At 36.4% G+C, this 247718-nt stretch overlaps 38 protein-coding genes, 1 long non-coding RNA gene and 2 pseudogenes across 52 annotated transcripts in view; 20 read left to right on the forward strand and 21 right to left on the reverse strand.

Annotated features, from left to right (window-relative positions):
• The first annotated feature begins 4686 nt into the window (after nt 1-4686).
• LOC119986980 lies at nt 4687-14540 on the forward strand. Its single transcript, XM_038831666.1, has 7 exons — nt 4687-5557; nt 5706-5738; nt 5834-6935; nt 10592-10654; nt 11862-12661; nt 13148-13180; nt 13276-14540. The coding sequence occupies exons 1-7, from the start codon at nt 4801-4803 to the stop codon at nt 14379-14381; spliced, it is 3894 nt and encodes a 1297-aa protein (XP_038687594.1). The 5' UTR covers nt 4687-4800; the 3' UTR covers nt 14382-14540.
• A 2727-nt stretch (nt 14541-17267) lies between these two features.
• LOC119987161 lies at nt 17268-18684 on the reverse strand. The gene is made up of 4 exons (XR_005465389.1): nt 18524-18684; nt 18336-18407; nt 18191-18233; nt 17268-17552 (listed from the first exon to the last, which is right to left on the reverse strand). It is a non-coding gene; the product is annotated as an uncharacterized LOC119987161 (long non-coding RNA).
• A 3413-nt stretch (nt 18685-22097) lies between these two features.
• On the forward strand, nt 22098-33817 carry LOC119986981 (annotated as a pseudogene).
• An 18271-nt stretch (nt 33818-52088) lies between these two features.
• On the forward strand, nt 52089-54508 carry LOC119986982 (LEAF RUST 10 DISEASE-RESISTANCE LOCUS RECEPTOR-LIKE PROTEIN KINASE-like 2.8). The gene is made up of 4 exons (XM_038831667.1): nt 52089-52994; nt 54107-54139; nt 54366-54418; nt 54482-54508. The coding sequence occupies exons 1-4, from the start codon at nt 52235-52237 to the stop codon at nt 54506-54508; spliced, it is 873 nt and encodes a 290-aa protein (XP_038687595.1). The 5' UTR covers nt 52089-52234.
• Nucleotides 54394-55528, forward strand: LOC119987160 (LEAF RUST 10 DISEASE-RESISTANCE LOCUS RECEPTOR-LIKE PROTEIN KINASE-like 2.1). The gene has a single exon (XM_038831957.1). The coding sequence runs from the start codon at nt 54624-54626 to the stop codon at nt 55431-55433; it is 810 nt and encodes a 269-aa protein (XP_038687885.1). The 5' UTR covers nt 54394-54623; the 3' UTR covers nt 55434-55528.
• A 7934-nt stretch (nt 55529-63462) lies between these two features.
• Nucleotides 63463-67010, forward strand: LOC119987159 (LEAF RUST 10 DISEASE-RESISTANCE LOCUS RECEPTOR-LIKE PROTEIN KINASE-like 1.2). 2 transcript variants are annotated; one of them, XM_038831956.1, is made up of 4 exons: nt 63463-64277; nt 65390-65422; nt 65550-65780; nt 65866-67010. In XM_038831956.1, exons 1-4 carry the CDS (start codon nt 63518-63520, stop codon nt 66798-66800), a joined length of 1959 nt encoding a protein of 652 aa, XP_038687884.1. In that variant the 5' UTR covers nt 63463-63517; the 3' UTR covers nt 66801-67010. The 2 variants fall into 2 exon arrangements, with proteins under 2 accessions (XP_038687884.1, XP_038687883.1); XM_038831955.1 differs by having other exon boundaries at nt 63464-64277; nt 65523-65780.
• A 1175-nt stretch (nt 67011-68185) lies between these two features.
• Nucleotides 68186-72638, reverse strand: LOC119986706 (protein SAR DEFICIENT 1). Its single transcript, XM_038831369.1, has 7 exons — nt 72508-72638; nt 72331-72406; nt 71510-72080; nt 69884-70044; nt 69354-69545; nt 69151-69247; nt 68186-68548 (listed from the first exon to the last, which is right to left on the reverse strand). The coding sequence occupies exons 1-7, from the start codon at nt 72594-72596 to the stop codon at nt 68358-68360; spliced, it is 1377 nt and encodes a 458-aa protein (XP_038687297.1). The 5' UTR covers nt 72597-72638; the 3' UTR covers nt 68186-68357.
• A 2267-nt stretch (nt 72639-74905) lies between these two features.
• Nucleotides 74906-77018, reverse strand: LOC119986983 (glycosyltransferase BC10-like). The gene is made up of 2 exons (XM_038831668.1): nt 76605-77018; nt 74906-75544 (listed from the first exon to the last, which is right to left on the reverse strand). Exons 1-2 carry the CDS (start codon nt 77016-77018, stop codon nt 74906-74908), a joined length of 1053 nt encoding a protein of 350 aa, XP_038687596.1.
• A 956-nt stretch (nt 77019-77974) lies between these two features.
• Nucleotides 77975-80972, forward strand: LOC119986729 (ankyrin repeat-containing protein BDA1-like). 3 transcript variants are annotated; one of them, XM_038831408.1, is made up of 3 exons: nt 77975-79349; nt 79449-79859; nt 80613-80972. In XM_038831408.1, the coding sequence occupies exons 1-3, from the start codon at nt 78774-78776 to the stop codon at nt 80784-80786; spliced, it is 1161 nt and encodes a 386-aa protein (XP_038687336.1). In that variant the 5' UTR covers nt 77975-78773; the 3' UTR covers nt 80787-80972. The 3 variants fall into 3 exon arrangements, with proteins under 3 accessions (XP_038687336.1, XP_038687334.1, XP_038687335.1); XM_038831407.1 differs by lacking the exon at nt 80613-80972 and having other exon boundaries at nt 78005-78113; nt 78665-79349; nt 79449-80582; XM_038831406.1 differs by lacking the exon at nt 80613-80972 and having other exon boundaries at nt 79449-80582.
• Nucleotides 80973-81183: 211 nt separating this feature from the next.
• Nucleotides 81184-84451, reverse strand: LOC119986727 (AP-3 complex subunit delta-like). Its single transcript, XM_038831402.1, has one exon. The coding sequence runs from the start codon at nt 84274-84276 to the stop codon at nt 81340-81342; it is 2937 nt and encodes a 978-aa protein (XP_038687330.1). The 5' UTR covers nt 84277-84451; the 3' UTR covers nt 81184-81339.
• A 203-nt stretch (nt 84452-84654) lies between these two features.
• LOC119986728 (protein downstream neighbor of Son-like) lies at nt 84655-91731 on the forward strand. Of its 2 annotated transcripts, none has more exons than XM_038831404.1 (14): nt 84655-84991; nt 85851-85924; nt 86005-86134; nt 86275-86363; nt 86440-86593; nt 86677-86864; nt 87546-87760; nt 87842-87940; nt 88450-88571; nt 89367-89468; nt 90354-90463; nt 90585-90672; nt 91029-91225; nt 91308-91731. In XM_038831404.1, the coding sequence occupies exons 1-13, from the start codon at nt 84881-84883 to the stop codon at nt 91047-91049; spliced, it is 1503 nt and encodes a 500-aa protein (XP_038687332.1). In that variant the 5' UTR covers nt 84655-84880; the 3' UTR covers nt 91050-91225; nt 91308-91731. The 2 variants fall into 2 exon arrangements, with proteins under 2 accessions (XP_038687332.1, XP_038687333.1); XM_038831405.1 differs by having other exon boundaries at nt 85860-85924.
• Nucleotides 91732-91848: 117 nt separating this feature from the next.
• LOC119986730 lies at nt 91849-94436 on the reverse strand. The gene has a single exon (XM_038831409.1). The coding sequence runs from the start codon at nt 93637-93639 to the stop codon at nt 92881-92883; it is 759 nt and encodes a 252-aa protein (XP_038687337.1). The 5' UTR covers nt 93640-94436; the 3' UTR covers nt 91849-92880.
• A 2098-nt stretch (nt 94437-96534) lies between these two features.
• On the reverse strand, nt 96535-102247 carry LOC119987369 (AMSH-like ubiquitin thioesterase 1). The gene is made up of 14 exons (XM_038832256.1): nt 101848-102247; nt 100939-101003; nt 100682-100757; nt 100419-100589; nt 100054-100148; nt 99713-99818; nt 99577-99623; nt 99016-99409; nt 98707-98796; nt 98563-98625; nt 98403-98477; nt 97802-97864; nt 97114-97166; nt 96535-97031 (listed from the first exon to the last, which is right to left on the reverse strand). The coding sequence occupies exons 1-14, from the start codon at nt 101959-101961 to the stop codon at nt 96857-96859; spliced, it is 1587 nt and encodes a 528-aa protein (XP_038688184.1). The 5' UTR covers nt 101962-102247; the 3' UTR covers nt 96535-96856.
• A 691-nt stretch (nt 102248-102938) lies between these two features.
• Nucleotides 102939-105629, reverse strand: LOC119986629 (40S ribosomal protein S7-like). The gene is made up of 6 exons (XM_038831268.1): nt 105476-105629; nt 104711-104795; nt 104531-104604; nt 104312-104435; nt 103445-103627; nt 102939-103235 (listed from the first exon to the last, which is right to left on the reverse strand). The coding sequence occupies exons 2-6, from the start codon at nt 104783-104785 to the stop codon at nt 103113-103115; spliced, it is 579 nt and encodes a 192-aa protein (XP_038687196.1). The 5' UTR covers nt 104786-104795; nt 105476-105629; the 3' UTR covers nt 102939-103112.
• A 370-nt stretch (nt 105630-105999) lies between these two features.
• Nucleotides 106000-109412, forward strand: LOC119986984 (annotated as a pseudogene).
• A 104-nt stretch (nt 109413-109516) lies between these two features.
• On the reverse strand, nt 109517-111091 carry LOC119987252 (F-box/kelch-repeat protein At3g23880-like). The gene has a single exon (XM_038832112.1). The coding sequence runs from the start codon at nt 110781-110783 to the stop codon at nt 109734-109736; it is 1050 nt and encodes a 349-aa protein (XP_038688040.1). The 5' UTR covers nt 110784-111091; the 3' UTR covers nt 109517-109733.
• A 2152-nt stretch (nt 111092-113243) lies between these two features.
• LOC119987288 (serine/threonine-protein phosphatase 2A 65 kDa regulatory subunit A beta isoform) lies at nt 113244-120386 on the reverse strand. Of its 2 annotated transcripts, none has more exons than XM_038832157.1 (13): nt 120238-120386; nt 119702-120103; nt 118755-119001; nt 118099-118211; nt 117471-117550; nt 117041-117182; nt 116384-116464; nt 115730-115834; nt 114838-115020; nt 114447-114539; nt 114021-114160; nt 113877-113943; nt 113244-113606 (listed from the first exon to the last, which is right to left on the reverse strand). In XM_038832157.1, exons 1-13 carry the CDS (start codon nt 120343-120345, stop codon nt 113487-113489), a joined length of 1881 nt encoding a protein of 626 aa, XP_038688085.1. In that variant the 5' UTR covers nt 120346-120386; the 3' UTR covers nt 113244-113486. The 2 variants fall into 2 exon arrangements, with proteins under 2 accessions (XP_038688085.1, XP_038688086.1); XM_038832158.1 differs by having other exon boundaries at nt 119702-120136; nt 120238-120381.
• A 783-nt stretch (nt 120387-121169) lies between these two features.
• LOC119987169 (aluminum-activated malate transporter 9-like) lies at nt 121170-125529 on the reverse strand. The gene is made up of 6 exons (XM_038831973.1): nt 125142-125529; nt 124394-124531; nt 124025-124294; nt 123643-123779; nt 123409-123555; nt 121170-122189 (listed from the first exon to the last, which is right to left on the reverse strand). The coding sequence occupies exons 1-6, from the start codon at nt 125527-125529 to the stop codon at nt 121503-121505; spliced, it is 1767 nt and encodes a 588-aa protein (XP_038687901.1). The 3' UTR covers nt 121170-121502.
• Nucleotides 125530-128877: 3348 nt separating this feature from the next.
• On the forward strand, nt 128878-129930 carry LOC119986986 (non-specific lipid transfer protein GPI-anchored 19). The gene is made up of 3 exons (XM_038831669.1): nt 128878-129520; nt 129604-129705; nt 129797-129930. The coding sequence occupies exons 1-3, from the start codon at nt 129190-129192 to the stop codon at nt 129928-129930; spliced, it is 567 nt and encodes a 188-aa protein (XP_038687597.1). The 5' UTR covers nt 128878-129189.
• On the reverse strand, nt 129369-131917 carry LOC119986721. 3 transcript variants are annotated; one of them, XR_005465335.1, is made up of 4 exons: nt 131452-131917; nt 130281-130454; nt 129610-129702; nt 129369-129508 (listed from the first exon to the last, which is right to left on the reverse strand). XR_005465335.1 is itself a non-coding variant. In XM_038831395.1 (3 exons), the coding sequence occupies exons 1-2, from the start codon at nt 131845-131847 to the stop codon at nt 130281-130283; spliced, it is 570 nt and encodes a 189-aa protein (XP_038687323.1). In that variant the 5' UTR covers nt 131848-131917; the 3' UTR covers nt 129716-129944. The 3 variants fall into 3 exon arrangements, 2 of the variants coding, with proteins under 2 accessions (XP_038687323.1, XP_038687322.1); XM_038831395.1 differs by lacking the exons at nt 129369-129508; nt 129610-129702 and adding an exon at nt 129716-129944; XM_038831394.1 differs by lacking the exons at nt 129369-129508; nt 129610-129702 and having other exon boundaries at nt 130035-130454; nt 131452-131912.
• A 599-nt stretch (nt 131918-132516) lies between these two features.
• LOC119986439 lies at nt 132517-133565 on the reverse strand. The gene has a single exon (XM_038830998.1). It carries the CDS (start codon nt 133371-133373, stop codon nt 132744-132746), a length of 630 nt encoding a protein of 209 aa, XP_038686926.1. The 5' UTR covers nt 133374-133565; the 3' UTR covers nt 132517-132743.
• A 4472-nt stretch (nt 133566-138037) lies between these two features.
• On the forward strand, nt 138038-144443 carry LOC119986987 (serine carboxypeptidase-like 49). The gene is made up of 11 exons (XM_038831670.1): nt 138038-138063; nt 141484-141576; nt 141682-141847; nt 141929-141967; nt 142359-142509; nt 142987-143090; nt 143341-143368; nt 143779-143841; nt 143942-144071; nt 144207-144300; nt 144387-144443. Exons 1-11 carry the CDS (start codon nt 138038-138040, stop codon nt 144441-144443), a joined length of 951 nt encoding a protein of 316 aa, XP_038687598.1.
• Nucleotides 144444-145484: 1041 nt separating this feature from the next.
• Nucleotides 145485-149793, forward strand: LOC119986988 (serine carboxypeptidase-like). Its single transcript, XM_038831671.1, has 11 exons — nt 145485-145636; nt 147128-147217; nt 147580-147813; nt 147891-148062; nt 148133-148252; nt 148337-148480; nt 148561-148711; nt 148925-149028; nt 149123-149390; nt 149473-149609; nt 149701-149793. Exons 1-11 carry the CDS (start codon nt 145485-145487, stop codon nt 149791-149793), a joined length of 1665 nt encoding a protein of 554 aa, XP_038687599.1.
• A 2889-nt stretch (nt 149794-152682) lies between these two features.
• Nucleotides 152683-156914, forward strand: LOC119986990 (serine carboxypeptidase-like). The gene is made up of 12 exons (XM_038831673.1): nt 152683-152981; nt 153061-153235; nt 153308-153427; nt 153512-153655; nt 153744-153855; nt 154035-154123; nt 154211-154478; nt 154552-154685; nt 155189-155342; nt 155719-155737; nt 156105-156249; nt 156687-156914. Exons 1-12 carry the CDS (start codon nt 152683-152685, stop codon nt 156912-156914), a joined length of 1887 nt encoding a protein of 628 aa, XP_038687601.1.
• Nucleotides 156915-158685: 1771 nt separating this feature from the next.
• On the forward strand, nt 158686-160821 carry LOC119986991 (serine carboxypeptidase-like). Its single transcript, XM_038831674.1, has 8 exons — nt 158686-158981; nt 159062-159236; nt 159510-159653; nt 159734-159845; nt 159993-160081; nt 160169-160427; nt 160505-160638; nt 160729-160821. The coding sequence occupies exons 1-8, from the start codon at nt 158686-158688 to the stop codon at nt 160819-160821; spliced, it is 1302 nt and encodes a 433-aa protein (XP_038687602.1).
• Nucleotides 160822-161849: 1028 nt separating this feature from the next.
• Nucleotides 161850-164525, forward strand: LOC119987457 (serine carboxypeptidase-like). 2 transcript variants are annotated; one of them, XM_038832379.1, is made up of 9 exons: nt 161850-162243; nt 162325-162496; nt 162570-162689; nt 162773-162916; nt 162995-163145; nt 163297-163400; nt 163506-163770; nt 163861-163994; nt 164101-164525. In XM_038832379.1, exons 1-9 carry the CDS (start codon nt 161927-161929, stop codon nt 164188-164190), a joined length of 1497 nt encoding a protein of 498 aa, XP_038688307.1. In that variant the 5' UTR covers nt 161850-161926; the 3' UTR covers nt 164191-164525. The 2 variants fall into 2 exon arrangements, with proteins under 2 accessions (XP_038688307.1, XP_038688308.1); XM_038832380.1 differs by having other exon boundaries at nt 162773-162889.
• A 483-nt stretch (nt 164526-165008) lies between these two features.
• On the forward strand, nt 165009-168592 carry LOC119986992 (ethylene-responsive transcription factor CRF6-like). The gene is made up of 3 exons (XM_038831675.1): nt 165009-165016; nt 166305-166467; nt 166850-168592. The coding sequence occupies exons 1-3, from the start codon at nt 165009-165011 to the stop codon at nt 167738-167740; spliced, it is 1062 nt and encodes a 353-aa protein (XP_038687603.1). The 3' UTR covers nt 167741-168592.
• A 567-nt stretch (nt 168593-169159) lies between these two features.
• LOC119986506 (carbon catabolite repressor protein 4 homolog 5) lies at nt 169160-174655 on the reverse strand. Of its 3 annotated transcripts, XM_038831081.1 has the most exons (14): nt 174215-174655; nt 173687-173850; nt 173323-173388; nt 173194-173246; nt 172719-172800; nt 171988-172034; nt 171702-171789; nt 171318-171410; nt 171189-171221; nt 170918-171015; nt 170472-170604; nt 169992-170077; nt 169827-169911; nt 169160-169485 (listed from the first exon to the last, which is right to left on the reverse strand). In XM_038831081.1, the coding sequence occupies exons 1-14, from the start codon at nt 174516-174518 to the stop codon at nt 169417-169419; spliced, it is 1401 nt and encodes a 466-aa protein (XP_038687009.1). In that variant the 5' UTR covers nt 174519-174655; the 3' UTR covers nt 169160-169416. The 3 variants fall into 3 exon arrangements, with proteins under 3 accessions (XP_038687009.1, XP_038687011.1, XP_038687010.1); XM_038831082.1 differs by lacking the exon at nt 169827-169911 and having other exon boundaries at nt 169403-169485; XM_038831083.1 differs by lacking the exons at nt 169827-169911; nt 169992-170077.
• A 719-nt stretch (nt 174656-175374) lies between these two features.
• On the forward strand, nt 175375-178294 carry LOC119987402 (lysM domain-containing GPI-anchored protein 1-like). The gene is made up of 5 exons (XM_038832303.1): nt 175375-176149; nt 176595-176712; nt 176941-177102; nt 177589-177620; nt 177729-178294. Exons 1-5 carry the CDS (start codon nt 175480-175482, stop codon nt 177947-177949), a joined length of 1203 nt encoding a protein of 400 aa, XP_038688231.1. The 5' UTR covers nt 175375-175479; the 3' UTR covers nt 177950-178294.
• A 3225-nt stretch (nt 178295-181519) lies between these two features.
• On the reverse strand, nt 181520-184516 carry LOC119986641 (NADH dehydrogenase [ubiquinone] 1 beta subcomplex subunit 10-B). Its single transcript, XM_038831280.1, has 3 exons — nt 184162-184516; nt 183904-183957; nt 181520-181813 (listed from the first exon to the last, which is right to left on the reverse strand). Exons 1-2 carry the CDS (start codon nt 184445-184447, stop codon nt 183926-183928), a joined length of 318 nt encoding a protein of 105 aa, XP_038687208.1. The 5' UTR covers nt 184448-184516; the 3' UTR covers nt 181520-181813; nt 183904-183925.
• A 756-nt stretch (nt 184517-185272) lies between these two features.
• On the forward strand, nt 185273-193415 carry LOC119986710 (kinesin-like protein KIN-14P). Of its 2 annotated transcripts, XM_038831380.1 has the most exons (23): nt 185273-185426; nt 186358-186539; nt 186648-186805; nt 186899-187009; nt 187358-187577; nt 187853-187980; nt 188072-188155; nt 188306-188383; nt 188469-188561; nt 188650-188679; nt 189117-189668; nt 189789-189870; nt 189953-190048; nt 190135-190314; nt 190522-190628; nt 190714-190892; nt 191112-191276; nt 191362-191615; nt 191756-191919; nt 192096-192462; nt 192544-192610; nt 192875-192966; nt 193053-193415. In XM_038831380.1, exons 2-23 carry the CDS (start codon nt 186494-186496, stop codon nt 193109-193111), a joined length of 3312 nt encoding a protein of 1103 aa, XP_038687308.1. In that variant the 5' UTR covers nt 185273-185426; nt 186358-186493; the 3' UTR covers nt 193112-193415. The 2 variants fall into 2 exon arrangements, with proteins under 2 accessions (XP_038687308.1, XP_038687307.1); XM_038831379.1 differs by having other exon boundaries at nt 185274-185426; nt 192096-192610.
• A 1064-nt stretch (nt 193416-194479) lies between these two features.
• On the reverse strand, nt 194480-196122 carry LOC119986519. Its single transcript, XM_038831106.1, has 4 exons — nt 195963-196122; nt 195661-195861; nt 195486-195549; nt 194480-195153 (listed from the first exon to the last, which is right to left on the reverse strand). Exons 2-4 carry the CDS (start codon nt 195834-195836, stop codon nt 194872-194874), a joined length of 522 nt encoding a protein of 173 aa, XP_038687034.1. The 5' UTR covers nt 195837-195861; nt 195963-196122; the 3' UTR covers nt 194480-194871.
• A 2474-nt stretch (nt 196123-198596) lies between these two features.
• LOC119986794 lies at nt 198597-201193 on the reverse strand. Its single transcript, XM_038831475.1, has 6 exons — nt 201009-201193; nt 200453-200892; nt 200016-200363; nt 199551-199931; nt 199256-199470; nt 198597-198993 (listed from the first exon to the last, which is right to left on the reverse strand). Exons 1-6 carry the CDS (start codon nt 201149-201151, stop codon nt 198748-198750), a joined length of 1773 nt encoding a protein of 590 aa, XP_038687403.1. The 5' UTR covers nt 201152-201193; the 3' UTR covers nt 198597-198747.
• A 6905-nt stretch (nt 201194-208098) lies between these two features.
• LOC119987357 (NAC domain-containing protein 46) lies at nt 208099-210389 on the reverse strand. The gene is made up of 3 exons (XM_038832245.1): nt 210061-210389; nt 209413-209678; nt 208099-208848 (listed from the first exon to the last, which is right to left on the reverse strand). Exons 1-3 carry the CDS (start codon nt 210212-210214, stop codon nt 208306-208308), a joined length of 963 nt encoding a protein of 320 aa, XP_038688173.1. The 5' UTR covers nt 210215-210389; the 3' UTR covers nt 208099-208305.
• A 1671-nt stretch (nt 210390-212060) lies between these two features.
• On the reverse strand, nt 212061-219871 carry LOC119987555. Its single transcript, XM_038832492.1, has 15 exons — nt 219737-219871; nt 219412-219649; nt 219207-219281; nt 219005-219112; nt 218007-218039; nt 217254-217343; nt 217025-217150; nt 215921-216064; nt 215029-215445; nt 214473-214607; nt 213910-214128; nt 213499-213768; nt 213219-213350; nt 212761-213063; nt 212061-212503 (listed from the first exon to the last, which is right to left on the reverse strand). Exons 2-15 carry the CDS (start codon nt 219604-219606, stop codon nt 212282-212284), a joined length of 2469 nt encoding a protein of 822 aa, XP_038688420.1. The 5' UTR covers nt 219607-219649; nt 219737-219871; the 3' UTR covers nt 212061-212281.
• A 1543-nt stretch (nt 219872-221414) lies between these two features.
• LOC119986993 (VQ motif-containing protein 20) lies at nt 221415-222104 on the forward strand. Its single transcript, XM_038831676.1, has one exon. It carries the CDS (start codon nt 221415-221417, stop codon nt 222102-222104), a length of 690 nt encoding a protein of 229 aa, XP_038687604.1.
• Nucleotides 222105-222700: 596 nt separating this feature from the next.
• Nucleotides 222701-228432, reverse strand: LOC119987240. Of its 3 annotated transcripts, none has more exons than XM_038832096.1 (9): nt 227442-228432; nt 227001-227235; nt 226228-226397; nt 225259-225401; nt 224972-225149; nt 224228-224810; nt 223682-223794; nt 223339-223582; nt 222701-223151 (listed from the first exon to the last, which is right to left on the reverse strand). In XM_038832096.1, the coding sequence occupies exons 1-9, from the start codon at nt 227630-227632 to the stop codon at nt 222924-222926; spliced, it is 2085 nt and encodes a 694-aa protein (XP_038688024.1). In that variant the 5' UTR covers nt 227633-228432; the 3' UTR covers nt 222701-222923. The 3 variants fall into 3 exon arrangements, with proteins under 3 accessions (XP_038688024.1, XP_038688025.1, XP_038688027.1); XM_038832097.1 differs by having other exon boundaries at nt 227001-227272; nt 227442-227561; XM_038832099.1 differs by lacking the exon at nt 227442-228432 and having other exon boundaries at nt 226228-226416.
• Nucleotides 228433-230905: 2473 nt separating this feature from the next.
• LOC119987429 (transcription factor BEE 3-like) lies at nt 230906-232417 on the reverse strand. Its single transcript, XM_038832344.1, has 6 exons — nt 232003-232417; nt 231780-231908; nt 231626-231691; nt 231473-231541; nt 231275-231352; nt 230906-231180 (listed from the first exon to the last, which is right to left on the reverse strand). Exons 1-6 carry the CDS (start codon nt 232390-232392, stop codon nt 231085-231087), a joined length of 828 nt encoding a protein of 275 aa, XP_038688272.1. The 5' UTR covers nt 232393-232417; the 3' UTR covers nt 230906-231084.
• A 5890-nt stretch (nt 232418-238307) lies between these two features.
• Nucleotides 238308-239509, forward strand: LOC119986763 (ribonuclease 1-like). The gene is made up of 3 exons (XM_038831441.1): nt 238308-238670; nt 238793-239012; nt 239116-239509. The coding sequence occupies exons 1-3, from the start codon at nt 238347-238349 to the stop codon at nt 239340-239342; spliced, it is 771 nt and encodes a 256-aa protein (XP_038687369.1). The 5' UTR covers nt 238308-238346; the 3' UTR covers nt 239343-239509.
• A 2995-nt stretch (nt 239510-242504) lies between these two features.
• On the forward strand, nt 242505-243712 carry LOC119986764 (ribonuclease 1-like). Its single transcript, XM_038831442.1, has 3 exons — nt 242505-242876; nt 243000-243219; nt 243321-243712. Exons 1-3 carry the CDS (start codon nt 242553-242555, stop codon nt 243545-243547), a joined length of 771 nt encoding a protein of 256 aa, XP_038687370.1. The 5' UTR covers nt 242505-242552; the 3' UTR covers nt 243548-243712.
• Nucleotides 243713-247216: 3504 nt separating this feature from the next.
• The window catches only part of LOC119986994 (ribonuclease 3-like), a 732-nt gene continuing 230 nt past the window's right edge, over nt 247217-247718 (reverse strand). The window contains exons 2-3 of the mRNA XM_038831677.1: nt 247453-247672; nt 247217-247368 (exon numbers count right to left, since the gene is read on the reverse strand). Coding sequence (XP_038687605.1) covers nt 247217-247368; nt 247453-247672 — 372 coding nt within the window. The remainder of the gene's footprint in view (nt 247369-247452; nt 247673-247718) is intronic.

The following is a 247718-nucleotide window of genomic DNA, read 5'->3' on the forward strand; positions in this document are numbered from 1 at the left end:
CTCCTTACAAAAAAAAAAAAGTATTTTTGAGCACACATTGTCTACTTATCCTACACTTACGGAATAATAAATTATAAAACTCCTCCATTTTTGGTTCATTTTCTTTGGTTATATATAAACTTATAAATCACTTAAATCATAAGCACTTTTTATGCAATTTTAAATTAAGGTTATTATCTTTTGTACCTAAAACATTTTTAAGGAGCAATACTACCACCAAATTCCTACATGCTTAATTACCTCATCTTTGAAAGTAGATGAAACAAATAATCTTTTTTGTTCTCTCCTTCTATCTTCATCTTCTTCTTTTTTCAATTAAATTTTTTTTTAATTTACTTTGAAAACAATATATATATGTGACATATATAAATCTGTAATATATATTATTAAAGAGAAATACATAAGATAATGCCTGTCACATCTATTGTGGCATTCTTTGTCCTTAAAGACACTCAATGAATTAAATTGATTTGGATTAGTTCACTTAAATGGTTCCAATCATGGATCATATTGCATTGTCTGCCTCTTATACATCATAGTTCATTTCACAATTAAAATAATTAGAAAATCTCAAACTGTTGACTTTATCCACTACAAAAGTTTGTTGGGAGGTCATGTGCTCATACAAAATGGGTGGCAATTTTTGTGGAATAAAGAATTCAATTATTGTTGTTTTCCAATTATTGTTGTGGAATAAATAGAAGAGACATAACATGAGAACTTCTCCGGAGGTCATTTAATAATACTATTCAAACATGTTTAATCACCGTTCATTTAGTAATATTATCTCTAATGACACATGCATCCTAACGTATTGATCAAGTCCTAGCCTTCTCTACTATTAGTTATTACCAAATTTTCTATAAGTTGAAAACCTACTTACAAAAGGGTCCTTGAAGGTCATGTTGTCATTGTCTAAACTAAAGAAAATTAGGGTTGGGATTGCAAAACCAATGAAAAACATGTCAAAGGTCCTAGTTAGGAGTGTGGGTTAGTATATGGAATCTACAAGAAAGATTGGTAACCTTTGTAAACCACTTAACATTGGACACAAATAATAGACAAGATAGGACATTTGCACACATGATGTTGATTCATGGAGAGTGGGTCCTCTCCTTACACTCTTTTGAGTTGCTTGGGCTTTGATATCTCCAATCTGTCCATTGAAAGATAGACAAATCATCTATCAAGCATCATTCAAGTAGCATATTCCATAAGGAGCCAAGGAAAGAAAATTCCCCATCAAACAATAAAGATGTCCACAACCATTTTCCATCAAGTAAGTATGGAATCATGCATCTTTCATAAATTAAAGTTGAACTCAAACATAGAATTTCAAGATGCATTCTTTGTGGTTGAGTTTTAGAGCGAACTTATATGATATCCTTCTCGATTACTAAAAAAATCTCAACATTTCATGTAGTGTCTTGTGTCTAAAGACGAGAGATAATTCAAGTATCCAAAAATTCACGATGAGCCAAAAAAACACTCTTTTACTTACAAATTTTTGATCGAGTCTTTGTGAACATGGAAATCCATTATAGTCCAAAATGTGGGTATAACTTATGAATTTAATTAGTATAAGGCCCAGTTCATGTTAACTTTTATATAGATATATATATAACCCATAGTACTTAATCCACCAAATGGGTCAAACCCATTTCAATTGGGCTTAAAATGATGGATCCAAGAAATTGGTAAATGTTGCTCTATTAATAGGTAGATTATTTGAAGAAAAATTAATTTGTTCACTTTCTCCAATTACTAAAATTTTAACAATCTAGGTTAATACGTGAATTATGAGTTTAGAATTTAGGATTTTGTGAGATTAGTGAAGCATAATGTTTTGAAAAAAAAAGTATTTAGTGTCAAATTTCCTAAGCAGAGTTTTTTTTTTCTTTTTTTTTTTTGCAATTGCAAGTCATCTCCAGCATTTTTAAGTGAAAGAGTGAAAAAGAAAAGAATAATAACACTAGAGATTCTCTTTAGAAGAAAATCACACGGCTCTTGAGCCCTTAACCTTTTAAAGGTGGGAGAGAGGAGTAACCAACTAAGCTATAGTTGGTCTAGGCCCAATGGGACTCCGGCATGGGCCCACGACCCCGGATTCACTACAAGAAAGTGGATCATTTACGACACTTTATCACGGTGATTATATAGAAGTGCCGACGCTTATTTCATTTCACGGTGCTTTTTTAAAAAGTCGCGGTTAAAATATTTCACATTTGTGACGCTTATGTTAAGCGTCGTTAAAAGGTTGATATATCGGCGCTTTATTTCAAAACGTCGTCAATTCCAAATAATTTCACGCGATTCAGATGGTGCGAAATATATCGTGCCGCTTTTGTGTAACACGTCGTTAAATTTTCGGCGTTTCTAACAATAACCGCAGTTATTTATTTTTAAATTAGCGACGTTAACAAGAAACGTTGCAAGTCATCTCCAGCGTTTTTAAGTCAAAAAATGAAAAAGAAAAGAATAATAACACTAGAGATTCTCTTTAGAAGAAAATCACACGGCTCTTGGGCCCTTAACCTTATAAAGGTGGGAGAGAGGAGTAATCAACTGAGCCATAGTTGATCTAGGCCCAACGGGACTCCGGTATAGACCCACGACCCCGGAGTAATACAATTCCTTCGATGTGTGAGGATCTCAAGCTCTCACAACAGACTTGCGAATTTCCCTCAACAAATAGACCACCCACAAGGACTCTAAGCCATATAGTTCACTTGTTGGGTCTCGCATAACCGAACCCGTAGATGCGGATGAATGTCAAGATAAAATCTCACATCGCTCGATGAAAGGCATGCAATGTGGTTTATAAACATGACCTAACATAAGAACACTAAAGACACCATTTAAAAGGACAAAGCCACACGAGCGTTGGGCTCTAAATATGATCAAATACCTTAAGTGGTTTGAGCCAAAACTTTTGTCTCATCTCCTACACCGACTTCTCACCTCGTTCAAATTATAACAGCAAGTCGCAACTTTTTGTTGAAAATGGAACAATCCCCATTCAAACGACTAGAAACAAAGCACAAGAAACATCATCTTCCAAATTATTCCATTCCATAACTATTATTCATACATACGTACATACAATTCTCCAATCTTGAGAGCATGGTTCAAATCTATCTTTAGGACATTATTACTGCAAGCCTCAGATAATCTCATACTTCTTCTATTTTTTCTGGTGTCTTTGGTGTTCATCTTGATTCTCAGACTTGTTCTGTACAATTCTCCAACACATACAATTACTAAATTGGAACAATATAATTGGTGTGTATGGGGGTGTTGAATTTACAACATGGTATTGGAGCAACACGGTCCAATTAGACATGACCTCTACTCCACTTGTTGGGTCTGACATAACCCAGCCCACAAGTGCCAGAGAGTGTAAAGTCCCACATCGGTTGTTGATGTGTGGACAATCCCCTTTATAAGGGCTAAGGTCACCCCTAACCACTAACTAGGCTTTTTCCCTAGTTAAGTGAGTGCGTCTTGACCCACTTGTTGGCTAGAGATAAACAAAACTGCTTTTTCCCTACTTGTTAGCTAGGGATAAACAAAACTGTGCAGACCCTTTTGCCTAGTTAAGTGACCTTTTCCCTAGTTAAGTGAGTGGGTCTTGACCCACTTGTTAGCTAGGGATAAACAAAACTGCGCAGACCCGATGTATTCACGAGAACCGAATAACCCATTATGAACCCGATGTATTCTCAGGAATTGGACAACCCAAATATGAACCCGATGTATTCTCAGGAATTGGACAACCCAAAACATACTTGTTAGCTAGGGATAAACAAAACTATACAGACCCGATGTATCCACGGGAACCGAATAACCCATTATGAACCCGATGTATTCTCGGGAATCGGACAACCCAAAACAGACGATATAATTGGTTGTATGGAGGTGTTGGATTTACAACAGGCTCTCTTTTCATCGACTGTATTTCTAGTTGGAGTTTTTAATACTAGATATTGACACCGCATTATTGCATCCATTTAGATATTGTGTTCCTTATCAGATGATGACGCTTGTTGTGTTGAAATTTGACGTCTTGTGGAGTTTGTGATCATTTGGGTTCGAATTTACTTTGCTCGACTCTTGAAAAATCTTGCGTAATTTGTGCTGCACAAAAGGTGTTTGTTAAAATGCCTCAAAGATCTACACCGTGTTGTGCTCAAATATGTTACTTCGCTGCAACTTCTGACAGTCCTTTTACTTCGTAAATAGAGTAAGAAAGACTTTTATTAATTAGTCTTGTTTACGTGTAGTAGATGAAATCTCCGAACTCCGAACTTCACGTTTTGCCATTTAGAATACAAGTTAATGGCCTTCATGAAAGAATTTTCTTCGAATTTTATAGTCAAAAGAAAAGATGACTCTGGTCTCTATTAAGAATTTTCAGCCCATACACATAAATAATATTATCCGCTTCAAATTGTCCGATTTCATGTGGATACATCGAACAATTTTCAGCCCATATACATTAACAATATTATCCGTTTAGGTTATTTGGTTTCATATGGATGCATGAGACCCACACGACTTTGCTTTTAAAGGAGGTCACCCATTCCAATAATAATCTCGTAGAAGCACGTTTAACTGTAAAGTTACTATGTGATGTCTTTGTTTACGTTATCATTCGAGAAATCAAAAGCAGACTTTTCTATCTCCTTCCTTTCCTTGAAAATGGCACACCAGTTTCAAACACTTGTTAAAATATATACCAAAAACCAGACCCATAAATCTTGACCATCTCTGTTCTCTCTCTCTGTTTCACCACAACCCATGAACCAATCTTATTCTTTCACCATCTTCTTCTTCTTCATCTTTGTTCTTGCTTGTGCCGATGAAGATCAAGACTTCATAGACTGCCATATTAATTTCAATTGCGGAGAATTGGCGGACATCGGTTATCCTTTCTGGGGCAATGGTCGACCTGAAAAGTGTGGTCACCCACTGTTTATGCTCGAATGTTTTCAGGATACAACTACAAATATGCTCGTCCACCAACGTGTGTACCAGGTGGTCCATATAGATCCTTTTTCTCATACAATCAATATATCCAGACCCAGAGAGAGATGTCCTCCAACATTCGAGAATGAAACTTTTGCTTATCCATTTAATTACTCTGCCACTGTACAGAAATTAATCCTGTTTTACAACTGCACCGCCATCCCTGATTCCTCTCTTTCAAGCAATAATTTCTCATGCCCCGTCCTTGGAACAGAGAGGGATGCGTTCTACGGTGACGATATATTGTTTGGTGGAGCTAGATTCAATGATACTGCTTGTAATATTCAAGTCAAAGTTCCTGTTGAAGAAGATATTCTTAGTGAACTTATTCAAACTGGAGTTGGACTACTTGATGAGGCTTTGAATGAACCTTTTGGTGTGAATTACCAAACTCATATACTATGCGATGCTTGTGAGGGATCTGGTGGGAATTGTGGTACCAACTTGAGTTCTTTGACGCGTGAACCGCAGTTCATCTGCTACTGTCATGACGGACATCATCAGCCTGTTACGTGTGCTGATGACAAGGGTAAGCATGAAATCCTTTTCATTCTCATGGTTATCTCAAGATCTTATTTTGCAAATCATTTTGGGATCTTATATAGGTAGAATCCTCTTTTTCTTGATATCTTAGATGCTCTAGTAACGGCTCATTTTTTTAATCGATTTTGTCATAGATCGATCGGGATGGAAGCGGAAGCTAACTCTAGGTAAGTCATGTACTCATGCCTCACAAAGTTTTATTTTCTTTCCTTTCCTTTCTCCAATTGAATATGATCAAAATTCTTAATCTTTCTATAAACAGGAATTGGTGCCAGTTTTGGAAGCGTAGCCATTATTTGCACCATGATACTAATTTGCCGCATTGTTAAAGGAAAGATCCTATCAAATAAAGATGATCAAGAACTTGAGGCAATTATTAACGGTTGTGGTCTTTTACCTGTGAAAAGATATTGTTTCTCAGATATAAAGAAGATAACCTGCTCTTTGAAAGACAAACTAGGACAGGGGGGTTATGGGAGTGTCTACAAAGGAAAACTATTCGACGGTCGTCTTGTTGCAGTGAAGGTTCTTAACACTACAAAAGGGGATGGACAAGATTTTATGAATGAGGTTTTGAGCATAAGCAAAACTTCCCATGTTAACATTGTCACTCTTTTGGGATTCTGTTTAGAAGGAAGCAAAAGAGCGCTCATATACGAATTTATGTCCAATGGGTCTCTCGAAAAGTTTATATATGGCAAGAGTAACACAAATACCAATCACCATTTTTTGGGATGGGAAAATATGTTCCGAATTGCAGTCGAGATTGCTCAAGGGCTCGAGTACTTGCACCGAGGTTGCAACACCAGGATTCTGCATTTCGACATAAAGCCTCACAACATTCTTTTAGACGAAGACTTTTGTCCGAAGATCTCTGATTTCGGGTTAGCAAAACTTTGCATTAAGAAAGAAAGTATTGTGTCAATCCTCGAGGCTAGAGGCACCATCGGATACATTGCTCCTGAACTGTTTAGCAGAAACTTGGGAGGAGTCTCACATAAATCTGATGTGTATAGCTATGGAATGATGATTCTTGAGATGGTTGGAGCAATAAACAACACAAACATCAAAGGAGAAAATAGCAGTGAGGCGTATTTTCCACATTGGATCTATAAACGACTTGAGGAAGAAAATGATTTCGAATTGAATGGTGATGTTATGACTGATATGGAAAATGAAGCTGCAAGGAAGATGGTCTTGGTGGGTCTCTGGTGCATACAAACTCATCCATCTCAGAGGCCTAACATTAGTGAAGTATTAGATATGTTGAAAGGAAGTGTAGAAAATTTGCAAGTCCCACCACGACCTTTTGTAACTTCTCCTTCAAGATCACCGCTGTTCGAGTCTCTCAGTTCATCAGTTTTGTGACAATAAATGTGTACACCTGTTAGAGAAATTGAACTCCATTTTGGCATGATCAAGCATGTAGAAAAGATTTATCTAAGCATTTTTTTGTAATGCATGAAGTTATTGTTGGGAAAAATAACATAATGGATAGAAGTAGTAATATCACCAAGAGTTTTTAGCGTGAAAAGCCCTCAAAGAGGTAAAAATCATGGAACACTTAGGCCGTTTAAAACTTTCACCATATTAATGGGATTACAAACTTCACCCGTAGGTGGATAACTCACATAATATAACAATTATATAACTTCAATTTGTGGATATGCCTCACAAATTGATTCACTCTCTTCTCATACTCATTCCCTGTGAGATTCTCCTCTCCTTTTTTTCCCAAAGACCCATTGCTCTGAGACTCTCATTTTTTTCTCACCATACCACTACACTCTTACAACTTGTAATATCTCAAACAAATTTTTTTTTTTTGATAAGCCATCCCTAACAAAAGAAAGACTTTTCTTTGTTATAAATGAATTATTGAGGCATGATGCCATGTGGAGACTTGCATGCAAGACTTGGTACAATGCAATGATAGAAAATAGGATGGGACAAATGACCCACATGAAGACTTGTGATAAAGATTTTGTTCATATTTAAAAATATAAGCTTACATGCAGTTTATTTAGTTCTTTTAGTGATTGTGGAATTGTATATACATGACTCTTTTAGTCAACAACTAAACTTCAAGTTTGGTTTTAAATCCGAAGTCTTCTGAAGAATTTCATCACTTAAAGACACCATATCCATTTTGGAAGAAACCTCACTTGTCTTAAAGTAATGACCTCGTTGCTCCCTCGTATTCTAGTTTTGTGATTGTTTCACTTAAAGACACTCAGTGAATTAAATTGATTTGGATTAGTTCACTTAAATGGTTCCAGTCATGGATGATATTGCATTGTCTGGCTCTTCTACAAAATAGTTCATTTCACAATTACAATAATTAGAAAATCTCAAACGGTTGACTTTATCCACCACAAAAGTTTGTTGGGAGGTCATGGAGATTAAGGATATAGTCAAAATTAGTGTCTTTTTAATTCATGTGCTTATAACAAAATTGGTGGCAATTTTTGTGGAATAAAGAATTCAATTATTGTTGTTTGCCAATTATTGCTACAAAAAGTTGAGATATAAAGTTGGTGCACAATTGTTTTTTTCTTATTTGTCACTTACTTGCCTTCATATCCACACACATATATATATTGGCTTCACAATAATAATTTTTGAAGTTTCTACCTTCCCCAACTAGCCATTCTTTGTATAATCCATAACCCAAATCTATTAGTCAAACTTATCGATCCCTATAGAACAAAGAATGTGATCCTTTCCTCCATAAATAGAAGAGACATAACACGAGAACTTTTCCAGAGGTCATTTAATAATACTATTCAAACAAGTTTAATCACCGTTCATTTAGTGATATTATCTCTAATGACACATGCATCCTAACCTATTGATCAAGCCCTAGCCTTCTCTGCTGTTAGTTATTACCAAATTTTCTATAAGTTGAAAATCTACTTACAAAAGGGTCCTTGAAGGTCATGTTGTCATTGTTTAAAGTAAAGAAAATTAGGGTTGGGATTGCAAAACCAATGAAAAACATGTCAAATGTCCTAGTTAGGAGTGTGGGTTAGTAAATGGAAATCTACAAGAAAGATTGGTAACCTTTGTAAACCACTGAACATTGGACGCATAAATAATAGACAAGATATATAGGACATTTGCACACATGATGTTGATTCATGGAGAGTGGGCCCTCTCCTTACACTCTTTTGTGTTGCTTGGGCTTTGATATCTCCAATCTCTCCAATGAAAGATAGACAAATCATCTATCAAGCATCATTCAAGTAGCATATTCCATAAGGAGCCAAGGAAAGAAAATTCCCCATCAAACAATAAAGATGTCCACAACCATTTTCCATCAAGTATGTGTGGAATCATGCATGTTTCATAAATTAAGTTGAACTCATGCATAGAATTTCAAGATGCATTCTTTGCGGTTGAGTTTAATGGAAATGAATAAATTACTTTGTGCGTGCGAGATTGATGGTCCGAACTTAAACTCATATTAGATATCAAAGAACAAATTTATATGATGTCATTCTCGGTTATTAAAAACAATCACATTTCATTGTAGTTTCTTGTAGGGGTGTCCATTCGGTTTTCGGTTCGGTTTTTAACCATAACCGAAATGTCCGAAGTGATTCGGTTATGATATTTTGGAATCCATAACCGAACCATTATGTTCGGATAACCATAACCGAAATAACCATATTTTTCGGTTCGAATCGGATCGGTTTTCGGTTTTTGAAGAAATGAAAAAGTATGAATAAATCTCAAATAGAGTGAGAAAATAGCCATGAAAATGTCTCCCCACTTCCACTTTAGCAATAATCAATCTTAATTTATATGAATTTTAAAATGATAAGGTCACCATGAGTTTCAACTAATCAATCTTAATTGAAGATAGGAGATAGCCTGGTTGGTCAGGTTATCTGCCCAGGACTTTGAGGTCCAGGGTTCTATTCTCACCAGGAGGGTTGGGATTTGGGTAGTTTTCCATCAGTTGTGGTGGCCTTCATGTCCCTCGGGCATGACTTATCGTGTGTGTGGCCTGTGGGCTTTTAAAAAAAAAAAAAAAAAACTAATCAATCTTAATTTATAATTTGTGTAATGATTAGGTTAATTGGTATCTAAATTTATAATTTGTTATGAAGATATAATCAGAGTTTTACAAATACTACTTTGCCTCCCATAGTCTCATCTCATATTCCAATATGTAACTTTTATATATATATATATATATATATATATATATATATATATATATTCTAATTTAATATATATTTATATAATTCGATTTTTTCGGTTATAACCATAACCATAACCGAAAAAACCATAACCGCAAAAATATCCAAACATTTACTAAAATCATAACCATAACCGAAAAACCATATCCGAAAATCGAATAACCACGGTTACGGATCGGTTTCTCGGTTGCGGATCGGTTGTGGACACCCCTAGTTTCTTGTGTCTAAAGACGAGATAATTCCAGCATTCAAAAATTTATGATGAGAAAAAAAACACCTCTTTTACAAATTTTTGATAGAATCTACGTGAACATGTAAATCCATTATAGTCCAAAATGTGGGTATAACTTACGAATTTAATTTATATAAGGCCCAGTTCCTGTCAAACTTGTGTGTATATATATATAGCCCATAGTACTTAATCCACCAAATGGATCAAACCCATTTCAATTGGGCTTAAATGATGGACCCAAGAAATTGGTTAATGTTGCTCTATTAATAGGTAGATTATATTTGGACAAAAATTAATTTGTTCACTTTCTCCAATTACTAAAATTTTAAAAATCTAGGTTAATACATGAATTATGAGTTTATAATTTAGGATTTTGTGAGATTAGTGAAGGAAAATATTGTGAAAAAGAAAAGAATATGAGGGAGACTCGTGTGTCTGCATGTATGTTGTGGGAGCGTGAGATCCTCAAATATCGTAGGAATTGTACTCTAGGGCGTGGGACCATGTCGGAGCCCCATTGGGCCTAGATTCAATTGGGCCGTTGGATCGTGGTATGTTTCTATAGACTGTGGCCTTGTAGGATTTTGTCAAGAAAACTTGAGATTAATTATGCGCTCCCCGACGAACCCTTAACCTTATCAAGGTATGCGGGAGAGAGGAGTAACCAACTAAGCCATAGTTGGTCTAGGCCCAATAGGGCTCCAACATGGGCCAACGACTCCGGAGCACAATTCCTTCTATGTGTGAGGATCTCACGCTCTCATAGCGGACATGCGAATTTTCATCAACTGATAGACCACCCACAAGGACCCTAATCCATATAGTCCACTTATTGGGTCTTACATAACCGAACCCATAGATGCAATGTGGTTTATAAACATGACCCGATCGAGATAATAACAATAGAGGCACCATTTATATGGACAAAAGCCACACATGCATTGAGCTCTAAATGTGAACAATACCTCAAGTGGTTTGAGCCAAAATTTTTCTCACCTCCTACTCCCACTCTCACCTCTTTCAAACTAACAACCAAGTCGCAACTTTTTGTTGAACATAGAACAATCCATATTCAAACGACTAGAAACAAAGCACAAAAAATATCACCTTCCAAATTATTCCATTCCATAACTATTATCATACATACGTACATACATACAATTCTCCAATCTTGAGAGCAGGGTGCAAATCTATTTTTAGGACATTGCTATTGTAAACCTTAGATAATATCATACTTAGTTCCATTTTTCTGGTGTTCTTCGTATTTCAGATGATGATGCCTGTTTTGTTGAAATTTGACGTTTTGTGGAGTTTGTGACCATTTGGGTTGGAATTTTCTTTGCTCGACTCTTTAAAAATCGTGCGTAATTTGTGCCATTTAGAGTACAAGTCAATTGTCCCTCATGAAGAATTTTCTCCTTTAGTTAGCCGAATATTCTAGTCAAAAGAAAAGATGACACGAGTCTTTATGAAGAATTTTCAGCCTATATACATTAACAATATTGTTCGTTTTATGTTGTTCGGTTTTAACCCATATATATCAATAATATTGTCCACTTTAGGTTATCCGGTACAACGTGAAACATCGGGTCCTCGCGACTTTGCTTTCTCAGGAGGTCACCCATCGCAAAAATACCTTAATTGCGGAGTTATTATGGGTTGTGGTTCATCTCCTCCAAAAACGCGTTGTTGATCGGTAACTAACTCAATATATGTAACAGTCTTTGTTTACATTATTGTTTGAGAAATCAAAAACAGACTTTCCTATCTCCTTCCTTTCCTTGAAATTAAAATGGCACACCAGTTTCAAACACTCATTAAAATATATACCAAAAACCAGACCCATAAATATTGACCATCTCTGTTCTCTTTCTCTCTGTTTCACCACAACCCATGAACCAATCTTATTCTTTCACCATCTTCTTCTTCTTCATCATCTTTGTTCTTGCTTGGGCTGATGAAGATAAAGACTTCCTAGACTGCAATATTCGTTTCAATTGCGGAAAATTGGTGAACATCAGTTATCCTTTCTGGGGCAATGATCGACCTGAAAAGTGTGGTGACCACCAGTTTGGGCTCAAATGTGTTGACAATATAACTGGCACTATATCCTTCAATCTGCATGAATACCAGGTGGAAGATATAAATTCTTCTTCTCATACAATCAAAATATCCACACCCAGAGAGATATGTACTCCACCATTCGTGGATGAAACTTTGGCCTCTCCATTTAGTTACTCTTCCACTGTACAGAACTTAACCCTGTTTTACAACTGCACCAGCAACCCTTTTTTTATCGAAAGTCCAAGATATTATTTCTTATGCCCTGTCAATGGAACAGAGAGGGACGTGTATTACGCTCGTTGGGTGTATGGTGAAGAAGAATTCAATGATACAGCTTGTACTAGAAAAGTTGATGTTCCAGTTGAAGAGGAGGTTCTTGTTGAATTTCTTGATAATGGAGTTGTAAACCATAGTGAGGCTTTGAAGAAACCTTTCAGGGTGAATTACTTTATCTCAACTTATGCACTATGTGATAATTGTGTGGCATCTGGTGGGAATTGTGGTACCAACTTGAATTCTTCAACGCAGTTTATCTGCTACTGTCAGGACGGACATCATCAGCCTTTTACGTGTGCTGATGACAAGGGTAAGCACGAAATCCTTTTCACTCCCATGGTTATCTCAAGATCTTATTTTTCAAATCATTTTGGGATCTTAGACGGGTAGAATCCATCTGTTTCACCGTTCATTCCAATTTAAATTTCAAAGTATAATCTATGTCTAGTACTAAAGTTGTAGTGTCATATCTTCTTTCATTGCATTCGTTCTTTTCTTAACAGATACAAAGACGGTTTCTTTAAATTTTTGTGTTGAGAGTGAGGGTCTTACAAGCTACATCATGTCTTAAGTAGCTATATATGTGTTTGTGATTTTTTTGAGATTAAACAGGTTTTCGTTGATGAATTTCATTTTTGTTTGATTAATATTTCCAGAATTTGTCTATGAAGGAAAGAATTAAAGAAACCCACTTTTTTTGGAATCATTTTGGGATCTTATATAGGTAGAATCCTCTTTTTCTTGGTATCTTAGATGCTCTAGTAACGGCTCTTTTTTTCAATTGATTTTGTCATAGATCGATGGGGATGGAAGCGGAAGCTTACTCTAGGTAAGTGATGCACTCATGCCTCACAAAGTTTTATTTTCTTTCCTTTCCTTTCTCCAATTGAATATGATTAAAATTCTTAATCTTTCTTTAAACAGGAATTGGTGCCACTTTTGGAAGCGTAGCCATTATTTGCACCATGATACTAATTTGCCGCATTGTTAAAGGAAAGATCCTATCAAATAAAGATGATCAAGAACTTGAGGCAATTATTAACGATTGTGGTCTTTTACCTGTGAAAAGATATAGTTTCTCAGATATAAAGAAGATAACCTGCTCTTTGAAAGACAAACTAGGACAGGGGGGTTATGGGAGTGTCTACAAAGGAAAACTATTCGACGGTCGTCTTGTTGCAGTGAAGGTTCTTAACACTACAAAAGGGGATGGACAAGATTTTATGAATGAGGTTTTGAGCATAAGCAAAACTTCCCATGTTAACATTGTCACTCTTTTGGGATTCTGTTTAGAAGGAAGCAAAAGAGCGCTCATATACGAATTTATGTCCAATGGGTCTCTCGAAAAGTTTATATATGGTAAGAGTAACACAAATACCAATCACCATTTTTTGGGATGGGAAAATATGTTCCGAATTGCAGTCGAGATTGCTCAAGGGCTCGAGTACTTGCACCGAGGCTGCAACACCAGGATTCTGCATTTCGACATAAAGCCTCACAACATTCTTTTAGACGAAGACTTTTGTCCGAAGATCTCTGATTTCGGGTTAGCAAAACTTTGCATTAAGAAAGAAAGTACTGTGTCAATCCTTGAGGCTAGAGGCACCATCGGATACATTGCTCCAGAACTGTTTAGCAGAAACTTGGGAGGAGTCTCACATAAATCTGATGTGTATAGCTATGGAATGATGATTCTTGAGATGGTTGGAGCAATAAACAACACAAACATCAAAGGAGAAAATAGCAGTGAGACGTATTTTCCACATTGGATCTATAAACGACTTGATGAAGAAAATGATTTCGGATTGAATGGTGATGTTATGACTGATATGGAAAATGAAGCTGAAAGGAAGATGGTCATGGTGGGTCTCTGGTGCATACAAACCGATCCATCGCAGAGGCCTAACATTAGTGAAGTATTAGATATGTTGAAAGGAAGTGTAGAAAATTTGCAAGTTCCACCACGACCTTTTGTAGCTTCTCCTTCAAGATCATCGTTGTTCGAGTCTCTCAGTTCATCAATTTTGTGATAACAAATGTGTACACCTGCTAGAGAAATTCAACTCCATTTTGGCATGATCAAGCATGTAGAAAAGATTTATCTATGCATTTTTTTTTGTAATGCATGAAGTTATTGTTGGGAAAAATAACATAATGGATGAAAAGCAATAATAACACCAAGAATTTTTAGTGTGAAAATTCCTCAAAGAGGTAAAAATCGTGGAACACTTAGGCCACTTAAAACTTTCACTATATTAATGGGATTACAAACTTCACCCGTAGATGGATAACTCACATAATATAACAATTGTATAACTTTAATTTGTGGGTATGCCTCACAAATTGATTCACTCTCTTCTCAGACTCATTCCCCGTGAGATTTTCTTCTCTCCTTTCTTCCCAAAGACCCATTCCTTTGAGACTCACTCATTTTTTTCTCACCACACTACTACACTCTTACAACTTGTAATATCTCTAGCCAATTTTTTTTTGATAAGCCATTTCTAACAAAAGATAGACTTTTCTTTGTTATAAATGAATAATTAAGGCATGATGCCGTGTGGGGACTTGCATGCAAGACTTGGTACAATGCAATGATAGGAAATAGGATGGGACAGATGACCATGAAGACTTTTAAAAATATAAGCTTCCATGCATTTTATCTACTAGTTCTTTTAGTGATTGTGGAATTGTACATACATGACTCTTTTAGTCACCATTCCGGTGGTTGATAGTGGAGCAAAGGCTGGATAAAACATGGGTAGGCATGCCTTATCATCCAAAAGGGTGTAGAAAAAGGAAGGGCTCGCGGGGTCGATCCCACATCTCATAGAGAGGAGGAATACCTGGGATGATAAGGGATAACTAACTCTACAGCTCACAGGAATGGGAAAAGCCATTCCACATTACTAAAGTTTTTTCATAGCTTTATTTAAAAGAGAATAAACAACTAAACTTCACGTTTGGTTTTTAAATCCGGAGTCTTCTGAAGAATTTCATCACTTAAAAAGAGACACCATCCATTTTGGAAGAAATCTCACTTGTGTTAAAGTAATGATCTTGCTGCTCCCTCATATTCTTATGTTGTGATTGTTATAATTTTCTATTTCAATTTTCTTTATTGTCGTGTGATATCAATGTTAAGGAGGATCTTGGACAAATTTTCCTAACAATCATAACCGGCTGTTAAAAAAATCTCACCTTTCATGTAGTGTTTTGTGTCTAAAGATGAGAGAATTCAAGTATCCAAAAATTTGATTGAGTCTATATATATGGACATGGAAATCCATTATAGTCCAAAATGTGGGTATAACTTATGAATTTAATTAATATATGGCCCAGTTCATGTCAACTTGTATATATGTATTTAGCCCATAGTACTTAATCCACCAAATGAGTCAAACCCATTTCAATTGGGCTTAAAATAATGGAGCCGACAAATTGGTTAATGTTGCTCGATTAATAGGTAGATTATATCTGAACGAAAATTAATTTGTTCACTTTCTCCAATTACTAAAATTTTAACAATCTAGGCTAATACATGAATTATGAGTTTAGAATTTAGGATTTTGTGAGATTAGTGAAGGACAATATTGTGAAAAGGAAAAAAAAGAGTATTTAGTGTCAAATTTCCTAAGGCAATGTGGGTGTTGTAGTTCCAGTTTTGGTGAATCCAGTGAATAGATTTATTGCATATGCTTTCATGAGTGTATCCAACCTATCAGTCATAGTCGAATGAGAGTGGATAAGAGGCTCATGGGAGTGAATTCAGGTGTAGGGATGACTATATTTCTTGGAACGAACTATAGGCAAATATGATGCGCTTGGATACACGTTATGATTTGGTTTGAAAGACAATTCCGAATCCACTTTGTCTACAAAACAAAGAATCGAAGTTATAAGTAATGCAACTATGAATCTTATGGAGAGTTTGATCTTGGCTCAGGATGAACGCTGACAGCATGCTTAACACATCAATGAAGCATTCGTGCTGATATCGATTATAGACCAAGGGAAGTGTTCAGAGTGTGTGAAGTCTGGTGGAAGATGTGGAGATAACTCCGCAACTGAAGAGTTCAGTTGGATTCCGATATTACTAAAGAGTAAATTCGAAGTCTAAAGTTTTGGATTCTACAAGAAAGATTGGTAACCTTTGTAAACCACTGAACATTGGACACATAGATAATAGACAAGATAGGACATTTGCACACATGATGTTGTTTCATGGAGAGTGGGTCCTCTCCTTACACTCTTTTGAATTACTTGGGCTTTGATATCTCCAATCTCTCCATTGAAAGATAGACAAATCATCATTCAAGCATCATTCAAGCAGCATATTCCATAAGGAGCCAAGGAAAGAAAATTTCCCATCAAAAAATAAAGATGTCCACAACCATTTTCCATCAAGTATGTATGGAATCATGCATCTTTCATAAATTAAAGTTGAACTCAAGCATAGAATTTCAAGATGCATTCTTTGCGGTTGAGTTTTATGGAAATGAATAAAATATTGTATGTGTATGGGACTAGGCTCGAAGTTAGACTCATGTCGGATATTCAAAGAGCGAAATTATATGATGTCGTTCTCGATTATTAAAAAAACTCATCTTTCATGTAGTGTCTTGTGTCTAAAGACGAGAGATAATTCAAGCATCCAAAAATTTACGATGAGCCAAAAAAAAAAAAACCTCTTTCACTTACAAAATTTTGATCGAATCTATGTGAACATGGAAATGCATTATTGTCACGCCCCGTCCCAGGAACGTGACTTATTGACAACATGTGTGTGCACCCACTTGTCGCCACCTAAAAATCAAGACTCAAATACCATTAACTCACCATTATACCAACACAATTTTAAACAAAAATTCAGTAGCACCTCCCCGTATATCGGAGAATGTCTTCTGCATAAAACATAGCAATTTAAAACCAACCAATTCCCATACCACCAAATTAATCATCCAGGGCCTCAGGCCATAACCATCAACAAATCCATATTCATACACATATTAAGGCCTCAGGCCAAAACTATCCATAACAATACGTACTCATATGTATCTTAATACATATTTAAACAAAAGACCAATTAAGCACCACCACATAACACCACACCAAACAAACCTTCACAAGTCCAGGCCATCCGCGTCACGCTCCTCCCCGCTGGTCCGTAGTCGGAGCACTAGCGCTAGTACCTATATCACCTGAGGAGGGGAAAATATAACACGGTGAGCAGGAGGCTCAGTAGGGATATCGAATAGGAGCATAAAATGAGAAATAAGGCCGGAACATTATAAAGAAATAACGCAATGCAACAATATGTCATGTTGTCACACAAATGCAATCCGTACATCTAAATCGAACCATGTCGCTAGAGCCAATTATCCGGAACCTCTAGCACATGCTCTCACAAATATTTCATACCATGCCACTAGAGCCAATTAACCGGAACCACTAGTGCAGGTTCAGACAAGTATCATCAACCATGTCACTAGAGTCAAATAACCGGAACCACTAGTACATGTTGACGTACATACCAAAATCCAATCCACCACCTCCACCATGCAACAAATGCAATATCACACATGAATGTTATGCAACTATATTTATTGCGCGTAAATTCATTAAAACATATGATCAAGAGTATTGACTACTCGATAGATGATCGAGTGTCCACGGGTAGTGCATTCAACATCAAACACACAATATAGCAAATTTAAGTTCACAATAGCACACCATCCAAGGTTTGTTTCCCCTTGAACAAAAAGGCGGAAACTAATGAATTTAACACAATTCGGGTAGTCAATAGTGTTTTGAGATTAAGGGTTAGGAAAATCCCTACCTCGTTTAGGCCAAATACCACAATTCCTCCAAGCTCAAAAAACCTAAACCATGCACACATTTACAATTCAATTTAAATCTCAAAATTGTTACTTTCCAAGCCAACTACTTATATTTATCTCATAATTTCAAGGTAAATCACTCACCTTGCCCCAAATCTTCAAACCCTAACTCAACCACCTCTCCTCTTATCTCCACACTTCAATCCAAGCTCAAATCTAGCATCAATATACATAAACTTTGATTAAACAACAAGCTTTTACCCCAAAACCTCCAAATTCACAAAATCAACCCAAACCCACAAAACCCTAACTTCTATCTTTGTAAAACTTACCTTAATCTTGTGAAGATCTTGAAATCCAAGTTGTGTAAGCCCAAATCTTTGCATCAACCTTCCCTTTTCTTTGTTCCCCTTCAAAATCACCCTCTTTCCACACACTCTCTCTCTCTCTCGGCTATTTCTGTCAAACCTTGTGAAAATAATGAACCCAGAACTGTCCCAATGTGTTTTAAAACGAAATTTATTGTCGAGTGTCTGGACGGTTCATAAAGTGTCCGGACACTTTATGAACAAATCGAGACAGAGTGTAAAACTGTTCAACATTTGCTCGAGGTGTCCGGATGGCTCCCTAAGTGTCCGGACACTTCAACCATTTTTTCCCATTTTTGCAGTTTTTTTGGTTGGGTTTTCACAATTATAGTCCAAAATGTGGGTATAACTTATGAATTTAATTTATATACGGCCCAGTTCATGTCAAATTTGTGTGTATATATATAGCCCATTGTACTTAATCCACCAAATGGGTCAATCCCATTTCAATTGGGCTTAAATGATGGAGCCAAGAAATTGGTTAATGTTGCTCTATTAATAGGTAGATTATATTTGAACAAAAATTAATTTGTTCACTTTCTCCAATTACTAAAATTTTAACAATCTAGGTTAATACATGAATTATGAGTTTATAATTTAGGATTTTGTGAGATTAGTGAAGGATAATATTGTGAAAAATAAAAGAATAATAACACTAGAGGTACTCTCTAGAAGGACAAAATCACACGAGTCTTTGGTCCAAAGTGTGAACAATATCTCAATGGTTTGCGCCAAAATAATTTTCTCACCTCGTTCTTCTACTTTTTACATCCTTCTTCAAATTATAATATGGTACCGGAGTATAGACTCAATCAACATCCATCCGTTTGGGTCACCTGTTCGTATGTCCTTATGAATAGACCGTCCACAAAGACACTAATCCATATAGTTCACTTGTTGGGTCTCGTATGATCAAACTCATAGGTGCGGATGAATGTTAATACAAAAATCTCACATCGCTCGGTGAAGGGTAAGCAATATGGTTTATAAATATGACCCAACATAATAACACTAGAGGCACCTTTTAGAAGAACAAAGTCACATCGACCTTCAACACAAAGTGTGAACAATACCTCAAGTGGTTTGGACCAAAACCTTTCTCTCACCTCGTTCTTCTACTTATCACCTCCTTCTTCAAATTATAACATAATATCATAACATAGACTCGATCAACCTCCCCCATTTGAGTCACCTATTTGAATGTCCTTATGGATAGTGTTGAGGGAAATTCGTATGTTAGCATGTTTGTTGTGGGAGCATGAGATCCTCAAATATCGAAGGAATTGTACTCTAGGGGCAAGGGACCATGTCGAAGCCCCATTGGGCCTAGATTCAGCTGGGCCGTTGGATTGTGGTAGGTTTTTGTAGACTGTGGTCTTGTAGGATTTTGTCAAGAAAATTGGGATTAATTATGCGCTTCCGGACGAACGCTTAACCTTATAAAGGTATGTGTGAGAGAGGAGTAACCAACTAAGCCACAGTTGGTCTAGGCCCAATAGAGCTCCAGCATGGGCCGATGACTCCGGAGCACAATTCCTTCGATGTGTGAGGATCTCACGCTCTCACAGCGGACATGCGAATTTCCCTCAACAGATAGACCACCCACAATGACTCTAACCCATATAATCCACTTATTGGGTCTTATATAACCGAACCCATAGGTGCAATGTGGTTTATAAACATGACCCGATTGAGATGATAACAATAGAGACACCATTTACATGGACAAAATCCACACATGCATTGAGCTCTAAATTTAAACAATACCTCAAGTGGTTTGAGTCAAAAAATTTCTCACCTCCTACTCCTACTCTCACCTCCTTCAAACTAAAACAACCAAGTCGGAACTTTTTGTTGAACATAGAACAATCCCTATTCAAACGACTAGAAACAAAGCACAAAAAATATCACGTTCCAAATTATTTCATTCCATAACTATTATTCATACATACGTAAATGCATACAATTCTCCAATCTTGAGAGCAGGGTGCAAATCTATTTTTAGGACATTGCTATTGTAAACCTTAGATAATCTCATACTTAGTGTTTTAATTGGTAAATAGAGTAAGAAAGACTTTTGTTAATATAGTCCTGTTTACATGTAGTAGTCTCCATGGCGATGAAATGTCCGAAATCCGAACTTCACGTTTTGCCATTTAGAGTACAAGTCAATTGGCCTTCATGAAGAATTTTCTCCTTTAGTTAGCCGAATATTCTAGTCAAAAGAAAAGATGACACTAGTCTTTATGAAGAATTTCCAGCCTATATACATTAACAATACTGTCCGTTTTAGGTTGTTCGGTTCTATATTGATACATTGGATAATTTTCAACCCATACACATCAATAATATTATCCGCTTTAGATTGTTTGGTCCTATGTCAATACATCGGATTCTTACGACTTTGCCTTCTGAGGATGTCACCCATCGCAGAAACACCTTAATTGCGGAGTTATTATGGGATGTGATTTATCTCGTCCAAAAACTCGTTGTTGATCGGTAACGAACTGAATATATGTAACAGTCCTTGTGTACATTATTATTCGAGAAACCAAAAGCAGAATTTCCTATCTTCTTCATTTCCTTGAAAATGACTCACCAGGTTCAAACACTTGTTAAAATATATACCAAAAACCAGACCCATAAATCTTGACCATCTCTGTTTTCTCTCTCTCTGTTTCACCACAACCCATGAACCAATCTTATTCTTTCACCATCTTCTTCTTCTTCTTCTTCATCTTTGTTCTTGCTTATGCTGATGAAGATCAAGACTTCCTAGACTGCAATGTTCCTTTCAATTGCGGAAAATTGGTGAACATCAGTTATCCTTTCTGGGGCAATGATCGACCTGAAAAGTGTGGTTACCCACTGTTTAAGCTCGAATGTTTTCAGAATAAAACTATGTTCGTCCACCCAAATGAATACCAGGTGGTCCATATAGATGTTACGTGCATAAATCCCACATCGTCCAGATGTGGGAGTGAAGTGCAGAATATAAGGGGGAGGTATGGGCCTCCCCTTGCAACCAAGGTTTTCACAAGGGATTGGGCAGCCCATGCGTGGGTAGGAACGGGCCCCTTGCCTGCGTGAAGGCCTTGGCTACAGCCGGCCCATTAGGTGGGTGTCGGTTGGGCCTTGGTTGTAAGGAGATCCTTATCATTTGGTATCGGAGCCACCCAGCTGGGCGGCTGTGGGTTATGCATTGTGCTCCTCTGTCCCGGTATGGGCCGGGCGGGGCTGCGTTCATGGAAGGGGCGACCTGTCTTAGGGACAGCGTGGGCCAACGTGGGCGTTGGCCTTGTAAGAGCGGGGGTATGTTACGTGCATAAATCCCACATCGTCCAGATGTGGGAGTGAAGTGCAGAATATAAGGGGGAGGTATGGGTCTCCCCTTGCAACCAAGGTTTTCACAAGGGATTGGGCAGCCCATGCGTGGGTAGGAACGGACCCCTTGCCTGCGTGAAGGCCTTGGCTACAGCCGGCCCATTAGGTGGGTGTCGGTTGGGCCTTGGTTGTAAGGAGATCCTTATCAATAGATCCTTTTTCTCATACAATCAATATATCCAGACACAGAGAGAAATGTCCTCCACCATTCGTGGATGAAAGTTCCGCTTATCCATTTAATTACTCTTCCACTGTACAGAACTTAACCCTGTTTTACAACTGCACCACTACCCCTTATTCCTCTCTTTCAAGCAATAATTTCTCATGCCCCGTCCTTGGAACAGAGAGGGATGCATTCTACGGTTACGATATATTGTTTTCTGAAGATCGATTCAATGATACTGCTTGTAATATTTCAGTTAAAGTTCCTGTTGAAAAGGAGATTCTTGATGAACTTATTCGAAGTGGATTTGAACAACTTGATGAGGCTTTGAATGAACCTTTTGGTGTGAATTATTCTACTTATATAGATAGAGTATGTGATGCTTGTGAGGGATCTGGTGGGAATTGTGGTACCAACTTGAGTTCTTTGATGTCTACACCGGAGTTCATCTGCTACTGTCATGACGGACATCATCAGTCTCTTACGTGTGATGATGACAAGGGTAAGCATGAAATCCTTTTCACTCTCATAGTTATCTCAAGATCTTATTTTTCGAATCATTTTGGGATCTTATATAGGTAGAATCCATCTGTTTCACCATTCATTCCAATTCAAAGTACAATCCACCTATAGTACTAACGTTATAGTGTTCCTATGATTATATGATTAGGTTAGGGATGTGATTTCTTTTCCAACTCCTTTCTCTTGATATCTTAGATGCTCTAGTAACGGCTCATTTTTTTAATAGATTTTGTCATAGATCGATCGAGATGGAGGCTGAAGCTTGGTATACGTAAGTCATGCACTCATGCCTCAACGTTTTATTTTCTTTCCTTTCTCCAATTGAATATCAATCGGGACTGCTTAAAATTCTTAATCTTTCCTTAAACAGGAGTTGGTGCCACTTTTGGAAGCATAGCCATTATTTGCGCCATGATACTAATTTGCCGCATTGTTAAACGAAAGATCCTATCAAATAAAGATGATCAAGAACTAGAGGCAATTATTAACGATTGTGGTTTTTTACCTGTGAAAAGATATAGTTTCTCAGATGTAAAGAAGATAACCTGCTCTTTGAAAGACAAACTAGGACAGGGGGTTATGGGAGTGTCTACAAAGGAAAACTACTCGACGGTCGTCTTGTTGCAGTGAAGGTTCTGAACACTACAAAAGGGAATGGACAAGATTTTATGAATGAGGTTTTGAGCATTAGCAGAACTTCTCATGTCAACATTGTCACTCTTTTGGGATTCTGTTTAGAAGGAAGCAAAAGAGCGCTCATATACGAATTTATGTCCAATGGATCTCTCTCGAAAAGTTTATATATGGCAAGAGTAACACAAATACCAATCACCATTTTTTGGGATGGGAAAATATGTTCCGAATTGCAGTCGAGATTGCTCAAGGGCTCGAGTACTTGCACCGAGGCTGTAAGACCAGGATTCTGCATTTCAACATAAAGCCTCACAACATTCTTTTAGACGAAGACTTTTGTCCGAAGATCTCTGATTTTGGGTTAGCAAAACACTGCATTAAGAAAGAGAGTATTGTGTCACTCCCTGAGGCTAGAGGCACCATTGGATACATTGCTCCAGAACTCTTTAGCAGAAACTTTGGAGGAGTCTCACATAAGTCTGATGTGTATAGCTATGGAATGATGATTCTTGAGATGGTTGGAGCAAGAAACAACACAAACATCAAAGGAGAAAATAGCAGTGAGACGTATTTTCCACATTGGATCTATAAACGACTTGAGAAAGAAAATGATTTCGGATTGAATGGTGATGTTATGACTGATATGGAAAATGAAGCTGCAAGGAAGATGGTCTTGGTAGGTCTCTGGTGCATACAAACTCATCCATCGCAGAGGCCTAACATTAGTGAAGTATTAGATATGTTGAAAGGAAGTGTAGAAAATTTGCAATTCCCACCACGACCTTTTGTAACTTCTCCTTCAACATCACCGCTTTTCGAGTCTTTCAGTTCATCAGTTTTGTGACAACAAATGTGTACACCTGCTAGAGAAATTGAACTCCATTTTGGCATGATCAAACATGTAGAAAAGATTTATCTATGCATTTTTTTTTGTAATGCATGAAGTTATTGTTGGGAAAAATAACATAATGGATAGAAGTAGTAATATCACCAAGAATTTTTAGCGTGAAAAACCCTCAAAAAGGTAAAAATCGTGGAACACTTGGGCTGCTTAAAACTTTCACCATGTTAATGGGATTACAAACTTCACCCATAGGTGGATAGCTCATATAATATAACAATTATATAACTTCAATTTATGGATATGCCTCACAAATTGGTTCACTCTCTTCTCAGACTCATTCCCTATGAGACTCTCCTCTCCTTTTTTCCCAATGACCCATTGCTCTGAGACACTCTCATTTTTTTCTCACCATACTACTACACTCGTACAACTTGTAATATCTCTTAACAATTTTTTTTTTGGATAAGCCATCTCTAACAAAAGAAAGATTTTTCTTTATTATAAATGAATAATTGAGGCATGATGCCGTGTGGAGACTTGCATGCAAGACTTGGTACAATGCAATGATAGAAAATAGGATGGGACAGATGACCCACATGAAGACTTGTGATAAAGATTTTGTTCATACTTAAGAATATAAGCTTCCATGCATTTTATCTAGTTCTTTTAGTGATTGTGGAATTGTACATACATGACTCTTTTAGTCAACAACTAAACTTGACGTCTGGTTTTAAATCCAGAGTCTTCTGAAGAATTTCATCACTTAAAAGACACACCATATCCATTTTGGAAGAAATCTCACTTGTCTTAAAGTAATGACCTCGCTGCTCCCTCGTATTCTAGTGTTGTGATTGTTTCACTTTTCTATTTCAATTTTCTTTATTGTCGTGTGATATCGATGTTAAGAAGGACCTTGGACAAATTTTCCCAACAATCATAACCGGTTGTTAAAAAAATCTCACCTTTCATGTAGTGTCTTGTGTCTAAAGACGAGAGAATTCAAGTATCCAAAAATTTGATGATGTAGAACAAATTGTAACTGAATTTTATGAAAATTGGGATCAAAAGCAAGGGTTTTAACGGTAGAGTTTTGAGGGCTCATAACTTTCAATCCGGAAGGAATTACGGGGCCCATAATATGTTTCCGAAAAGGGAATTCTGTGTCCTACACAAATTACCTTTGTCCTTTGTAACGGCAGAGTTTGGGCCCAAGTTTGCATGTTTAAGGGGTCTACAAGGCACTTTTATATTATTGCACATATTTTTAATGCTTCCTTATTTAATTCGGTTTCCTTTGTTAAGATTTCTTTTCTAGTATAAATATTCCTTTAAGTTGTAATTGGAGACATGCTTGAATTTTATTAATAACAGTTCTAAAGATATTTGTTTTCCAATTCTTTGAGTTTGGTTGTTTCCAAGGTTTCGATGAAAATTGTACCTTCTTTCAATTTCCGTTCTGCGTTATTTGATTGAGTCTATGTGAACATGGAAATCCATTATAGTCCAAAATGTGGGTATAACTTATTAATTTAATTAATATAAGGCCCAGTTCATGTCAACTTGTATATATATATTTAGCCCACAGTACTCAATCCACCAAATGGGTCAAACCCATTTCAGTTGGGCTTAAAATAATGGAGCCAAGAAATGGGTTGATGTTGCTCTATTAATAGGTGATTACATTTGAACGAAAATTAATTTGTTCACTTCCTCCAATTACTAAAATTTTAACAAGCTAGGCTAATACATGAATTATAAGTTTAGAATTTAGGATTTGTGAGATTAGTGAAGGATAATATTGTGAAAAGGAAAAAAAAAGTATTTAGTGTCAAATTTCCTAAGGCAATGTGAGTGTTATAGTTCCAGTTTTGGTAAATGCTGTGAAAAGATTTATTGCATATGCTTTGAGTGTATCCAACCTATCCGTGGTAGTCAAATGAGAATGGATAAGAGGCTCATGGGAGTGAATTCAGGTGTAGGGATGACTATATTTTTTGGAGCGAACTCTAGACGAATATGAAATGCTTGGATACATGTTACACTTTGGGTTGAAAGACAATTCCGAATCCACTTTATCTACAAACAAGGAATTGAAGTTATAAGTAATGCAACTATAATAATTGGGAGATTCATGTAATTTCTTATGATGAATAAATTCAACATGGGTTTAGCTACAATTCCATTACATGGGGTTTCATTATTTATGTTGAGAGCACGAGTGGGAAAGAAGTTATTTTTTTTAGTATTATTATTTGTGAGTGTTGGTTTTCACAAACTAAAGATTTATATGGGAAGACCATCAGTAGTGCTGCAAAACTCAAAGGCAGGAGGTCAGAAAGTCTATGGTTGGGGGATGTCGGTCAAAGAAGCTCTAACGGTCGGTCAAATTAGTTAGGTTGGAGGTTTGAAAACAATGTTAATGAATGGACGATGACTGCTGAAGAAGTCACGACTCACGACGTAAGGTTCTATTTGGCTATAAAGGGATATTTTTTATGGGTCCGTTTCTTTCTGTAAGAGAGGGTTGAATATTTATAGAAGATTCTCCCCGCATAAGAATTGGGGACTATCCTTTCGGAATGATTTTATGCTCCCAATGTCAGAAACAGGGTTTTGGAAAGCACACATATAGTTAAGGCTATGTAAGCTATTGGAAAGGTGCCAGCTCCGAAATAGGCGAGGGGACAGTAGTATGTAGGGGCGAAGCCAGGACTTTACATGAGGGGGGTTGCAATGATGGACAGACGATTTTATGTCATGATAGACAAAGCTAAGTAGGGGTCCGAGGGCAACGCCCTCAAAATTCTTTTGGGGTTATCTATTAATTATATATTCGAAAGTACAAAAGTAACACTAAAAATAAATTTTTTATAAAATATGGTAAGTAATATTTGTCACATGTTTTATTGTTTCAACCATGAGAAGGGGGTCTAAATTGAAATTAACATATAATTTGTATTATTAATTTTTTTGAGGGGGGTTAGCTGACCCCCCTTGGTCCAACGTGGCTTTGCCACTGGTAGTACGGCTTGAAGGTGATTTGTGTCTGCTCGATATGGGATTGAGGCGGAGGCGAAATGGACTTGTCTTCGACAAAGAGGTTGACGACGGACGTGCTCGACATGAAGAGTTGTTGGGCCATTTGGAGAGACCTTATGGCTTGGTCAGGTAGAGCGACCGATACTAAGTCAATTTGACAGTATTTAAGGTGATATGACATTTAGGTGGTGAAATGACAGGCATGAAACATCTTGCGTAGAAGGCCCATGAGTATGCGTATGCTCTGAGAAATGTAAAATTAAAGTAGGGATTGGCATACCTGGGCTGGGCTGTGGGCCGCAACCTTTTGGGTAGCATTCCTGTAAAATAGCATGGTCGTGTGCCTAGAGTTGGGCCCAGACGATTTTTGACCACTACATTGTTAACATGAAAAGTTGATTTGGCACAAATTTGATGTAGTAGACTATCACTAGGTCATGAAAAAGCATAGAATTGTTATGAATGGGATTTAAGTAAAGCTCATTCAAGGTTGTCTAGGGTTTTGCGAACAACTTAGGGTTTTTATACAACTATTAGCATTTTGTTATTGTAGTGGCCAAAAATCATCCTATGACTCAACCATCGATATCGGACGACGGTCAACGCAATATGGGTCGGTCAACGCCAATTTATTCTGACTCACTCAATCAATGTGGGATGAAGGGCGCACAAGCCCATCTACATCCAGCGCCCTTGGCGATCCATGAAAGGGCGGCCCAGCTGGAGATGTTCAACATAACTGATCATCAAGAGACAAAGACCACACAAGCCTCAGGTACACATGCTGCATCATATTCACACATATACTTGTACACACATACATCCCGTACCATATTGATTGTACACCTAAACCACTATCCCCTATCCTGACTTGGCAGCCCTATGGCAATGGTCGTCTGAGATCGTTGTCGAATCTGACCCTGACAAATCAAACAACCTAGCACGTCGTATCAAACAGTCTGCAACCACCTCCTGACACCGAGCCGCCTGACCACTGTATAACCCTGACCTCAGCCAACCAGAATTGGCTGCGTGTCCTGACATTAGACACCACGTTCCCGGATCTGCCTGGGAATCGTACTACAGTACCCAGTATATCAGTCTTGGTCGGTAAGTTACCCCACTATAAAAGGCCCTCTCCTCCTCCGGAGGAGGGGATACGCAATCTTGTACACTCAGGCCCTTTGCTCTCTCACTTTCTTCAACCTTCAGCTCATTCATAGCTCTCTTGCACACTGTATCCACCATTTCCATACTAGCATTTGCGTTTACGATTCTTATATCTTTGCTTTGACCAACCTGACTTCGATTGACTGACTTGAGCGTCGGAGGTTCTTTGGTAGGTATCCCACCGGTGTCCAAGTTCTTTGATCTCAGCCTTGCTTTGTTTCTCAGGATATAAATTACGTTGACTATTCAACAATTGTAGATTCGGGTATCTACAGTTATCTTACCATTTTCGTGGCATCCTTACAGTATATTTGTGTGACATCTGACAATGAAAGAAAGAAAAAGAAAAGAATATGATCATTTTTTTTATTTTGCGTTGGTACCAAATATCAGTAATCTCTATTCTTAACAATTTGTTAAGAATGTCAAGTTTTAAAAATTGTTCTAAATTGGACCTCCGCAGACAACAAATAATAAAACAATATAAACAAAACAATCGAGAATAGAGAGAAAATAAGAATACGAGATTTTACGTGGTTCGACAAGAATGCCTACTTCCACGGAGTCTATCCTTATTTTCACTATGAAAATTCCAGTAATAAAATTGAGTTAGAGTTTTTTCCTTTAATACCCGGCTTTCTGGATACCCAAAAATATAATTATATTCTCATAATAAAAATAACCAATACTCATCAGTAATACCTACGAGCCACTTCATTTAACAAAAACCCCATGTTTAAGCACTAAAAAAAACCATCTTCAAGAAACAAGGTACCCGAAGCCAAGTCTCAACTTTTTGTTGAACATGGAACAATCCCTATTCAGAAAAACTAGAAACAAAGCACAAGGAATATCACCCTCTGAATTATTCCATTCTATAACTATTATTCACACATGGATTTTCATGAGCCAATACACCTCCACTAAACGGACATAATAATGGAGGGAAGAGTACCCATTCTATAGTGTTTTACTAGGCCACATCTAAGCACTATGGGATGTGTGACAAACCAGTACGTTTCCGCATCGACATCTATGTTGATTGCACTTTACTTAGTCTTTCACCCAGCTAGGCCTTCTCTAGAGGCCGCTATCACGGGATGTGTAGGTAGCCCCTTACGCAGCCCGACCCATAACATGATGGGCCGATACACACCCACAGTTGGACCAAGACTTAGTGTCTAGGTCAACATTGTGTTTTTGATGATTATGTGCTAAAATGTGTATGAGCATGATTGACTTGAATATGTATTAAAATGTGAGAAAACATGTTTTGATGATTACTTGTCAAAATACATTTTGAATATTCTGAATTGCTCGTGCATCAATTCTTTCTTAAATCATACTTTGAATACATGATTTTGAGTGTGAACTATGATTATATCTTAAATCAATGATTCATGTGTTAAATGCTTATGCTTATAATGCTATACATGCTAAAAGGTGGATTATTTGAACGTAACTAACATATGTTTCAAGCATGAAGCTCGTTTGATCTTACAAGCATTTTTGAGATTGTTTCAGGTTTAGTTTGAATATATATATTTTCGATAGTCCAAGAATGGTCTTGGAATACCTAGGGCTTGCTAAGAAACACCTAAGCACCTTTCTAAATTCACTAGAAGAGGTTGTTCTAAAGTTAGAAAGTTGAACCAATTTATGAAAAGTGTTAAGTTAACTTGAGTTACATTTATTGAAGTAGAGTTGATCAAGCTTTAGCTAGAGATTAGTTAATTCAACAACATTGAAGTTTGACTTACCTTACATGGTATATGCGTTGACTGAAAGAGATTCTATTGCCTTATTAATTTTGGAGACTTGGAGGTATCTTGAAGAATTAAGGAGAAGCTTTACTTGCCATATTCGTGTAGCAAATTTTCAAGGGATTAAAGGGAGTCAGCCGTTTGAATTTTGAAATCAAAATAGAAGACTTCTTGAAGATTATTTCAACTTGATTTGTTTCCTTACATGCTTGAACGAAATTCCTTGAAGATACTATTCAAAGGAGATTATCTACTTGCCATATGAAGACATTTGACATTGGAGACTTCTTGAAGATTACCAAGAAGATTTTCTTACCAAATGAAGGAGCCGATTTCACTACATTAAAAAGGAGGAATTTTCCAGCTTTGCAAGACCTAGAATCATGGCAGTTAAGAATGCAAATGGAGAGAAAATTAGCGCAAGAAGAATTAATGAAAATCATGATTAATGATTGTTTCCATTATTAGAGAGAAGAGTTGCAGCCGATCTTGCTTCCAAGGCTAAACGGATGCACGACATACATAGATACAACTACTAAATGGGAACTGGTAAGGCTGTCTTTTCGTAAACTCTTTTATTTTTCTTGTTGGAGTTTTTAGCAATTGTATTTTACTATTATTTTTCAAATGATGATGCTTCTTGTGTTGAAATTTGACACCTTGTGGAGTTTGTCACCATTTGGGTTCGAATTTACTTTGCCCGACTCTTTAAAAATCTTGTGTAATTTGCCCAAGTCTTTCTAAATTAGTCTTGTTAACGTATATTAACCGCCATCGCCTTCGCCATCAAAAGGAAAGACATTCCTATCTCCTTCTTTTCCTTGAAATTAAAATGGGACACCAGTTTCAAACACTTGTTAAAATATATACCAAAAACCAGACCTATAAATCTTGACCATCTCCGTTCTCTCTCTCCCCCTCTCTATCTCTCTGTTTCACCACAACCCATGAACCAATCTTATTCGTTCACCATCTTCTTCTTCTTCTTCATCTTTGTTCTTGCTTGTGCTGATGAACATCCAGACTTCTTAGACTGCAATGTTCGTTTCAATTGCGGGAAATTGGTGAACATCAGTTATCCTTTCTGGGGCAATGGTCGACCTGAAAAGTGTGGTGACCTCCTGTTTGGGCTCGAATGTTTTGAGAATACAACTACCACTATGTTCATCAACCAGGATAAATATCAGGTGGACGATATAAATCCCTTTTTTCATACAATCAAAATATCCAGGCCCAGAGAGATATGTCCTTCAGCATTCGGAAGTGAAACTTTGGCTTCTTATCCATTGAATTACTCTTCCACTGTGGAGAACTTAACCCTGTTTTACAACTGCACCAGCAACCCTTTTTTTATGGAAAGTTCAAGCTATTATTTCTTATGCCCTGTCAATGGGACAGAGAGGGACGTGTTTTACACTCGTTGGGTGTATGGTGAAGATGCATTCAATAAAACAGCTTGTAATGGAACAGTTGATGTTCCAGTTGAAGACGAGGTTCTCGTTGAACTTTTTGATAATGGTGTCGGAAACCTTAGTCAGGCTTTGAAGGAGCCTTTGGGTGTGAATTACTTTACTTATGTACTATGCGATGCTTGTGAGGGATCCGGTGGGAATTGTGGTACCAACTTGAATTCTTCGACGCCTACATCACAGTTCATCTGCTACTGTCATGATGGACATGAGCCTCTTAGGTGTGCTGATGACAAGGGTAAGCATGAAATCCTTTTCACTCATCATGGTTACCTCAAAATCTTATTTCTCAAATCATTTTCGCATCTCATTACATCTGTTCCACCATTCATTCCAATTCAAAATTGTTATTGTCTAGGATTCTTCATGAACACAAGTGAAGAACTTATCCACACAGAAACCAGATCAGAGATAGACAAACAGCTAGAACCAAAGAGAGCATGCATTAACGACTCTTAAAAGCTTCCAAAATATCTTAGACTTTACAACCATAAACATAAATACAAGTCCTTGAGAAGAGTCTTGAAGGACTAACAACAGCCACACACTTGTGGATAGCATTTGTGTGAATTATGTGTGTGTGGATTGTATGTGTGTGTGATTTGGAGGGATACATGTGTGTGCTTCTATTGTCAGATAAAAAAAAAATAAAAAAAATAGCTACACATAAAAAAAAAAAAACATTTCTTACACTTGGTCAAGGAACAACAGTAATCTTGACCAAGTTACATACACAATTAAACACATAACAACAATATACTTCTAATGCATCACACCATCTTAACCGTTCTAATAACAAACACAGAATGAGCCTTACAAGACGTCAACAAAAATATTATCTACCTATAGTACTAACGTTATAGTGTTCCTATGATTATATATATGATTAGGTTAGGGATGTGATTTATTTTCCAACTCTTTTTTTCTTGATATTTTAGATGCTCTAGCTCTAGTAACGGCTCATTGTTTCAATCGATTTTGTCATAGATCGATCGGGATGGAAGCGGAAGCTTACTCTAGGTAAGTCATGCATGCACTCATGCCTCACAAAGTTTTATTTTATTTTCTTTCCTTTCTCCCATTGAATATGATTAAAATGCTTAATCTTTCTTTAAACAGGAATTGGTGCCAGTTTTGGAAGCGTAGCCATTATTTGCACCATGACACTAATTTACCGCATTGTTAATCAAAAGATCCTATCAAATAAAGATGATCAAGAACTCAAGGCAATTATTAACGATTGTGGTCTTTTATCTCTGAAAAGATATAGTTTCTCAGATGTAAAGAAGATCACCTGCTCTTTGAAAGACAAACTAGGACAGGGGGGTTACGGGAGTGTCTACAAAGGAAAACTACTTGACGGTCGTCTTGTTGCAGTGAAGGTTCTTAACACAACAAAAGGGGATGGACAAGATTTTATGAATGAGGTTTTGAGCATTAGCATAACTTCCCATGTCAACATTGTCACTCTTTTGGGATTTTGTTTAGAAGGAAGCAAAAGAGCGCTCATATACGAATTTATGTCCAACGGGTCTCTCGAAAAGTTTATTTATGGTAAGAGTAACACAAATACCAATCACCATTTTTTGGGATGGGAAAATATGTTCCGAATTGCAGTAGAGATTGCTCAAGGGCTCGAGTACTTGCACCGAGGCTGCAACACTAGGATTCTGCATTTCGACATAAAGCCTCACAACATTCTTTTAGATGAAGACTTTTGTCCGAAGATCTCTGATTTCGGGTTAGCAAAACTCTGCATTAAGAAAGAAAGTATTGTGTCAGTCCTCGAGGCTAGAGGCACCATCGGATACATTGCTCCAGAACTGTTTAGCAAAAACTTTGGAGGAGTCTCACATAAGTCTGATGTGTATAGCTATGGAATGATGATTCTTGAGATAGTTGGAGCAAGAAACAACACAAACATCAAAGGAGAAAATAGCAGTGAGACGTATTTTCCACATTGGATCTATAAACGACTTGAGGAAGAAAATGATTTCGGATTGAATGGTGATGTTATGACTGAATTGGAAAATGAAGCTGCAAGGAAGATGGTCTTGGTGGGTCTCTGGTGCATACAAATTGATCCATCACGGAGGCCTAACATTAGTGAGGTCTTAGATATGTTGAAAGGAAGTGTAGAAAATTTGCATGTCCCACCACGACCATTTGTAGCTTCTCCTTCAAGATCACTGCCATTAGAGTCTTTCAGCTCATCAGTTTTGTGACAACAAATGTGTATACCTGCTAGAGAAATTGAACTCCAATTTGGCATGATCAAGCATGTAGAAAGACTTATCTATATGTATATATTTATATATATATATATATATATTTTTTTTTTTGTAATGCAGGAGGTTATTGTTGGGAAAAATAACATATTGGATGAGAAATAGAAATAACATCAAGAATTTTTAGTGTGAAAAACCCTCAAAGAGGTAAAAATCATGGGATCCTTAGGCCAATTAAAACTTTCACCATATCAATGAGATTATAAACTTCAACCTTATGTAGATCACTCAAACAATACAATAATTATATAACTTCAATTCGTGGATATGCCTCACAAATTGGTTCACTCTCTTCTCAGACACATTCCCTTGTGAGATTTTCTTTTCTCCTTTTTTTTTTTTTTTTCTAAAGACCCATTGCTTGGAGTTGAGACTCTCATTTTTTTCTCACCACACTATTACACTCTTACAACTTGTAATATCTCTAACAAATTATACATAATTTATAAGAAAAGAAAAGACTTTTTCCTTGCATGCGTGTGGACCGGTGAGGCATGCAATAAATTGAGTCATGATGCCGTGTGGAGACTTGCATGCAAGACTTGGTGCAATGCAATGACAGAAAATATGATGGGACAGATTGTTGGACCAAGACTTAGTGTCTAGTCAACATTGTGTTTTTGATGATTGTGTATGATTGTATACTAAAATGTGTGTGAGCATGCTTGATTTGAACATATCCTAAAATGCTAGAAAACATGCTTAAATGGTTATTTGGTTAATTGTTTAATATCTTAATTGTGCATATACACTTAAATGAATGCTTATGCATATCTCTATGTGAATTTGATATCTATATATTTTTGAGATAGTGCTGGAAATTCAGTTTTGAAAACAAACATACATGGATTAAGTTAGGGCATTAATCTTCTAATGATCATAATTTATCTTAACCAACTTAGGTCCAAATGACTTGAAACTTGAACCACATGCACATAAAGGTCTAATATATGTTCTAGGACTATAATCATGATAAATTAAGTGCATCACATATATATTTGGTCATACGCTTAAATTCCGCCAAAACTAGGTTTTACCTAATTTTGTGCATATTTGTTCTTTGTGAACGTGGTGAACCAAATGAACTCCGATTTAAATGAAATTTCGTGTGCATCTTATTTTTATCACTATGAACATATTTGAGTCAGTAAAGTTCAAGAGAAAAGGTCATTTACACTGAGTTTGCAAAATGACATTGAATTTACACTTATAATTAATCGGTTTCACTATTAGCGACCTAATTGCTTGGTTGAGTGACCAAACGATTTCCGATTGTTATGAAATTTTACATGGACATTCTAATACATATAAAATGATTTATCATGCAGTAATATGAATTTTCTGGGTTGTTTTTCTAATGTAATTAACCTATGCGCTCTATATGAAGCTCTTTGAGCTTACATGCAATTGGGAAGTTCTACCTCCTATTTCTTTATACGTTAATCATCATGAGGATGTTATATCACTCAGAATTCAGTTTGCTCAAGTGAATTGAAGTCCGGTTTTCAAGTATGAGCTTGGATCTCTAGAAAACCAAGAAAAACCTATGTTCATCAACCTTCCACTAAGGCATTTTGATTGATGATTGGAATTAGCCTTAGGGCTGTATAATATGGATATATTGGTGCTGCCAAATTCAGAGTTTGAAGTCAAGATTGGAGGGACATGTTTGGTCATGTGAAGGATCTCTTATCTTCATCAAACAAGATCTTGCACATGCTTCCTTTATTGAGGTCAATGATCAGATTTTTGTGAGAAGACAATTGATGAAGCTAAAGGACAAATGCAATGGTTGAAATTTGTAAGAGATGAGAAAGTATATTTTGCAACTAGACAAGACTTAGATTATGAAGATATTCTTGAAGACTACAAGCTCCAACGGTACACTAATCTATGGCCGAGATTGAATTATTTTGAATTATGAATGGATCAGATTACAACAAGACTTGAAGGGTTAAGATGACCATTTAAAAGGTGAATCCAATGGTTGTGCATAAGACCATATTCTTGCTTGCAATTTTTGACTTAAAAGAAGATCTTGATTTTTGGAGTCAAAGATGGCTGCAAGTTGCTACACATTTTGTAGAAAATTGTTGGAGATACCAAGGCCAAGATTTGGTGTAAGTTTGATCAAATGGTCAAAGATGACAAAATTGTTGGAGATACCAAGGCCAAGATTTGGTGCAAGTTTGATCAAATGGTCAAAGATGACAAAATTGTTGGAGATACCAAGGTCAAGATTTGGTGCAAGTTTAATCAAATAGTCAAAGATGGTTGCAAGTGCACATGACAACTCAAATCTTGCAAAGCTAGACTTGGAAAATAATGCAAGTGCAACGGCTACATATTGCAAGGTTGAGATTTAATGATCTATTCATTCAATGGCCAAGATTTGCACATGTAATTGAAGGTCGAGATTTGAAGATGGAAAAAGATCCAATGGTGGAAATCACAAGAGCTTGGTAAATTATAAAGAGGGGTTCTTCCTCATTCCAATTTGGAGAAGCCAAAATTACATTGAAGAAATTCTTGCTCTCAAAGCTTTCAAGCTAGTTTGTGCCATTGAATCCAAGCTTCTACCCAAGCCACTCTAAAGGCTTCCTCACTATTTTGCTTTTGCAAAGAGGGAGTGCTTCTCATTTGGCTTCTCATTTTCAGATTCGAAAATCCTCATTATTCTTCATTTTCTATCCAACCCGTGAGGTGATATTGTGATTCTTGAGTGTTCCTCAACCCCATTTGCTTAGTGCAAACCTTGAGTGAACCATTTATACCGAACACTTGTAAAAGTCCCTTCATTGGGCAAAAACCTTGTTGAGGTTGAGTTTAAGGGAGTGCTTGAAACCCTTGGTTGTAAAGTTTGAAGATTGTCTTGAAATCTTCAGTTTTAAGGGTGACCTAAAAACCCTTGTGAGTTTTGTGGAGCTCTTGAGAAAACCACATCCTTAGTGGAGGTTGGAAAATCCTAGGTTGGTGAACCTAGGTAGTAGATGTAGGAGAAGAGTCTCCGAACTACTATAAATTGCTGTGTGGACTTTCTTGATTGCATTGCTTGCTTGTTGATTGATTAAGTGTTTTGATTGCAGAATTTTCTGAACCATTAGTCTGTCCGTGCACTGTTCACATAGCTAAACTTTGAATTTTAATCTGAAATTTTGATATAGTATTCATTAGGGTGTTGTGATACTGCATACCAAATTTCATTGAATTCTGACTTGATTTGCTAGGTGAAATTTGAGTTGTAAAATCTGTGCGCAGTGTGTTGTTTGAAAAAATCTGTTTTTGCAATTCCTTGATTATTTGATAATTGATCATTTACCATATTGTATCACATCTTGCATTGAAATGAATATTGATTAGGATAATCATTAGAGTTCAAGTTTGTGTGCTAATTGTTAATTGACATTGATTTCCTTTTAAATTATAAAAAGAGATTCCTATCGGAATTTGGGGACACAATTCACCCCCCCTCTTGTGTTAAGTACGATCCATCACAGATGATCCACATGAAAACTTGTAATAAAGACTTTTTTCGTATTTAAAAATATAAGCTCCCATTCATTTTATTTATGCATACATGACTCTTTTAGTCAACACCTAAACTTCACATTTTGGTTGTAAAATATGTTTTGATTGAAAGATTTAGAGAAACGGAAAGAGAAGGGAAATAAAGTTTTCTTCTAATTTTATTGTTTGGATAATTTATAAAAATTAAAGCGAGAAATTTGAAGAAAATTGAGAGGAAGATTTCTATAGACTTTTGTCAAAATATTTTCTCTCAACATGAGGTCATTTGGAGGGAAGATGGTTAGTTAAGTTATTTATAAATTAAAATTTTATTTTATCCTTGTACATAATACTTAAAAATAAGTACTAAAAAAAACTTAAATATAAAAAGTAAGGATATATTATTAAATTAAACTAATTCTTTTTTCCTTCTTTTTTTATCTATCCAAACATGGGAGAGAGAAATGTATTCTACATTCCATTATCTTGCATTCCCTCCAAATCTCTTAATCCAAACACACTCTAAATGCACAGTTTTTTGAAGAATTTCTTCAATCTAAATGTTATTTGAAGTCAATTTCCCTATCAAACCAAAACTCACCGTTTTCATCACCTTCATGTCTTTGAAAAATCTAACCCATAAATCTGGAGTATCTCTATTCATCAACAACAATGAACCAATCTTATTCTTTCTTTCACCATCTTTTTTCTTCTTCTTCAATTTTACACCTGCTTGTGCCGATGACGATTGTAGTGGCCAAAAATCATCTTGGTCCACTTGTCAGTCAACACATAATCCAATTAGCCAGGTTAGATGTTGGCCAACATGAGATGCATCGATCAACACCAGATTGCATCGATCAACACAACCAGAACAAGCCCAAGACGGTCAAGCCCATGGGCATCCAACGCCTTCAGGCGGCCCATCAATGGACGTCCAAGCCAATGGTGTTCAACGCCATCAACTGTCGATGAACGACGGTCACATTCACCTCAAGTATCAATCGCTCGATTCAATTCCGTTGCATATCATACTCATGCATGCACTCAACCTACACCATATTGATCGTACACTTGAATCACAATCCCCTTACCCAGACTTAGCCACCCTAAGGCAACAGTCATCTGAGACCATTGTCAAACTTGACTTCGACAAACTGGATAAAATCTATGAGCCTAGCACGCCATGTCAGACGACTTGAAACCACTATCTAACACTGAGCCGCCTGACCACTGTACAAAACTCGTCCTTGACCAACCAAAATAAGCCATTTGCACTGACACTCGACACCACCTTTCCATGACTACCTGCAACCTGTACACACCCTAGTACCTCCAATGTCAACCTTGGTCGACCAAAATCCCACTATAAAAACCCCCTCCTTCTTCTATGAGGGACACGTTCAATCTCAATCATATCCAGCTAAAGCTATCATCATATCTTCAACCTTCAGCCAATTCACAGTCCTTTACCTAGCATCCCATATACGCATCCATACTTACATTATTACATATATGCCTTGATCAACCTTACTCCAATTACTGAATTGATCGTTGGAGGCTCATTGACAGGTACTCCACCGATGTGCAAGCCTCTCATCTTTAACTTTACTTTGTTCCGTAGGATCCGTTGTAGAAGACCCAAGAAAAATTACGTCGGGTATTTGACGTTTGTACATTCGGGCATGTCCAACGATCTGATAGATTTCTTGGACCAAAACTATTGGGTATAACCTGACCCATCAAGTCTTCCTGAGGCCTTTTATAAACAAGCCAAATTGTTGTCTTGCGCAGAGCTGTAACTTGCAATACTAACAATAATGAAACATATACCCAAATTCAGAAACTCAAATTTTCCTACTGTTTCCACAATCTTGTCAGCAACCAAAAACAGCAAACAAGTTACTAAAAAGCAAATAAGAAAACATAGATTGAAGCTTAAAGAAATATTGAGCCGGGACGGTAGGTGTGGTGTATTCGAGGAACCTATCAAGGTTGCTACGAGAGACCACTGATGGCGGCACAGAATCTTCCGAAACCTTGCTCTTCACAGATGAGCACGCCCAAGCTGCAATCCTGCTCCCAGCATTATCCCAAATCCCCTGTTTGCTTTCCGAGAAAACGGAGGAAAAGTAAAATCCAAAGACAATAAACCCAAATCTCAGAACCTCAAATTAGCTCCAGTCACAACAAAGCTGTAAACCTAACAATTTTTTTCCTGGAAGATCGAATCTTTTCCGGATTTCCTCAGTACCCAAAAAGGATTATGAAAAACCCTATTTTGCTTTAGCTGCAATGGATCAAATACCCAAACACATACAGATAAAATTGTTCATCATATACTCATATTTGGGCTGACCGAATTAACAAAGATGACTGTTCAGTAGAGAAGAAACTTAGATATTCGACAAATTGAGAGAGAGAGAGAGAGAGAGATTGGAAGGGGAGGAAGAATGGAACTTCTGTGATTCAAGTACTGAGAGGCGTGAAGGAGATGGACTGAAGGAGTGTGAAGCAGAGTATTTAGTATATATAAAAATTACATGAATAAGATGATTTTTAATTATCCAAAATTAATCATTAATTTCGGATAATTTTTATTATTCTATTAATTTTTATCCTTTATTTTAATAGAAACATTGTTTTTCACGAATAAGACCTTCCCCATTTTTTCAAATGGTTTTATACTAGAAGATATTTGTTTTCAGTTATCGAGTTTGGATTGCCGAGTATAATACACACCTAGAAATGATAATGAACTAGCTATTTGGCTTCTCTTGATATGAATTATGAGTCTGTATTTGTTCCTTTGGATGGGATTTCATCCTCCATCCACCCTGAACGTAACTCCTCTTAACTAAATGAAATTATCTTTCACACAAAAAATATTGAATTTTTATGGACATTTTATCTATATCCATACATTTGCACGTTAACTCATGCTAAACATTGCCATAACTTTAGAGATAAAAAAAAAAAAGAAGATGATTTGCGATTTGTCTTAAATACTAAAAAAAAATACTTGTCACATCCTAACCAATATAATTATTGGATAACTTTATGTTTTCTTTGGAAGAACTAAAAAAAATAATTTAAGTATTTCATGTTAAACATGATTATTCTTTTGAGAGCAAATCCCTGCTTCAATTGGATTGCTTAGGTTTTATGAAAAAGAATATGATTATCAATATAAACCTTGATTGTACTATTATTTTTTTTCCCTAATAAGAGTATCTAAATATTTAGGAAAAATTTAATAGTACAACAGATTAAAATCAAAGCCCATTTACTTTAAACAATCAATTGTTGAAATTGGCACTTGGCATTGTCTTAACTTAGGAGGATTAACTCTTACCAAAGGTAAGAGGTTCTAGGTTCTACTCCCCACATCCAGTAAATTCTTTGGAGTCATTCTCATGAGTTGAAGGTCAGAGGCGGAGCCATGAATTTTGTGGAGGGTGAAAAGTTGGCAAGGGTTGGAAGGAAATGCCCACGAAATTTTTTTTAGGGTTATTTACTGAAAAATTAACTAATTTCTCGTTGATTTTATGGCAAAATTAAAATGAAAAACAAAAACATCACATAATGCAAAGGACAACTCATCAGTGATAGACAATATTGTTTTTATTAGAAGCAAACTAAACACAAATTCAAAAGATTCCATTGTAGCTATTAAGTCATGCGCTTCTCTTCTATGGTCTGAATCATTATCACTTTCATGTATACTTCAAGCACCTCAAGAATAAATCCATACATGATAAACAAACTCACTATAGAGCGATAGTGAGATCCCCAACGTGTATTAGCACTCCTTGTAAGTGTATCCTCTTGATTCGTGAATATCCTAGAATACCCCTAGACATGTTTGTAAAAACTGAGTGTAGGCAAGAGCATACCCTTGACTATACATGACACTGCCCCTACCAAAGGCTCCTACAATTACTTGGTGCATGTGGGACGGATAAGGTGTGTGGAACGGGAGACTCACGTATCCAGAGTTTATCACGTAAGCGTGGGTCCGATGTGGTTATGTGTTAGATGGATTACTCCTTAAAAAAAAAAGTATTTTTGAGCACACATTGTTTACTTATCCTACACTCACGGAATAATAAATTATAAAACTCCACCATTTTTGGTTCATTTTCTTGGGTTATATATAGACTTATAAATCACTTAAATCATGAGCACTTTTTATGCAATTTTAAATAAAGGTTATTATCTTTTGTACCTAAAACATTTATTTTTGAGTACGAGTACAAGTACAAATACAATATACGACACACCATCAGATCAAGTCTATGAAAGTACAGGTGGCAACAAGCCCCACGCAGGAGGCACAAATCAAGTACATGCAGGGGCAGACTAAGTCCACACAGCTCCTTATAAATATTCGGAGGAGTTGAGAATAGAACCCATGACCTGAAGTCAGGAACATGCAAAGTCATTGCCACTCAACTAATGGCTCATTTGCATACCTAAAACATTTTAAGGAGCAATACTACCGCCAAATTCCTTCATGCTTACCTCATCTTTGGAAGTACATAAAACAAATCATCTTTTTTGTTCTCTCCTTTTATCTTCCTGTTCTTTCTTTTTGAAATTAATTTATTTTTTATTCCTTTAAAATTTACTTAGAAAACTATATATGTGTGTGTGTGACATATATAACAGAAACATATAACATATGCTTGTCATATCTATTGTGGCATTCTTTGTCCTCAAAACACTCAATGAATTAAATTGATTTGGATTAGTTCACTTAAATGGTTCCAATCATTGATGATATTGCATTGTCTGGCTCTTCTACAAAATAGTTCATTTCACAATTAAAATAATTAGAAAATCTCAACCTGTTGACCTTATCCACTACAAAAGTTTGTTGGGAGGTCATGCAGATTATGCATATGGTCAAAATTAGTGTCTTTTTAATTCATGTGCTTATAACAAACTTGGTGGTAATTTTTGTGGAATAAAGAACTCAATTATTGTTGTTTGCAAATTATTGCTGCAAAAAGTTGAGATATAAAGTTGGTGCACAATTGTTTTTTCTTATTTGTCACTTACTTCCCTTCTCACACACACACACACAGAGATATATATTGGCTTCACAATAATAATATTTGAAGTTTCTACCTTCCCCAACTAGCCATTCTTTGTCTAATTCAAAACCCAAATCTATTAGTCAAACTTAGCAATCCCTATAGAACAAAGAATGTGATCCTTTCCTCCATAAATAGAAGGGACATAACATTTTGTTTTGCAATTGCAAGTCATCTCCAGCATTTTTTAGTGAAAGAATGAAAAAGAAAAGAATAATAACAGTAGAGATACTCTTCAAAGAACAAAATCACACGAGTCTTTGGTTCAAAGTGTGAACAATACCTCGAGGGATTTGGGTCAAAAATTTTCTCTCACCTACCTCGTTCTTCTACTTTTCACATCCTTCTTCAAATTATAACATGGTACCGGAGTATAGACTCAATCAACCTCCACCCGTTTGGGTCGCATGTTCCTATGTCCTTATAAATAGACCGTCCACAAAGACCCTAACCCATATAGTTCACTTGTTGGGTCTCGTATAATCGAACTCATAGATGCGGATGAATGTTAATACAAAAATCTCACATCGCTCGGTGAAGGGCAATCAATATGGTTTATAAATATGACCGAACATAATAACACTAGAGGCACCTTTTAGAAGGACAGTCACATGGACCTTGAACAGAAAATGTGAAAAATACCTCAAGTGGTTTAAATCAAAGCTTTTCTCTCGCCTCATTCTTGTACTTCTCACCTCCTTTTTCAAATTATAATATAGTATCAGAACATATCCTCGGTCAACCTCCCCCATTTGAGTCACCTATTTGAATGTCCTTATGGATAGTGTTGAGGGAAATTCGTGTCAAAATTATATGGACTACAATCCCAATCCCTTAAAGAAATACTATCCTTTTGACCAAATTGTCTTACCATGCCACGGATATCCAACTGGCCGACAGTAAATCACAACTTCTTAATGTCTTCAGACCAGGAAAACAGCAAGCAAGATGAATTAAAAAATAATGACCTCGCTGGTCCATCATATTCTTGTATTGTGATTATTACACTTTTCTATTTCGATTTTCTCTATTGTCGTGTGATATCTTTGTTAAGAAGGATCTTGGACAAATTTCCCAACAGTCATTCTTGGTTGTTAAAAAAAATCTTACCTTTCATGTAGTGTCTTAATTGTGTCTAAAGACGAGAGATAATTCAAGCATCCAAACATTTATGTTGAGCCAAAAATGCACTTTTACTTACAAAATTTTGATTTGAGTGGCTATGGGACCATGGAAGTACACTATCATCCAAAATGTGGGTTTAACTTACGGACAATTGACAGTAAGAGCACTTTAGAGTTTGAACAACTTAATTGTAAAAAGGTCATGGACATTTTTAAAATTGTAAAAAATCGCAATTTAAGGGTAATTTGGTCATCTGATTTAAGATATTTTTTAGTTTATACTTACAATACCCTTCTTCTTCTTCTTCTTCTTCTTCTCCCTCCAACTATCCAACTCTAGTATGTCCTCTCTTTCTCTCCTTATTCTCTACTAAAAGTGTTCTCCTTCTTTCTCTCCTTCTTCTTCTCCTCCTTCTTCTTCTCATCATTCTCGATCTGAATTTGTTCTTCGTTGCCTTCTTCTCCGTTTTTGGCCGAGTTTCTCCTCTCTTCATCGCCTTCTTCGTCGTTGCTCAATCTGGACTGCGTCAAGTTGCTCTGCTTCGTTTTTGACAGATTTTGACTATGCTTCGTTGTTCAATCTGGGTTGTGCTTCGTTTTTTTGCAGATCTGGACTATGATTCGTTTTTTGCAGAGATGTATCACTATAGTATCATTCTAGTATCACTATAGTATCACCAACACCAAAAAACCACTAAAATGATACAATTAAACCAGTATGCATACTTCATCTTCCTAATTACTTTTCCTTTCTTGATTTTCTTTTCTTGGTTACCTCTCTTGTTCGTTTTGGAAAAACATTTACAAGTGCAGAGATGTATCACTATAGTATCACGAACACCAAAAATTCATTAAAATGATACAATTGAACCAGTAGGCATACTTCTTCTTCCTAATTACTTTTCTTTTCTTGGTTTTCTTTTCTTGGTTTGTACATCTCTTTCTCGTTTTGGAAAAACATTTACAGCTGTAGAGATGTATTACTATAGTATCACCAACAGTAAAAATCCACTAAAATGACATAATTGAACCAGAAAGACATGTAATGCAATCAAATTTACATTCTAACATTTATATCATCATTTTATGAGCAAAAGATATAAATTGAACACTAAATTGGATCTTCTATTAAAAAGTATCACTATTGTATCACAATTCGTGGAGAGAGAAAATCAAATTTGAGGTTATTTTGGTAAAAGATGATCCCCAATGTACTTTTTTAAAAGGATGTTTTAGTGATTGTATTTTTTTATAATTAAGTATAATCTAGTGTACCGACCTCCAAAAGTCCCTTTAACTTATGAAATATAGGGCCCAGTTCATGCCAACTTGTGTGTGTGTATATATGTAGCCCATACTACTTAATCCACCAAATGGGTCAAACCGATTTCATACCTGGGTTGGGCCGGGCCGGTCCGGGTCATGGGCTGCAATCTTTTGGATAGCATTCCTGTAAAAGAGCATGGTCATGGGCCTGGAGTTGGGCCTAGGCGATTTTCGACCATCACAATATTAACATGAAAATTTGATTTTGCGCAAATTTGAAAGTAGTGGACTATCAGTAGGTCAAGAACGAAATTCCCATGAAAGAGCAGAGAGTTGTTATGAATGGGATTTAAGTAAAGCTCATTCAGGGTTGTCTAGGGTTTTGCGAACAACTTAGGGTTTCTGTGCAACTACTAGCATTTTGTTATCTTACCATTTTCACAGGATCCTTGCAGTATATTTGTGTGACATCTTAGTATCTAACAATGAAAGAAAGAAAAAGAAAAGAATATCAGTACTCTCTCTCTCTTTTTTTAACAATTTGTTAAGAATGTCAAGTTTTAGCATGGGAGGCTATGATAAAAAAAAAAAAAAAAGAGTTAAAAATTGCTGTAAATTGGACCTCCCCAGATAACATATAATAAAACAATATAAACAAAGCAATCGAAAACAAAGAGAAAAAAAGAATAACACGAGATTTTATGTGGTTCGGCAAGAGTGCGTACGTTCATGGATTCTGACTTATTTTCACTATGAGAATTTAAGTAGTACATTGAGTTAAGATTTTCCCTTCTATACTCAATTTTCTGGATACCCAAAAATACAAGTATACCTTCATATTAAAAATAATCAATACTTATCAATAATATCGTAATATGAGCCACTTTATTTAAGAAAAACTCCATGTTTAAGCACCAAAAAAACTGTCTTCAAGAAACAAGGCACTGATCGTAATATATTTTATATATTTTTATACCTCACTTTTACATTTGTTTTTGTCTCTATTTATTTGAATGGACATGGATATTACATAAATACTCTTAATTTTGGATTGCAGATTAATTTGTACAAAAGTAAAAAAGGCTTCTTTAAGTCCATCATATAAACCCATGTTCAATGCTTGCTTTGAGATGAATCCAATACAAATAAGGAATGAAGAATACTTGCAGATCAAGAAAGAGAGAAGGAAGGAAATAAATAAAAGAAAGCTTTGGTGTGAAGTTGAAGGAAATACTTTGGCAAGAAATAAGGAAACAAGGAAAACCGAATCAGATTGAGAGAAGGAAATCAGAGAATGATTTGGAATTGACATTGATTGAAGGAAGCTTTTGTCACTATAAAAGGGAGTCCTCTAGCATAATAGAAGAGATGAATTGGAGTACCACATTCTCTAGCTTTTGTTCTTGTTCTTGTCTCTAGTTTTCTCTTTGTTTTTGTTCTTGGTTCATGATGTTCTCATATTTAGTTTCCTTGTGTTCTTATAACATGAGTAGCTAAACTTCTTTGCTAGGGCTTGATGTAGCCTAGTATGATTATTGCAAGTACTTCAATTAATTGAATGCATAATTTTGGTTCATGATTCTTGTCTTTAATTTCTATGCTTATAATCTATTGTTTGTTTGATTGATTGGCCACCAATTGAATGCTCAATTAGATTCATCTAGCTAGGACTAAGGAACGAACCGAATTCACGTGTCTTAGTGGAACTGAAATTAAGGAAATCAATTGTCGACTGCCATGAACAAGGTTTAGGGGATTGATTGGTTGTTATAGTTCTTTAGATCGTAATGAGTTGTTAGCCTTGGGTTAAAAACTGCGAACCGAACAGGATTAATCCATTGTTAATAATATTTGTTGGCACCGCGAACGAACGAACCAACATATTTAAGAAAGAATCAACCCTTGAATCGGGACCATAATTGTGTGTTTTTTTAATTGGATGCTTGTGATAGGATTACTAGGTGAAATCATTGCCCTAGTGTTCTTCTCTTATTGGATACAAAATCTGAATTTTATTTCTTTGTTTTATTTTATTTACATCAATCATTCTTCTTTTTCCCCAAATCTCAATCATTCATCAAGTTAGGTACATTAATTAGATTAACTAGTCTCCGTGGGATCGATCTCGTACTTGCATACATTGTACTATTCATAGACTCTTGTGCACTTGCGAGAATTATTACAGTTCGTGAATCCGAGCTCAGATGAAGGAGAAATTGATGATTTTACGATAGCTGTGCAGTGCAGAATTCTACGCGGGAATTATTTTCCGAATGTTTTCGCAGTCAGGTTGTATCACTCTAACTCAGTACTTTTTCTCCACGTTATTTTTCACATTATTTCATGCACTGAGGACATTGCATAATTCAAGTGTGGGGGTGAGAATAGCTTGTATTGAAAAAAAAAAATAAACAATTTGAAAAAAAATAAAATTTTAGTTCCTTCCAAAGCGATGATGAGACATAAATTGTTTAGGTCTTAAATTAGTTTGTTAGTAAAGAGAATTTTCACTAGAATTGAGCTTGAATTACAATTTTTCATGGGCCAATATTAACATGATATGTTGATTGAGAAAGAAGCATGTTTAGACTTGATGTAGACTTGCATAATTACCCTTGTGAGTTTTGAGCCTATATGATTGATACATTATGCATATCAATCCAATTTCTTTCTTGTGTGCTCTCATGATTATATGTTCCTCTAGAACTTGTTTTAAACCTTTTTGAGACTATATTGATACATGTGATGACATGAATATGATTGAGGCATTAGGATGATACCTCTATAGCCAAATTGCCTATACCCTAATGTATTTATCCACTAGAAAGCCCCTTTGAGCCTAAATAAGCCTTTTTATTCATGAAATTATCTACTTGACCCTTTAACCCGAAAAACAATTACTTACCTAATTCTAAGGAATTAGTAGAGCATACCATGAGATTTTTCAAGTGTTGATGGTGTTCAAGTATGTTGAGTTTGGTGATGAAAAGAATTAAGTGTGGGGGAGTTCTTATTTATTTTGGGATGTTATTTGGTGGAGAATAAATTTGATGTCGAACACATGTGCATTAATGTGTCGAAAAAGAAAAAGAAAAAAAAAGGGAAAAGAAAAAGAAAAAAATATGTAGTATGATTCGACATTGTCTGAAAAAAAATGAATGAAAAAAAAGAGAAAAAAAAAAGAATAAGAAAAAAGAGGAAAAAAATTTATGTGCATAGTGAAAGAAATCTTGAAGTTGTGAAGAATTGGTGGAGTATTGAATATTGAGAATGAAGATTGGGCCGACAAGATGATATATACCCTAATTTTTATGCTCTACTAGTTCTTTAGAAATTTTGTGATTTCCTATACCACTTTTTCTTTTTACCTTCACCCTTGGCCCCATTACAACCTTGAATAAAGACCTCTTGATTCATGAAGTTACATGTTTTTAATAGTGTAGAATGGGTGGACAAGCAAGCATATGGTATGACTGTTTTCATGAGATTAATTGAGTGCAAACACTTTACTACCACTAAATTGAGTGTATCTTGAGAGAATTCCTTGTGAGAAGTTGAAATTGAGTATGAATGTGCACCATTTCGATTGAGATATGTTGTGTTGATGTTGGCCTAATTCTAAACATATATATTTGAGCATGATTCTTTGTGAAATTCTTTAGCTAATGACCAGTTTATAAGACATCTTTGGTGCTTGAGCGAGATTGGAAGGACTAGTTAAATGTTTGTGGGTATCGTTCTGGTAAACCCTCACGAGACTATAACTCGTCCACTAGGGACACCTAGGGGTTTAAAGGCTTGTGTCACATGCTGAGTGTCACCGCGATTCCTGCGAAAGTGAGTTAGGTTTTTCATTTTCATTTTTATTTTTATTTATTTTTTATTTTGCTCGAGGACGAGCAAAAGCTAAGTGTGGGGGTATTTGATCGTAATATATTTTATATATTTTTATACCTCACTTTTACATTTGTTTTTGTCTCTATTTATTTGAATGGACATGGATATTACATAAATACTCTTAATTTTGGATTGCAGATTAATTTGTACAAAAGTAAAAAAGGTTTCTTTAAGTCCATCATATAAACCCATGTTCAATGCTTGCTTTGAGATGAATCCAATACAAATAAGGAATGAAGAATACTTGCAGATCAAGAAAGAGAGAAGGAAGGAAATAAATAAAAGAAAGCTTTGGTGTGAAGTTGAAGGAAATACTTTGGCAAGAAATAAGGAAACAAGAAAAACCGAATCAGATTGAGAGAAGGAAATCAGAGAATGATTTGGAATTGACATTGATTGAAGGAAGCTTTTGTCACTATAAAAGGGAGTCCTCTAGCATAATAGAAGAGATGAATTGGAGTACCACATTCTCTAGCTTTTGTTCTTGTTCTTGTCTCTAGTTTTCTCTTTGTTTTTGTTCTTGGTTCATGATGTTCTCATATTTAGTTTCCTTGTGTTCTTATAACATGAGTAGCTAAACTTCTTTGCTAGGGCTTGATGTAGCCTGGTATGATTATTGCAAGTACTTCAATTAATTGAATGCATAATTTTGGTTCATGATTCTTGTCTTTAATTTCTATGCTTATAATCTATTGTTTGTTTGATTGATTGGCCACCAATTGAATGCTCAATTAGATTCATCTAGCTAGGACTAAGGAACGAACTGAATTCACGTGTCTTAGTGGAACTGAAATTAAGGAAATCAATTGTCGACTGCCATGAACAAGGTTTAGGGGATTGATTGGTTGTTATAGTTCTTTAGATCGTAATGAGTTGTTAGCCTTGGGTTAAAAACTGCGAACCGAACATGATTAATCCATTGTTAATAATATTTGTTGGCACCGCGAACGAACGAATCAACATATTTAAGAAAGAATCAACCCTTGAATCGGGACCATAATTGTGTGTTTTTTTAATTGGATGCTTGTGATAAGATTACTAGGTGAAATCATTGCCCTAGTGTTCTTCTCTTATTGGATACAAAATCTGAATTTTATTTCTTTGTTTTATTTTATTTACATCAATCATTCTTCTTTTTCCCCAAATCTCAATCATTCATCAAGTTAGGTACATTAATTAGATTAACTAGTCTCCGTGGGATCGACCTCGTACTTGCATACATTGTACTATTCATAGACTCTTGTGCACTTGCGAGAATTATTACATCAGGCACCCGAAGCCAAGTCACAATTTTTTTGGTTGAACATGGAACAATCGCTATTCAAAAGACTAGAAACAAAGCACAAGGAATATCATCCTCTGAATTATTCCATTCTACAACTATTATTCACATGGATTTTCATGAGCTCATACACCTTCACTAAACGGACATAATAGTGGAAGGAAGGGCACCCATTACATAGTGCTTCACTAGGCCACATCGCTTACGTGACAAATCACCATGTTTCCGCACTGACATCCGTGTCGACTGCTTTTTACTTGAGACTTTTACCCAGCTAGGCATTCTCTTAGAGGCCGTTATCACGGGATGTGTGTGTTATGAGTTAAAAATACCACATCGGTTGGGTATGTCCCAATCAATGGGTTTATAAAACAAAAGCCTACCTCCTACATTCAACAAGACCTTTCCCTAAGTCAAGTGATTAGGGCTTTGACCCTTAGTACCTGAGTTTGCTCAGTGAGTTGGGTTTCAGCCTGTAATAACTGGGCTTAGAAGGAATAAAGTTGTGTAAGTCGGATACATTCACGGAAATCGATTAACCCAAAGCGAACAATATTGTTAGTATATGTGGAGGTTTGGATTTTAGATAGGGTATTGGAGCAATTCAGTCCTATTGGACGTATCTCTATTCCAATTGTTGGGTTTGACATAACTCAACCCACAAGTGTGGGGGAGTAGTATGAGTTAAAACCCAACCGATGGGTTTATAAAGCAAAGGTTCACCTCCTACATTCAACAAAGCATTTTCCTAAACCAAATGAGTCGGGTCACATATTGTTAGTATATGTGGAGGTTTGGATTTTAGATAGGGTATTGGAACGATTCAGTCCTATTGGACGTATATCTATTTCAATTGTTGGGTTTGACATAACTCAACCCACAAGTGTGGGGGAGTGTTATGAGTCAAAATCCAACCGATGGGTTTATAAAGCAACGGTTCACCTCCTACATTCAACAAAGCATTACGTATCTCTATTCCAATTGTTGGGTTTGACATAACTCAGGCCACAAGTGTGGGGGGGTGTCATGAGTTAAAATCCAACCGATGGGTTTATAAAGCAAAGGTTCACCTCCTACATTCAACAAATTAAGCATTTTCCTAAATCAAATGAGTTGGGCTTTGACCCGTAGTAGCTATGTTTGCTCAGTGAGTTGGGTTTCGGCCTGTAGTAGCTGAGCTTAGGAGGAACAGCATCGTGCAGACCCGATATATCCACAAGGACTGGAGAGCCCAAAGTGAACAATATTGTTGGTATGTGTGAATTTCTGATAATTTATGTAGTCTTTTACGCAGTCCGACCCATAACATAACGGGTCGATACACACCCACATGTTAAAAGATGGATTTTTGCTCTGATATCACTTGTCATGAGTCCACACACCTCCACTAAAAGAACTTAATAGTGGAGGGAGAGGGTACCCATTACATAGTGGCTCATTAGGCCACATCTAAGGCTAAGGCACGTGGGATGCGTGACTGGGATGCGTGACGTAGATACATACATACGTGGCACGTGCATACATACATAAATAAATACATACATACAACTACTAAATGGGAACTAGTAAGGCTCTCTTTTCGTCAACTGTCGTATTTTTCTATTTTGAGTTTTTAGAATTGAAATTGACACTGCAGTATTGTATCCATTTAGATATACTATTACTTTTCAAATGATGATGCTTCTTGTGTTGAAATTTGACATCATGTGGAGTTTGTAACCATTTGGGTTCGAATTTACTTTGCCGGTGTCTTTAAAAATCTTGTGTAATTTGCCCGGCGTAGAAGGTGGGTGTTAAAATGCCCCAAAGATCTGCACCTTCTCGTGCTTCAATATGTGACTTCGCTGTAACTTCTGCTAGTCCTTTTAATTGGTAAATGGAGGAAGAAAGGACTTTCTAAATTAGTCTTGTTTACGTGTATTAGCCGCCATGGCCATCAAATGTCCGAGCTTCACGTTTTGCCATTTAGAGTAGAAGTCAATGGCCTTCATGAAGAATTTTCTGCTTCTCTCATAGTTGGCCGAATTTTCTAGTCAAAAGTAAAGATGGCACTAGTCTTTGTTTACATTATTGTTTGAGAAATCAAAAGCAGACTTTCCTATCTCCTTCCTTTCCTTGAAATTAAAATGGCACACCAGTTTCAAACACTTATTAAAATATATACCAAAAACCAGACCCATAAATCTTGACCATCTCTGTTCTCTCTCTCTGTTTCACCACAATCCATGAACCAATCTTATTCTTTAACCATCTTCTTCTTCTTCTTCTTCATCTTTGTTCTTGCTTGTGCTGATGAAGATCAAGACTTCCTAGACTGCAATGTTCCTTTCAATTGTGGAAAATTGGTGAACATCAGTTATCCTTTCTGGGGCAATGATCGACCTAAAATGTGTGGTCACCACCTGTTTGGGCTCGAATGTTCTGAGAATACAACTACCACTATGTTCATCAACCAGCATGAATACCAGGTGGAAGATATAAATTCTTCTTCTCATACAATCAAAATATCCAGACCCAGAGAGGGATGTCCTCCAACAATCGGGAGCGAAACTTTGGGTTATTCATTGAATCTCTCTTCCACTGTGAAGTACTTAATCCTGTTTTACAACTGCACCACCAACCCTTTTCTCTTTCCTGAATCAAGCTATAATTTCTCATGCCCTGTCGATGGAACAGAGAAGGACGTGTTTTACGCTGGTAGGTATGGTGAAGCTGAATTGAAGGATACAGCTTGTAATGGAGAAGTTGAAGTTCCAGTTGAAGACGAGGTTCTTGGTGAACTCTATGACAATGGAGATGGAAACCTTAGTGTGGCTTTGAAGAAGCCTTTCGGTCTGAATTACTTTACTTATAGAGTATGTGATCCTTGTGTGGCATCTGGTGGAAATTGTGGTACCAACTTGAGTTCTCCGACGCCTGGAACGCAGTTCATCTGCTACTGTCATGACGGACATCATCAGCCTTTTAAGTGTGCTGATGACAAGGGTAAGCATGAAATCCTCTTCACTCCCATGGTTATCTCAAGATCTTATTTTTCAAATCATTTTGGGATCTTAGACAGGTAGAATCCATCTGTTTCACCCTTCATTCCAATTTAAATTTTAAAGTATAATCTATGTCTAGTACTAAAGTTGTAGTGTTCATATCTTCTTTCATTGCATTCATTCTTTTATTAACAGATACAAAGACGGTTTCTTAAAATTTGTGTGTTGAGAGTGAAGGTCTTACAAGCTACATCATGTCATAAGTAGCTATATATGTGTTTGTGATTTTTTTGGGATTAAACAGGTTTTCGTCGATGAATTTCATTTTTGTTTGATTAATATTTCCAGACTTTGTCTATGAAGGAAAGAAATAAAGAAACCCAGTTTGCGAGTCCCAATAGGATAGGATGTGGTTGGCGTGTAGTTGATGTTTAGTCCAGTCTTCGTTTTTGAACAAGTCAATGGTCCACTAGGGAAGAGTTGGTGATAATGAATTGTCTGTATTGGACTGTTCCTGGTTCTTGGTTCTTGACCAAGAGAAGTAGGTACTAGGTAGCTTTCTTCTCTTGATTAAACCCTGCTGAATATACCATATTTATTTTCAGTGGACTAATTAATATACTTTCATTTTATTCTATGGTAGAAATTAGGTTTTGATTTTTTGCAGCCTTAACTAGAGCAAGTGGTGGAGATTCATGCTATATTTGAGATATCTTCATGATATTTCGTTAGTTTGGTTTCAGTTTGAATTTGTATTGTCTGCACGATATTTCTAATGTCATAATTAGGTATAACCATGACCCGTAAAGTCTTCATTTGGCATTTTCATTTTTGATTATTCTTTGGTTGCCTTATCAAAGGCTTTAAGGATTTAGCATAAGCAGTAGTTGTAGGGTCATGGCATTGGATATTTGTTGAAGGATCATAAGTTATATCTGATTTGCTTAAATCATCGTTGTTTATCTCCTCTTCCTCTCAAACTCCAATAAATATCCAAACCACGGTATAGTTCAGACATTGAAGCTGATACTAATTTGCACAAAATTTTCCTTTGAATGCTATTCTTTAACTTTCCTGTCTCCAAATTGATCTTTTTAATTGATCTTGTCGCAGATCAATGGAAATTGAAGCTGAAGATCGGTATAGGTAAGTCATGTACTCATGTTCCATAAAGTTTGATTTTCTCTGCTTTCTCCCATTGAATGTGAATCAGGAGTGTTTAAAATTCTTAGTCTTCTTTAAACAGGAGTTGGTGCCTCTTTTGGCAGTGTAGTCATTATGTGCATCATATTCTACTTCTATCTACGCTACCTCAGAAAAAAAAATTCTCCCTCTTTATACTCTCGAAACATCTCTTCCTATCCCTCGTCAGTGAGAGATCATGGTAATGAAGATAAATTCATGCATGCACTCATGCCTCACAAAGTATTATTTTCTTTCCTTTCTCCAGTTGAATATGATTAAAATTCTTAATCTTTCTTTAAACAGGAATTGGTGCCAGTTTTGGAACCGTAACCATTACTTGCGCCATGATACTAATTTGGCGAATTGTTTTCTACATTAAACGAAAGATCCTATCAAATAAAGATGATCAAGAACTCGAGGTAATTATTAACGATTGTGGTCTTTTATGAATGAGGTTTTGAGCATTAGCAGAACTTCCCATGTCAACATTGTCACTCTTTTGGGATTCTGTTTAGAAGGAAGCAAAAGAGCGCTCATATATGAATTTATGTCCAACGGGTCTCTCGAAAAGTTTATATATGGCAAGAGTAACACAAATACCAATCACCATTTTTTGGGATGGGAAAATATGTTCCGAATTGCAGTCGAGATTGCTAAAGGGCTCGAGTACTTGCACCGAGGATGCAAGACCAGGATTCTGCATTTTGACATAAAGCCTCACAACATTCTTTTAGACGAAGACTTCTGTCCGAAGATCTCTGATTTTGGGTTGGCAAAACTCTGCATTAAGAAAGAAAGTATTGTGTCAGTACTCGAGGCTAGAGGCACTATTGGATACATTGCTCCAGAACTTTTTAGCAAAAACTTTGGAGGAGTCTCACATAAGTCTGATGTGTATAGCTATGGAATGATGATTCTTGAGATGGTTGGAGCAAGAAACAACACAAACATCAAAGAAGAAAATAGCAGTACTGAAACGTATTTTCCACATTGGATCTATAAACGACTTGAGGAAGAAAATGATTTTGGATTGAATGGTGATGTTATGACTGAATTGGAATATGAAGCTGCAAGGAAGATGGTCTTGGTGGGTCTCTGGTGCATACAAATTGATCCATCACGGAGGCCTAACATTAGTGAGGTCTTAGATATGTTGAAAGGAAGTGTAGAAAATTTGCATGTCCCACCACGACCTTTTGTAGCTTCTCCTTCAAGATCACTGCCATTAGAGTCTTTCAGCTCATCAGTTTTGTGACAACAAATGTGTATACCTGCTAGAGAAATTGAACTCCAATTTGGCATGATCAAGCATGTAGAAAGACTTATCTATACATATATATATATATATATATATATATATATATATATATATATATATATATTGTTGAATCGAGTGAATATTTGTAGAGTATTCTTTAGAATATTGTTTATTCTTTGAGTCAAAGATTTACCCAAGATTTATTTTCCTTGATATATGTAATTGAGGGAAGTAAAGTCAAAGATTTACTTTCCTTGATATATGTAATTGAGGGAAGAAAAATAATCTTTTTCTTGTTTTAAGAGATATGTACATGTTATATATACCTCCGATTGAGAGAAGAATAATAATTGATATATTCATTCTCCTAAAATTAAGTTGGTATCGGAGCAAGGTTCTCTTAACATACAACCTCACCATCACCGTAGCTACTAGGGGCCGACTGCTCCAACCAGGTCTGACTATCCGACAGAAGCCGATTGCTTCTTCCATAACAGGTGCTGATTGCACCATTGAACCAGAATCTCATCCAGAAATTACAAACAACTTATGGCTGAATCCGGTGCTCTTATAGTTCCACCTGTGGTGACGCCAAGTCAAGAACCAACCTCTATTCCTTATGGGATCAAACTGAATGGTTCAAATTTCACTCTTTGGTCTCAGGTGGTTACTATGTTCGTTGCTGGACGGGGAAAGATGGAATATCTCAAAGGTACGACCTCGAAACCTACTGTTAGTGACTCTACATATAACAAGTGGATGATGGAGGATGCTACTGTAAAGGGCTGGCTTATTGGCTCTATGGAGGCCGATATAATGAATCTTTTTATTCGTTTACCCACTGCGAATGATGTTTGGGATGTTGTGTCTCAAACATATTTTGAGGGTGCTGATAAATCTATTTTGTATGATCTGTCTCGAAAAGCTATGGCAACTAAGCAGGCAGGGCGACCTGTGGCTGCATACTATTCCGATCTTAAAGTTATTTGGCAGGAGCTTGATCATCGTCGTCCAATTACCTTTACTCAGCCAGATGTGATTAAGACTCGAATGGCTGAAATTGATGAAGATCGAATCTATTCTTTTTTGGCTGGGCTTGATGATATATATGATTCTGTTCGAGGAGATATTCTTCGTACTAATCCTCTACCTGGACCTAATAATGCTTTCTCAACTGTGAGACATGAAGAACTTCGTCGGAATACAATGATGTCTTCAGAAGTTCCTCAGATGGCTATGGCAGTTCAAAAATATGGAACTCCAACAAGTTCTTTGTCACTTTCAGTACCTACTAGCGGTAAATGTACTCATTGCGGCAGCACCAAACATACTGTAGATACTTGCTTCAGAAAGCATGGATATCCCGAGTGGTGGCAGGCTCACAAAGAGCGATTACAGGCTCGAAAAGGCGGTAAAGTTGCGCTATGCACCTCACTGTCTCCCATAACTATTTCATCCTCATCTACAGTCCCAGTGGCACCGACTCCTTCTTCAATGGATACCATGGCTTCCACTACCCCAGTTGATATCACTCACTCTGTGGTAGATCCTACTCTTCTCCAACAGTCAGGTAGTGTTGTCCTTTCGACAAATATCAACAGTGTGTCCTTTGTGACCACAGTATTCACACTTGAGGTGTGCACGACAGTCTTCAGCAGTATGCCCCATGAGATTGCAGCGGTGGCAACGCACATTGTTGTTTTGCTCCGAGAATCTCTTTTCAGCCGAACTGAAACTATTCCTGGCAGCAAAGGCTGCTGCTTCCGGTGTCTTTCCCAAGACTTGGGATGATACGACTCGCTGTTTTTCATCCTGGTTAATGAGGGAAAACACTTTGTTGACTGGAGGTAAAGGTTCCATGAGTAAAATCTGTCCACGTGCGGCTGCGTAGACCTCATTGAGTCCCATGAGGAACTTGATGGAACGTTGAGTTTGTTGGTACTGCAGCAGCGTCTTGGCGATATCTCCACTGCAAGATGGCATAGGACATAGAGCATCTCGGTTATCCCATAAACTTTTCAATTTAGTATAGTACTCACCAATGGTCATGTTACCTTGTAGGCAATCATGAATTTGTTGTTCAATTTGAAATAAGTATACACTGTTGGAAAGGCCAAGTCGATCCTTCAACTCATTCCAAAGATCGTGCGCGTCTTCATTATACATGACGCTTTGTCCAATGTCAGGTGATATTGTGTTGAGGATCCATCCTTTGACAAGAAGGTTGCATCGAATCCATTGTTTCATCTCCATTACGGACTCTGCAGGTGGTTTAGTCACAGTCCCATCAATGAAACCATCCTTGTTCTTTGCAATGAGAGCCATGAGCATCGCATGACTCCAAAGAGAGTAGTTGTCTTGATTTAGTGTTTGATTCACTAGGACAAGACCAAGTTGATCCGAGTGATGAAGATAGAGAGGATTGCTTGGGTCGTCATACTTGTGTGATTGAACTTTGGTCATCTCAGATTTTTCTGGAGTGCCGTCGTTGTTCTTGGCCATTGGTGCTGTTGGTAGTGATGGAAGAAGATGGTTTGTTGCTGGTTTTGTTTATGTGGTGTGTTCTTGAACCTGCTCCGATACCATGTGAAAACAGGGACAAACACACGATTTTTGGTGTTGTTATTTTCTTATTTGTCTATGTGCTGGTACATATACAAGTAAGGTCATGATGGCCTACACATGTGGATATTTCCTAGTCTAAAATGACGGCTTAATGTGGACATTTCCTAGTCTAAAATGACGGCTATGATGGCCTACACATGTGGACATTTCCTAGTCTAAAATGACGGCTCAACGTCATGACAAATATATCTTCAGTCAGCTTTGTGTGTCCCGATTATTCTCCTTGACATCCTGAATATCTGCTCTAACATCCTTGACATCTGTTTTAACAGGAACAAACAGCAGCCAAGAGGTGGATTACAGGCAAAGGTGAATCATAAATTAAGGAGAATTTTATTTGTAGAAAGAGTTTCATTGTTAAGGTGAGCAAAGAAATTAAGTATTTTTGAGCACCCATTGTTTACTTATCCTACACTTACGGAATAATAAATTATAGAACTCCACCATTTTTGGTTCATTTTCTTGGGTTATATATAAACTTATAAATCACTTAAATCATGAGCGCTTTTTATGCAATTCTAAATTAAGGTTATTATCTTTTGTACCTAAAACATTTTGAGGAGCAATACTACCACCAAATTCCTACATGCTTACCTCATCTTTGGAAGTACATAAAACAAATCATCTTTTTTTGTTCTCTCCTTTTATCTTCATGTTCTTTCTTTTTTAAAATTAATTTATTTTTTATTCCTTTAAAATTTACTTAGAAAACTATGTGTGTGCGTGTGTGACATATATAAATATGTAATATATATTATTAAACAGAAATATCTAACATATGCTTGTCACATCTATTGTGGCATTCTTTGTCCTCAAAGACACTCAATGTATTAAATTGATTTGGATTAGTTCACTTAAATGGTTCCAATCATTGATGATATTGCATTGTCTGGCTCTTCTACAAAATAGTTCAGTTCATAATTACAATAATTAGAAAATCTTAAACTGTTGACTTTATCCACTAAAAAAGTTTGTTGGGAGGTCATGGAGACGGAGATTATGGATATGGTCAAAATTAGTGTCTTTTTAATTCATGTGCTCATACAAAATGGGTGGCAATTTTTGTGGAATAAAGAATTCAATTATTTTTGTTTGCCAATTATTGCTGCAAAAAGTTGAAATATAAAGTTGGTGCACAATTGTTTTTTCTTATTTGTCACTTACTTCCCTTCATATCCACATATATATATATTGGCTTCACAATAATAATTCTTGAAGTTTCTACCTTCCCCAACTAGCCATTCTTTATCTAATCCATAACCCAAATCTATTAGTCAAACTTAGCAATCCCTATAGAGCAAAGAATGTGATCCTTTCCTCCATAAATAGAAGAGACATAACATTTTGTTTTGCAATTGCAAGTCATCTCCAGCATTTTTTAGTGAAAGAATGAAAAAGAAAAGAATAATAACACTAGAGATACTCCTTAAAGAACAAAATCACACGAGTGTTTGGTTCAAAATGTGAACAATACCTCAAGCGATTTGGGCCAAAAATTTTCTCTGACCTCGTTCTTCTACTTTTTCACATCCTTCTTCAAATTATAACATGATACCAGAGTATAGACTCAATCAACCTCCACCCGTTTGGGTCACCTGTTCATATGTCCTTATGAATGGACCGTCCACAAAGACCCTAACCCATATAGTGCACTTGCTGGGTCTCACATAATGGAACTCATAGGTGCGGATGAATGTTAATACAAAAATCTCACATCGCTCGTTGAAGGGCAAGCAATATGGTTTATAAATATGACCCAACATAATAACACTAGAGGTACCTTTTAGAAGGACAAAGTCACATGGACCTTGAACATAAAGTGTGAACAATACCTCAAGTGGTTTGGACCAAAACCTTTCTCTCGTCTCGTTCTTCTACTTCTCACCTCCTTCTTCAAATTATAAATAGTATCAGAACATATACTCGATCAAACTCCCCCCATCTGAGTCACCTACTCGAATGTCTTTACGGATAGTGTTGAGGGAAATTAGTGTGTCTGTATGTTTGTTGTGGGAGTGTGGGATCCTCAAATATCGAAGGAATTATACTCTGGTTAGTTAAGTTATTTATAAGTTAAAAACATATTTTACCCTTATACATAATACTTAAACATAAAAAGTAAGATTAAATTAGTAAATTCAACTGATTTTCTTTTATTTTTTTTATCTATCCAAATATGAGAGAGGGAAATGTATTCTACTTTACATTCTTTTCCCTTTTCTTCCTTTATCTTCCAAGTCCATAGGCATCCAACGCCTTCGGGCAGCCCATCAATGGACGTCCAAGCCAAGGGCGTTCAATGCCATCAATTGTTGATGAACGACAGTCATATTCACCTCATGTATCAATCGCTTGACTCAATTCCGTTGCATAACATACTCGTGCATGCACTCAATCTACACCATATCGATCGTACACTTGAACCACTATCTCCCTGCACAGACTTAGCAGTCCTAAGGCAACGGTCGTTTGAGACCATTATCGAACCTTACCCCGATAAACTGGATACAATCTTTAAGCCTAGCATCTCATGTTAGACGACCTGCAACCACTATTTGACACTGAGCCGCCTGACCCTTGTACAATCTCGTCCTTGACCAACCAAAATAAGCCACGTGTCCTGACACTCAACACCACCTTTCCATGACTACCTGCGACTTGTACCCTGGTACCTCCAATGTCAGCTTTGGTCAACCAAGACCCCACTATAAAAGCCCCCTCCTTCTTCAATAAGGGACACGTTCAATCTCAATCATATCCAGCCGAAGCTATCATCATCTTCGACCTTCAGCCAATTCTCAGTCCTTTTACCCAGTATCCCATATTTATATCCATACTTTACATTATTACATATTTGCCTCGATCAACCTTACTTCGATTACTGACTTAATCGTCAGAGGCTCTTTGACAAGTACCACACCAGTGCCCAAGCCTCTCATCTTCAACCTTGCTTTGTTCCATAGGATCAGCTGTAAAAGACTCAAGATAAATTACGTTGACTGTTCAACAATTATAGATTCAAACATCTACAACGATGTAAAAGATTTCTTGGACCAAGACTATTAGGTATAACCTTGACCCATAAAGTCTTCCTGAGGCATTTTATAAACAAGTACACATATATAGACAACTGAATACTCCCATGACATAAAGAAATACGATACTTTTGACCAAATTGTCTTACCATGCCACGGATATCCAACTGGCCGGCAGTAAATCACAACTTCTTAATGTCTTCAGACCAGGAAAACAGCAAGCAACATCAGTTAAAAAATAATGACCTTGCTGATCCGTCATATTCTTGTGTTGTGATTGTTACACTTTTCTATTTTAATTTTCTCTATTGTCGTGTGATATCTTTGTTAAGAATGATTTTGGATAAATTTCCCAACAGTCGTTCTTGATTGTTAAAAAAATCTTACCTTTCATGTAGTGTCTTAATTGTGTCTAAAGACGAGAGATAATTCAAGCATCCAAAAATTTATGCTGCGCCAAAAATGCACTTTTACTTACAAAATTTTGCCCGAGTGTCTACGTGATCGTGGAAATACATTATCGTCCAAAATGTGGGTTTAACTTGTGAAATATAAGGCCCAGTTCATGTCAACTTGTGTGTGTATATATGTAGCCCATACTACTTCATCCACCAAATGGGTCAAACCGATTTCATACTTGGGCTGGGCCGTGAGCCACAATCTTTGGGATAGCATTCCTGTAATAGAGCATGGTCATGGGAATGGAGTTGGGCCTATAGGCGATTTTTGACCACTACATTATTAACATGAAAAGTTGATTTGGCACAAATTTGAAAGTAGTGGACTAATCAGTAGGTCAAGAACGAAATTCCCATGAAAGAGCTCAGAATTGTTATGAATGGGATTTAAGTAAAGCTCATTCATGGTTGTCTAGGGTTTTGCGAACAATTTAGGGTTTCTATGCATCAACTAGCATTTTGTTATCTTACCATTTTCACAGGGTCCTTGCAGTATATTTGTGTGACATCTTAGGATCTAACAATGAAAGGAAGAAAAAGAAAAGAATACAGTACTCTCTCTTTTTTTTTTTTACCAATTTGTTAAGAATGTCAAGTTTTAGCATGGGAGGCTATGATAAAAAAAAATTTAAAAAAGAGAGTTAAAAATTGTTGTAAATTGGACCTCCCCAGATAACATATAATAAAACAATATAAACAAAGCAATCGGAAACAAAGAGAAAAAAAAAAAGAAAACAAGATTTTATGTGGTTCGACAAGAGTGTCTACGTTCATGGATTCTGACTTATTTTCACTATGAGAATTTAAGTACTACAATTGAGTTAAGGTTTTCCCCTTCTACACTCGACTTTCTGGATACTCAAAAATACAATTATACCTTCATATTAAAAATAATCAATACTCATCAATAATATCATAATATGAGCCACTTTATTTAACAAAAACTCCATGTTTAAGCACTAAAAAAACTGTCTTCAAGAAACAAGGCACCCGAAGCCAAGTCACAATTTTTTTGGTTGAACATGGAACAATCGCTATTCAAAAGACTAGAAACAAAGTACAAGGAATATCACCCTCTGAATTATTCCATTCTATAACTATTATTCACATGGATTTTCATGAGCTCATACACCCTTCACAAAACATACATAATAGTGGAGGGAAGGGTACCCATTATATAGTGCTTCACTAGGCCACGTCTAATGCTAAGGCACGTGGGATGCGTGACATAGATACATACATACGTGGTACGTGCATACATACATAAATAAATACATACATACAACTACTAAATGGGAACTAGTAAGGCTCTCTTTTCGTCAACTGTGGTATTTTTCTAGTTGGAGTTTTTAGGAATTGATATTGACACTGCAGTATTGTATCGATTTAGATATACTATTACTTTTCAAATGATGATGATTCTTGTGTTGAAATTTGACATCATGTGGAGTTTGTGACCATTTGGGTTCGAATTTACTTTGCCAGTGTCTTCAAAAATCTTGTGTAATTTGCCCGGCGTAGAAGTTGGGTGTTAAAATGCCCCAAAGATCTGCACCGTCTTGTGCGTCAATATGTTACTTCGGTGTAACTTCTGCCAGTCCTTGTAATTGGTAAATGGAGGAAGAAAGGACTTTCTAAATTAGTCTTGTTTACGTGTATTAGCCGCCATGGCCATCAAATGTCCGAGCTTCACGTTTTGCCATTTAGAGTAGAAGTCAATGGCCTTCATGAAGAATTTTCTGCTTCTCTCATAGTTGGCCGAATTTTCTAGTCAAAAGTAAAGATGGCACTAGTCTTTGTTTACATTATTGTTTGAGAAATCAAAAGCAGACTTTCCTATCTCCTTCCTTTCCTTGAAATTAAAATGGCACACCAGTTTCAAACACTTATTAAAATATATTCCAAAAACCAGACCCATAAATCTTGACCATCTCTGTTCTCTCTCTCTGTTTCACCACAACCCATGAACCAATCTTATTCTTTAACCATCTTCTTCTTCTTCTTCTTCATCTTTGTTCTTGCTTGTGCTGATGAAGATCAAGACTTCCTAGACTGCAATGTTCCTTTCAATTGTGGAAAATTGGTGAACATCAGTTATCCTTTCTGGGGCAATGATCGACCTAAAATGTGTGGTCACCACCTGTTTGGGCTCGAATGTTCTGAGAATACAACTACCACTATGTTCATCAACCAGCATGAATACCAGGTGGAAGATATAAATTCTTCTTCTCATACAATCAAAATATCCAGACCCAGAGAGGGATGTCCTCCAACAATCGGGAGCGAAACTTTGGGTTATTCATTGAATCTCTCTTCCACTGTGAAGTACTTAATCCTGTTTTACAACTGCACCACCAACCCTTTTCTCTTTCCTGAATCAAGCTATAATTTCTCATGCCCTGTCGACGGAACAGAGAAGGACGTGTTTTACGCTGGTAGGTATGGTGAAGCTGAATTGAAGGATACAGCTTGTAATGGAGAAGTTGAAGTTCCAGTTGAAGACGAGGTTCTTGGTGAACTCTATGACAATGGAGATGGAAACCTTAGTGTGGCTTTGAAGAAGCCTTTCGGTCTGAATTACTTTACTTATAGAGTATGTGATCCTTGTGTGGCATCTGGTGGAAATTGTGGTACCAACTTGAGTTCTCCGACGCCTGGAACGCAGTTCATCTGCTACTGTCATGACGGACATCATCAGCCTTTTAAGTGTGCTGATGACAAGGGTAAGCATGAAATCCTCTTCACTCCCATGGTTATCTCAAGATCTTATTTTTCAAATCATTTTGGGATCTTAGACAGGTAGAATCCATCTGTTTCACCCTTCATTCCAATTTAAATTTTAAAGTATAATCTATGTCTAGTACTAAAGTTGTAGTGTTCATATCTTCTTTCATTGCATTCATTCTTTTATTAACAGATACAAAGACGGTTTCTTAAAATTTGTGTGTTGAGAGTGAAGGTCTTACAAGCTACATCATGTCATAAGTAGCTATATATGTGTTTGTGATTTTTTTGGGATTAAACAGGTTTTCGTCGATGAATTTCATTTTTGTTTGATTAATATTTCCAGACTTTGTCTATGAAGGAAAGAAATAAAGAAACCCAGTTTGCGAGTCCCAATAGGATAGGATGTGGTTGGCGTGTAGTTGATGTTTAGTCCAGTCTTCGTTTTTGAACAAGTCAATGGTCCACTAGGGAAGAGTTGGTGATAATGAATTGTCTGTATTGGACTGTTCCTGGTTCTTGGTTCTTGACCAAGAGAAGTAGGTACTAGGTAGCTTTCTTCTCTTGATTAAACCCTGCTGAATATACCATATTTATTTTCAGTGGACTAATTAATATACTTTCATTTTATTCTATGGTAGAAATTAGGTTTTGATTTTTTGCAGCCTTAACTAGAGCAAGTGGTGGAGATTCATGCTATATTTGAGATATCTTCATGATATTTCGTTAGTTTGGTTTCAGTTTGAATTTGTATTGTCTGCACGATATTTCTAATGTCATAATTAGGTATAACCATGACCCGTAAAGTCTTCATTTGGCATTTTCATTTTTGATTATTCTTTGGTTGCCTTATCAAAGGCTTTAAGGATTTAGCATAAGCAGTAGTTGTAGGGTCATGGCATTGGATATTTGTTGAAGGATCATAAGTTATATCTGATTTGCTTAAATCATCGTTGTTTATCTCCTCTTCCTCTCAAACTCCAATAAATATCCAAACCACGGTATAGTTCAGACATTGAAGCTGATACTAATTTGCACAAAATTTTCCTTTGAATGCTATTCTTTAACTTTCCTGTCTCCAAATTGATCTTTTTAATTGATCTTGTCGCAGATCAATGGAAATTGAAGCTGAAGATCGGTATAGGTAAGTCATGTACTCATGTTCCATAAAGTTTGATTTTCTCTGCTTTCTCCCATTGAATGTGAATCAGGAGTGTTTAAAATTCTTAGTCTTCTTTAAACAGGAGTTGGTGCCTCTTTTGGCAGTGTAGTCATTATGTGCATCATATTCTACTTCTATCTACGCTACCTCAGAAAAAAAAATTCTCCCTCTTTATACTCTCGAAACATCTCTTCCTATCCCTCGTCAGTGAGAGATCATGGTAATGAAGATAAATTCATAGGAGTCCATACCTTCGGCTATTCTGAACTCGAAAAGGCCACCAACAACTTTGATGAAGCCGAGGAACTTGGGGATGGAGGCTTTGGTACTGTCTATAAAGGTATGATCATACAACAGCCTAATTAGCTTGACCTTCTACTCATTCTGAATCAATTTTTCCTGATGTTCTCTGTCAACTTGTACAGGCAAACTCCGAGATGGGCGTATTGTTGCAGTCAAGCGCTTGTATGAAAACAATTACAAGAGAGTTGAACAATTCTTGAATGAAGTTGAAATCTTAGCTCGCTTGCGCCACCCGCATCTCGTTGCACTTTACGGGTGCACCTCTCGTCATTGTCGTGAACTCCTCCTTGTGTATGAATATGTTCCAAATGGCACTGTTGCTGATCATCTTCATGGAGAAGGCACTAAACCTGGTGAACTTACTTGGCCTATTCGATTGAAGATCGCTGTTGAGACTGCAACTGCATTAGCTTTTCTCCATGTCAATGATGTAATCCATCGCGACGTGAAGACAAATAACATTCTACTTGGCAACAATTTCGATGTCAAGGTTGCAGATTTTGGACTCTCACGACTTTTCCCAACAGATGTCACCCATGTTTCCACTGCTCCTCAAGGGACTCCTGGGTATGTTGATCCAGAGTATCATCAGTGCTATCAGCTGACTAGCAAGAGCGACGTGTATAGCTTTGGAGTAGTCTTGATTGAGCTGATATCATCAATGCCCGCTGTTGACATTACCAGACACCGTCACGAGATTAATCTGTCAAATATGGCTATTAATAAGATTCAAAGTCGAGCATTGCACGAGCTTGTAGATCCTTCTCTGGGGTTTGAAACAGAGCCCTTGGTGAGACAAATGATAACTGGGGTGGCCGAATTGGCATTTCAGTGCCTTCAAAGTAGTAAGGAGATGAGACCCTCAATGGTAGAAGTGTTGGAGAATCTAAAAGGTATACAAAGTGATGTCTACGGTGCTAAGGAGGCAGAGGAAACGGACATTCGAGCAGATGATGTTGTTTTGTTGAAGACTAGTGATCTTCAACTGACGACTTCACCGGTTTCTGTGAGTATGAGTTGGGCTAGTGAATCGACAACACCTACTACGAGTGCTTAAATTTTCCTTTCTCATTTCACTCAATTGTAACAAGTGCTATAACATGAATTGAGTGTATTGACAGTTCCTGTATTACAACAGGATGTGTATATAATATAGTAGCTTTTATGTGTCTTCTAATAGTCATCTTGGGGCAGTCTAAGTTCATTCAATTGATTTTTTTTACTCTTTCTATCAATTAAGAGATAAAAAATGACTGTTTTATTGTTATAGTTTGCTCAGAATCTCCTCTCCTTTACTGGTTTGATGTCTCTCTTGTTCTGCAGCAGAACTAACTACAGATTCTTCAGCTTTACACTTCACAATGAGGATTTGAGAATAATGAGCTCATTTGTTCCTGTCATGGTTTGGCCCAATCTCAAGGCCAGACATTGATGGAAAGTGTTTTTTTTTTTTTTTTGAATTTTACCATTTATTTCTGTCATGGGGTTGGGAGACAAATTCGGCCCTGCCCTGCATGCGGGTTGGGTTTCTTTGCCCTGTCCCCTCCCCGAAGCGGGTTGGGTACAAATTGTCATCCTTAATAAGTTTTTGGATTGTCAAGTTTAGGTTGATGAGAGATTCAATACTATTTTTAATTTTGTAAACAAAAACTGAGCCTTAGTATTTGGAAACCTTTTCACTATTAATCTCTTGATGTTTGCGGCTATGTTGGAAAGTGTATGAGGTATTGGCTTCCGTTGGAGAACCCACACCAAATGTCCCACATCAAAAAAAATAATAAATGGAAGAGATGTGGTTTATAATACAATGACTTGTGCTTAGACTTATGAGCTTAAGCTTTTGGTTGTTAGGTTTCTAAGCTTGTATTGTTGTTCAATTTGTCCAAGTATGTGACCTGAATTTTAGGTCTACATTTTTAATATGTTATCGGAACCCAATTCTTAATGGATTTGAGGGAAAATAAGAGGCTTAGTCGAGAGGCCGGTTTTATGGATAAAAAAAGCCCATAGTTGGAACCCAATTCTTAACGGACTTGAGGGAAAATAAGAGGCTCAATCGAGAGGTCGGTTTTAAGGATAAAAAAAAAAAGCTCATAGTTGGATAGATTTGGTGTAAGCCCGAGGGAGCTACACATATTTAGTTTTCATTCATTATTCATGTGACTCAGTAGTAGAGTTATAGCGATGCAAATGTCATCATAGGTTCAATTATGAGGTACAACTGACCACCTTTTTACTCCATAAAAACTGTAACCTCATAGAGGAATTCCACATATGTCAATCCAGTCATTGATGGAGTTTGTTATTGATGGGAAGTTAGGTGGAATGGGTGCTAAATACATATTCCAAACCTAAAAAATGTGTTGTATCCTATTAGAGCATGCCTATGCAGAAAAGCAACAAATCAAGGTAAAGAAAAACAGGGGAAAGAAACAGATCATATAGACAGGAAACTTCAACACTTTCTTCATACTGAGATTATATATATATATATCTTCCTTTTTTGCAGAAAGAAGCAGCGAATGGGGTGGATTGCCATGAAGCAGATGACAACTTAATTCCTACACCAATACAAATATCTTACAATACGTCTACTCACGCTACTGATACACTGTCAACCACCATTGATGAAAGACTTTGAAGGCATATACTCTCCGTCTGACGAAGACTCGGAGATGCTGTATTGTAGTCTTCGTTCAACTGGAGCTCCAAAGTAGCTCGAATTCGCCTGTCGGTGTCCATTTTGCTGATATGATATCACCATCCCCTGCTGATGGTAATTGGGATATTGATCCACCATGTCACCTGCAAATTATTCTTACATTACTGCTAGTCTTATTGATGCAGGGTAGCATGATGAAAGAATGCATGTTGTTTTGACTCTTTAATACCAGGAACAAGTCTACTTAAATCTGTTGATTCGACAAACGAATACCAGAATTATGATTTCAATATTTTGTTGATTCTAGCGAATACCAATGAATTGTAAATAAGACTAGTTGTCTCTTAATTATATATGCAATCAATAACTCCAACTACCCTCAAGGGGTTACAACCTTAAATAGTATGAAATTTCAACCCTAAAATAACTTAAAAGGGAATGAAATCATAAAATTACAACAAATGCCAAACATAAAAGCAAAAGACAGAAATAATAGAAAATTATGAATTTGCAGGGTCCTAATGATGGAACTTGAAGAACGCGTCGTTTGGAGTCAACCGTACAATTTTCAACCCAATCCGACACCGTTAACAATTGCCTTAATGATCGTTATGTCCCAATTTCCCACCCGCTCATATGAAAAACGCTCCAGCTAAGCGATTTGCATCACTTATCCGGCGTAATGCGAATTTTTGTGTGTGTGTGTTTTGAATGCATTACACCAACAATGTATGAGCATATATACCTTGTGTTAGCAGAGCAGTTTCATTGAAAAGTCCTTCTACCTCCTCCAATGTATGCCAATTTGTGCATGCTTCCCTTACCATTGATTGAATATAGGTCTGAAATTTGCAGAGGAACCTCTTGAGTGGTTTATCAACACAGAAGAGGGGAAAAAAACTGTTCAATTCAATGCATTTGACAAATATGGGAAAAGAGATTTCATACCCTAATATTGTTGGTTAGATCGCTAGTGAAGTACATTTGACCTTCAATCACAGCCCTGACAACTTCACAGATAGGGTTCAAGATGATGGTGCAATTGTGTCCTTTGTAAATATAGTGTTTGTTGCCCATTACACATGTTCTTGCATGCTTCATTGTCACTTCCCATATTTTATCAGACATCCCACCTAAGATCTGCAAATAATAAAAAAATATATATATATATAAATTTGACAATCAAGAACATATGTATTGTTTAACTGGGATAACCCAGTTGGTTATCGGCTTCGGCCAAAGGCCTATGTCTGCGGGATTTCCGTGGTTCAATCCCCAGTGAGATCTATCCACATTCGATTTCGCGTTGAGTTTCGGTCAACTTATCTATCGGCAAGTTGTGCGTGCGGCATGTTTGGCCTGAGTGATCAACGCCCAACTTTATTGTATAAAGACAAATTTACTGGTGTCGTTGTCGTTAACCAAAAAAAAAATTTGTTTAGATGGAGATAAAAGCTTCAAGTTACTTAAATACGTACCTTCCTAAGCTTTGATGGATTAACAGTGGACAGCTTCAAGAAGTCTTGGACTGTTTTGATGCCCTCAGAAGCTAACTTCTTATGAAATGCACCTTCTTTTCCTATCTTTTCCAGTCTCCATACTTTATCTTCCAAACTTGGTGGATGATGCTTTTTGTACACTGTATTAGTTTACCAATTTGAGGAAATAATTAGTACTAGTCAATCAATCCTTTGTGATCACTACCCAATTAACAATAGAAAAGCTCAATGACTAACAAATTAATTTTTGTTTAAGAATAAGCTCCCCAAAAAAATAATAATAATTGAATCAATATTAATTTAAACTGAAAAATATCTTACAAGCATCATAATTAGGTCAGATTGAAACCATTTGTGATAAGGTCAAAATTGAATTTCAATGTCCAAATAAAAAAAAAATACTAATCAAATGTATTGACCAAGACCACATTTAGCCAGCTGTATGTGAAAAGTATATAAAATTTAATACGATAGACCGAAGAAGAGAAAGAGAGCAAGAGAACATGAGACACAGAAGAATTGGACCGTCCAATTTGTTTAACAATATGAGACTCACTCTCTTTTTTTAATTTCTAAAGACAGATCGGACGGTTGCATTGGAAACTGGCAGTTTCCACTGCAGGTACCCCATTCGATACATGTGTGGTTTAAACACTTGTGCTTTGGTTGTTGGTCGGGTCCCACATATATATATATATATATATATATATATATATATATATATATATATATATATGTTGTTCGGTTCATATAAAAATAAATAAGAAGAGACAATAAGAAGAGTGAGAAACCTTTTAGTTGATTGACTGAAAGTCAATTTCTATTTTTAATCTGATAGCATCATGTGAAAGGGAGATCACGATGTAATGTCTTTCTCTCATGGTCCCAATAGAGCCCTAAAGGACAACCCTTACCTAAGGCAGTAGATCTCGAGAATGAATATTATGTAATTTATAAATACCTTGGAGGTTAAAGAATTTATATGAAAATTAACAATATAAATAGGATTGAGAGTACTAAAAGAAAAGGATTGAAGGTGCGAAACCGGTGCACTATGAATGAATATTATGTAATTTACAAATATCTTTGGAGAGAGTTGGATGATTTAAGAATTTATGTGGAATTGAACGATTTAAATAGGATTGAAGGTGCAAACGATGCAGTATACACTGAAAAATTACGTTTTTTGTGGTAGTTTTTGGTATAGGTAAGCGGGAGTGGGGGTTTGAACTTAAGTACTACCTAATTCGAATATATGTCTTAACCATCTTGGCTGAAGGGTTATTGATTATTCTCAAAATTACACTATTGGCAAAGCACAAAAACATCTACCAAACTATGACAAACTATTGGCTTATCTCATCACTCTTATGATATTATTTTGAAAAGACAACTTTGATATGCTATCAAAACCAAGTCTTATCCTTTCACCTACTATATATGTATTTTTAATGTAGGATGAGAGAGTATCATAAATATATTATATGGTCTAACTACGTTAGCAAACCCTATATGATTATGAATTAGAAAGACTGAAGTGTATATATATATATACAGAATGAATATACGTATGATGATGTGAGATAAAGGATGAAATAAACTTACACTCTCCGCGATGATCTTTGACAACAAAAGCTTCAGTCATGGCTTCTCGAATCCGAACACCATCAGGATTAGTACTCCCCAGAGCCACTCTAGCTCCAATCCTGAACCTTCTGCTCCGAATCCAGCTCGAATTATCGGTGAACTCGAAATCGCCAATACTAGCAACCCCATCTCTCATTGTGACAATCAAGCAATCCCCAGCCAACAAAGGCCTCTTCCCTGTCCTTTCCTTCAAAACATTGTTATCAAAGTCTTGACTTGTCCAAATCTGGCTATCTCCACTAGGGAAGTCCCCATCAAGAACAACAATCTCTATTTTGATAGGGTAAGGTAGTGTAGTTGGAAGCATTTGGTTATGGCATCCTGTACTTAGTTTTTCTACAAGAAGGATTTGAAGGGGACAGTTATCGGTATCGACTACTTTGCTTCCTGTGAAGATTGGGAGTGTTAGGGTTTTGGGAAAAACAAGTTGTAGAGTTGAAGGTTCGAGTGCTTGGATTCTATTGGAAGGTTGCCTAGTGAGGGTTGCCCTGGAGCATCTTTTGAGTGTCTTCTCAACTTCCTCACCCACCTTGAAAAAGAAGAAATATGGGTTAATATATACGAAAATGATAAAGATCCCAGTAGTTGGCATCTCAGTTATCCCAACTGAGTTGGACGCACTAGATCCAAGTGGATTTGTGTGCTCCACATATCCGACATTCAACAGCTGCGATAACTAGGATACTGGGATCCTATCATAACTCTTATATATACATATATGTGTGTGTGTATGAATGAATGAAGAAATGATAGGTTTTAGGAGCATCACATGTACATACCACTCTTTTAAGCATTGGTTCTAAGATCATACACAAGTTCTGTATGGAATTTGCCACAACAGCTTGTCCTACAACACTATAAACAAATCATAATAATATAATTAACCGCATGACTTATATGAAAGGAAAAAAGAAAACCCTAATTGAATACAAAAGAAATTATGAATTTAAACTTACGAAGCTAAAGAGGGTCGACTTCTGATCCGTCTTCCTGTTGGTGAATCCGGGTCGGAGGTAGAATCATCAAAGAAGCGTTTGGCGGCCATAGATTAGCTCTAGAGAGAGAGGGAGAGAGAGATGGCTTGGAATTGGGCTTGCAATGTGTATATAAAGGGTATTAAAAAATGGACTTAGTTGACAAAAATAATGTGAATAAAGAAGCTTCATAGAACCATAAAGGAAATAACAAGGCAAGAAGCAAGTAACTAGCTAGTGTAGTGACTTATGTGCGAGGATGATGTAATGACTTTGACGTCAACCAAAGTTTTGCTACAAGTCAACCATATATATTTATATTCTCCAACTAGATTGTTTCTATATAAATACACATACATTACAAGTGTATGTTTGTAGATATATTGTTGGGGCAAAATACGGTCGATGTACCTGTAGGTACCTTGACGGTCAACGTATGTGTACTCACTTCCACAACTCCACAAGATCATGATTTCTAGTGGGGGAGGCAGAAATATTTCTTGAAATAAATATACAATATCTTAACGTTGAGTATTGATCCATATGTTGACCATATTTCGCCCCAATATAAATAGGTTTTTTTTAATAATGAGGAATTTGAGTTTTTGTCCCATATAAATATCGAATATAATTGGATTGTTCCACGCTTCCAAACACTTTGGCATGTGTAAGGAGTTGAATATATGATTTTTTTTCAGGTGGAATAATTCATATCCAACCAACCACTAATTCAAATGATCAAGGGCCTCAAATGAATGAAAATTTGGAAATCGGTCAAGAATTTCATTTCCAAGAAGGATCTAAGTTGCTGTGGGGGACTTGCTTGTGGGTCCAAGTAGGATTTTTCCACACTTCCTTCTATTGCCCAAGTGCACTTTCTAGTGAGAAAAGAGGGTGACGGGTATATTCTTAATCATGCTATGACAATTGCATGGAAAGTACATATATTACTATTGCATATATATATATAAAACAAGGAATTCCTATGCGGATCACCTTTTGAGTTGTAAACAAGTGGGGCTTGACGTTTCATTTCTCAACACTCTCAAAAGTGTTATATATATATATATATATATATATATATATATATATATATTTATATATATATTTTGATGGCTATGAACGAATTCTTCTAATTGAAGGATCCAAGTTTAACTCTCCATATCGACACCTTCTTATTTGCCAACCTATTTAAAAAGCAATGGGACAATTCAAGAACACGGAGTTCGAGAAAATGACAAGCGGGGTCAAGAGTATCTAATTAATTATATTAGGGAGAAGTATCAAAAAAGTACATCTACTTTACAAAATGATTCAACTAAGCCCTTTTACTTTTTCGGGTCATTCAAAGTAGATTTTACGGGTCATTCAAATAGAGGGGTTTGAATGACCCTAAAACAAAAAATAAAAAGACTCACTTGAACCATTTTGCAAAGTAGACGGTTTTTTTCGATACTTTTTCCCATTATATTACAATGAAGGGTACGTAGAACAAGCGGGGTCACTTCCAGGTTGGTGGGTCGATGTCAATTATCAAATAATGATAGTATGGGACCAAGAGATCAAGTTAAGGCCCCATGCAAGATCTTTAATTTATTTGATGTTGTTTTTGTTTCTTTTGTTGATGTTTGAAGGCTAATTACAATGATTTTGACCAAATCAATCAATCCATACATTATCTTTTATAATTTTTCAAAAATTATAAAATTCCAATTGTGATTCTCTTAATATATAGTATTACAATAGATAACTGTCAAATTTGATTCAACATATATATATTGATGTTCAAGTTCAGTCTCCAGTAGTAGTATATATTAATATAAATTAATTAATAAGCAATTAACCATTGAACAATATGATTAAAAGTAATACATTATCAAACAAGTGCATATATAAAAATAAAATTAAATATTTCATAAGGAAAAATTAATTTATTTTCCCATATCAAAAAATTGAAAGAATGTTACAAATATGACTTATATAAATAAAGTTTTAGATTCCCGTAAAAGTTATTATTAAAAAATCAATTTTAGGACTCCTTTTGGATAATTCGCGTATTGGTTAAATTTTTATTTTTATTTATCTATAAACAAAGTATTTTATTTTCTTTAAATTTTTTATTATAAAACCGGTTCTTTACCAGTTTTTGATCGGCACGACACAATTCGACATTTTAGATTGATTCATACTGATTAGTGGTCTGGTACCCATTGAGCCGGTACATATCGATTGGTATTTAAAACATTGATAAAATGAGTGAAAAAACATTACAGGAGAGCTTCCAATTGTTCCAAATTTATTGATGAGCAAGTAGTTAATGAATGGTAAAAAAAAAAAAAACCATCTATGTAAAATTACCAAATTAATTGGAATTGAAAACTTAAAAGTTCATGACTTTTGGGGCAAACCTGAGCAATCTATCCAAAGCATTAGGCAAGAACTTCCTTGCAAACAAGAAGCAAACATTGGTTGTATTCCCATTATACTCACATTGATTACCAAACCTTAGTCTCTGCAAAAACTTACTATTAACTTCTCTTCTTTGAAACCTTTTTGGGTGGGGTCCACCCTTTGACCAGTCAACCCAAGTCAAGCTTCTCTCTGAATTCATCCTCCACCGCCCGATTTGAAGAAATGTTGGCAGGTAATGTTCATCACCATAACATGATCCCCTGCAGAATTTCCTGAATAGAGAGTAGTAAATCTGGTCCGAGATCACCTCGACGGCGAGTTCCCGGTCCATTTCAAACCATTGCGAGCCTTTTCGCCAGTCGGAGAGGCGTATGAAGGGTAACATTTGGCGGTTGTATCGGCCTCGGCCCACCGGACCTGGCAGATCGTAGGACTCGACGTAGGTCTCGGTGGAGTTGATTAGGTAGTTGTAGATTGTGGGGAAGTTGAAGAGTGGAATGCATGACTCTGAAAGAAGGACGAAGCGTTGGTTCGAGAAGTCGAGCAAGGCGTTCGTCAATAGCCGGCGCTCCGCCTCCACCATTGTGAAGCTTCCCCAACGAACATCCTGCATTTTGAGAGTTCCATATCAATGCATCAACATTTTGTTTTTCTTTTTTATGTAGATTCTTTGTGTATAAAAAGTTGGGTCTATTGTCAAAAAGACGCACGATGTATTCGAATAACCTAATCGAGTAGTATATTAGCACTTCTCACACAAGATGACGTGTTTTCTAAGTTTAAAAATCAATGACGACAATGTATGAAGAATAAAATAAATTCGTGCGGATCCAGTTAAATACCACATCGGTTGGGTACCACCAAACCATGTGGTATATATGGATGTCTATATCCTTACCATACTTAGAGGCCTTCTTGAGGTCAAGTATCATTAAGTGAAAAGGCCTAAGAACAATAAAGTCGTGCGGATCCGATGTTTTCATAGGAAACAATGAACCCAAAGCCGTGCGAGCCCAATGTGTTCTACGTGAACCAATGATCTCAAAGCGAACAATATATTTGATTTGAGTAGGATTGAGATTTTCAACATGCCCATGCTCTAGAGCAGAAAATATCCTTGCCCATGCTCTAGAGCGGAAAATATCCTTAATGTGTTTAGGTTTAGATTTCCAACCCCTATTTGATTGAAGGGTCCATTTTATAGTCCACTCCGCTACAACCCTATATTGTCCCCAATTTTAGCCACCAAACCATATGACACGTGAAATATTCATTGATTATGGACATAAATATGAGACTCACTAAACATCCAACATGCATGCCACAGGATTAGAGTTAAAATGGGGTAAGAAATTTGGGCACGAAGCATTGATGTTAAAACTATTTTTTCTTCTTTTTCCACATGAAGGAAAGGAATTAATGGAGAAAAGTGAGGTTGTGACAGTAAGAATGTGGAGGATATTCTATCTAGTCTCGTTTATAAAGGAGTAGAATCAAAGCAATCATGAAGAAACTATCCAAAAAAATTCTGGAAATTCGATTTTTTTGACATATAATTGTGGGTTTTGAATATTTCCACTTTTTCAGTGAAATATATATGTGTGTGTGTGTATATATAGACAATAATAATTAATTAATAATTTCCAAAAAAGTGTTGGATTACTAACCTTACTAGGGATCCTCCTTCCATAAAAGACAGAATTCTGTGGCACATATGTTTCATTGAAGGAAGGATTTGAATGGACATATATGGAGTACAACCCTTCATGTCCTTCAAAGAGTTTTTCCCATAAAGGGGCCAATGGAAGAGACCATCTTGTCAAAAACAAAAATGCAACCTTTGGTACTCTATTGAATGGATAGATAGTTCTTTTAGGAACCATTGATGCCCTCCACAACAACTCCTCATCTCCCATATCATGCATAACCTTGGATGGATTCAAGAACTCACTCAAACCAATATCACGAACCACCGGCCGCGGAGGAGGTGGTGGTGGTGCAGGAGGAGGGGATGAATTGATTGATCTTGGGTTTGTTGAGAGCATGGAGAATTGTTGGTTGAGTAAGAAAGTGAAGGACATGTCTTTGACATATAAACCAAAGGTGATGCCAAGGACTCCTCCACAACCAAAGAGAAGAAAATATGACATGATGTGGTGGAGTTGCATTCTAGGGTAATGTTGATGATGTTCTTGTTCTTGTTGATGGGTTTTGATTGTTTGTGAGCGTTATGAAGGTTTTTTTTGGTGTTGAAGGTTGGAAAAACGTTTCTTTTGGAGGTTTTAATGGCCTTGTTTATGAAGAGAATGGGTGATTTGAGAAATGAAAGTTATGTTTGGAGTTTTTAATGGGTTATGTTTGAAATCGTTCATATAATTTATGAACAAAACTCAACTAATTAATTTATAAATTTCACCACCACTTAGGGTAAAAAAATCGTTGAGGCATGAAGAGATCTATAATATTACCAAATATAGTTGCTTGATTATTTGAACGATTTTTTTTTTTTGCTCGAAATAATTTGTGCAAATTTTCAATTAATTTGATTCCATTAATACCTATATTAGTTAACATATTTATTTAAATAATTAGCTAAGAAAGAAGGAGTTGACCATAATTCATTAACATCATTAGTACTTTTCTTTTAATAACACAACAAACTATAATAACTCATGAGCTCACATAATAACTTGCAAACTAAACGTATTAGACAAGTACATGGTAATTTCATGTACGAGTCTCGTAAGTATCAAACTCACGATCTCTATTAGGCTAGAAGTTGATTCATAAACATCATTATTACTTAGAACATGTTTTGGAGTAAATGACACTATTATAATTTTTCATATCTTGCATGATTAATTTGTTTCAAGTAAATTACATCATCTGACTGTGGATTCTCACGGTTCCAACCCAAATGGGCTCTAGTCTTATTGGACCCAAGTTTGGGCCTAAATTGCTTGAGCCCATGCCCAACTTCCCCTTGACCCGACTTTCGATTTTTCTCGAGCGCAGCAAGTGCTGTTTGGATGAGAAGAAACCGAGAGGAAAGTAGAAGGAAAAAGGCACAATTCCAGTCTTCTTTGGACAGAATCACTGTCCCTATTTGATTCAGTGCCGATAACTGGAATCTTCTCTGATGCTATAGTTGGATCTTCAATAATATTCTTAAACAGGTAACTCTTTTTGTCCTTCATTCCCATGTTTATCTGTGAAATTCACATTTTGGGTTGGTGTTTTTCTTTGGATATATGATTTTTCAAGATTAATTTTTTTTATTTACTTAATGTGCTTGTATAGCCCAAAATGTTTGAAAATGCTTAACTACGTGTCATACATCCCACATCGGAAAGATGTGGCTCAGTGAAATGCAATATAAGATTGGACAATCCTAACATTGATAAGTCGGTTTTCAAGTGATTAGTGAGTAGTTGAGATTGGGCAAAAATGAGCTTTTAGCTCCGATACCAATTGTCATGGACCTAATTGAAAATATGTGCAACATCAAATCGTATGAACTCTCGAAGTTCTGTGTTTGATTTTTGTTGGTAGAAATACCCTTGTCGCTATTCATTGAGTTTTGATCCAATTTATTTTATTGAATGTCCAAAAGAGCAAACTTGTATGGAGTCGTTATCGGTTTTAAAAAAAATAAATTTATCATCACTTGAATTATTGCAACAAATTCTGTCCACAAAAACGTGTTCTTCATTCCTACGCAAACCAGGAGGTATCAAAGATGAATTGAACCATAGAAATGAAAGAGATTGCGTTTTCTTCTACTCATACTAAGACTCCAAGCTACTAGAAAGTACAAAGGAGGATTCTTGAAACAAATGGCTCAAACATTGGAGGCTGCAGCAAGAGCAGGAAATATTGATGCTTTGTATGAATCCATTCGAGAAGATGCCTATTTATTGGATAAAATCGACAAGGTTCCTTTTGTTGATACTCCTTTACACATAGCTGCATCAGCAGGGCATACAGAGTTTGCTTTGGAGATGATGAGATTAAAGCCATCTTTTTCCAGGAAGCTAAACCAATATGGTTTTAGTCCCATTCACCTTGGTTTGCAAAATGAGCACTATGAACTTGTGATTCATCTTATAGAGGTCGATAAGGACCTCGTTCGCGTCCAAAGAAGGGGAGGCATAACCCCTTTGCATTATGCAGCAGAAAATGGATTACTGGATCTTCTGTTCAAGTTTCTAATGACTTGTCCAGCATCTATCGAAGATGTAACGATTCAGAAAGAAACTGCTCTGCATCTTGCTGTGAAAAACAACATGTTGGAGGCCGTCAAACTCTTACTAGGATGGCTTTCCTATGTCAACAAGAAAATGATTGCTGAGTGGCCTGACATAGAAGGCAACACAATTTTGCATATTGCAGCATCTTATGGCAACATACAGGCATGTCCTGATCGAAAAACACAAACTTTTTTTTAATCAATTCGTTGTTTTCTAGGAGGTTAATCATAAATCTCAGATATTGTTTCTATTGTAATGTAGCTGGTGAGGCTGTTGATTAATAAAGTTGATACAAGATCCAAGAATTCAGCAGGTTTGACACCCGGAGACATATTAAAAGGGAGAAATCCAAATGAAGAAGAGCTGAAGGATCTGCTACACTCTGCAGGCGACTCGGGTGCATTTTGGCCACTTTATTTTCTGACCCTTTATGTGAACAGATTGATATCCAGGATCATGAAGTGGGTTTTACGTATGAGATACAAGAAACCAGCCAAATTGTCAAATGAGCAACGCAGTGCAACACTGGTGGTGGCTGTATTAGTTGCAACAGCCACTTATCAAGCTATGCTTACTCCCCCCGCCAGAGATTGGTTCAAAGACGACAATAAGGCTGCCAAATCAACAATGGAACAGCAAATAGCACCAGCCCCCTTTGTCCCAAGCATTGACGTACGGTTATATGATTTTTATTTTGTTCTATGGATGCTTTTCTCAAGCTTTAATACTGCAGCCTTCTTTACTTCAGTGGTAGAGATTCTTCATCTTCTCCCACGCAGTGTTGGTTTGCGTATGTGGCTTGCTTCTTGTCTTCTTGTAGTTTGCTATCTGCTTGCAATGATACCCATATGTGGATTTGCCTATGTGGAGTTTGTTATCCCTATAACTCTTTTTGTCTGGATAGTATTTTCATTCATAAGAGGTCGTTTGAAAGTAGTATCAGTCACAGTCCTGATCAACTCTTTTTTGAAATACTACTGAAGAAGCTATATATAGTCCTACCATGTGTGTTGCCCATGTAGTGAAACATATATGCTTGTTTGTATAGATGTAGTGAAACATATATGCTTGTTTCTTATTGTTTCACTTTTACATTACAATGTAAAGAGTAAATTCATATCCGTGCTTTCCAAAACACATGTACGCGATTCTTCAAATCTTCTAACAGTTGCTTAAATTGATTGATCAGTCAGATGAAAGTCTTAATTCATTGAAAAATTGAACTTGATTTGAGTTGGTCTCGGTAAAAATGTCAAGAGTTTGATAGGATATTATCAAACTTTTAGCTTTATTTCATTATTGCAATGTATTATTAGAGTAAATGATACTTTCTGTTGTTGTGATTGCTGAACCGACTCGGTTTTTAGCCAAGTTCATCTGGCTTTACAAAATGACCATTATGGACTGGTTCTTCGACATGTACAGGTCAATAGGAAGCTCATTCGTGTCCAAGGAAGGGGGGGAGTAACGTTATACAGGAGGGTTGAAAGGTTTTGTCGCTCCTACAAACCCAGAAAGCAGATAAGTTTGTGCATATCGGTAACAATTGTACACACATTATTTTCAATTCACATTACTACGTTTCCCCCACAAAACTAGAAATAGGTTCGATTAACATATCATATAATCAAGGACATCACCATCTGATGCATAAGAGTGAAAGCACATGCCAATCTCAGTTAATAGCGTTGAGACACTAATGAACAACTGAACATGGAATGCGATGATGATTATAGTTCTCTCCGGTAATGAAACAATTCAATAATTGGAAGGAGTAAAGAGACCAAAACAAGCTCAAAGTCACCTAGATGAATACAAGGCATAAAACTTAGGAAGAGTTCAATATCAATTGGTGTGGCTAAAATATAAAACCTTCCATACATTTGAAATATTTTCACCGCACAAGAAAACAGAAGCAGACAATCTCAAACTAAAAACATCTTGCGACTGTTTTTACAAAATTGATCACAATTCACAAGTAAATCAATGTCGAAACTCAAGGAAAGCACAAATTCAAGTATTCAACAACAAAAGAAATTTACAAGATCTCCAGTAAAACTAACCTTGGGACAACAAGATGTTAGCAAAAAAAAAAAAAAATCGATCTTGCTGCAACAACCACTAATAGTAGCACTTGATCAGTACATGTATGCTATAAAAGGAAATCAGGAATAACTGGTGATGGGGGAACTACATTTAATGGCCCCTCTGCTCTTTCACGAGCTTTATGTTTACCATCGCGATGACTACTTTTTCGCTTCTCATTCTGGTCAGTTTCATCTCTTTCTTCAGTATCCTTCTTCGTCTGACTTTTTCGTCTCCTCTCTTTGCCATGACTCTTGTGTTTGCTTCTTCTCGAACTTGGATTTCCACTGTCTGGCTTTTCTCCACCACCTATGTTTTCTTTTGAATCAGAAGCAAAATAAAGTTTCTCCTTCCCTTTATTCTTAGTGGATGAATTGATAGCTTGATTACTTCGAGATGCAGGCACTGCTTCAGCGCCTAGAAGAATATCCCTAACAGCACCAGATAATGAATCATCCTCCATATCTTGTTTTTTAGAGGAAATAGGTGCTTCATCTCCATCCAACTTCACCACCACAGGCCTAGTCTTTGCATGGGTTGATTTTTTCTTTGTGACAAGTGACTGTGCGGTAAGCTTAACTAGATCTTCAGCATCAGCACCAGCATCAAGAATATCGTGTGAGTTAGGGTCATTAGCAGGTGGATAATCATTTGATTCAGATCCATTCTTTTCTGAAGGAAGATAATACAACCCATGACGCTTACGGTGTTCTGCAAGCAGAGAAGTGAACTCCCCTGATGGTTCTGACTCTTCTTTGCTATGTAGGTTTAATGCAGCAACAGTAACACTCTCCCCAAAATGATTCCCAGAAGAAAACAGGTTTAAGGAAGGTAATTGAACATCTCCACAGATAGCATCCAGGTCAGCAAGATTCTCTAGAAGCACTAACCCATCTGGTACAGAGACTCTTTCTTGAGCACTGAGAGAGACTGGACCAAGCTCCTCAGAAAAGGCATCACAGATCATATCAATAATCTGTGAAGCTCCCACATCTTTCTCAAAATTCCCTTCTTTCTTAAGTGAAGAATTAGATATTTCTTTCTTTACCAAATCAACAAATCCAAGAACATTTCTTGTTCTCTCTTGTAGCTCCACATCATTGCTTCCAGAGAGGGGGGCCAAAGTCAATACAATTAGATTTAGCATGCTAAGAATAGAGTCCTGTGTTAAAAGAGTGTTCTCTTGAGCAGAAGATTTAGATGCCTGGTAACTACTGAGATTTAAGTTCCCGCCATCTTCTATTGAGAGATCCCCAACTACTTGACTGGAAACCCTTGGGTTGAAACCCTCATGCGGTTCAAATGTCCTTATATCAGAACCTTCTGGGCATTCCATTGTAGATGCTGATTCGGAAACTCTGGTTGCCAAATTGTCAACAAATGCTGAGGAACCAGAGTTCAAATGGGTTCCTTGAGAACTCAAATGGGTTCCATTGTACCACCGCACACAAAAAACTAATACTTTGAAAGCAGAGTGAACATAAACTGACCGTATCAATGTTGGTAAGAGATTTGTTCGAGGCTGCAACAATGCTTCCATGAGTTCAAATGGGTTCCTTGAGAACTCAACATACTCGCCAGATATCCAAGCAGCAGCAGATAGTATCCTGTGAAGGAAAGGACTACCAAGTAAAGCAGGATCTATTAACAAATCGCGACCAACACGAACAAGCTCTGGTCGAGCATCTTTAACTCTCATACCAATATCAATCAGCTGGTTTTCAACTTCTTCCCCCTTTTGGCAATGTGGAATTCTAGACATTTCCCCAAGAAGGGACACATACCAATCAAAATCAATAATAATTTCATATACATTCCTACCACAAGTAGATAAAATAGAACCAAGAATCTCATTGCAAAACTCAGGGTCAGACTTTATTGCATATGTGAACAAAACCCTGCAAATTTCAGCCACATTACTCTCGGACACCATTGCCATCACAAGGCGCAGTGACTCAAGTTTGATATTAGGATCTGCATCACTCAACGACTTAATGACAACCTCTTTATTCTCCAAAACTGCCCACAAGTGCTCGGGAGCTAGAATGGACAATGAGTGCAATCCAAGATACTTAAGATTTGGATCTTCATCAACCAAAAACTCTCTAATCTTCATAACAGCAAGCTTGACTGCAGATTCATACTCAGTCAAGCTAGTGACAACAGTCCTAACACACTCAAACAGCAAAGATTTAGCGCCAGTCCTCCTCATATGCTCACAAATTGGCTCCACAACCCTCTTGGCAAGCCTTGGCTCGAGAGGCGCAAACTTGGAAAAAATCTTCAACACCTTGATCAAGACCCAGTTGTTCTTAGAATCTACCAAAATACGATAAAACTCAGGCGCCAATGGTAGATATGATCGGGCATCCCTAGAAGCTAGCTCACAGAACACACCCACAACTGTAGACAAAATCTGCTGATCATTGCTCTCTAAATTCTCTACCAAGCGCTTAAAGCAGACCCTAACTGCATCCGGGTATTTCTCAAAAACCCTCAAAATCACAGAAATTGCTTTCTTTCTCACTGAAAGCTTAGAGCTTGAAAGTAAAGTAAATATCTCGGGAGTCAAATCTCTAGCAAGATCGACAGTACCGATTCTAGCTAAGCATTCTAGAGCCATACTCACCTCAAACTCGCTGTTAGTGCTGGTAAGATCCTTGCGGAGCTGATTGGTGATGAGGAGGAGGACCGGGGTTGAGTCGTTGAAGGACTGTGTGATGGCGTGGTAGCCAGCCTTCTTGTGAGCAAAAGACGAGGCCGAGACGCATTCCACGGCGTGAAAGGCGGCCCAAGACATGTCGACGCCGTGGAGAGAGTTGAGGTAAGAGAGCTTCTGGACTGCGACGGACTTCGTGTGGGAATCCGTCGACTTGATCTCGCGGCGGATTTCGTCCACCGATCTGGATATGAAAGCGGCATCGTTTCCGGCCTGTCGTAGGCCCTTGATTAGGTCCTCTAGCGTGCGTTGGAAGAGTGTGTCCATCAGCGAAGTGGCAGCCATTGGTTCCCCCTATGGCTTTTTCAAGGATTTGAATTTTTTCAAATTGAATTCGCCCATAATTGATTATCGAAGGATTTTGACGGAATTCAGGTTCTGCCGACTGAATCGAATTCTCAAATCATACCCTGGTTCGCTCCGTGAGGAAGAAGCACTTGCTTTGTGAAGTGGGACCCATGTCTTACAGTTCTGTTTGGTTACCGAGAAAACAAGATAATATTCTCGAGAATGTTAATGCCGGATCGCGATGGGCCTTAACTGGGCTTTATGCCCGGTGAGTAGAAGCCCGAGAAGCAACATCAGTGAATCAATCCCAGGAGGGAAATCGAAATCGTTCAAATTGCACCCAAAAATCCACACTACTTCACCGCAATTCGTCTCGTCTTCATCTCTCGCTTGCTCTCCCTCGAGCTAGTCGGGCTACGTCTTGGCTCGGTAGTTATCGTTTGTTCTTTCTTCGATTCGAGATCATTCGAGCAAACGAAGGAAATTGGTATCGGAAGAACCGATTGGAGGCGCCAGGGGTGGAATTTTTACGGTGTTCAAGCTCTCTCGAGTGTTGGGGAAGTCGTATCGGAAGAGAAAAGTTTAATAGTTTATTCTCAACATGGCAAAAGTTGCTGCAGCTAGTCCTTTATCCTCTAGTTCTCTTCAACTCGGCGGAGGTACGCTACAGGTTGGCCCGATGGTTAAAAGAAAGACAACGTCGGAGCTGAGAGTGAGTATTTGGTCTGCAAATGCTTATGTTCTGTGCTTTTGTTCTGTCACTTAATCCTTTACTTGATGTAACCTTGGTTGAAGTTTCATATTCCCAAATGTGCCAGCAGAAAAGAATGGCATGCATCGATTTCGACTTGATAATGAGAGCAGAAATATAAATGATGTGAATCTATTTGGACTGGATGTAGATTTTTGGTCATATGGGTGCCTCTCATTAGTTCCTGATTATCCAGGCTTGATGTTGTATGGTTGTTGCTTCACTGTAGTGCTTTGGTAAATTTATGCATACCGGTCCATGGACATGTCAAATGATTACGCACACACACAAAGGGCACTCTTGCAAACAAATACATGTAGTTGTATACTCAAATTGAGCTTCTGATTCCATACCTAGTTATTTTGATGGTAATCCATCTTTTACATTTTATATTTCACTGAATCACTTGCTAGATTGAACATGTATTGCAATTGCACTTCTTTTTAAGGAAAATATGATGTTATTGGGATTAATATGCAAATTTGTATGATAAGCTTATACTGAATCATGACAATGTAACAAGCACAAAAGTTGCAATATTGTTGAACTCTCTCAAATAGAATCCAGATTCGAAAATTATGACTTAAAGTTATCAGTGACTGCAAACTAAATAGAGAATATGAGTCCACTTCAACTGGAGCAAAGTGGACCTCAAACTACCTTACATCGGGGAAAATGCATGTTTTAAGCATGAAAGACAAGTTACTTGTAATGCGTTTATTGGTATAGATGAACTACGTTTAGTTTGATTTATATAACCTTTTCAAATTCTCCAATAACTTGTTTAGAGAAGTTCTTATAGTTGTTTATTACATGAAAGGGAGAACAGTTGAAGCAGATGAACATCGTGGAGCTTGTAGATGAGTCTTCTGATCCTTCTTCTGTTTCAACACTGTAAGTTTTGTTCTACCGTTTTGCCTCTCTATAGTGTACAACATTCTTACAGCTTGCTCCTTATATCCCTACAACCCCAGTGAGGTAGAGAATTGGATCAAGAAACCGGAATTTTCAAGGAATCCAAGATACATTGACACTCGCGTGGATGAAGTATACCCTTCAAAAAAGTCCCGGTTGAGGACGCTTTTTGGAGAAGAAAATGCTAAGGTTATTAATCCTTCCACTTACGATACTGATTATCTAGTCCTTCCGGTATATTCGCTCATTCACCTATAACATTTGATTATCAATGAACTTGATTATGGAGAGTTATTTCATTAATTTGTCGCATACTTTATCTAAAACAGGATAATGTAAGCAGTGAACAACCTAGCAGCCTGAAGAATCTTTCTGTGCTTTCTAGTTTAGCTGCCAAACGACGACAGCAACTTTCAAGGTATGCTTTCTAGCACCGGGTATATTTTTTTTTTATGTCACTATACTTATTGTTCTATTCTATCTTTTTCTTGAAGCTTTGAGAAATCTGCCACATCTGCCAAGGTTGCAAAAGATGGTGGGTCCAAAACTTCTCAAACAATTGAAAAGTGTAGTTTCAATGCGTTTCGCAATGTTACGGAGCTTTCTTCTGGTGGTGATAGATCATCTGGCGTGGCAGTTGTTGATATGGTATTACTTCACGGTTCTCTAACTTCTTTTCCAGCTTTTCAGATTGTTCATCTCTTGTAAATCAGACCATATTTTTCTTGTAGAATAAAGCTTTAAAAGGCTTGGTTGCACTTGCACCTGCTGTCCCTTCTGGTTCTGAAGTTGATGGTGATCCTACATCAACATTTTCAGGAAATTTTCGCTCTGAGTGCCATGTACCTGGCCAAAAGTCTCCTTTAGATCTTACATTAAAAACTAAAATGAGGGTGATATTATCTTCTTCAGTGAAGTGGTAAGCATGTCAGTGTCGCTAAACCTGTTTGTTCATTATTACTTTATATTCCTGGTGCTAGTTAATTCTGTATTTGATCTCTTGTCATGTACACTGTACTCTACATCCATAGACTTCAGTTTTGCTGAACTTTATTTTCTTTATTCTATCTTTTTGTTATTTCCACTCAAATTTCCAAGTGAGACTAATCATGCAGTGTTTTGTCTCCCTTGTGTTTTTCTTCATTCTCTAGCATGTCCAAGCTAATTTCCTTACTTAAAAAATTTGAGGTCATGAATCAATTGTAGAAATTCTTAATACTTGGAGAATGATTGGGAATCTTATTTTTCTCCATCTTTGAGAAATCTCATCCTACTTCTATCGTTTTTTTCTATTGAAGGTGTATGCTGAAGTGATAGGCTAACACATTCCATTTAGTCTACTGGGATTCCTTTTACTTTTGGTGTTCTTATGGCTCTTTTGGCATACGAGATTACGAGTATGATATGTCTTTTTACAAATGTTTGCAATTGGCAGAATTTGACACTTCTGGGTGTATATTTTCATGCTACATTATGTATCATTTCTCTACATGATGTAAGCATGCCACTCTTGCTATTGATTACTTGCATTGCATATAAATTTCTTCTTTTCCTTTTTTTAGGAGTAACTTCCATTAATTTCTCCTTTTGCAATTTTTAGGATTCATAGGTCAATCTTATGTACTACCTATGATGGTATGCCACAGTTCGCATCTCACTTTGGATGTTCTGGGCGTCCAAATACTAGTGGCAGTTCAGGGCATGCGTCAAAATCCCCATTCACAAATTCTAAGGCATTGCATTCATGGATATACCCCCAATCTAACCTACCATCTTCTCTCATGTCAGTGCTGACCTCATCTGCAGCAGGCAGAGGTTTGCTAAGAAAACTGTCTTTATAAGCTGTTAGGTCTCTGTACCTTTTTCCTATTTTAAGTTTTCGCCCATCTAATGCAGCCGAAATGGATTTTTTAAGACAAAGGCAACTTGCTTGGGAGGAATCGTTTCGGAGTCTATACTACATGTTTCGGAAGAGCATCTGTAAAATCTTTTATGGTAATTTCCTTTGCTGAATAGATAATTGTTTTTGATTTTTTTAATATGCACCTGATTTAAGGAAGGAAAAGGGAAGCTGAAAATATATGGATAAAATAAGTAGCAAAAGGTCCTAGAGAATGTGGTCAGTTCAGATTAAGTAGCAAGAAAAGAATCCTTGTGGTAGTCGGGGAAGAGCAGTGGCCGCTTCTCTAACTTGCAAATAAAAGTGAACAAATATGGATATATGAAACCATATTATATAATTTATATTTAGTTAGAAGGTTGGGCAGCTATCAGTTTGCATTCCCCTGGTAGTTAAAGCATCAGCCCACTTTGTTAATGGATGATATGGTGAAAAGATGCCTTTATTTTTCTTTTTGTAAGTGGTGTTATAAGATTGAAACTTTTCTTCTCTACTTATAGAATCTGAAATGCCATTCATACACATCAGTTATGTAGGACTACTAATAGAATGGTGAATGAACAGAACTGTTTATTGACATGCTGTTGTTGTGGAAACTTTCTAGTTTGTACTACACATTTTGTGGTCATGTTCACCGGTGATGATAGCTTGGGAAGAGCCAAATGGTCATGTAATGCTTATATTTCCCAGTCAACACAAGGTCTGAGGTCATTATTGAGACAGCATGTAAGATATACCTCTTCCTGTAAAATCTTTTTATATTGCTTGTATAAATAGTCTCAGTCTATTCACTTTTTCGAATATTTTTCCTCGAAATTGATTGTGTTTTCTTTACTGTATGGATGACACTTAGATCAAGTTCTGATGTACTTTTGCAGATAAAATATTGAAGTCCTTAGGGTAGTGGTTGAATGATTCCTTGGGGAAAAAATTTGAGGTAGTTATATTGCTTCAATGAAGTGCCATCAGATAAAAAGAACATATAATGTTGATCAAAATTGAAGTTTCTTTAACTCAAACACTCCTGGATGACAAATGTTGATATATTTAACCAAATACATATTATCAAAGATGCATTGCTGCCAGAGTGGGAGGGATGGGAATTCGAACCCCAACACATAGGCTGATTGGTAGAGCAGCCTCATTACAAAGAGATTCAAATGGGTCTTCGCCCAGTGAAGTTAAGAAATTTATGTATATGTAAAGCACTAGGATGATGAATTTCTATGATCATGTATTGGTCTTTTATTCAAAAAGTTATGGAATCTTATTTTCAAATGGATTTTTAGTTTTGGATGCTTAAAGATTTTCAAGAGTTTATATGGTTCTTGAGTTTTTCTAAGTTAGAACATTTTGAGTATGGAGTGCATTATAGCGTTCTATCTGCCATGTAGCTGGTCTTTTTTACAGTCATATTGTGGTGAAGATTTATGACTTTTGCTTCAATTGCAATTGAAGTTTTTTTTACTTTCATTATTGTTTTTCCCCATGTTATCTGACACCTCTTCTGATTGTCAATAGGATGTTTCTTTCTCTATGCCTCTTTGTTATTCTAAAGTAGAGCAAGCCACTACCGAAGATCTTGTTGAGCTCTCTGAGATTGAGAAGCATAATTTAGGCCAGGTTGGTCTGCTTTCCATTGGGATTTTTTTATTTTTTTTTTTTAATTTTGCTCAACCAACTTTAGGCATTAGACCACAGATTAACATCCCTAATTCCCTACACTGCAAATTGATAAGATTAACCTGCAGTTCAAAATAAGCCTAAACTCAATTCGGGGGATTATCATTGGAGTGTCCCTTGCACATGTGTGCGCACAAACACCTTAATACATGTTCAGATTTTGGACACCACCTTCCGCCTTGTACTCAAAGTCAAAAGCTTAAGCCTATGGGTTATTGGTCCATTCTTGTATTTTAACCTTTTAGTAGTATTCTTCTTAACTTGCCAATGTGGGACTCCAATTAGATGCGTTTTTAACCCACGCCATGTATGCTAGACTACGACTCAAGAGAACATTTTCTCTAGGATATATGCTATTCTGGTGCCATTTGGTTGGGAGATTTCATCAGGGAGTCTCTTATGCATCCTGCACTGAGCACACGCTTATGTGGAAGTGCCTTCATAACATATTTGGACAGCATCTTGAAACTGAAGCTTAAATCTATGACCTCTTGCTGCATTCATGTATTTTATCGTTTTAGTGTTCTTACTTTATCAATGTGGGACTTCAAACATTTTTTTTCATGGATATGTGAGAAATTTTGAATAAGCTACTTAAACCTAGTGGCATTTTATCATAAAATCCAAGGTAATTGTCGTTGCAAGGGTGGTGGTCAAGTGTAATCAGCCCCTGTTATGTTCTGTTTAACAAGGCAAGGCCTTCCTATTCCCTAGCCCTATTATTTGCTATGAATATTTGTGGTATTAAGTGCTTTAGTCTACTAATCCTGATTTGTTTATCTTGGGCTTTATGATTTATTGTTTCTACCACTGTACATAATGCAGACTCGACGTCCCAGTTCCTTGGCTGATGTAGATAATACGCCTGAATCTTTGCTGGCTTTCAGTGGAAATGAGAAAGTGCGGGGGTTATATGATTTTTTACTAAATTATAGGTGAGTAAATTTTTGAAAAGAAAGAGATGATATTTCGAAAAGCCATTTATATTGTTTCTTGTCAATTTTGCAGATTTTTAACATCATCTTGTTATGTCTTACTTCCACTGTTTGTCTTCAGATCCTTCTTGACATTTTTGGCGGGTGCAGATGTTCCTGTGCTGTATTCTCCCACGCCATTCCAAAATGCTTCTATTTCTGCTCCTGAGGTTGGTATTCCCATTATGTACGCTTGGGATTCTCTATTTAAATTGCACCTTTGTAAGTTCAGTGAAAAGTAAAATTGAATGACTGCTACTTTTGCTTATATTCTGTCTGAATGACTGCTGTACGTTTGTCATGGTTGCTGTAAACAAAGGTAGTTATTCTCTTGAAGTCATTGTTGTGGAGTCGCATGCTGCTGCATGTTCTAAATGCTTATGAGAAATTTTCTCTTTGATGGTAATGAAATGTTGTCTTTTGTCTGGAAAAGTTGATCAGTTGATTTATCCAGTTAATTGTCTTTCCTAATGTCAGTTGCTGTGAAGCGTGTTTAAAATATCCACGCATGAATTTGTTTTTTCAGATTAGATGTATGGAGATCTAAAGATCTGAACATATTGCTGCTATTCCTAGAGCAACTACTATGAATGGCACTGAATCAAAAGAAGGTTCAACTGGTTTCAGCTCTAGCATTGAAATTAAGGATGCATATCTTCCACCCTGGATTATCTCCCAGATATGTGAAATTTTGCACTCTGAAGGAAGGAACTTTGAGGCAAAGTATGAAGTTTTTCTTTCAATTTTGTATTCCTGATAGCATTACGAAGTATTTACAAGCAGTTCTGATTTGTTTTCTTTCCAGCTTTGTGACAGAACGTACGTCAATCGGCTTGAATGTTGCTCTTGGAGCATTTGGCAAGAAACCTGATTCTCCGGTCGCACCAGGTGAACATTCCCTAGAAAGCAGCTGTGCTTTTGGCATTGCAGAATCCAGAGTTGTTCCTTGCTTGCATTCTGGCATGTTGAAGGTCTTGAAGTACAGTAATTGTTCGTATACAGCTCATCTTTCCCCTGTATAAAGATGTTCTTAACTGTTAACCACATGCGCCAAGTAAGTCGATCCTTGCCTATTTTTCACTTCTTCTAGACCTAGCTCATCAATTTGATTACAGAAATTACTGAAGTTATATGCATTCTTACACAAAATCCAATATTGTCATTCAAATCACTTGATTATCTGGTTTGGAGTAACCGTGAAATAAAAAATAGATTGTGGTTTTATTGAATTTGGCAATGTGTATAGTATGGGAAATTCATTTTCACAAATGGCATTCAGAATCTGAACCACAAAACAGAGTTAATATATCAAATTCAATTCTCATTTTGAGAATCACAGAAAATCATATCCAACAAGAATTCCTAAACTGGTTGAGACCGTATCCATAATGAAAATACAAAGCATCTCAATGTTTTTTGTTTTAGATCTTAAATGTTGTGATGAACGTACATAATTGATGTGAAATCGTTGGCCACACATTATATTATGAAATCGTGTGTCCATCTCATCATTTGGGATAGTGGGACAAAAAAATGTTGGGATTCGTAAGACAGCTGTATCCAGAATCCACATATGAACTTAAGAACTAAATGATGTAGAGTTGTTTAGCTAAAATGAGAAAACAGATGACATAATCTAAACTGGCCTTACTTGCTGGGTTTGGTCTGGTATGAGACATAAAAACAATGATTATAGTGCAGTTTAGTTTGTTTATCCAGAAAAGGCAATCAAAGCCTAACTAATGCAACCTTAATATGGAAAGTGCTCCAAATGAGGCAAATAACAAATCTTGGCTAAACCAAACCCTAAACCCTAATTCGAGATTTTCTCCAATATCGGCCTAACTCGGGTAGTGAGGCCCATGCCCACAGAAGTTTTCCACCTAATGAAATGGTAAGTTTGGTCAAAGTCAAACGTGTGGTCATAAGGGTATTGCTCCTAGTGGGAATCGAATTCAAGACCTCCTGAGTTCATACGATTTGACCCTAGAGAGATTCACCAACTAGGCTATCACCCAAGTGGTTTTAATTTGAGAAATTTAAACATATCTTTATCATAAAACCAAAATGCAGATGGGTAGCTGCAATTAATGCCATAATAAACTAGTTTTAGTAGTTTAAATGGAAAGCTGAAGCTAATATCATTGTCTTAGCTTCAAACAATAGGAAGAAAAAGTTGCCAGAACAAGAGGCAATCTCCCATGTCCACATTAACCTAATCAAAGACAAGTTGCTTTTGAATGAAGCATAACAGACCCATAAAATGAAAGATACCAGAAAGATTATCAGAATGAGACTAGCCATGAATGATTAACATGTATGAATCTACAAGATCTCTAACTTTACAGTAAGATAAATTGAAAGCAGTGAAGCACCGATCACTTCTTGTTCTTCTTATCTTTATACAAAAACCCCAAACCAAGGAAACTTCCAGTTCCTCTAGGAATGGAAGGAGGAAGTACATTCAACAAAGGACTAATACGAATCCTGTTGCCATGATTTTTCTTAAGAGGAGGCTTTTGTGATAGAGGGTATATATAAGTAGCAGCAGCAGGAGAAGATGATGATGATGACTTTGCTGTCAGTTGTTGCTTTTGCTGATTCTGCCTTTGTATGTCCTTCAATGTTGTTTGTTTCGGATTAGGAACCGAACCAGTTGAGTTGCTTCGCGATAGAAGAGGCAATGAACGAATTAAGCTCCTCTTAATATCACAATTGAGACTACTGCTTCTCTTGAAACCCCAAAAAGACTTATTATTGGACTGAGACTTTTCATCCAAATCAGAGCTTGGAAAAGGGAATTCTTTCATGCTTTCCTTCCTTGAATTTTCAGAACTAGAAGAACTAGGAAGAGGAGGTAGTGAAAGAAGAGGAGTAATATTGTGTTTGTGTTGCTGGGCTTGTTTAGGAGCAGAAACTCTGTCTTGAACTTGAACAGGAAGGATCATTCCATTCAAGAAAAGTTCATCTGCCAATGAAGAATCATGATCAAAGTTGCTGCAAATGCTGAACTCAAAATCAGAATTCGAGTCCAATAGCGATAAGTCCCTTCGAGACACAACTTGTTCAATTGATGCATCATCTTCCTGGCCAAGATCTTGAGAGAAAGAGATCCGAGGACTCGTCTCCGAGCACATAATTTGCCTTCCTTTTTCAGGGTAGTTTACAACTTGGAGAACAAAGAAAAAGCTCCAAAAATGGTCAAATATAAACAGTGCTGCACATAATTTTTGTGGGAATTGAAGGACAGAAAGAAAGGCAGCTTTTTTCAAGGTTTAAGGTAGCATAAGTGATTAAAGGAATATCCAAGGATCACAGAAGGAATTTTCTTCTCTGAAATGTTGCAGAGGGAGTTGTCTGCTACAGTTAGAGAGAAGAACAACAAAGAGAGGAAGAGAAGATCCCTACACATAAGCTAAGTGAAGGCTGTAAATAATGGTTTTTTTGTGTGAGAAACTTTGGGAATTGTAAAGACAAGACAAGAAAGTGGAGCCCTTTATACCATGAATTTGGAAAAGAAAACCTTTTATCAGAGGCAATGAGAAAGTGTTGGAAGAAAATTAGAAGGAATCATATATATGGATGTGAAAGGACACAAAACAAGAACAGTAATGATAGGGATCCCAACAATTGGTATCTCAGTTATCCTAGTTGTTGAGTTGTACGGGATTTCATGTGCATCATGTCGAACATTTGAATCGCACAAATTCACTTGAATCCTATGTGTCCAATTCAGCAGCTAGAATAATTGGGATACCAATTGTTAAAATCTTTATTATTTTCGAAACAAGAATCGTTCAAAAGACTTTGTATGAATGACTGTCCTTATTAGAGAAGGAAGTAGAGTCTGCAACTTTTATCATTATTTTTTTTTTCTTTGAGTATGTATGACACAGCAAAATTACCTACTATATGTGATATAATTGACTTTTGAAGAAGCCATCCTAACTACTGAAGAAACATTTATTCCTTTTCAACGTTCCAACTTTCTTTCTTTTTCGTTTTTTAGGTGAAAGAACAATTCTTCTTGCATCTTTCTGTGTTTGAACATTTCTTGCTGATAGAGTAGAGTAGGTGGTTCATTTTCAGAGTTACAAACATGTCTTAGCTCATAAACATTGATTCTCTATGTGTCAAATTTGTTTTTTTTTTTGAAAAATATGTTTATTCAACTAGGCCAAACGTAGGGGGTCCGGTTGGAAATTATCAGTTGTTTGTTGTTCGATTAGGGTTTAATTATGATTTTTTGCTCTTAGATCCAATTAGATGAATACCTGTTATATGGTTTAACTTCTGTAAATTTCTTGGACAAATATGGTTATCAACTTTTTCCAACACATTTTTGGCAAAGAAAGGTACAATAATGCATTGCTTTTGTGAATATGTCCTGTTTGTACAACAATATTTGCTCCTGCCCATCTCATTGAGTTTTTTGGATGGAAATCTTTGGAGGGTTCCATGACTATAAACCTTGAGTTATTGAAGGAGAGTACTTCAAACAGGTCATATCAGTGACACATCCCAGTGTATTTTGTAATCTAGTGTGTTCAAAACTGACAAAAATAAAATGGGTTTTATGTTTTGTAATCATATATTTGCCTATCATAAGCAACTAATTAATAATGTCTTTTGGCTTATGTGCATGTATCTCCCTCCTAATTTTAATTTGTGCCCTAATAAATAGGTACTTTTTGTAGAAAAATCTTATGACATGTAATTATACTTGGTAAATAATATGTAGACTTGTCCTTTGTCAACTAAATAACACAAAGCTAATGTTGGGATTAGTTGAAAACACTCCCAAGTCTTTTGACAAAGATTGTTTTACTTGCTCTTCATTTTGCAGACATGACATCCATCTTCTTTTTGCAATATGTTGACAAATTCATTATTGAATTGGATGTACCATTTATTTATGTGTATATGTATATAAATATAATGTTTATTACAACTTAATTGGTTTTGTTAAAAGATGATTTAGTAGTCCAACTGATTATTGGCTTTGGTCAAATGCGTATGCTTGCAGAGTTTCTATGATTCGATCCTCAGTGGGATCTATCCCCATTTAATTTCGCGTTATCAGTTTCGGCCAAAGGCATACGCCTGCTGGGTTTCCATGATTCGATCCTCAGTGGGATCTATCCCCGCTTAGTTTCGCAGTGAGTCTCGGCTCAACTTATCCGTCGATAAATTGTGTACACGGCCCATTCTGTCCGAGTTTAGGCAAAAAAGATTTATTAGTCCTAAAATCTATGTGTGATAATTTAGGTTTGTTTTCATTGTAGATAAGGTTTCCAATAACATCAAAAGGGGAAGACAAGTGGGAGGCAATGACTTCATTTTCAACAACCCCCCCGCACCCATCAGAATCTACACCTTTCAATGTGGTAACAAGCATAACTTACACTAAAAGAAACAATCTTTCTTCTTGAAAAGAAGACTAGAATATTGGATATTTAGCTTTATTGGCAAGTTATAAGAAGGCATGGTGTATAGGGTCCAGCTCAAATATATAGTAATATATCAACCCCACCCACATAGACACAACAGCAAGTCTTGTACCACACACTCTCTACCTGGACATGTAATCCATATTTGTCCACTTGCATTTTGCTAACATTATTTTGTCCAGACTGCTCATCTTTTCTTCATAATTCTGACAAGAAAGTCTTGGCTTGCAATGCTTGATCTTAGCCTCAACAATCAACATGGCCCCCTCACCCACTACTTTGTAAGAGGACCCACTTAGCATCTTCAGATGAGGAATTATATAGATAGATATATAGGTAGTCGGTGCAATCAAGGATGTAAGCAAGAGATGCATAGATTTGTGAAATCATCATCCTCCACATGAAGTTCTTAAGTGACAGTTGGAGCATTCCATCTCTAGGGGTTGTGGTGTTCACAGTTGCAGATGCTATGGTAGGAGGGCCAAAGGGAGCAGAGGGGTTGAGAGACTTCAGAAAAATGTAGATTTTCTGACCACAGTTAGTCCCACAAATGGACTAATATGTAAATGCAAGACAATAAAGAGTCGAAGAGTCCAACTGATTAAGGGAAAACCATGAAAATATTTCAGATCCTGTGACGGACAAGAAGTCTCTTCTGTCAACATGAATCACAAGAAAACAAAGCTTTTTACTGCAGATACGGTTTTTCACTACAGATGATTGGCAACCGATTAGTGAAAACCGAAAAGCATACAATACAAAACAAAAAAGTTCTCGTTCATATACAGGGGTAATTTTATCTTCCTCAAATAAGCTCTCAATGGGAAGCAAATCATTGTTGAAGCATCATGTATGAACAATTGGATCGATAAAACATTAGCCATCCAAACTGAACAGTTGAGTTTTACCGAAGATCAATGACATCAAATTTCAGGTTGGGATTCATATACACATCTGTACCGGCCTTGTAAATAGGCCCCCCATCTGGAGGTTGGTCATGTGGATGAAAGCCACGTTGCTGACAATGTCTAATGACTGACATGCCGCCTGGTGTTGTCAACCGAAAAATGCCATGCGTTCTGCATATTCCAATAACTTGAGATTAGTCAATCTAAAACCATAGGGCAATTTGAAAAAATTCATGACGGGATCAGCAGTTACCTTGAACTATCTTTTGGTGCCATGACAATTGCGACAGCTTCTGGCAACATAATCTGAAAAAACGATGTTAATTAACTTAATTGCATCAAGAATAAATAACATCAAAGGTTTGCAGGTAGCCTAAACTCTTTGAGTGCAAAGGGTGTCATTCCCACCATAGGGGATCCATCAATCCCACTAACAATTGTCTGTAAAAAACAGTCACTCTTTTCTGCCAAAACTCAGACAGAACAGGATCCAAGGGAAATCCTATATGTAGTGACATTTTCACTCAAGCATATGTATCCTACTCATTTATACTGGTCTTCCTTTCATGCCATTGCCTAGTCTTAAAACAGTTTATGCTTTAGGCTACACTTAGCAGGGATTTGCGGCTGTTGGGGAGGGAAGAGTTTGGTAGCGTTCCAAAAGAATAATGACCTTAATTCAATAATTCTATTGGAATGCTTGCCAACACCCAGTAACAGCCCTACCAATCAGTGCCTTAACCTTCAGATTTAATAATGATGCGATTGCCAGGCAAGAGCTAGAAAAACAAATAAGAAAAAGAAAGATAGCTACCATCATGCTGACCAAGCTAACTACTTTAGAACTCAGCAAAAACATGAGAATCCATTCAGGACATTGCTTTGCAACAACCAAAATTTTCTTCCTATTGCTGTATATGGTAATGGAAAGAGCCACAAACCTGATATGAGTAATGGGTATGAACATCTATAGACGACATGAAACAAGATTGTGTAGGGTGCGTCTGTAATTGCACAAGGGTGAAATATTAATCAATCAGAAGAAAATAAATTTTGAATTTGAAGATCAGGTGCGGAACAAGATATAATTAAGCTTTGATGATCATTAATGAACTTCATAATTAGAATAAGACAACCACCTCAAATAAACATACTGGAACTACCGATGAATAATTTCTCAAAATAAAAGAGGCAGGTATGCATTTCTTAAATTCATTAAGTTCTTTTTCTTTTCAATTTGCTTATCTTTGTTTTCGTTCCCTTTTACCTTTCTGGTTCAGCAGCACAGATGATAACATATAATTCATACACTGGGCATACGATAAAATAAATACTATTATAAGATTTCACCAACACATATGGCCACACCATGAAACCAGCACGGTAGTAAAGTAAACAACAAAAAGACAAGAACTTAACTAAAATATAAAAAGCAAACGGAGCAAATGGACGATTGATTTCATAAATAATGAAATATAAAAATAAAAATTATGAGAGAGCAAACCGTAGTATACAACAGTAATCGCACCATAAAGTACTCACATGTATCCAACCAAGCGGGAAAAGAGATTTCTTATCCTGCACTTCGAATATTTCTTCTTCATTTGTCGCCTGACACTGTTGGGCAAGGAGTTTAAAGACCTGTTAAGGAACCTTGACATAATAACTATAGACTGCTCATCCAAAGTGAAACATATCATACCGAATCTGATGTGGATTCTTGCTTTGGAATAATGAGAGCTGTCACACAAAATTTTCTATTCTTCTGCAAAGCATAAATATATGATCCATTAGCATTTTAAGATTATCAACATAAATACAGTGGTTTTTAGTTTTCAGAACTTACAAGTGAGCCCGCAAGGATACCACAAGTTTCTAAATTCTTATCAGTATTCGACTTTGCCAGCTTCATGAAGTTCTCCATTAATACGGTTGACTGAAAGGAGAAGTAAAGTAAAGCTTGGTACATGAGACGACAGGTGAGACATAGAATTGACTTTAAAAAGATTTGCTCATCACAAAAAATCTTGACTAAAATATTAGCAATGGGGGAAAGAGATTGGAGTGAGAGTGGGAGGACAACGACAACACCCATTAAACCTTGAAGAGGGGGGAGGAGGAGGGGTGGGGGGAGAGAGATAGTAGAGAAACTGACAATGTGAAGTTGTAGAGGAGCTTCAGCACGAAGAATCTCATCTGCCACAGGATTCTCCATTTTATATTCTGCTTCAGTAACTTGGGAAGTCATTGCAGGGATTAAATCTTGCACCTCTGCAAGTATTGGTGGAGGAGAGGGCTGTCTGATAAGATTTGTGTGAACTGGGGTTTCCACTGTTTCGAAGGTAATCATGGCAGGTTCCTCAACATGTTGCACTTGACCATCATTATTAAGGTTCAAGCTTGATTCCAGACATGGTCTTTCAGGTTCTGTTTTGGTACAATCTTGCTCTACTGATATTCCGCAATCTAGGGACTGCTGTAAGCTGTCAGTTTCTGAATTGCTATTGTCATTTTTCAGTTTAAGCCCATTCTCTAAAGGATGTGCCAAGCTGCTCCCATTAAAAACCACACATAAAATAAATCCACAACCATTAATTTCAAATATAAAACATAAAGAAGAAAATTCAAAATAAAATAGAATATAAAACTACTATGTCTTGTGAAGCTCAGGAGCGACAAAAAAGAAAACAGCAATTGCCGGTGCTCAGAATCTAACCTTGGGATCTTAATAGGACTCAGGTCTATGCTGCTTGGATATCTAACCTGCATTCACGGGAGAAAGATCAAAAATGATTGCATGACAAAGATGAAAGAACTATAAGAAATTTTTTTATTGGTCTATAATACCATACCACTGCATCACTCTTGGGTGGCTGCCACTGACCACTAAGCCCATTTGGACCAAAAATAGAATGTCTCGAAAGAGTTTCCGCCGTTGGACGTACGAAGTTTAGAGATCTGCAGGAAACAAGAAACAATTAAAACAAGCTACTCTACTCACAGACAGCAAAGGTTGCTAGGCATAATTAAAGTCAACCAACCCCTTTGACACATGCACTAAACTCTGTAAATGATTGTAATTAACTAAGAAAAGTGAGACGGCATGAACAACATCAGAGGTGGACTAGCAACACAAGCTAATTCATGTTTGAACTCTGACTGCAACGTAAGAACCTTAAAAATGATAACTTACAGTCTGCGAAGTTGATCATCAACTGGCCTAGAGAGCAGAATTTGTTGAGTTCGTGGACCTTGATAAGCCAAATCTCGAGCAGCTGGTCCCACAGACTGTCAAGTTTAACATAATATTTTTTTGAATGCAATCAAGTTTAACATGTTATGTACACAAAACAAAAAAATTCAATAAAAGTGAAACAACAGCTTAAGCAAAATAGATGGGCATATCAACATATTATCCTAACTATATATTCTAGACATTTTCACCATTAGTCAACGCAGCTTCATAGAAAAATCAGTAAAGCATAAGTGAAGTTACTGAACAAATTAATAAATAAATTTAAAAAAAAGAAAAACAATGACATCCATCAAGTATGATACCTTTGTCACATTATAGCTTTGCTTTTTGACATAAGGCCATTCCAATGAATCATTTTGGTGCCGATAGCCCAACCCGTTTGCTTGTTGTGTGTGTTTTCTGTCTAATTCATTGATCTTCTGCTGCACTACTGGCTTCAAATCCTCAAGCTCACTCAAAGCGTTCAGCAATTTCTACAAGAAGAATATAAAATCAAATGAGCCCACACCTTGAAATAAGATACAGTTTCCATTAAAAAAACAATAAAAAGATTAAACAAAGATACCTTTTTCAAATAAACCTTTTTGCTTGGTAAAGATGATCCGTAATCTCGATGACGTGGTATTGTCTCTGAGACTAAACTGAAAGCAAAAAAAGATAAGGAGTATCGTGTCATTCCTTTTCGAAGGGAAAATGAGGCAAATTAAAAGGAAGTTTATACTGTCCAAATTCCTTGCAAACCGTGCTTTTGTATGAATCAGCCAAAATTCGAACTTAGATAATCAGTTGAAAAATATGAAAAACTGCTACTTTAATTCATACCTTGAAAACCTTAAAAGCATGACGTATAGATCAATGATATTCTTCTCACTTCTAAATATGTCAGCCTGAAGGGTAAAAAGTTATCAGTAACTAAATAGTCATTCAAAATAGGAGATTCATTAAGCAACAAGGAACAAATGTTTAATTGATAACTCAATTAAGATTACAAAGCGGAAAGAGATCCCAAAGGCACAAGTGCACAACTCAGAATTCATATCCCTAAGACATTTTGTTAATGCATTTGAAAAAAAAGGTATCCAAATCCAGATCCAAAACTAAGAAAGAAAAGACACATTTCAAGGGCAATACTAATACATATCAACATGAAAACAAAAGGAAATTGACTCGTGTGAATAGTCATCAAATTCAATTGCAGCTTGGATTCAAGAATCTTCCTTCAAGCACATTCAGAGCATCCCATTAACACTCACAGGATAATTCCTAACATCTGTTGATTAATTACACTTAGAATCCCTTACACATCATTCAGCAAAATGCACCAGGAACCTCAAAATATGATAAAAGATCTTAACATCACATGCCACATTGTTAGCAATTTCCAAAGGGATCATCATATTCACGAAAACAAAACAAATCAACCATGAATTTGATAAATTATACAGTCACGGCATCGGCCTTGCAATCCTTTTTTCTTTAAAAAAGAAAAAAAAAAAACTACTGCAGAACACCAAGCGATCCATATCTTATTAAAGAAACATGACTCTCCTTCAATTCACCTCTAAATCAAAACCGAGCTAGAAGAACTCGATAACAACCACTCATACTGTGCACTGGCAACAGTATGAGCTCAAAGTTTAGGTAAAAAAACACAAAATTACAAATACACATTAAAACCCTAATCAAGACTGACAATTTCAGGCATAAATAAAATATAAAAGAGATCGTAACCTGTCTGAGAATATTATCAGCAATCCGATAGTAGATTCGGAGAGAGATCCGATGATCGACATCGAGTTTCTGAGCACTTGCTGCGATATTGATCTTATCAGAAGAAGACCTCATCGATTGTGGCTTGAGCTTTCCTCCTTCTCTTTCTACTTTCTCATCAGCCAAAAGAACATATCCTGTTACCTGTCTGATCGGTGAAGCTGGTCGCACTCAGGGGTTGATAGCACGGAGCCAAGTCCTCGAGGAGAGGTCGTCGTCGTCAATGGCGTCTCGGGCTTGAGAGAGAGGACACGATACAAACGAGAATGTCATTCCAGTATCCCGTAAGGGCAAATAAGCCAAATCCAACCTACCTCAAAATCTGTTTGGATGTTTGGAAATTAATCCCCTACTTTCCAACTTTACACATCAAACTTTGTTAGCTACACACAATAAATAATTAAATATGCACACACAAATATATGTACATCCTAATTCCCTATTAAAAAATCCTCAAAAAAAAATTCCCTATAAAAAAAATGAAGTAATGGGTGATAGGTAGGTTAACGGTGAATCTGATTCGGAAGGTCCTTAATTCAATTTTCACTAGAAGCAATTCAACAATAGTATGGATTCGCCGATTGAAAAGGTTTCTAGTTCGATTCTCCCATAAATAATATATTTGTGGTTATGCTTTTGGGCATTGACTCAATTTATTGTATGGTGTTATTCTTGATTATCACAAAAAATATATAAAAAATGTAAATCCTTACATAAAAAAATGTAACACTTATAACCACACTATGAATTTTCGAAAACTTAAAATTTACATAAAATGTAAATCCTTACATAAAAAAATAGAAAATTTAAGAAAATTTATGTGCGTATAGATCTAACCGTTGCAGTGCCGGAGTTAAGGTTAGCTTATAAGGATGCAAGTTTGTATGTTGTTCGTAAAAAAAAATCATAGATGGCTGAAGTTCACACTCTCAATTGGAGGAGACAACCAATGAAATATGTTGTTTCAGCAGATGTTTTAAGATTCAAAAGGCAACAAGAAAAAGTATTGGTGACGACAAACATTCTCAATGACCAGGAAAAAAAGGGAGAACTGACTAGAAATAGCATCCAACATAAATTAGATCAAATTGAAAAATATGAAATCCATCTTAAGATGTTATCTGCTATCAGAAACAAACTCATCAAAGCCAAAATTTTATGAAGTTCACATTCAAGAGTTCAAAGAAACCCCATGTCTAAGGGGTGCTGCTATTGCCGATGGACATCTAGGCCGCCTCATTCTCAGGAAACTCAAACACAACATCTTTGCCGGTAAGTTTCCTGTAAACTGCAGAGAAAGTCCCAAGCCTATTATCCGTGTTGTTTTTCTCTTTCTGGTCCAGGAAAACCTGCCAAACCAACAACCATTAGCAGCGGAAAGGATATAAATAAGCATACATCATGTCGTACGGAAGACCAAAAAATTACAAAGCAATGACTTGACAGAGGTGAACCAAGGTGATCATTTCCTGTGTTGTAAGCTAGTTACAACATGAAATTCGTAAAGCAACTACTGCTGCTTATATTGTCCTATTTGTCGTCTAACAATGGATTTTACCTTCATTATCTTGGACCCGTCAATTCGATATCTAACACGCTTTCCAACAATCTCAGCAGGCATTACAACATCCTCCAATATCGCCTCGTGCACAGCAGTTAGTGTACGGCTGCGTGGTCGTTGAACAGCTGAACCTTTCTTTGGAGGCCTCACTATCCTCCGGGTGGCAATCAGGACTACTTGCTGGCAGTAAGAAAACAACAACACAACATCAAGCTTGCAAATCAGTAATAATAATGCACTTGAAAGCGAGCAATGGTCAATAGTAAGATTCCATAAAAAAATTTTAAGGTAGACGCTACACTAGAAAAGAAAGATAATTTTAAAATGACGAGGCAACTAAAACTTACCTCAGCATAAAATCCAACGAAAGCACCCCAAAACATATCTTAGGGAAGAAAAAATTTTGACAAAATAATCATAAGAAAGTTCAGGATTGAAAACACTCAGATGATACAAAATAATTAGAGCAGCCAAGCAACAACTTTTCATTTTTCTTTTATCGAATGGAAACAGACACATTTCACACGCAAAGCTCCTTGATGGATTTTAATTTGGTTGATAGTCAAATAAAATGAGCATCAGTGTATATACATAACAAAATGCAAATCACTAACATTGATAACTACCCAGGAACAACAAAACACATATAACTACCCAATCATGTAATATCAGCACAAGCCAGTGATGTTCACTTGCAAATAAACAAATTACAATGAGTCAATTTATTATCATAACATCATATATTAGTTAAATTACAATTCGCCACTTTGATCGAATTCATTTAAACAATCAAAATTAAATAGAAAAAATAAACAAAGAACAATTCTCACATTAATAAAAAAACAAAGAGCAATTCACAATCACCTTCCCACTGAACTTTTTCTCAAGCTCTCTCACAAGCCTAGTATGAATCTTGCGGTAGGCTTTCCTCAATCTGTAGGGGACATGGATAATAACAGCCTTCTTGTTTTCGGGAATATCCACTTGACTACAGCACACATTGAATACCACAAACATTGTGAGTGTTGATAATCAGCTAATTAGACCAAACTGAACCCATAAAAAGTACCAAGGCATTCTTACGTTGCTGAATTTATGAAAAGATCCTTGAGATCACTTTTCAGCTCCTGATTGGTATTCTCCAAATCAAAAAGTGCCTATGTGAAGGGGCAAAGAAAAAAGTAAGCCATGCATGGCATTTATAGAAAGCAGTGGATAAATTTGTGTAAATTAGACAAAGCAAAGTCAACAAGAACTTAGAACCTGTGCCACTGACTCCTCAAATTCAGTAGGTTCAGCATCCTTATCCTTACGGATCTTCTTCTGCGCTGAAAACATCTTCAGAGACCTGCATAACAGATTAGAGAACATATAAGGCAGCCTGAATCCTCGTCTTGTTGAGAACTGAGCCATACGAGGACAAAACTCGGAAAAAGAAATGAAAAAAGAACAGAAATTTAGACTTAAGATATCATCATTCGTAGGAAAATTGCATCAACTCCCACCCAAAATTCTTTCGAGCAATAGAAAATAAAATACAATGAATCAACTCCCTTCAGTCCTTCACCTATCAAACGGAAACGGTATCATGCGAACATGACACATTACTTTCTACGGATACATCTAATGATCTAAAGAACCACTTAATTGTTATAAATTCTAATCGTGGGAAATGAAGCAAAATCAATTTCAGGTTCTGTAAATGCAAAGTTCGATGCGGATTGCAGACTTCGATACAAAGCATTCGAGACGATAATGTATAACCCCGTAAAACCGTTAGTCTATTAAGCTAAGTCTTAAGATTTATCAAATCCTGAATGCCACAAACCTATCCATGTATATCAAATAGTTACACAATTAACATCAGACCTTAACGAAATTGAAGCTCCAAAATTGAAAGTATACGTTTTTCTCAGATACCAAACACAGAGCAGTAACAGTACAAAAAGACTCTTTATACCAGTAAGGGGAGAAAGAGAACCGAAAACAGAAAAAGAAGCTAACTTTTCTAAGGTTTCAAGCATTTACCTGATGAGAGACGAGAAGGGAAGGTCTCAAGCAAGCAGAGAAGAAGCCGCCAATACGCTCCCTTACTATGTTGTGCAGACCAGAGAGAGAAACCCTAGGGTTTGGAGGATGAACTGCTTTATATATATGATATCAACGGCCACGCTGATGATCGGGTATATTAGAGGTTCTCTACGGTCGTGAGTATTCATTATTAAGTGGGAACGAATAGTTTACTGCCATCTCAGCCAGGCTAATGGGTTATGTAATAAATCCACTCGACCCACTTCTACAATAAACTGTAAGCCCAATAGAGGCCCAATATTCAGGCCCATGTATCCCAGATAAAATTATCGCGTATAAAGAGTTTGCAGGAGTTGAATCATAATTATGTTAACTGTTGAGTTGAAGGTAGAGAATTCAAGGGAATTTGTGGGTTTTATGTGTCACGAATGATGAAATCGCATATGTACTATTTAATAGCTGGAATAACTTAGATACAAGTTACTCGGATTCCTATCATTACTGAACAAATTCCTTTCACAAGCTCAAATGGCTGCAACAACTTCTATCCAGATGAAAAATGTTGATTATATAAACCAACATCTTTAATAAAATCAGAAAATTGGCCCCAAAGAAATTATTTTTCTTACAAGTGGCACATCTGATGCTGAATAAACTTCTGTTCATGAACGCCAGCCAGTGCAAAGTCTCACTCCACTTGTCATTTGCAATTTTGCATGTATCTTCCTGGATCTTCATCTTCAGCATTTCTCCTTCAATTTCCTGCTCTTCAGTTGACTTGTAACAGAAGAGTGAGTCGCATAGAGAGATCCCCATTGATACAAAGGAACAAGGTACTTCTCTGAAGCGACAAAGGCGTTTTCTTTTAATCTTTTTCCTTTTGGTACAATCATTTCCATATCTATATGTATAGAAGAGAAGTATATAGATTTATATATTAGTGATGGAGTCTGATCAGTCACAACAACAATTTTGTGGTTTAGTTATAATCACTCTACCACCATCAGATGATCCCTTCTCTTGGTAAAACCCTCACTATCCATACATACAATGATTCTGGTTCTGGTTTCCCACAGACTCAACAAACCCATCATCAACAAGAACCCAATTCCCCAAATCAAACAACTTTTCCTCCATCAATCCCTCAAATCCAGTTCTCACACAGAAGATTCTTTTTGGAAACCCTTAAAAAGCTAGTGGGTGGGTTTCTGGGTATTTCTCTTTTGGCTTTCATGATCTACAAACTACAGCTCTTTGTTTCAAAATGTCCTTCAAGAATTAAGGGGTTCTAGTGAAGATGATGAAAAACCAGTGTCCTTTATCTTTCCTTTGTACCACAAGATGGAGGTTGGAGAGAATTCACAGAAGGATTTAGAGATGAAATTGGGGAGGTTGGTTGATGTGGATAGGGAAAATTTGGTGGCATCAGTCAATGAACAAATTAGAGTCCACAAGGTCATAAAATCGGTTTCTTCTAAAGCTGCTGCTGCTGGTTCATCCACTATTTCTCCTGTTAGAGGCAACGTGTTTGCAGATGGGTATGTTTGAATCGCGATGGTTTGTGTTCAATTACTGCCTTTTTCTTAATATATCTGCTTTGCTTTATTGTTTCAATTACTATGCTTTGTTTGTTGATTGTTTGTTTTTGTTGTATTAGTCCAAGCCAACTCTGATTATGCAAATTGTCTTCTTTTTTTTCTCTGGTTCACATCTCAATTTTGGAATATTATGATTATGCAAATTCTGTCTTTTTTTTTTTTTTCTCTGTTTCACATCTCAATTTTGGACTATAATATTCTTAGTTACTAAGCCACCCCATACTTCAATGGCTTCACAAAAACGGCTATGCCCCAAAAATGATAAATCCTTACTTCATAGCTAATTTATTTGACAGAGAGGATTTTGTTTATGCGGCAGTGCGATGCAGCTGAAAAACGTAAGCCCCTTTTTCTTAGTAATATAAGTAAGGTATAGGTTGGGGAAGACATTTGATGTAGGGAGCAAGTCCTCTGCACAAGCCGACGAAAGGAAACATAGTACCTTACAAGGATGCATTTTGTCTCCAACTAAATGGAAATGACGGATATTGTGAAACTAGCCAACAGTGCGACTATGAGATTGAATATGCAGATCATAGCTCCTCCATAGGTGTTCTGGCTAGAGATGAGGTTCATCTTAAGATTGCAAACGGATCATCGACCAAGTTAGATGCTGTTTTTGGGTAACCATTTCACCCCTGCCCCTCCCCACATATATATTCTGGAATTGAATACGCAAATTAATCAGAATGTTCATATTCTGATTCTTTCCCCAGGTGTGCTTATGATCAGCAATGCCAACTGTTGAACACTTTGTCAAAAACGATGGAATCCTCGGACTTAGCAAGGCCAAAGTTAGCCTTCCTTCTCAGTTTGCTAGCTGTGGGATCATTAAAAACGTGGTAGGTCATTGCCCTCTAACTGATGCGGCTGGTGGTGGATATATGTTCTTGGGTGATGATTTTGTACCACAATGGCGTATGGCTTCGGTCCCTATGCTCAACAGCCCTACCATGTAAGTATATAACTCCAAAGACTTCTGTCTCGATCCGCTCAAATCCCAATGTAACTATACTATTCTTTTATGGGAATAGCCTCCTCAGTTTGGGTGGGCAGGACAGCAGAGTAGGACGAATCATGTTTGATAGTGGCAGTTCTTATACCTACTTCACAAAACAAGCATCTACTGAATTAGTTGCTTCTGTAAGTAGTTTCTCTCCAAAGCCACTGAGAAGATAATAGATCATTTCTTACAAAGTGCTTTTTGCTCATTCTAATGATTCTATAATCCCCACTGTTGCAGCTGAAAGACATTTCAACTCTGGGACTCATCCAAGATACATCATTTACAACATTGCTGATATGCTGGCGAGCTAACTTCCCTGTCAGGTATGCATACACAATGTTGGAATATTGATGGTCTGCAATGAGTTTTATGTGGATTGCTTGTTTTCTTGTTCTTGTTAAGAAATCAGTCACTTAATGAACGGGTTAGTCCAACTGTACTCCCTAACCACATTATGATGGCCTGTGGCCAGTATTGAACCTTGGTTCCTACACCAAACTGATATTCCTACCATAATCATCAGCCTGTCTGATACTTTCGCTAGAATGTTCATTACTACAGCAGCCATATTTAATCCGATAGTACTCCCTGCAACTATTCACATCTGTCTATTCACCTGAGTGTCTACCTCTTCCGCCTTTCATCCTTTTATCACTATCAGACGGAGTGCTTGGATTCAAGTTTTTGTTAAAGCATCCTCAATCTCCATGATTGTAATAACTAAATAATTGTATCTGTATGCATTTGCAGAGCGGTTAGAGACGTTAGTCAGTTCTTCAAAACTTTATCCTTGCAAATTGGGAGCAAATGGTGGATAATCTCCAAAAAGTGTCAGATCCCTCCAGAGGGCTACTTAATAATTAGTGTAAGGAACTAAGGATTAAGTACTCTGCTCACTTGGGTTTTATTCTTGCAAATAACTGCATTATATGATATAGGGAGGCATGATATAATTAGGTCAACCACATGTTCTGCAGAATAGAGTCAATGTGTGCTTAGGTATCCTTGATGGTAGCGACTAGCGAAGTACATGACGGACAACATTGATATCTCATTGCGTGGGAAATCTGATGGGCACCATCAGACTGTGCCAAGCCTAGAAGATCCGAGAGCCTCTTGTGTCCTTCGAGGGATGGGCCATTTTAGATTTCACTCAGACTGACTAGAGGATCCCCGGTGTGTATGAAGTATGATAAGTGTTTCATCTTCTGTAAATCTTTTGTACTTAACTAAAAGTTCTAATTCTCCTATCTCATTCTGCCCAATTAGGGCAAATTATTCCGAAGCCGCTACAAATATATCGAAACTGCAGGGCCAAGAATCCAAGATAGCACCTTTGAAAAGATTTAAGTAAATACTAACCATGAGAAACTAATCAACTAGCTTCACAATAAAACGATATAATAGTTGAAAAGGCATTGGAAAACACCAATCTTCAGGGCAAAAGCAGAGACTATATATTGCAATGATTCCGGTGCTATTACATTCTTTACATTCTATGGTAAAGTAAAGGTAAAAAAGAAGGGCATGAACAAGGTTGAGGTTAACACTAACATGTCAAATTTCAGAAGATCTTACAAAAAGAGATGTACAGTTGAACACATACCATCAAGAAACCAATTCTCCAGAGACTCAAGTCCTTGCAGATGCTCTAAGAAGTTCTTGGACCCGTTGTTCTACCATTAATTCGAACAAGACTCTCTCTATAGCTTACAACCTGTAATGGTGTTTTTTCAAGCTCAAAAATCCGTAAGTGATAGGTTTCGGGGTCATACAAGCACAGCTGCTCCTCATCATCTTCTAAAAACAAAGCATTACTGTTCCATAACCCTAAGCATTTCCCCATTGAAAGAGGCCCAATACAAACTTTCTTGACCCATAAAATTTCGTTATCTCCTTGTTTAGTCATAACCCATATATCATAGTTTGTTGATTCAACATCATTCAAATAAAGAACAGCAGCAAGAGATCCATCCAAGATTTCAAGTTTCACCCCACAGTCAACCCAAGAAATGTTGCAATTCGGAGGTCGCATCCAATCGAACTTATGATCTGCCATATCAAATGATGCAATAAATGCAACAGCACCTTTAACAGCCCAGCAATAGCAAACCCCATTGTTGTAAGCGTGAGAGTCTAGGTTATAATCAACAAGAACAGCGGCAACAGGGTAACCATACCAGACATCATTATTCAAGGAATACAATTCAATTTCAAAACTTACGTTTGGTCTATTGCCTTCAGAGACAAATCTTAAAACGTTGTAATCATTAGTCTTCCGATCAAAACCGAATCCAAAGTTGTTAAAATCATGTCCATAGGTTTTAGGGAGATCCTTGTGTTCTTTAGTAGAGGGATTCCAAATAGTAACATTCCCAGCAGTATCACAGAGACAGAGCAACCCATTACAAGGCCCAAAAACAACCGGAAGAAGGTCGAAGTTTTCAGAGAAAATAAGATTGGCGGTCTCAACTTCAGGGTCTATCTGCGGCTCATGGAGCCATGAATAACACTCCTCTTCCTCAGGATCATGCCGAACCACGAAAGCACAAGTGGGTTCTTGCTTGGAGCAGTGTTTGGAGACGAAATCATAGCTTCTGATAATCTGATTCCAACGCTTGGCCACGCACTTGAATCTCAAGACAGATTTCACCGGGAGCCTGGCGAGGATTTCCACAACAATATCCTCTGGAATCGTCATCTTCTTCTTCTTCGTATTGGGTATCTTAATCTTCTGGGTATTGTTCAAGATTTTGAGGCGGTGAGTCTTGATTTGTTAAGCCATTTGGGTATTTTTCAAACGGTGCGATTGTCACATCAATCGTCATTTCGAGAGTAACTGAACACAGGGAGTTTTACTTGTCGAGAAAGCACTGCTGCCACTTTCCAGCGGATCTTCTTTTAGAATAACGAGACAAGGAAAGCCCAAATCCAGGGAGGGCTCCAACAATAAATAGACCAATTTATGAGGATGGGACTGGGAGGCGGTGTAGTGAGTATACTTGCTATGATTGTCTTACATTCTTTAAATTTCAGCCATCCATCTCATTTGATGAGAGAGATTGGATTACAACTCATCATTATTAAGTCATCTGTTTGAATTGATGTTTTACAAGTTAACTGTGTGAATGGTCAAGAAAGGCGGAGTAATTTTGTCTGGTTTGATTCATAGAAGAGAGAGTTAAGTAGGACGAAGGAGGACGAGCCATCCATCTCATTTAATGGTAGAGATTGGATCACAACTCATCAATATAAAGTGATCGATTTGAATTGATGTCTTATAGGGTCGATTGAGGAGGGTTAAAGAGAGAGGAGTAACTTTATCTTCTTTGATTTTATACGAGATAAAGTTAGGTAAGGTGAAGGAGGGGGTGTCATCCATCTCATTTAATGGTAGAGATTGGATTACAGCTCATCAACATTTAAGCAACCCATTTGAATTTTTTTTACAGAGTTAACTGATGAGGGTTAAGGAGGACGGAGTAACTTTATCTCATTTGATTTGTTGGAGATAAAGTTATGTAGGGTGAAGGAAGGGGAACCATCTATCTCATTTAATGGTCGAGATTGGATTACAGCTTATCAGCATTAAGTGACATATTTGAAGTGATGTTTTACAGAGTTAAATGAGGAGGGTCAAGTATGACAGAGTAACTTCATTTTCTTTTTTTTTATAAGAGAGAGAGTTAGGTAGAGTGAAGGAGGGGGAGTCATCCATCTCATTTAAAATGATAAAGATTGGATTACAGCGCATAAGCATTAAGTGACGTGGAAATCAATTCATTTGAAATTTTGTACTCTCATAGCAGAGCGACGATTTGGGAAACAGATGAGGGTACTATAGTTAAATCACAAATCGAATCTTAAATAATCGTTAATATATATAAGGACTCAAACAACATATTTTGAATTGGAACAACAACTCTAGGAGAGGAAAACAAACATGGTCAGAGAAGGAAAGAAGAAAAAAAAATTGAGAAGGGTCTCTCTAGGGGGTTCAACTACTGGTTATCACATCAATATTTTAATTTTTTTTAAGATTAAAGGGAGGAGAGAGAAGTTGAAGGAGAGAGAAGAGGGTAGAAAATAAAATATTGATTTAATGACTTTTGGGGATGTTGGACCATTTGGGGTATGAAAATACAAAAACTTAAAATAAGATATGGTTTGGGGGTATGGGTAGGAGCAGCTAATAATGATAAGTACATCCCAAAATAGGTTTTGAGTAGTCATTGGATATGCTCTAAGAGATTGTTCGTTTGAAGTGTTCAGGGGTATTGAGAGGGTTGACTTCTATTTCAGACGTTCAGGATTGTTGGGACAAAACCTCTTTACATCTCAAAACAAAGGTTATATTTAAAAATCTCAACACCCCTGAACATCTCAAACGGACAAACCCTAAAGGAAGCGACACATATTTTTTGAGGAAACAAGGAGGATTTAGAGAGAGAAAAGAAGGGTCTATAGAGGGAAGGAGAATAAGCAAGAAGAGGAAGAGAGACGTTATTTTAACAAGGAAGAAATATTATCCTTATTTCAACCATTAGATGAGATGGATGACAGATAATTATAGCAATACTAACTACAACGCCCCCCCCCCCTCCCCCCACCTCGTCCCTAATTTATGACCCCCAATCCTATGTAACATATGCGATAGTCATTGATTATAAATACACATACTTAACATTCAACCCTCCACATGAATTGAGGAAGAATTGAGGATAATAAATTGGTGAACTCAAGCATTTTTCTTTATTTATTTTATGCCTCCAAAACCTCAATTTATGACCTCCATTTTCTCTCAAATTTATGTGACATTTGTGATAGTCATTGATTATATATAAACATGTAATACCCTCTTAACAGCCAACATTTCAAATAAATTTGGGATAAAATGTAAGTCATACACTAGAAGTCGTAAGCATTTTCTTTCATCACAACTCTTTAGAATGAGAACCCCATTAAAACCAAGTGGTGGGATTATGTAATTTTGTTTCACTTTTTGTTTATGTATTTCAAAGCTTGTGGAAGATAAGTACAAAAAATTCACATACCCATTGGTGCCTACAAGAAGCTAGGCATCAGTCCAGGAACTCAAAAGTCAAGATCCAATACTGTTTTACCAGAAAACACTCAGAAACCCCACAATGCAGGTATAAAATGCACTAAACTCTCAGGCTAACAAATAGCCTACTTAACTCACTATTTTCAAAAGTTCAATCTACATTACGGTGTCTCGACACATTCTCAAAACACAGGTGATTCAGAATATAGACAGACTAAGTTATTTAACGGCAAAGAACTATAACAGATGCATTAGAGGATTCCGTATGTTAAGTGTAATTTGGTTTTTTTGAAAAGAGAGAAAGCACAATGAAATACAAACACTAATTACAACATCATGCTAGCTAGACATCATGACCTGATCACTTGATTGTAGTGCCTGGGTCGCGAAAAACCGGACATCCACATCTGGGTCTTCACTCAGCTCAATCAAACAGGGACGAATGGTATTTTCCACCACCTGCATAGCCCAGGAGCAATCCAATTATATGCAAGTAGACCCTTTATAACGTGGACCAGCATCCACAGGAATGCTCAGATGAGCTAGTAACACAGATTAATTTGCTATCATTCACAAGTTTGCTCCTGTAACTGAAAATATTTTGAGTGATTGTGGAAAATCATACAAGTTGTAACAGTTTGTACTTCACAAGGAACTTTTCTTTTGCTTCATTTATCAACTAAGCATCCATCCAAGCATAAGCATTGTTAAAATAAACAATTTACTTACGGAGTTATCCACTATGGGAATGAGGGACTGCAACACCTTAGCCACATTGAACTTGATGTTTGGTACCCTGCAACACAAGTCAGCTACAAGGTCAACGTCATAAAAATCGAAGTTTCACAATAGGCTCAGATTTTGCAACTTTACCTATCTTTTGAAGCATTAATAACCACCGGAAGAAGTTGGGAGCACGTGATTTCTGCCCCCATAACAGGGGCAAGAAGAAAGATTGCATGTAGAATGGTCATCCGGTAGAGATAGTGTGGGTTGTTAATCATTTCCAGAACCTGCCAACATGTTTGAAATCGACATCATACCAAGCAAAAACAAATTGAGATGGCAAGTATTCTTGCATTTCTGGTATTGTCACTGCACCATATAACATACAGCATTATGATAAGTAAGTGTAGAGAAATGCATGTGCATTATCTTCTCTTAAGAAAGAAAAATGCATGTGCATTAAGGAATGGGTTGAAGTCTTGAAGACCAACCGGAGGCATCCATTGTTCAAACTAAATATTGACATTTAGTCAAAATAATAAAACAGAAAACACTAGTGTAGTATAGAAATACCTGAGGAACTATGTGCTGCATTGCCCAATCAGGGCCAAATTCTTCGGCAAGGCGCTTGACATTATTAGCAGCAGCATCACGAATTGAGTAAACCTACAATTAAGAGAGAAACCAACACACGTATTATATAGGAAATTGCAGAAACACAAGCCCCACAATTGAAAAAGGAGGGAAAAACTAAACCATGGAAAATGGCTGAAGCAGGGGTAATGACTAATAAACTGATACTGTTGATAGAAATAGAACAAACAATAAAAAGCCTCCCATAAATCACTTTTAATACATGCAAATAAGACAGAATTGGAAAGGAACATACATGTATATTATTTTTCTCGATAAGTATTTCAAAGCCAATATTCCTTATAATCCTCACTGACAAAGTTTCACAAACCTTATCTTTTAGCCATTGCATGCAAAGAGCACCAAGCTTATCATCAAAGAATCCCACACCTAACTGACTTGCCAACAAGGGTATGTATTCTATTATTGCAAGCCGAACTCTCCAGTGTCTATCCTCTGCCAGTTCAACGATTGCTGGCAGTAGAGATTGGGACAGCAGGTCAATTCCAATTACCTACATCAACAATAATCAATTAACACTGCATTAAAAAATGAGCCATGTTATAACCATGAAAGCAATGTGATGGTGGTCAAATCATTCAAACAATACAATATTGTACGTCTACGAGAACAATCAGATTTATACTATCGTCAAACTTCAGTATGAATTGCCATTAAAGAACTGACTATTACATGTCACAATAAAGGAACCATCACAAGCTAATGGCAACAAAAAAAATAGTACAAGCATTTAAATGGAACTTGCAAGCAACTAGTTTCTGCTATAAAATTATTTGTTTTCATTTGCAAGCAACAAAAAAAATGGTGCAGCATGATATATTCAAATTGGGAGGAATAACACCAATTTCCCAAATCCCAATCATGGTTTATTAGTATTTTATGGAAAGTTTGATTATCATAAAATAAGTTGCAAGGAAACCATGCAGCGTAAAAGGAGAAAGAAAGGCAATGTTCTCTAGTATAACAACAGCAAATAGAAGAACTGTTCCATCAGATTCAAAGGAGCCAATTTATGTTATAAAAATTTAAATTTTCAGCTGGAGGAATATATTAAATCATGAGTGAAGGAATGACAATAATAATGAATATATAAATAAAACAAAAAAGGAAAAATACAGTAAAAGAAGAAAGTAAAATGTAAAGAAAGATAAAAATCCACATCACCCAAACATGGAACTGTAAAAAATTGAAGTTTGACAAACCTGGTTGACTTGATCAAGCTTGCTGATAATATTTAGACGAACATCAGGAAATTCATCTTTCAGCAAAGAGAGAAAAATAGGGAGCAGTTGCTCAATTGTTGCATCCTGAAACCACCCACATGACTAAGTTTAATCACAAGGAAAGAGAATCACCCACTTCTAAGGAAAAAAGAGAGCATTTGAAACTGAAAATTTAACATTTAAAATTTGATGCCAATGATTAATCAATGAAAGCCAAAGGAGCATCTTCTAGCACAGATATGACATCTCTTTAGCAAAATATGTGGACAACCAAGGATTTGATTTGGTCTTTCAGTTATGTAAAATATAGATTATAACAATTCCTTATACAAGTAGTATGAATGGGATGTTTGATGAAGGAAATAATGTCCTCTTCCCTGCTATCTGTCTTACTAAGACAGTTGAGAAGAAAAAAGACATAAATCAATCATAAGTGAGAAAAAAACAAAAAGTTCATATGCCACACTACAATCTATGATGGAAGCAGTCTGAGCCTCACTTTATTTGTATCTGAATTGTTACCAACAAACAATTCATAGCATCTAAGCAATATTAGCTTTCTAGACATGCTGACAAACTCAAAGGTCTTTCTAAATTGGAACGAATGCACAATGAGAGAGGCAATGCACGTACCTTCCCCAGAACTGGTGCCATTCCCATTATAACAGAAGCCAAAGCAGAACGAACATGTTGAGAGGAATCAGTAGACAATTCCTACAATAGGCAAGTTAACCATTGAGTGACTGCCAACATGTAACGATTTGGGATTAACCAGTACAGTACAAAATGCAATTTTTGTGAGTATTATGGTAGTTCTGGATTTGATGGAAATAGGCAACTTGTGAGTTCGTTTTGGGTCTACGCCTTTTGTTGGTGTATTATTTTGTTCAGCGAATCGAAGCCCAAGTTACATTTTATTTGTTTAGCATTAGATGTCTCCAAGAATTTAGAAGAACTAGGATTAGTAAGAAGTGTAAGATATGCAAATAAAATAGACTGTTATTCTGAAGATACTTCTATTAATGTACTGTGATTCAGCAAACAAATTTATACCCTAAGATCCCACAACTCACAGTTTAAAGATAATTGCCTACAGCTACCATTCACAAGAAGCACCCGTACCAGCCACAAGAACTTCGATATTTCTGCCTTATTTGTAGTCCAATTTTTACCCAGCTATCAACCAAGTAGGACCCCTAAAAGCCTTAATACCATTAAGCAACCATAAGAAAGAAGCAACTTTGCTTCTCTCCCATAAAATCAGCTAATTATGTCCTAAAACATGATTACCTTCACACGGGGAAGAATGTGCTGGATTGCAAGTTCTGGATTCAATATCCGGCAAAATTTAGTTACTTTTCCAGCAGCAGCTATTCGTACTTCAGCTTCATTGTCACGAAGAAGGCGAACATACGCTGGAACTAGGTCTGACCTAAAAAAATGTTAATAACACACAAGGGCAAAGAAAAATTCCCGTAAGTAGACAAAGACCCACAGGAAATTAATAAAATAACTTCTTTTGAGGATAAAAGTACAATAAGCAAATGGAAACTACTGCGAATTAGAACATTGTATTAGGAGCAAACAGGAAAAGGAAAGTTACATACAGGAGAGGAATAAAACAAAGGTCACAAATAAATTGCTGATGCCACCATACATTCAAAAAATACACCTGAAAAAAATGTTTAAAAAAAAATCTTATTGCCCTAAAAGTGATTACCTTGTAGGCTCAGGACCAACAGCTTCACATAGCTCATATAATTGATTTGCTACCATGTAACGAACCCGCCAAGACTTATCCTGGAGAATAAAAGTTAGATCATGCAAGTTGGCCATCATACACATTGTAACCATTCACACATAAAAAAAAATGAGTGTCGCACTTGCACATAATTCATCTCGGGAAGAAAATACCAAGCAAGCACCAACAAATAGGTGCTCGGTCATCTTTGTGCCAAAAACAACCAAAGAGTTTTGAGCAATAGGGAAAGGGGTTCAATGCAACAAGAGATAATTATCATTTTGCAATCATATAATAAAAGCAACAAACACACCCAGATTCATATGGGGTTATATCTATGTAAGGTTTCTTGTAAAAAGATGTGAATACTTTGGAGAAAAACTTGGGTGACTTCACCGATAGATTATTTGGATCTAAGAGAAGTACACATCTTAAACAAACCATGCCAGGGACAAGTAGAATATATATGATTTAACAAGCAAATCTACAGAAAAAATTCCTCATATTCAAATCATTATATATTCAGCAACTGAAAATTTTTAATCAATATTGCAGAATACAGAAGCTGCAGATTTGAACTTTATATAACATTTGATGTATACTATACCTGCGAGAAATTAACTATGACAGGAAGAATATGAGCCACACAGTCTTGGGGCTCCAACAACTTCCCAAGAGCCGCACAACCCTCAACAGCCAATAAGCGAACAGAATCTTGATCTGAAATGAAGAAAAATCTAAAATAAATTCATTCTGTGCATCAAGGAAGCACACATGAATGTAGCAATAAAACAGCTAAACTAATGTACAAACTTAAAATTATTTACTTATCTACAAAAAGAATAATTACAACAAAATAAAAAGCTTCATGCATATAAAATCTAATCTGAAAAGTGAATCATACAATTTACATAACTAAATGGCAGGGGATACACTCATGAGATGACCAATTCTTTAGAAAAAGTACACAAAATTGAACATCAACAATATATCTGGAAATTCGACCAATCCAACATGGCATTTTACAAAAACATACTGTCAGGCGGTAATGTCAAAGTTAATCAATTGACACCCACATGTATGACAAAACCATATATTAAGGAAACAAATTTGATCAAAGAAAAAAAAATCTAAAGTGGAAAGTTGTCATGAAAAGTTCTACAACTGACTGATATGAACAATCACAAACTAAAATTGGCCACTAGCACGTAATAAATTATGAAGCAGTTAAAAGTGAAAAAATGCACCACAATTTTTACCCACCATCTTGTGTCAGGTCATCAAATAAGGACATGATATCTGTTTTCAAATGCATAGGTTCAACTGTAGCAGCAAATTTTCCCAGGTTTGTCGCAGCAGATCTCCTAACCATTGGCATGTCATCTTGACAGAGCTGACTGTATATTGTCCTTAGTTCAGTTTTTAATGTCTCCGAAGCGCTTGGGTAAGCAATGTGAAACAAGCCACAGGAGGAAACTCGAGCAGTAAACCACTCACCCGCAGCCAGCCTCTGTGTATTACAGAAGTGTGTGAAAAGAGATCCACTAAGAACATGGAGAGAGCGCATCACGAAAATAGAAAACCATATTTAAATTATTTTAAGCTTATTGATGCCATGCAGAAACCGAGCAAAAGAAAATAATTACCCATAAAAAATGATAATAATATGCGTTTGTTTATAAAAATTGCCAAACAGAAACAAAGCAAAATTTGTAGGAAGAGGTCTGTTAAAGGCTACAGAATTTGGCAAAATGAGGCACAGGCAAGGTATATTTAAGTTGCCCAGAAGTTGTTTTACCCTTAGCTGGGTTCAAGAAACACAATATAAACCAAACTGACTTTCACATCAAAGTCCACATTTTTTACTAGTCTTCCTCATGTTTTCCTTTGAGTGGCACAAGAGTTAATATCCATCCAAAGTTTCTTTCTTAAGAATGTAAATATGCTATACAAGCATTTCATAACTCAAGACAGATAAATCTGTCAAATTCTGCAACATTTTAGTCTTTTCTACTACTGTTATTATATTTCCTTTTACATCAACTTCAGCATTGAGGAATTACATTAATTTGATCCAACCGGGATTAGATCACATTTTCAATGCCAAAACCTAAACGAACAGAGCATCAAACTCCCGCATATTCACAGAATCAATAAAACACAACTTAATTAGATTAAAACAACACATCAGAAAGTGTCAACAAACCGACCTTCACCAGTGGAATGAAATACTCAACCAAGTCTTGTTCCCTCATCTGCGTCCCAATTCTACACAAGGACTCCACCGCCTTTTCCCTCACACATGTCTCCTCAACCGTGCACAAAGTCTCCAATGGAGGCAACAAAACATTGGCGTGCTCCACACCGCCAACGTAGGGAATGAAGACCCCCAATTCCTCCGCCATTGCAAGAAGCACCTCGTCGTCGTCGTCGTTGTTCTCACTCAGGAACGGAATCAGTTCCTTCCGCGTCCTCTCTTCCCCGAGAGCGCGCGCGATCGTGGAGAGACGGCGAATTGAATTCAAACGCAGCTGAATGTCGTCGTTCTTGAGCTCGTCAATAAGAACCGCAATTGGATATAGCGGCTCGTCCATCATCGCCATCGAAGCTCTCTAGATCTCAGAAACGCAACACAAACTATATAACTATAACAGAATAAAAAGATCTGTGAATTAGCAATTCTTCGACAAAATCCAATAAGAGAAAGTGACGAAGAGATCTCTTGGAAACTCGCAAAAGTGTGTACCTTTGAGGATTGCGAGAGCGAAAGTGCAGCAGAGCTTCGAGAGAGAGAGCGATCTGGTTGTATAAAAAACTGTGGAGGATAATTTGGAGATTCAACCAACAATAGCATAAGCTTCTTCTTCTTCTTCTTTAATGGGCCTTGAAAATGTCAATACCATCTGATGACTGACCCTGAGCTGAGGAAAGAGATGAGCTTTGACCCGGCCAGTTGTTTGGGCCAGATGCCTGAGCTCAATCCGGCCCAATTTTGGTGAAATACATGATTAATAGGTTAGTTTATTTTTCACAACTTATAAACAACAATGGATTGGAGTAGCCGGGGCCACAAGTCTCTCTATTGTCAAACTTAATGATACTTAGCGAATTACCGAGTGGTAATAGGGTTAATTGCCTGATCCCACGTCGCCTTTGGATATGTAAAGTACAGAGGTCAAACTTTCAAACTAATAACAAGTGTTACAAGTGTTTTTTCTGATATCAAATTAGTATGAACAAGTGATGGATCTAGAAAAACAAAATCGTACGGGTCAAAGTATGGGCTATTTTTCTCAACTTATAAACTAGTGTTTAACTTGCAAAACAATTAATAAGCTCTACCAAACTAGGTATTTATCTCTTATTCATAGCTGTCAAAGAAAGCAAGTAAATGAACACACAGCTCCGCGTTGATACAGGGAAGTGAGAGGAAGTTCATTTGTCTAAATGGAGAATGTCAGATTTAGCAGCCTCTTCCCTCAAGACCAAAACAAAAGTAACCCATCCGGCTTTGTCTAGGTTTAAGCTTCCACTGCACATTCTGATCAAAGACAAAACATCCATTCTTTCAAGTTTCAAACAAATGCCGGAAAACACCATCACAGCCTACATGGGAAGTGTCAAAAAAAAGAGGAGGAAGAAGAAGATGATGATGATGAGGGTGTGAGCAGAATGAGATACAAAGGACAAAATGAAATATTATATTATGTAGATGTAGATTTCAAAGTTTTCCTTACATCCATAACAAAATACATCAGTGTAATCCCTTATTGATGTTCCAACATGCTTTCAATATACCTCTTGATAGCGTGGATTGTTTGTTTTCAGGATATGATTTCCCATAACAGAGGGCAGTAACAGAAGCTTCTAGCTATTAAAGCGTTATGTCAGCCGTAGAAAAGTCTATCTAGTTCATATATAAGACTAGCTTGAATCATCGAGACCTATGTTATAATATACTGAACATAGCACCAGAGAAGATTCGATTTAACCTCCGCTGACGATTATAAGTCACTTCCAGAACTTCAGAGGTCTGCACAGTCTGGTCCAAAGCCCCACGGGCTCTGCAGCTACTGAAACATCAACAGGATCCTTAAAATTAGCGTTCTCACATAATTCATCAAAGGAAACAACAAGATTTTGGAGTCTCGCTACAAACTCGATTAAAAGTGATGTAAATGTCACTAAAGACAACGAACTGGCACTTTCATATGTTTTAGATTCTTGCACCGGTGCCTTTCCATCAGCATCAAACGAAATACGTGTTGGCATTGATAATTGTTCCCTGAACAATCTTTCGGGTGGATCATTTTGAGGCACAGTGGCTCCAGTTTTAGCATCTCGAGCATCCCAACTTTTAGGTATAATAAGTGATCTGAGATCAAGCAAAGCTTCACTGCGAGATTTGAACTCGAGGATTCTATTTTGGTCTTCATTCAAGCTTGTCAAGTCTTGGGCCTCTACCACCTTTGCTCGATTTCCAATTTCCCAGCACTCTGAATTGACAAGGAGGTATGATTTCCGATCAATCTTATTTTGCAACTCTTCTGCAGCCTCGTGCACTTCATATAGTATGTCTCCTGAACCCAATTTCTCCATTTTTTTCACTTTGTCACCCAATTCTCGTAATACTTTAGCCCCTTCAGCACCTACCCTCCGCAATTCATCACGAAACACCTGTCGTCGCTCCGCGGATGCCTACATATTCAAACATTCGGAATTCAATAAATATGTAGATATGCTTCCAGAAGGCCAAATCAATAAATAAAGAATTTGGAATAGATTTCAGGGAGAGGAATTACAAGAGTTATAGATTACATGTGCAGAGAAAAGTAAAGACACACAAACCCACCATATTGTCAAGGTGTGATTTCACACGGTCAACTGATGTCTATGATTTTTTTACCAGAAACGAAGTCAGTCTTCATATGTATATATGTTGGTATCTCCTTGCAATCATAGATCATGCAAATGTAACCAGAGATTGTTTTGGTGACACAGAAATTATCGGAGCAGCATAAAATCATTTTCAGATCAATGGTATGGTTATTTTGGATATGAATTGTGCTTGAAGTTTCATCAGTTATAAGGAAGTTGGGAGGACACCAAGCCATAAGAAAGCTGTTTGAGCCCAGGCTTGTCTGATTAGAAGCTCTTTTTACTAATTTATTTTGCTTTTAAAGACTGATAAAATTTAGTGAAGATAGGGAGGACACCAAGAAAATGTCTCCCTAAATAGAGGGTCCACTATTTGGTACACTGGACCATGTCGGTTTCCAAAATGGATACCAGCTCCAGTTTGTTCTCTTAATTATCATCATCAACCACCATTATTGATCTCTAGCTTCCCTTAGAGAGAAAGAGAACTATGGGAGTGCGAAAGTAAGTATGTTTCAACCCTTTCTCCCATTGCTATCCAATCATTATCCACACCCTCATCGCATAAGTTTCTCTCCAATACTACATAGTCAAACCATTACACTACAAACCATAATTGGCATCTATGATCTTTCGCCAAGGCCTATAATTTCCATAGGAGAATCTCAATAACCTCAAACTATTGATGAGAGTCAAGAGTAAATAATTGAGAAAATTATCATAACAATATATCTCGAAAGGCAGCATCCTCACACAGTCACACAAGACACGTATCTCTCGCTTTTCTCTTCTTCTTTTTTTTTTTTTCGTCTTTCAAAAGCACTAGACATGGAACGCCTTCAGCATAACATCAAAGTTATTGAATAACCAAATGTCCACTCAAGGCTTACGAAATTAAAATGCGTATCTCCTTGTCCACAAGCAGCATAGCAAAAGTATCAAATATACCCAAGCATCCTCAAATCCTTTGAGAAGAGAGTGGAATCATCTCACCGACACTAAACACCACAATAAATTTAAAGATGAAGGGCAGGTGTACCTGTATTTCTGAAAGTATACATCCATGCAGTGCCATGACCATGAAGGCACAATACCTTAGTGCACCACTTACTTTCACATAATTCTTCCATGGGTAATGAAATGATTTGTAAGGTCCATGAGGTGGCTCCCAAATAGCAAAACTCAGCTTCACATAAAAAAAGAGAACAAAGTCAGACAACCATATCTTAGAAGTCAGGAGTTCCCGCATCAATATAATTCCAATAAAGAATACCAGTGCATCCTCTTGGCTAGTAGATTCCACAGCTGACCTGTAGCCACTGTAAACTGGGTCATCGGAGGCTTGGTATGTGAGGATTTTAGAAGGGATTCTCTCGTACTCAACACAATTAAGATATCCGTTAACACAACCTGAAAGGAAGCTTGTGCAAGTTTACAAACCAAGAACTTAGAGAGAACAATTTGCTAGTTCAAGCATCCCATAGTTTGAAATAAAATATAGGGTCCGTTTGGTAGATAATTTTGACAGTAGCATATGTGTGGTGCCAAAATAATTATAATAATTACAATTTGACGGTGCCATAATAACTAACAAACCCTACAAATGCAATTATAATAACGACAGACAATAATGCAACAATATGAGGAGAACCAACCTTCTAAAGAAGTTGCAACACTCCTGAAATTTTTTGCTACCAAGTTATGCAGATCTTCCCCAGCCCATATGGGATAAATACATATATTTACTACCAAACAAACACCAGCACCTAGTGCAATGGCCAAGAATCGTGTAACAGCTGTATGGATGAATTCCTTCGTTCTATATCCAGATACCATTATGAAACAGTATGTCAACAAGAACACTCGAAAGCCATATTCATAAGGCTTCATTGTTGGGTAGAGTTTTGCATAAGTTGCACAAAATCCTATTCAACAAAGAGCAAGCCAAAAAGAGCTAAAACCGTTAATAGTTATCATGGACATGTATCAGTGGCACACACTATAATATAACTAAAAAGTCATACCAATGATGAAGATGCTCAGAATGATTACAATTTCTTCCCCCTCTCCAGCTAGTGCTGATAGTTCAGCCATACCCAGAGCAAGTCCTCCAGCTGATAATGTCCCCAACCCACGATTAAATCCTTTGCTAAGAGTGGCTCCTGCAAAAAAGAAGGTCATCCTATGCATGAAGACTGAAGAGTAGACATAAATTGAGCTGCAATTAAGATTTTACAATGGTATGAGTGGGAAGGCAACAAATAAAGCCAAGGAGTTTTAATCAAGTGCCGCGATAACCAAAATTCACTTGGAAGTTGAGACTGAATCTCAACAGCATAGTATTATTACAAAGCCACAAACTATACCATCATGAAAAACTATAATAGAATAAATTGACGCCGTATTACAAAGCCACAAACTTTACCATCATGGAGAAACTATAATAGAATAAATTGACGCAAATCACACACAAGTAAATGAAGAACCACAAAAGAAAATTATAACCAGAGGTTGGTAGTGAAGTTACCCCACTCATGGTAAATCCGGAAAAGTCAAAGCATCAATAAACAAATGAACCCATAAATGAGAAACAAGAATTAATACAACATGATACGCACATTCTCAACCAAGAGTGTTATTGTATCTCTACTGAATTCAAACGAAAGAGACATTCTATTAACTAGGTTGATAAGATAATAAATAAGCAACCCAAAACGAAAAATCGAAATTAGATTCAAGAGAGAGAGAAAAGAAAATCACAATTGGCCATACCAATACTGAATTCAAAGACGACCACAACAGTGAGAATGGCCCAAACAGAGTACTGGCTCAACCCATCGAAGGGTGCCTTCAAGTCCAAGAAAATCAACAAAGAGATGAGCACCAAAGCCAGACCCATCTTCGCCGAGAACACAATCTTCCTGGGATCAGACACACCCATCTGCAAGGCGTTGTACGCCACATCCTGGAAACTCCAACAGAAGCTAATGACTCTCTCACGGATGCTGCGGTAGCTCCAGCAGCTGGTGGGTCGCCCGTCGAGGTAATCCAAGCTGGGAAAGCCCGGGAGCTCAGAGTACCCACCCTTTATGGAGTTCAGTCTGTCTCTCTCTCTCCTCTCGGTGAAGGTGTACCTGAAAGAACCCAACTTTGCAGCCATGGCGCGATGCCTTTGGTGTTTCGATTGATGATTAACACCTGAATCAAAGACACAAATGGGATGAAGATGTGGAGACGGGTAGTTGTTCTGGTACAAAACGACATGCCATTCTGAGTTTTATTTTCCTGTTTTTATCATATACGTACACATTTGACATTTGGGTTGGTGTCTCCAATTGTTTCCGAAAGAAACAAAATCTCCTCCGACTACTATACAGGGAAATTTGGTTTCAGTTTTCACACACTTTGGTCCAATTATGTTTTTGTTCATAAATAAACTTTTAAAAATCATTTATTTCTCCTCACTTGTAGTAATTTATAATTGTATATTTAAAAAACAAAAGTTTTGTTTATTATTAAATTATTGCTAAACAATTTATTTATACATTTATAATACTTATGAAACATATAATTATTATAACCGAGTCACTAGTTAGAGTAGTAAAGATGGTGTGTATCACCCTGGTGATCAAGATTCGAATCCTCATCCCATATTTCAAAAAAAAAAAACATATAATTGTTGGAGCGAGGTGTCGATCGTCATTTGTATTATGATCCAACAATAACAAGAAAAAAACCAAAAGGAAAAAAGGAGTGCATACAAATAGAGAATATTGAGACAAATCTATGAGTCCTTTTTCAAGTAATACAAGTTTGAATATGGAAATGAATATACATAGTGGATTCTCTTTTATTTCCTTATATATTCATGTAGTCGATCCCAAACTTTTAAGACAAACACTCGAACGATAATGATGACAAGTTTGAATCCGATTTTGGTTGGTTACAATATTGTTCCAAGAAGTACCCATTAGGGCTTGTGCTCTTGGTGAATCATCACATGACTCTCAATGTTACCAGTATTGTTGATATATATATATATATAGGTGGTAAGGTATTGTTATTGTAAGTCTCATATATCCATTCTTCTATTAGTCTTGTTCCTGATCTTGATTGCCACCCTCTTGTGGACTACAAATGCTCACCCTGCTCTTCTGCTTCTTCTTCTTCTTCTCTATCAACTGTGTCTCCAACTCTAGTTTTAGTGTATTGAAGAATCTGAACTTGTATGCTAACTTGCTAAGCAGGTTTTCTCCTTACCTGGCAGTCCATGTTGATCCTCATAATCATACAACAAAACTGCATCCATTGTTTGTGATCAAAGAAAAGCCTAGCTATGCAAATAGAATGGCATATATCCATTTTTGTGTATATAATTCTCATTACTTTTGAGAAAGAATCCAAAATTATTGTTCTCCTTCTCTAAGTAACTAAATTACTATGTCCTCTAAAGTAGGTTACATCAACCAGACTCAAAACAATAGTAATTGTGTACTATATATTTCATCAACTTAATTTAAGCTACTTACTTACAGCACTGCAGGAATTGAAATTGTTCCTTCTTCCGCTCCCCTTACTGAACAATGTTAGCAGCCAGATTGAGTACTAATAGCTAGTCGGAGAGGAAGTCAGTTTATACAATCATTTTAGCACCTGGCTCGAGTGGATGGGGTCACCAAGCCTCTACAATGTCAAACTTGGCAGTGTTAGGTGAAGTGTAGAATATAATATGTAAAATCTCCAAACCTAGTGAAAATGTTTTCTGGGCCAAAGGGTCCAGGAGAACTGATCCGTATGAACTAGTATGGGCAGACCCAAAACGGACAATATTTATAGGCCCAAGAATGGGGCGGGATGTTACAACCATACTAGTCTCATTTATTGCAAACCTGGTTTTACAAAACATAAGATAAGATCATATCAAGAAAATGTAATTCTGGACCATTGGCGAAACTGCAGCATCAAGGTTCCTCGACAGACTTACGATCGAGTAGCAATTGTCACCTTCTTCTCTACCATATGCACTACCAATGACACCATTTCTGCAAATATAAGTGAACAACGTATACCTTTATACATACTAGTATATGTATAGTATTTATAAGCATGGAATCCATTGAATTACAACTGCATCTTATGTGAAGTTACCTTCAAGCCTTGAAATTGCAACGGCAACCCTCTCTCTACATTTGGCACAGCCCAAGTCCGCTGCTAACACCACTTCATGAATCTTCTGCAACTTGTAATAATAAAAAGTACATTCTATGATCTTCCCTTTCATTTGCAACCAAAGCATTTGAGGAAGTAAGAATTAAAACAGAGAGACTAGTTAGTTAAGAACCTGAGAATTGGTTAAAGGATTAACAATAGCTTGGCTAATCCGAGGAAGAAGCAGCCATACGACGAGAAAACGAGGCACCCTTTTAGCCCAAGATCCCAGCTTAGCCATCATTGATGATTTTTTCTTAAGCCTGGTCATGCTATATCTGTAAATATATATGGGTTTGAATGCAATACTTCCACTGCCCTTTTTAATTAGTTCATGGGTTCAATCTGAGGTTAATCAAGTACCTAATTATAGAAATCCGAAGGAGTTGGCAGGGTGGCAAGTCAACGGGGATTAACTCCTGTAAAAAGTAAGAGGTTCTAGATTCAACTCTTATGTCCAACAAATTTCTTTGAAGTCATCCCTGTAATTGTTTGGTGCATGTGGGACAAGGGGACTCATGTGCTCGAAGTTTCTCATACAGGACGGAGTTTCAATATGATCGTATTTTGAATGAGTTTCTCGTAAAAAAAAATAGATAAAGGAGCTAATTATAGAGGTGAGAGTGTCACTCCTTCAACAAACTATGGACCATTGTGCCGACAGAGATGTGTTGTGTCTTTTTACCTGTTTTAGCTTGTCAAGCCAGCAAAGTGATTTGTGATGGACCATGTGTAGCCCAATGAATTGGGTACCATGTGACCCTAATATATGGGAAATTTGACACCTCATCTCTGCAACCACAGATTGTTTGGCAGGCAGCGGAAACGAAAAAGACAACATCTTTTGCAATCAAACTTTCAGATCTTGTTCTTTTGCATAATTGCATGAAACCTTTTGTAACTCTAAAGGAGTATGTACATCTTTTGCAATCAAAATACTTAAAACATAAACCAGTCAAATCCGTCAAATAATGCAATAATTTGTACGAGTCATGGAATCATTGTTAGTTAATTCCGACTCCTATCTTAATATGTAGCACTTGGCTCGAATGAACTGGGCCACAAGCCTCTACAATGTGATGTTAGGCAAATTATCGAGTGGCTATGGATTTAAATCTATTGTCCCATATCACCTAAGGAAATATATTCATAATATAATAAATCAAACTTTTAAACTAATAACAAACAATTCTCATAGACTCAAAATTAGTATAAGTTGATTTTGAACTTAGGAAGACAAAAACATGCGGACCAATATGGACTGGTCCAAAGTGGACAATGTTACTAATGCAAAGAGACGGGCTCTTTAGATAATTATTGTCCGATACTTGGAAGGGTTTCTTTGGGTTTCTATTGCAAGTTTTTGGGTAGCAATCAAGTGAGCATCTGGACATAAAGACTACTGTGGGAATTCTAATCACAGAGTGTCTATTTTCTGAGCAATGGGTAGTTATGTACCAGAGATACAAAACAAAACAAGAAATGCATGTGGTATAACACACACAAGGCATGCAACAACACACTCAGAAAATGCAATTGCATCCTATATATCCCTACTGCAAATTAATCACTAAACCCTAAATTCTCATATACAAGAAATTAACACGAACCAATGGCCGCTCATTCCTCTCTGGTTTTGCTGTTTTTGATTTCCCTTGTGCCCACCACCCTTTCTCAAGACCCTACCTCCCCAAGCCCAACTATAGCCAACTGTGCTTCAAGGCTGCTGCCACTGACTCCATGTGCACCATTTGTGCAGGGCACATCTCCATTGCCAGTGCAGTCATGCTGTGACAACCTCAGGCTACTCTACAGCCAGGAGCCCAGCTGCCTCTGTCTGTTGCTGAGTGACGCTGCCACGAACACTTTCCCGATTAACCGTACACTAGCTCTGCATTTACCTGTTCTTTGCAACACCCAGATGAACACATCTGAATGTTCAGGTAAAAAAAGCTTTAGAAACCTCACTAGGGTACATGGGTTAATAGTTGATTTTGCTCAAAGATTGCATTGGTTCTTGTTGAAGGGGTACCTGAGCCTCCAAGTTCACCAGCTTCTCAAGTTTCACTGGGGTCACAATCCAACTCTACTGCTTCTGCTGGGTCAAAAGCCAACTCTAGCATTGCTGGTATGGAAAGATATCAAACTCATACACTCTGAATTTCATTTTGATAACAAGAAATCTGTCTATCAAATGACTTTGTTTGTATGACTTTCAGCTTCTCCAATGGTTCAAGTGGCACCAAGACCCATCAGGGGATTTGGATTTGGCAGCAGTACTGGTGAAAAGTTGAAGAAAGGATATCTTTTGGCAGCTGTGGCAGTTCTAACAGCCCTTCTCCTTGCAACTTAAACTCTCGTCGGAGTCTTCTTATAGTGTAGAATTAGATGGTTATTATGACAGAGAGGCATTTGTATTGGTAACTTGCTATTAAGTCTAGGTTATGCTACTATCAGTTTGGAATAAAAATTACAACTTTATAAGATTGAATATTTTGTCAAAAGATCTTGGTATAAGGAAAAGCATCCAAGACTAAACACGAGACACATTTACAAATCTCAGAAGATGCAGCAAACAAAATTAAAACTTACTTCGTATATCAAAGGCAACGCCTTTCAAGATGGCCTTTCAGTTTAAATATTTCTTTGCCTATATTTTCACATATTGAAGATGTAAAAATATGATCAAACTCAGTACAATACCTATTCCAAACTTGGTGCCACCTCAGTTGGGTTGGACTCGAACACGTCTGAGCTTGATGCATCAGGTTCTTCCAAAAGCTCCTGAGACTGGATTGACTCTTTGTATGAAGGAGTCTCCTTAAAATCTGTTGCCCCTTCATTGTATGTAGCCACAGCAATCCCACATGCAATTATCTGTTCCAAAAGGTAGAAAGGTTAGCCATGTAATAAAATCGTGAAACTACCATTACCAGCTTTGTAAATGAAGGACAAGAACGTAAGCATACACAAACTATTTTTAATGTAAAGGTAATTTATCTCTCTGAGCTTGAAATGCTATATCGAAACAAGGCCCTTGAGCCTTGAGGCATCACCAGCAAAACAAGCGCAGAAAAGGATACATTTCAGTTCTTTCAAGTTCCGCATATTCCCATGAAGTAGAAGCAGAAGCAGAGTTGCAATTGGTGCTCTGCAAAATAGCATTATACTCCATGCACTCGCTCTCCCGGTGTAACTTGTAAAGGAAGTTGTGATTTGGTCAGTCCGTTAGTACAATCTGTATCATTCTTCTCATTCATTGTCCACAGTATTGGATAGTAGAGTTGTGACCGTGAAATTTGGTAACCGCACAATTCTTGTACAGGATTGAATTAGTGCATATATTCTTCTTGGCTCTATATAGCTATTAATCTTGGCATATTCTCACATTCAGAGGACTACATCCTACACCCAGTAGTTAATTAGTTGTACCTCAATAACCATCTACGGCATCCCACACTACCTTCTACGTACCCAGAGAAGAATTCTAATGTCTTTATTTGTTCGATGCAGTTTGCCGTATGTCAAACAAAGATTTTATCTGGGTTTCACATTTGCAGTTCTTGATGAACAAGCACCCGCATCTTGGACGAGCAAAACCATTTCTTTCAAACCATCTCAACAGTCGGACTAAATTTTCATACAGTACCTAACCCAAGTTCTATGTTTTAGAGCCAAGTTTGGACTAAAAGTTCAACCATTTGAATTGAAAATTATCCAAATTAAGGTAGAAATTCAGAAAAAGTGTTAACGTAGTAACTCAACTGTCTAACCTCAAACGCCATTAATTTAACTATGGAGACCCAAAATAGCAAAAACTATAGAAAATGCCAGAAACAGCAATGGCGGGCAAAGAGAGGTAAGAGATACATACAGAGAAAAGAATCCCAAAAGCCCACATATACTGCACGAAGAATCCAAGACCGTCCCACTGCGGACCCTCCCAGAAATCTGGTTCTTTTCCAGGGAGCTGCGGCATGACAAAACCATCATCAATTCCACTCTCGGCCTCAAATGTTTCACTATCGGCAGCCGTCCGGTCTTCTTTGTCCGTGGTCGTAGTCAAGCCCCGATTCTTTCTGTCGAATCGTTCGGTCCGGGAGGAGAATTTCTTCGCTGAAACTATGTGCAACGGTGGCCCTGTGCGGTGCGAGAGAGGTAATATGACGTAGCGGCAAACAGGGAAGCCGGCGTAGGATTGCTTGGTGGGGTTGCTGTGGAGGATCTCCGCTCTGCTAGTGCTTGTAGTGGCTGTTATGGAGAGAGCCATGGAGGGAAAAGAAGTGGGTGAACGAGATTTTGTGAAGCTCAGAGGATAAATTTGGCGGATAATGAGGGAGATATTTCCTTCTTGGGCTTTTTTTTGGTTGTCATGGGCCGTCAAATTTGGGCTTAAAAAAAACAAACCCATTCAATTTTGTCCTCCATAAAAAGAATTCAAACCAATCAAGAAAAATTACTTATTCTTCCTACAACTCAATAATTAAGAATTTGTGTGTATCAAATTCCTTATTGTTAAGAATTTGTGTGTTATACTCTCTCTCTTTTAACCGAGAACAGTAGCCATACCCTTTGAATAGACCGACTAAATTCAAATTCGAACTGGACTTAGTTAGGACAATGTCAATATAAACCATTTGAAAATAGTGACGCCAACTCTTTAGACAACCCACTAAACTCAAATTTTGATCCAGTTAGGATTAAGGACGTGCAAATCCGTCGACTGATTAGTTAGACTGAGGCCAACACAAATCATTTGAAAATAGTGACCAATTTAAAATCCAACAACTGATCTCAGACAAGATTTTTTTTTTTTTTAACGACCTAAGCCTGTGGAGATTACAAGCTTGGTTATCCCCAAGTGTTGGTGTGTATTACTCATTTCTTAGTATATGGTAATATATTTGAAAGAGTATATCATATTTAAAATATATTTGAGTCACATAGAATACCTTAATACATATATTTAACATATATAGCACAAAATTTAGATCTTATAAACCTAATTGAACTTAAAATAAGTACAATTAATTAAAAAAAGAATTGATAATTTGGTATGGTCACACTAATTCAACAACAAAAAAAGAGATTACAAGCTAATTACGGTGTATTTACGAGAACGTTTCGGCTTCAGATAAAACTCCGTCGGCCCGAAACGCCACGCATTTACAAGGAAGAGAGAGACTCCGCCGTTCGCCACGGAATCTCCGAAACATCAGCCGGTTGACAACTACCGTCCGAATAGTCAAACAAGCCTCCCAGCGCCATGAAGTCCACGCTATCATTGTAGTTTGCATTGTTAGCCGAGTCACCAACGATTCCGAACTCGAACGAGTCATAATAAGGCAACTGGTCCTCAAATTCCAGAATCCCGCCGAAACCGCCGGCAGCAAAATCCAAATCCAGAGCCTCAGCCTTCTGCTCCTCGCCTGAGGAAGAACTCGGCGGCAGGCCAAGCTCGTCGTCCGAAGCTTCTAGAAGGAAACCGAGATCCGGCTGAGATTCATAACCCTTGCCCTCCACAGTACCCGCAGGGACGAGGATCTCTTCCTCGAAACTCTTCATCACCGACTCCAGCCCTTGAATCGCCGGGTCACGGTCATCCGAGTCATCAAGAATATCAAGCAGGTCCTCCTGGATTTTCTTCGCCTCGGTCTCCTCACCCGAGTCGGAACGCAACCGCTTCGAATCGGCCGAGTCAGCATCCGAGGCCACCCGGGTGAGTCTCGACTCGGGTGAGTCGACTTCCTCGTCCTCCAACTCGTCCCGTGTTCGCTTCTTGCCATTATCCTCCATTATTACGACGTTTTCTCAGGTTAATTTAGTAAAACAAATTACTAAGCTTCCGCAATATATATATAAGAGAGAGAGAGAGAGAGAGAGTGAGGTGTTTTTTAGAGAGAGAAAGTTGAGGGTGTTTGGACAGTGAGAAAAAGTGGTTGTTGAGAGAGAGAGAGAGAAACAATGGTGGAGTTGATGGATAAGAAAGAAAATGGAGATTGGTATATATATATATAGATAGATATAGATATAGTGGGATGGAGAGAGAGGATCTTTTAGCAGTCTTTAATAAATTATGTGATTTAAGACAAGGCAGCGTGTTTAGCGGAGTCCTTGATGGTCATTTCACTTTTCTTTGCTTTTCTGTCAATTCACTATATTTAAATTCGCCAGATTTTTTGGTCGGTCCCACCTAGAGATAAGGTGGGCTGTAAATCATGTGGTGGGCTTTGATTTTTGTGGCCGAGCCGAGTCATACTTGTTTATTTTTATTTTTTCTAAATTCTCTTTGATCTTCTCGAATTTTTTGACTTTTTCTTTTTTCTAATTTATCTCCAACCAAATCTAGCAAATGCTGCTTCCATGTCAGTAGTACACAATTGGTTGGTATTCTTATTACCTTTTCTTTTCCCTCTTATTTTATGATAGAAAGGGTAGTTGACACGTCTCTAAGTTTAGTGTTTGATAAGCCAGGTAAGTTTGTTCGCTTTGGATTGGCCGGATTTGGACATCTTATATGAACTTCAATTCGATCTTTAAAATTGGTGCGCATAAAAGTTTCCCACCCAACGATAGTATAAATTGAGCCAAAATTCAACTCGTGGCTAGGTGTATTAGAATTCACAACCCAATACACATTGACGATATTGTCCGCTTTGGGTTGTCTGATTCTCATATATACATCGGGTCCGCACGACTTTTCCTTCCCAAGAGGTCACCCATCTAAATAGTGTTCTCGCATAGACACGTTTAACTGTAGAGTTACTACGAAATGTTAACCTCCAAAAAAACGCGTTGTTGATGGTTAGAAATTGAAATCATTTATATATGTTAATAAGGTATAACTTCAAGTGGGAATAAAACTCTGGACATTTCGTATTCATATAATTTGGTCCCATAGAGATTCACCGCTCGATTATTAGCCAATTGGTTGATGTTTTTTTCTCTCTCTCTCTACCTAACAAGAGAATGGTGAGGATACAACTCATACAAGAGATGGAGATGGATTCTTGTGGTGAAAATTGGCATATTACTTTCATTCTTCATGCCCAAGAACTCACAAGGAACTAAGAATGGACGTAGATGTTGATGAAACCTAGTCATGATTGCATCGAACAGCTTATAATTCGGCAATAAAACATCACACAATTAATCCTTGAATTTAAAATTAAAGGGTGCGCATACATTGTTGGAGTTTGAAAAAGATAGAAACACAGCTAGCCCACCCACCAAGGCATTGAAATTGTGGGTTATCTATCATCAGGGGGGCAGTTGGTTTCGGACTTGGAAAATAGAATTGAAACGCCAAAAAAAAAAAAAAATCTTGGTTTGACTATAAAGACAACCTAATACGGCAAGAGCCATCCTTGTATTACAGCTAGGAGAATTAACATCTCATCACTCCACCTTTTCTCTCTTTGGGTCCATCAAGATTTTTGTCAAGCTTTACAATTTGTGCTCCACATTTATTTAGTATTTCTTTACAAAATATAATTAATTTAAATAAAACTGTCACAGACATTACAAGGCAATTGTTGGAGAGGACCACCAATTGAATGATCTACCCTTCATTTATAAGATTCAAGAGGATATTTCTTAGCTGTACATAAAAAAAAAAACTAATCTAACGATATATTTTTTTGTTTTAATTAGTCGAATAAATCGGTGGATCTATTTCCAAGGATTTTTTTGGAAGATGGGAGGACTGGAGGTTTGGAATAATATCGCATGGAGGTAGAAGGCTTACGGATCATGAATTTTTTCTCTTAGAGAAGAAGCAGTTACGGTATTCGGGGAATAAGAATCAGCTAACAATATGTAACTAAGGGAGCAAGTCTTGTACCATTTTTTTCCCCGTAGGCTATTGTGCTATAGGGTCCTATTCAATCAAATATATTGTAATAGAGCATGACAATTTTAAATTGTTAGATATAATCTCAAAACGTTCAATATTTCGATTATAATTAATTTAAATTTTATTTTGAACAAAAAAATATATAATTAGATTCGTTATACTAAATATGGTACACTGATCCTCTCTCAGATCCCGCTTGTGTTATCTTAACAGCTCCACGTAGCGTTCTCAGTCGGTTTATCATCAGACTTTGCGGCGGCTCAGGCAAAAGCATGACCACCACGTCGCGAGATCTAAAGCCATGCGGCTGCATCCACATAAGCCGCAAATTGTTTATCACGACACGTGTTGCGGTGGCTGTCACGTGCTAGGTTGTCGTTCGTTGGGTTTTATTTAATTGAAATGTCAATTATGCACTTGCCCCACCTTTTTTAAATTCTGTGGCGTGGATCTCACGACGAGATCACGTGATCAACAGCCACTAACGACTAGATATTTCAGCTTCAATCCCCTCAATATCCCCTCTAGATAGTTATAATTACTAACATGACATTGAGACTGTTTGGTATGTAGAATGCTTGACAACCTAACCCCGGATAAGGTGGTAGAATGGCACTTATGGGGCCTTTGGGCCATGGAGTGGTTCCGATAGACGTTCAAAATTGGACTGGTTTGTCGATTGCTGGATTGTCCTGTTGTTTGGGTTTGATAATGTATTAGATGATCGGATTGATGTCAGGAAGTGTCTTCTCGGGTTCACAAAGGTGACGTGCACAATTAAAAATGTGAACTTGGGTCCCTGAGGTGTACATTAGGTGGAACTCTCCGACGCTCAAGTCAACTTAATAGAATAAAGTGTTAGAGGAGGCTGCTCGTTACTCGGAGCTTTCTCTTTTAGTTAGTAGTCAAAAAGTACGAATGTAAGAGAGATTTACTTGGTTGGAGATCTCCTTTTATATGAATAAGAAATAATTGATTACTCGTAATTGTGGGCGAGATTTATTGGATGAATCCCTCTTGCTCTCTTTCTTATTTAGTTATGAGTGCTCCTCGGTATTCCAAGGTATTCTATTACCCAGGATTTATGAGGTACTACCTTGCTCGACATCTCAGTGGGAAGTTGTTGACACCTCGACAACCTTTCTCGTCACCTTGACATCTTAAATAAAAATCACTTGAATAATTCAAAGAAAGATGGTTACACCGACTTATCAATTCAAACAAATTAGTGTTTTTTTTTGGAAATACCCTTGAGAAATTTGTTTCTCATTAGAATCGAACATTGATCACACATATGCCTAACCCAGTTGATTGTCAATCGAGCCAGCTCTCGTTGGTCAAACAAATTAGTGTTATTGTTAGAATAATTTGAAATTGATATTTGTAATGAATCTTATTTGGACTTTTCAATACTTGTATGCATAAATAATTGAAGAATTCGTTGGCATATAATGGACAAGTTAGAATTTAACCCATAAAAATCATAATGGAGGACCACAAAATGTTTGGTTTGGTTGGTGTCACGTACAAAACCTACTCGCCATAAAGTTTGTACCAAAATTATGGCCCTTGCATACAATCAACATGCTATGACCCATGCATACACCAAACAAAACAAATTAAATTATATATATGATGAAACCGTTTTGGGTTCTTTAGCCATTTCTTATCATCACCTTTGATGTCAGCCGTTGGTATATATATATGAATTCTCTCATGAGGTTCTAAAGTGAGTTCCTAAAATGAGGTCCTAATTTTTAGGATTCACTTTTAAGGTCCAAAACATTTTTCAAAAATCTGAAAAAATATATATTCGTGTTTTGATCGGTTTTACGAACCCAACAATATATTTTTTGTTCGAAACAAAAATCAAATGCAACCTGAAATGTGTATAAAATGTCTTTTGTTTTAAATTCAACGATCCAGGATTACCATGGACTTTTCATGTTGAATTTGATTTTTGTTTCGAACAAAAAATATGTCATTGGGTTCGTAAAACCGATCAAAATACAAATATATATTTTTCAAATATTTTAAAAAATGTTTTACAAATATATATATATATCTCAAGTGATTTAGAAATTATGTCAATTGAACTTATTTTCTTGGAAATTTGTCTACCAAACATTTCACGTTTCTTTCTTTTTGATTGATTAATTTGCCTCGTCATCAAGGAATCAAATCACCAATTTTGGGAAACTTGAAATGATGGAGAACATCTCCATGGTGGACCATCCTTATCTCTTTCATCATCATGTACTTAGTTTCTAAAATAATAATAGAGAGGTTCTTTTAGCAAAACTTTCATCTTATATATCTCTCTCTATAAAACATTTTCGTAAACCTAATCTTTTAGTGCTATTCAGTTCAAAGATTATCAAATTAACAAATTAAACCAACATTCCCATATATTGTTGATTTGGTCCGACTAAACTTTTGGTTTTCATTAAAGATACAAATTTGAAGAAAATAAATAAATAAAAAAAGAACATGAAAATTAAGAAAATTATACAACAATACATATCACCTATAATGCCACAACACATTTGGAAAGTATAGGGAAAACCAACCAAAGAAGGATTCCGTCTAGAAAGAAGAAAAGGATATGGGTACTAACATTTCCGTCGAGAGGTGTGTCAAAGCATAACACACATTTATTTTATTATTTTTTAAAAATTTGTCAGGTTTTTTCACCAATGGAAATTATAGACTCTAAAGAATTTTAGAATTCGGCATTCAGAATAAAATATTGGAGAGCATAGAGTACCACTGAAGAAAGAAGAAAAAAAAGAACAGAAAAGTAAAAGTAGAGGTAGACGAATAAAGCAAAAGAAAGAATATTAGAAATTTAAAACAAAATAAAGAAAAAGAGAAACCTTTATATACTTTCCATGAAAGTTTTGTGGGTATCAAATGGAACCTAGTCAATCATGTTAAAATATGGCATATTGATTCAAATAATGTATTTTTCCAGGTAATATAATCAATTATTTTAGGTTTTTTTATTTCAAAAAAGTCTCCACTATTACTTGAAATGAAATCAAAATTAAGGTCAATCTTAGTCTCCTAGAATATTTGACTATTTTTATCATGATATATATATATACAGTAATTCTCCTATGTGGACCAAAAGTGTGGACCAAGTTTGTGGACCAAAATCCAATGGTTGTAATCATTCAAAACATAAGTGGGGGCCACACATTTATTATGGGGCCCACCACATCTATGGTTGAAAAACAAGTCCACAAACTTGGTCCACACTTTTGGTCCACATAGGAGAATTTCTGTATATATATATATATATGTACGTATGTATATATATAAAATATTATTCATTATTCACAGAGCATGAAGAGTTTTGGATTGACAAATTTTGTAACAAATATGTGCATTGGCTCTCACCTTTTGATTAAAATAATCAATTAAAAAGAATTTAAAAAATTATCTCATCAAATCATATATCCATATTCACAAAATCTTTTAATATGCTTAATTATTGGCATCTAATGCCAGCACTAACAAAAATACCCATTAACTAGTTACATATAGTACGACTAATTATTATTTTATTTGAAAATGATATAAACCCTAACATTTACTTTCATGACAGCAAATGTTACACCTAACGCCACAAAAGCAATCTACAAAATTACAAACACTGGCTTGGGAAGTTAGGCACCTGGACCCAAGAACAATCAACAACATCGGATCCGGACTACACCGGGATGAAACAGAACTAACACTGTTACGAGATGAACCCGAACATAATAAATAAAGAAATAGAATAACAAACAAATATAAATGGTTTGGATAAAATGTTTTGACTTCCCCTTCATTAAGATTTGACGTTGACAAGACTCATCTCCATCAGATCTAAGAGCTCCATCACTTTACACCATGGATTTGTGTCGCTAAACCACACTTGAAAACATATGATCAAGAAACCACGATAGTCGAAAAAGATCTAGATCCAAACGAAAGAAGAAACCCAACGACAAACCTTATTCTTCACAAAACAAACTTAAAAAAGTAGATTTACGTCTGGGGAGGAGGAGAATGTTAGATCTCAACTCCTTGATCCCCATACTGCCATGGAAAGTTTGAGGGCTTTTTAGAGAGCGCTTATGTTTGATTTGTTTCCAATTTTATAGGACGACTAATTAATTCATTATAGAACGATTTTTTTTTTTGTGTAAGCCAATATTTCATTAAAAAGAAAGAAAGAGAAAATTAGGGGACTACTCCCAACAAAAATCCATACATTTTGCATTTCTGAGATATTAATGGGAATGCGATCGGTTTACTAAAATGATGTTACCCACTTTACAAGATCATGGACCAGACTGTTACCTAACCTATGAATCTTCACGACTTGCTAGCCTTTAAAGGATGAAAGACCATTTATGATCGAGGTGGGAATTTGGTTCTACACCAGTTGGTTCTTCAACTTTTGTTTTTTTTTCCAAGTACTCAAGGAATGAATATTGAATAATCACATTTTTGTAAGCCATACGACAATCAATTAAGAAAAGTTGTAGGACTTGTTCGTTAAGAATAAAATGGTCATTAACATGCCGTGCCGCAATTTTCTATCGAGTGAGGCCAAGGTCGCCACCATTGACATAGCAATATAGCATTATGTAGTGCATAAATTGATAAGGTTTTTGACTAATTAACTTTGCTTAATCTAGAAGTTTGGATTAATTAATATTTTAACAATTTAATGAGATATAGATTGTCACCATCAAGTTAATTGACAAAGGAGATTTATTTGACTAAATCATGCATTATTGACGTCTCAATATGGTGGGAATTTAATTAATTGAAGGCAACATATGAAACTCTGGAATCAAATCTATGGATCTAGGAGGTTCTGAATTCGATTCTCACTAAAAGCAATACAATTATGGGCACGCGTTGAGCTTTATCACAACTTATCATATTGTCAGATAGGAAACTTATGAGCACGTTAGCCTTGCGGTTCGAGTTTAGGTTCATATTGAATATTTAAAAGGTAAATTTGTATAATGTTATTATCGGTTACTAAAAAAAAGCACCGTATGAACATATAATGTAACTTTTGAATTTAGTTACCAAAGGGAATAATTTGATCACTAATTGCTTGTCCCTTTTTGTTGGATTGTTTTACACATGGATTGTTATGATTGTCGGCTTGGAGGGTGTATCTCTAATCGGCTGAATAAAACCCACACCTATTGATCAATTTTCTAGGGTTTCCTTACTTTGGATATCAACCAATTATGCAATTTAATTTGAATTGACATAATTATGTTGTATTTCTAAGGGATGTTTTGGTGTCTTTTTGCTGGCTTGAGCAACCCACTCAAGCTATAAACAACAAAAGAGAGAAGTCAATAATTAAAGTTAAAATTAAACACATAGTTTCTATAAATATTGTGTAGAGGTGTTAAACAGGCCACATGAGAATTGTCCATGAAATCTTGAAATCGATATGGCGTCGGCCAGGGAAGATCCGACGACCAAATCAATGATATGACTAAGAGATTTTAGTGAGAGAAGAGAGAGATTGATATCCTTTTAAGGTGGCGGAACCTCTGTATTTATAAACTTTCAACTCATATGACTCACCATTAACACGTGGGCGTTGAGTTGGATGAGACTCGGGCCCATGTTTACTTGGTGAGACCATGGGCCTATCATGTCTATCAAGTGTTTGGTAAAGCTATAGGCCTGTAAGTCCCTTTTGGGGTACCGGCTTGACATTTCCCCATTATCAAACTGCACAAACAAAAGTACACACCTCTCTCATTCGCTTGTCTTTATTGGGCCCAAGAGAAACCATACCTATGGGCTTGGGTCTAAAGGCCTCACCAAGCCCAACAATAAACACCAAACATCTTCTTTTCACTTCTTTCAATCTCCAGCCAGGCCGGACAAAAAAAAAAAAAAAAAAAAAAAAATCTCCAGCCAGGCCTTCCCTTTGGAAATAGACGTACGATTATAAGTAACATATGATGATGAGATCAATAAGCAAATAGAATTTCTTGTGGCCTCTTTTACTTCTTTAAGAATTATCTTTCAAGGCATTATTTCCGACCCTCGTAGTAAATTCCTTGTCGACCACGCTGGTTACATCTGGCTTTCAGATGCTACAAATGAAAGGTAACTGAGTACTTACTAGTGACTTTAGGGTTCTTGCTTCTTCAATTTTAATATATGACACAAATGAAAAATTTTCATTATTTGTTACTTTGTTTTTGTTTGAAGGATGTTTTCCTTCTTTCATTCACGTAATGACAAGAACAATGGCCCATTTATACTATGGTTGAGTGGGGACCCGGAGCCAGTAGTAGCACTGTGTTATTCTATGAAAATGGTCCATTTACTCTTCGAGATGACTACTCTCGTCGATACTGAATACAGTTGGGACAAGGTATCATATCATTATAATACCTCATTATTTTATGAAACAAAAAAAATGATCATTGCTTTCTTTTTCTTTTTTTAAATCTAGATGTCGAATTTTTATTTGTTGATCAACATATGGAAACAGGTTTGAGTCACCTAAGTAATGATAATGATTTGAGACATGATTTAAGTAGGGTCATCGATGATTTGTGCATCTTCTTGCAAGTCTATTTATTCTTTCATCCTCTATTCTTAATGTTTGAATTAAATATTATAAAGATTGACAAAATCAATTTTTTGTTAAAATGAAAGGAATTCTTTAAGGGGCATCAATATTTTTCTCAAAATGATTTCTTCATAATCGGACAAAGTTATGGTGGGCACTATGCTCCTACTCTAGCCGCTTGAATACAAAGTTGAAATAATGAGACGAAGGGCATTCAAATAAATCTCAAGGCATGTTTTTTTTTTCTTGATCCACAATTTTTTTTGGTGTAATTACTTTACTAGATTCGCTCATCTTCATAGTTTCACAGGGATTTGCTATTGGTAATGGACATATAAATCCTCATATTCAATACCCAAAAATACCCGAATATGCGAAGAATCACAGTATAATTACGGAAGAGCAATACTCATTTTTACAAACTCTGATTCCAAGATGCAAAACTTCTATAATGGATTGTGGTGCATAGTACTTTTGACTTATAGCTATGATTTCCCTGTTGTATATTTGTTCGATCATATAAATTTTGTTGCAAATTAAAGTGCCTATATGTATTCATGTTATGAGTTATCTCACATCGGTTGGGCAATGCCCAATCATTGGGTTAATATAGCTAAAATCCACCCTTAACATGTATTAAGGCATTTTCCTAATCCAAGTGAGTTGTGCTTTGACCCTTAGTAGTTGGCTAAGGAGGAACAAAGCGGTACATACCCAATGTATCCTCTGAAGCCGGACTACCCAAAACGGACAATATTATTGATATGTATGGAGTGTGGATTTATGATAATATAAACAAACGGATAATGTTATTGATATGTATGAGGATGTGGATTTATGATAATATAAGCATACCATTCTTGGAAAGATTGCACCAATACTCAAGAACAATTATAAGATCATACAATATAATTGTCTTTTTGCTTTCTGATTGTCAGAAACGGGGAATGAAGAAACAAGCGATGAAGATGCATGTTCCAAGGCATTCAAATATTGCACTCAATTGGTTGATTGGATTCGTAGCTTTGCTCATGACATAAACGTAAGAAATTGCACGACAAAAAATATCGAAGTCCCTAAATTTGTCAGTCCACATCAGTTGTCTGACTACCCGAAAAGGCAGAAATCTACTCGTGTGATGAGTTTGAAACAAAAAAGAAATTCCAATTTTTAAATTGAAACGTTTGAAAAATGAGTTCCTGAGTTGAATTGGGTCATCAAATTATTCGGTGACCAAAAATGCTATTACCCATGTTCTCTAACAAAATTTGTTGACTTCCTTCATCTTACAGTTTCCTAATATTGGAAAGCCTCGTGAGGGTCCTATTGGAATTGATCAATAAAATTAGACTCTAGTTAGATTAGAATTAGTAATTTGAGTTTGACTAGGATTAGGTTTTGTACAAACTTATAAATTGTAGGCTTGCTTCTAAGTTTACTTGAACCCTAATTCTTATTGTTTGTTTGTCTGGGTTTAGAGGTGCGGTTGAGAGGACGAGAGTGAGCAAGGGTGGGGAAATCCTTGTGTTTATCTCTCGGTGTATCTCTTGAGGGTTCGAATAGGGTGTGAGACTATAAGAAGTTGGGGGTTCGAATAGGGTGTGAGACTATAAGAAGTTCAAGATGTAGAATCTTAGAGGGGATAGACTGAATTAGGGCTTATGGAAAATCTCTAGGGTTCTTGGGTAGAAAAAGGTTACTGAGAATATGATTGTAACAATTTCATATAGTGAAAGTTTCTCTAGTTGTCTCTGACAACACCCATGGTTTTTCTTCGGTTTGGAGTTTTCCACGTAAATCTTGTGTGTTGTTGATTGTGTTATCTCAAGTTTAATTTCTCTTTGATTTGTTAATAGTTCTGAAGGAATGATCTTGGGGGTAGTTCCCTAACAGGTCCCTCCGACAACGATTTTTCGAAGTTGAATATGTTTATTAATACGCCATCCATAAAGGATGCTCTAAGTGAAGGAGGAGAGCCGTTTGTTTTTCGTTCTTTGAACCGTAAGGTATTTATTGCATTGAGGTGAGACTATATATATGAAGAATCTTGATTCTAGAATTGCTGGTATACTTGAAGAAAAGCAGCACGGAATCAAGGTCCTTATCTACGTGGGAGATCGAGATCTTATTAACATTTGGAATGGGTTTGGTATGGTAGAGAACAGTTTAATGGAGTTTTAAATGATGATTTTGTTGTTGATGGTCTGACTGTGGGATCTATGAAAAACTATGGTCCTCTCACTTACATTAAGGTTTGACAATCTCTATAGGTTAATATATATAAATATAATTTAGTTTGAGGTTCTGAGATAATTCGGTCTTATTATACGTCGATCAGGTTTCAAAAGTTGGTCACATGGTTCCAATGGATCAACCAAGAATTCTTTTCAGATGATACGGAATTGGATACACACATAGATAAATGAATAAACCATGTATGTTATTTCGCATATTTGGGTTGCTTGATCGATCGAGATGATGCGTTGTACTTGCTTCATGTTTATTTTTACTTCAAATAATAAAAGGAAATAAATAAATGTAATACAATTATCTCATAATCATGTCATGCAACCTGATAACCACCCTCTCACAATCATGTTTTGCACATCGGAGGTTGTTCATGGGTCACGGGCCGAGGAGCCCAAAAAGCCTGGCCCTTAAGCTCAAGCCCAGGACCGATGGGATTCATTAACAAAGCATCACGATTAACTCAAACTTGACTGCTAATTAAACTCCACTATAGCCCAAACAGCAGGGACAAACAAATACTTAAAAAATCAATTCGGATGAAAATAAAATCGGATCTAAAACAGATCGAGATACACGAATCAAAGACCAGTAAAAGCAAATATCTATGCAGTAAAAATTTAGATAATCATTCGAATTACACGTCACAAATTAAAATTAAAATTAAAATGTTCAAGATGAAAAAAAACAAATCATTTAAGTTGTGCTAGATAATTTTTTTTTATTGAGTATATGATTGCATATTTGTATAAATGTGTATCAATTAATAATTATAATCTCTATATTAGATATACATATTATATAGTTATTTAAAACATATAAGTATTTTCAAAAAATTTCAAGGTGGAGTCTATGGCTCCGGCACTGACTCATATAGGGTTTATGACTTTTATGAGCAAACCCCCGATAGACTAGGCACAACACAACAACTCATGCAGGATTCGTTTGGTGGACCATATATTGTCTTTCCAGCATAAATAATTTTTGTCAACCAAACAACAATTTTCCGTTCCAAAAACAAAGACATTTTGTTAACAATATATTGCCCAAGATGAAATGGTCTTTAAATGGAAAATTCTAAAAAAAATTACAACCATTTTCCACTTATGTCCTTGATTCTATTTGGATTGATGATATTACCCTTCAATGGAAGAGGGTGAGCACGTGGAAGGTCACATGACTGCACTGAATGCCCATTCGCTCATCATGGAGAGGAGAGAAGGCTCGCCGATGCCACTATTTTGGTACAACATGTGCCGAGTTCCAAAAAGATGGTTGTATGAAGGGTGATTCGTCTGGGTTCGCTCACGATGTTTTCGAGTGCTGGCTTCATCCTGCCTGGTATTGGACTCAGCCATGCAAGGACGGGATGGGTTGCATTAGACATGTTTGCTTTTTTTTTTTCCCACTCACTTAAACGGAATGGTAATGGAAATGGATAAGAGGAACCAATTTTGCTTGATACAAGATAATCTTAATATAAATGAATTAATAAAATAATGTTAAAAGGTGTTAAAGGGATAAAAATCCCACATCGATTGTTGAGGGGCTTGGTGTCTAGTTTATAAGCTTGCCCAAGTCTTCAACTCATTGTCCAGCATTTTCCAGGAAGGTGGGCTGGGAACTGCCATGGCCCAATGGGCCAAGATGGTGGGGAGGCTGGCTCTGGGTTGTGCCATAGTGGGATTTTCTACATGGTATCGAAGCAGGTGTGCTCGTCCCCGATAAAAAAAATTTCCACTCGTTGGGTCGTGGGCTTTGGTACCCAGTCCAAGAGTGCGGGGGAGTGTTAAAAGGCACTCGTTGGGTCGTGGGCTTTGGTACCCAGTCCACGAGTGCGGGGGAGTGTTAAAAGGTGTTAAAGGGATAAAAATCCCACATCGATTGTTGAGGGGCTTGGTGTCTAGTTTATAAGCTTGCCCAAATCTTCAACTCATTGTCCAGCCTATTCCAGGAAGGTGGGCTGGGAACTGCCACGGCCCAATGGGCCGAGATGGTGGGGAGGCTGGCTCTGGGTTGTGCCATAGTGAGATTTTCTACAAATAAGTAAAATAATCTAACAATAACTAAGAAATTATTTTAATATCTAATATATTTTATTTGAGGTAAAATACATAATACCCCTGTACTTAATATACACAACAATATTTGCTACCATTTATTACCATCATATATACTACCACAATTTATGCTACCATATATGCAACTGTCAATAATTAAAGTTAAAAAGGAACAAATTTAGTGCCGAGCCTTGGTGTAAATCTATTTTGATGGAGAATTCCACTATAACTCAACCATTAGTCCTAATTAACTAGTTACTACTCGTTCATATATATCATTGATCATAGTAATATGACGCAGTGCAGAAGCATATTATAATAACAAAACACACGAGCAGATCAAAAGTTATAGACGGTCAAAGTTGAAAAACTGAAACTTTAATTCAAAAACAACAACTTCATTTCCGATTTCGATTTGACTTCTTCCAAACACGTTGCAACTTCTTAAGGAATTCTTCTGCGACCCATTCTACATCATAATATAACTACGGTCAATGATATGTATGAACGAGATGATAATGATACCTTCAAAGATAACTCTTCAACTCTGAGGTTCATTCAGCGAAAATTCACAACATATGTATTATAGTGTTTCTTCCTCTATTTATCATGGATCTTTTGATTCTTAATAATTTGATTAAATAGCTTTGGGAGTCAAACTATACCTGCATCTGCTACAAATACTTTAATTCAATTGGAATTCTATCAGATCCCACCGATTTACCTTCTTTCATTCTCTTTAATACTTCCTTCATTTCAATCACCCTAATAGGTCATATTTATCAAGGATCCCTATTTTTAGGAGAGATATGAAGGTTTTCGATGTTCCCTCTGTAACCGTCATTAAGCGCATCTCATTGAAGTAACTCCTCCACCTCCATCAATTTCTATATCCTTCATCAAAACTCTGTCATCTATATAATCTATATCCATATTTCGGAACTTACTATCAACACATGAAAAATGAGTGAAAATAATTTCTTGTGGGTGTGCAATTATAACTTCTAGAAATGCAAGTTACGTTTTGTCCCAATTAAGCTGGAATCATAAGCTGGAGGAATCATAAGCTGTAATAACAAAACAAGTACAAAACACTATAAATACTCCAAATTGATTTCTCCTTGTAAACAAATTAACAACAATGTCATCAACTTTCTTTAACGTTTTTCTTCCTCTTTTTCTTGTTCATCTTTTCATCACTTCATCATCTACCTCTGCCACCAGATCCAATTTCCTTCCATCAACAACCCTTAATTCATCTAAACAAGAAACAAAAGAGCCCATAACCTCACCTGACTTATTATCTCAAGATGATAATAATACCTTCAAAGATAACTCTTCAACTCTGAGGTTCATTCAGCGAAAATTCAGAATTCATTCTCTTCCTGTTTCCGAACCTCTTAAATTCCTTGCCAAACATGCTAGTTACATCCCGCTTCCAGATACTACAGATGAAAGGTAACCGACTGAGTTTCGTGTTATTGTTTCTTCAATTTTTTTTCATTCTTTGTGACTTTCTTTTTATTTGTTTGAAGGATGTTCTACTTCTTCTTTCATTCACGTAATGACAAGACCAATGACCCATTTATACTATGGTTGAGCGGAGGACCTGGAGCTAGTGGTAGTGCTGCACTATTTTATGAAAATGGTCCATTTACTCTTCAAGATGACTTCTCTCTTGTTGAGAATGCATATAGCTGGGACAAGGTATCATATTTTTATAATACCTCATTATTTTACGGATTCAAAAAAAAATAATCGTTGTTTTTTGATCCAGATGTCGAATATTCTATTTGTTGATCAACCTATGGGAACAGGTTATAGTCACATAAGTAATGATAATGATTTGAGACACGATTTAAATAGGGTCATCAATGATTTGTACATCTTCTTGCAGGTCTATTTCTTCTTTCATCCTCTATTCTTAATACCTGAGTTAAAATTTTAGATTGACATAATCTAATTTTTGTTAAAATGAAAGGAATTCTTTAAGGTGCATCATGATTTTTCTCAAAATGATTTCTTCATAATCGGCCAAAGTTATGCTGGGCACTATGCTCCTGCTCTAGCTGCTCGGATAGAAAGTGGAAATAACTATGCGGGGAGGATTCATATAAAACTCAAGGCACATTTTTTCTTTTTTCTGGATTCACAATTTCTAGTGTAATTACTTAAATAGATTCGCTTAACTTTATAGTTTCTCAGGGAATTGCTATTGGTAATGGACATACAAATCCTAAAATTCAATATCCAACAATACCGGAATATGCGAAGTCTCATGATATAATTACAGAAGAGCATGACTCGTTTGTAAAAAATCTCATTCCACGTTGCGAATCTTCTATAGTGGCTTGTGGTGCGTATTACTTTTGACTTGTAGCTATGATGTCCCTCTTATATATTTGTTGGATCAGATATATTTTGTTGCAAAAATCACAATATATATATATATATATATATATATATATATATTCAATATAAGCATACCATTCTTGGAAAGATTGCACCAGGTACCAATCAAGAACAATTAGATCATATAATATAGTTGTTGTTTTTTCTTTCTTCTTAGAAAAGGGTAATGAAGAAACAGGTGATGAAGATCCATGTGCCAATGCATTCGACTATTGTTCTCAAATAATTAAATGGATTCGTAAATTTGCTCCACGCAAAAATGTAAGAAATTGCAAGACAATCTTGTCAATTTGTATATATTTATGTTTTTTGTTTTTACAAATTGTTTAACTTCAACATGTTTTTTTATATACAGTTTGGAAACATTGGAAAGGATCGTGACGGTCCCTCTGACAACGATTTTTCGACCTTGGATGAGTTTCTTAATGCACCATCCATAAAAAGAGATCTAAGCGTAGGAACAGAACGATTTGTTTCTTTGAACCCTAAGGTATTTAGTGCAATGAAGAGAGAATATATGAAGAATCTTGATTATAAAATTGCTGGTTTACTTGAAGATCAAGAGCGAAGAATCAAGGTCCTTATCTACGTGGGAGATCAAGATCTTATAAACAACTTCATTGGTAAACCTCATACCCTAATTAACACAACCTCACGAATATTATATTTTATTAATTAGGCATACATTTATGTATGTCATAACAGGAAATGAGAGGTGGGTTACCCAAATGGTTTGGTATGGTAAAGAAGAGTTTAATAGAGATTCTTCGGAAGTTGATTTTGTTGTTGATGGTATGCCTGCGGGATCTATGAGAAAATACGGTCCTCTCACTTTCATTAAGGTCTGTCAATCTTATTCAACTTGGGATATATATACTATTTGATATGTATGATTTAGTTTGAGCTTTTGTGATTCTTGTTATACGTCATTAGGTTTCACAAGCTGGTCACATGGTTCCAATGGATCAACCAAGAATTGCTTTCAAGATGATACAAAATTGGATGCAAACAGAAATAAATGAATAAACCATGTTATTTCACATATTTGATTCCTCGAGATGATGCGTTGTATTTGTTTGATGCTTGTGTTTGTTGTTACTTCAAATAATGAAAGCAAATCAATGTAAGAGACATGATGTGACAAATTGTGAAGTGGAGTGTAATAAGAGTTTTTTTTTTTTTAAACCAATGTAACACCCGTTCAAAGTATTATATACCAGGATAACACTACGTCAAAAAATTTATCAATATCTAGCAATTTATGCCATTGATAATAACATAATAAATGTTTTGTTTTTTACAATCACGCTACTGTCAATGACGTGATTAGTTTAAAAATGATAATCACACCACTGTCAGTCAGTGGTGTAATTCTGGCAAAAAAAAAGCGATGACATCTATTTTGTGACTGAAATCTCTATCTCACTGTCCTCACAATCACTTCCTAATTTATATACGCAACCTGATAATCATGTTTGGCACGTCGGAGGTTGTTCATGATCAGGACTGAGGAGCCCAAGACGCTGGTTTCTTTTCTTAAGGCATCAATGTTCATGTTCCATCCTCTTATCATAGCCTTTCTGGTCTGTTACCAGACAGCTCCTTACACCAAAATGCATCTAATCGATCGTACTCTTTTCTTGTATCGACTTCATCGGGAATCCATCGCATTGTAAGCTGTTGGACCAGAGAAAGAACTAATTCAAGTTTCTAGCTAGTACTAGCACGGGTTTGGGGTAGGTCCATTTAAACCCACCAATGATTTTTCTATAAATGTTTAAAAATAATCAATAGACGTTATATGAGGTATAGATCATCATCGTATATTTTTTTAGGATAATGCTTGAGACCCCCATTTAATGTGGAGTGTTGGATGTGAAGTGAACCCTACATGTGTGTTTTTAATCAATGACTATTTTGATGACACATAGATTTGGAGGACTTTTGGGGGTGATATTTTGGGAGTCTCTAGCATTGTTCATTTTTTTAAGGTTAAAAAACTAAATTCATTGACAAATAATAAAAAACCAAATAAGTATTTCATCAAAACGGTAGAAAATATTTCGTATGTGTATCAATTTTTTTGTCCATAGAATTTAGTTTTTTTTTTTTTTTTGAAATACCATAGGAAATTATGTTTGTAGTTGGAATCGAACATTGAATACACATATGCCTAATCCAGCCGATTATCAATCTAGCCACTTCTCGTTGATAATTTAGTTTTTTTTTTCATGAAAAAAAAAAAACATGATGATCTTTACTTTGTATTGATTATTTTTAAGCATTTAAAAAAAAAACATTTGTGGGCTCAAATGGGCCTAATACGGTACTAGTACAACCCATCATCTCTTGATTCTCTTCTGTTGAGCCCAAAATTGGACCCCAATGGCAATTAGTTGTTGGAGTAAGTAACACAACACATAACTCCAAATATCTTGCATTTCTATATTACTATTGGGAATGCAGCCTACCCAATTAACTCTCGAGGCCCGTTTACCAAGCCCAAACTATTGGCGCAGCTTACACAGATGAGTGCGTAAAATCAAGAATGATTTAGATTGAAAAAGAAGACATATTAAATTATTTTTTTGAAAATAATAATACAAGCAATCGTACTTAGGGGTGATAAAAAAATCGGTTTCAAGTCGGACAACAGCACGTGTTTACGAAATATTTATATGTTCGGATCCTAACCTGGATTGGATTTCGGACATACTTAATGGACCAAACCCGGATTGGTTTTAATTCAACACATAAATCGGACAGCAACATAATTTGAGTTGGGATCTACATAAGTAAATTGGACGATATTTATGTGTTTGGACACGGACCCGCTTTTAAATCGGATAAAAAATTTGTATTTTGTACCCTGATTTTGGACATATAACTTATGTCCAAACTTGGTTTAATTAGGGTTGGAAAAATTCGGTCATCCGGATAGGACAAAGTTTTGTCACCCCTAATCGTACTTATTACATGATAAATAAAAATGTGAAAATATATGTAACCCTACGAGAGTTTATAAACAAAGCAGTAAATTTCATTATTAATAATGTGATCATTTCTTTTTGTTGTTTAATAAAATCAGTTGGCATAATGCAGCTTATTAGTAAATGACCCGAGTAGTAAATGATAGTAATTAAGTTGTTTTATATAATAAGCTAATTAATTGAACGATATTGGACTTAAAAAACATCACTAATGCATATCGTAGTGTACGCCCAATAAGCTTTTTACTCCCACAGTTGTTTGTTTGGTTTGTTCGTTTGCTGACAAAAGCATCTTTCCGAAAGTTTTCAATCTGTGGCTCATAAGTTTAATATTGTACAACTGTTACAATTTTGGATATGCCCTTTATTCTTGTATATAGTCATTATAGTATTGTTTATCTGGCCTCTATTCATCAGGCATCTTACGGGTCTTATTAATTTTATTAAATAGCTTAGTGATTCATACTATACCAATATTTGTCACGCATTCCCACGTTTCAATTGGAATTTTATTAGGTGTCGCGGCTTTATCCTCTTTTATTCTCCTTCAGAGTTTCATTTACTCCAGCCACCCTAATATATCTTATACACCAAGAATCACTATTTTCAGGAGAGAGATTGAGGTCTCCGATATTCCCTTCATGATCGCCATTAAACAACTCATCTATGTCGTCTATATCCATATTTCGGAACTTACTATCAAGACTTAAAAAAATAAGGGAATATAACTTCTTGTGGGTGCATTCAACTATAGGCATTATAATTTCATGAAATACAAGTTTTTTTTGTCCCAATTAGCTGGAGAAACTCGGAAAAAACGAAACCAAGTATACCATACAAACTGAAAATCGTTTTGTTTTTCTCTATTCAATCGTTCCTAATAAATACTCCAAATTGATTTCTCCCAGTACACAAACTAACAACTATGTCTTCAACTTTCTTTAATGTTTTTCTTCCTCTTTTTCTGGTTCATCTGTTCATCATTTCATCATCTACCTATGCCACCAGATCCCATTTTCTTCCATCAACAACCCTTAATTCATCTAAACAACAAACAGAAGATCCCATAACCTCCCCTGACATCTTTTCTCAAGATGATCATAATAATACCTTCAAAGATGACTCTTCAACTCTGAGGTTCATAATTCCTTCTCTTGCTATTAAGAATCCTCGTAAATTCCTTGCCGAACATGCTGGTTACATCCCGATTCCATATCGTGAAAGGTAACTGAGTAAGTTTGGTATTATTCTTAAATGATGTAAAATTTTCTTCAATTTGAAACCTTTTTCTTTTTGTTTGAAGGATGTTCCACTTCTTCTTTCCTTCACGTAATAACCAGGCCAATGACCCATTTATACTATGGTTGAATGGAGGACCCGGAGCAAGTGGTTGCACTGGGTTATTCTATGAAAATGGTCCATTTACTCTCAAAGATGATGACCTCTCTCTTGTCGAGAATAAATATAGTTGGGACAAGGTATCATATCATTATAGTACCTCATTATTTTATGGATTTGAGAAAAAAAATAATTGATGTTTTTTTATGCAGATGTCGAATATTCTATTTGTTGATCAACCTATGGGAACAGGTTTTAGTCACCTAAGAGATGATATAAATATAAGACGTGATTCAAGTATGGTCATCAATGATTTGTACAAATTCTTGCAGGTCTATTTCTTCTTTCATGCTCTATTCTTAATGGTTGAATTAAAATTTAAGATTGACATAATCTAATTTTTGTTAAAATGAAAGAATTTCTTTGATGGGCATCGTGATTTTTCTCAAAATGATTTCTTCATAATCGGACAAACTTATTCTGGGAACTATGCTCCTGCTTTAGCTGCTCGGATACAAAGTGGAAATAACGAGAAGGGGAGCATTCATATAAATCTCAAGGTGTATATATATATATATTTCTTTTTGTTAATGCACAATTTCTAGTGTAACCACTTTATTAGATTCGCTTAACACTATAGCTTCTTAGGGATTTGCTATTGGTAATGGACACACAAATCCTCGAATTCAATACCCAACAATACCAGAATACGCGAGGTCTCATGATATAATTACAGAAGACCAATACGCAATTGTAACAAGTATGCTTCCAAATTGCACATCTTCTCTAACGAAATGTGGTGTGTACTACTTTTGACTTCTAGCTATAATTTCCCTTTTCTATATTTGTTCGATTATATATATATATATATATATATATATATATAATAACAATAACAATAATAATAATAAATGTTTTTTTTTTTTGCTTTCTTGTCAGAAATTGGTATTGAAGCTGCATGTATCGCTGCATTTATGGATTGTGGTAAAATAGTTCCTTTTATTGATGGTGTTGCTAAAGACAAAAATGTAAGAAATTGCAAGACAATATTCTTGTCAGTATGTATTTATATTTTTCAACAAAACTTGTAACTTGAACATCCTTTTGATATACAGCTTAATAATATCGAAAAGCCTCGTGAGGGTAGTCCCTCTACCGACAAATTTTCCAAGTTGAATTCGTTTCTTAATACGCCATCCATAAAGGAAGCTCTAAGTGCAGGAGAAAAACCATTTGTTTCTTTGAGCCGTGAGGTATTTAAAGCAATGATCAAAGACTATATGAAGAGTGTTGATTCTAAAATTGCTGGTTTACTCGAAGAGCGGCGAGGAATCAAGGTCCTTATCTACGTGGGAGATCAAGATCTTGTAAACAATTGGATTGGTAAACCTCGTACCCTAATAAATACAATCTCATATATGAATGTTATATTATTAAGGCTTTTGTATTATAATAGGAATTGAGAAGTGTGTGTCCGAAATGAATTGGTATGGTAAAGAAGAGTTTAATGGAGCTTCAGATGATGATTTTGTTGTTGATGATACGACTGTGGGATCTATTAAAAAATATGGTCCTCTCACTTACGTTAAGGTTTGACAATCTCTATATGTTAATTAAATTCAGTATATATAATTTAGTTTGAGCTTTCGAGATAATTTCGATCTTATTATATATCACCAGATTTTCCACGCCGGTCAAATGGTTCCAATGGATCAACCAAAAACTGCTTTCCAGATGATACAGAATTGGATGCAAACAGAAATAAATGAATAACCTTCATATAAAGTTATTCTTTGAACTGGTGATAAACCATGTTATTTCGCATAATTGGGTTTACTCGAGATGATGCGTTGTACTTGTTTCATGCTAGCTAGTGTTTTACTTGAAATAATGAAAGGAAATATATGTAGGAGACATGATGCATGAGATGACAAATTTGGAAGTGGTGTGAGTGAAATACTAATAGTGTAGTGAAATACTAATAGTGTGTGGAGGACCCAAAATTTTGAATACAATTATCTCATAATCATGTTATATACACAATTTCTCGCAAATTCTGAGGCAACGTAGATCCAGATATCTTGCATTTCTAGAATACTATTGGGAATGCGACCTTCCTAATTAACTGTTACGGACCATTTTGTAAGCCCAAAATGCTCGCACATCCTACATACACAATAATAGTTACAAATATGAGAGAATATTCGGTGGTTGCTTATAGCACCACTAGTGAATACTTGACATGTGGTGCTAAACAACTTATTCTACCCAGATTATTCATCCAGCCATCATACACACACTATTATCTATAATCACTGATGCGGTGCGGAAGTATGGATCAATTTGTTAGTTCATTACTAAGTCAACATAACTTGGAATCCATCAAGAAAGTTGAGAGTAAACTCAAAAAACATAGACTCATTTTATTTCAAATATTACTTAACCTGATAGCTTACAGCCCTATCGGGTAGTTGCAAGAAAGCCATATCGGAGGCATGCAGCTGTACAAAAACTGGAGTTTAAGACTGAGGAGCACCTCAAGCACTACAAGTTAACATGGCTTAAGAAGGGAAGTGAGGTAACAGTATCTAAACGGTGCTACGTTTCTTTTTTTTTTTGTCAGGTCAAAATATAGGGATCAGGTATACGTGACTACGTGGTGTGATGTAATAATTATGAAGGAATAACTACTCTCTCATAAAATTGTTTTGGTCCCCAGTAACGAGGAGTCTCCGAAGGTGTAACCTGTCCCCGCGGGAGGTTCTAATCTACTACGCATGGCACAGTTTGAGGGCGAATTGCACGAGAGTAAAGTAGTTTACGTTCTTATTATACATTCATCAGGTTTTACAAGCTCGTCACATGGTTCCAATGGATCGACCAGAAGTTGCATTTAAGATGATACAAAATTGGATACAAACACAAATAAATGAATAACCTTCATAAAGTTATTGTTTGAGCTGGTGGTAATGTTTGGTAAACCATTTTATTTGTTTCATGCTTCTGGAGATCGACATGGCTCTGTATGCTATTACGCTCTCTAACCTTCATATATATCTGCTTGAGTACTCGGGTAGAAGCAGTGTATGAGGAAAAAGGTGGACAGGCGTCGTCCAGAGAAGGTTCTCCTCATTGGACGTTTTGCTTTAATATGGTAAGATGTGTGAGTAATTATATAGGAAGGGTATGCTTATATAAGTTAATGACAGAGGATATGTTTTATGTCTGTATTCTGTAATCTACATTGAGAGGAAGCCCTAATAATAATGTATTCTTATTGGATGATCGTGATACTTCCCAAAAATCGAAATTCTTGATCAATAGAGGAACAATAGTCCTTGGTGTATTGATTTTTTTTTGGAAAGGGGGGTGTTTATTTCAAGAATAAACTGGAACTAACCGGCTGCACTTTTTCCCGTTATAAGGGGGCATGATCTCGCGAAATTACTTTTAAGAAATTCTCTTTCAGAACCATAGCATTTCATGATTCATTGGTAAATCTTCTTTGATTCTCTCTTAACCAATAAGATGGGACAATGAATTTGAGTTTGCTGATGGGAACATAATACAACATTATTCAATTTGAAAAAGGAATTACGTACTCATTTTGATTCAACCATCTTTGGGACTCATAAAAGTACCTTGTCTCTGTCTTCTGCCTTCGAAACTGCAGCTGCAACATCAGCTGTTCCCGATCCCTTTCCTTATGAGGTTGAGGATCTTGATTCTGTTCCTGCTCCTGCACTACTCATTTCCGTCTTCGGTCCAAGCTCCAGGAAAGGAGTCTATTTTTGGAATTCCTTCTTTTGTCTACGCTAAATGTACCAGAACGGAGAGAATAGATTGATTTGTGGTCATATCTGTTGAATAACTCTGCTTTCCATTCCATGCCCTGCCATTCTTAGAGAGATTGGAATGAAAGGATTGATAAAAGAAAGAAGAGGAGATCGAATCAACAAACATCAACTTTCTTTCTTGTTTTTTTAGCAACAATTTCTTTTCATGCATCCGTCCATACTCCATTGTGCTTAATTACCCTAGGCCTAGTTCCACTGTGAGGACTTGAAATCTCCACTGAGTTACTTTTTTGTGATAAACCTAAAACATGCCAAGCCAACAATATTGATGGCAAGTGCATGACTAATTTCAGACCAATAGTTTTACGAATCCCAATATTTTTCATTTCAGTTATCTCGAATATTGAGATTAACGTACACAATTGCATATGAATCACGTGGAAAATGTGGGGCTCATGATTTCACATCGAGAAGAAGAACCAATTCAAGCTCTAGTACAACCCATTCTCTATCCTGTTGAGCCTAAATTTTTTTAACCCAACGGAGTTCATGCATGCATTTCAAACCCATTGCCATTATGGCGGTTTTAGGCCCAAATTTCTTGCATTTCTATAATACTGTTGTCTCTTCAGTTGGGAATGCCACCTACAAAAGTAACTGTCGTGGCCCATTTAGCAAGCCCAAATTGTTCTCACATCTTACACAAAAGAGTGCGTAAAAAACAAAACAACTTTAGATTAAAACAAGACACAACATAAAATAATTTGTATTTTGGACCCGGATTTCAGATATATAACTTATGTCCAAACTTGATTTAATTAGGGTTGGACAAATTCGGTTATCCGGATCGGACAGAGTTTTGTCACCCCTAATAGTACTTATTACGTGATAATTAAAAATGTGAAAATATATGTAACCCTAAGAGAGTTTACAAACAAAACAGTAAATTTCATTATTAATAATGTGATCATTTCTTTTTGTTGTTTAATAAAATCAGTTGGCATAATGCAGCTAATTAGTAAATGACCCGAGTAGTAGATGACAGTAATTAAGTTGTTTTATAAAATAAGCTAATTAATTGAACGATATTGGACTAAAAAAACATCACTAATGCAAATCGTAGTGTACGCCCAATTAGCCTTTCTACTACCACAGTTGTTGGTTTGGTTTGTTGGTTTGCTGACAAAAGCATCTTTCTGAAAGTTTCAATATGTGACTCGTATGTTTGATGTTGTACAACTGTTACAATTTTGGATATGCCCTTTATTCTTGTATATAGTTATTATAGTACTGTTTATCCTGCCTCTATTCATCAGGCATCTTACGGGTCTTAATAATTTTATTAAATAGCTTAATGATTCATACTATACCTACATCTGTCACGCATTCCCACATTTCAATTGGAATTTTATTAGGTGTCGTGGCTTTATCCTCTTTCATTCTCCTTCAGGGTTTCATTTACTCCAACCACCCTAATATGTCTTATATACCAAGAATCACTATTATCAGGAGAGAGATTGAGGTCTCCGATATTCCCTTCATGATCGCCATTAAACAGCTCATGATCTATATCGTCTATATCCATCTTTCGGAACTTACTATCAAGACTTAAAAAAAAAAAGGGAATAGAATTTCTTGTGGGTGCATTCAACTATAGGAATTATAATTTCATGAAATACAAGTTGTTTTTTTGTCCCAATTAGCTGGAGAAACTCGGAAAAAACAAAACAAGTAAACCATAGAAACCTAATAAATACTCCAAATTCACTTCTCCCTGTAAACAAACAACAACAATGTCTTCAACTTTCTTTAATGTTTTTCTTCCTCTATTTCTTTTTCATCTTTTCATCACTTCATCATCTACCTCTGCAACCAGATCCCATTTTCTTCCATCGACAACCCTTAATTCATCTAAACAACAAACAAAAGATCCCATAACCTCACCTGACTTATTATCTCAAGATGATAATAATACCTTCAAACATAACTCTTCAACTCTGAGGTTCATAATTCCTTCTCTTGCTATTAAGAATCCTAGTAAATTCCTTGTCGAACATGCTGGTTACATCCCGATTCCATATCAAGAAAGGTAAGTGAGTGAGTTTGGTATTATTCTTAAATGATGTAAAATTTTCTTCAATTTGTAAACCTTTTTCTTTTTGTTTGAAGGATGTTCCACTTCTTCTTTCCTTCACGTAATAACCAGACCAATGACCCATTTATACTATGGTTGAATGGAGGGCCCGGAGCTAGTGGTTGCATTGGGTTATTCTATGAAAATGGTCCATTTACTCTCAAAGATGACGACCTCTCTCTTGTCGAGAATAAATATAGTTGGGACAAGGTATCATATCATCATAATACCTCATTATTTATGGATCACGGAAAAAATAATCGATGTTTTTTTATGTAGATGTCGAATATTCTATTTGTTGATCAACCTATGGGAACAGGTTTTAGTCACCTAAAAGATGATATGAATATAAGACGCGATTTAAGTAGGGTCATCGATGATTTGTACAAATTCTTGCAGGTCTATTTCTTCTTTCATGCTCTATTCTTAATACTTGAATTAAAATTTAAGAATGACATAATCTAATTTTTGTTAAAATGAAAGAAATTCTTTGATGGGCATCGTGATTTTTCTCAAAATGATTTCTTCATAATCGGACAAACTTATTCTGGGAACTATGCTCCTGCTCTAGCTGCTCGGATACAAAGTGGAAATAACGAGAAGGATAAAATTCATATAAATCTCAAGGTATATATATTTCTTTTTGTTAATGCACAATTTCTAGTGTAACTTCTTTATTAGATTCGCTTAACGTTATAGTTTCTCAGGGATTTGCTATTGGTAATGGACATACAAATCCTCAAATTCAATACCCAACAATACCAGAATACGCGAGGTCTCATGATATAATTACAGAAGACCAATACTCAATTGTAACAAGTATGCTTCCAAATTGCACATCTTCTCTAACGAAATGTGGTGTGTACTACTTTTGACTTCTAGCTATAATTTCCCTTTTCTATATTTGTTCGATTATATATATACATATAATAATAATAATAATTTTTTTTTTTGCTTTCTTGTCAGAAATTGGTATTGACGCTGGATGTATCGCTGCATTTACGGATTGTGGTAACATAGTTCCTTTTATTGGTGGTGTTGCTAAAGACAAAAATGTAAGAAATTGCAAGACAATATTCTTGTCAATATGTATTTATATTTTTCTACAAAACTTGTAACTGGAACATCTTTTTGATATACAGCTTAATAATATCGAAAAGCCTCGTGAGGGTAACGACAAAATTTCCAAGTTGAATACGTTTCTTAATAGGCAATCCATAAAGGAAGCTCTAAGTGCAGGAGAAAAACCATTTGTTTCTTTGAACCGTGAGGTATTTAAAGCAATGATCAAAGACTATATGAAGAGTGTTGATTCTAAAATTGCTGGTTTACTCGAAGAGCGACGAGGAATCAAGGTCCTTATCTACGTAGGAGATCAAGATCTTGTAAACAATTGGATTGGTAAACCTACCTCGTACCCTAATAAATACAATCTCATATATGAATGTTATATTATTAAGGCTTTTGTGTTATAATAGGAATTGAGAAGTGTGTGTCCGAAATGAAGTGGTATGGTAGAGAAGAGTTTAATGGAGCTTCATATGAAGATTTTGTTGTTGATGATACAACTGTGGGATCTATTAAAAAATATGGTCCTCTCACTTATGTTAAGGTTTGACAATCTCTATATGTTAATTAAATTCAGTATATATAATTTAGTTTGAGCTTTTGAGATAATTTCGATCTTATTATATATCATCAGGTTTTCCACGCCGGTCAAATGGTTCCAATGGATCAACCAAAAGCTGCTTTTAAGATGATACAAAATTGGATGCAAACAGAAATAAATGAATAACCTTCATATATCGTTATTCTTTGAGCTGGTGATAAACCATGTTATTTGGCATAATTGGGTTTACTCGAGATGATGCGTTGTACTTGTTTCATGCGAGCTAGTGTTTGACTTGAAACAATGAAAGGAAATAAATGTAGGAGACATGGTGCTTGAGACCAATTGGGAAGTTGTGTGAGTGCAATACTAATATTGTGAGGACCCAACAAATTGAATACAATTATATCATAATCATGTTATATACACAATTTCTCGCAAACTGTGAGGCAACGTAGATTCAGATATCTTGCATTTCTAGAATACTATTGGGAATGCGACCTGCCTAATTAACTGTTACGGGTCATTTTGGCAAGCCCAAAATGCTCGCACATATTACATACACAATATACTTACAAAGATGAGAAAATATTCAGTGGTTGCTTATAGCACCAAGCACCACTAGTGAATACTCGACACGTGATGATAAACAAATGATTCTACGCAGAGTATTCGTCCAACCATCATACACACATTATTATCTATAATCACTGACACGGTGGTGGATTTCAAAGATTACTTAGCCTGATAGCTTACAGCCCTATTGGGTAGTTATGGTGGATTTCAAACCCATTGCCATTATGGTGGTTTAGAGCCCATGTAGGTCCAAATTTCTTGCAGTTGGGAATGCCACCTACAAAATGACTGTCGTGGCCCATTTGGCAAGCCCAAACTGTTCTCACATCTTACACAAAAGAGTGCGTAAAAAACAAAACAACTTTTAGTCCTATTAGCTGTACCTTACTAATGTTTTCATCACAATCACCTTGGAATCGAGACAAAATATTTAAAAACTTTTTTTTTCTTTTTTTTTTTTGCTTTTCCTACTATCAAAACGTGAAAAATAAGCAAATAGAATTTCTTGTGGCTGCGCATTCAACTAGGAATTATAAGCTTCTAGAAATAGAAATGCAAGTTGTGTTTTGTCGCAATTAAGCTGCTGGAGGAATCATAAGCCGGAAAAACAAAAACAAACTGAAAACCGTTTAGTTTTCACCTACACAACCATTTCTAATGACAACGCTATAACTACACTCCAAATTGACTTCTCCCTGCACACAAACTAACAACCATGTCTTCAACTTTCTTTAATGTTTTTCTTCCTCTTTTTCTTGTTCATCTGTTCATCACTTCATCATCTACCTCCGCCACCAGATCCCATTTTCTTCCATCAACAACCCTTAATTCATCTAAACAACAAACAAAAGATCCCATATCCTCACCTGACTTCTTTTCTCAAGATGATCATAATAATACCATCAAACATAACTCTTCAACTCTGAGCTTCATTCAGCGAAAATTCAGAATTTCTTCTCTTACTAATACCGATCCTAATATTAGATTCCTTGCCGAACATGCTGGTTACATCCCGTTTCCAGATGGTGAAAGGTAACTGAGTAAGTTTGATATTATTGTTTCTTAAATAATGCAAAATTTTCTTCAATTCGTGTCCTTTTTGTTTGTTTGAAGGATGTTCTACTTCTTCTTTGATTCACGTCATGACAAGAAGAATGACCCATTCATACTATGGTTGAGTGGAGGACCTGGAGCTAGTGGTAGCACTGCATTATTCTATGAAAATGGTCCATTTACACTTGAAGATGACTTCTCTCTTGTCGATAATACATATAGCTGGGACAAGGTATCATATCTTTATAATACTTCATTTTTTATGGATCAAAAAAAAATAATCATTAATTTTCTTTTTTATCCAGATGTCGAATATTCTATTTGTTGATCAACCGATGGGAACAGGTTTGAGTCACCTAAGTAATGATGATGCTATGAGACACGATTTAAGTAGGGTCATCGATGATTTGTACATCTTCTTGCAGGTCTATTTCTTCTTTCATCTTCTATTCTTAATGTTTGAATTAAATATAAAGATTGACATAATCTATTTTTGTTAAAATGAAAGGAATTCTTTAAGGGCCATCGGGATCTTTCTCAAAATGATTTCTTCATAATCGGACAAAGTTATGGTGGGCACTATGCTCCTGCTCTAGCTGCTCGGATACAAAGTGGGAATAACGAGGCGGAGGGAATTCATATACATCTTAAGGCATATTTTTTTCTTTCTTGATTCACAATTTGTAGTGTAATTACTTGAATAGATTCGCTTATCTTCATAGTTTCTCAGGGATTTGCTATTGGTAATGGACATACAAATCCTAAAATTCAATACCCAACAATACCTGAATATGCGAAGTCTCATGATATAATTACGGGAGAGCAGGAGGAGTTTCTAAAAAGTATAATTCCACGTTGCAAATCTTCTATAGAGGCTTGTGGTGCGTACTACTTTTGACTTGTAGCTATGATTTCCCTTTTGTGTATATATATATATATTATACACAATATAAGCATACCATTCTGGAAAAGATTGCAACAATCAAGAACAATTAGATCATACAATATAACTGTTTTTTGCCTTCTTGTCAGAAAGGGGTGATGAAGGAACGGGTGATGAAGATCCATGTGCCAATGCATTCAACTTTTGTAGTGACATAATTAAATGGATTCGTAAATTTTCTCCGAACAAAAATGTAAGAAAGTAAATTGCAAAACAATCTTGTCAAAATGTATATGTATTTATGTTTTTTTCTTTTAACAAAATTTTTAACTTAAACATGCATGTTTTTGATATACAGTTTGGTAATATTAGAAAGCCTCGTGACGGTCCCTCTGACAACGATTTCTCGACCTTGGATGAGTTTCTTAATGCACGATCCATAAAGGAAACTCTAAATGCAGGAGAAGAATCATTTGTTTCTGTGGACCGTAAGATATTTAATGCAATGACGAGAGACTATATGAAGAATCTTGATCTTAAAATTGCTGGCTTACTTAAATTAGAAGGAGGAATCAAGGTTCTTATCTATGTGGGAGATCTAGATCTCATCAACAATTTTATTGGTAAACCTCAAACCCTAATAAACACAACTTCAAAATATATATTATAAATTCTTCTATTATACTGTTGATCATGCATTTATGTTTTGACAGGAAATAAGAAGTGGGTCACCCAAATGGATTGGCCTGGTAGACAAGGGTTTAGTACAGCTCCAGATGTTGATTTTGTTGTTGATGGTACGAAAGCGGGATCTATGAGAAACTATGGTCCTCTCACTTTCATCCAGGTTTGACAATCTCACTCTACTCGGGATATATACATATATTAATATTCAGTATATATAATTTAGTATGAGCTTTTGAGATAAATTGGATATTATTATACATCATCAGGTTTTAGATGCGGGTTACATGGTCCCAATGGATCGACCAAGAGTTGCTTTTCATATGATAAAAAATTGGATACACAACATAGATACATGAATAAACCCTGTTGTTTCTCGTGTTGGGTTACTTGAGATGATGCTTAAGTTTTTTTACTTCAAATAATGAAACCAAATAAATGTAGGAAAGGAGACATGATCGATCGATAATTAATGACAAATTTGGAAGTGGAGACTGGAATGTAATAATTATCTGTGTGAGGATTGATCGAAAAACTTGAATAAAATTATCTCATATTCATGTTATGGAACATAATTAGCTGACGTGGCATGCATGTTCTACTCAATAGTTGACACGTGGCGCCAAGCAACCGACCATCCTACACATATTATTATCTAATATCTATAATAACGGACCTATATATTTACGTGATAAAAGTTACTCAGAAGAGATGTTCACCTGAGAATTCTTCTCTGTGATTTCTCACACGAAAATCCAAGAAACACAATAATGAGAGGATTTCAATCAATGTATAGCCCCAATCCCAATCCCATGTACATGTATGCGTATATCGAAAATGGACTTGGGCCAACAATATGGGCTTGAGTACAAAATGAGTTTAAGAGAACTGGTTTGACCCAATAGACTGACCAAGACCAATAATAGAATAGAGTCGTGTACTCATAGGCCTTCTGCTTAAATGTGAATAAATGTACATCCCATTATGGCCCCGACTACATTATAAATGAGTTTGTTTTTTTTTTTTTTTTTGTCAGACATTATAAATGAGTTGCACACAAAAGAATTATGTCAAGTCCACAAAATAATTCTAACAAGAACAACATCATACAAATTTATCCTTTGGATATCCAACATGGATCTGAACTCAGACAACACTTAATTAGGATAATGAGGACATGGCATGGTACTTTGTACCCGATTATTGTACACTTTATCATCCTTGCTCACTCTTGCTAAGAAAAGGAGTACCCTTGCTACTATGTTGGTTTTTTGACATGAATTTAACCGACTAAACGATTGGTTATTGGTCGTTATTTCGTTCGATTATATGTATTTTTCTTTTGAAAATAGCCGACCAATCAATTCGTTTGACGATCAATTCGATTTCTACGATTTTTTTTACACTCCTAGTCAAAACTCAATGCACGTCACAAGGACGGGATTTCATTACCTTAATGACAAAATAGATGTTTAGAGTTGGAAGACTATGTGACTTCTAAGAGCATCCACAGTGACCTATAGTGGTGAGACTCTTGAGCCGGAGAGAGAGTGCTTGATAGGAGAGAGAGAGAAAGAAGGAGAACAAGAAGAAAGAGAAAAAATGGAAGAGAGAGAAAAACACATGGCATCCTCTAATTGATTGTGTTTATCACTATTCATCCATTTAGATACACTTCAAATATGAAGTGTTGGTTAAATTTTACATGTTTTGGAGTGCCAAATGTTGCCCATTGTGGGCAACTAGCACTCCATTTATCAAGTGGGAGCAATTTTTTTGAAAATGTCATAGATTTGATTGTATTAATTTACCTAATAAATTAGGTAACTGAGGCCCATAGACACTCGAGACCACCATAAAGATTGAATACAAGTTAAGGACTAAAAAAAAGAAGAACACATTAAGAAAACAAGAACAAATCAAGTGGGAGCAATTTCAAGGATGCTTGTATATTTGGTATGTAATATGTATGACACGTTAAAATCTTAGGAGTTATGGAGTGTCCATATTTGGTATTTACTATGTCAATGGTCGAAATTTACTCAATTTGGCTGACAGCAAAGCAGCATGAATGACAGAAATACCCCTACATGGTTGATCTAATTACATTTGTCATGCAGTAGACTGAAGAGAGAGTGGCCCTGCTTTTGGCGTAGTCTTATTATTAAGGGGGGAGGGGACAGAAAAGTCCAAAAGCAAAGTAAAGAGAAATTAATCAGTCTACTCTCCCCACAACTCCTCTTCCTTTTTTTTTTCTTTTTTTTTTTTTTTTTTCCTTCTTAGAGTAAGTTCTGATTACGTTGTTAATTACCTCAATTTGATTGGGAGATGTTTGAAGGAAACATATCTTTTCAGATTATATACTTTCGTGGGTCGTTGTTGATTTTATAAATCCTTCTATCATTATGTTTTCTTGGGCAGTTTTTCTTCTTCTTCCTCTGTACTGAGGAAAGAGACTGATTTTCTGTTGAAGGAAGAGTCTTTATGTCTTCCATGTTCGATCTGGTAACTGGAGCTTCAAACAAGTAGTCTCTACACTTCTTCTTCTTCTCCGCCTATTGTGTGCTCTGTTTGTCTCTTCATCAGGACAACTTACAGAGTTTCTTGAATCTTTATGTGCTCTTGAGGTTAAACAGGTATGTTCATTCTCTCTTTTTATGTGAAACAAGCTTGATTGATGGGTTTACTCTTTGATTCAAGATGTGGGTTTTTTCTTTATCTATGTTTTTCTGATGTTCTGTTTGGATGCATTGGTCTTGGTTGGAGTGCTTTGGGACATTCCCAAGAAAGGAATTTTTATATTTGATTTTGAATTTTTGGGATTTCAGGGTTTTGGGTTTTTCCTGATGCTTGATAATTCGAAAAGGATTTCACTGACAGTGATCACTTCACTTCCCCTTGTTGCTGGGTGGTGTTGTGGGTTTTGGGCTTGGGGTTTAGGGGGGGTCACAGCTTGCTTTCAATAGTTTACAGTGTGGTAGAATGCCAGGAATTCAAAGAATTCAAATTTTGAATCAGGATCTAAATTGTATCGGAGAGAATAGAAGAAAAGTGGGCATAAAAAGAGAATTGAATTCAATCAGGAAGGTTCGGATTATATGCCGTGATCCTGAGGCCACTGATTCTTCAAGCGAAGAAGACAATGGTGATTACAGAAACAAGAGGAATGGCAGAGTGGGTGGTAGGTGCTATGTTAAGGAGATTCTCATTCCCAGTTCATCAGATAAATCATGTACAAAGGATTCTTCACAAGAGAATATTGGTGGAGAAAGGTTATGTAGTGGAACTGGAATTGTTGACGATAAGAAATTGCGGAAAACCTCCTGTATATACAAGGGTGTTCGACGAAGGCCATGGGGAAAATATGCAGCAGAGATAAGAGATCCTATTAGGAGGATACGAAAATGGCTTGGCACTTATGATACTGCAGAGGAAGCTGCTGCTGCTTATGAGAAGCAAAGAATTGAGTTTCATAACATCCTTCAAGCTGAGAAGAAGAGTAATAAGAATGTGTTGGAAGAGAATGATGACTCGGGTCCCCATCCGTCCCCATCATCTGTGCTTGAGCTTGATGTTTCAATTGATCATGGAGCAGAAGATGCAATGAAGGAAGACTGCAATTCGGAGGAGTCGTCTGAGGAAGATCATATTGCAGAACAAGTCTTTGTGAAAGAAGAGCAGTCAATTTTGGATGTCTGGAAAGACCAACCAGTGTCAACAAAACTATACAGTGAAGATATAGACTTCTGGGTTCCGGATGTTTTGCAGTTGTGGGAAGATTCTCGGAATGGTATCGACGACTTCATCGAGGATCCATCTATGTTTGACAAGGAGATGCTTGATCTTCCCATGATGGATTTAGACAAAGAAGAGATTTCCTGGGCAGAAGTCCTGCCATACATTTTGTAGTTAGTAATTATCAGTATACTTACAGCATATAGGAAAAACAAACACCATATTGGGTCAGTTTTTGCAGTATGTGACAGATGAGTTGAAGGTTTTGTTAAGGGACAGTGAGTGAGAGTTCTTAGGTTGGTTGGTGCAAATCCAACATTTTGTAATCTGTTACAGATGAGTAATGAATTGTAACTATTTTTCTATAGAAATCTAGAATTTTAATTTCTTCTGAATCTTTTCTATGCCACTAGGTGTTTTTGATTCTTTGTGGAGAAACTTTGAAGACTTTTTCTTTGAAGGGGAATCTAGATTCACCACACAGATGGAGATTTCTGGTTGAGACATGGGAAACTGTAGTGGGTCAACCGAACGTGGTCACTGGTTTCATGGTGGAAAGAGTCATCATATATGTCACTTAGTGCTGCTGCTTTCTGCACTGCATATGTGGTGTTGATGACAGACTCCCAACCAACCTTCCATAATTCAAAGTTGCTAGTACAATTACAAGAAAAGACACATAAATAATAATTGTTTTGGCGGCCTACAAACTTTTGGCTCACTTGCTTTCCAAGCAAGATCTGCGACTTTTTATCTTCTTTCTAAAAGGCGGTGATTAATAATATAAAACCACCTTGCACCTTGCAACATTCTAGTCGATCATCTCCAGGGTATATAGTGCCCGGAAGTCGGGGATATTTTTTGTAGAATCCTGATTTCGTGGGCTTATCCCACTTTCGAACCCCTACACATGGGATACGATTCAGTCTTACCTATCGCCAACGTGATACAAACTGTTTTGGTGATCCGAGATTTACGATATATTGGACTTGTTATAATAATCACAATTAGATCATATTGCTTTCATCATCAGACAATCTTGGACTCTTGCCAATCTCCTCTCTTGTTTCTTTTTCCATGAATAGTGTAAAATCAAACGGCAGAATATAAGTTGCATGACAGCAAGGAAAACCATTAGTCTTATGGAAAAGAACTAAACCACCTAGTCACTTTCAAGCTTTCAACAATGCTAATGGTCTTTTCCAAGCTCATAAATTTTGACAACTCCCTTGTATAATATTAGCTGTTATTCATGTCCATCCCCACCCTTTCATTGATTTCCCCCCCCCCCCACTGAAAAGGTAACCTGATTTTGGGAGTTCTTTTACTCCCAGCTCAAAGAGAACATTCTTGCCTCCCCAATCCTCACAAAAGACTTTTCTTCTGCAACACAAAGTTGACTAGTACACTAAAAATAGACTTAATTAGTGTTGTTAGGTGCAAGATCATCACCAACTCCATCATAAGTAAATGCAGCTTTTAACAAGTCGACCTCCAAAGTAGCTTTCACCAGCAAACCCAGGGTCCCAACCCGACGGCAAATCACAAACCAACACTTGTGCCAACAATCTAGAATGAGATTTGCTAAGAAACTAAAGGATTTTCCAATGAATTCAAGCAAGATCACTAATGAATCATAATAATCCTACAAAGTTGGAATTCATTTCAATAGTTATTCAATGTAAAGGAATTGAAATTTTACTTCTTAATATTTTATTGCTTATCTATAAATAAATTACAAGCAAACACCTTTCCCTTTCCACTTGGATCCTTCAAGAAAAGCTTACCTTATATGACTCAGTGCACCAAGGAATTATAATACTTGGCAGTTGGCAGTTGGCAGTTGGCAGTCAGGTCCTATTGCCATCATCTGCAAAGGCCAATTCACATACAAGAGCGAGGTGATCGCTTCCCCATCTCTGCAAGAAGAAACATACATTAAAACAAGGCTCAATAAAGATGAGACGGCTATAGGAAATGGAGGTAGAGAGCATCATGAGCACCTAACACATTAATATATAATGTAAAGTTAACGTATCATGCAGAAATATATGCAAGCATCAGTAACACTGCAAATTTTCAGAAGCTACTTTCTTCTATGGAGAGAAGTTCCTAGCAGTGACAGGGAAATTACAACAATTGAACAATTTCATTGCAACAGCCTAAAAGTTTTGGAGAGAAACAAATAATGTACTGATTGTCGAAAGGAAAGGACACTACTATGTGGATCAAACATGCAATTACAAGAAATAGAGCCTACCTCACTTGGGAGACCCATACTTCTTCTCAAAACATCAATGGGTAAGGTTTCAAGAACTCTTACGGGAACAAGCTCCTCAGTATGCCTAAGGGATTACTAAAAATTAAGCAAAACCTTCAGGTTGCAAAATGGTATTTATTCTGCTTGTTATAACAATTCAAATACCAGATATAATCAACAGTTCCCATGAACTTGGAATGGTATGATGTTGCCAAGGGTTCTCCATAATTGTCTCGTGTCCTACAACTCCCCTGAAGAATTAACAAAAGCATATTGGATGAAATTCCTGATACTGATCTTAGTCTAATTTATTGCACTGAAAAATATGGCAAAAAACAATTTCAAAATTGTCTCATCTCACAACTCACCTAAATAACCTCAATATATTAGATGAGCAAGATACTAATGTAAGGCGATAACTTGAAAGAAACAAGTCTGACGAGAAAAAACTAGTGTTATTGCTTGTGGCCAAAAATCAGATTACATGCATGTCCATCCCCATCATGGAAGTTACATTTCCGAAGAACATATAGGAGATTATTATATCTGATGGAACTCATTTTTATCAGATTCATGATGCTAAGCTGCTAACAACATGATAAAAGAAGGTCTACATGAAACATAAAAAGAATTTGCAAGGCTTACAGGGACCCTTAGATATGCACTGTGGAGATTTAATTGGTGTCTAAGATCAGCAACTCCTCCGCTGCCTGCAGCAAGCTTTATTTCTTCATCACTCCAAGTATAGGTCAATGGTCTTGAGATAGACATCCAAGTACTATAAACAAAACACCCAGATGGTAAAAAGAAATGATGTGCCTATACAGGAGTCTCAACTACAGAAACAATGACATAATCCCAGTATTGATATCATTCAGCATTTCAAAATCTTTCTGTTTTATTTTGTTAGAAGAAATAATCTCAATGTTTAGCTCTGATTGAATAGACTAATCTTTCTTGGCTTCAGTGATAAAAACTCTTTACTGCTAAAGCCTATGGAAAAAAATACATGACAATACAGCCTACATGCATTTTCGACATACATCATATATATAAATATAGGAAAAATAAAATTGCAATTGATAAGATACCTGGCCACATTCTCATTCCGATATCTTAAGTCTTCGCAACGTATCGAATGGTCCAGCTGGCCAGAAATTTTTCTGCGCTCATGTAACCGGATATCCAACTACATAAAGCAAAAGTGACCATTTGTTTTTTCTAAGTTGTCCAAGAAAAAAAAGGACACCTAGCAATACCTTCAGCCATCAAAGTCTCAGAAAATTGCTCAAAAAAAATATAGGAACTCAGCTTTGAATTAGGAAGAAAAAAAACAAAGAAAAAAGAAAAAAAGAAGCAAACCTCAGATGAAGCGAGAAATTGATAAAGAGCACTCTGTTCATGAGATGGAGGAAAAACCAGTCACAAACTAAGATTGGAATTTACATAGGGAAGTGCAAATATAATGCAATACATGGTATAGAGCCTCACCTGCGGGATGCTATTTAGATCACCAGCAATTATGACGGGGATGCCACCCCATTCTTGTGATAGCTTGTAAGCCCTCTCAAGAAACAGTCGAACCTAAATTATTGTATTTACAGTCTCAGAGCTTGCAAGTGACAATAAGAACAAATTACCAATAATAAGCCACTTGATAGAGGTGGATTCAATCCTTCTTTCCATCAGATGACATATATATCATTCTTATGCTGTTATGCAATCCCCAAACAAGAAGAAATAGTAAGCGCGCCAAAACAAGACATAATCAAAGGCATGGTGACAGAAAATTAGCAATCTGACATTTATTGTACAGCACTTGGACACCATAGTGCAAGAATTTTCCAGACTGTGAAGCATTGGAGGAGCAAATACCTGACCAAGCTTGATGTCTCCACGGTTTGGATTGAAAAGCACGTGTATATTTCCAACAAGCAAGCTTCGACTTTTAGTGGGTGTTGTCCTATGTAGATACAAATGAATAAGTGAAGACAATATAAATGACAAAGCAACACAGTCATTAGATTTCAAGTGGTACTGAAAGTCTGAAATGAAAAGAAAGTATTGTAAACAAGCTGTGTACACTCATACAGTCATACATCATGGAACCTTAGTAAACATGGAAAAAGATAACTATAAAACATTACACAATTAGACTTACTTTGATCCTTCCTTACATGACTCTGACTCTGTTTGATTCCTGTTCACCTGTATAAATTAGGAAGACAAAAAATATGAATGCACCAAATTGAAAAAGTAACTGTTATGCTTCCATTTTCATATTCCATCACTTTTCTTTACATAATTAAATTCTCAAACCTTGTAGATATTTGCTAGGCAGTTGCCTATTATATCATATATGACCCTGTAATGTTGTTGCTGGTAGAGGTGTAGGTTACTACTGATGTGTTAGGCTCTACGATCATCAAGGTTTCATTGTAAGATTTCAGAAAAAAGAATTGAAAGGTTTGTGAGGTCTAAAGCTTCACCTCAGTAAAATTTTGAGCCATTCTATCTAAGTTTATTTGTATTAAATACTATGGTTCAGTTTAGAATTTATATTTATGATTTGAACCTTTTTTTTTCTATGAATCAGACAATAATAGCACCCTGAACAACTTGTAAAAGCTCCGTGCACATGGCTCTTGCAGTGGATGGGGTCGGGGAAAGGCATGATGTACGCAACTTGAAATGTAAAATAAATTAGATCATCCCACACACCCCCAGTTCGGCCTCACTGAAAAAGAGGGGAAAGGAAAACAGAGAGAACAAGAATAATATAATGGTAAATGGAAGTATAGTATAGTTTTTTGGATGCAATGTTTAGCGTCAAAAGCCACAGTATGAAGTTAGGAGGAAAATCCATATGGAAGAGATCCACCCCCTGCATACCTTCAAGACACAAAGTTGAGCGACATTGTCACGAAGGCCATAACTCCGGAACTCTATATTCTCTTGATGCAAAAGGCTAAATCTGTTTTCAGAAATATGACTTGCTAAAGTTCGATATGAAAAAAGCATAAAGGAAGAAATAATTAAAATATCAAATTTTGCCAGCAAACACCATACCGAAGACTATAATGCAAAATTTTCATAGAAAGGAGCCAGAACATTTGTTCCAGTGTCGACTAGTTTCCAAATTCGTTATATTTTTCACCTTGTTGTAAATGTCTTGTAATCTTAAACCAATTTGACCAAATAAAATACTATACTACTCATGCGCTGATGCGCAAGCTGGTTATTAAGGAAAGTTCCTCTACCAAGAAGGCAAATTTGTGCAATAAATTTGTCAACGGTTAGCATGAGCGTATGTTAATCATTAATAGTAATATACGAATCCATAATCTGAAGGAGCTAGGAATCCTACCGTTTGTCGGTCCAGAAAATAGCACACCCATCATTTGCTTCACCGGTGCGAGCCTGAATTCAATAAAAGTAATTAAAACAAAATTATTTTTGACTGATATGACTACATAGACAAAACATTTCAATGTACCTTGTAAATGCCTCTAAATCCATCATTACGAAGACGATCATCTAAATCATCAAAACGGTCAACCTCCTGCAGCAAAAAATAAAAAAATAAAAAACAGAATTTGGGAATGAAACTCAATTTATGATCATTCCCGACAATGGACTAAATATGAAAAACGAATAACAAATGAGTAAATCTGCTGGATGCTCATCCATGAACACCCAGCAATTCGAACAAAAAGTTACCATTTCCAGTCTTATATTAGATTCATGCGAAGATAACTATAGCCGTCTAACTATCACCATGACACCTTGACCTTCTACAAAGCAACATACAACATATTCCGCTCAGCAATGAAATGCAAGTGAATACCTCTACAACTTACCTGGAAACACAGGATGCTGGCATTGTAAGATTTGATCTCCTTGCATATCAGCTCTTTCCGTCGGTCCCACTTTAAGAATTTCCATGGCACTCTAGAATACAAATCTGGATGGTTTGATGCATTCTCAACACCAAGTATGTTATATGAAACGACCACAACTTTATCTGCAAAACAGGATCAAATTTACGCCATGAATAGAAAAGTCCAACTATCGAGAATCATAGCATCTGCAAAATGATTCCTTCACCAACGATTCCAGCGATGCAATTTGTCTCTTCAAAACACAAATGATAATCAAATTGACATTTTATAATTTGTTAAACCAAATAAAAAAAGAATTGAATCCAAGATATAGGATCGAAATCCCTACACCACAGTCCTACTGCAGAATGCGAACTACCTTGCAAAAGCACCGTCAAAGTTGACACTTTTGCATATTTTTCATCATCAAAGTCAAAACTTTTGCGCATCTATATACACATACAAGCTTGGAATGTAGGCATGAATGTATGATAACCAAATTCATACCTTTAAATTCAGAGAAATCGTGAGAAGCAAAGGTCCACTTGCGATAACAGTCTGAATTAAACGAATTTCTTCTGCTTCGCTTGTTACGTGATCGGGACGAAGCGGCAATGGAGGCGAATCGATTCGAAGCGGGAGGCTTAGGGTATGAATGGCGTTTTAGAGTTTGGGTTTGAGCTCCGAAACCTAATTTCTGCTTCTTCGATTGGCTGCGGGATTGTGGTCGTACCTCTGAATGATGCTTGCGCTTAGAGGCCGCACCAGAGGGCTCCGGCGACGACACTCGGTGGCCAGTTTCTTCCCTCATCTACAACGCGGTGGCGCGTGGACAAAGGACGGTGGCGTGGTAGGTGGTTCAGATTGGGAAACGGGATTGATGGGTTTGGGAAGAGTGAGATGGGGACATTGTCACATTGGAAGTTGGCAGCGGTTGGATTGGTTGGTGTTAAAATTTTAAAAAATAAATATAACCTAAATATACTATAAAAACCTAATATAAAATTCATTTGAAACACGAAAACACTATATAGGATTAAGTTATACATAACATTTTTTTTTATAAGCAAGTTATACATAACATATATTAGATAACAATACTATATTATCTTACACGAAATTTCAAACGGACTCTTAATAATGTTATAGATATTTAGAATTGCTTGGAGGAAATGAGTATGGTATAAAATTATCAAGTGTTTTGAATTATTTTTAGAAAAAAACTTAGGATAGTTATAATTTTATACAAAAAATGCTCTAATACGTTAATTGTCGGATATAAAAATACTTCTCACTCGTTTTTATTTTATACAATTAAGATTTTGGGTATGTATGATCATTATCTTGACCAAAATTTGTATTGGATACCCTTTTATCTAAGAGTAAACAAGACAAAAGAGGCCATTTTTGTTTTTGGTTAGGGTTTGCATTAGTGTACAAATTGATAAACACTTTAGACTAAGAGTAAATAAGACAAAGAAGCCATTTTTGTTGTGGGTTTTGGTTTGCATTAGTGTACAAATTGATAAAAATACCAATAGCCAACAACTAACCCTAAACTATAGCTAACCATAACTTGCCCCAAATGAGTGGTTGGTTCTTGGCCTTCCCTATCTCACCAAACTCTCTTCACTCTCCTTTTATCCAAAAAAACACCATCCCCACTAAAAATATCATATTAATTTACTCCCATACCTATCAACTACCATTAAAGGTCCTCTATTTGATCACTTACTAGCTTGTTCAAAGTGTTCTCTAGCATCTCACACACAATGAATTCACACCAAGAACAAGTGCTCTCTCTATTACTCTTCATGATCATCACAGTTTTGCCTTCAATTTCACAATCAAGATCCGTAATTGAACCATGTAGCACCTCACATTCTTGTTCTTCTCTTCTCTCCTACATCCTCCCTTACGATTCAAAGCTCTCCGAGATCGCCTTTCGCTTCCATGTCGACCTCTCCAATCTCATCTCCACAAACTCCATCAACTCAACATTACCAGTTCCCTCAATATCTAACCAAATCCTCCATGCCAAAACCCTTGTCAAGGTCCCAATTTCATGTCCTTGTGTTGATGGCATCCGACGGTCCATGTCGACCACCTACACCGTCCGAGCAGTGGACACCGTTGATTCTATATCTATAAGCTATGGAGGGCTTGTTAGTGCCCAACAGATTAGGAGTGTTAATGGTATTGATCATGCCAATGACACATTAATGATTGGGGAGAGTATTGTGATTCCTCTGCCTTGTACTTGCTTCAATGGTGCCAACAATGGTGTAAAAACAGTTTACATGTCTTATGTGGTACAAGATGGGGAGAGCTTGAAGAGTGTAGCAGAGAGGTATGGGAGTTCTGTTGTGGACTTGGAGGACATTAATGAGCTTCAACAACCTTATGTTTATCCTGGAGATGTACTTTCTGTGCCAATTTCAGGTTTGTTGGATCATAATTTTTTATTTTTTTTTTTGTAATGTGAAACCACATGCTCACCAGACAACTTGTTGGTAAATTTCGAGCCACATGAAAAACCCTACAACCCCTATGGACCACTAGAGACCACTAGAGTCTTGGGCAGAGGGCTAGCACTAGAGATAATGCAAGGTGACATTTAACACACACTAGACTGAGCAAGAGCTCATCTCGCAAATTACGATTATGAAAATACCCATGAGACTCGAACTCTTCCCTGCTTATGCTAACAATTATCATGGTCAAGTTCACCATCTCAACCAACGACCCGTTATTTGTTGTTGGATCATAACTGTTAATGGGCCAAAGCCCATTGGGCCTGGATTGGTTTTGTATGTTAGTTCCAAAAACTGTAAATGGGCCAAAGCCTTGAAGATGATGATGATGATTTTGAACAAATGCAATGCAGCATGTTCATCAGCAAGTCTGAATTGGTACAACGAGACTATTCTTGTGGTTCCAAATGGATCATATGCACTAACTGCAAGCAACTGCATCAAATGTTTGTGTGGACCAAATGATCTCTAGTAAGCTACTGATGAATCTCTACATCTTTCAAATTAACCAAAAATTTTCTTATTATTGTATGTTTCAGTGGTGTAGTTGTACGGGTGCAACTTAAATGTTACATCTTGTCTGTCTCTGATTCCGCACACTACGAGAGTCTTGTGTGCGTGAGTTGTTTATCTTTATCTTTTTCTTACTATTATTTTGTCAATAGTTTGATAACATTTTGTGTATCATCGATCGATCAGTTTGCGATGTGTTCCTTCGGGAATGGCAGTCTCCTGCTCTCATTTGCAGTGCAGTAAATCCCAGCTTTTCATTGGTGATGTTTATGTGAATCAAACCACAAAGGGATGCAATGTGAGTGCTTGTGTGTATCGGGGGCATTCTGGGGACAAAATTTTCAGAAGGTATGACCAATAATTAATTCTCAAATCGAGTTATTGTTCGCTCTGGACCCAAAATTTGCATGTCCTTTAAAAACATCCTCAAGTGTTTGAGATCGAGCTTATAATGCTTCCTCTTATAAATCACATCACTTGACTTTCACCAAGTGATGTCCGGCTTTTAGTCTTTTAACACTTTCTAGTATCCATACCTGTGAACTCACTTATGTAAGGCCCAACAAATGAGGAGAGAAGCAGAAGAAGAATGTGAGAAATGTTAGACTCAATCCACTTGAGACATTGTCTACTCTATACCCCAAGATACGCATGATTTTATCCTTTAAAAAGACCATCAATTGTTTGAGCTGGTTGAGCTCCATTTTACATATCATATCACTTGGCTTTTACCAAGCAACTTTTAGTCTTAACGTATTGTATATTCTTATTTTATAGGAGGTTAATTATTTAATCTTAATTAATTATACCTTTCTTTTGGTGGTGATTGTGCAGTTTGTTAAAATTTCCCAATGTCCAGTGCCCAGGTAATTAACCTTCCTTGTTACATTTCTTGAATTTTTTTTTGGAAGATTAAATCTTTATTACTTTTTGGATATCTATAATAAATAAGATCTCTCTCCATAATAATGTAGAAACTCCTGTGGAATCTACATCATCATCATCACCTAATTATCTTGCATTTCCACCTTTAATGTCTCCATCTCCAACATCCCCAGTGCTTCTGGCTCCTATTCCAGCTATGGGAATTGATGCTTCTCATGGCAATAGATTGATATTGCTTGATGGGATTTGCTTAATTTGCATTAATATTATGTTGGTTTTAGGGATTTGTTTTGTGTATCATTTGATATGAGACATACTTTATTCCACAAAATTTAAGGTAGTTTCCAATGAGCTTGAAAGCAACTATGTGTAACCATATACATGATCACATTAGGACTACATCATTTTACCCAAGTAATTAGGAACAAGCAAAAAGAAAAAAAGATGTAAGGAGATAGCTCCTGCCTATCGGGTGCCTAGCTCTTGTCTATCAGGTGATAGGCAGGAGTTCTTGCCTTAAGAAGATTTGGGAATACCCGTACCTCACATTTATAAAACATATATCAAGAACTGCTGCTATTTCTTTGCTTTGATCTTTATACAGTTATTCTTCATCAATAAAATTGTTCTTGCTTTTTGTCTTCTATTTTCTGTAACTTTTACAATTACGACAACGCAATATTCATCGATCTAGTCTTGATATGCCATGTCATACGTTGATGTGATATACTAGGCGAGATGAAAATTAAAGAAGCCCTAGACAATGATTAGATCTTTTAATTTATTTATATATTTAAAGGTTGTATCACTAAATATGTCATGTTAATTGATTGATTTTGTTTTATGTAATATATTATTGATGTTTTCTTTCATCCATTATTGAGGTTGCACTCTATATATGCACTAAACAAAGAGATATACATATGTAATCAGACAATCACCCCATGAGATTGTGTGGTACCTAAGAAAGTGAATTTTGAGGTGGACCATTTTAATATTCCAAGTTTAATTAATTACTAGAAAATGACATTAAACAATTTTATATATATAATAAAACCCAAATTAGCTAGGCCAAGGCTTTCACATTAATTCTTTCCTTCACATCCTATCTTCAATTGGTTCAGCATTAGTTTATTCCAGATGAATTCTTAGGGCAAAGACTCAAGAAAATAATTGGCTAAGATTGTGATTGATGATAATAATTGGTTAAGATTGTGCTTGATGATTTATTTTTTTTTCTAATCAAGGCTTGTTGTACCTTAACTATATACCAACATTTGTGTGAAGTGTCTACACAGTTTGCATATTCGCTTAATATTGGACATATTTTATAACAATTTGTTAGGAAATACGCATTTATACTTGAGAACATTTTATCTCTGCTTTGCTCGATCCACCACCCATCAGATTCTTCATACTCATTTGGTATGCAATAGAGTGGTTGATGCCCGATCTCTCTGGTACGCTTGGCCGAATCAGTCTCAGTCATGTTGGAGTAGGTTCCCCTCCATTCATGCTCTACTTATAATCCGTTTAATTAATAAAACTTCTTCTTTAAAAAAATAATCATAAGAACCAAGATCCAATAAAATTTTGTTTTTTGTTTTTTTTCATTATTTTCCAAGAAAAAAAAAAGGACGGATATGAAATCAGCAACCTTGGGTGTTTGGAGGAGGATATAAAGGCTCCTAGCAATGGAAGTTTCAAGGGTTAGGTGATAGTACTCTTGGGTTATGTTTGAAAGATTACCAATTTTTAATGTTTTACTCTCCCCCTTTTCAATATATCAGATAGATATTATGAAAATTGAACACCAAAAATAGGATTTGGGCATGTCCCACATAAATAAGGAACAGGAAAGAAAAATTTAAAAAAATATATAGAAAAGTATGTTTGCATCAAGGATGATGTCACAGCTAGTTGAATGAGGACAAAGGCTCCCTTGGATACCATAATAAGGGAAAAGGAAGAGGTTGAATGGAATCATATTTAAGAGCTTTGTGGTCTAGTAACAGTGAAAAAGAGACTAGTATTTAAGGGAAGCAAGGAAGAGATAACCTTTGTGGTCTCATTCTCTTCTATATATCTAGAGAGCGAGAGAGAGAGAGAAGGAGCTCCTTCAGTCCAATATGGAGGGCTTAGAAGCGGCTAGAGCTGTCATCTCATGCACTGTGGCTGTACTTGATGTTTTACTGAAGGTAATGGCCATGGAAGATCGTTGAAGATGGAGATGTTCAGAGAATAGTTTGGTAAAGAAATGTTCAAGTATGGCCAGGTGCATGGTGTGGGAGCAACTCCTTCCGCAAGCTTTGCCCATCCATTGGACTGAAGGGAGCTCCTCCTTTTCTCGTCACACACACACACACGTATATATATTGACAAATGCACGCATTTCTCCATGCCAGACACACTCACACACTAAAACTAGCTACCGAATGATACAGATCTCAGCAGCTGGAATCCAGTTATCTCAACTGCTGAGTGTTAATGCAGAATTTTATACTCATTATGCAAGACATGTGGAGCCCACATATTCACTTGAATCGTGTGCGTCCAATACAACCTGTTGAGTTTTAGTACAAGATTTTATACGCATTATGCAAAACATGTGGAGCCCACGAATTCACTTGAATGATGTGCGTCCAACACAACTATTGGGATAATTGAGATATCAACGGTTGCTCTTGAGATCTTATCATTTTTAGCTAATATTTACTTCTTTGTTTTCGTGTGTGATCTCAACCATGCAACTGTTTTTCCCCCAAAGTTTTGTTTGTTTTGCAGGAAAGCTTTTTCACCTTGCATTTTTCTCGTTCTGGTCAGAAGTGAGAAAACAGGACAGAATGAGAAAACAGGAGAGAAGTCATCTTTCTTACGGCCAAAGAGCTGGAAGTAGAGGTATACTGCAGAGAAGCAACAGGTCTTCATTACCGCTTTCAGAGTCTTCAATGGAATCATAGTCACAGGATTCTCCTATTTATGGCTTTGAAAAAGCATCTATCTTAACGTAAATATTGCTGATAAGTAAAGCTCTGTGTCATAATGTTGTTATTCCTCAATAAGCTTCGAAAGCTTGTTGTTAGCCAACAGATTTGAGATCATGACCAGAGAGAGAAGGAGATTCAATTTCCGCCTGAGAAACTTGTGATGAATATGATTCTACTAAGCATTATAAATCCTAATCCCAAAACCAAATAAGTTCATGAACTACGTTTAGGTTTAGGTTTGGTCAATTAACTAAGTCCAAAATCCAATCTGGGTTAATTTCCGAACATGTAAATATTTCATAAACCCCTGATGTTGTCTGACACGGAACACTCAGAACTTGGTCCGATGAAATCCTAGACTGCACAGCACCTACTTTACTTCCTTATCACTGTTTCAGCTATATATCATATCCTCCCATAAGTCTAAAGTCTTATAATAACAGAAAGTTACATAAACTCGTATCATTGCTGTAACTACCCCCAAAATAATTAGGACTTAACCTCCAAAAGAGTTCAGTTTTCAAAGCATAAATGCATAGCTGAACTCTATCCACAATCTTAACTCCAATCCCTCACTCCTTGTAGCAGGGAAACAGCACAGAAAGAACCTCTCTATTAGGCCAAAAAACATCCACGAAAGATCAGTCCATCACAATTTATCACCTACTCCCAAGGAAGGTCAATTTTAACAAACACCAAACAGTACTCAATGTTTATAGCCAGATAACCGTGGCTCCACCTCACCATCGCCCGTGAACTTCATATCCAGAGATGACAAACAAATGTAACAAACTAAAGACCCAGTTGAAGATATGATAGAGAATAGAGAACGTTGAAGAAGGTTCAAATTAGGTACGACAAAGAATGCGATTTATTATCTATGACATTCAACAAAAGCAAGCAATGACAAGAAACTTATTTCTTATTTCCTGATTTCATCTGATGCACTTATGTTCATTGCACAGATCACTCGCAGTATTTGGATGCTAATAAGTAAAATGAGGTAATATGAAAGTCAATGCCAAGGATGTCTGGCCTCTAAACATGCTATAAGAAACACAAGCAAGAAGTTGTGAAGTCACAGGCTTCAATTAAAGCAAAAGAAGTAACAATAAAGCAACAAAGCTTTAGGCACGCCACAGCTCTCCTCCATGTTCAGAATTAATCAGTTCATCAGTTCCAGTAATCTGCAAGAGGGAAGCAGTAGTTTATACTTTATATCCTTCCCTCTATAACTCAAATAATATATATTTCTTGTGCACCAATCTAACTAGATCAACAAGTTGGGCTTCATACAAAACAACATTTATAATCGACATTGATGTGCAATTAAGAAGACTTAAATGATTATATTTGGCCCTACCACTCAACAAATTAAAATTGTATCGGTTTGCAAACCCAACTGAGAGGCAAAATCAACATCCTATACTATACATACAAGAGCATCCATACACACAGAGAGTACAAGTATCCAAAATATAACACAGGTTCCAATTTAACTCTCTTAACTCTTAAGGCTTCCAAAAAATCCAATTTCCATTTCCCTCTCCCTCAAGCCACACAATGGTCACCCCCCCCCCCCCCCCCCAAAAAAAAAAAAGAGGTTTTAATTTGTGATCACTCGAGTACACTCAATCATAATGCATGGGCACATAAAATTGGATTCTTATCATGATTCAATCCACTTGCACTTCCAAAATATATGTTTAGGAACCATGTAGTAGCCATTTCTTCATCTATACTATGAAACATCAACTATGATCAATAGAGAAATAAGATAAAAGTGTGATGAACCCCAAAAAAATGAGGATGTCACCAGTAGTTTAAAATACCCCAATTGGTATCAAAAAGGACGTTTTGTGCAAAGCCTTTACATAGAGGTTTACAAGCATTGGTTTAAGAAAACATTAGGATCCTAAACTTGATTGAACTAGACAAATGTAATGACTTTTTTTAAAAAAAAAGACCTAACTAAAAGGGAAACTTTCCCCACAAAGGATTCCTTGACTCTTAAAAAAAAATTAAAAAGCAACCAAAATTAATGGTCTTCCACCAGTATCGCGTATTACCAATTTCTTCAACCACAAAAATCCCAGTAAAACATGTCTCTTTTTTTGGCATCCACATTAATAATAAACCCAAGTTCAATCCAATATTCAAACACTAGAATTCTAACGTTACTTGGTTACTTGATGCTATGCCAACATACAGAGACAACAAAAGATACACTTTACCAGTGTTGTCACTAGGCGGCCGGGCGCGCCTAGGCGCTCCAGGCGAGGCCAGGCGAGGCGCAGCATGGGTGCCTCGCCTAGCCTTAATCGCCTGGCTTCAGCCAGGCGTGGCCTAGGCGCGCGCCTCAGACCAGGCGCAAGGCTGGTCGGGCGCTCGCCTAGGAGAATTGAGGTCAAAATGATCTCTTTTTTTAATTTCAAAAGTATTTCTTGATTGTCAAAATGAGGTCCACTTATTATATGGCTTCGCATGAAGGCTAAATGAGGTCCACGTGTCAAGACCACTATCTTTGGTGACTTACAGCAACAACACTTGCATTGGTGTCTGACTCCCTTGTTGCTATATTTTTTGCAATCACAGGTCTATCAGTGGTGTTTCTCAATCCTAAAAAATGAGCCTTCATATGCCTTTATCACATGAATGCTAAATGAGGTCCATGTGTCAAGGTCACACTATCTTTTGGTGACTTACAGGCTTACAACAACCAAAGCATTTGCTTAGGTGTCTGTTAATCTAGTACACATGTTCTTCAAAAATGAGTATTTCCTGCTTCTAATATATTATTTAATTTTAACCTACATTACTCAGAAGTTCATATCATATTATCCTTCAAAATTAATTAATATTTGATCAAAATTAAATGAGATAAAATCTTTATATTTAAAGGAATAAAATTTTTCCCTTTCGCCTAGCTTCGCTCGGGCGCGCGCCTAGGCCTGCGCCTTGCGCCTCAGGCGTTTGATGGGTCATGCGCCTTTGTACGCCTTTCGCCTTTAACAACACTGCACTTTACTACTTCCTCTTTCCTAGTATACAAACCATCTTGTGATCCCCTTTCTTTTCCATTTCATTAAAGGCTTCAGGATTCTACGGCTTAAAAGACTTAACCTTTTCTACTAATTGAAGATTTTTAAACATGCAATACTGTACATATAAACAAGACATCACTCAATTGAATAACAACATCCACTTCAGGGAAGGTACTCATAATTTTGAGGCTCTTCCAGATTTTTATCAACCAAAAAAAAAGAAGAAAATTTACCTTCAACTAAACATAGCACGCATTACTCTGCCTCAGCTGCCTCAACCTTCGGACCTAATCCACACAGTCAAAACACAAAAAAAATCGGATATTCAATTTCTGTGTAAAATAAATAAAATTTCAGAGAGTAGAGACTCCAATGTTTCCTAGAAAAATCCTGGTCGAAATTCTCTAATAACCATTGATTATCATTCTCAAGAGAAACTACACAAAATGCGAAGATAAATAAACAAAGTAAAGAAAGAGAAAAGAAGAGACCGTGGATCCAGTGAGGGCGCTGGTCCTTCCCCCATCCGATTCCTCGGGTGGAGTCCAGATACTTTTGGACGAGATGACGGCACTTCTGGAGGTGGTTGATGCCCTCGACGCGGTAGCACCACTTGAGCTTCTCCCTTATGATCTTGGCTTTCTCTATGTCGATCCACTTCTCCCTTACTAGGTGCTCCCTCCTCTCCCACAACGCATAAGGGTCCTTATACGGGTCCGCCAGATCAAAGTCATCCGGCGGCGATTCCTCGAACTCCGGCACTCCCTTTTTCCTCATAATCCTCTCCTCTCCTCTCCTCTCCTCTCCTCTCCTCTCGTCTCTCTGCTCGCTGTTGCGGCTCGATAGCACTTCAGGCTTTAAAGAGAGAAAAAAAAATTGAAATTGGGCCTTATATTAGTTTGGACTGGATCTTATCTTACAATATACTTCGGCTGCTGGCCCAGATGAAACATGTGAGTTTGCCCATGACCATTTAGGATTAACCGATAAACTAGGATTACTCCTTCTTTATTATTATTATTTATTTTTTTGGTGGCTAAATTGTGTACTCGTCAGCAAATTAACTATTGGTGATTTGAGAATGATATTTTACTTAATATTGTACAAAACATGATGCAACATGCAAGCTACCAACTCAACATTAACAATAACTTCAATTGATATCGCCTTTAACTCATTCTAAAATGTGGATTAGCAAGAAAAATTCCTAACCATCTAACTACTTAGCAGCCTCCTATGTTTATATATAAAAATGACCATAACTAGTCAATGGTAAGCTACCAACTCACAAATTACAATATTTTTAAGACCATATATGTAGAAATTATTATGTCATGAGAGATTACTCGATTGACAATCAATTAGATTAGGCGTATATGTGTCCAAAATTTGATTTTGCTGAAAAATGATTATTATTTTAAACTAGGTAACAGGGTTAATTTGTTCATTGCTCTCTACATTCATGGCTTCTTATTAATTTTTTATGTACTCCTTTCATCTTTCACAGTTGATATTGATGGTTCCATATTCTCAGTATATAACCCTCTTTCTTTTTCTGGTTTCCAAATTTCACTGACCACCATAGGTAGCAGAGAAGGAGGACCGACAATGTCATGTATTGAACACGTGGCAACGACCCACTTTGCCTGAGAGTTTCACTCCTATTTCCATGGGCCGTCAATCTCTCTCCATCGGCTACCTTAGAAGACCAATGGTCTACGGAACACCAATGACCAAATTAACAAATTCAAAAAAGGTAACAAAGAAGACGTGCATATTGCTTAATCTCCCTCTCTCTACAACTATTGTATCTCTTCGAGGCTCGTTTCTTTGAAAGCTTTCAACTTTTTTCTTTCCCAGAAATTCATGATCTTTTTTGTTGTCTTGTACAATCTTTTACTTCAAATGAGGTGGGCTTTTGTCATTTTGTTGTGGATATTAATGTTGATTATTGAAGTTTTATAGGCCTTTTCATTTGTTCTTTTGTTGTGGCCTTCTTTTGGTTTGGCTAGTGAGGAAATGGGTTCCTGAAAACAATCTGCATTAATGAATTGTTCTCTGCTATTTATGTGATTCCGTGAAAATTTGAAACAATCTGTATATGAAGTAGCTCTTATAATTGCTGTTGTTTGTATAAATTGTTGTAAAATGAGGATCACATTCTGGATCTTCTTTGGCTAGAAAGTAGAATATTTCTATTACCTGTGTAATTATAGCGTTGAAGCTTGCCAGCAGTGTTGTCATTAGACAATTGTCTTGATTAGCATGGAAATTCTGATTGATTCATTGTACCATAAGCTGAGTTCTCTACGGGTAGTTGGTAGTAGGCCAACTTCCTTTTATTTTTGTAGTTACATGTACTGCAATTGTAGTCCATAGGTGAAGAGGGCAAGCATCGAGAAAATAATTGCAGAGTTAATAAAACAATGAAAGCAGTCATATAAAGAAGGCTGACGATTAATGAATTGAATCTGAAGTATAGATGGGGGAAAGAATTAAGTACAACCTGCAAAACCACCAATAGTCGCTTAAATGTCTGATCTGGGTCTTATTTGCATTAGTGCTTGAGAGGTCGAGACAGCGTATGAACGACCGGGAATTTGTTATGTCTTCTGGTTTGTCATTGTCATGGGTTCTGTCTGATACTGTGTACTGCAAATGGCTTATTGTACTCAATCACTTTGCAGGACTTTTTGAATAAGCCATGGCGAGTTATTTCTGACCTTGTTTCAGAACTAATCTTCAAGGCAAGATCACTTCGTCAGTCCGAATCAGCTTGTGAAAGTATACTTATGACTCAATACCTAAAATCAAATCAGTAATATGGATGTTTACAAACCAATGGCAAATCATACTGATGAATCTGAAGGTAGGGTTAGGTGCTTTTCCTTCTATTAAGCTTTTTTTGCACAATTGTTCAATGATCTGAGTTCTTTTTCTTATATTTTAATCCATCTGATTTTTCTTCAATCTCCAGCCAAGCAGCAGGAAATATTGGTTGAGTGGTTGCATAACATTCTTCCTAATTTAAGCTTGCCAGACGGGGCTTCTGTGGAGGAACTGAGAGCTTGCTTAATTGATGGCACCGTTCTCTGTCGGATTTTGAGCAGGCTTAGACCTGGTTCTTTCAATGAGGTGTTGATGCATTTTTTGCACTCTTTACCCAACTATAGCCTGCGTTGGCTAAATTTTTTTGTTTCTTTATCCTTCATGCATTTTCAAATCTAGGGAGGTGATTCTGATTATCCACCTGCTTCACGGCTGGAAAACATTAAAAGGTTTCTTGCAACTATGGATGATTTGGGGGTGCCCAAGTTTGAAATATCAGACTTGGAAAAGGTACGCATCTTTTGAATGCAGTAGTCTATCTGAATTACTCATATATGTATTTTTGGATAATTTTGTTGCTTAGAGAGGTTTCAACCCAACAATTCTGAGTATTGAATACAAGTTTTGGAATTGGTCCTCAGTCATGATTTTTGATCTACATACTCAAGCTTGCATTCGTAGATATCTTTTGGCACAAATATTCATATGCAATCGGATTTGTGATCTTGTACTCTTATATTACTCTACCATTTGAGTGTCTGTTACTTGTGGGCTTATGCAACTCCAATAAATATATATATATTGTACCTCCTCTACTCATGTTTCCTCACTGAACTTGTGTTTCATATCTTTTTTTAGGGATCTATGAAAACTGTGATTGACTGTCTTTTAAAACTTAGAGCACAATTTTCGCTTGTGGGAGACAATTTTTCTGTCTCAAGTACCACAATAAAATTCGGTAGTCTGAATGGAGATGTTTATTCCCGGGGTGTTCTCTCTCCCTTATCTGGAGTCGAAAGGCAGAAGGTTATTTCAGAATCAAGATTTCAACGTGCTTTGCGTAGCCCTATTATGTCAGGTATGGTGGCACACGCCCTCTCATAAGTACTCAATGATGATAGAATTTTCAAATGTGACAGCTAAACCATTTCATCTCAGTACAAACTCAGTAACATTTTGTACATCGTCAGAATTTCATATGCTGTATGATTCAAAATTTAACAGCATTGTGGTAACCTAATGTTCTATATAACTGGAAATCAGATGAAGTGCTCATTTATTCAGTGGACTAAGTTTATTTTCTGCTTTTGTCATTTAGTAGTTCATGTTTTTATTCATTTTACTTCTATTCAGCACCTTCGGCTTCCTTAGTACATCAAGTGAGAAATAACATCCACGACGTGTTTGAGATAAAGAATGGGAGTTATGCAGACCTTCCACCTGCGAAGATCACAGAGATGATGAATTCAAACAGTTTAGATGTAACTGCTGGGCTTCTCTTTGTCGTCTGAAATTTAGATTTTCTCAATGTGATGCCTCTTTTGATGCCTTTTCAACATTTCTTGCATGCAGAATGCACCAACTCAGTCACTTTTGAGTGTCGTGAATGGAATCCTGGAAGAGAGCGTCGAAAGGAAAAATGGCGAAATACCTCATGTATGCACTCTGGGACATAAGGGTGGGAATATTTTGACTAAGAAATATGTATGTATGTATGCAAGCATGCAAATCATTGCATTCATACATACATATTTTTGCATAGGTAGTCGTGAGAGAATACTCTAATGTTATCTTTCTGTTGCTCAGCGAGTGGCCTGTTTGTTGAGAAAAGCTGTGCAGGAGATTGAACGGCGTATATCGACTCAAGCAGATCACTTAAGAACGGTATAACCTGTTTGAATACACAGTTGTAGTGATTTTGTCTTGGCTCTGTATACCAATATTTTTCGGTTTGGATCTGTATCTCCAGCAAAACAATCTTTTTAAGGCTCGTGAGGAGAAATACCAGTCGAGAATCAAAGTACTCGAAGCCCTTGCTTCCGGGACTGGCAAAGAGACTGGGGTATGGTAAATAGAAGATGAGAGAAGTATATCTATTTATATACTTTAGTTCCTATTCCTTCATGACTAATTCAATTTCCTTGTTACAGATTGATAATAACCAGCTTCAGCAAATGAAGGTATATATTCAGGGGCAAGAAAGCTTGTCTTCCCCCATTACTTATTCTTAACCTTGGTTTGCTTAAACAAAGATGATATTAGAGATATTATCAGTTACTGTTTCCTCAATGGTACTTCTTGGTTGCTTGAACAATGTTCCATATATTATTGCAAAATAATGTCCAGCAAGTTCAAATGCCTATCAACTATCATGACACAATCACTTGAGGCCTATGGAAATATTACTAATGAACGATTATCTGCTTCTTTTCATCTTCACAATGTAACTAGCTGGCTTAACTGAATAATAACATAAAGAATTAGTTCCCTTGGTTTCATTGTTTCCTTCTAAATATCTTAGCTAGTTGTGGATGCTCAGCGGAAATGAAGATAGTGTTTTATTGCAGGGTGCCTGTGATAACACTTAGTTTTATTTGCCACTCGTTGGTCATTGCAGATTGAGAAGTCCAAAATGGAAGAAAGAAAGAAACTCGAGGAGGAGTACGCGGTTAGACTGATAAAAGAGAAGGATACAAGCAATCTTGAAATTTCAACATTGAAGCAAGAATTAGAAATGGCAAAAAAGACATATGAACTGCGTTGCTTGCAAGTAGAAACAGAATCTAATTCTTCTAAATCAGACCTAGAGAAGAGGATAAAAGAGCTTGAGCACCGTTTGGCAGAGCCAAGTAATAGGGTGAAAGAGCTTGAAAACCTCCTGGAAGAATCAAGGAATAGGGTGAAAGAGCTTGAGAACCTCCTGGCAGAGTCAAGGAATAGGGTGAAAGAGCTCGAGGCATATGAACTGCGTTGCTCGGAAGTAGAAGCTGAATCCAAATCTTCTAAATCAGACCTAGATAAGAGGATAAAAGAGCTTGAAAACCTCTTGGCAGAGTCAAGGAATAAGGTGAAAGAGGTTGAATCATATTCAGAGTCAAAATATCAAAAGTGGAGCAAGAAAGAGAATAGCTACAAGAGCTTCATGGATTTTCAATTTTGTTCTTTACGGGTATGCCTTACTATTTCTCGACCGTAATTTTGTTCTTTACGGGTATGCCTTACTATTTCTCGACCGTATATAACTTGTTTAACATCAGTAATTTACTAAAACTAGTAAGACTTTATCCAGGAATTGAGAGTATCTTCTGGGTTCATCAAGCAAGAAGTTTTGAAAACGCAAATGAGCTATTCGGAAGAATTCAATCACCTAGGTGGGTTGGTTCTTAGAAGTTTCACAAATATTGTACGATGTGGATGATTACGTCTCATGAGTTGAAAATTGATTCTTTTCAGGAGAGAAGCTTAAAGCATTAGCATATGCAGCTGAGAACTATCATGAAGTACTTGATGAAAACCGGAAGCTCTTTAATGAGATTCAGGATTTAAAAGGTGAACTTCATACTTCTTTTATGCTTTTAGGTTGTATGTGCGGCTACTTATTGAGCTCATAGCTCATTATTTTCTTTTTTTGATAGGAAACATTAGAGTATGTTGTCGGATAAGGCCATTTCTGCCTTGGCAGACTGCAAAACGTTCAACTATAGAATATATTGGAGAAAATGGGGAGTTAGTTGTTGCAAATCCCTCTAAACCAGGGAAAGATGGAAATCGATTGTTCAAGTTTAATAAGGTCTTTGGTCCTGATGCTACTCAAGGTTCTTATCTGTTTCTTTTAAGGTTATTTGTTGAATGAGTATTGTTTCTTGATTGAGTGACATGATACTCAAATAATGTTTCCATGCTGTATGATTGTTGATGTTTTGTTTTTCGATAGAAAATACTGGAGTTTTATTTAAGTGGGCTTCATCATATTTTGAAGTCTATGAAATGTCTAACTTAAACTTCGTTTATGTTATTTGCAGTGGATGTATTTTCAGACATCCAGCCCTTGATACGATCTGCACTTGATGGATATAACGTGTGTATATTTGCTTATGGACAAACTGGTTCAGGGAAAACCTACACGATGGTATTGAAAATCTTCACGTTTTAAATTTTTGCCATATATGCAAAACTTTTACTGAATTCTCATGTACTTACATTTTTCTTTCCAGACTGGTCCTGACGGAGCATCTAACGAGCAAATGGGAGTTAACTACCGATCTCTAAATGATCTTTTCCATAACTCCCAACTTAGAAACAACTCCATCAAATATGAAGTTGGGGTCCAAATGGTTGAAATATATAATGAACAAGTGCGGGATTTACTATCAGGTGATGGTTCCCAAAAGAAATATCCTTTCTGTTTTAGATTAATGCGCCTTAGTCAATATATAACGTGAACCTTTTCTCCCTTTCTCTCATCATTTAACTGAAAAAATTACTTTTCAAATCAGATGACAGTTTTCCTATTCAAATTATTTTTCCTCCAATGCACCTTGCTTTAACTGCATGATTTTCAAAAATTTTGTTAGAGTTTGCATCTTCCCTTTGTTTCCCTTAATTTTCACACACTCGGGATATTGTCTACCGCTCAACCCAATGGACTGGCCATACCTGATGCTAGTATGCATCCTGTCAGCTCAACTTCAGATGTGCTAGACCTAATGGATGTTGGAATGAAAAATAGAGCTTCTGGTGCCACTGCATTGAATGAGAGAAGCAGTCGCTCTCACAGGTTCTCAAATTTATTTTATTTTATTTATTCTGAGGCATGTATTTTCATAGACATCCTGATTTTTAACCTCAATCTGTACAAACAGTGTCCTGACCATCCATGTTCGCGGAAAGGATTTGAAGACTGGTGTTCCGCTGCATGGTAATCTTCATTTGGTAGACCTGGCAGGAAGTGAAAGAGTTGACCGCTCTGAGGTAACTGGAGAGAGGCTCAAGGAAGCACAACATATTAACAAGTCCTTGTCTGCTCTTGGAGATGTCATTTTTGCTCTTGCACAAAAGAGTTCTCATGTACCTTACAGGAACAGCAAACTCACTCAAGTCCTTCAGAGCTCTCTCGGTAGTTTGTTATTTTTAGCCACAAACTTCCCCCGATTACTTGTTTTCTGGTTTTTGATGTAACATCAACTTCTTAGGTAGCTTATAATTACCTGTAAAACAGCCTAGCTAATTTTTTTTTTCTACTGATATATATTACAGGAGGTCAAGCAAAGACTCTTATGTTTGTGCAGCTCAATCCCGATGCAACTTCATTTTCGGAAACTATGAGCACTTTGAAATTTGCAGAGAGAGTCTCCGCGGTTGAGTTAGGTGCTGCACGAAGTAGCAAAGAGGGCAGGGATGTTAGGGAATTAATGGAGCAGGTTCCAATTTTTCTCCCCGTCATATTACGTTTATTGATGCAGTTGATGTCATTTTTTTTAATGAAATGAATTAAACTACATGGTTCATATATATAGTGGCCATTACATGCATATCACATATTTAAAGGCAGGTGCATATAATTATTTTCTAATTCATTTTTCCGTCAATTGTGTAGGTGGCATCTCTGAAAAACACAGTTGCCAAGAAGGATGATGAGATAGAGCGGCTGCAATTACTAAAAGATCTCAAAAACGTGTATTCGGGAATCAATGGAGAGAAGAATGGGCCAAGTTCAATGAGGTATGAGTCTTCTTCTCCAAGCAGAGGTTATGGAGGCGATTCTCCTGAGCGTAACCAGAAGTCATCAGCTGGAAAAGGCTTTGGATGTACTGAGAAGGCAGCTTCCGATCATGACAACCGTTCAGAGTATAGTGATAAGAATTCGAAAGCTGATTCCCAGAAGTCCATGGATGACTATAAACACAAAAATGAACTGCCACAGAAATCAAAAGTTGGTGGAAGCCGGAATTTTCCAGCAGATGGTGAGATTTTAGGATTTGGTGATGCAGACCACGAGGAGAGATTGAGTGACGTATCTGACAGTTGTCTTTCTGCGGGAACAGACCCTGATGGCTCAGTTGATGATACTAATCCCACCGATGGCAGAAAATTGTCAAATCAATTACAAAGGTAAGTGTCGAATGCTCGCAGCCATCGATGATGGTCTAAACTTTCTTAATAACCAAAATTTAAAATTTAGATTTCTTTTCAGTTCATAGCACTCTGCTCCTATTCAAAAATTTATTTATTTAAAGCATCATTTTGAGATCGCAGGTCTAGTAAAAACATTACTGCATATACCATCCTTATAGGTTTTCTTTTAATCCATTCAGACTAAGTATGCTTTGCAAGTAATGCAATGTAATGTATTTCTGATTCATAATGTTCGAGCAGGCCGCGGTCAGCATCTAAGTTACAGAGACCCCTACAAAGATCAGGGCAGACTTCATCGACGGCTTCAAAAGACCATTTGAAGGTGTCAAAAAGTGAGTAAAACCAGATTTTTCCAGATTGTTGGTAGTATTAATTATTCTGCACACCTTCTAATATCGTTCATAATTATTCTCTTCAGGTATTAGAAGAAGTGATAGTAGCTCTACCTTACTTAAGCCTCCCAGAAGATGGACATAGACAGTAAGGCAGCCGGTTCTTGCACTTTTTGGGTATAGTTTTTTCATACATATATATATACAACATTTCAGTTTAGCATTTTTTTCACATTGTTTTTACACGACCATGTGAACTTGTAAGTAATTATGTGTAAATCCACCGAGGTTCCTTGCCTCGCTAAGTTTTTGTTTTTTTCCTTCAGCTCTGTAAATTGAAGTCAAAGCAACAGAATTTTCATGGAGGAATCAAATTTCTCCTGAATTCAGAATGTAAATGCTTTATCTACATTTTTTTGAATAGTGTTCAACAGAATTTCATTTTATCATGTGAGAGCCTGTTATGGTTTGATTTGCTGATGGAAATAACAAATTTTGGATGGGGGAAAAGAAAATAGTTGCCTTTTTATCTGCCTTAGCCTGAGAAGCCCTTTTTTTTTTTTAATTGAGAGGGATATCATACAAGTTTGTCCTTTAAACGATCTATATGAGTCTAAACTCTGGCCATCAAGTGTATGGAAGTTTCTCGTATGATGATAGAGTAGGTTGAGCCAAAGCCCAGCACATGTTCATAAGAGTATTGCTCACTTTTTTTGTGATCGAGAATGACACCATAAGTTTGCTCTTTTGAACATTCAATATGGGTCTAACCTTGATCTAAACTCAAGTTATCAAGCCCGTTCGCACAAAAATTTTCCACGCGTGATGAAAGAATAAGTTGAGTTTTAAGTTTTCCATGCGTGATAATATAATAAGTTGAGTTAAAACTCAGTGCGTGGTTATAGGGGTATTACTTCCAATGAGAATTGAACTCCCATGTCCATACAGTCTGGCTTAAAGAAATTCACCAATTAAAGTATCAACCAACCTAGTGATTATATGAGAAGCACTTGTTAACTACACCAACTTTAAGGGGCTAGTTGCACATTACCTTTTATCTTTATTATTATTCTGTACTGTATGTGTATGTATGTAACTATATGTATACCACTCATTGAATCAATCAGTCTCGACACAAGAGAGATCTTGAGTCTTGACAGAACCAATGCATGAAATGTTTAAAGATACCAAACTGAAAACACCTAAGCATATGCAGATGCTGGTGTGATACTGACTACACAACCACATACCTAACAGAAACTGCGTATTGACTTTTCAACCACTAACTCAAACCCAACCACATCACATTGCTCATGCAATCAATAACCATTTCCACACCCTTTAATAGCCTTTTCAGCCATTTTTGTCCTTCATGGGGACCCCATCAAAACAACTTCAAACAAAGACTTATCTTATCACTCTCTACATCTCTTGCCATCCATAAAAATTTCAACACCATCAATCAAACCTGTATTGAGCTCAAGTAGGCAGACATATTTCATATATTGACATATCCTGCGGAATAAGACAGTAATCCCCATTTCTTGCTCCAATTTACAATTACAAAAAAGGAGGATTACATTGACAAAACAGAAACCCTAAAAAGAAACTTCCTCCATGATAACCTTCAACAAAGTTTCAATAACTCCTACCAATAAGATAAGAGAGAGGCCTTGTCTCTCTCTCTCTTCTCCTTCCATTTATTCTTGAAAAATTACTCAGCAACTTCTTCATTACAATTTACACTAAACATTAGAAGACTCAACATGAAAATTGCTTATTTAGGACCTGTATATACAATACAACAACAGTGGAGTAACACTAGAACTTGAAAACCATAGCTGTCTTCTCCCCTGGTCAAAATTTGAAGTTAAATCTTTTTCTGGGTTCTTTTGATTTGATTGCCTAAGCAACAGCAGAGATGCTACTGCAATTTCTCTGATCTCTGCTGAGACAATCAAAGCCTTCAACCCTCACTGCCGCTGGTTTGTGCCCAAATTTCATTCGGGTGCATCGAGAGGAAGGCGATGGAGGTGCAGGTGATACAGACAATGGAGTGACCTTTTCACTGCCAAATTGAGCATCTTGGATCACAGGGTTTGATGCTCTGCTCGGCGGCGATCCGCAATAGAAGGCCGGAGGCGATAAAGCCACATGGTTAATGGATCTATCTCCACCATAGCTCCCCTGATTCATGAAAGACAAGAATTTCAGTCACTCAAACAGATAGCAGAAAGTTTCATCTTCAGCTCACAAAGAAAAAAGCTTCTTAGTATTGGATTTGGATTCCGATTCCGAAAACATTATTTTCGAAACCCAATTCCAAATTCAACCAAAACTTCCTATGATTCATCAAAACAAGGATTTGAGCAACTCAAAAAGATAAAAACACGGATGGAGTTCATTGACAGAAGATAACAGTGAAAGAACAAACTTTGGGCTTTTTAAACAAGAATTAATAAAGTCCAGTAAATCAAGTAATCTAACCAACAAAGAGCTGACGAGGATAAGAGATTAACCTTAGTTAGAATCATATCCAGGAGCTCTCTCCCTGCTTTTGCATCACCGATCTCTACTTCTTGACTGGATTAGTCCAAAAAAATCAAAAAATCAAATTAAATCAAAATCAAAACTTCTTCACAACTATATAAATATAGAGATTGGAACTCGAGAGAAAGAGGAAAAAAAACATACTTAAGAGCACATCTTTTGATGGAAGGATTCAAGACGCCCAATCTACGAGGCTTTGGGCAAACCACCGGCTCCACCATATCCATAGACAACATCCTGCTCCTGCTCCTCTCCTCCTCACAGACCACCACGGCCAAGCCGCCGGCGCTTCTCCTTTCGTTATACACCCAGCTACCCATCCTTTCAAGCTCTGTACGATAATCGCTGATTGATAAACATACAAAAGAATACAACTTTTTTAGATCAAAATAATAAAAAGCAAAAAAAAGAAAAAAGAGCTGAAACGTTGATTGCTAGAGAGAGACCTGGGCTACTCTGCGTCAGTAGCGGAGGCTGGCCGACCAAAGAGGAGGAATTCAAGGGGGAGAACACAACACCCAGAGAGAGAGATGAGATTGGCTTTGAGACTATTCATAGAGAAACCAGCAGGAGCAGTGCTCCTGTATGGTCAGATGTATCAATGTAACTTTGTGTTTTTGTGGGAGGTGTGTAAACCGTCTGATCTTGATGTTTGACTTGATTGAGATCAAAGATAAGAGGGGAGAGAGAGAAAGATCTGATCCACGTGATATGAGCACGTGCACTTTTTTGTTATATTTTATAATTATTTTTTTTATATTTTTGAAGTTTTGGATACATCCTTCAACGTTTTTTTTTCTTTTTTCTTTTTTTAATTATTTGACAAATTTGTCATTTTATTAAAGAAAAAAGAATTTCATTTAGAAAATGATAATTGAACATATCAAGTCTTACTTTCTCACTTTGGATTTTATAACCCAACCGAGTGATATAAACAAAGGTCAAGCACATCTCACACCATAAACGTGTGTGTCGAAGAGCCAAAAAAGTCTTGAAGGTCATATATTGGGTAACCGATGAGAAGTCGGGCAATTTGTTGGACTAAAGAAGACAATATTTGTAGTGTGGGTCTAGTATTTTCATGCACGCTCTGATCCCTAACAAACGTATTTTCTGAATCTAGGTACTACATGACCTATGAGAACAATTTTGTACGGACTCGGGGCACACAACAGACAATATTTGTTGATGTGTTTGAATTTAGATTTCTAACCAAACACCCAATATACGTATCGAATCTCAAGATCAAGATCTAATCGTACACACATATTGGTATACATTGCTCTTAGATGATATTTTTTTTCCCTCTTCTCCTAATAATAATTTTGTTAATTCATGCATCTTTTGCTTGTGTTTCTTTTTTTGCCTCGATGTTCCTTTCTATCTTTAGATGATAATATCAATTCACAATTATGGTAGATATAACAAAATGTCGAAATGAAGACCCAAATGAATGTGGCATTGAATATGATTTTAAATTTTGTGGTAGAATCTACAAATACCAAAAGTATTACTGCAGTAACCCTATTTTGTTTCATACAATGCATGCATGCATAGTAGGAATGTAGATATGTGTATCCACTTGTATATATACACATTATTGTGACGATAAGGCCAAAGAAAATTACTCCCAAACTCTATCCTTAAACCTTGAAGCCGACTTAGTATGGTGTTATTCTCTATGCGCCTGACTTTGTCCTTTTCATTGGAATTCAAAGTAAAACTTTTAGTCTAGGGTTTCTTTTGTTTTGTTTCCCCTTGGTATTAGACTATTAGTCATACATGATCGTCTTATTAGTCATATAAAATAAACCACATAAATAGTGATGGCGTTCAAAATAGTCTTCGGTCTTAGTGACGTATCAGGTAATAGGATTGACATCTGATGTTGTCCTCAATATAGTTGAGAATGGCTTGCACAGAAGAACATGTGAGTTAAAAAGGGTCCGGAAGGTGTGCTTGAGGGAACCTCTCCGATGCTCAAGTCAGTAAACTATCAATAGGGGAGTGTTTGGTGCTCAGAGCTCTCTCTCTCAAGTAGCATATAAAGTGCATGGTTCAAAATAATTTACGCATATGTATAGTTGGAGGTCTCATTCTATATGAGTTGGATGAGTTTTAGTTTTGGTAGGAGTAAATCTCCATCTTCATGATCCTAGACTTATCTTGATTCCTTTTCTAAGTGGAGTTGACCTCTTTGATTTCCTTGCAGTGATTGGGCTACCGATCGAGGGGTGATGACTGGTATTACAAGGAGGGGCATCTCGGTGTTGGCGATGTGCTCTCTCCTCAGTTGTCGTGTCCTATATGAATTCTTCAAATGTCTTCTCTTAGGTTGGATTCCTCTGCTCTACCTCAGTTTGTTGCCGAGAAAACTTTTTGACTGATGAGTTAGCTTGGTCTTAGATGCCATGTGTCAAGATCCAAGTGGAGATTATTTTGGTACTATCAAATTGTATCATCAACTAATTAACATACGTACACCTCTCTAGATCTAGAGTCTTTGTATGTGTGTGTTAATGAATCTATATTACAAGAGTTGGCTACATAATATACTCTTCATATTTATACACATATATATGTAGACATAATGGACTACTAACTATATTTATATGAGCCAAGGCTCTCTGAAAAGTCACATATCTGATAAATCTCCTCTTCTACGTACATTTTATTGCTTCTTTTTCTTTTTGTTTCTGTGGGGTCATATGAGGCTACAATTAATACATATTTATTTTCTGACCAGCCTCTACTCTTTTTTTAAAATTGTTTAAGTGCATGTGTGTAGCAGCATCTGCTCCTCTTCTTTTGATTCAGCTCAAATCCATTATTCATGCACTTAAAGGACAAAGCCTAACATGAATAAAAGCTAAATAAAGTAACTAAAGCAATTCTTGTCTTTGTCTCTATATATCTCCATCCCTTGCTTTGTCTCTGGTCTTTCCCCTACTTTATAGTCTTCATGCAAAGATCTCTCTAATGGCCTCCACTTAGCTTCTTACTTTCCAAGATTCCATATCTCCAAAATCCATGTCATTCCCACATGTAGGCCTTCCCATCATACATCAAAAGATGACTGATTGACTGTGATGCATTCTTAATTATATATATAGAGTATATCTTATTTACAAAAGGGGTTAGCCACGTAATATGAATATCCATCTGTGTGTGTGTGCAACACATTGATGATCGAGTCATCAAAGCAACAAATTAAATAGTGTAATGGTGGGGTCAATGTGATGGGAAGAAAAGCGTTGAGGAATCTCTTTGGAGTTTCCCATCTGAGACTCTCACTTTGCTCATCTTCTCTTCACACCAATGCATCTGTTCTTCACCTAAACCAATCATTCTTAGAACCCTAGACACCACTTTGAGGTCAATTAGACCCATCAAAATCTCCATCTCTTCTTCCACTGTTAATTTCTTCTTCCTCAGGCATTTTCGAACCCGGCGAAGATCTTTAAGCTTCATCTTTTTCTGCACGTACACATTTGATTCACATAAAAATCATGATGAAAATGTGGTGCAACTTTCAATAATTTTAATAAAAAACAGTTATGATGGAGATCCCAGCAGCCGGTATCCTAATTATTCCGCACTTATGTGCATTATATAGGATATGTGAATTCACGAATTCACTTGAATCATGTGCATATCCAACTCCGTAATTGGAATAACTGAGATCTTTATCATTTTCGTGAAAAAAAAAATTTAAGTTTGTGTAAACATGTATGCCTACTTTGTTGTTAACTTTCTTCATCAAATGAAGAAGTGTAGGATCGACAGAACCTCTTCGATTTGTAGAGAAGAAGGCTTTGAGAATCTGGCAGGGTTTCTGCTTATCAGCCTTGAGAAAATTCATGAATGTTCGGATCCCATCTTCCATGATCATAAGAAATAAAGCTGTTGAAATTCTTGAGCCATACCCTTCATCCTTTTCATCATCTTCAAAATCTTCAAAGAATTAATAAAACTCATCAGAAATGTATGCTTAACCACATTACTTATTACCAAAAAAAAACCATCGGTGTTACCTCGATATTCGGGTACTAGAAGCAACTTGGGAGCCAAGAGCCTCATCCTGGCATAGACTTCAGGTCTTCTGCCTTGTTCATAAGGCTCATTTTCTATGTATCTTTGTAAAAGAACTTGAAACTGTTGGAATTGCTGAGCAACACCAGCAGGGCACCCTGGATCAAAATCGCGACGACGAGCAGCTCTCTTCCGTTGGAAGTTGATGTAATTCCAATTGAGAGCTTCCCATGTCAAGCAAATCTGAGCTACATAAGCAGCTTCTAGTTCATGATACGGGTTGTGACGGATGTCAGAAGACCTAGTCTTGTTTATTGTTGCAAACTTGTGAACAATTCTCTCTGAAATTGATCTTGGACACACTTTGATGGACCTAAGTGACTCTGAAAATGTGTAAAAATTAATTGCTAATCAATATTACATAATGAAAAAGATTTAACTCGTTGCAAAATTAAGCTTATAGTTACCTGTTTCATGGAGCTTTTGTGCACTAATTCTGTCAAGGAACATCATCTCTTCATCATATTTTTGGAAAACAGTGTAGGATTCCCACTTTGGGCAACTTCTTCTTGAAGAAGAAGAGAATGGATCTTCAGTCCCTGAATCTCTACAATTGATTGAACTTCTCCATTCAGAGGAGCTCTTAGAAGTAGACCCATTTGTACATGAATCTCCAAAAATCTCTTCATCATTCTTCTCTATAGCTTTAAGCTTTCTGGACTCCAATTGGTTTGGTGCATAATCTAAAAAGTTCCCATCTTCAGAAAAATTTGAATCCAACTTTGTTTTTTCGAATTTCGGATCCTCAAAGTAATCTGCGATAAATACAACATAAGCAATATCAGGACGAGTAAAATTAAGTCTCGGAAATTAAAGAATAGAGAATCTAGTTATGGCATCGTACCGTCACGGAATTTGTCATTGTCCACAAAACCACTTTTGTGTTGATGATCTATGGAAGTTGGCAATGTGGGGCAGCTTTGATTTTGGACAAAATTGTGGAGAGAATCAGCATATCTTTTTGGGATCTCTTGTTCAACAACATCTGCATCACCTTGTACCGATTCTGATGAACTTGGTGATAAGTCATCATAATCATTAGCAGAACCAAACTGCTCATCAAAACTTCCATCTTGTAATTCTTCAATCACAGGCTCATTCACCTTCTCTGGTAATTCTTCACAAAAATCATGATTCCTGTGGAGATGGTTGTAGTTGTCTGACACAAAAGCAATTGATTCCGGCGCGCTTTCGACATGGAAATAGTTGTTGTTGTTATATTGGACCACCTCCTCCTCTTCCTCCTCCTCGTCAGAGAACATGTAATCAAAGTCATTTTGATTTCTGCAAATTCAAACACAAAATCAATTAATTGTTAACTAAGACACATTGAGAAAGATAAAGAGATTTAGATTGGGAGCTGGAGAGATGTTAACTAATAATAATTACTAGAACTGGACCTTGGGATTATTGGGTAGCTTCCAATCAAGTGCAAGAATTTGAGCAAGAAAGTGATGGAGAAGTGGAGGAAGAGGAGGAGGAGGAGGAAGAAGGTTGAGGCATTGTAGAACAACCAAGCAAGAGTTTCTTTTGAACATGGCATTTTCTTCTTTAATGGTGGTTGTTTGTTGGTGCTCTAGCTTTTGCAAACTTTGAAATTAAAGAGCCAAAGCAAAACCCTCTAAGAAAGAAAAAGACTAGTGAGTGTGCTTTGGTTTTGCTTTTATTAATGTCTCATGGCTCTTTCCCATCTTGTTCAAAGTAAGTCCATTTCTTTGACTTGTGAAATCTCCACTTTGTCCCCGTTTTCTAAATTTACCTTGAACTATACTTACAAATCATGGGTTTCTATGGGAAGGGTAAATTCGCCAATGTGAAGAACAAGTCTCCATGTTTACCATTCGATTAACTATGTGTAACCCATAAGTTTGAGAAGTTATTAAATGCTCTTTCTCTGTTCTTTCTAAATATCATAATAAGTCTAATAAGACGTGAATTCATGTCGTCAGACACGCGTGTACAGAAATTTTCCACCTGAAAATAGGGTAATTTGGATCAAAACACATCGCGTGGCCACAAGAATATTATTTTCAATGAAAATCAAACTCAAGATTTCTTGAGTTCATATGATTTGGATCCATAGATATTCACCATCGAAGTTATCACCCAAGTGGTTTGGTAAGTCTTAGGATGCTAATAGAAGGAGTCAAACTTGGATTCCAACTAAAAGAATTTTCACCCTAACTTGATCATCACCCTAAGTGATGATTAAGCTTAGAGGAAGCACTTGGTATAAACAATACTCAACATGAACTATTTGGAATATTCTTTGCATTAAAGCTACATAAACCTTGTACATTAGTATACTAATCATGTTAAGATAGCCTACTTTCATAACACAAAAGCCAATATATATCATATATGTATCATATATCCTCCCCAAAAAAAATCAAAATAAAAAAGAATTTAGACCAAAACCTCACCACACGCATCCGGCTGCTTTTTAAAAAGAATTATTAATTAATCACTTTTTAAAAAGTTATATATATGAGATCACATAATTTAATCCAATATAATCAAGAGAAAACATATATGAGATGGTTTAAGGGTGGATTTTGGTGGGCTTAGTAGAGAAGATATATTGCATATTAGAGTATTCTTTGCCTCTAAATGAGATAGTTAGGTGATAAAGATCCTTTTCAGAAGGAAACCACTCTAGCTAGATCTGTCTAGATCACTCTAATACTCTTTTTGGGCCTATATATTTTTGTGGCTTTTGGGCCTACATTTATTTATATATATCCACAAACAAGTGATGGCCTCGTACGTGGACTCAAGTTTAGCCCAACAATTTTTCTTGGTTTGTTACAAGTTTATCTTTTTGAATATTCTTTATGAGTTTAAATTGATTAGGTCATCAAGATCACATGCACGGAAGTTTCTTATATGATGACAGGATAACTTGGGTCAAAGAGTAGCTGGTGGCAATAAGAGTATTTCTCTCAATGGGAAACGAACTTTTGACCCTTCGAGTCTACACAGTTTGACCTCAAAAAGATTCACCATTAAATTATCATTCAATTAGCTTGTTACTCTATTAGTTGACTATAGTACCACTTAATTTCTAGGAAACCCAATTGAAAATTAATTTCTTTTACTTGCTAATCATCTAAGGCTCGGAAGCAATAAATTGTTATTATTATCGAAAATAACGTTAAATCGTAACTCTTGAATTTGTCAAGATATTAGGTGAGAATGGAGTGATCTAAGTATCTAAAATTTACATCCTTAATTCTTCATCATTATAAAATAAAGTCTATACATCAATTTTATCAAAAGTTGCCTTTGACTAATGACTATCCTAAAGTCATTATTATTAGATATTTGGCTAAATATTTGGTATTAGCTTTGATTAAAGTTGTAACTAAGTAATTTTATAATTGCTACCTTTTTTTTTTTGAAATACCACTGAGAAATATGTTTCTCATTGGAATCGAATCTTGGGCACACATATGTCTAATGCAGTTGATTGTCAACCGAGTCACCTCTCGTTGGTTAGAATTGTTACCTAGCTAATGTGGTCAATTATGTTACCTATTTTGATTAAATTCATTTGAATCCTAAATTTCTTTTTCAATTTTGGTAGCTTATTTAAGTACATTTTATATGGCTAATTAAGGCAATAGATCATTCAAATCTCTAATTTTTTGATTGTCCTGAATCCTGATTAAAAATTCAGAAAATTATTCTACTTACCAATTTAGCAATCAAAACCTACCAAATAATTAATATATGATTTCATAATTAACCCCTATATAAATCACCTTGTCATTTTGAAAATTGAGAGAGAGATCTACTATTGCTAATTAATAATCAAAATGGCTAAGAGTTGTTCATTCAACTGGTTCTTTTCATTGCTCCTCATTTTCTCAGGTTTTTCTCTATACATTTCGATATTATTAATTAATTATTACATATATATATATATATATATATATATATGTTGATCTTGGTTTAATTTGAGCTAAATATATATTTATGCAGCAATGGTGATGGTACCTCAAATGGCAATGGGGAAAGGAAGATGCATTCAAAAGATCCCCGATGTCTATGAATGCAATGGTGGGGTGGTTGATGCTTGTCAAAGGATTTGTAGTAGTCTTCATCCATACAAATTTGCTCAAGGGCTTTGTATTTCTAAGAGTGTATGCGAATGTACATATGACTGTCCATGATCCATCCATCCCTCATGCTGCCACCACCACATCATATATTAATTCTATAAGAATTTATGGTGTTTTTCAATAAGAATTCATGATTTTATTCAACACTGGATCCAAATACTTTATATGTTTCTTGGCATTTTCTTGGCGGATGCTTGAGGTACCACAGGAGCTGGGTTAGTGAATATTGTCTACTTTAGGGTAAGCACACATGTTAGCTCACACGGATTTGTTCTCATGGGCTCTTTGGCCTAGAAAACATGTTCACTAGATTAGGAGATTTGACATATTATATTTCGCACTGCATTTCTTCCCCTAAGCACCACTCAATAGATCACCCAACACCACCAAACTTAACAGTACTACATGGACTTGTGGCCCCACCCGCTCAAGTTGAGTGCTACAGTCTCCCCCCTCCCTCTCAAGGGTCGGTTCACATCCTTGCAAGTCACACACTTTGAACCCTAGGGCCTCGGTTCTAATACCAATAACCGCAGCCCGCCCCAAGCGGGCTAGCATGGACTGACTCAAAGCAGGCAAAGCGTTACTAGTGCATAAGCGCAGGCTCTTACATGCTCAATCTGTTAGTCATTATTGCAATGGTGAATATATAGATTTAACAAAAATGATAAAGATCCCAGCAGTTGGAATCCCCGTTATTCCAGCAGTTGAGTTTGAAACACATGATCCAAGTGAATTTGTGGGCTACACATGCCCCCCATAATGCACATAAAATTATGTGTGTAAAACTCAGTAGCTAGGATAACTGAGATATCAGCTGATGAGATCCGTATCATAACTACATATTTAGTACGTCTTAATGTTCTTTTGATATATGTTGAGATTTTAGGCCCAGATTTGAGTGGGATTATATAGATTATATATAGGGTTAAGAGCATACATATTCATAAAAGTTGTCAAAAGTTTATAAGAATTTATGATGCTTTTGAGTTTTTCAATAAGAATTCATGATTTTATTCAACCCAGATGAAACTACAATGATTTTTTTTCTTCTCCACATGAAAGTAATTGATTAATTAATTTAGGGGAGGAGGACAATCATATGTGCATTGACAAGTATAAAAATCAAGACAACGTGCGACAGGATTCTTGAAGCGTGCACAACGATGCACACATTTCTGTGTACTCGAATCGCATCCATATAAATTATATGTTTCTTGGCATTTCTTCGCGGATGCTTGAGGAACCACCATTGCTGCTGTAAAATACAGAAGAAAAAAAATATAAACATTAAGAGTGTGTAATAATTATCAGAAATCTCAACCCGTTCAAATCAATAAATATTGTCTGCTTGGGTTGTTGCCAGTTCACTGTGGATATATCGGGCTTGCACGACTTTATTCTTCTGAACCATCCTACTTAACAATACTTGAATCCATAAAAGACCTTTGTTTATTGAGAGGAGTAGTTTGAGTTTTACTTATAAATCACATCGCTTGGTGTTCTCCAATAGATATGTGTTAAATAATGGCTCATATTAGAAGTTTTATCTAGTACTTAAAAGCTCTAAGGAAAGGGAAAGTTGTGCGAGAGGGGAGCGTATGGTATTAGTGATATGGGTTGGTTATTTTTTTATGGGGGTAAATTTGTATTTTTTGGTATCTAGGTAGCTAGTATATAAACGTTAAAAACTCTAGCCGAATGTACTAAGGAATTTTCTATATTGAAAACAGCCTAAAAACCCTTAGACATAGACACATTGCCGAACCTCATAAATCATGTGTTCTTCTCTCTTTCTCTCTTTCTCTTCTCGATTGCTTCTCTTTATTGTTCTATAATCTGTGATCGTTTGTGAGAGACCCCGTTTTGCAACAATATGATATTATAACTCCAACAATAATATATTTAAGATACAAAAAATAAAAAAATGGCTAACCTGAGAAAATGAGGAGAAAGAGAAAGAAACAATTGCACAATCTGTTAGCCATTGTTGCAACACTGAATATGTAGATTTAATGTCTTAATGTTATTTTGATGATATGTGGAGGTTTTTGGTCCTGATTGGGGTGTGATTATATATATAGATTATTATATAGGGTTAAGAGATATACATAAAGGTGTCAAAAAGTTGTCTCTAATCAATGTCTGTCCTAAAGTCAATAGGATTCGATTTTGGCTAAATATTTGTAAGTTTCCGTTAAAGTGGTAGGTAATTGCATGAAATTTACCTAATGAGAAAATATAGTTAATTATGATACCTATTTTGATTAAATTCATTTAAATATTATATTTCTTTTCAAATTTTGGAAACCTATTTATTTAGATTCTCAAATCGGATACATATATATATATTCATATCTAGTAGATAATTCTATAAGTAGAAAAGTATTCATTTACCAACCAAATATTTAGTCATATATTTTAATCCATATATGTGATAATATATATGCTTTTAGTAATTAAAATACTCATTACCCTTATATAAATATCACCTCAACTTTGATGGTAGCCTCCATCTCTACTTTTGATAATTGAACTGGCTAAGAGTTTATGCAACAGTACTCTCTTTATCTTGCTCCTTATTTTCTCAGGTTTGTCTATCTTATGATATTACATACATGTAAATTGACTATCTATACATATATTTGATAGTTATATATACAAGAGCTTCAGGGTCATATCTACATGCTCACACATGGGGATGTTCCCATTGCATCTTCCTTCTGCATTTGCCGATTGAGGCACCACCACCACCATTGCTATATATATACGAGCAATTCTCACATACGGGTCTAAAGTAAGAGTATAAAATAAGGGTTCATATTTACACAATTGATTTAAAACATATGAGACCCAAAACAGTAGACCCCACTTGTCATCTTTCTCATCCACACTATTAAACATAAACTCTTATTTTACACCCTTACTTTAGACTCTTATATGAGAATTCCTATATATATATTGATATTGTGTGTTGACTGTAAAGCAGCAATGGTCGTGGTGGTGCCTCAATCGGCAAGTGCAGAAGGAAGATGCATTGGGAAGATCCCCCATGTGAGAGCATGTAGATATGACCCTGCAGCTTGTCAACCACTCTGTGAGAAAGCTTATCCAAACAAATATGCTCAAGGACTTTGCAGTAATATCTTTGAATGCGAATGTACATATGACTGTTAGACTTACAGAAATTCTCCTATGTGTACCAAAAGTGTGTACTAAGTTTGTGGACTTGTTTTTCAACCATAGATGTGGTGGGTCCCATAATAAATGTGTGGCCCCCACTTATGTTGTGATCGATTACAACCATTGGATTTTGGTCCACACTTTTTGATCCACATAGGAGAATTCCTGGTTAGACTTATTATATATATTATTGATTAATAAAACTTGGTGTTGTGGTTATTCTTATGATCATTTTTTTTTAAAGGGCATAAGTCTCAACAATTCATTGCAACTAACGTCGCGATAGCATCTCAATAAATTACAAACTGAAATCAATGGGAATCCATTATGTAAGTTATTTTCTATCACCGCGATGAATGACATGAGTCTTAAATTTCTTTTGCTATTTTAGGTGGCTCATCTAAGCATCTTTAGTAATCGAACTTGGATATATTATTCAACAAAATGTATCTTCCCATTTTAGAAAATATTTGATTGGACTGGACTACTTATGTTATAGATAGAGATGATATTGGGCTAAGGTTTGGCCCGGCCCGGCCCGCCCAGCCTTTTTTTTGGGTTAGGCTTGGACAATAGAAAACTGCCCCTTGCACTAGAAGAAATTGGGCTTTGAATGTAGGATTCAAATAAGTAGTTCTGAAATTCTCAGCGTATAATTCTCATCCAATGATGGAGAATAAATCTCAACGTATAATGAATGTAGGATTCAGGTAAGTACGTAGATCAAGTGGCCTATTAAAAATTGATTAAATCCAATTGCTATAAAGAATATAAATTAATCTTCATAATGTAACCCCACCCATTAGAAAGAACCCATAAAATTCCCCTCATTTTGATCACCGCACATGACTTTTTCCTTCATTTTTCTTCTTTCTAATTATAATTAGATATTGTTCCAATTTGTTTTCGTTTAAAAAATGAGTAAGAAAAAGAAATTGTCCGCTTATATATCAAATTACCTATAAAAATATGCATTTTATGTCAATTAATACCCACACATATATACACCCGAACCACTAATTGAAGTGGTAAGAATGATGTGTATCACCCTAGTGATCAAGGTTCGAATCATCCCTCCTCCGTTTCAAAATACACACAAATATATAAGCTCCCAATCTAGTGATAGCTAGGGCTAAACCTTGGAAGTTTTCATTCACAAAAGTACTTAATTTAATACACCAAATGAAGAACTGGGGATTTCCCCTTTTAGACATTTAACATAACAACTTACTAATTTTAAACACTCGCTAGTAGCTCTTGAGCACTAAAATCTTCAATTTTGAACTATATAATGTTACAACATTATTATTATTATTATTACTATTATGCATAATACAAAGTATTTAACCCAAGTTAGTTTAATTGATCAGACTTTAATTAATTACAGCTTTCACCAAATGGAGTCCAAGTTGAATGGTTGCTCCTGCTGCTGCTGTTGTTGTTGCTGTGGCAACTCTAAAGCCTTTGAAGAAGAAGAAGAAGAAGCTTGCAAATTCCCAAATTGAGACATCCCTTGCTGCATAAATGAGTAATAATCACTACTACTTGCATTGTTAGCTTGATAAGTAGTACTATTCCTGAGCTGCAGTGCCTTCAAAAGCAACGAATTCATCGACAAGTTCGAGCTCAGCAAGCTATGATGAGGAGGCCATGAAAGAGATGGAAGAGTAGCAGTTGCTGCTGATGCTGATGCTGCTTCTCTTGCCACATAATTACTCCATAAGTTCATGTTCATGTTCATGTTCAAGCCATTATTGTTAGTGAAATTATTGGCTGAGGAGTTGGGAAGTAACTCAATATCTCCGAATTCATTGACTATGGAGTTGGTGTCACATGGAGATGCAGGAGATGGTGACTGAGAGGATGTAGTTTGTTGCTGTGGTTTCTTCACTGCTGCACTCTTTTGAAATACCCTGCAAACTACCCATTCCTCCTGTGTCTCATTAACAAAAACCCAAAACATATATATTAGTGCAAATTATGATGGAGATTGAACAAAAAAAATGTCTAAAAACATTACTCTCATGTCGTAATTAGGTTAAACAACTTCCAGTTACGTATATATTCTCAAACTTAATCATTCCGGGGAACCCTTATGAGAATTTAGAACCCCGATGTTTTGATAGAAAGAGGGATCAAAACGGGAATGATTTTGAATATCAATTCAAAAAAATGAGACACCTTGCATCATTGAATCAATAACTATCTTTGGTCTAACCTAGTCTCCTCCGTCCCTTAATTAGGATCAACAGGGATAGTAAATGAATACTCACCTATTGTCCATCGATTACGCCTTTAGGCTCATATGAAACCCCAATCACATATGTCTCGTAATTGCGCACATATTTAATTGCACACTATATAGAAATAGAAAGTCGTTGCTTAACTGTAAAATAGTTGGATTTTATTTGTATTCATTTTTTGTTACAATCGACTCTGACATGTGATAAAAATAAAATTAAACTAGATAAATCTGATGTTAATATTATTTATGTACCTTAGAGGGCTTGAAAGGATGCTTGTTGTCTAGTCTGTATTCATGCATAACCCAATTACTCTTCTCACCCTTGGGAGCTCTACCCTTGTAGAAGACAAGGGTTTTCTTCATTCCCACCAGAACTTCAGCTCTATATATCTCCTTGTCTTTCCCTGTTGTTTTCCAATAACCAGCTTCTGTGGCTCGATTCGTCCGAAGTCCCGTTGGATACTTTCTATCTCTCAAGTTAAAGAAATACCATTGTTTCTCCCCCATTGATGCTTTTCCTGCACCATGAAATTATTGATATCACTCTTCATCACTCCTTGATCAGGAAATTATGTGAACAAGTTGCCACCTTGGATGTATATATTGTCATATTAAGAAAATATCCATGAAAGATGGGAAATATACCCAAGTTGCTTGATTGGATTGAACAAATTCCAATATTCGGTTATTAAGTTGCAACGTTGAACATTCAATGACTATTTGGAATTCGAAAAATCTTTCAGCAAAAAAAAGTTGTATTAACCCTTGTGGTTTAATTGGAAAATCTTATAATAAAATACAAGATTTTCAGCTATTCATCTCTAAGATCTAGAGTACGTAATCAAAGAATTGAACAAAGGAATATTGAAAGCAAAGAAAGAACAAGAGAAGCATATATACCTGGGAGGTCCCAAGGTTCACACTTTTTGAGATCAACATCCACAATAGCTTTTGATGTAAAGTTGATATTGGAAACCTTGGGAGTAAGATAACATGAAATCAGCTCTTCGTCTGTTGGATGGAATCTGAATCCAGGAGGAAGGTTTTCCTCCATTTTCAAGGATTCAGAAGATTAGAGCAAAACAAATAGTTATAAGGATGGAGTGATTGAATTATTGAAGTAAGAGCCTTATCACATCAAACAAGAAGAGGTATAAATGGAGTCTACTTTGAGTTTCTATAAACACATAATCCTTCAAGAAGAAGCTGCCATGGCTATAGGTTGCTACAAGTCTTTGTTTTTTTTTTTTTTTTGTATGTTTATTTTATATATATCTTGATAATTACAGCTAACACTTTGACAAAGATGTTCATGCAAATCTCCAAAATCCTAGATTTTCTGACATGGCTATAATTACCAAAATGCCCCTGGGGTTTTGTGATTTTTATGGAAAAAACCCAACTGAGCACCTGTTTTTATTGACTATGAGACTAAGGGTAGTTAAATAATTAGCTTGAGATTGAGTGGAAATCAAAGATTTTGTGAGGAAAGGTTGAGTATTGACATGATATATTGTTTAATCTATGTTCCTGTCCAACCACCTTCACCCATTTCTACCCACCAAACCCTAATCCCCAATGGAACCATTTCTTTCACCCTATTACCCAACAATATATTATCGACACTTGTCACATCACTTACGTCATCTCTCAATGCAAGTGTGTTAATTATTTTTTTTTTTTTATAAAAAATTTATTTGTAATCATTTGCTTAGCCATTTAAGATTCTTTTGAATTATATGTGGATAATATAAGAAATGAAGACTAATTATAGTGCACAAGTTTTGCTATGGATTCATTTGTCACAGCTGAATTTCAATTCAAAGGACAGTATTTTATTTTTTAAGGATTATAAACTATAATTGGTTAAGTATACAATTATCTATATACTATTGGTTAGATAAGGAATATTTGATTATTGACACTCTTAATCAAGATGATCTCAAGAGAACAATGAGTAATTTAGATGGCACTCATATGTGTGGTATCTCATAAAGATCTCGAGTTTGAGCCATTCCTTCCCCTTTCCCTTCCCCTGTAATTAAAAAAATAAAGATGATCTCAGGACTATTCAAAATCCAAGCCCAAAAATATCAACAAATATTATCCGCTCCGTGTCATTGGGCATGGACGGATTTGTTCTCTTGAGTCATTTCCGTAGTACATACTTACTGCTGTTTTCTTAATCTATCCAATAGGCCAAAGAAATTTTTCTGATGGTATGCCTTTAGGAATCTTTGATACTTTCATCTTTATGATTGTACTCCAAGCTGAACACAATATAGGTATGCACCAATTTCACATGTTAAGCGTAGTTGGTGTATTCGATGGCTCCCTATTCAGTGCTATGCATGGTTCCTTGGTAACTTCAAGTTTGATCAGGGAAACTACCGATGGACAAATTTGTTCTCTTGAGCCATTTTCATAGTACGTACTTGGATCTAGAAATCGCGTTTATTGTATGAGAGACATTTGAATTTCACTTATATGTCGTTCAGTTAGATTATGCCAATCCGATATGAGATTACAGGTCTTTTACAATGATTGCTTACATTACATGTAGCGGTGTTATTGTATATCTCTAATCATAATTGTAGACAAGATTACTTAGAGTGGTTAAAATGGTCACCAACCCACACGACCGCAGTCCGCATATAGCTTTTAGTAAGCATTGCTGTTGGATCCCTTTTTTTTTCCTTCTTTTTGTCACCTTTTGTCTTCAAAGTTCACATGAATTTCAATCCTAACATGGAATTTATTGTACTAGCTCTACGGCAACTACTTCACTCTGTGTTAGATTTTGCTTCTAGAATCACATCTACATGTTTTTTTTTCACATGGGCCCTTATCTGGGATTTCAAACCAAACAAGGCCCAATTTCAAGCCCAAGAGGGTTTCCATGCCAACCCAAATAGTTACTACATTTCCTTCTCTTTTCTATATGCTTATATAATCAAGCATCCATGTATAATTATACAACGTGAAGCCAAAAAAAAACTTGATTCAAAGCAATCTTAGGTGGGGAAACCCTATATATAATTGGTGTAGACTGTAAGAATATAGGTATGAGACAGAATATATATCCGGTGAGAGTTTCGGGGTGGTGGTTGGAGAGATGGTTTCAATCACTGGAAGATCGTCTGCTGTGGGACGGTGAAGAGCCGAAGATTTCTTGACCAAGCTCCTTTATTTTGTTAAGCAGGAGTGTTTCTTCTGTCTCAAGCTGCACCATGTATTCTTCTTGAGTATCCTGTAAGCTTTCCAGCTTGCTTAGAGTCGTTGAGAGTGCTTCGAGATTGCCTTCCTCGATTAAAGATTGAAATTTGGCCATCATTTGTTTCATCTGATAAAACCTCGCACAGAAAAAGCACGTCTTAACTGCCTGTATAATTTATTTATTTTTTATCTAAGGCAACAGTTTGAAATGAATAAAACATGCAGATTTATATGTTTCAACTGTGAGATATATAGTTGATGATTTCAAATACTAATGCATACAGCAATATAAATATGCAGAAGACAGCTAGCTTCGCGTAAAGTTTACAATACGTCATGTACATTGTGAAAATTCTCATGATACTTGAAACAGAATACTCTCACCTGGCTAGAAATCTGGTGCGCTATAGTTGATGATGATTCGGAATCTAAACTGGTCCTCTTTTGTAGATCAGGCACTTTTCTAGTAATTTGAATGTGGATTTCTCCCCTCTTCACTCCTTGGAGGGGTATCCACTTGTCTGCCAGTTGATTTGGAGGTAATCTCTGATATTCTACAACACAATCACCTATACTCGATGTAGGTAGTAGGGCATTGTGGTCTTTCACATGCACTACCAACGGGCTTCCATCGTCTGGGAACTCTAGAGTCTGATGCCATTGCGGATTCAATGTTTTGAACATTACCTGGAAGGAACCACTGCCCATTAGTCATCTAACGTAGTGTAAATCCAACAGCAAGAAACATAGTAACAGACTGACGATTGAGAAGTATGAGAAACAAAACATGTGTTCTTTAGGTTAACTTGTAAACAAATCTTCTGCCTATTGATGCCTCAAACCTTTGTTCTTCTCTTCAAGTTTCCATAATGTACTCTCACATACGGATCACTTGTCCCTCTGATATCTGCTGCAATAAGGTCCCTTGCTTCAACAAGTACAAGTTCAATCCAACCGTTTCCCAAACCTGCACCCTGGAAGTTTTTTAACGAAGAAAATTAGATAAACAGCATAGTAGCTGGAAATTTTTGAAATTTGCTGCCTTAGGTTGGAACATGGAACAATCATACATTTCGTCTTATCATCAAGAATACTCCATGATTCATGAGCATAAAAGCATACCCTCGATTCATTGTCATCAACTCGCACTGCTTCGATTTGAAGCCTTAGTTCTCCCGAATTCACTTTTTCAAGGGGCACCCATACATCCCTTATAGTCCCGTCTACCAGACCTTCCAAATTAACTCGAGCGCTACCAATAGGTTCATCTCCAAACAGGTCTTCAGTGTAGCATTTTATCTTGAGGTATTCACCACCTCCAATCTCATCAAATTCAAACTTTTGGTTCCAGATAGGAACAGTCGCAGGAGCAGTTCTTGTTTTCATGAAAGCCTGACAAGAGGAGTACACTCAGTGTTTAGCATAATTATTTTGGGTTAGTTCATATAGGTTTCGCGTAAAATGAACAATCAAACAGCTGCAAAGTTTTCATTCTTCAATCAGTTTGTTACATGGACGAAAGAAAATACATACCTTTCCATACTGCAATTTAGTGTATGTGCCGCACTTTCCAGATTTTCCCTTCACAAGAAATTCCTTTCCTTCCACGACACTTATGTTAATTTTCCTTCCAGTTCTTGAAAGAAAATTTGATGACCCGTACAGTGAATGTGTAGAGCTACCATGAACATTTTTCAAACTGTGTGAACCATCAACAAATTGCCATTCTTTTAACACAAGCCTCACTGTTAACTGCAAAACAAAAATGAATGAGAGAAAGAACTCAGTTATTAATCTTGTATTGCTAATTGAATCGGACGGCTGTACTCTTCATTCTTGTATCTAAGTATAATTCTGCAAGATAGATATACTTCTCCCTGAAGACCCAGAATTTGATAATAACAGCAAAAAAATATATATATATCAACTGAGGACTTGACAACCACTTCAGCTTATTCAAACAGAAAACCAAGCAATATAGTGGTTTTGAATACCTGAAAAGAGAACTAACTCTCCTTCTATGGAGAAAAGAAAGATAAGAACAGCGGTCAAAAATTCCATTGCTGAATAAATGACAACATTATAAAAACTTGTACCTCCCCCGCACTGACACCCTCGAATGGAACAACCATCTCAACTTCTTGTCCACAAAATTCAGCATTCTTAGCTATCACGCCAGAGTCAGGTCCTATGGCCCAAAATGTAGTAGAATCATCTGCAACATACTTTACCTGCCCAAAGAGAAAAACAATCACTCATCCAAAACTGGAAAAAAAGAACTAAACAAATGGTATGCAGCGTATATTCTGAAAGTAGAATAGGATTTGTAACATGATCTTTGTGCCCAAGTAGCTGTAATTATTTAAAAAAAAAAAAAAAATTGCTCGCTTGCCTGAAAATGGTGAACCTGATTACTAGCGCATATATTACAGGCAATCAACAAAACTTGGGTTTTTAGTGAAAAAATCAGAAAAACATGCAACTAAGTCAAAATGGTTTAAATTGTGGAAAAATCTGATGTGCCCATGAATGTAGAATAGAACGACATTTTATACCACAAATATGCCTTAATAGATTTTACACTTCCATGACATGGAGCACATAAGCTCACGAGTAGACAATGTTAGACACACAAGATATGTACAACAGTACCTTGATTTCACAGGTTGCTAGATAGTCATACTTCACACTGCCAGGATCGCACTCATAAAGATGGAAACGCAGATTTCCTGTTTCTTCATGTAAAATCATATTAAATGTTGAATCCCAATTAGGATTAGAGCCTTTCTTCATGCCTGTTCTCCTCGTTAATTCTTCAACTTCAACCTCCACAAATGTCTGCAGGTCTTTATCATTACCGTGATCTTCTAAACTACCATTTAGAGAAAAGTTATTCTTTTGCGATGGACTCCCTCTTAAGCTACTTTTAGAGAGATTACCCGCTGAAATGACAGTCACATATATAATCCCACCGACAGCTTTTTTCCTCAAATCCACAGCTGGTAGGGAGTAACAACGGCGGCGAGGTTCAACCATTGTCTTAACTAAGGTGTCAGTGAAAAGCTTAACCTGCATTTAGAATTTAAAATAAACATTACTAGTGTTGGAATTAGCCTCGTGACACTCGATATATAGTTGACAAACAAAGAAGAAAGAATGTAAATAAAGGTTAACAGATGAGACAACATAACTTGAGAAGCTCATCAGCAATCTAAGGCCAGGCATATGATGGTAACTAGGATGTACGATGCTTGACCATTTCCAGTTTACTTAAATGTAAGATATTAAAAATTCAATTTTGCTCCATTAGCGATTTTTGGGCTCCAAAAGCTTGTAAAAGTGGAAGATTTTCATTACTGCATGCAATAGCTTGTTTTCTGAGCGCTGATTGCAGTTTATAGTACCCACATTGCAGAGGTTTAAAAAACCGGCGAAACATAACAAATATAATTCAGAAAATAAAAAAATAAAAAGCACCACAAAAGAAAAAACATGGTACATTAATTTTCTCTGAGTGACATAATATCTGAGTTAAGAAACAGACCAGCCATGATGAAACTCCAGGCAGCTCTGTGGCAGGTAGTGATTGGCTTCCACCACTTCCAAAGGCAACTCCTATTCTGACTTCAGGCGCCGATATGAAAGAGTACAAAAGTGATTTTCCATCAAGAATCGGCACAAAGAGAAGCTGTAAAGTTGAAAATTAGTGATTAAAACTAGAAAATTTGAAATGCGAGTACGTGACCCATGAGGTTTTCCTAAGTGGTGAAATTAAAACAGTGAGATAGAAGGCGAACTATATATCGACACACAGGAGATATATATGGTTCATGCAATAGGGAGTAGGGCTACATCTAGAGGAAGAGAGATTGAGAAAGTTCAGTTAATTAACGCTACATCTGTTTAGAGCAGTCTCTCTAGTTTATGTCAAAGTTGCATTAAATATCATATATGAAGATAAGTAAACATAATAAATTCGAGTCAGTAAGCAGTATTCTAAACACATATGCAGAACAAATGAGGTGACCAACGACAGCAATTAACCGTTGCTAGAACTCAAATGATCCTGGTCTGCTCTGGCCAACTGTAGCATGCTCACCAGTTGATCGGCAAACAGTAGCATGCTCACCAGTATCGCTCTGATGTTATCTAGACTCTAAAATCGAGTGAAACCACCATATTTGATATGGTGCAACTTGTTACGAGTAAAACCAGTGGATAACATTCAACATACCAACTCACTTATTTTTGTCAAAGCATAGAGTGAACTAAATAGCGTTCCCACTACTAAGCAACAAACAAATGAGTGGTAGTTTTGCAATGAATCTACGACAAAACTTCTGGCAGTGGAGCGAAATAATAGGAATAGAATGAGCATCACAACAAACATAGAAATAAAATCTATAGTTGGCATTCAAATGCTCACATCTTCCTATCTCCAATACAACTGACTAACAATGTGGGCAACCCTATAATACACTGTTACCAGGTTTAGAATTTGATCAATTGACATTGACAGAGAAGGAAAAATACTAAGATTCAGTTCCACAGATTAATTAAATAAAGTAAACAATAGAATCAAAGGAAATTAACCAAGTCCATCAAGACACACCAGCACAAAATATACAAAGAGAGAAACTTTACATACATCACCCTTGATGTGTAGGCTATTTATGACAATCCGTGCAGTTCCCATCAATGGCTTGGCCAATTTCGCAAGCAACAAAATGCTCATGTCACTGGTGTCCCAGTCAAACCCCAAGCGCATAAATTTCTATCAAAATGAAGAAGATATTTGTGGAGAAATCCTTGTATATTCTTGAACTAATTTTTTAACAAGTCACCAATTTTTATCATATTAAAACCCATAGCCATACCTGATCACCTGAAATTGACCACCGAGCGCCTTGAATACCCAAACTAGGTGGGCTTGAACCCAGTGAAAACTCCTGTAATTCGATCATTTCCTGCATTAAGGATATATTTTCCTCAACAAACATGATAGAGATACAAGTCCACCGCATATTTACAAAAAAACTTGGCTCAGACTAATTTTTCAGAGTGTCTTGAGTAAATTCTTCGTTAAAGAAAGGGGCAGATTATCATTTTTAATGGAAGTGGATAAGGTGTGATAAAATAGAGAAGCTTACTATGCTATGTAATGGTCAAACACCAAATAAGGCTTAAAAAAAAAAAAGTATGCTACCTATTATTCTATGGTATTTGAAAAAACAAAGTGGTCCTAATTACAGATTAAATTGGACAAGTGGTGGCGCAAGTAGTAAATACATGAGATGTAAGCTAGAAATAGAACCAAAAGAACAAGTAAGAAGAGTAATTTGGAAAGGTGTGAAACCCAAATGTCTGACACAGGTTTCAAGGACCCTAGACAGAGCAGTGTTTTAGTAAAGTCGTAAGGGTTTGAGAACAAGCAAATGTAGACCAAGGAGAATGTGCCTTTTGATTAAGTAGTAAGTAGAACGCCAGTAAAATGTGTTGTGCATGATGGATGGTAAACAATAGGCTTTTATCGAGTCTTGTCAAGTTAAGCTTGTGCAGTTCTAATAGCACCTGTTTAAAGATTCTGATTGATGTCGAAGAAACTTGGTCATAGACAGAAAGAAACTTACTATAAGCCTTGGTTTTCGGTGCTTCAATCGCTTCTGCATGTAAAAGAGTTTGACTAATTAACTAAACCATATCAACGACTAAGATATAATAGGTTCAGAGTAATTTCAATTGATGACAACCAAAATAAACAGAAATCAGCACACAACTTAGGTAAGTGGCAAACGCAACTGCAAGAAACATTACATAAGTCAATTAAATGCGTCCCACAATTAAATACAGGAATGGAGAACGAGAGAACATTAAAGTTCTTGATTCCCTCCAAGTAGTCGGAATACTGAATAATATGAAACACTATTTCTTTGTAGCTCCAATTTATTGAACGAACATACTAGATACAAGAAATCCATATGAATGCCCAATGGCTCCAGATGGACCAAAATTAAACAAGCTAAGAAGCATGAAGTTGCCTAAAGAGTACTCGATATCGCAACAAACATATCCGTCAATATATGGACAACATAATATAACTAAAGCTATATAATATGTTTCTAGGCAGTGAGCCAATGTAACCAATCAATGTAAATCTGTAAACATCTTCCATCTAAAAAACATGTAAATCTTTAACCACGATGGATCCGCTCTAGCATGACTAAAACTATAACTTTGACCAGCTTAAGCTGAGTGAAAAAATGCAATCGGGTAATAGAAACACTATTGTAGCCACTTCCTAAGCTACATGTCGAAGAATGATGCTAACTGTGATTAACCAGATGGTGTACATCTAACCATCTAGTAAAGAAATAACAGCCAGTAAACAAAGCAAGAGTTGCTATAGCATCTACCAAAGGCATGCATGGGGAGGTTAAATGTACTACGTACACAGCATCCTTCTTCCTTTATGAAGCTGTTATTTAGGTGATTAGGATCCATAGTGAGAAGGTCACCGTAGAGAAACCTTACCACTGTGGTCAACCAAGCAAACAGAGCTCTAACAACCAACGGGAACAGATAGAGCAAATGATAGGCACAAACAAGCAAGATAAACTAGTATTCAAACCTCAACAATTGAAGAGAACCTTAACGAAAGCTTTGGGTTCATGTAGCTTTGCCAGACTTCCATTAACAACTTGTTCAGCCACTCACAATGCTCCAAAGGGGTAATTGGCTGCATAAGCATGTCAAAAAGTCCCAATACTACTATCAATAATAACCATATTTATTAAAAACAATAACAAGAGAATGAAAAAAAATGTACTCACTGAGGTGTTTAATATGACTCGTTTCCACTTTTTATTCAAGTCCTCCACCAATATTCGGCGCTGATAACTCTGATACTGCAGAAATTTAAACAGCAATCAGGCACCTTAACATCATTATTGCACATACTCTATAACTACAGATCACACTAAACATGAAAACTCATGGAAAGTTAAAAAAGGAAAAGAGTAATGACAGAGAAGTTACCTGGATAGTTGCCCATACAGCAACGACAAGAGGAACCCAATTTGAGAGAGAAAAAACCCATCTCTCAATAACCCAACAACCCAAAATCAAAGAAATCAAGAAAGGAAGCATTGGCTTCTCCACCCATAAATGATTCAAGAACTCCACAGCCTCTTCAACATTCATACCAGCTCTCCTCTTTCTCCTACCCGTCATCTTCAACACAACTCGAATAAGAAACCGAGTTCTCCTGCTTCAGCTAATCACTTCACTGTTTAGCTCAAATTAAAAAAATTCTCTCCGTTCCAAAATACATTCTTGGAAAAGGAAAGTAATGGGAGCTTACAAAGAAAGCAGATTAATTGATCTTTATCTCCTCAACAAGAAGATACTCAAACGATAAAACAATGGTGAGGGAATTTGGAGAGTCGATTTGGATTTCCATATTTTTGCTAGAAAGAAACAGACACGAAAAGTCTTCAGTCAACATTTCCCATGAATTCATTTTAGTTAGTGGCCGTTTTTTTCTTAATTATTGCGTATTTTTTCAAAAAGAAGTACAGATTTTGTAAGGTCGATGTTATGTGACAATTACTGGCCGTTGGATTTGAAAATATCTCCGCATCGACGGTGCGATGGTCGGGTTGGGACCACTTCTTTTTATTCTAGATTGTCGATGTGTTGGTAATGGTCCTAATGGAGTTGACGTGATGAATGGGGGTCGTTGACCCCGAGAAATGAAATCGGACGGTCCAGAATGTGTTTGATAATCGACCACTTCTTTATGTTGGGCTTTAGCTTGGGCTTCTTGCTCTAGGCCCACATTTTTATTTTTATTTTTCTCATTGCATATTTTCATTTATATATCAAAATTGATTGTATGTTTTATTTTTCTAGAAGTCGAATTATACCTCCAATAATTATGGTAAATCATTGATATGCCACATGTTGTTCCTTTTCATCGTCTTGTAATTCTATCATAGTTGGAAGTCAACTCTCCTATACTAACAAAGATATATATTATAGACTGACTTTTTTTATAAAGTAGAACCCATCCAATTGTTCATATAGAAGATCCTGCAACCCCCATAAATCAACTGAGACCTAAGCCGAGGTCAGTGTAAGAAGAAAAAGCATGGTGGCATTCGCACACGCTGAACTGAGTAAGAAAACACCCATAGGATTTCAACTCATGACCTTCCGCTTGATAGAAGAGTTATCGTGGTCAAGTTCACTATCTCAACAAACGACCTGTTGTTGAATCAAACTGATTCTCTAAATACCTTTATGGATATTCCTTAATGTCCCGACTATCTGCGGAACATGAGAAATAGATGAGTAATCATATGCTTCTGGAAGAAATCGAAGAATTTTTCGGTTGAGCTAGGGTTAAGAGTAGGAGGAAATCCATGCTTTGTAGATTAAACATGATAGAAATATTTGAAATGGTCCTCAAAATTATTATTGCAGAATGCTGGTTTAATTTTGTCCCTAAATTGTACTTGAAATGGTACTTGCTACTTTATTAAATGTCTCTCATCCCTATCCAAATAGATGCTGCTGTACCACAGCAACAGGATATTAGAAATTAGAAATCGTACGATGAAGTCCGCACATGAAGGAGCAAATCCATGCTTCGTAGAAGCGTCACCTTATGTTTCCACTGCCTGCCCGAATAATCCTCTGAGATTTACACGTAAGGACCATCCTCCAACTGCATTCCGATGCCCACTCCACACTAGACACGTCATCTCAAATCACAACCGCCTCTCCACGTGTCTACCCGCCTGATCATCCTAATCCACCTGGCGCCTCATCATTGGATGATGTGTAAAATTTACATGCTACTGTTTGGTCCTGAATTTATCCACCTTCCTATATATATACACGCAAATCCCTATTTTTCTCTCATTTGAAAACCACCAAACCCTCAATCAACAATACCATAATTTATTTATTTTTTCCCTTTTTTAGGTTATTATAATTATTTTTCATCAAAAAAAAATCAAGATTGGGAAAAAAAAATGAGACATTCACATTTACAAGAGTTGCATGCAAAGAGGGATACAAATGGTGGTGGTGGTGGTGGGTTGTGTCCTCCGCCGTTGAAAATCCACAAAGACTCCCACATGGTGAAGAAAACATCTCCATCCTCCTCCTTCTCGTCCTCCGCCGCCTCGTCCCTGGCTGGCTCCTCCTCAAAGCAGCCGCAGCGCCACCCGGTGATCATCTACACACATTCTCCAAAAGTCATCCACACTCACCCTAAGGACTTCATGGCGCTGGTCCAAAAACTCACTGGCCTCTCCGGCCACGAAGATGACAACGCCGCCACGCCTCCAAAGACGGAGCAGGCCAAGATTAATAATAATAATAATAATATCAATAATGACGATAATGAGTCGTCTTCGGTTATAACTACAGATGAGAATAATATTTGTGGTGGATCATCAGATCATCATGGAAACTCCTCTTCTTGTTTCGTTCCTCCTCCGCCTCCGCCGATGATTTTTGATGGTTCGAGTTCTAATTACATGAATATTCCATTGTTTGAAGCCAATTCTTCTTCAACGGATTACTTGTGTGGGAATAATCAGGGTGGATTTTATAGCTACACAGATTCATTGTTCTTTGGTAGTCCGAATTCTAATGTGAGGAGCTCCATTACATCCAGATCAGGCTTGGAAGGTATTGATGAGTTCAACGAATATTAGAGATCTTCTTCTATTTATTTGTTTTTATTTTTTCAAATTTCGTTTGGCAGAAGATTGATTTTTTCAATCATTTTTTTTTTTCCTTTTTGTTTTGTTCATTAAGTTCTTTTTTTTTTTAATCGAGTTTTTGATGCCAATAAAAGCAATAATTTTATTGGTTGCAGCCACATTTCTTTTTATCTTCTTTGAGGAAATAATGAATTGAAGGAATATCTTATGTCTGTTTATTCCATGAATAATATGCGAAAGCTTTTCTGGTTTCTGTTTGGTCTAGTTTTAATGCCCAGTGAGATAATTTTAGCTCAATTAGATGTGACCTTTTTTTTCCTTTTTTTGGGAAATTAATTTTGATGATCATATATATGCCTGCAAGATTAATTTTGATGATCAAAGATGAATCCCACTCCATGCATGGCTAGCTGCCTCACCCCTCATCATCAACGAAAGCTCCTCTCTGTCGCTGTTTTTTCCTTTGTTGGCCCTCAACAGTACTTCCTCTTTTCTTTTGATGGAACTCAAATTCATGTTTGAATATTAATTTGAGATTGAGGAGTTTGAATCAAACTAGCTCATATTTGAATTGAGATTGAGATCTTGATGCAAGTTCTTCCTATATTCACATACCATATACTTATATTGTATGTCTATAAGGAGATACATTGTTGAAACAAATACACATCTGGTTTGTTAAAATACCAGATCGATCAGATCATATCAACGTTTACACCACAAAGAAATGATAATCTGGTATATAGTACAGTACATGCACTTGTGCAAATACAAAAATATACAATTCTGAAGAAAACGCCTATACCATCACTACTTCCTCTTTTTGTCTTCCTTTTCTCTTTCAAGAAGTACGGGAGCCGCAGGGATGCTGAACCACCACTCTCTCAATCTTCTCATCCATCTCTCTGTACTTTCTTTCCTCGGAGGAGAATACCTTGTGTACATCTCCAAAAACATCAACATAACCATGTACTTGAGGGGAACAAAGGCCAGAAACACAGCAGTGGTCACAAGAGTAATCGCGCATTTCTCGCTTGCCTGGTCACAACAAATGCACAAAACACATAAGGGTGTGTTATCTTAACAAATGCAACCACTGAAAAATGGGTAACGCCTACTTAAAGGACGTAAGGAAGTTATCATCAGCGGTAAAAAAATGTATAATAAACTCTTCCCGTTCTAATAACGAATAAAGAAAGAGGAAGATGATGAATATGAGCACAACCTGAGGGAAAATGGACAGCAACAATGCACGGAACTTGAGAAGAACAATGTTTCCGTCCTGAATAAGCTGTTCAATTTGAGAAACTGCATTCTGAACAGCCAAAAGCTGCTCCATCGTGTTCATTGGTGGAGGTGCTGTTACCATAAGCTCGTCAATAGCCTTTCCTTGGTTACAAAATCGAGTGAGTACCATAAAGACCGCAAGAAAAAGGAGCAGCAATGCAAAGGCATAGCCTAGCCATCCCCTAAAAAAAGCCACATAGTTAAATATCCCAGAAAGTCACCTAGCAAATGGACAGAATAAAATTGATCATTCAGGGTTCCCAATAGAATATGCATCTTACCTGAAAATGATGTATGTCACAACCAAACAGAACACTGACGACTTGAAAATATCATCCCAATATGCCAATGAAAGAAGCCAATTCCCGACTTTCATAGGAGGAAGAAGTAACTCCTGCAAATATATGAGATGATTTTAACATATACTATAATGAAACTGTTTCACAGTATATTACCATATCTGATGACAGAATGATGTAAGGAGCCGGATTTATGTTCTCAACCACGTATTGCTTATACAAAGATGATGACTATCAAAGCCTTCAGGATAACTTAAAATAATTAAATAAACCATCAGCCAAGTAACTTAAGTAAATTAACACATCAGCACTTCTCTTCCTTTAATAGAGAACCACATCAAGCCATGCACAACAGACAGACAAATTTTTCCTCAGAAGCCTAGTCAATCAAAATATTCATTTCAACAACTAATCCAATCAAATAGTGAGAAGGGAAAGGCCCACGCAGACTAGCAAGAAAGGGACATACATAATCAACGTCAATAGCAAAACCGAAATATAAAACCACATATAGTGTCGTATAATTACCTTCATCACGGCCAAATTAGTATCAATGCCGTCTACTTTAACTTCATCAACTGTTGCTTGGGCTTGCACCACCTTCTTGTAGCTATTTCTAGCTTCCTTAACTGCTCTTTCCAAAGAGCTCACCTCCCCCACAGTAATCTCACCCACAGCAAGCGCAGCCTCAGCCTGATAATTTGAACTTGAACCAAACACAAACCCTAAGTCAGTTACCATGGTCAAGGCTGAAATTGAATTCATGCCACCTCTAGAAGCCATGTGATTGTTAGTGCGGTCAGATTCCCTTAAAGATGACATGTTTGCAAGAGTTTCCAGTATCAAATCTCCACCAGGTAGTTGTTCACATAGAGTAAACATGAGAAGACTCTCACAGGGAATAGAGTTTGCAGAAGTAATTTCTTGAATGGCTTGTATTCGCAAAATTCCAAGTACAGCCCTTGACAGTGCTTCATCCCGTTCAACTCCTGTAATATGATACTTATTCATAAACCTATGAACATTCAGAATTTCTCTGATAATTGCTAGCCAGTAATCACGACGATTATGCCCCTTAAGCTCAGGAAACTCGATTCTGACTGGCTCTGATCTACAAGACAAATACTATAAGAACTTAACAGAAAGATCTTAATAGAAGGCTTGAAGACTTCAACTAACGGCATAGGGTGAGATATGAACATTAATGATCATATTTAATTTAATTATTTACTGAGTTACAGAAACAAATAATATATATACATCATGCCTTACAAGGAAACAGATTTATACGACACAGCCTTGTCGAATAGTCGTGTACCCCATGGTCCAGTTAACTCAGGTTTAACCACCTGTTTTAGATCATCTGATAAATCATATCTTTTTGGCTTGTCATAAGACACAACTCTTAGAGCTTCAAAATATAGTGCATGATCTGTGAGAATCAGCCGGCCTGCAGGCAAGACAGAGTGAAGTAAATAAAATTGACAATATACATACACGAAAAGAGCAAATAAAAAATAGTTTTTTTGCAGTTCGCATTATTTACCCCATGAACCTACCAGGCCATGTAGATATTCCTACATGTTCAAGAACTGGTTGCGTAGTGACTGTGCCATCTATTTCCAGAATCTTTTCTCTTCTGGAAGATCTAAAGGCAGAAAGGAGAGATGAGTCTGACTGGGTCTTCATCTTTCTTATAGCTCTGTAGAGATGAAAAAAGCAAACCATTACCCACAAGATAACTAGTTTGTAGATAAGGCTCTGACCTCCTTGTTATGAGCCAGGTGAAAATAGCAGAAAATTATAATATGAGTTCTGACTTAAAAGGAAGAGTGACTTGATATTCATCTCCCCTCCATATAATCTTGGTTTTTTGTTTTTTTCTTTTTCTTTTTCTTTTTGCATCTTCCAACTTTGGGTTTCGTCTTCTAGCCTGAGCTCTACATTTTTAGTTCTTATACAACCCCTGTATAAGCTAATGGAAAACGCAGACACCCTAATTCCTTCTATTTTATAATATCTCCAGTAGAAACCAATGTCAACCTAAACCTAACAGTCACAAATACTACCACATAACCCCTATGATGTCAAGCTTTCAACTTGTGCTCAAAACGTTCCTCTAATATAGCAATAAAAAAACTAACTACTAAACCTTTTCTCTGATCATCATCACAAACCCACAGTCGCACGTCCATTTATCTTTAGCCACATCAAATATGTGATAGTAGGCAAGTTCCAAAATTCCATCCAGGGCTTTTGAATTATATAGAAACTTTGACATTTTACCCGGCATCAGAAACATTTTAAACTTGTTTGACAAATCAATATTGTGATGTTTATTGATGTGGTTATATCCCTGATTTCTTCCACCCAACAAGCCAGATGCTGACTCATTTTTTAATCTTTTGTGTGTGTGTACGTATATGCATACATGCATGTTTCACAGTCAGCTGTTAACCAGCTTCACTATAATATAGTCTAGTCCGGGCTAGCAAAGAAAAATATTATTCAAAGGGAGATGTAAATACCTCTCTAGTCCACTCAAGTATTTGTCATAGATGGAGAATTGAAGCCTTCCACCAGTAGAAGCCGTAAGTACCTCAAAAAGATTTTGACTGACAATCACATTGGCAATGATCGGAACAGCTGGAGCTATTCGAGAGAAAGCCTCTAGCCCAACCATCAAGTCGTCCTCTAACTGTAAGAAAGGCCATAACCTGTAATTTGATGGCCAACAAAAGGCTCCAAAATTTACAAATATCACTAACATATGGCTACTTTTCATGAGACGAAGAGCGAAAAATCCAAATGAACCGTAATTCTCTTCCTCATTTCCAAAAAGGATGAATGTAGCACTCCAATACTCCATCAGTGTGATTATTTAAAAAATTAACATCCCCAAAAAGTTCATAAAGCTGCAGGTGACAGAGTCATCTTGCTAAGCACCAAAACTAATTAGCTGATAGATACAATTACACCAACTATACGGGAGAAGTCCTAACTTAAGGAATCTTGATGACCCATATATTCATAAACATGTATTCAGCCTCTATCTCCATCACAGAAACACTGGCAAGCATCAAGCTTGTCAAAATAAAACTATTATGGCTATTATGGCTCTCTTTTCGTGGTTATAACTAAATAAAAGTTGCATATATGGAGTCCCAAACAAAATTTCCCAACCTTCTTCTATAAGGGTACCTATGCGTAAATATTTGGATTGGAATGAAGTTCTTCACAGAAATAACATAATCAGAATAATGTTGCACAACTAATGAAATTTTTAAACAGATAAACTTACATTGAGTAAAGGTTGGCTAGCAGCTGCTGAAGCCTCCCAAGCTGCCATCATGTCGAAGGTCAGACATCGAAACTTTTTATCGGCCAGGTGGCCCGTTTCTTGAGTAGATAGAGCAAGTGCCCTGAAACAACAATATTCCAAAAAGTTCCTCGCATAGCTAGAAGAATGCTTTATGGAATCAGAAGCCTCAGCATTGAAGCTCTCTTGAAGTTCACTTGAGGGGACACCAACAATTCTGCATCAATTTCATTTTGTCCATAAGCTGACTAGACCTGATAATTATGAATGAAGAGAGCACTGAAATAATATGAAGATGGACAATCATCCTATTGTGTTTAAGATGTATAACGAGCCACTAAATACATACAAATTCCCATTGACATTTTGCATAAAGACTAAGAGTTAAGATGTTTGAAAAAAGAAGAGCAGTAAGATACTCACTTCGAGCATCTACGAACAACTATATTTGCAATCGGAGAAAGCTCTGATATCCAATTCTTCCCTCCAGAAGGAGACCTTCCCATCTCTTCAATTTCTTCATCAAATGAACTTCTCTTGCCAAGCAACCATTTGAATGAACTTTCTCTTACTAGACCCTCGAGCAGATTTCTAGTTCTGCTCGCAGCAGACATCTCTATGTTTCCCTGTATATTATCAAATGGATAATATATCACGCAACTGCTCGGATAAAACCACTAGTCAGTGAATTTCACCGTTAATGGGTTCCATTCTCAGCAAACATCAATAGGCACACAAAACCCCTCTACAAAATTACTCCAGCAATACCTTCAGCATAGTCTACCACACTTTCAGTCAAAAACCCAACATCTGCAACCTTCCAAGAGCACATTACAGATCACCGAAAAACCAAATACAATACAAACCTAAGTACTGAAATCCCTTTACCAACCACAAGAGCATTCACTATTCAACTCGCCAAAAACCTCAACTCAAAATGCATTCAAACCCTCAAAAAGCCACCTTGGCACACGAAAATCCTTCCATCTGTAACCTTCAATATGGCATGGGGAACAAAAAACTTACCTGATCAGCTTAAATTATACGCATAGCCACCAAAATCTTATCTTTCTTTTGATTTTGGTAACATTAAGAAACCCACCCTATAAAATCGTCACTGGAAATTCCTTGACAAAACCCATTTCATCAAATTGCTAAATTCAGGAGCTTTCGTGAACCCCAAAGGCAGAGAAGATACGAGTCTTAAGAAGCAGCAGAAGCTTCAACGAGAGAAAACCCAAGATTCTGTCGTGATCTGTGGTTTAACGAAAAGCAAAGGCAATAGACAGCATCGGCAGTTCCTCCGTCCTCGGACACGAGAGAGGTGGATTTATCTGGGTGACGCAAAAGAATGATACGCGAACCACATCACCGGATCCCAACCCCAATCGGCTTTCGATCTATTCAGCACCGCCATTCGGGTTACGTTCTGCTGCATCATGGTGCACCTTAAAAACATTATCAAGTTGATGGGCTTATATTCAGGCCCAGCCCAGACAAACCATTCAGTTGGGCTAAACACCAAGTTAATCAATTTTCTACGGAAAACTTTAGTCACACCCCACCTTTTACTAAAGACACCCCAATTTGAGTTGATCATCCCTTGTAAAACTCAGTTGACGGGGTGTCTTTAGTAAAAAGTGGGGTGTGACTAAAATTTTCCATTTTCTACTGATAAAAGCCCAAAATATGAATCCAGCCTGGGTTTGATGAGGCCCAAATTGAAGGACTCACAAAGGCCCACCAAGTAGAGAACTTGCTAAGTAATGGGCACCTATCAGCTGGGCCCAACCCAAAAAATGAAAAAGAAAAGCCTTCAAAAGGTCTTGGCAGCTCCCTCTCCCTGGTCATAACCATGTACGGACACTACTTGAGCTGCCTTGATTCATGGATACCATTGCATATGCCTTTTGGCTCAACCTAAGTTATTAAAACCATTTTGCCACCTAATCAAATTTTTGGATGATTCTACATACATGATTACTTTTTAGAGTTCATTAATTAAGGTAAGTGATAGCTTAGTTGGTGAATCTTTTTAGACCAAATCTTATGGATTCGGAAGATTCTGAGTTCGATTTTTACTAGAAGTAATAACTTTATGGTCAAACGATGGGTTTAGGCTCTACTTACCCTGCGTTTTCAGGTGAGAAATTTCTGTGTATGCGGGCCTTATGGATTGAGTTTAAGCTCAAATCGAATGTTCAAATGATAAATTTGTATGATGTCATTGTCGTTGATTACTAAAAAATCTTAATAATATGGTATTTATATACATACATGCATAGTGGTTACATAGTGGTGCAACCAAAAATATGATTGTTGACCACCTAACAACTCTCCTTCACTTTCCAAAGCTTGATATTGATGATGAATCCACTCTCACTTGGGAGTTGGAATCCTTGAACTTGCCCATATTAGCCACTCTTATGTCTCTCCTCTCCAACTTCACCTAACAATATATGTGATCCTCAATCAAAATTGGGGGAATGTATGACAAAACCATTTGATTAAAAATGGGACCCAAATGAGGTTTCTTCATCTCATTCTTGTGTTCATGCATGGTTCAAGAGACAAGCATAGGACTTTGGTCAAAAGGGAGTCAAAGGGAAAAAAGAGAGTTTTGGAGGTTCAAAAGTTGTAATCATTTTGTACTGTTGGAGACACCCACATTGCCCATCCCTCCTTTGGGCATGCCATGGCCCATTTAAGCTTGTCTACTTCTCTCCTCTCTCTCACATTTTGATGGGTGCAATGCATCTGCCTTCTTCCCTTTAATTCAATCCCAACACAAGAAAAATTAAAATATAAAAAACCCATAAATTAAAATCCAAAAACTTCTGTATTCAATCATTCAATTCATGAATTGGCAACATCCATAAGATTTCATGTATAAATTAATCTATTATGTGGGATCCATATATCTTTGTCCATGTGGACTTCACAAAGTGACATGTAATTGAAAATCTCTTGCTTCTCAAATCTTCACACTCATTGAATTTCTCTCTCTCTCTCTCTCTCTCTCTCTCTCTCTCTCTATATATATATATATATATATATATATATATATATATATATATATATATATATCTTTACACATGAGATTTTATGTGTTTATCTGTTTTTGTGGGAACCATACATAGACTTTTGTGCATGTGGAATTGAGAAATGACTTGCCATTGAAAATTTTGTTGCTCCTTGAATCTTCAGTAGTATAAAGACACTTTGGTTTCATGGGATACATATATACCCTATAAAGATTAGCATTTCTTGGATTTCATAGAAAAGTAAAGTTTCTCTACAAGTTATTTATTTGTTATTGGCCCTACAAGACATGGAAACTACCAGCCGATCAATAATAAAAGCAGATTGATCTTCTTATCCATTACAGCTGCAATTTGATGTGTCATGATTTTTTTTTTAAAAATCGATAATGATGTCATACAAATTTGTTTTTTCAACATCAATTTGGGTTTAAGTTCGGGTCGTTAGACTTGAACGTACAGAAGTTTTTCATTTGAAGACATCAAAACCTAACACGTGACCGCAAAAGTTTTGTTTCTAATGGGAATCGAACTTATGTTCTTTTGAGTGCATACTATTTACTCCTAGAGATATATTATCACTAGGCTATCATCTAAATGGTTATGTCTCATGGGAACTACTGTGTAGATTAAGGGATTGTCTGATATTTAGTAATAAAGTTTTCATGTTTACACTTTACATATGGGGGTATTCGTTTTTATCAATTTAATGAGAACAACAATCCCTATTGGATTTGATATTTTGATGGTAATGGAATCTCTTTTATGTTTAGCAATTAATCTTATTGCCCATAATCATTAATTGAAATTAATCCCAATCCCTCTCAATACCCACAAACATATAACTTGACCATCACAAATAAACATCTTCAATTTCTCTAATTTCATATCATTTTTGTCCATATTTCAATCACTACTTGTGCTAGATATAACATTTTTGATATTTTAAAATTACAAAAAAGAAGAAGAAGAAATGAAAACAAAACATATTGATGTGTTGTGTGGAGTAAAATCCAAAATTGAAGTCAAAGGGGCCATGTTGTTGTGTGGAAGCTCCCAATTCCTGAATCTCCTTCTCTCATCAATCTCTGGATTTCTTTTGCTTCACATGCTTTTGCTCTCTGCAAATTAATAACAACTCCTATTAGTAATAGCAATAATAAACAAACAAATAAATAAATAATAAACCAAAATAATTAAGGATTTATAAAGCACCTGCATTATCTCAATTTCATCTGTTTCTGAATTGAAGTCATAGAATGTGCTTGCTGCAGTAAGCTTCATGGAAAGAAACTGGATTCATTCAACAACAAAGACCCAAAATTAAATCATGTTAATGGAAAATTGGATAATAATATTCTATCAAAACATGAAATGTATTAATTTCTTCTTTTTTTCTCTAAAAAAAATCACCTCAACTTGATTTTGCAAGGACTGAACATAATTGATAATCTCATCCAACATTACTGCCATTCCCATGGTCTGCATAAAATTCAATAAAAATATTTATGCTATGAATTTAAAATATTTTAATTTGATAGGAAAAGAATATAGAAGAAATTTTACCTTATAGCATCCAGGGACTATGTTCTGCAAGTATCCTAATCTCTCATTGATTTTTCCTCTTCTCACCTGATTAACAAATAAACACAATTGAATGAATCAATTGTACAAAAGAACTTCAATTATTTATATATATATATATGATTTTATATATCACCCTTTCTGCTAAGCTGTGACTATCAGTGGCTTGGCCTCTTCTGGCTCTAACATGAACCACTTCCTTTGGTTTCTCTTCTTCTTCTTCTTCTTCATCATTGATTTTCACTCTCTTTCCTCTTCTTGAACTCTGTATTTTACATATATATATTTCAATCAAATCAAAAAAAAAAAAAAAAACCGTAAACAAATATTTCTATGAAATTGATGAATTATATGCTTACATTTTTCCTGGTAATCCCACTATCAGAAACTGGGGGAGAAGAGTTGCAAGTGCTGCCTTGTGACACATGATCAAATATTGCTTTTCTCTTCTTGCTTTCATGTAATAGTAAGCAATACTGATCGTTCGGACGAGTCTGCGACAACGTGGGGATGGAATTCTGATTGGTTTGAGGGAAAATACAGGGGAAATTTTCCTCCAAGTTCCCTGTAAAATCAGGTGGTTGTTGGTGGCCCAAGAAGTTGTCATTTGTGCAATTAGGGATATACCCCAAGTGGGAATTGTCAATGAAACTCTGAAATTGGTTCATTGGTTCAATGTTTGGATCAATTTGATGTAAGAAAGGAAAAGAGGGCTTGAAGCTCTGCATATCTGCATTGAAATCAGCCATGGCAGAGTTGTTGATGATGATCTGATACAATTATGGAATTGGTTTGTGGATATATCTATATCTATATCTATATATATATAGTGTAGAATGAAAAGTCAGTTTGGGAGACACGTGGCAGATTTAGATTCTTTGATTTTGTTCCCCAGTGGGACCCAACTTGAGGGGATGTAGCCAATAATAAAATGGGGCCCATGATAAGGTACTGGTGGCAACCCAGGGTGATTTCATCTGTTTAAACCTTCTCTGATTTGTCTTGTTCTTTTTGATTATAAGGTTTGACTGAAACCTTATATTCTTGTGATTATACAAGAATCAAATGAATTACTGATAGTGATAATTATTGGGTTATTTGCTTAAATCATATTATCATGATCATGTAATTAACCAATTAATGATCTAATTTGGATTAATGAATTTTGGGGGTCCATATATAGAGGCAAGAAAGTGATATTCATCATCGATTCAGTGCCAAAAAAAACCTATCAGATACTAACACAAACATGTTATGACACTAAAAAGCAAGAAGTATGAAGAGTCGTGTATGAGACACTTCATTCAACAAGTCAAATAGTTTATGAACATGTTGGGGGTGATTGATTGCCAGCATGTGCGCAACAAGAGGGGAACTCAGTAGCTCACACCCTCACCATGCGTTTATCACGAAACACATGTGGTTTAAGAGTTTGGTTATGTGACTACGTACCCAGTGGAGATTACTCTCTACAGGAGAAGGAATTCATCCGAGGATTGTAGCATCATTTTAGTCTCACACACCCATTAATTAACTTAGTCTCACACACCCATTAATCAATTTATCTTCCCTAATTTTAACATGTAGTGAGATAATTAGGCAAATACTTAGGTCTAGGGTTTGAAACTACTATTTGAGATGTATACAGTAGATAATAGGGTTTGAGTACATAAATAACGTCTCTTAATGTTTGTGACAAACAAAGTAGAAATTAAGTTGTCAGGATATATGAAGAGACACGAGAGTGGTATTGTAAGTATATATGGTAGAGTCTCATTACATGTGCAATGTGTGTTTGGCACATCTAAATGCATTTAATTTACCATGAGGACTTAGTTAACTAGGGGTCTCCAGAATCTAAGATGGATTTGTGTTGAATAACTAAAGATTTCCTTCCTTAATTAAGCCCTAACCCACTTAGATTTGGTTTGACATATTTTTATTATGGCAAGTTTTAATTGGAGTAGTCATTTGATTATCTATCCTCACCATATACAGCAAATCTCTTGTTCAAATTGATATCTTCTAGAAATAAACAAGTAACAAACCTATGTAGAGTTTGACAATCAACATGAGACCTAATCATGGTACATAAATGATATAGCGTTACAATATCATTTGCTCTAATGTTAGGAAAACTTGCTTTTAGAAATAACTAGTCTTTTTTGGTAATTAAGTAAAATTCAATTTAAAAAATATACATCATACGAGGGGTATACCCAAAGAGAATCCGAAGACTATAAGAGAAAACTTCAAAAGAGAATATTAAACTCCCACAACTAGTAGCCCAAGCTAACTAAGAGGCTATAAGTAATAACTTAGAGAAAGAGAGGAAACTCCACTCAATGATACCAAGCTTAACAAAACCGAAGAAAATGACAGTTAGATTGAGTAAACTGCAGAGAAAATAAAGTTGGTTGGTTTGCAGTAAAGAAGCAAGAATCAAACAACTCCAAAAAATTACACTAAAACGGATTCAAAATCTGCACAAAATAGCTCTAAAATCTACACCCAAAAAACTCCAAAAACTGCATAATCCGGCTCCAAAATTTGCTAGAAATAACTAGTCATTAATCCGTGTAGTGCACGAAATATTATTAAATAATTTCGCCATTTACATCTAACTGTTAATGTAATTTATTTTTTAAAAAAATTCTATTGAACTCGTATACTGCTGAGATATGTTCTAAGATTTGTGCTTCTAAAATCCAAATTACAACATAGCAAAATTTTTTGCATATCTTAGAACTTATGAGTGGGCTTTGGCCTAGTGGACCTACTTTGGCCCAGGCCCATTCAATGCCCAAACGTGAAATATGTCCAATAAAGATATAAATAAAGGTTAGAGAGCCCAAGTTTAAAATTGTGTCTTTTCAATCCAAGCCCAATAGAGAGCCCAATGTTCAAAAGACCCAACTGCAAAATCTAGTCCATAATTGGACACGATGGGTATTGGGTACAACGTAGGCACAATCAAACATATGCAACACAAGCCATAAGACCATCAATGATCAAACATATCATTAACTTTTGTGGGAAAGACTGTTCCTTCAATGTTCCTAAAACTCCAAGAGAAAAAAGAACAAGAATTAAACTTTTGAAGCTTATGTCCATTGGTACTAATTAGGTGTGTAAAAGGGTTGGGTTGGGTCAAGTTTATGTTTAACCCTCAAACTTGATGTTGCTAGGATTGAAAATTGAAGAGTTAAGTAGAGTTAAGAGAGTTAAATGAGCGGAGTTACGAGAAGGGGGAAATACCTTTTACTAACTCGGCCTTATTTAGATAGAAGGTATAATTAAGAAGAGTTAAGAGATGTGAGTTACAAAAATACCCTTATTAAAGTTGAAGTGGTGAAGGAGGGAGGGAGTTTCCCTTCACTTAACTCTCAAACTATATATTTTGTAATCTCTCAATTTAGGAGGTTTGTGAGACGAGAAAAAAGTTTGTATGTTATTTCCTAAATCATCCATAATATTTTTTCCACTTATTTCAATTTTAATTAGTGTATTTTTTAACTCACATTTCTTAACTCTCCTTAACCCTCAATAAATCTATCTTCTATCCAAATAAGAGTGAGTAGATGTACTCTCCCTCACTTAACTCTCCCTCACTTAACTCTCCCTTCATTAACTCTACTAAACTCTTCATTTTTCAATTCAAAGAAAGCCTAAGCACTGTAATCTTAGTCCCAAGAACAATTATTGATTCTTGAACTCCATTCTAAGTACCTACTCATTTTAACACTTAAAAATAATTGTTAGTTTCTGGACGTTCGCTATAATTTAGAATAGTTGCACCTTAACTCATAAAACATTTTGTTTCGCTCAACTTACCGACGTGGGACATTGTATCTTCAGTGCTTAACAATAATATTCGGGTTAATTATAGGGTTTAGGGTTTTAATTTGTTACAAAGTCATCATTCAAAGTAAAAAAATGAGACAAAATTATCACTCGGACAACTTTCACACAAATCTGGTCAGGGAGCTCACTGATGTGGCACTTGGTCAACGTATATTGGTTAAAATATGCCAACGTGGTTGTTTATTTGTCTTCCATGTTAACACATGCTTATGTGACTGCTGATGTGACTTCTAGGTAGGGGTTGACATTGGGCTGGCCCAGCCTGGTTTTTTAAGGCCCAGCACGAGCCCGGACCCGACTTTTTACTATACTTTTAATTATTTAATATTTATATATCTATTATATATATGTATATGCATTATATGTGTGTATATATATATATATATATATACACACACATAGAGAGTGCATATATACAGACACACAGATTGCCCGTATATATATGTATTAATACATGTATATGGATATGTATATATTGTATATTTAAATGCACGTATATGTGTTTGTTTATATATATATATAGATGAATTCTTACATAAGGGTCTAATGTAAGGGTGTAAAATAAGGGTCTATATTGACATTATTATTGATTTGATACACACACTATATATCATATATACACAACACATATATGTGCAGACAGTGCACAATTGCACTGTCTACACATATATATGTATGTGTATATATACATATTATGGCCCCGTTTGGTAAGCCATTTTGCCAACCATATATGCTGGTCAGTACCATATATTGCATGTGTCAACCAAACGGCCATTTCTTGGCTCCAATACCGATGTAGTTCTAAGACAATAATATGGTTCTTTGGAAATTGCCCTTGAGAGGACCATTTTGGGACCATTTTCACTTTTATTCCCAAATACCCCTAATCTACCCTCACCTTATTAATGCAATTCCAAAACTACTCTCGCTATACCATCTTCCACAGCGACTCCTCACCAACCCCGACCATCTCCGCGTCAATGTCTCCCCCACCACCGGCCTTTGTGAGGAAGCCATGGCCAGTACTAGGATCGATCGTCTCGGCCATCAAAATCGTCATCCTCATCGGTAGATTTCTTTTTCCCAAATCGTCAAAACACCATCTGCTAGATTGGATGGAAGAAAGGAGACTAATTGAAGCTAGATTGCAAAAAGTATTGAAGGTAAGCATTATAGAATGTTCCCAGAAAGGGAAAAAAATGGGTTTATTTGGTGTAGAGAGAGAAAAAAGTTGAGTAACAAGTTTTGATGGTATTTAATTTTAAAAATTATTTTTGGTTTTTTAATTAATCATATTTATTTAATAAATTTATAAATATGATTAATTAATTGAGCTAACAATTTAATTATTTAACTAAAAATTCTTTAATTATTCTGTTACAACTAAAATGCATAATACCCCTGCATGTAATTTGTTTAGAATATTACCTAGCATATATGTTACCAACAAAATTTGAACCAAACACTACCAACCATTCAGACAGCATATCTGCTACCATTATTGTCCAGCATATCTACTACCACCATATCTACTAGTATATACGCTACTGACAAAATTGTTTGCCAAACGAAACCTATATATATATATTATGTCAGGCTTTGGGCCGAGCCCGACCTTAGAAGTAGAGCCCATACCCGATATAATTTCGGATTGGACCAGGCTTTGGCATGTGAGCCCGGTTGGGCTCGAGTTGGGCCAACTTTTTACTATTGACAAAATGCCACATCAGTGGGAAGTTTTACTGAAATAGTATGAAATCTGCTAGAGTAATTATTATGTCTCTTTTTAAAACATTGAATGATGATATTGTAATAAATTTTTTGGGTGACTAAAATGTAACGAGTGCTATAAAATATAATTAACCTAATAATATTCTCTCCATTTTTCGTCAACCACGTAAATGTGTCATGGTAGCATTAAATAATTACTGAATTGTTGGAGACATGTACCCAAACACCACCCTCCGACCTCCCCTCACCCGCCGTACCCGTCTCACCAAAATACCAATACCTCCATTCCCATCCCGAAATGTCACTTCCTCAGGAATATATGACTACGACCACAGCCTGAAAGCAATCTGGGGCCCTCTGCATTATTTGCATCTGCCTCTCACGATTAATGGTCCCCTTACAGCCGTCCTTTTGTCTTTTGTCACTGCCCTACTTCACTTCACATCACAAGAATTTAATTAATACATAAGAGTAAAAGAAATTAATAACAATAATTAAAATAAAATAAATGGACGGTTCTGAGAAGGCCACGTGGTCCAATGTTGTATAACGTAAAGGATATACCAGGGAAGATGCTTAATTTTGATATTGATTGCTCTTCAGAGTATTTATATATTTCTTGTTCATGCCAACGTGTCTCGAAACCTCTTCCCATAACCTTCATGTGCTATATATCGAAAAGATGAACATTGTTTACACCTAATTTTTTATTAAATACATCTCATTTAAATGTATTTTTAAAGGATTAATGGGATATATTTGATAAAAAATGGGTTACAATAAGGTTTATCATTGAAAATGCTAAGTATTTGATTTTTTTTTAATCCCAATTATTTCAAATATTGAAATGGACAGATATAATTTATGTGAAAACGTGAATTCTACATGAATCATATGAAATCATGTGCATTCATCTTAATATTTGAGATAAAAAATATTGGTATGTGTAAGACAACTTGCCACGTATTTGACCAGTGCGCGACAACACCTCTACGTGAATTGCAAATTACCAAACTATACATTTTTCATGCTATAAATTCCCCATCCATATTGCATGTAAGATACACAACCACCAGACAACTTGTAGTGTCCAGTCCTCGTAAGAAAAATGGGGAAACTTTCAGTAGTCGCCATAGCTGTGCTTGTCTTAGCTTGCTCTCTTCCTCTCATCATTGCCTCCAATCCATTCGACATTTACAAACTTTCCCAGAAGTTTGGCAAAAAGCAGGGCATATTTGACTATTACAAACTCGCCCTGGAATGGCCAAAGTCGGTGTGCAACACCGGTAGTAGTGAGGAATGTGAAACACCCATTAAAGACTACTTCACCATCCGCACTCTCCAGCCTTACTATCGCCCTGACAAACGTGTTCCTCCCTACAATGAAAGTCGCTGCAATTCCATCCCTCCAAGTCCAGCAGAAAGAATAACAGTTAGTACTATATATATCTTAATTTTCTCTAGTACTTAACTTAATTGATCATGGAGTACTTGTAACTAACTAATCATTCATTTTTTTTGACGATATGATATGTTGGTGTGTGGAAAAAAAAGGCTGACTACTTAAGCAAGTATGAAATTCTAGACGACATGGTGAAGTATTGGCCAAATCAATATGGTTACTCCAACATTGAGAAGAACTTGGAGTTTTGGCGTCTTCAATGGAGCAGCGCTGGAATGTGTTCACCATATCCCGTGTATCCCGACTTTTACTTTAACGTTGCCTTAACTTACGTTAAAGCAATAGATCTTCTAAAAATCCTCAAGGACTCAGGTAAACATTTTGGTATCTCAGCTTATACAGTATATATATACATATATATATATATATGTAATTAGGCCATTAATTAATTAATTAAGCTTGTGTACGTGTGTAGGTATTGAACCCAACGGTAAGAAATACGAAGCATTCTTATTTGCAAGGGCCATTGAAGAAGCGCTGGGAATGAAGGTTCAAATCCGCTGCAACAAGGACGCCAACAACGTAACACAATTCTATGAGGCCTTCATGTGCATTGATAGAGTTAACCTTCCGGAGTCATGCTCAAAGACTAAATACTATGGTTGTTCCGAGGCTGAGAAGATCCAGTTCCCTTCCCCGTAGGGTTGGTTTGAGGATAAAAGAGCAATAATGTCCTTAGTTGCTCTTTGTGGGTTACCTGTGAAATAAGCGTCTATGTGGGGGTTGTGGCTATAACTCTTTATATGAGTTACTTTGATGCCATGAATCATCATCTAAATAAAATGTGTTCTACTATTTCCTACAACAAATCCCTCCTATTAATTCATATATATATTATAAATATGATAGAAATAGAATTTAAAAAGGAATTATTTGGATTCAATCATCTTTGTTTCGAGTTGCCCACTTGAGAGGAAAGAAATTCATAACAAATCATTCATATTAACATAAAAAATAATCCATACATGAGCGAATAATGAGGATAGAAATTCGTTCAATTGTCGACTAAAAAGAGGAGGGATTCCGATTTACATTTGGCAGTGAAAGTGTGGAACCCTCAATCATTATTGTCTTGGATAGGCTTTTTACTTCATCTTATCTTTCTACTTGTACGAGCTGCCACGTTTCGCTTAGTTGTACAAAAGATAGGGTTCCTAAATTTTTGGTGTTCCAAATTAAATATAATGTGTCAATTGGATTGAGTGATTTTTTATGGTCCTCATGCATTAAGTTGAAAATAAATAAATCATCTATTGTGTAACACATCATATTTGAGATAATTGGGATATTAATTTTTTGGATTCCTATCGCTATTGTTGTTGGTTGTATGTTTATACATAGGGATAGAGGGTTTCAATTCTTGGCTCCAATTTTATCTCTAATTTCTTCTAAAAAATCATGTTAAATCATAATTTTTTTAAAAATACAATATTAGAGTTTAAAAATTAGGAATTAGTATTTTGGAGTTTAGATTCTAGGGTTTAGATTTTATGATTTAGGGTTTAAAATTTAGAAAATTATTGAGAGGTGGCTTCATTGATAATCAGCTAAGGGTATATGTGAAGAGAGCCAGTGACAAAAGCTAAAGGGGAGGGTATGTGTGAACATTTATGTATTGTAAGAGCCAGCTTGATTTGTTGTGGGATTACAATTTGCAAGTGAGAGGGTCCACATTGATTTCTTTGGATTCTCACCACACTTTCAATCTTTTTATCCATTACCACTTTTGTCCTTTGCAAATAAAAAGCCATGCTCTTCCAGTCCCGAATGACCCAATTGCACATGCCGAAAACGTTTATTGCTGTTGGAAATTCATGTCACACACACATCAAAGATAATGCACAATTTGATAAATATTGAAGAAGAATAAATGTGAGATTATGTAATTATTATTTTTTAAAAGATATATTTATGTGAAAAAAATATACTTATATAGAAAATATAATTTTTGTTTGATTTTTATATCCAACATTTGTCAAGTGGATATTAAAATGACATTTTCCGTATAAATAAAGGTTAGAGAGCCCAAGTTTAAAAATGTGCCTTTTCAATCCATGCCCAATAGAGAGCCCAATGTTCAAAATCTAGTCCATAATTGGACAAGATGGGTATTGGGTACAATGTAGGCCCAATCAAACAAATGCAACCCAAGCCATAAGACCATCAAACATATCATTAACTTTTGTAGGAAAGCCTATTCCTTCAATGTTCATCAAACTTCAAGAGAAAAAAGAAGAACAAGAATTAAACTTTTGAAGTTTATGTCCATTGGTACTAATAAGGGGTGTAAAAGGGAAGGGTATATGTTTAACCATCAAACCTGAAGTTAAGGGTTCACTTGGATTGAAAATTGAAGAGTTAAGTAGAGTTAACAGAGGAAGAGTTAATGAGGGGAGTTACGAGAGGGGGAATACCTTTATTCAGTCAGCCTTATTTCGAAAGAAGGTAAGAGTTAAAGACTAAAGAGAGTTAAGAGTTACGCAAATACTCTTATTAAAGTTGAAATAAGTGAAACAATTTTATGGATGATTTATGAAATAATAAAAAAGAATTCATGTCACCTTTCAAATCTCTCAAATTAAGACGTTACAAAATGTTGAATTGGAGAGTTAAGTGGGAGGAACTTCCCCCTCCTTCACCCCACTTAACCCTCTCTCCTATAAAATATCAATCCAAAGAGGCCCTAAGAGCTGTAATCTCAGCCCCCAAGCACAATTCTTTCTCCTTGAACTCCATTCTAACTACGTACATACTCTACAATTTGGAATAATTGCATCTTTAACTCATAAAACACTAAAGGGTGTGTTTGGAAATGGTTTTGGTTTTTGGTTTTCAAAAACTGATTTTAAGATTAGATTTTGAAAACAATTTTAAGAAATAATGATGAAAACAAAATTCATTTGATAGAGGATTTTGCACGGAGAAAGAGGAAAGATGAAAGAGAAAACAGAAAAGAATTTTACAAAACTTCAAATAACAGTTTTGGTTTTTTAGTTTTTAAAAACCAAAAACAGTTTTCAATTTTACAAAACAGTTTCTAAAAACACCCAACCAAACGAATTTTCAATCCCATTTGAATTTTCAAAACTGTAACAGAAAACAGTTTTGAAAACTATAACCAAACATGTGTTTCCCCCGACTTACCACTTCCGGCCTCCCCTAATCCTCCGACCTCCCCTCCCCCCACCGGACTCGTCTCACCAAAATACCTCCATTCCCACCCCGAAATCTCACCTCCTATGGCATGACTACGACGACAGCCTGAAAGCAATGTGGGCCCGGCCCTCTGCATGATTCACATGCTGAGCTCTCACGATTAATGGTCTCCGGCTCCGCATACAGCCATCAAATCGTCCTTTTGTCTTTTGTCACTGGCCCATGAAATTAATAACAATAATGAAAATAAAATAAATGGAGGCCCAATGTTGTCTAATCTAAAGGATATACCGGGGAAGATGCTTAATTTTGGTATTGATTGGTCTTCAGGGTTTTTGTTTCTTTTTCATGTGATCGTGTCTCGAACCCTGTTCCCATAACTTTCACATGCTATATATCGAAAATACCAAGTATTTGAGTTTTTTTTATCCTAATTATTCTTAATACTGAGATGAATACACGTGATTTATGTGAAAATGTGGACTCTACATGATTCATATGAAATCATGTGTATGCATCTCAACATTTGGGATAAAAATATTGTGATATGTAAAACTGGTGGCCACATATTTGATCTATGCACGATAACATTGTAAATTACCAAGCTAGACATTTTCATGCTATAAATACCCCATCCATGTTGCATGTAAGATCCACAACCACCACACAAGTAGTAGTATCCAGTCCTATAAGAAAATGGGGAAACTTTCAGTAGTCGCCATAGCTGTTCTTGTCTTAGCTTGTTCTCTTCCTGTCATCATTGCCTCCAATCCATTCAACATTTACAAATTTTCCCATAAGCTCCCCAAAAACCACGGCATATTTGACTATTACAAACTATCCCTGGAATGGCCAAAATCGGTGTGCAACACCGGTGGTAGTGAGGAATGTGAAACACCCATTAAAGACTACTTCACCATCCACACTCTCCAGCCTTACTATCGCCCTGACAATTATGTTCCTCCCTACAATGAAAGTCGCTGCAATTCCGTCCCTCCAAGTCCACCAGAAAGAATAACAGTTAGTACTATATATATCTTTCATTAATTTTTTCTACTTAACTTGATCATAGACTTGTAACTAACTAACCATTAATTTATTTTTTGACGATATGATTTGATATGTTGGCTTGTGAAAAAAAAGGCTGACTACTTAAGCAAGTATGGAGTTCTAGATGACATGGTCAAGTATTGGCCAAATCATTATGGTTACTCCAACATTGACAAGAATTTGGAGTTTTGGCGTCTTCAATGGAGAGGAGCTGGAATGTGTTCACCATATCCTGTGTATCCCGACTTTTACTTTAACGTTGCCTTAACTTACGTTAAAGCAATAGATCTTCTAGAAATCCTCAAGGACTCAGGTAAACATTTTGGTATCTCAGCTTATACAGTATATATATACATATATATATATATGTAATTAGGCCATTAATTAATTAATTAAGCTTGTGTACGTGTGTAGGTATTGAACCCAACGGTAAGAAATACGAAGCATTCTTATTTGCAAGGGCCATTGAAGAAGCGCTGGGAATGAAGGTTCAAATCCGCTGCAACAAGGACGCCAACAACGTAACACAATTCTATGAGGCGTTCATATGCATTGACAGAGTTAACTTTCCGGAGTCATGCTCAAAGACTAAATACTATGGTTGTTCCGAGGCTGAGAAGATTCAGTTCCCTTCCCCGTAGGGTTGGTTTGAGGATAAAAGAGCAATAATGTCCTTAGTTGCTCTTTGTGCGTTACCTGTGAAATAAGCGTCCATGTGGGGTTGTGGCTATAACTCTTTATATGAGTTACTTTGATGCCATAATTCATCATCTAAATAAAATGTGTGTACTATTTCCTACAACAAATCCCCCCTATTAGTTTTTATCTATTATAAATAATTTACATTATTCAAACTTTGAACACGCTAACATGACATCGAGGAAAGAAATTCATAACAAATAATTCATACATGGCAGTGAGAATGAGAAAAACAGCATTCAATTGTCTTAAATGGTGCCAAGAGAATCAATAGAACATTGTCGACTAAAAAGAGGAGGGATTTACAATTATGAATATTTTTTTTTAAATAATTTATATTTGGCAGTGGAAGTGTGCAACCCTCATTATTGTATTGGATAACCTTTTACTTCATCTTATCTTCCTACTTGTACGAGTTGCCACGTTTCGCTCAGTTGTACAAAAAGATAGGGATCCTAAATTTTTTGTGTTCCATATTAAATATGATGTGTCAAGAATTGAGTGATTTTGTATGGGACTCATGCATTAAGTTGAGAATAAAGTAAAGGGAAATGATAATTTGTGTTCGAAGGATGAAAAAAGTATATTGGAAGATGAAAAAAGATATATATTTTGAGTTTCAAAAATTGAGTGAGTGAGAAAGTGTTCATTACACATGGTATAATGTGATATGTTATAGTGAATCCTTAACAAGTGTCATTAGGGTAAACGTTATCAATACCGTAAGTAAATTATCTATTGTGTAACACATCAAATTTGAGATAATTGGAATATTAATTTTTAAGATTTGTATCATTATTGTTGTTGGTTGTATGTGTATACATAGGGATAGGAGTCTCCAATTTTACCTCTAATTCCCTCCTAAAAATCATATTAAATCTTAAATTTTTTTAAAATGCAATATTATAGTTTAAAAGTTAGAAATTAGTGTCTAGGGTTAGAGCTTTTTTAAACGTCTTAGATTTTGGGAAACCATAATCTACTTCAGAAAACTAGAGAGTTTACTTCAATAAATTAGAGTTTCTAATGAAAAATACAAAAATGCCCCTGCAATACTATTCAACAAAAAAACACTATTTATGATCACGAGCTTCCACAAGACGTTTTGCGTGAGTTGTGTGTAAAATATGTTTCCGGGAAGGGGGCCAGTGACAAAAGCCAAGGACGAGGGTGTGTGAGAACATTTATGTATTGTAAGAGCCAGGTTGATTTGTTGTGGATTACAATTTACAAGTGAGAAGGTCCAGATTGATTTCTTTGGATTAATCTCACCACACTTCCAACCTTTTTCTCCATCACATTTATTGTCCTTTGCAAATAAAAAGCGACGCACGTCGTACAACTACTGAAGATTTTTTTATGTGGTGGTGTCGATGTAATATAATGAAAGTTGCATGCAAAGCATCTTCCCTGGTATATCCTCTAATTAAAGTACGTACGTACGTAAATATCATCTTTCTGTAAACGGAGATCTACCAAATACCAATAGCTCTATCATTATAAAACTTTATACCATTCAGTTCAAGTGCTAACAAATATACCAATATGTCCTTCATAAATATTTGGACTAAAAACCCATACATATGACGGACCATCCACCTTATCTCCTCCATGCAAACTTCATCTCCTCCACGAAAGAAGACAAATACGTCTCTCCTCACTATCCTTTCTCTCCTCCCACAACTTCTCTCACTTCCTCTCTCTCTCCGTCACTGCTTGCATCATCACCCGCCATGCCAGAAGAAGTCACTTAGTGGGCTTCCTTCTCGGGTGGCTGGGACCTGCTGTAAATTTTTTACAGCAGGTCCCTCTGTAATGACTCTAAGGGCATTAAAAAAAAATTATTTTATTTTTTAAAAAATTATGGATATGTTTTGATCAGGTTTACGAGTGTAACAGTATATTTTTTATCCCATACAAAAATTAAATTGAACATGAAAAAGAGATGAAGATTGTGGACCGTTGAATATAAACCCGTAACATTATATGTCTATCTTGTGATGAATTTGATTTTTGTTTGGGCTAAAAATTATACCGTTAGATTCGTAAACACGATCAAAACACATTTATAATTTTATTTTATTTTTAGGAAAATTTTAAACACTTCTTATTTATTAAGGTGGGGTCTGCTGTAAAAAAAATTACAGCAGACCCCCGGCACTCTTCCTCCTCTTGCTCCTTCTCAACCGATCTCTGGCTTTTGAGACTTATACTGTGATTTTTCAGTATGTTTTAAGAATTATACTATAATTTGAGATATGTACTGAAATGTTTTAGTATGTAATTCAGTATATTTTTGAATAAAATATGGAACACATGCAAAGAAACAAACCCAACCAAACACCATCAACAACAAAGAAGCAAAGATCTGGAATTCTAGGTCAGAGACCTTAAGAGGACTAGAATCAAGCCAGCTAAGGACTACAAACTTACTCAGCTGGAAACCAAGCAACCAACATGTCTTCTCGGTTCACCCCGAGAAGAGCAACCAGTTGAGATCTTCTTGTTCCTCCGGCCATAAGAACACATCAACAGCAAATTCGCTATCGATTCTGTGGTGAGTCACTTAAAGGCGTTAATGGTCGCTAACCTCTATGTCTCACGTTTGCATCGTTTGATTAGTCATTTCGTGGCCTTTTCTCTGCCTTGTGGTGTTGGTGGAGAGGAGTAACTGTATTGAGAGGGAGGGGTGGAGAGTAATTGCCTGTGTTTAGTGACGGCGGACATATGTGTTGCAAAACTGTTCTATACTGACAATAGCGAACAATTAGTGACCACGATAGGTATGCTACGCTCGACAGTACATTACGCTCTCCTCTCACACAATTTCTCTTTTCCTCATAGCTTTGAGGTATTAAATAATACTTTCAATATAAACCATTATTTAACAATATGGTCGTGGGGACAATTTTCGATGGTGCTACTGATACCGGCAGAGATAGTGGTAAGGCGACTTGGCCACATGGTTGTTGCACGATGTGCGAATTGTGCTGATATTGAATTTAATGGAATACTAATAAGGGTAAAAGTGTCTTTAAATTTTAATTTTAAGTTATGATGCCGGGTATGGATATATATGTATGTATGTATCATATTTATAATAGGACGGATTTGCTGTAGAAAATGGTAGCATACATTTTATTTAGATGATGATTTATGACATCAAACTAGCTAACTCATAAAAGAGCAGTAGGCACAAACCCAGATGCACGCTTACAAAGAGCAACTAAGGACATTATTGCTCCATTAACAGCTTGTGTCAAAGCATTCACGAGACACGTGATATGTGAGTCTTGTACTATTGTTGACTAATGTATTTGGCGGGAGTAGTTTTAGGTAGATGGCTTTGGAGCCATATCTCTGTACAGTGTAATGTACTTTTATTGATTATTTTATTCTTTCCTCTTAGCTTAAGATGTAAGTTTTGGTTCTGTGTAAAAGTAAGAAAGTAATTTATCTCTTCCCGAATGCCTTTCCTCTCTGTAATCCTTATGGGCTTCTAAAGGTTTTCAGCTTGCTTTTATCCTCAACCAGACTAATAGGAAGGGAACTGGATCTTCTCAGTCCTGGAACAGCCATAGTATTTGGTTTCTGGGTATGACTTAGGCATGTTAACTCTGGCAAATGCATATGATGGTCTCGTAGAATTGTGTGACGTTCTTGGCGTCCTTGTTGCCACGGATTTGAACATTCACTCCCAGCGCTTTTTCAATGGCATTTGCATATAAGAATGCTTCGTATTTCCCATTGTCGGGGTAAACACCTACACAAGCAATTAATTAATGGCCTAATTGCATATACATATACGTATACACACACACATATATATATATATATATTAAGTTACCTGCGGACTCGAGGATGTCTAGAAGATCTATTGCTGTAACGTAAGTTGAGGCAACCTTAAAGTAAAAGTCGGGACACAAAGGATATGGTGAACACATTCCAGCTCTGCTCCATTGAAGACGCCAAAACTCCAAGTTCTTCTCAATGTTGGAGTAACCATATCGATTTGGCCAATACTCGATCAAGTCATCTAGGACTCCATACTTTCTTAAGTAGGCAGCCTTTCATGTTGTCAAAAAATGAATTTATGATTAGTTACTTAGAAGT

Source organism: Tripterygium wilfordii, chromosome 20 (genome assembly GCF_013401445.1).
Source record: "Tripterygium wilfordii isolate XIE 37 chromosome 20, ASM1340144v1, whole genome shotgun sequence".
Classification (NCBI taxonomy): Eukaryota; Viridiplantae; Streptophyta; class Magnoliopsida; order Celastrales; family Celastraceae; genus Tripterygium; species Tripterygium wilfordii.

Coding starts and splice junctions, on each gene's coding strand:
- LOC119986980 (XM_038831666.1), top strand. CDS start 4,801: ATGAACCAATCTTATTCTTTCACCATCTTCTTCTTCTTCATCTTTGTT. Junction 6,936..10,591: donor TCTCTCAGTTCATCAGTTTT/GTGACAATAAAT, acceptor GTGGCCTTGTAG/GATTTTGTCAAGAAAACTTG. Junction 13,181..13,275: donor GAAGCGGAAGCTTACTCTAG/GTAAGTGATGCA, acceptor TTCTTTAAACAG/GAATTGGTGCCACTTTTGGA.
- LOC119986982 (XM_038831667.1), top strand. CDS start 52,235: ATGAACCAATCTTATTCTTTAACCATCTTCTTCTTCTTCTTCTTCATC. Junction 54,140..54,365: donor GAAGCTGAAGATCGGTATAG/GTAAGTCATGTA, acceptor ATCCCTCGTCAG/TGAGAGATCATGGTAATGAA. Junction 54,419..54,481: donor ATGCACTCATGCCTCACAAA/GTATTATTTTCT, acceptor TTCTTTAAACAG/GAATTGGTGCCAGTTTTGGA.
- LOC119987160 (XM_038831957.1), top strand. CDS start 54,624: ATGAATGAGGTTTTGAGCATTAGCAGAACTTCCCATGTCAACATTGTC.
- LOC119987159 (XM_038831955.1), top strand. CDS start 63,518: ATGAACCAATCTTATTCTTTAACCATCTTCTTCTTCTTCTTCTTCATC. Junction 64,278..65,389: donor TAAGTGTGCTGATGACAAGG/GTAAGCATGAAA, acceptor ATCTTGTCGCAG/ATCAATGGAAATTGAAGCTG. Junction 65,781..65,865: donor CTTTGGTACTGTCTATAAAG/GTATGATCATAC, acceptor CAACTTGTACAG/GCAAACTCCGAGATGGGCGT.
- LOC119986706 (XM_038831369.1), bottom strand. CDS start 72,596: ATGGCCGCCAAACGCTTCTTTGATGATTCTACCTCCGACCCGGATTCA. Junction 72,407..72,507: donor AGTCGACCCTCTTTAGCTTC/GTAAGTTTAAAT, acceptor ATTTGTTTATAG/TGTTGTAGGACAAGCTGTTG. Junction 68,549..69,150: donor AACTGCTCTGCTAACACAAG/GTATATATGCTC, acceptor AATAATTTGCAG/GTGACATGGTGGATCAATAT.
- LOC119986983 (XM_038831668.1), bottom strand. CDS start 77,018: ATGTCCTTCACTTTCTTACTCAACCAACAATTCTCCATGCTCTCAACA. Junction 75,545..76,604: donor GAAGGAGGATCCCTAGTAAG/GTTAGTAATCCA, acceptor CTCAAAATGCAG/GATGTTCGTTGGGGAAGCTT.
- LOC119986729 (XM_038831406.1), top strand. CDS start 78,774: ATGGCTCAAACATTGGAGGCTGCAGCAAGAGCAGGAAATATTGATGCT. Junction 79,350..79,448: donor CATCTTATGGCAACATACAG/GCATGTCCTGAT, acceptor ATTGTAATGTAG/CTGGTGAGGCTGTTGATTAA.
- LOC119986727 (XM_038831402.1), bottom strand. CDS start 84,276: ATGGCTGCCACTTCGCTGATGGACACACTCTTCCAACGCACGCTAGAG.
- LOC119986728 (XM_038831404.1), top strand. CDS start 84,881: ATGGCAAAAGTTGCTGCAGCTAGTCCTTTATCCTCTAGTTCTCTTCAA. Junction 87,761..87,841: donor CTCATCTGCAGCAGGCAGAG/GTTTGCTAAGAA, acceptor CATCTAATGCAG/CCGAAATGGATTTTTTAAGA. Junction 89,469..90,353: donor AGAAGCATAATTTAGGCCAG/GTTGGTCTGCTT, acceptor TACATAATGCAG/ACTCGACGTCCCAGTTCCTT.
- LOC119986730 (XM_038831409.1), bottom strand. CDS start 93,639: ATGTGCTCGGAGACGAGTCCTCGGATCTCTTTCTCTCAAGATCTTGGC.
- LOC119987369 (XM_038832256.1), bottom strand. CDS start 101,961: ATGAGGTCTTCTTCTGATAAGATCAATATCGCAGCAAGTGCTCAGAAA. Junction 100,590..100,681: donor AAAAGGTTTATTTGAAAAAG/GTATCTTTGTTT, acceptor TTCTTCTTGTAG/AAATTGCTGAACGCTTTGAG. Junction 99,819..100,053: donor GATGATCAACTTCGCAGACT/GTAAGTTATCAT, acceptor TGTTTCCTGCAG/ATCTCTAAACTTCGTACGTC.
- LOC119986629 (XM_038831268.1), bottom strand. CDS start 104,785: ATGTTTTCAGCGCAGAAGAAGATCCGTAAGGATAAGGATGCTGAACCT. Junction 103,628..104,311: donor AGAAAAAGTTCAGTGGGAAG/GTGATTGTGAAT, acceptor TCTTACTGCCAG/CAAGTAGTCCTGATTGCCAC. Junction 103,236..103,444: donor ACGGGTCCAAGATAATGAAG/GTAAAATCCATT, acceptor TTGGTTTGGCAG/GTTTTCCTGGACCAGAAAGA.
- LOC119987252 (XM_038832112.1), bottom strand. CDS start 110,783: ATGACGATTCCAGAGGATATTGTTGTGGAAATCCTCGCCAGGCTCCCG.
- LOC119987288 (XM_038832157.1), bottom strand. CDS start 120,345: ATGCTATTGTTGGTTGAATCTCCAAATTATCCTCCACAGTTTTTTATA. Junction 120,104..120,237: donor CGCTCTCGCAATCCTCAAAG/GTACACACTTTT, acceptor TCTGAGATCTAG/AGAGCTTCGATGGCGATGAT. Junction 113,607..113,876: donor TTCCCATAGTGGATAACTCC/GTAAGTAAATTG, acceptor TGGGCTATGCAG/GTGGTGGAAAATACCATTCG.
- LOC119987169 (XM_038831973.1), bottom strand. CDS start 125,529: ATGGCTGCAAAGTTGGGTTCTTTCAGGTACACCTTCACCGAGAGGAGA. Junction 123,780..124,024: donor TGTTGCAACTTCTTTAGAAG/GTTGGTTCTCCT, acceptor GCTTCCTTTCAG/GTTGTGTTAACGGATATCTT. Junction 122,190..123,408: donor GTATACTTTCAGAAATACAG/GTACACCTGCCC, acceptor TTGAATATGTAG/GCATCCGCGGAGCGACGACA.
- LOC119986986 (XM_038831669.1), top strand. CDS start 129,190: ATGGCCGCTCATTCCTCTCTGGTTTTGCTGTTTTTGATTTCCCTTGTG. Junction 129,521..129,603: donor GAACACATCTGAATGTTCAG/GTAAAAAAAGCT, acceptor TTCTTGTTGAAG/GGGTACCTGAGCCTCCAAGT. Junction 129,706..129,796: donor AGCCAACTCTAGCATTGCTG/GTATGGAAAGAT, acceptor TATGACTTTCAG/CTTCTCCAATGGTTCAAGTG.
- LOC119986721 (XM_038831395.1), bottom strand. CDS start 131,847: ATGGCTCTCTCCATAACAGCCACTACAAGCACTAGCAGAGCGGAGATC. Junction 130,455..131,451: donor CTTTTGGGATTCTTTTCTCT/GTATGTATCTCT, acceptor CTTTTGGAACAG/ATAATTGCATGTGGGATTGC.
- LOC119986439 (XM_038830998.1), bottom strand. CDS start 133,373: ATGGAGGATAATGGCAAGAAGCGAACACGGGACGAGTTGGAGGACGAG.
- LOC119986987 (XM_038831670.1), top strand. CDS start 138,038: ATGGGTACTAACATTTCCGTCGAGAG. Junction 141,848..141,928: donor CTGAATACAGTTGGGACAAG/GTATCATATCAT, acceptor TTTTAAATCTAG/ATGTCGAATTTTTATTTGTT. Junction 144,301..144,386: donor GTCCTCTCACTTACATTAAG/GTTTGACAATCT, acceptor TACGTCGATCAG/GTTTCAAAAGTTGGTCACAT.
- LOC119986988 (XM_038831671.1), top strand. CDS start 145,485: ATGCCCATTCGCTCATCATGGAGAGGAGAGAAGGCTCGCCGATGCCAC. Junction 148,253..148,336: donor ATTTGTACATCTTCTTGCAG/GTCTATTTCTTC, acceptor TTAAAATGAAAG/GAATTCTTTAAGGTGCATCA. Junction 148,712..148,924: donor ATCTTCTATAGTGGCTTGTG/GTGCGTATTACT, acceptor CTTTCTTCTTAG/AAAAGGGTAATGAAGAAACA.
- LOC119986990 (XM_038831673.1), top strand. CDS start 152,683: ATGTCTTCAACTTTCTTTAATGTTTTTCTTCCTCTTTTTCTGGTTCAT. Junction 153,236..153,307: donor ATAAATATAGTTGGGACAAG/GTATCATATCAT, acceptor TTTTTTATGCAG/ATGTCGAATATTCTATTTGT. Junction 154,479..154,551: donor TCTTGTAAACAATTGGATTG/GTAAACCTCGTA, acceptor GTATTATAATAG/GAATTGAGAAGTGTGTGTCC.
- LOC119986991 (XM_038831674.1), top strand. CDS start 158,686: ATGTCTTCAACTTTCTTTAATGTTTTTCTTCCTCTATTTCTTTTTCAT. Junction 158,982..159,061: donor CCGATTCCATATCAAGAAAG/GTAAGTGAGTGA, acceptor TTTTGTTTGAAG/GATGTTCCACTTCTTCTTTC. Junction 159,846..159,992: donor CCAATACTCAATTGTAACAA/GTATGCTTCCAA, acceptor CTTTCTTGTCAG/AAATTGGTATTGACGCTGGA.
- LOC119987457 (XM_038832379.1), top strand. CDS start 161,927: ATGTCTTCAACTTTCTTTAATGTTTTTCTTCCTCTTTTTCTTGTTCAT. Junction 162,497..162,569: donor ATACATATAGCTGGGACAAG/GTATCATATCTT, acceptor TTTTTTATCCAG/ATGTCGAATATTCTATTTGT. Junction 163,995..164,100: donor GTCCTCTCACTTTCATCCAG/GTTTGACAATCT, acceptor ATACATCATCAG/GTTTTAGATGCGGGTTACAT.
- LOC119986992 (XM_038831675.1), top strand. Junction 166,468..166,849: donor GTGCTCTTGAGGTTAAACAG/GTATGTTCATTC, acceptor ATTTTGAATCAG/GATCTAAATTGTATCGGAGA.
- LOC119986506 (XM_038831081.1), bottom strand. CDS start 174,518: ATGAGGGAAGAAACTGGCCACCGAGTGTCGTCGCCGGAGCCCTCTGGT. Junction 172,035..172,718: donor CTCAACTTTGTGTCTTGAAG/GTATGCAGGGGG, acceptor TAATTTATACAG/GTGAACAGGAATCAAACAGA. Junction 170,078..170,471: donor GTGCATATCTAAGGGTCCCT/GTAAGCCTTGCA, acceptor TTAATTCTTCAG/GGGAGTTGTAGGACACGAGA.
- LOC119987402 (XM_038832303.1), top strand. CDS start 175,480: ATGAATTCACACCAAGAACAAGTGCTCTCTCTATTACTCTTCATGATC. Junction 176,713..176,940: donor TGTGGACCAAATGATCTCTA/GTAAGCTACTGA, acceptor TCGATCGATCAG/TTTGCGATGTGTTCCTTCGG. Junction 177,103..177,588: donor GGGGACAAAATTTTCAGAAG/GTATGACCAATA, acceptor GTGATTGTGCAG/TTTGTTAAAATTTCCCAATG.
- LOC119986641 (XM_038831280.1), bottom strand. CDS start 184,447: ATGAGGAAAAAGGGAGTGCCGGAGTTCGAGGAATCGCCGCCGGATGAC. Junction 183,958..184,161: donor GCGCCCTCACTGGATCCACG/GTCTCTTCTTTT, acceptor TGTGTGGATTAG/GTCCGAAGGTTGAGGCAGCT.
- LOC119986710 (XM_038831379.1), top strand. CDS start 186,494: ATGGATGTTTACAAACCAATGGCAAATCATACTGATGAATCTGAAG. Junction 188,680..189,116: donor ACCAGCTTCAGCAAATGAAG/GTATATATTCAG, acceptor TGGTCATTGCAG/ATTGAGAAGTCCAAAATGGA. Junction 190,315..190,521: donor TGGTCCTGATGCTACTCAAG/GTTCTTATCTGT, acceptor TGTTATTTGCAG/TGGATGTATTTTCAGACATC.
- LOC119986519 (XM_038831106.1), bottom strand. CDS start 195,836: ATGGGTAGCTGGGTGTATAACGAAAGGAGAAGCGCCGGCGGCTTGGCC. Junction 195,550..195,660: donor ATCAAAAGATGTGCTCTTAA/GTATGTTTTTTT, acceptor GGACTAATCCAG/TCAAGAAGTAGAGATCGGTG. Junction 195,154..195,485: donor TGGATATGATTCTAACTAAG/GTTAATCTCTTA, acceptor TTCATGAATCAG/GGGAGCTATGGTGGAGATAG.
- LOC119986794 (XM_038831475.1), bottom strand. CDS start 201,151: ATGCCATGTTCAAAAGAAACTCTTGCTTGGTTGTTCTACAATGCCTCA. Junction 200,893..201,008: donor AGCTACCCAATAATCCCAAG/GTCCAGTTCTAG, acceptor TTGAATTTGCAG/AAATCAAAATGACTTTGATT. Junction 199,471..199,550: donor TCTAGTACCCGAATATCGAG/GTAACACCGATG, acceptor AATTCTTTGAAG/ATTTTGAAGATGATGAAAAG.
- LOC119987357 (XM_038832245.1), bottom strand. CDS start 210,214: ATGGAGGAAAACCTTCCTCCTGGATTCAGATTCCATCCAACAGACGAA. Junction 209,679..210,060: donor TGAACCTTGGGACCTCCCAG/GTATATATGCTT, acceptor TTCATGGTGCAG/GAAAAGCATCAATGGGGGAG. Junction 208,849..209,412: donor ATCCTTTCAAGCCCTCTAAG/GTACATAAATAA, acceptor AATGAGACACAG/GAGGAATGGGTAGTTTGCAG.
- LOC119987555 (XM_038832492.1), bottom strand. CDS start 219,606: ATGACGGGTAGGAGAAAGAGGAGAGCTGGTATGAATGTTGAAGAGGCT. Junction 218,040..219,004: donor GGTTCTCTTCAATTGTTGAG/GTTTGAATACTA, acceptor TTTTACATGCAG/AAGCGATTGAAGCACCGAAA. Junction 216,065..217,024: donor GCCTACACATCAAGGGTGAT/GTATGTAAAGTT, acceptor TCAACTTTACAG/CTTCTCTTTGTGCCGATTCT.
- LOC119986993 (XM_038831676.1), top strand. CDS start 221,415: ATGAGACATTCACATTTACAAGAGTTGCATGCAAAGAGGGATACAAAT.
- LOC119987240 (XM_038832096.1), bottom strand. CDS start 227,632: ATGTCTGCTGCGAGCAGAACTAGAAATCTGCTCGAGGGTCTAGTAAGA. Junction 226,398..227,000: donor CTAGCCAACCTTTACTCAAT/GTAAGTTTATCT, acceptor CCTTTCTTACAG/TTAGAGGACGACTTGATGGT. Junction 225,150..225,258: donor AGGAATATCTACATGGCCTG/GTAGGTTCATGG, acceptor TCTTGCCTGCAG/GCCGGCTGATTCTCACAGAT.
- LOC119987429 (XM_038832344.1), bottom strand. CDS start 232,392: ATGGCTGATTTCAATGCAGATATGCAGAGCTTCAAGCCCTCTTTTCCT. Junction 231,909..232,002: donor GTGGGATTACCAGGAAAAAT/GTAAGCATATAA, acceptor TGTAAAATACAG/AGTTCAAGAAGAGGAAAGAG. Junction 231,692..231,779: donor GTCACAGCTTAGCAGAAAGG/GTGATATATAAA, acceptor TTTGTTAATCAG/GTGAGAAGAGGAAAAATCAA.
- LOC119986763 (XM_038831441.1), top strand. CDS start 238,347: ATGGGGAAACTTTCAGTAGTCGCCATAGCTGTGCTTGTCTTAGCTTGC. Junction 238,671..238,792: donor GTCCAGCAGAAAGAATAACA/GTTAGTACTATA, acceptor TGGAAAAAAAAG/GCTGACTACTTAAGCAAGTA. Junction 239,013..239,115: donor AAAAATCCTCAAGGACTCAG/GTAAACATTTTG, acceptor GTACGTGTGTAG/GTATTGAACCCAACGGTAAG.
- LOC119986764 (XM_038831442.1), top strand. CDS start 242,553: ATGGGGAAACTTTCAGTAGTCGCCATAGCTGTTCTTGTCTTAGCTTGT. Junction 242,877..242,999: donor GTCCACCAGAAAGAATAACA/GTTAGTACTATA, acceptor GTGAAAAAAAAG/GCTGACTACTTAAGCAAGTA. Junction 243,220..243,320: donor AGAAATCCTCAAGGACTCAG/GTAAACATTTTG, acceptor GTACGTGTGTAG/GTATTGAACCCAACGGTAAG.